Raw genomic sequence first — 288,358 nt, 5'->3', positions numbered from 1 at the left:
AGTACACACAAATCACCTGGTACGCACACACAAAACTGCAGTTACACACAAATCCGGTTACGAGTGCACAACTATTTTTGAGACTCATTTCACGCCTCGGTGGAAGCTCCAAGATTTGTGTGTAGATGGTGCGTTTACATGCTAGTAAAATCTGGGACATCTGAGTTTTCTTCGGAACTGTTTCTTTTTTCCATAGTTCAATACGTATTTCTCTCTTTACTTGTCTCGTGGCTTAGACATATTTTTGTGAGAGAAAAATACATGTCATTACACCCACGACTACTTTTTAATACTATAAGACTGTTTATATATGAATCCGCATTTGGGACCTATACAACTGTAATTACTTGGGTAAAAAATTCGACCACTAGGTGGTGGAAGTTTATTCCGCTCTGACTGGGAAAAGCCTTCATTCAAACTGAGAGAAGAAACAAGAGAATGGCGGGTCAGCCGAGTGATCGTGTTCGTGGTCTACCGTCCGAAGTAAGTGGATCAAAAAGAAACAGAGCGGTGCAGTTCTGATCTCATCCACCAGATGGAGCTCTATTTCCACATGAGTACAGTTTCATCTGAGACCATAACAGATTAACATTTTCACAAATGTTTGACAGAAATCAAATGGAAAGAAGTGAAGAAATGTTTTATTTTCTGTTAAATGTTGAACAAGAATTCAACTAAATTAAAACATTTTACTTTTAGCAACTCAGAGGAAATAGCATTTTACCTTTAAATAGGTTAGAAAATAGAATTTTTTCTTTGATTGTTTACCTTGAAATATTCATAACTGGTATACTTGAGTGGTGAATAGATTTTTTAGGTGAGCTGGGAGAGTTTTTAGCTTCTTATTTCTTTAAAAACCAAGACGTAGATGTTGTGATGATGTCCTCAGAAGCTTCCTACACGCCGCCCGCCCACACGCTGACCGCTGTGGCGTTAACCTGACACACCTCAGGACGGGCTGACGATGCGTTCAGGGACCTCTGCTGTTTGGGATCAGCTCATTAGGCTGCAGGGTTCCTGATTAGTCTTACGGTGTTGTGCTGTTGAAAGGCCTCGTTTTTAACCCTGAAGAATGAGCTGGCCTGTAATTAACCTTCTGCTAAATGTCACTGTGGGCGTTTTAAAGCTTTAGGAGGGAAAGTGGCAGCTTTCAGGTAGTCCAGTGAAGAAATGGAGTCTTTCGCTGAGTCCACTTAAATTTATTAAAGGAGACCTGTGACTCAAAATGTACATTTTGCTCGTTTTGTTCTTCCATTTGTGTTTCTGTTGCTTCTAAAAACAAACAAGGCACTTAAAAAACCTACCCAGCAGTTTTTGCCAACAAGTTCATGTCTTTTGGTGCCTTGAAAATGAGCCAATTTAAAACCTCACAATTTTTAAGACACACTCAATTGGCACTGCCGTTGCCTAGCAACCCCAGCAAAGCCCAGCCACTTTAACTCGGCTTGGGTTGCTAGCTAAAGAATGTTTTGTCAGCTGCAAAATGGCTGCTGGAAATGACAAGTGTTTTACTGTTTACTTATCATCCAGAAACCACTTCTTGTTGGTTGTGCAGGAGGATCCCCGTCTGCTTTTCAAAGATGTACTATTTAATTACGCATCTGTTTTCAGCCATTTTCACTCGAGTGTAAATGTTGCGTTTACACTTACACCAACTCATTGACTATGCGTTCTGTCTGCTTTCAATAAGTCCTTAAAATTAAATAATTTTGAACATATTTCCACATTAATCAGACCTTCCATGATTTCAGGATTGATTTTGTAATGTTTTTCACAATCCATGTCACAAATTTAGAAATATTTGCAAACAATTTAGCAATATTTGTACTTTTGCATAATGGCAAATGTAATTTTTGTAACTCTCCATGTCAATTACAGACGATAACTTGACTTCAAGTACAGCAGTGTAGTAGAAGTAGGAAATACTGCCACTTGCAGGTGGGAAGCAGTGGAGTTAGCATGACTTAAACTTTACGTTTTGACCATTTTTGTGGAATATTTGCAGGAAAAAATTCGCCGATCTCCTGATTTAACATAAATTTCCTGAATTCATTAACAACTGGAGGGACTTATTGATGTAACTTGACAGTAAACAAGTAAAATCTGATTTTATTTGATTGATAAAATAATATTAGAGCACACAACTGGGCCACATTAAAAGCTGCGGCGGACCGGATTTGGCCCCTGGGCCTTGAGTTTGACACATATTTAAAGACTGTTGCTATATGACAGCCTCATGACCATCATCGCATGCTAACAGTTCAATATTCGGGTAGCAGATGCAATATTTCACAGTAACATAACCAAAACCTACTCACATTGCACTAAAAACCAATTCCATTTATTCACAAAACCAAAAACCACAATTGAACAAAAACCTAGCAGATTCTCACACTAATCCAAAAATCTCATCTTTCTAGTCAAAATACAATCTTAGAGAGACTCTATAGGCACCCTTCTGTCAAATTTTAATCGGAGTTTGATGGATGATTGATTGATGACTAATAGATTTTGATTTCCGGTCACAGGATGCCCCTCCCCCACCTTTCCCACCCCTCCCCCACCTTTCCCACCCCTCCCCCCAGACAGATCCGTTTTTCCCACGCCTTCAGACCTGTATGAGTTGTAAGAATAATACAAGTAAAGTATGGAAATTATGAGTTTTAAGAATAATACAATGAAAGTATGAAAAACAATGAAAGTGTTAGATAATTGAGAATAATATACAATATAGTATATTTAAATAGGATGTTGTAGTTACCTCCGGTTTTAAACGAAATATTTTTCCTGAGACACTGTGGAAACGGGCTCTGTGAGGCAGGTTAAAAAAAAATCCTAGTTGGGTGATTCTCATGACCTTTGGGGTCAAAACACATGCTGCACAAGGAAACTCTATGTCACTGACATCCTCTGGCAAAGAATCGATAACAATGATGCTCGGTCTATATCTCCGGTTTTAAAACGGAATATCTTCCTGAGAATATTGGGTGAAACGGGAAAGGACTCTGCGAGGCAGGTTAAAAAAATCCTAGTTGGGTGATTCTCATGACCTTTGGGGTCAAAACACATGTTGTGCAAGGAAACTCTATGTCACCGACATCCTCTGACAAACAATCGATAACAATGGTGATCAATCTCTGGTTTTAAAACGGAATATCTTCCTGATCGGGTCTGCTATCAGCTCTTGGAATCTGCATATGTCACCACCCAGACCCCCCTCCTACCATGGGTGCTTGTCTGTGTGTGTGTGTGTGTGTGTGGGTGTGTGTGTGTGTGTGTGTGTGTGTGTGTGTGTGTGTGTGTGTGTGTGTGTGTGTGTGTGTGTGTGTGTGTGTATAAAAACATATAGAAACAAAAGTCCCTAAAGAAAACCTACAGTTTAACTATTTTACTGCATTATTTATGGTAGCACAATTAGCCGGTCTTGACTATGAGTTTGTGATTTCCTTCATCACTTCAATTTTAAACTCTAATAGATTTTCTTTTTCTGTAACACTTGCTAGTGTGATACATTTCAGTAAATGTTCCTCATTTGTACACGTACTTCTTAAGAATATGTGACAGACAGTAAACAGGCCTACTCAAATTTAACTTTTATCTTTCCGCAGTTAAAGAATTTGTTCAGACTTTTCCAGAATTTGGCCCGGTATCATTGTGAATGATTTTGTTCAGGTTTTTTTCTTGCTGTTGAATCAACGCTGATCTTCCCACTGCTTCATGTTTTCTCCAAAAGAGTAAATCTTGGTTTAAATACATTTGAAACTCAGATTTTTTTTCTGTAACACTTGCTAGTGTGAAACATGTTAGTAAAAGTTCCTCATCTGTACACGTACTTCTGAACAATATCTGACAGGGACTAATCAGGCCTCGGTGAGGTTCCCTTGGATTTATATTGATTTATTCAATGTGTAAATATTTATCAAACTGAATGGCCATTCAGTTTTTATATAGTTTTTTTTTTTTTTTTGGTGTTTGTTGCATAAATTTAAATATATGCTGGCTATCAGCCAACAATTCAATCAGTGAATTTGTGTTTTTTCTTAAATACTCCCTCTCACCGAGACTTACTTACATCTTCTGACAGCTAGCTTATAATAACTTATAATAACATTGACTAAGTTTGCTATTGGTACACTTTACCTAAAAATAAAAATTAAACATACTCACTACACAACCATGCTCCAAGAGTTGCTCATAACATGGTGAATTGTTTTGTTACCTTTAAAATGATCTGCAGCTTTTGTTCCTTGATGCTGTCTGTTCACTAACAGACCGTACATCTCTTGTAATTGATAAGCTTATAAATGATCAATGCGAAGCATCAGTATGCGCTAAAGAAGATCATATCAGTCAGATTAAGTAAAATATCATTATACTCAAAATTATATTTCTCTGAAAGGTCTTTTTTTTCAGAGAGTTTAGACTGTATGAAAGGAATCATTGAAATATACTATGAAATATTTAATTTGCAGAATCCCCATAATAAAACTTCAATTGTGAATTGAATGATTACATTGCATCTAGACACAAAAGAATCAACCGTTAATTAGTAATCATACTGACTAACAAGATCTGATCAAACAAGAAACTTGACAACCTCAAGGGATTTCTCACATTGGAGAATAAACCGTCTGACTTTCTTTAGCCACTAAATTTAACCTTACCAAAGTTTTGCCTCGGAGCAAACAGGTACTGAGTTTGAAGCGGATCAGACGCCTTCAGCTATTTGCTAAAGCTAGACTCCGGCCTTCCTCACTGTAAAATAAAACATTAGACTTAAAAACAGTTCAAGCGAACATCACTTAATTATCATCGACTTGTTGTTTGTACTCATCTTAAACAAGTGGCAGGAACATTCGGATATAAAAAAAAGCTTTATAAGTTAATCTATTTAAGTTGAGTCCATGTAACAACTAAAATAAAATAAAAAGTGAACTATTTGAAAGAAGTGAGGATTTTGGGTGGTAAAAGTTGAACATTTTAACATGTCCAGACACTTTCTGCTCAAGCAAACCAAAAGGTTTTAAACAGAACAACCATGTCAAATGATGAGACCATGAATCTTTAATCTATGTAACAAATATATTGCTGCTGCTGCTGTAGGCAGAAAATAAAAGAAGTTTTACGGAGAATAATATTTTGGATGAGTTCAAGAATATTGTTTGCCAAAATCACACGGTGTAACTACACTTTCTTTTATATGTTGCAGTAATTGAATCTTTTTGAGGCAATTGGTTGCATAAATTAAAGTAAATACGGTCTATTTTCCTGCTCCCCATACTTAGCTAGCAATGTGCCAGTTAGCTTCCCAGTCTGAACTTCTGGGCAATGTCTTGATTCAGTCAAATTTTCTATCTTGTATCTCCTGAACTCTGATATTTTGCTTGCTGGTCTTCATCGTGCTCTGAATGCAGTATCTGGTTTCTCTTACTTTAACCCGCCCAACTTGCACCTGATTGGCATGTTAGCCTTTTGATTCCCTCCCAGTGAGGCGGTGCTTCACAAAGCAAACTGTTTGTCAAACTGTTGATCTGCCTGATGGCTGTTTTAGAAGATATGGTGACTGAGTTTTAGACAGTACTAGCCAGCTCATGCAGCTTGTTTTTACTAGATGGCAGTCCTAAAAGTACATATCTTTAAAATATGAATAAATACGTACAATTCCATAATTATTCGATCCAACGGTTATAGAAGTTTTGTAATAATGCAATTCAGGTATTTTACATTTTCTGGACTAAAGGAGGATTTCAGTTCAACACCTGTGGTTTCTTAATGTAAGTGTTTCTGCTACTGGACAAGAAACAGGGTTAAAAGAGGATTTAGAAAGAAAAATACAAAGATGATAGTTGTTTTTACCGAGAGCAAGGCTGTGACTAGTTATCAGGATGGAATGAGACCTGTAAAACTGTTGGGCATCTGCTCCAATAATTTATTAATCTTTAGGAAATATTTTTGGACACAGCCATCCGCAGGAGCAAGATGAAGCAAGAACATTGCAACATCAGATGTATTTTTTCATCCTTATATCCGTGATTTAAAACTATTTTTAATTTTGTGTCATCTTAAAGATGGAAAGAGTCAATTATTTTTTCACCCATGGAAAAGTGTAATGTGTTTATTATGAGTAGGATTAACCAAGCTGAAGGAAAACAAAGAAAAAGGATAAATAAATATTCATTGATACAGATCAGCAAATATGAACTTATGAAACTATTGAAACCTTCAAGAATTTTATGTTGTGTAAGATATTTAAGAAACTAATACTGAATCTGCGCTCATGAATTTCTTTATTTGGTTGTTATCTCTAAAATACGTTTACCTTTTGTTTTGTTGAACACCAGACATCTCATCTCTTTCCCACAGTTTTTTTCCCACTTAGTTCCACTACTGCTGTGGATTTTATAGTCAATGTTTAAAGCCAACAGAGTCTGAAGCGATGGAGGAAATTTACGTCAATATGGAACCTGTTGGAAAAACTGCATCTAATCACACAGGTAAGAACAAAGTTACAGAGAAATTTAGTATGTAATGAATTCAATTTTGCTAAGGTTGAGGTTTTTATTAAGGTTGGAGCAGCTCCAAAGAGAGGCTCTGCCTCCGTGCAGCTGTCTGTTTGGGAATCCTGAATGTTTTACTTTTGGCTGAACTCATTGCCCTCAGCGTTCACAGTGAGTCTTGTTCTAGTCATCTTAAAGATGTAAAAAGACTAGATTTTATGTTTCTGTTATATTAAAAAGGCATTGTTCCCCTTTTGAAACCAAACTGACCAAATAGCAAGGGTTTAAAAAGAATAAAGCTTAGTGACTCAAAGTTTTGCAGAGAGGTGAAACATTACACTAAGACAAAACATTACACATGAGTTTGATTCATTTTCAGCAATGGTTGCATTTGCAGCCATTTAGGTTAGCGTGTCTTTAATATCTTCTCTTTTTTCAAACTATTTACCCAACGATTCATTGTTCAGTGTTACCTCAGTTTAAATTCTACAGGCATAACCAAAATCATGAAACAATTTTATAAGTCTTAAGTGAAAATACAATGTCACTTCTTTTTGCAAACATGGTTTTTAATTTTTTTTTTACAGCTCATCACATGACAGCAGCTTTTTCTGACATCAGCAACATTCTGACCGAGCAGAACAGCAGCAGCGAGTTTCCCTCCATGAACGCTAACTTCACTGAAACGGCTCCACGAGCTGAAGACACTTTAAGGTTGGTCAAAACTTTAAAAAATTTGGATCTCGTTAAAAATTGAATTCTACTCTGAATTCTAGAGTATAACTAATAACTTTCCTTTTTGGTCTAAATGAATATAATGTAAATGAACAACTTTTATTTTAATTTATTAAGTGCTCTATCATTTGCGTGTGCTAAAAAACAACAATGTAAAACAAACTAAACTTTGACTTTTTTCTCCTTAAAGGGAAATTGTGTCCTACAGAACGAACAAGCATCAGTTGTTCCTGTTCATCCAGGGGCTGCAGAACAAGAGAAGAGCAGATCCACTAGTGATGGATGATCAGGATCTGTGTTCACTGTGATATTATTCACCAACAATAATGTAGCTTATTAGTACGGTGTTACATAAAACCCTAAAGATAAAATGTTCACTTCCAACTGTTGTGACCTGCATCTAATAACACAACAATTTTATCGCCTATACTCTGTGTTTTTCTTTCTTGTTAAAACTCTTGTTAGTCCTAGTAAACTATAATAAGCTGGATTTTCTGTTTGCCTCAAAAATGAACTTTTGATGTTACAAAAATACCAATCTTTGCTTTCATCCACCAACATTGCTCATCATTTCTCTTCAGTCCAATCCGATGGTCAAATTTCTTAATTCAATTCAGTTGATTTATAAAACGCTAATTTACAAGACCATTTACAAAAAAAAAGTAATTTCCATTCTACTTATCAAAGATACCATCTTGATCTGCAGCATGTTTGCACTCAAAAACACCAGAAGTTGACTCAGGAAGTATCTTTGAGTAAAAAGTTAAATCATCCCAAAGCTTTAAAATCTACTTTACCGGCAGCAAGAGAGAGGAAGATCCAGACGGCCATGATAGCCAGAAACATTGCTCCCGGTGGTGAAACCCGTCGACATGTCTGCTATAAACCAACCAGATCTGAATGAAGCCGTTTATTATATACGAAATGCAGCCGCCTCCACCGACCTACATTATTAAAAGTAGTGAGCAGAAAGGAGCTAACAGGAACTGGTGTGTGCAGAAATATCTGAAGGGAAAAGTTTGAGATAACGACCTAGAATATGACCTGAAAGACATGAAAACCACATTCTCATCTACCAGACTCTGACGCAGCCTGAACCGGTTCTTCTACTAGTTTCCCATCAGCTGGTGAAATTTTTTGGTTACATTGTTCATTGACAGATTTAATGAACACACAGACGGCTGAAAGCTAAAAGTCTCTTCTAGCATGGGAATGAAACTGGAGATGTTGCAGATAATATGAACTGAGTGGCCACAATTTACATAAACGCAAACTCCTGAAATAGATTGTCAGAGTCAACAGTCATAACTTTACAAGATCGGCGATCAGTTTGACGTCTGATCAGACGCTTCGCCGTCTGCTGCACGACCAGCTGAGCTGCAAGGCTTCAGGGAATCCTGTGATGCATTCAGGGAATCCTGTGGTGCATTCAGGGAATCCTGTGATGCATTCAGGGAATCCTGTGGTGCATTCAGGGAATCCTGTGGTGCATTCAGGGAATCCTGTGATGCATTCAGAGAATCCTGTGATGCATTCAGGGACTCCAGTGATGCATTCAGGGACTTCTTTGGTGATGCTAAGGAACATAATAGTGTGTTCTTTTTGCAGTAAAGCATTTATTTTTTCTAAAGGAAAGGAAACAAATAATTGTTCTGCAGTGACGTACATGAAATGAATCAGTAATCTGTAAAATGGTAACATAATTTAAAAAAACAAACAAAACAACAAAAAAAGCCAATTAATGTGTTGATGAATGACTCTTCCACCAGAGGGAGCTCACTAACCTGTTTTTATATTTCCTGTTCTTACAGGGCTGTCATGCTTTTTGTTAAAAACGCTCCATGAACTTGACAGGAAACTATTAACAAAACTAGAAATTCAGATCAAAACTACCAAGTTATTGGTTGATTGGTTATTAAAAAAATTAATATCCAAATATTCTCAGTTCCTCAGTTCTTGCTTATTGTTCATACATAATAAGATTTAGGCATTAAAATAACAATAGATGAAGGAATGGATCCAACACTGGAGTTTTTTAACAGCAAAATACACAAATATGGATAAACAAAGACAACTTCTCACCAATACAAAAGTTAATTTGTTCAAAACTAGCAACACTCAGCTAAATTACTAAATAAAAGATCAGAGAATATTTTTTTCTGGGCTTTGTGAATAAAAAACCCACCAAAACCAAAAGAAAAAAGTAAGTTACCAACAGATACAACGAGGAGCCAAGATGGCAGAAACATTTTTGCCCCTGATGGTTGAAGTTGTCCATGTTTTTGCTCTGCAGTGAAACAATAACCTGCTGCTGAACGTTGGCGCTTCAAACAAACAAACAGAGCAGGAATCGATCTCTTGACCAAAGATGCTGATTTAAGGAATCAACAAACCACATTCTCATGCAGCCTGACCCAGTTCTTAACATTAGTTTGCTTTTGTTTTCTAACAGAGGACCCCTAAATATGTTACATTATTCTGAGACAAAGTTCCAGGACAGGCAGGAAATTATCAGATAAAAAAATCTAAAGAAGTTTTTGTCATGAGAATGAAACTTGAGATGCTGCTGATAAGGCGAAACGAACGACCGCAGTGAACCTGTGCACAGACGCATGAAATGGTTGCACTGCAGTGGGAGGCTTTTCAAACTTCAACCAGAGCAAGTCGACGCTCTGAGGAGTCGACTCCTTCGTTAGAGATCTGTTAAATGTTTGCTAACAACACAGTCACTCCCTAACACACCAAGGCCAGCGATCACACTGGTTTATAACTACACATTTAACACAGATCCAGTCCAGACTCATGCTTGGTGTCAAACTGTGTTACAAGGTTTTATTAATATTATTGATGTGAAGTTTATCAAAATTTGTTTATTTATTCTTTGAATTTATTTTGTTTAGTCAACAAGTTGTTCCTTCAGACATTTTTTGGTGTTACGCTGCTCTTGGCAGTTGGTGGTTACCATAGTAACTGGTAACTGACAGCTCCGCCCCCCTTTTCTGTTGCGGTTGGTAACTGTGGTAGTAGTAGGACCAGCTCTTTGTTTTCTTTACTATTATACTAATATATAATAGTAAATGTAATAATATTATAAAATTTTAGACAAATTTAATAATATACTGTGTTTCATGAGTAATTTTGCTATGTTTTGTATATGTTTATAACTGTTCTCATTATTAATATTGTCCATTTTACCTGTTTAATTTGACAAATGTTAACTGCCACTAACTGCTGTTAGCTAGCAGCTAACTGGTGCCAACTGCTCATTGGGAGCCATTTCTTTCTAGTTTGTTTAAGGTCATTTATTATATTTTATTTAATGAATAGGAGCAGAAGCTGCAGGACTGAATGTCCTAGTGATAACGAGTCAAAGGGAAACTAAACAGCTTTGGTTTGAAGGAGCTCAGTGTTTCAACTGTTTGTTCAGTGAACGTTCAGACCGTAAACATCATGTGGGACGGCTCTTTACACAGACAAAAACAAAAACTGCAAAGTGGCTAAAAGTCGAATTGATTGAACCCTGTGAAGATTCAAAACCAGCTGCATTTACAGACACGGTTCTGATAAATGAGACCGGAATCATTTTAGCACCGATAATAAAATACTGTGGTCTTGAATAATTAGTTCTGAATATGTCTTTACACTGTAAAACATTTGAGCCGCATTTAATTGTGTCTACTATCTTCTTCTCTTTAAGTCAAATAAATTTCACGGGTTTTAGATTTTGAACCTCAATGTTTGAGTTTGTGAAAGATAAACTTACTAAATTAAAAAACTAATTTTGCCAAGCCTCCAAGAGTTGAATAAACAAGAGTTTTTAGACTAGCACTTAAAAAAACTGAAATAAGAAAAAGACAGGAGTGAGAAATTGAACAATATATAATAGTAAAAGGTGGAAAACCCTCTGCAAGGTAAATAAACTTCCTCTCCGTATAAAATCACCACACTCTGGGTAAATTATGACTCAAAACTGCAGTTAGTTATCAGTGGGTGTCTACATGGTGGTTTGTCTTTGTGTCTTTGTGATGATGACGATGATGACCTGTTCTGGTTTACCCTTCCTCTTACCCATTGACAGCTGGAAATCCCCATTCCAGCTGTCAGCGCTGGGGCACACTGTAAAAAAAAACCCGTCTAACTTACGGTAACATACCAACGGCTGCCAGAATCTTAACGAGTAAATACAGTAAATACAGTAAAACTCTGGGAATCGCAGCTTGTGATCAATCAAATAATTTAGTCTTTTGATTCAGGTGTCGAGAACTGAAGTTTAAATGATCCCCTTTGGATTGTCGTCGTTTCTCTTTTCTGAGTCTTTTCGGTTATTTCAGGGACAAAAACAACCAAAATGGAGGAAGGTGAAAAAAAAAACCAGATAATAAACAAAACCAATTAAAAAGAATCCAGTTAATTGTATTTATATATAAACAGTTAAAAAAAACAAGAGTCAGATTATTCATACAAATTTATTTTTGCTTCAAAGTTTTGCTCAGAGGTTAAATGTTTTTGCTTATTTCAGACTTTATTTGTGTGAACTTTTAATAAAGTGATTAAATGAAACAAACATTGATTATAAAGTGAAGAAAATATTGCAGGTTCTTTAACAAAGGCTACAGGCTGGAAAGTGACTTTTCACTTTTAATACATTATTTATTATTATATACTTTCCAGTATTTGATGTTAAAATCACAATTCAAAGCAGATCTAAGGAAAGCAGAGAGTTTCTGTCATTGATTAGCAAACTATTAAAAAACGCTTCTTACAGTTATTTTGTTTTGTTGCAGATGAAAAAGTGGCGACGTTTATTTTATTTATTTATTTTTTTTACTTTTTTGTTGTTGCAGCAACGTCTCAGTCTTGTGATCATTTTCCTCAGTACCTGTAGGCCGGAGGACACTCCAAGTGTTCCTGTAAAAAAAAAAAAGTTTACAGGATATTTTCGGAGAACCAGAAGTGAAAAATATTTTCTCTGATGTAAGTATTTGTATTTGTGGTGATATGTGGACAGAAAACCGTTTCTGACCATTTACACCATGAACGGTAAGAGAAGAGTTTGAAGGTTTGAAGGAAATATTTACAGAATATTTTCTTTGGACGTGATTTATTTTTTTATTTTTTTATGAAGAGTCATAAATATTCCTGATTGTGTCGCTTTCTATTTCCTATAACAACAGAACAGTGGATTACACCAACATGTAAAATACTTGCAACTTGGTACATTTTTGATTTCATCCATTACTTGTTTAGATTTATTAACCGAATTAAAGCAGTAAAAGAATGTAGCTCCTCATGTTTGTTTGTGCCTTGATGCCATTTGTGATATTTGCTTTGTGAATTAGATACAGAAACTGAGAAACTTAAATCTCAGAGGAGGAGGACTTCCAAATCTAACAGATATCACCCAAATCTTCAGCAGTTAAGGAAGTAACACATACTACACAAACATAAAGGTGCAGATTCTTCACACAGCGACGATTGGCTGAATTAACCGGATCTGTTGATGCTCACCTTCTGGATTTTGTATTGGAGCCATTTGGAGTCCGGTTTGACGCAGAGCGGTGGTTTTCCTTCAGCTGCGACTCTACAACGAGACAAACGTCACAGCTGAACAATTTCATTTCTGTGCCTCTGGTAAGGCGCACACCCAAAGCTCTCAGTAAGCGCATTAGCTATTTTTGGAAAAAACAAAACCAATCGAAGCAAAAAAAATTTTGGAAATTGAGGAAGTTGTTTAGAACTTTGCCAAAATGGCTGCAGCTACGTTTATCTACTGTTTATTGTTGATTTTACTCAATTTTCTCAGTTTTGTTCAAAGTAATATTTAATTCCCATTCATCCAAAATTGTCCTAAATCAGAGGCAGTTGATTTGTGACATAATTTGTTGACATGACTGCAAAGTCTTAAAAAGGTCCTACCTTGTAAACATTTGATTTAAATAAAAGCAAATGAAACACAAACGTTGTAATAATGAAATGCATCAGTAATCTTCTGAATTTGTTCACAATGAATCAGAAAAAGAAAAAAAGAATCATTCCAAATGTAGATTTAAAACTGTAACAGTGGGGAAACTCAAACCTCCTGCAGGGTTTTATAAAACAGAATCGGAACGTTGTTGTAATATCTTTTGAGAGGGAGTTGGATGTTGGTGGAAGGACGAACGTATTTAATATTTTCTGTGCTTACAGATAGAAATGTTTCCTGCAGGGCGATGTCCTTTTCTGTTCGAAACACCCGATGATCTTCCCCTCAACCTCCTCCATCCCACTAAAACAGCACGGCAGGCTTATTTGACCCTGGGCCGAGGCAGAGGAACACCCTAGAAAAACAGAGTAAAGGTTTATTTTCAGACATTTTCATCTCTTAAATCTACACTCTCATGTCCATATGGTCAAATAAATTAAAGAAAAAACTGAATTTCAGTGAAAATTTCCTGCTAAAGGTAGTTTTAGCTCAATTTATCTGCAGTTTTTCTGTTCTAAGATCCTTAAGAGGAGGAAATTGATTTTGTCTTTTGTTTTCTTTGTCTATTTCTAATGACTTTTACTTTAATCAGTGCTACATAATTAATGCACCATGTTGGTTTTCCTCTTGGTTGAGATGCTGATTGGTAAAATGAATATTTGAGAACCGAATTAAAACTTCTTAAAGAACCTTATGCCGCGAATAATGTTTACACAGAAAGTTCATAAACACTTCTTAATTTGTTTTAAACTGAATTTTTTAGTAAAAATGTCAAACTGGCAGCATTTATTATTTAAAAACAACCAATCTTTGCTTGTTTGAACTGAAAAAGATCAAAATTTGACTCATTAAATCTCAAAAATCTGGACTCCGCAGATAAAAGATGAGATAAGATAAGATTGAGGTAAGATTGAGATAAGATAGTACTTAATTTATTCCATAGGGAATCCAAAGAAATCCCAAGTTCTTTGAAAAGTACATTACCGACAGATATGGTGAGGAGAATCGAAGCAGCCAAGATGGACAGAAACATTTTGCTCCTGATGCTTGAAGTCGTCCAGATGTTTGGTTTCTGCTCTGCAGTGAAACGATTCGCCAGCTGCTGCTAAATGCAGCTCAGTCAACTTTTAAAGCTCTTAAATAGGTGAAAGAGACAACAGGAAATGCTGTTTTATGCAACGATTCTTCAGAGGAACATTTCTGAGGTAACCGCTATGTACAAGCTGAAAGGGTCGCAACCAATCAACAGGAAAACCACATTTTCTCACACCAGCCTGAACCCATTCTTTATCCTTAATCTGTCTGTAAAATCAAAAGAGATCATCAGTTAACAAATGAATGTCTTGTTCCAGTGTGACAACGAAACTTAGGGGGGCACAATGAATATGTTCATAGGTACATGAAATGGGTCACGTTTGCACTGACATACTTTACAAACTGTAACCAAACCAACCGCCATAAATGTACAAAGAATCCAGTTAAAGTCTTTATTTAAACAAATGTCAGACCAACATATTGATGAAAATGTGAGCTTTGACTTGACAGATCAAGTTAAAGCTCAAGTCAACCCAACTACTGAACCACCTTGGACAGCAGGTCTACAGTCGTTGAGTGATGGGTGAGTTTTCTTTGGTACCTTCTTCATCCCTCACCACTCGTCTCTAATATTGTTCCCCAGATGTTTCTTCTCCAGTTTCTTCCTACAGTCCTTGCTGCTTTTGCATACTCCTCAATAACTCTCTGTTGTCCACACATAAGTTTATATTGTCAGTCACATGCTCAGTCATGGTCCTTTCCATGTGGCTGGCAAAGAGCGACCCAGTCAGTGACCTCAAAACCTTCCGGCAGGTTTTCTTCAGCTTCCTGTGACCAGCTTCCCACACTTTTCTATAAAGGTTGTCTCTGAATATTATACACTTATGACCCGCTGACACTGCGCCATTCTTCAGTTTTACTGTAATTTTTGTTACAGTCCAGCTGCTCATTTACAAGACACCAGAGACCGGAGTTTCACACACCAGCACTTTTTAAAACCAGGTTTCAAAGAAACAAATTACATGTACAGTTCTGGAAAAAATTAAGAGATCTCTGAAAAATGATCAGTTTCTCTGATTTAACTTTTGAGTAAAATGAACATTGAACTACTGACAACATGTCCCCAAAATTACAAACCAAAATTGTATTTATTTCCAAAAAATGAGAAATGGTCAAAATAACCAAATAGATGCAGACCTTGAATAATGCAAAGAAAACAAATTCATACTCACTTAGAAACAACAATACTAATGTTTTAACTTGGGGAGAATTCAGAAATCAATATTTGGTGGAATAACCACAAAGTTTTCAGTGCAGTGGACTCTTCATTTATATATATATATATATATACATGTATATAGTGTATATTCACATACAGTATATATATTTATTGTTGTTGCGCAGCACCGCCCCTTCTGTCTCTACTTCCTCTTCTTTTTTTTTTTTACCCCTCTAGGGACTCTTTTTGTGGGCTCTAGTGTCCCTTATATGAAAGTAGGCTGACAGGAAAGGGGCAAGACAAGCGGCAAATGTCGTCGGGTCCGGGAATCGAACCCGTGACGGCCGCGTCGAGGACTCAAGGCCTCCAAAACGTGGGTTGCACTAACCCCTATGCCACCACAGCACGCTCTCTACTTCCTGTTCTGAGAGGGGAGATGTGCTACCAGCTCTCTGGTAGCACTCCGTAGCTACCAGAGCTGGTAGCTACGGAGTGCTACCAGCTCTCCGTAGCTGGTAGATGTGCTACCAGCTACGGAGAGCTGGTAGCACATCTGGTAGCACATCTAACAGGTGAATTGAGTTTCCTAAATCTGCTGGGATTTCCTGTCCAGAACTGAAGTAAACTCTGTTTAAAGCTGATGTCTAGAAAAGATTCGCCTGGTTCCTGACGGCCTCCATCCAGGTGTCCCAACCTTCTTCCCCCTGTGAATCAGCCAGACTGATCAGCCTGCAGCCAACTGGTTTCACAGAGCTCACCTGTTAACACCTGTTAACGGTCGCTCGTTCTCTTTACTATAACTTGCTCTTGTTACTGAACCAGGTTGGTTTTAGTGACTCGAGTCCCCAGGATGTTGTTTTACATTTAGTTTTGGGCTAAAAGCAACTTATAAAACATTTCCCACCTTTTCCTCTCCAGAATCAAACATCACAGCTATTTTACAACCATCAAAGAACTTTAAGGTGACTCATTAACTGAATGTCCACAACATCTTTTAGATTTTCTTTATGCTAAATATTTTATTAGTAAGGCATTTTTGCAAGGGTCAGTACAGCTTAATTAAGCATTGATTATCTCTGTTCTCCTGTTAGTTCCCATTTCCCCCCTAACCTTTCACCTTTCACCTACCATCTACCTCCAACATGTCAGTGATGTTTAATTGCAGTTACACCTTTTACACCATTTCAAGTTCAATGTCAAAATCACATTTATAATTTCTTTAGATAATTTTATATATATGTATATATATATATATATATATATATATATATATATATATATATATATATATATATATATATATATATATTTTTTTTTTTTTGAATGGTTAATGCCAAGAACACTGTAAGGAGAAAACTGGTGAAACAACCTTAGAAGAAAGAAGCAGTGGTGCTGCTCACTGAAAATGGAAAACATAACTTACAGCAAGTGAAAACTTCAATACCTCAAAAGAAAATCAAACTGCAAAATCTTAAAGTTATTACAAAGTTCCTCTTCAGACATTAAAAAATCCAGGGTGGCACCCAGTATCTTAACGTTCCTGATTGGTACATGTGGACGAAGGTACGTCCAACTCGTTGCAGGAATGTTGGCGTCTCTTCTGGGATTTTGTTTTCTATATGGGGGACCTCCTTGGATTCTTCTGCCACCCTGGATTGTATATTTTCCGTCTTTAGTTTTAATGCCTCAATTTCTTTCTTAAGCTCTCTGTTTTCTGTTTGACGCCACTTTAGCTGTTTAGACTTTTCATTTAATAAATTCTCAAAATCCTTGTTTAATTCAATCTCTGTCTGTTTCAGTTGTGCATTTCGCTTTACAATTGCGTCATGTTTCCATCTGAGCTTGTAGATTTTCTCTCTTTCTTTGTCCAGGTCCAAGTTCAATGATCTAATCTTGTCCTTATAGAATTCATTGATGTTATTAAGAACATTCTGCTCAGCTTGGTAATTGTCTGCATTGTTGGAATTTAGCTGTTCTAGTTTTCTCCTGAGTTTTTCAACTTTCCTTTGAAGCTGCGCCTGTTCTTCCTGCAGCTTGATGAATTTCTTCTCCAAACTTTTGGTCGACAATAAATTCTTTCCTTCCATTGTAACTTTTCTTTCAAATCTTAAACTGCAAATGAATTTCTCTGTGGAATCTGAGAATACAAAGACAGTCGCCTGTGATGTCACAGACAGGATGAGTGACATCACTGCTTGACATCAAAGCCACAAGAAGTCTGTTGGGTGAGGGGGGGGGGATGTTTTTTTTTAACTTTATTCGCAGACACACTGTATAACGACAGAGTTATGCCTCATTTGTTCTGCCTCAAGAAAAAGCAAATACAGATAAATATATTCAAGAAAAAGAAAAAACTAAGGGTTCATTTAAAACAATAGAGATTTCAATTGTTTTAATAGCTATTTTTTGTCTTTGATATTCTGGATATAAAACTTAACTTCATTGTAAAATGCAGCAAGTTGAGCTTTTAGTGAGGCCAAGTAAGACATCTTCCCATAACAGCATAAATTGTGCTTCTACATTGTTGTGGATAAAGTCACATGTAACTAAACAAATGTTATTACTTCAGTGTAAAAACATTAAATTAAATTATTTCTATGGCAATGCTGCCTAATGACAATGGCTATTTATAGAACTTGCTCCGCAGACGACTGACAAGGTCCCTTGGGCCACCGGGGGCCCACGGGCCCCGTGTTGGTGACCCCTGCTTTATAGTATGCAGACATATTTTTAATTTTTTAATAAGTAGTGACAAAATTAACTGAAACTGAGTTTGAATTTTCACTGTAAGATGACCAGAAATAAATGTTTTCTTTTTGATCTGTCGCATAAATAACAATAAAAAAAATTGTAATTTGGAATTTAATTGAAAACAAAATAAATACAGAGATGTTAAAAACTGGTCTGAAATGAGAGCTTCTGATTTTGTTTCACACCAATTTCTATGTTTGAAATGTCTGGATCAATGTTGAGGTTTCAGATCTGCCTGAAGTGATAAACTTCTCCTGGATACTGGAAAGAAAACTTGCTAATTTGGACAAGTAGACTAAATATTTCTGCTCACGCTCTCTTTCAGCTGGCCATGACTCATCCCAGTCACCACCTCAACTTTGGCATGAATCCCGATCACGCCCGCAACTCGCTGTCCAACTGTGGCATCCGCCAACCGAAATACGGCGACAGGAAGGTCCACCACATGTACATGAGGAAAAAAGGTGGGCTTTACCTAATTTATGGTTGAAACCAAATCTACAAAATCTGAAAAGATAACATTTTCTCTTTTGTCTGACAATAAATAATTAACTAGATAATTCTTATGTGTTTTAGGTCAATGATGGGCAATAAAATTATCTGTATTATGAGAGAAAACCTTCTTTTAAAGTTCAGATGATTATATATATATATATATATATATATATATATATATATATATATATATATATATATATATATATATATATATATATATATATATATATATATATATATATATGATTACTCAGATAGATCAGATAGATCAGATAGATCTATCTGATCTCAGACAACATGGAACGGAGGTTGAGGTGCCAGAGATACCATCATGGCAGGACAAGCCCCTACATGGGATGTACCACCAGCAAATAACCCAAGTGGCTGATATCAGTAAATCCTACCAATGGCTGGAAAAAGCTGGACTCAAGGACAGCACAGAGGCCCTCATCCTGGCCGCCCAGGAACAGGCCCTAAACACCAGAGCAATAGAGGCCCAGATCTACCACACCAGACAAGACCCAAGGTGTAGGTTGTGCAAGAAGGCCCCTGAGACAGTCCAGCACATAACAGCAGGGTGCAAGATACTGGCAGGGAAAGCGTACATGGAACGACATAACCAAGTTGCAGGCATAGTGTACAGAAACATCTGTGCAGAATATGGACTGGAAACCCCGAGATCAAAGTGGGAAACACCCCCAAAGGTGGCGGAGAACGCCAGAGCTAAGATCCTGTGGGACTTCCAGATCCAGACAGACAAAATGATAATGGCGAACCAACCAGACATTGTTGTAGTGGATAAACAACAGAGGAAAGCCGTTGTGGTAGATGTAGCAATACCAAGCGACTGCAACATCAGGAAAAAGGAGCACGAGAAACTAGAGAAATACCAGGGCCTCAGGGAGGAACTGGAGAGGGCCTGGAAGGTGAAGACCACAGTGGTGCCTGTGGTCATCGGGGCCCTCGGGGCAGTCACCCCCAAACTGGACCAATGGCTACAACAGATCCCAGGAACAACATCAGACATCTCAGTCCAGAAATGTGCAGTCCTTGGCACAGCCAAGATACTGGGCAGAACCCTCAAGCTCCCAGGCCTCTGGTAGAGGACCCGAGCTCAGAGGATAAGAACCACCCGCGGTGGGTGAGAAGGGAATTTTTCTTCTAAGGAAATGACATAATTGTATTTGTGTGAACTTAGTTTTATTAAAACGAATAAATGATAAAACTTTCATCATGGAGAGAAAAAAAAGAAAAGTTCTCCATGTTTCTGAATGGGGCTACAGTTTCAAATCTAACAAAATATGTTGAGAAAACTATTTAAAAGCCAATAAAATATGACCTTTCACCTTTAATGTATTTAATTTTCAGAAAAAAAAGATTTTTTAGTATTTGATAAAAAGGTCACCAATCTAAGAAAAACAGAGGGCTTCTATCACTAACTGATTAGTCAATCACAAACTTTTATAAACCACTTTCTTCTTCTGACGTTTTATATTATTGCAGGTAGAAAAGCTTTTTTCTTTGCAGCAGCTTCTCATTCCTGGAATCCTCAATGCCCCTAGGGCATTGAGCATGGGGCATGGGGCATTGAGGACACTTTAGGTTTCCCTGTGATGAGAAAATGAAAAGAGAAAAGAGACGTAGAAAAATGTTTAGTGAATGTTTTTAAGTACTGATTTTTGCCCCTGGTGCATTCCCTCTCTTCCCCCCGGTGGGTTTGTTCGCCCAGGGTACCAAACAGGCTAGGACCACCTCTGAGTATCGTACAAATAATAAAAGTAGAATTAATTAAAGCAACATGTAATAATTTTATTATCAGGTACAGTTTTTTGGACTAATTGTGTTCAAGCAATAAATGTATTTATATTTTACCCACATGAGAAAAAACCAAACGCAGACGTATTAAACCTTACAGGCTCTTTATATTCAGATATATATTTATATTTATATTCATCCTCAGTATTAACTGGACCTAATCTCACTTCAGCTCTAATATTTCTCACCTTCCTCATCTTCCATTGGAGCCATTTTGAATGTGGGTTGATGCAAAACATTCCTTTCTCAAGAACGACCCTATAAAAACAGAAACATCACAGATTATCACTGCCGTTTACCTTTCAGGTAAGGTGGATGTTATTTTGAATTGTCACCATTTAGACTATTTGTGGTACAGTAAAATGGCTGAATTTAAGATATTTGGAGAACTTCTTGAATCACTAACCCCACCCAGACTCATAATCTTTCCCTTTAACGCCTCTGAATTCTCCTAGGATTTTATGATCTCACGGCGCCAAAGTCAATATCTGTGATTTAAACAGGGCAGACCTCATTTTGTAACGCTAAATAATGACGTTTTAATCGTGTCCACCTGTTGTATGTCTATATAAGTTTGCAAATGCCAGCTAAATATTTGTTTTTAAAGAAAGGAAGCACTAGAACAGCAGACATAAAATTCTACCACTAGGGGGAGCCCACCAACTTCCAGCATTAAGTCAATTAGAAACAGAAACAAACAGATCATAGCTGAAAATGAAAGAGGGATGTAAGAGGAAGGATTGTTCTATATTTGCTCTACTTACAGATAGAAGTGTTTCAGACAGTCTCCTCTTGGTTTTTGTTTGAAACATTCAATGATGTCTCCATTGACCCCATCTGATCCGTCAAGACAGCAGGGCAGGTTTATCAGACCTGCAGAAGACGAACTGCCTAGAAACGAACAAAAGAGAAAAGTTTCAGCAAAGTTATCTCCTGGTTTCCTCTTCTTTCAATTAGGTGTTAATTAAAAATGAAAACAGTTACAACACAAAATGTTTCAAAAAGGGATTAATAAACTTAACATTAATATATTCAGCTATTAAATAATGATTGAGACTGAAGTTCATTATATAGCTGTATAAAAAGAAAGAGAAGCAACACTGAAGATTGTACCGTATCAAGCATATCATTTCAGGTTTGGATCCAAACTCTAATCTGCAATCTCGTTTTTTCAGTTGCTGCACAGAGCTTGTGAGCATAGATGAAGGTTGGAACGTAGAAACACAGAAACACAGAAAAACACCTGAAATGATTACATCTGCAAGAAGAATCTTTCTGGTAATTTCAGACTGAAATGATGCCAGAGTTACCAGGCTATAAAAGTTATATCTGTGGATATGAGGCCAGTAAAACGGGTCTGAAAGTAAAAGTAAATTTTAAACATTTTGATTTCTTAAATTCACTCTGACATTTGTCTGTTCAGTGAGATTAACCCTCCGCGGTCTGAGCACGGCAAATGTCATGGTCGGACAGCGAGGAAGCGAGGGCGTTGTCCCGTCAGACTGTCAGTTCCCGAAACAACACAACAACAAAAATAAAAATGTAAAAGAGCGAGCCCGTCGGGTAAAAATCTAGTCCAGTTAACCGCGTCTCTTAAGAATGAAGGAGAGTTAAAGAAAATGGGGAATTTAAGTTAAAATTTTCCATCTACGGTAGTTTTAGCTTAAAAGGTACCTGCAGTATTTCTGTTACAAAATCCTAAAGATGAATCAGATGTTTGCTTTTGTTATTTTCTCTCTAATTTTTTAAAGATGGCCTTTGCTGTGATAAGCACATTAAACTGAATTTATTTTAATACATCAGACACTGCCTTGGTTTTCCTCTTGATTGACATGCTGGTCTGTAAAAATAATATTTGAGAAACGAATCAAAGCCACTGAAGAACCTGATGCTGCGGAGAATATTTAAACAGTAAAATAGATCTTCTGGTTAATGCGGTTTAAACTTCCCTTTTAGTTTAGTCGGGTTTTTACTGGATGTAGTGTAATAAAAGAATAAAAGTAATATACAAAAAATAAATTTGAAACAAAAGAAGAATATTTACACATTCAGATATCTATTTAGTTGTTATACTTCTTACACAGTAAAGATCAATCATTGCTTTTTGAACTGTTCTGTTTGAATTGTAAAACGTCAAAATTTGAAAAGAATCAAACATTTAGAAGAGACAAGACAGGTTAAGACTGTACTTAATTCATCCTGTAGGGCATTTCAAGCAAACCCTAAATTATCAGAATATTAAATTACCAGCAGAAATGGTGGTGAAATGGTCCTCATGTCTGGTCTCTGCTCTGCAGCGAAGCCGACTGGGTCTGCTGTGAAACGGTTTGCTACCTGCAGCTCCGTCAGCCGTTAAAGCTCTTAAATAGGGGAGCATGGTGGAAATAACAGGAAATGGTGTTTAAACCAATATTTCAGAGTTGGCTGCAGATGTGCATAAATGGCCAAAAGAAAGATGGGAAAACCACGATCTTCTACACCGCAGTCTGAGGCAGTTTGAACCGGTTCCTGTTATTAAACTAACTTGGTTTTAAAATCAAAACTCTCTGATGGTTAGATGATTATTAGATAATGTTGCGCAGTGCAAAAGAGATCAGCAGATAGTAATGTAGAGGTACTTTTTAACGTGAAAATGAAACTTCAGCCAGCCACAATGAGCATGTTCACATGAAACCAGTTACATTCGCAAAGACCAACTTTTAAAGCTTTAAACCAACCAACTGTTATAACTTTACAAAGTTAAAGTTACATCTACATAATGTTTCTATAGAGACAAGTCAATCACATCCTAACTGACCAGTTAAAGTTCCTGTTATTTAAACAGAACACAGATCAAGTCTACAGCTTTATATTAAAATGGACATTTTGGAGTGGCCTAGTCAAAGTCTGAACTTAAATTCTACTCCGAATGCAGAGGAGTAACCTTAAGCAGTCCAAGTATGCTCAGAAACGCGCTGGTGTGGCTGAAATAAACCGACTCTGTAAAGAAAAGTTCCTCCACAGCGACGGAAAAACTCATCGTTGATCCAAAAGCTTGAGTGAAATAAAACCGTTTTTAAAGCTGTAACCACTGACAACAGAACCGACTGGATCAAAATGTAAAACCTATACTAACACCAAATACTTCAACTAGTAAAACAGTCATATTTAATAACTTTGAGTATTGAAAACTAATTTCTTTCAGTAACTCAATTTACTCACATTAGTTTTTTTGCACACGTTTTAAAATCTTTATTTCTGTTAATTGTGATCATATTCAGTTTATAGCTAATCAAAATTCAACACTACAAAAAGGTAAAATATTTTAAAACATATGTTTTAATCTGACAATAGATCCTCATTGAATGTCATAAACTGATTTACTGAATGTCTGACCATCAAATATTTAAATTAATTTTCCTGACTTGTTTCTGATGGCTGACAGTAACATTAATGTTCTGCAGCGGCTCAGATTTTGTGGAGGAGGTTAAAGATTAGGGTGATGGCATGGAGACTCGAAGCTTATCGGCAAAAATAACTAATCAAAACATGGGAAACATTCAAAACCTGCTCAGATATTAAAGATTGACGTGTATATTTTCCATTTATTGTAGAATAGAGTGAACATAATTTTTATATTTTTTGCAGGAAGCATAAATAAAGAGGCTATACTATATGTGCATTCCCTTTACATTGTTTTATTACCATTTGAGGGATTCTGTCTCATTTACTCTCAGGAACAAACTTCTTGTTTGATTGAAAATCATTTTAAATCTAAACCTGCCAGAGGTCTGAATAATTTTAGTCTTAGATCGACAGACGCAGTTGATATTTTTTATCTTAACATGTAAGTTTTTGTAAATTCCTCTACAAACTAAAAACTTCCACAGTAAATGTGTCAGTAAAGCTCACACAGTGGATCTAAACTGAAGAAAATTTGTCTGTTTGCAGATTTTTCCGTACAGCAGAACTACAACAATCAGGAGATAAAAGACCTCGGCACGATGCCACTCTATTGGCTGGTGTTTTTACAAACCAGCCAATCCAGGAGCTTCACTCATTTTCCTTGAAGCTGATTGGCTGTAACCAAGGAACACTGATGGTAAGACAGCTCCCCCTGTGTGTATTAATATATTTGCTGTTTGAACTGTTAAAGTTGGCAGTTATAACCGTTTTTAGAGGGAGTCGCAGATATTTGAGGATTTTATCCATTTGTGGGCAGTTTAGTTCCTAACTCCCATCAACTCTCAGCCTTCATGGGAGGTGAGAAGTTGCTGAGTAGAGCAACTTGTTGCTCTGTTTTTAGATCATTGGGACTTCCCCAGCTGAGGTCAGGGTACTTTCTGATCATTCCTTGTTACTCATTTTAAGACAGAAGAAAAACACTGCAGTCCACGAACTCTCTGGTGTCTAGGTTTTTGTCTCTTCTCTGCAGACCAAGACCCACAAAAGTGTCCAGTTGTCTGTAATCTGGTTCAGGACCAGAGGCTCAGAGACTGGGACCACAGGAAGATTATTTATGGTAATAAAATAACTAAAAAGCCCAAATCAGCTGCTCCTCTGACCCCCTGACAGGCCTGTTTGACCTTTAGACCTTAAATACCTCAGATTCATTGGTGGACGGGCTGCTTACTGCTTACAGTAAGAAAGTCCAGCCTGATGTCTTTCTACGTGAAGTTTTCATGTTATGGGGCTGAATGTTCTCCCTGTGGACTGATGGGTTCTCTTTGGGTACTCCGTCTTCCTCACATGTCCAATAACATGACTGCTCAGTTAGTTGCTCTCTGAATTAGTTGCTCTCTGAATTGCCCTTTGTGTGTGTAAGCATGCAAATCTGTGACACATTGGTCTGCAAGAAGGAAACATTTATGTTTAGCATCTTTAATCTCTTTTGCCATCATCTTTAAAAAGCTCAACAAGCTGATGAAGGCCGGTCCTGTTCTGGGGTCGACTGTTGAAACTCTGGAGATGATTGTATAAACTAGAGTCAGGGGCTTCTTCAGAAACACTGAGATACTGACCTCTACTGGGGATTCTTCCTTTCAAACTTCTACAATATGAGTTAGAACAGCATCTAATTTATCTCTGGGATTAAAACATTATTTTAGAATTTAATTTGTATTGAACATATCTCAGTTTTAAAAGGACCAACAAATGAAACATTTTTTTACCTTCATAAAGGAAAATGTGCTGCAGGTGTTTTGAGAACGGCATTATTTTTTAATCCAACATAATTCATGCTTTGAATTATTCAGAGATTTGAAAATGTTTTGTTCCAGTTTTGATATTCTGATTAACCACCAAATAAACTCATTTCTCAACATTTAGTGTCAGGTTCAAACAACCTAAAACATTTAAACACCACACAAAAAGGAGAAAGACAAGAGAGTTTAGATTTTCTTGCAAGGAGAAACGGACAGAAATGTTACAATTTCTCTCCGCTCTGAAGCACGTTCTGCCATACCCTTTCTTTTTATTTCCTTAGGGGCTGTTCCTAGTTACATAGCTTATTTTGTTATGTAAAGTCAGTTGCATAGCATTGCTGTTTCTTCAGTTCTTTCTTCTGTTATCTTGAGAGCAGGCACACCGCACCAATGAGCTGATTGTTGAGTTCAGTTCCTGTTTGCTCCTTTCTGCAGCGGCAAGGCAGGAACTGAAAAACTCAGAACAATGGGAGAACAGCACAACAACTTCACACATCAAGTACAGCAAACATAAGATAACATATACTAAATATTTCTAACATCTGGTTCTGCAGAAAACTAGCCAGAACTAACAAAGAGTCTGATTGCTCATTTTTATAAAGCATACTTTTATTTACTTGTTTACTGTTTGCTTTAGAAGTAAGAAAAGCATCAAAGTAATTGTCGTTTCTTTTGTTGGTGCAACATCTCATTTCTCAACTTTTAATGCGCAGCCACCTTTTAAGGCTTTTAACTTTTAAGGCACAGCACGATCTCGTTGAGGTCTTGCTGTGCCGTGTCTGGTGGAGGTTCTGGCGTGTCTGGTGGAGGTTCTGGCGTGTCTGGTGGAGGTTCTGGCGTGTCTGGTGGAGGTTCTGGCGTGTCTGGTGGAGGTTCTGGCGTGTCTGGTGGAGGTTCTGGCGTGTCTGGTGGAGGTTCTGGCGTGTCTGGTGGAGGTTCTGGCGTGTCTGGTGGAGGTTGTGCTGTGTCTGGTGGAGGTTCTGGCATGTCTGGTGGAGGTTCTGGCGTGTCTGGTGGAGGTTCTGGCGTGTCTGGTGGAGGTTCTGGCGTGTCTGGTGGAGGTTCTGGCGTGTCTGGTGGAGGTTGTGCTGTGTCTGGTGGAGGTTCTGGCATGTCTGGTGGAGGTTCTGGCGTGTCTGGTGGAGGTTCTGGCGTGTCTGGTGGAGGTTGTGCTGTGTCTGGTGGAGGTTCTGGCGTGTCTGATGGAGGTTCTGGCGTGTCTGGTGGAGGTTCTGGCGTGTCTGGTGGAGGTTCTGGCGTGTCTGATGGAGGTTCTGGCGTGTCTGGTGGAGGTTCTGGCGTGTCTGGTGGAGGTTCTGGCGTGTCTGATGGAGGTTCTGGCGTGTCTGGTGGAGGTTGTGCCGTGTCTGGTGGAGGTTCTGGCGTGTCTGGTGGAGGTTCTGGCGTGTCTGGTGGAGGTTGTGCTGTGTCTGATGGAGGTTCTGGCGTGTCTGGTGAAGGTTCTGGCGTGTCTGGTGGAGGTTCTGGCGTGTCTGGTGGAGGTTGTGCTGTGTCTGGTGGAGGTTCTGGCGTGTCTGGTGGAGGTTCTGGCGTGTCTGGTGAAGGTTCTGGCGTGTCTGGTGGAGGTTCTGGCGTGTCTGGTGGAGGTTCTGGCGTGTCTGGTGGAGGTTCTGGCGTGTCTGGTGAAGGTTCTGGCGTGTCTGGTGAAGGTTCTGGCGTGTCTGGTGGAGGTTCTGCCGTGCTGAGCGTCATCAAGGTCACGCTGTTCTGTTGTGTCACCCTGGACACAGGAACTACATGTCTCTGTAGTTCCTGCTGTGAAAAAAATAGAGAAAAAAAAGTTAACAAGATATTTACTCTAGACAGGAAATTGATACAAACTTTCGCCGTCATAAATATTTAAAGGTGCTTTTTTTTCTTTACTTTTTCCAATACCTGCCAAATGGAAATCTGCTCTAAAGAAATATAAATGAATTTGTATAGTTGCAAAAATCTGCAAGCAAAAACTTTACAATCAAGTACAATTTTAATTCCTTCATTGCTGTTTGTTTAGTTAAAGCAGGAAATAATTTCACTATATGTTGCAGTCGGTAGCTGTTTATTAAAAGATCAAATCATGTTGCGTTCAGATGCCGTTGGGAACGTGATTACTCTGATTACTCTGATTACTCTGTGTTCTTGCTGTTTTAAAGACTTCATCTTTAAAACATGGAGCTGCAGGGAGGAAACATTTTCCTGCCTCTCTCCCATCTTTATCTTTATAAAGTAACATTTAGATTTTCAAAGAAGATCTTCTTCATCCTAGTTTAAAATCAATGCACACTGATGAGATTTGGTAAACCTGATTGGATGTTTGCACGATAAACGTATTGAGCTCTGTGATGTGTTTATAGTTGATTCTTACCCTCAGCCAATAGGAATTCGGATTGATGCAAAATCCTTGACCATCTTCGACCGTAACGCTGCAAAGCGAAAAACACGACAGTTCAGCAATTTCATTACCACTGTTTGATGCCATTTTAATAGATATATGAAACATATAAAGTAACCTAAATATAAATACAGTGACCATCTGATTCAGTGTTATGCTTTCATCAAAATACTAATTTATCAGAAAAACATTTATCTTCACTAAAATGTTCAGCATAAAACTAAGCAGGAAAAACATGTGCTGCAGTACAGTTTATGAAAAACCTCAGTAATTTTTACATAATGAAAAAGTTCAGAGCACAGATATTCTCCAGGTACCGCTGTTATAAACGTCTACCACTAGAGGGAGCTCTTTTACCTGAATGATAAATTTAAACAGTAGCTCATAGCTGAAGGAAGAAATGAAGAAAGTGGAAGGAAGAACTTGTTTTATATTTGTTGAGCTTACATATAGAAGTGCTTGGTACAGGCAGGTCCAGGTATTTGTTCATAAATCTGCAAGATTCTCCCGTCGACCTTATTTGTCCCTTCATCACAGCAGTCTGGGAGTATACGACCTTGACCTGCAACAGAAAAACACAACAGACAGAAAAAAAGACAGAATATTTTTCACAAATTTTAAAAAAAATGTATCATGTTCTTGCAAGTCAAGCATTGCTTAAATACACTTAACTGTGCATAAACTTTCAGAAGAAGGTTTAACCTGAAGACCAGAGACGGTTATTTAAAGGATTGGCTTTGCAAAGAGCTGGAACATTTTTAACAGGCACCAGGAAACACGAGTCAAGTGATCTTTATCAGACAGCTCTATTATAATAATCTTTAAAATTTGCTTTTTAGGCATCGAGTTGTTTGTTAATTTTATTGAAGGGAATCTTACTGAGATAGAAACAATATACCATGTGGCCTGATACCCAACAGGCAAACTGCAAAATACTCAAGATAAAAGTAAACACCTAAACATTTGAATCTTTTGAATTTAAACTTTGAAGCCTGTTTAGTAAGATCAAAGTAAATTTGTGTAAAATTTTCCCATTAAATGTTATTTTTGACATAAAAGTATTTGCAGTGCTACGTACCTAGAGAATTGCACAACAGATCTGAACTAGAGCTGTTCGGATTTTACCCTAAAAAAGTCTTTTGTCCTGCAACTTAATGAGAAATAAACTCAATCTGCTGCTTCTTAGACCAGATTTCAGCATTAAAATGACATTAGTAGATTTACGCTAAACAAACTGTTTAACATAACCAAATTATCTAAATTTCCCCTACCTTCAGATAGAGGAAGGAAGATCCAAACAGCCAAGATGAGCTGCAACATTTTCCCCTGAAGGTGAAAGTTGTTCACGTTTTAAATCTGCTGTTTCCAGCTGCTAAATGGGATTCAGTTCCACCTTTAAGGCTCTTAAACTACTAAAGAACAAAGCAGGAAATACTGTTTTAAGCAATGGTATCTCAAAGGAAGATTTCTGAGGTAAAACTGTCGATAGATGGAATCAGAACAACTTTGCACACATTAAAACCACAATCTTAAACACCACAGTCTGATGCAACTACACTGCCTGGCCACAAAAAAAGTCGCCACCTGGATTTAACTAAGCAAATAGGTTCAAGCCTCCTATTGGATAAGTACTGCATAGGTGATTATCTTTCAGCTGGCAACAAGTTATTTAACCCCAGCTGATGCAATGAGTAACTCCTCATTTTTTAAACAACCATGGCAAAAGACACATCCTGTGGTCGTGGAAAAGACGTTAGTCTGTTTAAGAAGGGTCAAACCACTGGCATGCATCAAGCAGAGAAAACATCTAAGGAGATTGCAGAAACTACTAGAATTGGGTTAAGAACTGTCCAACGCATCATTAAAAACTGGAAGGATGGTGGGGAACCATCGTCTTCCAGGAAGAAATGTGGTCGGAAAAAAATCCTGAATGATCGTGATCAGCGATTACTTAAACGTTTGGTCAAATCAAATCGAAGAAAAACAGCAGCAGAACTCAGGAGTATGTTTAATTGTGAACGCAAAAGCATTTCCACATGCACAATGCGAAGGGAACTCAAGGGGTTGGAATTGAACAGCTGTGTAGCCGTAAGAAAACCTCTAATCAGTAAGGCTAACCAGAAAAAAAGGCTTCAGTTTGCTAGGGAGCATAAAGATTGGACTCTGGAGGAATGGAAGAGGGTCATGTGGTCTGATGAGTCCAGATTTACCCTGTTCCAGAGTGATGGGTGCATCAGGGTAAGAAGAGAGGCAGGTGAAGTGATGCACCCATCATGCCTAGTGCCTACTGTACAAGCCTGTGGGGGCAGTGCTATGATCTGGGGTTGCTGCAGTTGGTCAGGTCTAGGTTCAGCAACATTGTGTGCCCAAAGAATGAGGTCAGCTGACTACCTGAATATAAGTAAGTAAGTAAACTTTATTTCTATAGCGCTTCTCACAGACCAGGGTCACAAAGTGCTGCACAAAGTGTAAATAAAATAAATTAAGAGCAACATACAAAACAATAAAACACAGTATTAAGCTAAAAAGCAAGTTTAAAAAAGTGGGTCTTAAGTTGTTTCCTAAAAGTGTCTATACAATCCAGAGATCGAATGGTACAAGGTAGCTCATTCCAGAGGCGAGGCGCCACAGCTTTAAAAGATCTGTCTCCTCGAGTCTTAAAAAGGGTCCGAGGAACCATCAGCAAGTTCAGACTGGACGACCTGAGGCTCCTAGTCGAAACATAAGGCTGGATGAGGTTCTTAATATAGTCTGGCGCCTGTCCATGAAGAGCTCTAAAAGTCAGTACCAGGATTTTGTAGTGCATCCTGTAAGATACAGGCAGCCAGTGCAAACTTTTGAGGATGGGTGTAATATGTTCCCTCCTGTGAGTGCGAGTAAGCAGGCGTGCAGCAGAGTTTTGTACAACCTGCAGACGCGCAAACTCCCTCTTGTTAAGACATGTGAACAGACTGTTACAATAATCCAATCTCGATGAGACAAAAGCATGAACAATCATCTCAAGCTCACCATAAGTCACCATCTTACAAAGTTTAGAAATGTTCCGAATTTGGAAAAAGCAGTTCCTAACAAGCTGATTTATGTGCCGCTCCATAGACATCGCTCCATCCATGAAAACACCCAGGTTGCGCAGGTTGCTTTTAACTGTGCAGCTCAAGTTTCCGAGGTGCTGCTTAATTCCAGGCACAGCACCGTCAGGAGCAACAATCAAGGTCTCGGTCTTGTTGGAGTTCAATAACAGGCTGTTTTCAGTGAGCCATTTTGTCACTTCGGCCAAACAACTAGTGAGAGTGCAAAGTTTATGTGGCTCACTTGGCTTGAAAGAGCAGTACAGTTGCAGATCATCGGCGTACAGATGATAGGACACATCACTGAACTTCTGGATGACCCTGCTCAGAGGAAGTAGGTACAGCAGGAACAGAACAGGTCCCAAGACCGATCCCTGCGGCACACCCCACAAAAGCTCTGCAGAATCAGACACTGCATTTCCCACTGACACACTAAAAGTTCTGCCAACCAGGTAAGAGGTGAACCATTTCAAAACGCAACCCGACATTCCAACCAAATGTTGGAGCCTGTTTATCAGGATGCCATGGTCCACTGTATCAAACGCCGATGACAGATCCAACAAAACCAGCACAGAACATTTACCGGTGTCAGCTGCCATCGTAATATCACTAAACACCTTCAACAGGGCTGTTTCAGTGGAGTGAAACTCACGATACCCAGATTGAAAAGTGTCATAAATGTCATTTACCTGCAAAAATGATCTAAGTTGGGTGCAGACTACCTTTTCCAGGACTTTGGCCAAGAAAGGGGTCTTGGATATTGGCCGGAAATTCTTGAGTTCGGAAGAGTCCAGTCCCGTTTTCTTTAACTGTGGCTCCACAATGGCATGTTTGAAAAGACAAGGAAACACACCACTAAGCAAAGACATGTTAAACATTTTAGCAATATAGGGCCCAATGGAGTCAAAAACCCTCACAAACAGTTTAAAAGGAAGAACATCTAAAGTACCAGAGGACGGTTTCATTTTTTTCATGATGGTTGAGATGTCTTCCACAGTGACAGGCTCAAATGAGGCCCAGCTCTGAGTGGGAGGTTCCAAATGCTGGGAACCATGGCAAGGAGGCAAGCTGTCCTTCATTACTTTGACCTTATCAATAAAGAAATCCAGGAACTCATCACAACTAATTGTAGAGTTACGAGGATTTACAGCAACAGATGACACAAGAGAGCTGATAGTGTCAAAGAGCACTTTAGGATTTCTTTTATTTGAGGCAATCAGACAATTAAAATAACTTGCCCTGGCCTCCTCAATCCTCTTATTTATGAACAATATTAAGTCCTTTAAATGCAGCCTATGGACCTCCAATTTAGTAGACTTCCATAAACGTTCAGTCTGGCGGCATGTTCTCCTCAGAGACATAATTTCATCATTTATCCAAGGACAGAAACTTTCCTGTGGTGCCTTCCTAGCCTTAACTGGTGCTACTTGATCCAAGATATCAGCACATTGGCTATTAAAACAATTCACAAAACAGTCAGTTTCAGTGAGATTATTAAGACGAGAAGGATCAAACTTATCGCAGAAAAGCATGGCTGTCGCCTCTGTGATGATTCTCCTCTTTGCCTTAGTAAATACAGGCCGAGGTTCAGATGGCACCATCAAGTCAAAGAAAACACAGTAATGGTCACTGAGAAGCACATCCTCCACACACACATTGGTAATTTGCAAGCCCAGTGCAAAAACCAGGTCTAACGTGTGACCCTTGTTGTGTGTGGGACCTGACACATACTGTGTAAAGTTGAGCGCCTCTGTCAGTGATATAAGATCTCTTGCTGGGATAGAAGTAACATCATCAATCTGCAAATTAAAATCACCCACAATCAAGACCTTTCCCAATCTAATTATAGAAGATAAAAAGTCAGCGAAATCCTGAAGAAAAGTCCCAGCAGGGCCAGGAGGACGATATATCAAAATAGTATAAAATGTATCTGAGGAACCAACTTCCATCATGAGGGTCATATACTGAATGACCAGGTTATTCCATCAATGGATTTTGTCTTCCCAAATGGAACGGGCATATTCCAAGATGACAATGCCAGGATTCATGGGGCTCACATTGTGAAAGAGTGGTTCAGGGAGCATGAGACATCTTTTTCACACATGGATTGGCCACCACAGAGTCCAGACCTTAACCCCATTGAGAATCTTTGGGATGTGCTGGAGAAGGCTTTGCGCAGTGGTCAGACTCTCCCATCATCAATACAAGATCTTGGTGAAAGATTAATGCAACACTGGATGGAAATAAATCTTGTGACACTGCAGAAGCTTATTGAAACAATGCCACAGCGAATGCGCGCTGTAATCAAAGCTAAAGGCGGTCCAACAAAATATTAGAGAGTGTGACCATTTTTTGGTGGCCAGGCAGTGTAGTTCTCACTAGTTGCATAAGATAAATGTTTGCTATATTTATAAATGTTCCACTGGTTAGATTGTTCTGAGATTGTGTTGCAGAGAAAAAAAAGCTAAATGTTATCAGATATTTTAACCTGGTTTGTCATCCAAATATCTTAGTACACTTGAAATAAGGCAAAACTAACATGCAGGTAACTTTCAGAAAGATATATGATCCTGTCCTGTTTTCAGTAAATAATTTCTCAACATTGATGGAAAAGTTTTTGTTCCAGTGGCAGATTATTTCACTTGTAACATGGAAAAATGTCTTTTTATAATTGAAATAATCTGCCAGCGGAACTAGTACTTTTCCATCAAAAGATGAGGCGATGTGATGCTGCGCAGCAGGGGCGATTCTAGGATCTGACCTTTAGGGGTGCCTAGCCCCCAGCAGGCCCCCAGCAGGTCTAAGACCCTTGAAAAGATATTCGTTGGTGCAGTTTTCTTATTATTCCTTTTACCTGGAACAGAGACTTTGTATGTTGTCTTTTTATAGTCACACAAACATCTGTCGTTGGATACTTTTGTCAGCATGGAGGTAGCAGATTGGAATGGTCTCACTGGTGCAAACAAACTGGAGTGAGACATACCTGAGCTGGACCAAAGTGTTTATGCTTCCTGTATCAATCAGGGCCTTCAGGGCCTGACCGCTGAGCTCCACTGAAGTCTCCATTAATTGATGCTTTGCTCCGGCATTTTGAGTCCCTTTTCTGGGCACAAAACACATCTGGGGCAACTTAAGAGCATTTTGAGGGCACATTGGTTTGATAAGACAGTGTGTGTTCTTGAAAGAGCTCTTTAAGTTAGTACTTAAAATATTTTTAAAAATTATACAGATAGTCTGTTGACATGACAGTAAAATCTGAAAAACTGAATCTTTAGCTTGTGCTCAATAAATATAAATGTTGAGAAACAAAGGCTACTTGTAGTTTGTATGACTAGAACTTTAAGTATTTTAGATTCATCAAGTCGTTTTGTATCCTTGAAGATAAAAAAACGACCAAAACAGGATCAGAAGAAAAACAAGAACAGGCCGGAAGCCTGACCAGACGAGACTGAAAAACAGAAAATCTGTTCTTCTTGCTTTCACAAAGATCAGATCCAATAGATTAATGTAGCCCAACATGTCAAAAAATAAAACAAAATTAACAAAAAGATAATCAAGACAAGACTTGTTTTTCTTCAAGACAAGACTTGACAAAAAAACAGAAACAGGACCAGGCTGGAAGCAAAACCAGACAAAACTGTAAATAAGATCAAACCTCCTATCTTTATGTAGCCTACTGTGTTTTTCATGCGTGGAATAAATCCAAAATTTGTCCTTGATGCTGTAAGTAAAATCAAACCTCCTTCCTTTACGTATCCTTCCATTCATTTCATGCATGGAGTGATTCCATGATCTGTTCTTGTTGCTGTGAAAAAATATCAGGCCACCTATCTTCACGTAGTCTACTGTGTTTTTCTAAAACTGCACAAATTATGCAAATTGGTTAAAAGTAACCTTAAGCAATGCTATTGAGGATTCTTGTGACAGTGGACATGAGAACTTGCCTTTAACAGGAAGACTTTCCAAATAGTTTAGCCTGGAGGGGGAACATAAAGCCCTGTGGCCCGAAAGCTTTTAAGACACTGGGGAAACCTGGACATCTGTCTACATTTCTTAGTCGTCTTCGGGCTGCTCTTGGTCCGATCCCTCACCTAGGAGACGTTTGACACAGCAGATCCGACCCAGAGGCATGAAGCCCCTGACAGGATCTCTGGGTCACTCAAACCCCTCCACCACGATAAGGTGGCAGCCCATGTAGGGGAAAAATAAAACCGGAAGCAAAATAAAAGGACCAAACCAAAGGACAAACAAGACCAAAAGTAAAGCACGACCAAAACCAAGACTTGAATTGACCCAAGACTAGACAATACAAAACAAGACCGGAAGCAAAAAAGGACCAAAAAAGAAGCAGTATGAGACCGGAGGCAAAACGAGATAAGACGCAAAAAGGAACCAGAGTAGAAGCAAGACAAAACTATAATCTAAACTGTTGTGAACAAATTGAAAATCTGTTTGGAAACGCAGTAAAGCCCAAGATCTGTCATTATATCCAAATCTACATTCATTCCCATCTCCCAGTCCTTGTGTGTGACCCCTACAGAAATCCTGTCCACTTCACCTCCCAGTAACAACGTCCAGTCAGACTCTCTCTGCTCAGAACCTGAGAATAATTAGTGAATCTGTCTGGGTGAGTAGAATAAAGCTGAGGTTGATTCATCCTCATCACCTTCCTGTTCCCCTCTGACAGGCCCAGCTGTGTGTGAGCTGTGTTTGGATCCATGGTGATTTCACATGAATACTTTAAGAATCCAGCTCTGCTCTTTGGTTCTGGTCCTGGCAGTAGAACATCCACCTCAGTGATTTTCAGTGAGATGTTTGTCCATGAGTCTCTCAGGACGTCCTGTAGTTTCTCTCTGAGCTCTGACACAGCTGCTGCCACGTCCTCAAAGTGTCTCAGAGGACGGATGTTGATGCTGGATGAGTGTGTAGACTCACTGAGTGCTGGCAGTGAGGGGTAGTTGAGGAGAAACTGGCTGTGATCCTCTGTGTGTGAGAGCTGCTCCAGCTCAGCGTCTTTCCTCTTCAGCTCAGTGATCTCCTGCTCCAGCTTCTCCTGAACATCTTTGACTCGACTCACTTCAGTTTCCTGCTGGGATCTGATCTGCTGCTTCACATCAGAGCTTCTTTTCTGGAGGAGACGGATCAGCTGGGTGAAGATCTTCTCACTGTCCTCCACTGTTTTATCAACAGAGTGATTGATGGCCTCCACCTCCTGTTGAAGCAGCTTCACATCTTTCTCTCTGTCCTGGATTCTCTGCTGGATGTTTCCTCGTCTCTCCTCCAGCTTTCTCTGCCTCTCAGTCCTTTCTGCTGCAGCTGAGACTGTCTCATGGCCTTTATGTTCATCCATAGTGCAGAGGTAACAGATGCACTTCTGATCAGTGCGGCAGAACATCTTCATCACCTCATCATGCTTAGAGCAGATGTTCTCCTGGAGGTTCTTGGACGGCTCCACCAGCTTGTGTTTCTTTAAAGGAGCCACATCATAATGAGTCTGAAGGTGTTTCTCACAGTAAGAGGCCAGACAGACTAAACAGGACTTGATGGCTTTCAGTTTTCTTCCAGTGCAGAAATCACAGGCCACATCTTCAGGTCCAGCATAGCGGTGATCCGCAGGAGCAGCTTGGAGTCCAGTCTTCTTCATCTGTGGCACTAAAGCTGCTAAGAAGGTGTTTTTCTTCAAAACAGGCCTTGGTATGAACATCTCCCTGCACTGAGGGCAGCTGTGGATTCTCCTCTGATCCTCTTCATCCCAGTGGGTTTTGATACAGCTCATGCAGTAGCTGTGTCCACAGGGAATCGTCACCGGATCCTTCAGTAGATCCAGACAGATCGGACTGGAGACGGTTTCTCTGTCCAGATGATTCTGCTCCATTTCTGCTCTCAGTCAAAGTGACTATGTGAGTTTCACTTCCTGAACACAGAAACCAGTTTGAGCTCTGATCTACAAATCGGTGCAGCCAATCATCTTTCACCTTCAGCTTCACTGCGTGTTTGTGCAGGAAAATACAGAATACCAAGTTTAGGTTCCAGCTAGAAAACGGCTTTTCAGGTAATAATGTTTAACCGTCATCACAACAGTTTTCAGTGCAAATAATTTAGTTCACTTGAAATAAGACGAAACTAACGATTAAACTTTCTGTAAGATAAGTTTACAAGATATTTTTCAGCTGTAAACGTGAAATAATTTGCCAGTGGAGCTTGAGCTTTTCAACAATATTAAAGAATTATCGGCTTAAGATAAGCTCCTATATCTTGCAGAAGAGCCACTTCTAAGTTAGTTTTCATCTTATTTTGTAATAAAATATTTTCACTAGAAACCAAGTCAAAAATACTTGGTAAGATTTTGTGTTTTTGCAGTGTTTGTGGCTGCAGCTCAGATCTGGCAGATCCAGCAGAAAACAGAGAAATCTGACTGAAGGAGAAATGAGTCTGACTCAGGTGAGCTGATTGTAAAGCAATAAGCAGGCAAACTTCTCTGTATAAACGTTTTTATTGGTATTTGTTGATTAAATGTAACATATCAAGCATAAGCAAAAGGTTGAAGCATCTTTGATTGAAGCAGACAGAAACGTTGGCCGCTGCAGACCAACAGGTGTCGTTTCAGCTGTGATGCATTTAATGAACCAGAAGAAAATCACAACTCTGGTTTGATTCAGCCTCAGGTTTTACATAACCGTTACTTGTATTCTCTTTTTTACTTTGCCGCCAACTGGAGGACAGCTGAAGTTTTCCTGTGACAATGAAAGTAAACAAACAGAAGAGAAGCTATCATCAAACATTATTTATCCGACATATAAAACGCATTTAATACGGGTTCAGATTCGACCTGAAACGTATTTTAATAAGCAGAATGTTTTGTTTACTGATTCTCACCATATCTCTCTTTCTTTTCAGCCATTTGGAATCCGGATTGATGCAAAAATATTTACCATCTTCGACCTTAACGCTGCAAAGTGAGAAACACAACAGCTCAGTAATTTTATTATCACTGTTTGATTCCATTTTAAGAAGAAAATCGATATATGAAACATTAAAATGACCTAAATATTATTTAGAAAATCCTGAAACCTATAAATACAATCACCAGGTGCTTCAGTGTTATGGCCTCTTTACAGATAATTATTTATTTTCACAAACACGTGTATATGAAAAACCTCAGTGAAGATTAAAGATATTCTCCAGGTATCGCTGATACAAAAGTCGACCACTAGATGGAGCTCTTCGTTTTACATCGAGGAGAAAGTAGGACCTGCACTCAAAGCTGAAAGGACGAAGTTGTAAGGATGATCTTGTTTATCTCTGCTGTGCTTACATATAGAAGTGCTTGGCACAGACAGGTCCAGGTTTTTGTTCAAAAATCTGCAAGATTTCCCCGTCGACCTTCTCTGACCCTTTATCACAGCAATCTGGGCATGAATTACATATACCTGCAACAAAAAAACACAACAGACAGAAAAAACTCATGGAGAATATTTTTCACAAATTGTTAAAAATGTATCATGTTCTTGCTTAAATACATTTAACTGTGCATAAACTTTCAGACATTCATTGGCACCAGAAGATGAAACAACTGCACACAAAACGAATCGAGTGACGATTAACAAGAAGTTTCTGAAAAATAAGACGGTCTGTTTTCTCAGGAAGATGTTTCTAAATTTCATAATTTCTCAGTTTTGCAATTGTTGTAGAAAAAATGCAAAATTTAAGTAGATGTTTAACAAAATAATTGGAAATGTAGTCTTTATTTTTTATACAATATTCTTTTAAATTACAAATTCACTCATAAAATTAAATAAATTAAAGCCAAATTAGGACTGGACCTGCAAAATAACAATAAAGCAAAACGTACCAGTTAATTCACCAAAGCCAGGGGCCTAGTCAAAGCACAGGCCTTGATCTCATGCAGATTTAGTGATTTCACCGTAAACGTTTTCTTGAAGTCGTTTGTTTTCAATATACTTTTAGGGGAGAAACTAAGTTATAATAATCTTTTAACGTTTTGTTCTTGATCAGGAATTTTATGAGTTAAGAAAAATTAAAACATCTACAGCAGGGATGTCCAAAGTGTGGCCTGGGGGCCATTTGTGGCCCTTGGACTGAATTTGTGCGGCCCCCAAACTGCATCACAGGTGTTTGATCCAGATGGAGACTTTTTATTTTTAATCAGGTGAAATTATGACTGACATAATTTTCTTATAATAGAAAATGTGAAACATGAATACAAAGTTTTCATGTTTTTTAATGAAGCTTTAATAAAAATTAGAACCAAATTTATCCAAAGACTTGTATTGAAAAAATAATAATAATAATAATAATCTGGCCAAATACAGGAATTAATTTGAACCAAAATGTCTCAAATCATTTCTTTTTACTAGAAATAAATTAATTCAGTCGAGCCCAGAATAATACAACATGTAAAATCATTTTTTACACGGTTCTATAAATAACATCTGTTTTGTAAAAAACAACAAATCAGACCTAAATGTTTAATATTATATAAAAAAAATTATCTTAAATTTGACCATCAGACTTTATTTTTACTCAGTTTCTGCAGTAGTAAAAATGAATTTTCTCAGATTTCCTGAATCTATCAGTTCAGCAGAAACACGTAGAACTGAATGTAATTAATTTCCATTATTCTGACAAAATGAAAACAGATATAAATTTATTTATTTATTGCACAAATAGACAGAAAGCAGAAACACATCAACCCTAAGAACCAGAGAAGAAACAATTATCTCTCACAAACACTAATAATGTGCCTTAAACTCTCTTTATGTGAAAAGTTAGATCCCAAATTCTTTAAATGTTTTTTACCTTCAGTCAGAGGGATGAAGATCAGAACCGCCACGAAGAGCAGAAACATTTTTCCCCTGAAGTTTTTTGTGATCTGCAGGAAAAGCTGCTGAATGTTTCTGTTCCACCTTTTATCCTCAGAATATGTGAGCAGGAAAGAAAAGATTGTCGTCTTTGACAACCATATCTAAGAGGAAACTGAGAAAGATAAAGGCTGCGGACACGGAAATAAGAAACAAACATTCTCATGCGCCGCAGTTTGGTGCAGCTGAACCGGTTCGATTAGAGAAACGTCTGCTGGCGAGTTAAAAATGGCGGCTGTTGAGACGACGTTCAAAACGAAGGAGGTTTTCAGATTACAAACTGGAAACGTTTTTCCACCATGGGAACCAAACACAGGTGGCATCTGCTGCAGCAACAATTTTGGAGTGGTCTAGTCAAAGCCTCTCTGTTGAGATGTTGCATAAGCAGAGCTAATATGTAATTATTTTTGACTTAATAAAGACAAAACATTGCCAACACAAACATTTTTTAAAAATCAGTTTGTTTTTATTTTTCACTGCTTCACCAGGAACAAAGATGGAAAATATCTAAAACAAATAATTAATTCCTGATAACTGATCAATTCAGGAAATTATCAGAAATGTTTGGCAGCAGAAAGCAGGTAACCAAGTCTCCCAGTACCAGAGTTTGGTAGTAACTAGTTAGTTACTTGAGGAACTTTTTTGAAAAAATGTACTTTCAGGAGTATTTTTACTGCGCTGTACTTTGAGTTATTTCATTATGAAGTATTTCTACTATTAGTTGATTAAAATCTCCTCATTTTCTTCCCACTGAATGGAAAAACACGTTTAGCCAAAAATCCACCAGACAGACACACACCTGCAGTTTCTGTTAAAGTTTCATAAGTTTTTTATTGAAGGAAAATGATTTGGAAACATTTTCTTTTGCCTGATTTTGTTATTTTTTGTTATATATATAAATTATTGTCATTTTGGTCCTTAAACTAAATTTCCACTTAACCTTAAAGTTTGGCTCATCATATTATGTAATATTTGATCAGTTACTCAGTACTTCAGTAATCTTTTTACCAAATACTTTTTACTTTCACTTGAGTAAAAAATGCTGAAGTTTCTCTTAGTGCAACTTTTCTGCTCTCTGTCTGCCTCTGCTCAGCCCTCAGCACCAAGCGAAGGCTTGAAGATCAATTCAGATTTTTCCAATTAAATTTGACAACAATCAGACCTGAGAATAAACGTTTTATGAGCCCAAAGTGAAGAATGTTGCGGCTGCACAGCAGAACTGTGTTTATGGAAGTAATGATGCAATGGAGATGAAATTAACCAGATAAAACAGATGAGCTGGAACAAAAGCAAGAAAAAACCCACAGAAAAGCATTTAAACTGATTTGTTTTACGTTTTTCTCAAAGCTGAAATCCTTTTGTTGCTGCAGATGTAGTCGTTAAGCATCCAAGAATAAGTTATTTTACAAATATGCAAAGCTTTTTACTTAAAAATGCAAAACTTTTTCACTGAGATTGCAGCCGTTCTGACGGCAGGAAAGAAGCTTTTTCAGTAGTTTTGTTTTTTCAGAAACTTCTCACTCTTGTGATTTTTGTGCTGCATGGCGTCAGTAGGAAGACACGTCAAGTTTTCCTGAGAGTAGAAACAAAAAAAAGAGAGAAAAGGACAGAATAAGACAAAAAACTTCAGCGTCAAACATAATTTTGGCCAACAGGAAGCCGCTTGTGTTACAGAAAGTCATGCAAACTTAATACAATGAAACAAAAGCACAGATTTAAAGTAATGATGGCAAATAGAAAACTGAAATAAACAAATATAATTGTTTAATTTTCTGTTTTTTGTTTTAGAAAAGGATCATAGATCCAGAATGTAAGAAGGATTTTTACGTTTGCTGTATTAAAAGAAAAGCATCTAGTTTTCAGATTCGTTTTGGATCAATTTCACACATTAATACTCAGTTATAAGATCATAATTTGGGTCAGTTTCTTTGAAAATGTTTCCTATATTTATCCGAATTCAGTCAGTTAAATTAAAGCTGATTTGGACAGTTTTCAGTAAGAATCCCTGAATAAACTTGGTTCTATTTATTATAACAACTTGGCAATAAACAAATTAAAACATTGTGCTCTGTGTAACATTTTAAATTACTTTGGTGGTAATTTTACCCTGATTTAAAAATAAAAAGTCAACCACCTGCAGGCTGCATTGGTGAACTGCAGTTGGGACCGCACAAGCTGAGTCAAAGGGCCACAAATGGCCCCTGAGCCACACTTTGGACTCAAGATTATTTAATCTGTTTCCAGGATTATCTGATCTGCTTTGTGTGAATCACTCAGGAGTTTTTTATTCTCACGTTTTTTATCTTCTGCTGGAGCCATTGGGAGTCTGGCTTGATGCACAGCGGCAAACGCTTGGCAGAGATGATCCTACGGAGACACAAACAGGACATTTTCACTAATCCTACGGAGACACAAACAGGACATTTTCACTAATCCTATGGAGACACAAACAGGACATTTTCACTAATCCTACGGAGACACAAACAGGACATTTTCACTAATCCTACGGAGACACAAACAGGACATTTTCACTAATTCTGCAACATATTTACTGAGATGAAATATTATTTTATCTCTGCCAGCTGAACAGGGAACGTACCAAATAGACTCAAACAGCCAATTCAAACGTTTTCAAGGTAAGATTTCAAACTTTTCCAACAGTTTGGAGATAAAAACAACAAATGGACTAAAAAAGACAGTTTCTATTCACTATTATATAGGATTTATTAATAATATGTTGTGTTAATATTCTATATTTTACAACAGGGACAAGGTAAACTTACATATAACAAGAGTTTATGTTCTGAAATTTAACAAAAAATGCCCCAATATCAATAACTGTACAAACTATAAGATGATCAATAACTCATAAATAGGATATTTGTTAATTCTACTTACCAGATTAATAAATATTCATTAAGTCTAAACAATACCACCCAATCGTGTTAAGGTGCTTAAATTAAATGCTAAAAAAAAACTTACAAAAAAATCTAAAAAATGTTTTCACTAATTTTCTGGCATTTAGCAAATAGAAATAATTTTGGTAATTCTTTAAAATATTAAAGTTTAATCTGATTTAACTTCAGACGATGAGAAATCTTGTATTAATTTAATACTTAAACATTGTTGTTAAAAACTTCTTCTGTATTTTCTGTATGTAAGTTAATGAATGTAATAATGTAGAACAATGGATGGTGGTCCTGCTGGGAGAGGAGAAAGTTAGGTGGAAGGATGAACTTGTTTTGTATTTGCTGTGCTTACAAAAAGAAGTGTTTGTGGCAGGCTTTTCCTGGTTTTTGTTCGAAACACGTGACGTTTTCCACGTCTGTCTTCTCTGATCCCTCAATGCAGCAGGGAGGACAAACCAAACATTTCACTTCAGACGACCCTGAAAAAACACAGAACAAAAATAAATTTAAATTATTTCTGATCGGAACGGGTGTAAAAGATAACTGCTTATTGTAGTTTAACAGAAAAAATAAAGTAATAAACTCACATTTCCAGATTAATCTCATACATTTTCTAGGAAAAATAAGGAAATTTCTGAGTTTTAAAAGTTAAAGATTTTCTAGACAAACTCAGAAATGCTAAGGATTAATCTCAGAAATTTTCTAGAAAAATCTTGGAAAAGTTTGAATTTGAAAAGTTGAAAATTTGCTTCAGGGGAAAAAAAGGAAATTTCTGATTAATCTCAGAAATTTGATAGAAAAATCAGGGACATTTCTGAGTTGGAAAGTTTAAAAGTTAAAAAATATTAACTCAGCGTTTGAAATGAGGCTTTTATGGAAAAACCCACTGATGGATGTTTACGTAAATAAAGTGTGTAAAGAAGAAATGAGTTTGTTAGAGGAGGGTCTGCGGTTTGCTGCTGCAGAGCGAAGGTAACAGGATGTAACCAAACGCTGCTGTTTATTCTGATTTACTGATAAAATATTTAGTGTTGCTAAACTTTGATGTACAAACCTTTAGCCCAACTTTTTAAATTTGCTTTGTAACTAAACATTGTAGAATAATAATATTATTTGTGACGTCTGCAGCAAATATTTTATAATTTGGTCCATTTTTAACATCAATGATTTTAATCTCTTGTTTTTCCTTTCCTCTTAAAACATAAAAAAATTATTCAATAAAGTTTAATTAATTCGTCTTTTGGTTACGTTTATGGTAAACTAAAATATTTCTCTCTTTCTACTGGATGATTCCTGCATTGTGTTTGCAGCTGAAGTGCAAACTTCTGCAATTTTAATGCACAAACAGGTGCAAACGTGATGCTCTTGTTTTATTTAGTGCAAACCTGCTGCTTTTTAAATCCAGTCCAGAAATGAGGAAAAGAAATAGAGATTACATCTGGGATTTTCTTAATTTTTTATCTTAAAGTAAAATAAACTCTTGGGATTCAAACTAACATTTTAATTATGTTTGCAATATTTTAAAAATAATTAACATTTTTATTGTGCGTGTAGGCTAAGCAATGCTTTGTGCATCTCTTCCTTTATATTTTCCTCTCGATCATTTTGCTAATAATATTTTAAAGTGGATATTTAACCATATTTAATCCAACCAGGGATCCTGATACATGGTGATACAAAATGAGTAAATATGAGATTGGAGTGAATAAAAAGTGGTTTTAGCTGTAAGTGCGTCAGCAGAGGGAGAACTGTGTGAATTATTCTCCTTAAAGAACATTTAAAAAATAATAAAACTCTCCTGAGGTGTTTTAAAGCTCAAAATTAGTCAGAAGTGAAATGTTCTGATGGAAAACCACTGGTTACTTATGCAGAATATTCAAATATTCACCCATCAGATGTCATAGATATGAGCTGTGGCTAAAAACGGCGAACAAACCGACGTTTTTAAATGTACGTTACCTGCAGATACAGTGAGGACGATCCAAACCGCCAAGATGGGCAGAAACATTTTCGCCCTGATGGTGAAAGTCGTCTGTTTGTTTGGGATCTGAAGCCGACCAGATCTGTGCTGGGAACCAACTGTTGCTCCCTGCTGCCTTTAACTGGTGCGAATGGATGAAACGGCGGCGACTGGGGTCTTAATGAAGGTTTCTGAAGAAATGCCTGTGGCTGCATGTAAACCTCCAACATGAACCACGTTATCAAACCACAGTCTGACAGCCTTGATGCTACTCTCAGCATTAGTTCACCTGAAAGTTTCCACTGGTCAGATCATGTCAGAGATAATTCTGCAGAACGCAGATTCTGAGAAAAAACTGAAAATGGTTTTTTCTGCCTCAGACATGGAGCTTTCCTTCTGACAGACACGAAAACATTAAAGAGGTTGAAGAAACAAACTTTTCTTCAGTTTGTTGCTGTTAAATCAACAATTTAGAAGTTATAAAAGTTATTTGATTCATGCACTGGGAAAAATGCAGCAGGAAGTTTAACATTTTAGAGAAGAACCTGACTAGACACAGATGTTTCCAGAGGCTTTTTTGAAGAAAAAAAAAAATCATTAGCCACTGAAAGTGGTTTGGATTCAACATGTTTGAAACAAGACCAAGAATTTGAGGGAAACCAAGTCAAAGGTCAAGCTGATTTTTATAATGTCACTAAAATCACAACAAAGCAGCTTTTGTTGCTAAAGTTTGGAGAATATCTTCCTGTTTCTGAACCTGTCGCTACGTTTTCTACTACTGAGTTGTTGACTTGTGGAAGTTTCTCATGCCGTACATGATTGCAGTCTTTGGTTTCACACTAAACTAAAAAAAAACGAATTTGTTGCATCAGTTTGTGGTTTTCACTGATCTTGAGAATAAATAAATAAACCATAACCAGACCCAGACTTTACTGGATGGCTAGTTGCTGCTGCTGTTAAACCTCTGGACCTCGTTGGTCCTGCTGTGACCCGTCTTCAAAGCTGCAACTTTTATTTAAAAAATAAAAATAAGTAAGGTACGTATTTGTCACCATGTCATGGCAGTTTGATAATCTGTGAATAAAATCAGGTTTCTCTGCTTTCTCCTAGTGCTGCTAACCGTCTGAAACAACCAATCAGAGCCAGGAGGCGGGTCTTAGCGCTGTCAATCATTCTAGTGTTACTTTTAGAGTCCGTCTGTCGGAGAGAGCTGAACTACGGCAGCTACAACTGAGAGGAAGAGGTTAGAAACACGCTGCGATGCAACCTGGTTTATTTTCCAGTTTGATGATTTTTGGTTTCATACAACATAATTTTACCTCCCATATGCAAGAAGCAAATGAGTTAATAAAGTAATTTAAAAGAAATGTAAACATCCATTTTGTTCAGTGCTACACTCTTTTTAAGATTCTAATTTGGTAAAATTTATCTTGAAACTGAATAGATAAATATGTCTGAACATAAAATACCTCAGAAATTATCTCAAAACTTACAGCGATTATAGTTTATATTAGACTTTTAGGACTTTATTTGGACATAACAGTGACATCAAAAACAATTTTCATACATTTTTCTTAACCTTGAAAGACTTGGACATAGAAAAACATGAAAGAAAAGTTTGATCTTTGTTTTTTACAGCTACAACAATGTTTTAATATTAAATATAACATAAAAAAATGTTTAATTTAGCATTTTGTATGAGTGTTGCACAAAAGTTACACATGTACTCATGATTCTAAATCTTGTTTTGAAAAACCAGAAGAAAAGTCATAAAGTCATGAAATAAATGTGTAATATTTCAACACTGGATATCACCAGTAGAGGGCGCCAGCAGGCCTCCAGTGGTTCCTTCAGGACGAACTGAGTCCAAAGTTTCTGTTTCCTTTTTATTTGATCAAATACTAATTAAAGCTCGACTTATTTAACAGTAAATCGTTGCTGCTGCAGAGAGAAATGATCATTTTTACTTAGTTTGTTCCAGATTCAGGTGAGGAAAATGTAAATAATTCAGTATATTATTAATATTATTATTCATTAATGTTACTGGATGTTTTTATGTTTATCTTTAAATGTCCATCCTGGCTCCGTGGATTAAATCTGCTCTATAGAAAAATTTGACTTGACCTGATTCTGGCACCAAATTGAGCAGGTTTAAGTTTTAATGATGACCTTTAACCTCCAGTAAGTTCCTCTCGACTGGTCTGGCGCCTCGTTGGTGGCGCAAGGCACCAGCACCAGTTTAGCTCTGAAACCAGTTCGGTGGAAACCCAGAGAGGCGAAACATGATGAGACATCCCAGAACCATGTAGACAAAAAAACCCATGACCGTCACTGTCAACAACTTAAACTGAACTTTAACCACCAGTGGCCAATAAAGGACCGTCACAATAAAATATCTATTTACAGAAAACAAAAGCGTTAATAAATAAAAGCTTCCTGTACTTTGAGGCCGTTAGTTTGCAAAGGTTTTCACACCTTTTAAGCATTTCCTCTTTTGTCACATTAAAACCTCAAACCTCAATGTAATTAAGAAGCAAAAGCTTAGTTTCACAAAAACAAATAGATAAATATCTGAAAATGTTCTCCATTTGTACTGTATCAATGTTTTTAGAACCCTTCCTCTGCGGCTGCAACTTCCCAAACTGCATTTTAGAGAAAAATAATCTGTGAATAATCAAGAGTTTCACTACACCTACATCTGTGAAAATAACTGAATTAAACCCATTTGTTGTTTAAAGTTTATTTAGTTATTTAAAGGGGACCTGCTATGTAAAGTTCACATTTTGTGCATTTTATGTTTTCTATTGGGTTTTTACTGCTTCTAAAAGGAGCTCAAGCACTTAAAAAAACACCTGGCTGTGTTTTGGCAATAAGTTAATGTTTATGGTGTCTTTAAAATAGGCTACAGGCATTGTGCCGCTACCTAGCAACCTCAGCCAAGCCCCGCCTCGTTGCCTAACAACCCTGACCAAGCCTCACCTTGTTGCCTAGCAACCCCGGCTGAGTTCCGGCATGTTTGGTCAGCTGGTTTTTCCGTTGTATGGCTGCTGGAAAAGTCAAGTGATTTGTTGTTGATTTGCCGTCCAGAAACCACTTGCTGCTTTCTAGCTGATTGCGCAGAAGGCTCCACTTCTGCTTTTCAAAGATTGTATAATAGTGCATCAGTTTTCTATGGTGGCCGACAGGTGCAAATGCGCAGCAAAAGAGAAAACATGCAAACAAAAAAGAAGAAATGCAGCAAACAAAAAGAGAGACGCAAACACCCCCGAATGAAATGCAGCAAACAAAAAGTGTTGAAAACGGAAGTGCTCCAGACCACTAGGGGGAGTCAAAGAAAATAGTATTCATTTCTATGGGACCAGATGCAAGATTCAGAGAAAGAAAGTAAAGGTATCTCTCTGAATCTTGCATCTGGAAAGTGTGATTATTGTGAGAAGTCTGAAACAATAGAGCATGTTATTTTAGAGTGTTGTAAGTATGAAGAAGAGAGAAGATGCATGCTGAGAGAGTGTGTAGGTATTAAAGAAAGGTTTAATTTAATAGAATTTTTGAGGAGAGATTTCGGGAGTAGACATATTCAAATAATTATTCGGTATCTTAAAAAAACAAAGCTATTTCATAGGATATGAGTAGAGCAAGTTGGGTGTGAATGTGTAAAGAATATCAAAGAGGGGTATATAAAGTTATAAGCAAGTTGGATAATATAAGCAGGTGTGTATGTGTGGGGGTATGTTTAATCAGGAGTTAATGGAGGGAAAAGGTAGAAAGTGAAAGTTTATAGACCATCTCGAACCACACTCCATACTGGTAAGTGGCGGTAATGCTACTGTAAGTTTGTTGCCAACCGCCAATAAATACCAAGAAGAAGAAGAAGAAGAATCTTGCATCTGGTCCCATAGAAATGAATACTATTTTCTTTGACTCCCCCTAGTGGTCTGGAGCACTTCCGTTTTCAACACTTTTTGTTTGCTGCATTTCATTCGGGGGTGTTTGCGTCTCTCTTTTTGTTTGATGCATTTCATTCGGGGGTGTTTGCGTCTCTCTTTTTGTTTGCTGCATTTCATTCGGGGGTGTCTTCTTTTTTGTTTGCATGTTTTCTCTTTTGCTGCGCATTTGCACCTGTCGGCCACCGTAGTTTTCAGCCATTTTCACATACGAACGAATGTGAACGTTGAGTTGGGGTTGTGGCCAGCAGCAGCTTATTTGGATTTAAAGAAACAGGAGGCCCTAAAACATTTTATTCTGAAAGGAGCTGAAAATAAACTAGAATCTCATTATCTAAGAAATGTAACGAAAATGTTTTGTAGAAGCCATAGACCCATTCTAACCTGTTCAAAGAAGCTTTATAGGTCACCTAGGTCAAAGAAATGTAACACAATGACAGCTGAACTTTATTTCCAATAAGAAAATAAAAACGATGTTTCCCTTTAATACTAGAATCTGACTTGATCTGTTTGAACAGTTTCAGTTTGGATTTATGATCAACTCTTTAATTCTCAATGATTTGCCATCTGTGGATGAAAAGACACCAAAAAGTAAAACAAACTCAAACTTTAATCAATAACCAAGGAGTGCAGAGTGAGGAGGCCCTAAAAATAAAAGTTAAAATAAAATGTTACAGTGAAAGATGTTTCGCTCTCCAGTTAACCAAATTAATTTCTGCTGATAATCTGCTAAATGCAGCTTCTGCTGAAGTTTACGTTAAATTAGTGAGCATGAAGCAAAAAACAGGAACTGTAGTGTTGGGTGATGATGACTACAGAAGAAAAGTAATGAGTTTGTATGCAGAGAGATGGTAGAAGTTGGCTGATAAGGAAACCACACAGTCACACACCACAGCGTTGAAACAGCCGCAACAATCTTAGATCTGCTGCGTCACTAACAGGCATTTAAATAGTGTTGCAGATAACAAGTTATCAGATCAAAATCTTTTTTTTTCTTCCATGGAAATGAAACATGAGGTGGTACAGAACAGAAAACTCTAAATAAAGCAGCAATAACTAACACATGTCCCCACACAAACACAATATGATGAAGTTTTCCTTTAACTGAAGCAAAAACCACAACTGGACAAGTTAAACAGCCGAGTTAAACAAACAATGCTTCAATTTTTAAAGCTCCGTTTAAGCAAAATTATTAATTTAAAGACATTTTTTGTGATTTCGTTTTCAGACGGACCAAGAAAATAGGAAATAAGGGGGTCTGAGGGGATTTCCTATGTTAGGACACCTTATAACATGTTTGGTTAGAGGGTGCAGTTTAATTGTACATTTCCTTTTTTAATGAGACATCAAGCTGGAAAAAGGCCCTGCAAAAATAAAAGTTGTACATATTTTTGTCTCGTTTGTAAGGCAAATATCTTAGTACGCTTCAAACAAGCTGAAGATAACTTGAAAATAACTTTTTAGCAACATATTTCAGCTTTTAGATCAATAATTCTTGAATACAAATTTAGGAAAAGCATTTGGTCCATCGGCAGATTTTTTTTTTACTTTAGTGGAAAATCTGAACTAGTACTGTTTGATATATGTTCAAGAATTACTGACAAGCTCATTTATCTTTCTGAAAAGTTACATTTAGTTTATTTTTGTCTTAATTCAAGTGTAATAAAACATTCGTACTAGAAATTAGACACAAGTTTTGGTAAGATTTTGCATTTTTGCAGTGTAACACAAGCTAAATGGGAAAAGTAGGACGTCTCTCACCTAAAAATCCAAAATGGCTGCCACTTTCTCAAACTGTAGCAATAATCTGTTTATTCACTCCTGTTTGTGTCTAATTAAATGTTTAAAACCTCTGATAGTGAACATGTTTCAGTGCTACTAGCTTGTTATGCTAACAGTAGTTAGCTTCTTAATTAAATGTTTAAAACCTCTGATAGCGAACATGTTTCAATGCTACTAGCTTGTTATGCTAACAGTAGTTAGCTTCTTAATTAAATGTTTAAAACCTCTGATAGTGAACATGTTTCAGTGCTACTAGCTTGTTATGCTAACAGTAGTTAGCTTCTTAATTAAATGTTTAAAACCTCTGATAGCGAACATGTTTCAATGCTACTAGCTTGTTATGCTAACAGTAGTTAGCTTCTTAATTAAATGTTTAAAACCTCTGATAGTGAACATGTTTCAATGCTACTAGCTTGTTATGCTAACAGTAGTTAGCTTCTTAATTAAATGTTTAAAACCTCTGATAGTGAACATGTTTCAGTGCTACTAGCTTGTTATGCTAACAGTAGTTAGCTTCTTAATTAAATGTTTAAAACCTCTGATAGCGAACATGTTTCAATGCTACTAGCTTGTTATGCTAACAGTAGTTAGCTTCTTAATTAAATGTTTAAAACCTCTGATAGTGAACATGTTTCAATGCTACTAGCTTGTTATGCTAACAGTAGTTAGCTTCTTAATTAAATGTTTAAAACCTCTGATAGTGAACATGTTTCAATGCTACTAGCTTGTTATGCTAACAGTAGTTAGCTTCTCACTGAGCACAGTAACTAGCATATCCCTCCTCGTCTTTACAACTTGACTGGACTGGAACGGGGTGAGTTGGGTTTGATGTAGCAACCAGAACTTGTTCTTTGTTTTTCAGTTTGCGTTGGATTCATTTATGGTTTTCTATTTTCTGTAAATAGTTTTTGTTTTGTTTATTTTGTGTCTGCCTGAACTCAAACGGCAGTTTCTCTTTTCAAGCTCAGTTTGAAAGCCTCTTATTTTTGTAAACCCTGCACTGAAAAACTACATTTCATGTCCCAAATGATTTTATTATCATTGTATCTTTATCAGTGAAGGAAATACACCATTGGGTTAAAAATAATCCAGTTTTATTTAAGGTTAAAAAAAATAACGACCATAGACAATTCTTTTAGCTTATTACAAATTTAGACAAAAATATACTTTTTTTCTTTAAATAAACCCAAAATAAGTCACATTTAAATTAAAAATACACTCATGAAATGAAATTGACCAGAAGTATTTGAGTGGAAAAGCTCAGAAAATCTCCTTTGCTTTTCAAACGTCTTCAGATGCCAGGACTTATAAAGGACCGGAGATGTCGGGAGGACAGTGCAAGTTTCCCTGCAAGGAGAAAAACAACAACAAGAAGAAGAAATGGGTAAGAAGTCATTGCAGCACTAAAAAACCAAACACAATCTGCCATTTTAATGAGATTTTTTCTCTTCAGTGGCTTCTTAGCTCAAACTAAAACTCTTTTGAAGATATTTTATTTTGCGCCGATGCAGCCAACACCCAAAACCCGACACTTCCCTCCGTTAGTCAGACCCACGTTACTCAACTGTGGGCCGGTTTTCTGCAGCGTAGCTTGCTACGTGATCTAACACAAGAAACTGCGAGGAGAAAATGCCAAATCACCGGTTGCCATGGTGATTTCTGCGTCGCTAAGGGGAAGGAGGAAGAGGCATCACAGGTTCAAACAAACAAACCCCGGTTGAAAATAACTGAATATTTAGAGGCAGAAGCTTCTGGTGGAGATGTGTGTGAAGGTTTAAATGTTTCAAACGGGTTAAAGAGAAACTTTACTCCTGCGCCAAGAGAAAAACTGAGCTGAAATCTGATGGAGGGAACCAGAGGGAAAGTGTCCACCCTCGGCGCTCCGGCGTGATTTAACAGAAAAATGTAAGTGATACAAATATAAGGGACATTTCAGGTGAAAGTAGATAAAATTACCTACATTTTGATGTAAAAGTTGTAAAGGTGGAGATTTTGGTGTGAGCATTAAATGAGATTAAATGTAAAACGTTTCAGATCTCCGGATAAAATCAAGACACAAATCCCCAGTTTTAAGTTTTAAACGATCACGTAAAAAATGGTGAAACTTTTTAAAATATTATTTCAATCAGGTGAAGTCCAATATTTCCTGATCCATTCGAGATTTGATGATTCTACCGTAAAATATGGCCAAATAACTCTTTTTTTTTTAAAAATATTATGATATTTTTGTTCTTTTTTGCACATTTTGAAAACAATGCACATTGTCAGAACCAAACTCATGGTGCAATTCTGTAGAAAGTAGTATGTAGTGTTAGTATAAAAGCTTAATATTTTTGGCTGTGGGTCATTTAGTTAAAATCTAAACCTCCTACGTGTTGAAAAGAAAGAAAATTAAACTTTAATCTTACATATTACATCATCATTTGAGATTATTTGAGTAAATGTTAAATATTTAGTTCCTTTTCACTGAATAATGTTAACGTGACATCTTTACCTACAAACCTTTAAATAAACCATTATAATTTGTCATATCAGTCATAATTTTTATGCTTTGATATAAATTCTTAATGTTCTTCATCATGTAAATTAATCAGGACATGATGAAGCTTAAAACACCTGAACTTACATCTGAAATCATCTTTTTGATCCACCGTGTGTGTCCTTCAATGCAAAACTTTCTGCCATCCTCCTTTTCAACCCTAAAAACAGAAACAAGGCGGATAAAATCAGTCATATTACAACGGGTTTAAAACCAGAACCAGAACTAAAATCCCGTCCTGCTTACACGAAGTTGTTGAAGGGGCAGTCATGGCGCGGCTTCTGTTCAAAGCAGGTCTTTATGTTTTGTTTCCGAGGGAACATGCAGACCTCCCAGCAGGGCAGAGCCTGGAACGGCGGGCCGCCTGCAGCATCCAACACACACAGACAGGAATTAATCGTCACAAAATCACTTTTCTAAATTAAAACACTTGAAAAATGAAACATCTGCAGCTGGAGCAGTTTTCCTGAGTCAATGTCCGAACCGAAACTGCTCGTAAAATATTCGCTTGATTTTTCTTTTTTCTTAAATAACAAGAAATGATATGAAATAATTCAGTTTAGATTTACAATCCTGCATTTTCTTTTTTTTTTTTTTGTATAAAAAACACAAATTTTTAACCAGCAAGTTAAAAATTTGATTTAATTTAAAGGTAAATTAACCCTCTATGGCATGACTTTTTATTTTTGTGGGGAAGAAATATTTTCCTGCATTCTTTGGGAGCTTGGTGGTCCCTAATTACATGTCAATCATAAAATCGGACTCTGACACCTCCTGGAACCAGATTTGGGTTTGTTGCCTCAGGGTAACATTGGTCTAGAACACCAAGATTGTCTACACTGATTATGAGAAATGAAATACAAATCAAACAAAAACTATATTCATAAAAGAACTATTTTTCGGACAAAAATATGTCAAAAATCATGCCCCCCAAAAAATAAAATAAAGGAGCAATGTGAGGTACAGCTATGTGGTTTGTTGCCTGAGGGCAACGCCATGCCATAGAGGGTTAAATTGACAGAAATAGGAAAGAATTATGAAACAAAAATAAGAAATTATTTAAAAAACTTAAAAAGAAAAAAAATTAATTACCTGAGCAAAATTAAATTTATTTTAAGTCATACTAAGCAAAATACAAATGTTTTTTTATTCTAAACAAAATAATAAAAGAATTTTAAAAAATAAAACAATTTTTTTTAAATTACCTGAACAAAGTTTAAGTATTTTAATTCACACTAACCAAAATAACAGTATTAGAAATTATAATTCACCTAAATACTAATTTTCAATCAGTTTTCTCATTAAAGGTTAACGACCTTTTGATGTTTATCAATCATTTTTCATACAGATTTCATCCAGATCAAATTATTAACTCATAAATTAAAGAAAGTTTAACACAAAAGAGGAAACTTTATGAATATTTTGGGTATTTTTTACCTGCAGATGCTGAGAGGAGCATCAGAGCAGCCAGGCTGAACAGAAAGATCCAGCGGCTGCAAGAAAGAGTCGACATGATGCTGAAAACCTGGAGGAGAGGAAATCTGGAAGGCTGCAAGTCTGGAAGTCTGGAAGGCTGCAAGTCTGGAAGTCTGGAAGGCTGCAAGTCTGGAAGTCTGCAAGCTGCAAACTCTGGAGCTGCGATGGAGGAACCAGAGAAGGACGATCTTTTATAGCATAAAAATAGGAAGCTGTGTTGTCATTGGACACGTCTGCAGTGGAAACAACGAGTAAGAGCAGAGATGAGCACACACACACACACACACACACACACACACACACCCCTACACACACCGAAAAGACCCCACACCCTCCATGCTATGTCCATATATGATTATGGTTTGATGCAGCAGAGCTGATTGGCTCAAACCACAAGAATAAAATCATTTTGTGACATCATGACTGGTTCAGACTGCAGCTACATTAACGAAAGGAAACAGATATTTAAATTTGTTGTGGTACAGCAACTGGTTCTGAGCAATGATGCAAATGTCACGGCTGTTGGGGCGTGCCGTGGTGGCGTAGCGGTTAGCGTGACCCGTATTTGGAGGCCTTGAGTCCTCGACGCGGCCGTCGCGGGTTCGACTCCCAGACCTGATGACATTTGCCGCATGTCTTCCCCCCTCTCCTTCCCTGTTTCCTGTCAGCCTGCTGTCATATAAGGGACACTAGAGCCACAAAAGACCCCCTGGAGGGGTAAAAAAAACAAAATGTCACGGCTGTTAAGTTTTGCTTTTGTTTGAAAGTTTGATCTAAAAAGCATCTGATGGAGTTTAATTAACATAAACCTGGAACTGAACATAAACAGAGAGGATGATGGTTTTCAGCTTAATCTGCTTGTAAAATGTTTTCTGCCTTTATTCTGGGTTTTCTGTCCATTTATTTTAACATTTTAAGGTTCAGATTCACTAAATATATGGAGGGCAATTACTCAGTTTAAAAAAGTCATGATGGAAGATGTATTAAATATTATTTTTTATAGTTATGGGTATAAAATTTTACATTCCTGGTCCTCAGATTACTGGGATCAGTTAATTATCTTTCTGAGAAGATTTTCTTTCAATATTTTTAGCACTTTTTCCACTCAAAATCTGATATTTTTATAATGATATACTCCAAAAAACAAAATCTTACCACATCTATTTAGTCTAGTTTTTACTGCAAATGTCTGAAAATAAGACAAAACTATTTTACAACATAAGTAAATAATTAATGTTTATACTATTGACAGTATAAACAAGATGTTTTTCCCATGTTGTAAGTGAAATAATATAGAAACTACACTGTAAAAACAAACTATTACCAAGTATTTTGGTCTTCTAGTGTAAATATCTCAGTACTCTTAAAAAGAAAACTAACTTAAAAGTCACTTTTCACCAAGATGTAGGAGCTTTTTTAAGTAAATAATTCACCGATATGGATTTAGAAAAGTTCTAAGTACTAAAAGACTTTTTCCCCATTTTATAAGTTAAAGACTAGAAACTAGACCAACAAACACGGTGATATTGTACTGTAATATTTTGTGTTTTTGCTAAATAACACAATGCTGAAGTTTCAGTCACTCTAGTGTTTAATTCTTGATGGTTTAAGTTCCAAAAAAAACTTTTCCAAATGATTTTTAATATTTTCTGCTGAACCAGAACACATTTCATCAGCTTTCATATCAATATTGTGTTTTTCTTGTTTCTTAGCTTGACTGACGGAAGAATATTTGTACATCTGGGATTTAAAAGTGTCTTAAGCTCAACTGGTTTCATCACTCAGAAAAAATTCTGATTATTTCTGAGCCACATATTTGCATAAAGTATTTCCCCTCAGTCACACGTCTAAAACCGTCTCAGTGAGTTTATTAGCAGTGGAGGCTAAAAATATGTGGCGTGTTTTATTTCTGGAGCGTTTTTTTCTTCTGAGTGGAAGGAAATAACTCAGAAATGTTGGTGATTCCCTTCCTGTTTCCTAGATGACCACCACAAACACTGAGCTGCTGTTTTGTCATGTTATCTGAAATAGTTTGGCAGATGTGAATCAGCTCGTTACGGCGCCATGACCTCCTAATGATCAGCACAACTGAGGGAAAACATTCACAGCACGTCATCAAGTTCACTTCTGATGGCTCACTACCAACACAGGGATGGTTGGTCCAGTCAAAGTATGGATTTAAATGTGACTAAAATGCTTTGATATGACGGTAAAACAGATTCATCACTAAACACAAACACTGATCTCATCTGGGTTTTATCAGGAGAGTAGAGCCGCCTGCTCCGGCTCTCCTCAGGTGGGACAGAGCTTGGATCCCTGAAGTCCTGTCCCGATCCGGGCCCCTGCAGGCCCGGGCCGTCCCTGCCCCTGTAGCTCCGCCCCTGTCGCTGCGGTAGATTAGCTGCCACTCTGCCGGGGTTGGTGTTTATGTTAGCTTTCTTAGTTTTAAACTGAACTGAAAAACACCGAACCATAACATCACATCTACATGTTCTGGTTTCAGCTGAACCTCACAATTTAATTTTCTTAATTAAAACGTTTTCCTGACCTTATTATCCAGTTGTCGTTGTGTTAACAATTAGTAGCAAACCACTGCGTCCCTTTTCCTTTCATTTATCAGGTGTACATTTAAGATTTAACATGTTTTATTGACAACTTAACAGCTAAAACCAAAGCTAATTATTGTTAGCAAGCAGCTTTTTGTCCTCCCTCAGGGAGATGGAAATAAATCTAAACTAAAGAATAACTGGAGCTAAAGATGAAAAAGCAGATTAATTAGCTGAAAGGGGCTTTAGAGGGTAATAATGATTACAATTCATTTAGGAAAGGGGAAGGAAACCAGTTAGTAAGAGTAAAGATGTAAAAATATATCAAAAAAGCTGGAATGAAGATAAGAAAGGAAAGAGTTTATATAAAGTACAAAAGCATTAATTCAAAATATTAGTGAGGGAAACAGAATGATGAGATTAAGAGCAGGTCATATTTATTTAACTGACATTTTATGTCTATTGGAAGGGAAAATAATGATAAATGTGAAAGATGTGGGGAGGAAGAAAATATTGATCAATTATTGATGAATCGTAAAACAAACGAGCCTGAAAGGGATAAAAACAGAAGGACAGGATGGAGTTTCACTGGAAACTGAAGGAAACATGCTGGATGTTTATAGATTAATACCAAATTAAAAACTGAGTTCAGTGGATATAATGTTGTGTTGCTACACACTCATGAACAGTAGGTGGCGGTATGCACCTGAAAATTGCTTTTGATCCGCCATCACAGAAAAGAAGAAGAAGAACTACAGCTAAAACACTTAATTAATCTAGAGAATGAAAGAAAAACTGGACACAATAAATAAACATAATAAAGTAGAATCACTAATAAAGGACTGAAGCAAAGTAAAACAGAAACACGGCTGATCTAAACACAGAAGAAGAAACAGAAATAAACAAAACCGACTCAAACAACAAAGATCCCCACAGATGGAAACTTCAAAAGATTTGCACAAGTTTATAATTTAAAGATGATTATTGTCTCCTTGTTTCTGTCATCTGAATCTAAATGACTTAAAAATGTGAGAATTAACTTTCTGCAATTTGAATTCTCACTATTTAATTTTTATTTTTCTAAGTTGTTTTCCTCTGGGGAACAGAGTTGATTGATAAAATAAAAATCCATAATCAATCAATCAATCAATCAATCAATCAAATTGTATTTGTATAGCACATTTCAGCAGCAAGACATTTCAAAGTGCTTTACATCATTACAAACACAGAAACACAATGCAACATAGAATCAACAATCAAAACACAACATTAAGTCAAGTTCCATCATTAAATTTGTAATTGATTACATTTCAAATACAATTCTAAACAGGTGGGTTTTTAGTTGAGATTTAAAAGAAGTCAGTGTTTCAGCTGTTTTACAGTTTTCTGGAAGTTTGTTCCAAATTTGTGGTGCATAGATGCTGAAAGCTGCTTCTCCTCGTTTGGTTCTGGTTCTGGAGATGCAGAGCAGAACCAGAACCAGAACCTGAGAGGTCTGGAAGGTTGATACAACAACAGCAGATCTTTAATGTATTGTGGTGCTGAGCCGTTCAGTGATTTATAAACTAACAACAGTATTTTAAAGTCTATTCTCTGAGCTACAGGGAGCCAGTGGAGGGACTTTAAAACTGGTGTTATGTGCTCTATCTTCCTGGTTTTAGTCAGAACGCCAGCAGCAGCATTCTGGATCAGCTGCAGCTGTTTGATTGATTTGTTGGACAGACCTGTGAAGACGCTGTTGCAATAATCAATACGACTGAAGATGAACGCATGGATGAGTTTCTCTAGATCTGGCTGAGACATTAGTCCTTTAATCCTGGAAATGTTCTTCAGGTGATAGAAGGCCGACTTTGTAACTGTCTTTATGTGGCTCTGGAGGTTCAGGTCAGAGTCCATCACTACTCCCAGGTTTCGGCCTGATCGCTGGTTTTCAGTTGTAATAACTGAAGCTGTGCATTGACTCTAGATCTATAATTCTAGATCTATAACTGTAGATCCATAACTCTAGATCGTTCCTCTTTAGGTCCAAAAATAATAACTTCAGTTTTGTTTCTGTTCAGCTGGAGAAAGTTTTGGCTCATCCACACATTTATCTGTTCTAAGCATCTGTTCAGTGATTGGATGGGGTCAAAGGTCACCTGGTGACATCGTAATGTAGAGCTGTGTGTCATCTGCATAGTTATGGTAGCTAATATTATTTCCTGCTATAACCTGAGCTAGTGGGAGCATATAAATATTGAATAAAAGGGGTCCTAGGATTGAACCTTGGGGTACCCCACATGTGACCTTTGACCTCTTTGATGAAAAGTTTTCAATTGAAACAAAGAAATCCCTGTTCTTTATGTAAGATTCAAACCAGTTAAGCACTGGACCAGAGAGTCCGACCCAACTCTCCAGTCGATTCAGTAATATATCATGGTCAACACTGAGGTCCAACAGAACCAGTACTGTGGTTCTGCCACAGTCCGTATTTATATGGGTGTCATTGAACACTTTGACTAGGCCAGTCTCTGTGCTGTGGTAACCATGGAAACCAGACTGGAAGGAGTCAAAGAGGTTGGTTATAGTTAGGAAGCTAGTTAATTGTTTACACACAGCTTTTTCAATAACTTTGCTGATGAATGGGAGGTCAGAGGTCAGAGGTCGGCCTGTAATTCTGCATTAGTGATTTGTCCAGATTGTTCTTTTTTATAAGTGGTTTGATTACTGTTGTTTTCAGAGCCTGGGGGAAAACGCCTGATGAGAGCAATGAGTTTACTATTTGGATCAGATCAGCAGCAATAACAGGCAGGACTTTCTTAAAGAAATGTTCTAGAGTTATAGATCTAGGACATCCAGACAGCAGGAACTGGAGCTTATTGACTTATAATTTCCTGTAGGGTTTTATAATTAAGTAGTTGAAATAGGGTCATTTTTCCTGTATTTGTTTTGTTTGGGCTCAGCATTGGTACTGACTTTACAGTGGATGTTCAGATTAATCCTCTGATTTTTTGAATTTTCTCTGAAAAGAAGCTGGAAAACTGGTTGCAATACATTGGAATTCAGGCGGTAACGTCACAGGAGGGTTTGTGATTCTGCCAACTGTTGCAAATAAAGCTCGAGCATTATTAATGTTTTTGTTTATGACATCTGCAAAGAAAGCCTCTCTTGCATGTTTTAGTGTTAAATGATAGTTACGTAGTCTTTCTTTATAGATGTCACAATGAACGTGGAGTTGAGTTTTACGCCATTTTCGTTCTGCCCTACTGCAGAGTTGTCTTGCAGATCTAACTGTTTGTGCATTTCTCCATGGAGATTTCTTTTTACCAGACACAACCTTCATTTTAATTGGGGCAATTGAATCAATAATATCTGAGACTTTAGACTGAAAATCTTTTACCAACTTATCTACATCATTACAGCTTAAGGGTGAGGAAGAAGAGTAGATTTGATTAAAAGTTTCTGCTGTGTTTTCAGTGAGAGAACGTTTTGTGATGGTTGCTGTTTGTCCAGGTGGGTTAAAAGATAAAGAGCTTTCAAAGATAAGAATTAATGTTTGTTTATTAAAGCTAACCCTGGTTGGTCAGCCTCTTGTGATGTCATCAGCTAATACACTGAAACAGTGTTTTGTTTTTTTTGGCTGTGTGCTTTAAAAACTTACCCAGTTGTGTTTTTATAACATTCATTGGTGAAAAGAAAAAAAACACAACATAATACTTTTAACATTTATTTCTCACTTTGAGGTTTAAAAAAATAAGAGCTCTGCCATTACTGAAACTTACAGAAAAAATCACATTTTAAGAAAAAAATCCATATCAAATAAATAAATAGAATAAATTACATTTTAAAAACATTCACTGATGTTCAGAGAAGCTCCTCCACTGGTTTGTTTTGTAAATCTTTATTCTGGACTGGAAATGTCAGGAGGGCAGGTTAGCTGTCCCTGCAGAGCAGAAAAATGAAAAGAGTTTAGTTGGATACATTCAAGACATTTAGCTCAATATTGTAGTTTGATAAATTAGTTTTTTGTAAAGATGACATCTGATCAACCCTTCAGCTGTGAGTGATATGAACGTTTGGAGGAAATTAGTGGGTCTTTGTTTTAAAATGTTAATTTTTCTTCCTTAAAATCCAAATTTGTCAAACAAACAACTGAAATGTTGCAAACCAGATATAATTTTCCTTCTGTTTCACAGTTAAGCACAACTTTGTCTTGATCCTTCATATTAAATCTTTTAAAAATACCTTAAAGTCGAAACGTCCCAAAATGTGATAAATGTTTATGGATATGTTTGCAGGATGCTTGTAATTTTTCCCATGTTGTAGAGAAATAATCTTCAAGTATCTTCTAGTACTAATAATTTATGATTTATTTTATTTAAAGCAGAGACAATATGCCATCAGAGGAGAGATGGGAGTGATTCATGAAATGTACATTTCTTACCTTCAGATTGTTTCGTTTTCTAAATTAATTTTTCTATCAATCGTGAACTTTAAGTAAAAATGATCATTTTTCTTATTTTACACAGAATAATGTAATTTATTTGATTTTGTCGTTTTTCTTTGACGTCAGTTTTCAGATTCTCACCCTTGCCACTTTCTGTCGGAGTTCCTCAGAGTTTGGGTCGATGCACCTCCATGTTCCTCTCTGGCTCTTGATTCTAGACGGAGCAGAAGCAGTGAGGACACACAGCACCAGAAACACGGAGGTCGGTTTCGTCCACCTGTCCTACCTGAAGGCGTGCGTCTTGCAGTCCAGCCGTTTCTGTTCGTAGCACTCTCTGGTTCTGGGGAAGGTTCTGTTGGTCAGCTTCTCGCAGCAGTCCAGATTTACGATGAGGGAGAAGGACTCCACTGGACCAGCAAACAGCAAGAGGAAACCCAGCAGTCAGGCTTTAACTGTAAACATGTCTGTCGTCATGGTAACGGCTCCCATAACTCCCTGCTGCTGCTGCCTCTCTCCAATTACGGCGACATTAAATAATCTTTTGGGTTTTTCTCTTAATTCTTTTAACATTTTAAGGTTCAGATTCCCTAAATATGCGGTGTTTAATTACTGTTCAAATATTTTTATATAGTTTAGGCTCTTTATATACAAACTAATTTGACCTTCCTGCGTCTCCAGATTACCGAGATCAACTGATTTTCTTTCTGCAAAGCTATTCTTTTAATATTTTAAGCACTTTTACTGCTACACTGCAAAATTTTACCAAGTATTTTTGATCCTAGTTACTGCGAATATATTAATACATTGGAAATAAAACAAAACTGGCTGACAGGTAACTGTTCAGTAAGATATAGGGGCTTATTTAGAGTCAAAAATGTCTTAATATTGATTTAAAAAGTACCAGTTCCACTGGCAGATTATTTCACTTAAAAAATGGGAAAATGTTTTATTATAACTGAAATAATCTGCGTGTTGAATAAGTAGTTTTTTATGAATATTAAGGCATTATTTACTTGAAATAAGCTGCTATATCTTGCTGAAAGGTTACATAAAGTTAGTTTTGTTTTATTTCAAGTCAACTGATATATTTGCACTTGTCTGTTGAAGATCTTGTATAAATACTCTAAACTTTTACTTTTCCATCAAAATTGCAATTGGAAAAAAACTCAAATTAAATAAAGTAAGGAGAAATTAATTTTTAAAAAATCAGTAAAAAAAACGATTATAGTGAAATAACGCATAAAATGAAACGAAGATAATAAGTAACAAATTAAGTAAATATATCTGGTAAGAAGATTCTGATATTTCTTTCAGTTAAAACAGAAAACATCCAGTTTTTACCTTCAGACGCTGAGATGAGCATCAGAGCAGCCAGGCTGAGCAGGAAGATCCAGCGGCTGCAAGAAAGAGTCGACATGATGCTGCAAACCTGGAGGAGAGGAAATCTGCAAGGCTGCAAACTGCAATGAAGGAACCAGAGAAGGACGATCTTTTATAGCAGAAAAATAGGAAGCTGGATGGTCATGAGACACATGTTGGGTGGAAATTACTGCTAACTGCGGCTGTAAGCAGACACACGCCCCGGAACCGTCGGTCTGAATGTTCGGTTGGATGCAGAGCAACGTGGAAACGTGCAGAGACCTCTGAGCTTCACCAACACGTCAGACAAATACGACACGACAGGAAAACGTTTATTTTCCTGGGTTTTTTTAAGCCAAGTTAAAAGTTACACACTGCAAAACACAAAATCTTAAGTATTTCTGGTCCAATTTCCAGAACAAATATCTTAGTGTACTGGAAATAAACACAACTAACTAATAACATTTCAGCAAAAAATGGAGCTTGTTTTAAGTAAATAATTCATTAATATTGAAGAAAAAGTTCCACTGGTAGATTATTGTATTTATAACAAGACATTTTTCTCATGTTATGAGTGAAATAATCTGCCATTGGTACCAGCACTTTTATTTTATAAATATTAAAGAGCAAGCAGTTTTTTAATATTGATAAAAATAATAATAGAAGTTCAGTTATTACTTCACTTATTACAAGACATTTTTCCCATGTACAAGTAATTTTTCATTAATATTAAGGAATTATTGTCTTAAAACAAGCTCCTATTGTCTTGCTGAAAAGTTACTTATGAGTTAGTTTTGTCTTATTTCAAGTGAACTAAGATATTTGAAGTTGAAACTAGAACAAAAATACTTGGTAAGACTTTGTGTTTTTGCAGTGGATTGACTCCTCACAATTATTAAATTAGTAATTCAATAATCGATTATTCACAATTGACGCAGTTAATCCTCTCAGCTTTTTTGTTGATGATGTAGGAATCTCTCACACTGAGCATAAATGCAGTGACATCGGAAAGGAAAACTCCTTTTTTGGTCATTATGTCCGGTTAGCTCAGGCTAACCGCAGCGCTATCTAGCTTTAGCGCTATGTAGCTTTAGCGCTATCTAGCTTTAGCATACTCTGCAGTGAGCCAGTTGTCTCCCTCATGGAGTAAAATGTGTTTTAGGGGGAAGCTGAAAACAAATAGGTTTTATTTAATCAGGTCAGAGCTGAGGGGAAGTCGGTGCAGCTAAGAAAACTCCAGTGAGTCAAAGCTTTTGAAGACTGAATCATTTATTTTCCACTGCAAATGATGCACTACTGTCTGTTGGTCTTTAATAAAACCCTAATATAACACTGCAAAACAAGAAATATTAGGTATTTTGTGTTTTTATTGTGTTAAATTTTAACATACTTAGATGAGACAAAACTAACTTACAGGAATTTTTACAATAAGTCCTTAAAAAAGTGCAACTGTTCAAGGCCAAAGCCAGACTGTTTCACTTAGACATTTAACTTTTCAAAGGGCTACACTGCAAAAACACAAAATCTTAACAATTACTTTTAGTTTAGTATCTTTTCACTTGAAATAAGATGGCAAGAAATAGGAGCTTTTTAAAGTCCATAATTCCTTATTATTGATGAAAAAGTGCTAATTCCATTGGCAGATTATTTCACTTGTAACATGGGAAAAATGTCTTATTAGTGAAATAATCTGCAAGTAAAAAACACAAAACCAATTTTTTAAAATCAATATTATTGAATTATTGACTGCAAACAATCAATAATGTTTCTGAGAAGTTATTTATAAGTTAGTTTTGTCTTATCTCAAATGTATTAAAATATTTACTGTAGAAATGAGACCAAATGAAACTTGGTAAGATTTTGAGTTTTTGCAATGAACACAATGAAGTCTGCAGATTTAATGCAAAAAGTCTGAAAGAGCTTAAGGAATTTAAATACTCTGGCAAAGATACGAGTTTTACGAGGATTACTGACTGAAGGGAATCCCTAACGTACCTTTGTGTCATATAAACTCTAAACTGGGACATATTCCACGTAATTCCCCTCAGCGTCACACAACCGTCTTAGTTTATTAGCGAAATACTCGTCTGGTTTTATTCTTAGGGATGGGAAATATGATTGATTCACAGACGGCTGTTTAGAAAGAACCAACCGTTAGTTCATCACATCTGGAAAAGTTCGTCAGGAGTAAATCAGCTCATTGCAGCTTGATGGTAGAAAATGCTACACAGATCATAAAGAAGAGCATTACAGTTAAAGTCAGTCACAATATTTAAAAACACAACTTATTTTTTTATCACCATCCAACTTTGAATCAGACAAAACGTTTCTAGTTTTAGGTCAGTTAAGATTTTCTACATGATTTCTCTTAAGGACACAATAATAAGAAACTGAATATTTTAGATATTTTTATACTCTCTTAAAATTCTAAAGTTTAGTTTAGGATTATTTGATAGAATCACCTTTTTGGGTTTCCTTCACACAGCAAGAACAAAATATTACCAAAAGCTTCTGTCTGGTAGAAACATCTTAGTTCACTTGAAATAAAACAAAACTGACTTACAATGAAAGTTTCTGCAAGATATGGAAAACTGTTTTAAGTCAATAATTCCTAAATATGGAGTAAAAAAAATTATTTCTATTGGCAGATTATTTAACTTATTACAAGACATTTTTCCTGTGTTATAATGAAATAATCTGCCAGGAGAACTAGAACCTTTTCATCAATATTAAGGAATTATTTACTTAAAACAAACTCAGATATGTTGCTGAAAAATTATTGTAAGTTAGTTTTGTCTCATTTTAAGTGTATTAAGATATTTGCTCTAGAAACTGAACCAAAGTTACTTGGTAAAATGTTGTATTTTTGCAGTGTGCTACCTTTTTTACAGTATTTCTAAAGACTTCCTTTATTTTTAATATTTGCATGTAATTTTCCATGTTACAAAATAAAACTGAAATGTGACGTGAGACAGAAATTATTAGTCATGTTGCAGTTGTTGCTCCTCTTTGTAAAACAAAGGAAATGCAAAACTATTAAACACTTATTTCTTGCCCCATGATCACAAAAGAACAGATCCTCCATGAATGCATCATACAGATATAGAGTATAAGATTTTTAAAAAAAATCACCTCTTTGTAAATAAATTAGAAAAATAAATGAAAATAATAATCAGAAAATGTCCAGCTGCTGTTTGCTTTTTTAAATCAAAAGTTTGTTTTGCACCATAATAAATGAAACACTAACCAACATTGTGATGTGTAATGATGGCGCCTGGCAAAATGTAGCGTTTCATTTGTTGATGACTTTGTATTTTTGTGTTTTGTTGAAATGTGCTATACAAATTAACTTGATAAAAAAAAGCTCTATAACCACGAGAAAGTAGCACAGGCACTAAAAGGCATCGTAGTCTAAGATTTGGCAGAGAAGGAGATGCGGTGAGACAGTAGTGAGGTGTGCTGCAGGAGTCATAGAGGTTGGGATACTTCAGGAATCTTGTTTACAGTAATTCAGGCATAAACTTCTGATAATCCTGCCTGCTGGATGAAAACGTTTGCAGACGATGTTGTAACCTGTAACGAAAGAATGGAGCATGTGCAGAAAGAAAAACGTGGAATCACTCGAACTTCCTGTCACACGTGGAAAAAATAGACTGAGGTTAAAACTCAGAGAATGAGCAGTGAAGTATTTTAGTCTTTTTTGTTACTGTAATAGACTGAAGAACAGTCACTGCTGTTTGACACACTGAATGTTATTTAAAGGAGAATTTTTTACGTGTGTGGAATGTAAGTCAGCAACCAGCTGCATCAGGAAATAACCTGAAAACATTATTTTCATGGTTTTTCTCATAAATTACAGGTGGATGCTTCATGTTGTAATATTTTAACTGGCTTCAAAAGGCATTTTATTTCTCTAGATGTTGGATTTATTGAATAAGATTCACTTTATCCTGATAAAACTCAACACTAGTGAGAAACATTGCAGATAACAGAAAGTTTTGATGCAAATTATATCCCCAAAACACTTAATTAATGCATTATATCTGCACTGTTTGGAAACGAGCGGGCATTTATGTTTTTAATCGGAAGATAATGAGAAAGAGAAACATTCTCACATGCAGTAAATCTTATCCGCATGTTTCCATCATGAATATGGTAAATTTCTGCAACGTGTCTCACTGTGAGATGAGTCAATACTCTTAAACTTTCCACCATTCTTACCCTTTAGATCAACATTTAATCAGTGATCAACTGCAAAGTTCGCCAACTTTGATACCAAATTTTAAAAATACAAAATGATATCTGAATATTGGCTTAATTTAATATTCTTGAAAGCTTTCACTAGTTAGGAAATATTAAAGACCAAAGAGGAAGAGTCCTTTTACTTATGAAATATTTGACTGTGAGTATTCTTTGACCTTTGACGCCAAATTAGGAAGTAAAAGTTGATTAGATCACAAGCACCAGGGAGTCATTGAATGTTTCACAACCTTTGTCTATTGCTAAAGAGTTTGAGAAAACCTACGTGGGACTGTGACCTAAAGTATTGCACCAACAACAATGTACAGTGTGTGAAGAGAAACATACTCTAAACTCTAAAGTTTCAATTGTATAGTTAGCAAGTTTCTAATGACTAATGATGTGCAATATACTCTTCAGGAAGTTTAGAAATAGCCAATAAATTGGAACAATTAGCTGGAATCTTAACATGGGAAGCCAAATATTTTTTTACCAATCGCAGCTTAAAAATTCAATATGGCTGCCAAATGGATAAAAAAAACAATAACATTTATTTTCAGATCATACCGACTGCACAACATTGTATGTGCTCCCTTAAAATCAAGGAAATCATCAGCTCAGTCAGTAACCACATGTAATAAAACCAACTGCTAATGCAATTAGATCTAATGGTGTACAGTATGCCTCAAACTTGATTTAATATCAGGGAATGATACGAAGCACAACTTAATGGTGTTACGTTAACACTAAACTTACTGCGTGTGAAAAACAGTGGGGGATGCTAACTGTTGTGTTAACTACTGTTAATATTGCATTTCTCTATTTCAAGCAAGAATATCCATCTTTTCCTTGTATGTCACATTGTGTTTGCCATTTTTGTTTTAACTCTAAGTTAATTATACTATTACTCTAATCTTTGCCAATTTTTATCTGTTATTTCTTCTTTTTGCACCCTTTACAAACTTAGATTTCCATTTATAAATGTATTTCTATTCCTCTCTTTTCAATTCTAGAGATTGAGTTATTCCAATTAAAATATCTTGTTTAAAATCTGCATACCAAATACTTTTTTCTCTACATCACAAATGTAGAGGAAAATATAAGGAAAATAATATTTTTATATTATTTTATTTATCATGTTATTTTTTCTTTTCCGTATGTTCCTTTTTTAAAAAAAAATACATATTTTCCCTCCGATCAACTTGATCAACAGGAATATTTTTAAAATTACCGTTTTTTATTATTATTCTTAAACTGTACCGCCTCACGTGTATTCTCGCGAGATGTGGTCAACAGCGCCCCCTTGTTTGTGTGTGGAGAAGCAGCACAGCGGCTAATGATAGCAACGAACACCAACGGGGAAAATAATTTAATATTGTGTTCTCTGACACTCTTAGGGTCCTGTAAAAGTTACGAGAGGAGTTAATTTTTCCTGTCATGTGTTACATTTTCTCTGAGATTGGAGGAATCTTTTTAATCCCGTGAACGGGGACGCGGCCTGCTTATGTAGCCGGCTTCCCGGTGCAGCTCAGGCGGCTTGCGCTGTCAGGAAAGCCCGGTGCTTCCGCTCGCTTGTTTTTCTCTGCCGCGACAGAACCGGCGAAGCTTTTTAATTATTTTTACTGCTGTTGTTTTCATACCAGGAATCTATCGTTTCACCGCCCCATCTCGCTGAGCCGTGGGTGCCGGTACTTCTCACCTAAAAAGGACCATTTAAACCCCGGAGCGGCCTGTTTTGTTTTCGAGCCGCCATGAATCTCTGCGAACAATAACACAACCATAAATAACTAGCCTCCTGCCGCCGGGGCTGCACCGCAACTGGAGGGTTTAATTAATGCATCATGCGCTACAAGCTGTGGACAACACGAGAGGAAAATGCATGTGGATAATGGATTCATGTGTCCATCGCAAACCGGAGCACTTTATCATGTGAATTTCGGAGCTGCTGCGAGTTAACCGGGCGAAAGCAGCGTCAAAAGGCGGAGGAAACAGGCTCCAGTCCGGAGTTAACCGTCTTATTTTTCATGTCGTTTGGAAGCAACCGGAGCTGATGAGGATAAACCGACATTATGTGCATGATGGGCCTTTTAGGAGCTGCTCCTTCTCCCCCGGACCGGGACATCACGCCAAGGATGTGACTGGGAATGTGTAACCGGGATTTCTCTGCGCTCAGACTGTTATATATGTGGGATTTACCGACGGAGAACTGACCGAGGTTACTGCCTCCATCTATGCTCTCTCCAAAGCCGCCGGACTCCCTCGACAAATATTTTTACCTCACAGAAAGCGGGAGTTGATCGGGGGTTAATTTATCTCTGTGTGGCTTCCTTCCTCCCTTTCTTTTTTTTATGTGTTTTTAACGTACTGATCCACTTAAACGGACCGAGCCAGCCAGCTGAGATGAACCCGGTGAATGCCACCGCTCTCTACGTGTCGGCGAGCCGCTCGGTGCTGCAGTGCGACCCCGGAGATCCCCGGGAACTGGCGGAGCTCTGCAAGGTGTTGCCGTTTTTCCGCCAGTCCCTGTCCTGCCTGGTCTGTGGTGAGTCCCCTGCCTCGTTTTCAACAGATTTTATGTCTTATTTTTGGAATAAAATAGGTCCCCCCCCCCCCTCCTCTTCCTCTCGTCAGCTAATGTGACAGTGGGGGCGAGCTTTTAAATGTATGCTGCATTCAGGTACCGTCGGAAATATGAGAGTGTATCATGTTGTTTGGAGCTTTGCTGATTGTTTCAGCCAGAAATATAATTTTAGACAAATTCAATAGAGCTAACACGTTAAGCTCTGTGGAGCTGGTTGTGTAAAATAACATTCCGTCATATGTTCAATTTTTATTTTTTATGTAGCTAATCTTCTTTCAATTATACTTATTTTTATAGTTTAAATAAAACCTCAATCTGAATGTTTTCCAGGAATTGTTATCCCACGACTTTCACTGCAGTTGTAGTTTAAAAACAACGTACGCAAAACCCAAATAACCTGGTGTCTGAGTTGCAAAGCTCTGAATTCCTAAGTGCAGTGAATGCACCATGACACACCCCCGTCTGTGTGGCGTTTTGGCAGCTGCTGCGGATGTTTACATTCAATAGACCAGCTTTTCACCGCTTCTCAGGTCTTATCAAGTGATAAAACTAAAATATTTATTACATAAGTTAACAGAACACTGTTTTGTTTATTTAATTATTATAAATAGATGAATTAATAAAGACAATTATTGCCTAAATTATAAAAAAATATATGATTTTTCTTTTATACAAATATGCTTTCTGTGTAAATAAATTTTGTTTTTGATTTGTGTAATTGATATTAAACACAATTTGTGTTTATTTATAAATGTTCTAAGTCAAAACCGACCAAATACTTATAAAAACTACTAATTGTAGTAGTGACACTATTATTATAGTAGTAATCCTACTACTATGATAATATTAGCTATTATTATTATTGAATAATAATAGTATTATTAGTCTTATTACTATTATAGTCTTATTACTTTACTGATAGTAGTAATAGTAATGTATAATATTATTCTGATTATTATGGTATAATAACAATAACATTTAGTAATAATAATTATTATTATCAATGTTAAGCCTTACAGTCTTAAAATGCATTTTTGTGGTTTTGATTATTTTTTAGTAAAAACTTATATTTTTGTCATAAATCAGAGAAAACTGGTTGATTTTTCTGCTGATCTTTGCTGTGTCTACAGCCACTTTATTCTTTTTAAAGCAGGTTTTTTCATAACTTGTAAATCCTTTTAATCTGCTGGAGATCTTCTTTATTTGTCCTTTACTTCTGTATCTTTTTGAAAACCCAGACAGAACCTGATCAATCATCAAACCACTTCCAGTCATTAAAATAATCTTTGGAGGAGAACCTAAATAACAGAACTGCAGTACTTCCACCATGTTGACCGTTCTCCCAGTGCTTCCAGATAACCTGCGTCTGTAAATAATGCATCAGTGTGAAAGCCGACTGAGCTGTGTGTTAAATATAGACGTTGTGTTGTCGGGAGGCGGAGGCGGCGGCGGAGTGTGTGCTCGCTTGTTTCTTATGAATGGACCTTCTTCCTTTCTCCCGTCTGCAGCTGCGTGCTTTAAAAGCCGGCGTTGCTAAGGAAGCTCCTCTCAAAGAGCAGCTGTCGCTCCGCCCGGCAGCGCGCCAAGCTTCGCTCAGGAGGTTAAATAAGGATGTAGATTCTCCTGCTGCCGTTTCTCCAGCCTGTCAAAGTGTGGATCTCGTCAGGACGAGCTGCCCTCCTGACTTAGGCAAAAATATTCACACACGTTTACGTTTTTGATCCAGTTATTAGCTCCAGTTTGAATGGACTTTATCCAACAAGAATTCAGTCAATGTTTTCACATTTGGTGAAATCTGAAAAACAATTATTTGTTTTATTCTTGTAACAGATTCTGTATGGGAATTATGACTAGGCCATTTGAGCAAATAAATACAGATTCTCTTACCTCATCTGTGGGTCTGTGGAACTCCTTTAGAGCTGGAAAAGGTTGAGAAATTACCTTAAAGGGAGCTAGTATGCACAATTCACATGTTGTGTACTAATTTTATATATTTTTTTATACTAATAGAACAGCTTTAGCTGTTTAATAGAAACAGCTAAAACCACCCAGCTGGTTTTTGGCAATATGTTAATGTTTTTTGGTGCCGTTTCAAAAACTTCCTGATAGTAGAGTCACATTCGATGGGCAATGTGCCGTTACCTAGCGGCACATTGTCGCTAGGTAAGCATTACCTAGCAACCCCAGCGGAATTCTCCCATTACCTAGCAACCCAAACTGAGTTCCAGCACGTTTCATAAGCTGGTTTCACAGCTACATGCGCTGTACAATGGCTGCTGGAAAAGACAAGAGTTTAGTTGTTGACTCACCATCCAGAAACCACTTGCTTGATTCTTGTTGTTTGTGCAGGAGGCTCCAATTTTGCTTGTCAAAGATTTACGGTTGTATAGTTCTGAAAGCAGCTCAAAATGGGCAGAACATTTGAGATTAGAATCTTGTTATCTAAGAATAATTTTGTGCAAAAAATGTAATTAATATGTTTTGTATAGACCATAGACCGATACTAACCTGTTCAAGGAAGCATAATAGTTCACCTTTAATTACTTTTTCCAGTGTTGTTCTTTTTTCAGTTTGTATTAACGATTAATCGATTACTTAATCAGTTGACGATTATTTCAATAATAGATTAGTTACGATTAATGTGATCGATCAATTCAGCCATATCAATTTTTAGATTCTTATTATGTAAAACAAATTTACAAAACTATAGTTCTGCTCCCACTTCACAATTATGCAATAATATGTCGTTCTGTCACAAAAATCTGAATTATTTGTTTGCTGAACATTTAAAATTGTTGTACAATAAATAGTCATTTATTCTAAATATAGCATACACAATAAATGTAAATGATATTCAGGTGGGACTGGAATGTGTAGAATATGCATCAGCCGGCATTGGTGGTAAAGCTAACGTCGGTTAGCAGCTATCTGCTTTAACAAGTCCTTCCTGTCGTCCAGGTAACCTGCTGCAGGACCCCATCGCTCCCACCAACTCGTCCTGCCAGCACTACGTCTGTCGCGGCTGCAAAGGTCAGCGGATGCAGCTGAAGCCGTCCTGCAGCTGGTGCAAGGACTACGCCTGCTTCGAGGAGAACCGCCAGCTCTCGCTGCTCGTCCGCTGCTACAGGAAGCTCTGCCTCTACATCACGCAGTCGCCGCTGGCGCCGCACCTTTCCAGCGCCGCCGGTGACTCGCCGGACCTGCAGGCCATCCTGGAGGAGGGGCTGGCGCTGGCCGAGAGCGAGCCGGAGTCGAAGGTCGTCTCCGGGTCGCCGTCGTCACCGCCGCCTAGGACTGCGCCAGACGAGGCTCCGCCCCCGACAGTGGTCAAAGACGAGGAGCGGGGCGCCACGGTGAACGGGCTCCACGACTGCAACGGCCTGGTGGGCTCGGACTCGCTGCAGCCCGTCGCCGTGGAAACGGGCGTGGCCAAGCAGGAGGGTTTCTCGGAGGAGCTGCCGGTGTGTGTGAGCGTGGCGGCCGGCGGGGGGGCGGAGCTCTGCGACATCAGCCATTTTGGGGAGGAGCTGAAGCACGGCGGGGGGTCTCTGCTGCTCAGCGTGGAGGAAGTGCTCAGGACTCTGGAGACGGACCCTGCCGAGCCCGACTACCCCGCCCTGAATGGGCCGCACCGCCTCGACCCCGCCTGCCTCGTCCTGGACAGTGGTCCCCGCCTGCCCCACCCCCACCTGTTGCCCCAGCCCTCCGCCGTCGCCCCCCATGTCCCGCCGCGCTGCCACCGCAAGCGCTCCCGCTCAGAAAGCGACAGCGAGAAGGTGCTGCCCCTCAACATCACCAGCCTCCTGCGGGGGCCCGCACTCCCCGTCCCGCAGCACCACGCCGCCACCGCCAAACACGAGCCCAGGTTTCCCACGGCCGTGCCCCACCCCCACCTGGCACCGGTCCCCAACGGCGGCCCCCCAAGGGTCGGCAAGACGGTTCTGGTCCCCAACAAGGCCCTGAAGAAGACCATGGAGCACCACGGGCCCAACAAGAAGCCCTACACCAAGGCCCGGCAGGGGGCCCCCAAACCGCGCTCCCAGCCCCGCGACAGGGCACCACCCCACCCACACCCCCTCTCTCACCCGCCGAGCCCCTCCAAGCCGCTCTACAAAAAAGCCGTGGAGAAGAAAGGCTGCAAGTGCGGCAGAGCAACTCAGAATCCATCAGTGTTGACCTGCAGGGGGCAGCGCTGTCCCTGCTACTCCAACCGCAAGGTGAGACAAAACTGAGCTCTGATTAATTATATTATATTATATTATTATATGAATTATATTATTATTATATTTATATTTTATATTATATCATATCATATTAATTATATTATATATATATATTTATATTAGATTATATATATATATTATATTATATTATATTATATCATATTATATATATTATATTAGATATTATTATATTATATGATATTATATTAATCATATTATATTATATTATATCATTAATCATATTATATTATATATATCATATTATAAATTATATTATATGATATATATCATATTATATCATATTATATTATATCATATTATATCATATTATATTATATGATATTATATCATATTATATTATATTATATTATATTATATCATATTATATTATATTATATGATATTATATTATATTATATTATATCATATTATATTATATTATATCATATTATATCATATTATATTATATTATACCATATTATATCATATTATATATTATACCATATTATATTGGTTTTCTTATTACAGTCAGAATTACTCATTTCTTTGTTTTTGTCTGTTCTTAAATTAATTAATTTTACAATTATTGATTAATAATTAATCAGTATTATTTAAATATATTGTAAAAATGTATTAATTATATAAAGTGTATGTAATATTATGTATTTTTAATATAAACAATATTAATAAAGCTAATAACATTTAATCATTATTTTTAAATAGTTATTTAAACTATTTACACTTTTGTCAACAATTAACAATTTATTATAAAATTTATTATTTATCCTTTAATTTATTACTATTACATATATTATTTAGATTCATTATTAATTTTAATAATCAAATTCATTATTAATATTATTTAAATGAATTTATAATCAAGTTTACTAATCATAATAAAAATTTGAAAATTTCATCCAATTTATAAAATTTATTACTAGTGAATTATCAATTTATAAGAGACTTTAATTTTAATGAATTAAAAAATATTAAAAATAATGGTAATCATAATCAGCCAGTGTCTCTTTGGCATTAGTAATTTTTTAAAGTTATTTCTGGTTGCGTTGATGTTTGTTGTGTCAGGCGTGTCTGGACTGCATCTGCCGCGGCTGCCAGAACTCCTACATGGCCAACGGCGAGAAGAAGCTGGAGGCCTTCGCCGTTCCGGAGAAGGCTCTGGAGCAGACCCGCCTCACGCTGGGCATCAACCTCACCAGCATCACGGCGGCCGCCCTGCGGAGCCCCGCCGCCGGCTCCCCGGGCGGCGCCCTCCTCAACGTCACCACGGCGACCGGCGCGCCCGTCTCCGCCGCCTTCCTGTCGGGCGCCGGCCACGACAACCGGGCCTTCGAGGAGTCGCTGGAGATGCGGTTTGACTGTTGAGGGCGCGGCACTTCTTTCTACATTCCCGGGTCGACCTGCAGCGGAGCCAGAACCAGAACCAGAACCAGGCAGCTACACGGCGGGGCGGTGCATGTGGAGGAACACTGCAAAAAAATAAAATTTTACCAAGTATTTCTGGTCTCGTTTCTGCTGCAAATATGTTAGCGCACTTAAAGTAAGAAAACCAACTTTAAGGTAACTTTTCTGCAACATAAAGGAGATAAAGTTAATAAAATAATTCATTAATTTAAAACTTGTACTTTCTAATAAGCATTAAATTATTTTACTTAAAACAAGCTCACATATCATGCAGAAAAATTACTTATAAGTTGGTTTAGTTTTATTTGTCATAAACTACAATATTTGCACTTGAAACTAGACAAACATACTTGGTAAACTTTGTGTTTTTGCAGAGATGTAGCGTTACTGTATGCGCAGAGGTTTCATTTCACTTTTCTTTACTTCGTCTGCACTGCAAAAATTCAATCCTACCGGGGATTGTTGGTTTTTTTCTAGTGCAAATGTCTTAATACACTTAAAATAAAGCAAAGCTAACATTAAAGTAGCTTTTCAGCAAGACATAGAAGCTGGTTTTAAGTCAATGATTTCTTAAAAATGGGAGAAAAACTTCCTGTAGCTGAAATAATTCTACTTTTTTATCAATATTAAAGAATAATGAGTTAGTTTTGTTTTGTTTTATAGTAGAAAATAACCAAAAATACTCGGTAGGATTTAGTGTTTTTGCAGTGTATCGTGTTGAGCATGACGTCGGGATGTGTGTGTGTGTGTGTGTGTGTGTGTGTGTGTGTGTGTGTGTGTGTGTGTGTGTGTGTGTGTGTGTGTGTGTGTGTGTGTGTGTGTGTGTGTGCGTGTGTGCGAGGGCCCTGGTTTGGAGACAGATACTTTATCATCATCAGAGACTGGTGTAATTTATATAAAGACTTTTTTTCTACATCAGCGTTTTCTAACCAATCAGGAGCAGATCTGCTTTCAACCAGAAAGTTTTCACACCCTGCAGGCAGACAGAGGAGCCAAAACTTTCTGACCCGCTTAGCTGTAGAGCCAGGATGTGACTTTAACCACCAGCCAAGGTTTAATATGCCTGTTGAATGTTTATACTCTGTGAGCCACTTAAGCTACTAAATATTACTCTGAGATGTTGTAAACTTACACAAACATGTATTTAAGTAGTAAAATTGTGAATTTTAAGTCTGGAGGAAAAACGGAAAGAGAAAAAAAAATCCCTGGTTTTGCTGTTTTTTAAATGTCGTCATTTTGTGTGTTTGTGAACATGAAGCACTTTCTCACACTGGTCACACACAGCTTAAAAAACAAACACACACACACACACACACAGTGTGTATCTGCTCTGATGTGTTTAAAACCTCTGGTTGATTGCAGACGACGCTGTGCGCCGTTTCCCCACGAGCTTCTGGTCCCTACTGCTAAAAACCCAACAGGACGGAGAGAGGACTCTTCTTCTGTTGCATCGCAGTATTTATTCTTCCTCCGTCGCCCGTTCTGCCCCATGACCTTTGCCCTTTCTGTCTCGGTTCAGTTGCAGTCGCCTTCTTTTGTCTCTGAACTGTTTTTGTTTGTTTTCTCCCTTTGGGCATTTAAATAACTGTAATATAACTGTAACATATTTCCATAAAAAAGAAAGGAAAATCAGAAAAAGTGTTTTGTTTTCTTTACACATTAATCAGCTGATTTGCAGCGCAGAATATTAACACTAGGGGGCAGCAGAGGGCTGGAGCAGCCTTACAAGACAATTATGCTACTTTTTACATTTATTTTTATGCTTTTTACACTAAAACATCACGCAGAATTTATTGAATTACATGATTGGACATGGGAAATAATTCTTCCAGTTTGCAAAAGAATTTATATTCATTTCTGGTTGCAACAAAATATTATTTTTGTAATCAGATAAAAAGAAAATGGTAAATTTTTCATTTAACCTCAAACTTTATTTTAGAAAAATACACCAAAAGATAAAAATTAACATTTTTTTTAAAGTAAGAAAATTATTTTATTGCCTGAAATGCATTAATAAACAGTTTAACTGCAAAACGTAACTATACTTTGTACAGGTTTAGCTTTATTGCTGCTCTAAATATGTTGTTTTGTCAACTAATGGAATTCTGCATGCTTCAGTTAATAATTAATCCATTACTACATGTGTTGACAATTATTCGTATTGATTAATCCAATTAATTGTGACATTTATTTATGTGATTATGAGCTTATTTAACTCATAAATATACAAACAAAAAAATAGATAGAAACTTTAAATTAATTTCATGTCCCTGGATGGAAAGTCAGCAATAAAACATTTGTTTTTCCCAGCAGCCTTTGAATAGCGCCAAACATGCTAGAACTCTGCTCGGGTTGCTAGGTAACGGGGTTTGGCGGGGGTTGCTAAGTAACGGGGCTGTGCCGATAGCATGTGACTCAGCATTCAGGAGTTTGTTTTTTTTTAAAAGTCTCGTTTTCCAAACAACAATAATATTAAGTTATTGTCAAAAACGGCTCGGGTGTTTTTTTAAGTGCTTGTTGTTTTTTAGAGGCAGCAGAAACTCAAATGGTAGAATAAAAAATGGCAAACAATTGTTAACCTTTCCTGCTCCGTCTTCTGACCGTGGTCGGAGGACACAGGGGAGCTCTTCCTCCAGGGCCGAAGTGAACTCTACTTCGGGGTTAACTCCTTCATACGCCTTGTACATGAATCACACGGTGGCACGAAGGTGGCTGGAAGTTTACTTTTAATAGCACCAGCTTACAGTTGGAAGTTGACAGAGTTTTTCCTTTAGCTACTGCTCCGGTCGTCGGCTACACTCACCCCTTCCACATACTGTGTCTTCTTCGCTCCCCAGCCTCCCGGTTCTTCTTGTTTACAGCACGCAGCGCCCCCCTTCGGACCGGAGGACGGCTGCCACACATCTCGCTCAACTACACTCAACATACACACCTCTTACTGAGCTATCATCTCATACAGTGGAGGCACTTTCCGCAACACTACCCCCACTCTGGATGGCAATTAAGCAATAATTCCACTCCAGCTTTACAATGCATAAGACCGATACACAATCCCCATCGCAAACAAGAGATTACTGTGACAATCATTCATGCATATAGGTGAGGCGTAGCATCAAACCATAATTAGCCAGTGACATAATTAGCTCATTTAAGGTGTACCTCATGTGCAAAATTAAGCTTTACATGCAACAGGGGAGGAGAGGAATTACTCAGCAACATACATGACGACCGGGCAGGACACTAACTGAACTCCATCAGGTATGAGAAACATAAGGCAAAACATGTCCTACGAGATAAACCGTTTGCTCTGCTGTTAAATTTTCTTTGCAGTTCGAACAACTGAACAGTAATAAAGAGAACAGACACATGTGGCCTTGTTGGACAGGTTCAACTAACTTCTGGAACCTTAAACTGAGTCCATGGTCCTACTTGGAACTATCCATGTGCCGAACCGGTCTGGTGCTCTACGCCGGCGCCTGGATCGTCGAACCGGCGGGCCCAGAGGAGGTGAATATCCCACCACACCCCCACCATCCTCATGGTTGACATGGGAAGGGGATGATGGGACAAACACGCCCAGATTGGGATCCTTTGCAGTTGAGGTAGGCAGCAGAGAACAGCCAGCGCCTCCACTGGTTGCATCAGCAAACAAACCCTGTAAATCCAGGTCACCGTCTGCAGAGTCCTCCTCTAAGGTTGGTGGTGGAACCTCAGTAGGTTCCCAGTGTTGACTTTGCTCCAGGACCCACACGTTGTCCAGAGGCTCCCGGCTGCGGTAATGCTTTAGCTGGTCATGGTGGACGACTTTCACCTTGGACCTTGGGTTCTTTTGTATCCGGTAAACTAGATCATCCAGTTGGCCTAGGATGAAGAATGGGCCTTCATATGATGGGAGGAACTTTTTGACTTTATTCTTGACATGACGTGTTCCTTTAATGAGATACCACACAGGGTCTCCAATTTTATACTGTGTGTGGCAGCAGTTTTTGTCGTACTGTCTCTTTGCACGTGTGACCGAGTCCCTCAGGGCTTCTCTAGCAATTTGGTGGGCCAGCTCCAACCGTTCCCGCATCTGCTGCACATATTCTGGAGCAGTGAGCTGGTGTTCCGAATCAGGGGGCAAACCTGCGACGAGGTCCACTGGTTCACTTACTTCTCGGCCTAACATCATAAAGTTTGGAGAGAAACCTGTCGCACTATGTTTGGTTGACCGGTACGCCATAACAGCATAAGGAATCATCAGGTCCCAATCCCAATGACAGCGTGCTGCTGTAGTAGCCAGGATCTTTTGGAGGGTGGCGTTGAAACGCTCGACCTGACCGTCTGACTGTGGCCTGAATGGTGTTGTGTGAGTCTTGTCTATCCCAAACAAACTGCACATCCCTTGAAACACCTCAGACTCGAAATTGCGTCCCTGGTCACTGTGTAGCGCTTGAGGGATTCCATAGCGGCACACCCACTCACTAGCAACGATACCTGCAACTGTCACAGCCCGCTCGTTCGGAATAGGAAATGCTTCAGTCCACTTTGTGAAGTAATCTTGTATCACAAGCACATAGCGGTTTCCACGCTCAGTCTCATTCAGTGGACCCATAATGTCCAGTGCAATGCGTTCCATAGGGGCTCCTACCTGGACTGTTCCCATAGGAGCCTGCGGTGTCTTCTGGGGTCGAGCCCTTGATGCACAGCTGGTACAGGTTTTACACCAGAGGGCAACATCCTCCCTCATGTGGTACCAGTAATACCGGGTTCTTAATCTGGTCAGGGTCCGCTCTACACCAAAATGTCCACCCACTGGCCCCTCATGCATCTGTCTCATCACATCAAGTTGTAGTTTACGTGGCAGCACAATTTGTGGGTAGAATTGGGTGTCATCAAGGCAATAGAACCGACGGACCAGAACTCCATCTCTGAAGTAGAGTCGTTTCCATTGAGTCCAGTATGTCTTAGTGGCTGGGCTGCATGGCGAGACAACAGGCCACGGGGGGCGTTTATCACTAGCCTTCATCCAGCTGCGTATGGGTGCAATGTCCACATCAGCATCCTGGGCCTGGCTCAACTCCCCCATGGTCCAGCCATGAAACAAAGTCGTGTCAAGAGTCTTAGCCACATATATTTTCTCAGTCAATTTCAAAGAGCACCCATCAGTTTGAACATTGTGATGCATTCTATCTGTATCAGTGGAAATGTTTTGGTCTAAAGTCTTTGTATCTGTTGTAAGGGTGTTTTGACTTACCCCCACTGGACAAACCTCTGTGGTGGATGGTTGGTCCTCCTCCCCCACTGAACTCAGCAACAGGGAACTGATGTCAGAGTTCAACTCACACTGGACAGCCTGATGGTTGATGGGTTTGGATGATGTTGAGAGGTCCTGCACTTTACATGGGCAGGACTGGCGGCAGGGTCTCCTGGAGAGGCTGTCGGCATTAATGTGCTGTCGACCCGGACGGTGGATAATCTCAAAGTCATATTCAGCCAGTTTCTCAAGCCATCGAGCTAACTGTCCTTCTGGCTCTCTCATTTTGGTCAGCCAGCGCAGACTGCTGTGGTCCGTACGCACCTTAAACGGCCGGCCGAGGAGATACTGACGAAAATGGGATGTGAAATCCACTATAGCCAGAAGTTCACGTCTTGTTGTGCAGTAGTTTTGTTCAGGCTTTGCCAACTTGCGACTGCCATAAGCCAACACTCGTTCCACACCCTCCTGCCTTTGCGACAGTACAGCGCCGATGCCGGTGTCACTTGCATCAGTATCGAGTACCATTTCACCGCAGTCCAGGGGATAGCCGAGAATGGGGGCTGAGATGAGGAGACTCTTTAATTCGTCGAAAGCAGCCTGGTGCTCAGCATGCCACTGGAAACGAGCATTTTTCTTAGTTAGGTTGTGAAGGGGTTCAGCAATGGATGCAAAGTCTTTCACAAATCGCCGATAGTATGAGGCCAAGCCAATGAAACGTCGAACCTCCTGAATGGATGACGGCGTGGGCCACATTTGGACTTTTTGGACCTTGCTGGGGTCCGTAGCTACACCATGTTCAGACACTATGTGACCTAGGTAGGCCACCTCCCGGCGGAAAAGGCAGCATTTGGCAGGTTTTAGTTTCAGGTTAGCTTGTTGGAGTCTGTAAAACACCTGGCCAAGCCGCCGCAGCATCTCTGGCACATCCCTCGCCAGGACGATGATGTCATCCAGGTAGACTAAACAGGTCTCCCACTGCATGCCAACCAGGATGCGGTCCATCAGCCGCTGGAATGTCGCCGGGGCGTTACACAACCCAAACGGCATGACATTCCACTCGAAGAGGCCCGTCCTGGCACAGAATGCAGTTGCTTTGCGTGCTCTTGGCGTCAGCTCCACCTGCCAGTAACCCGAGGTAAGGTCCAACGTGCTGAACCATCTGGCAGTAGACAGTGTATCCAGCGTATCCTGGATGCGGGGCAGGGGATACGCATCCGGTATGGTTCGCTCATTGAGAGCCCTATAATCAATGCAGAGCCGATATGTCCCATCCTTCTTACGTACCATAATTATGGGCGAGGCCCAGCTGCTGTGGCTGCGTTGGGCGAGACCATTCTGCAGACTGTCGTGTATCTGCTGGTCGGCGTATTGCTGCTTCTCTTTCGCCATTTTACGTGGATGTTGTTTGATCGGGGCACCTGGACGAAGTACAATATCGTGCTGGACGAGGTTGGTCCGGCCCAGGTCAGCAGGCCCAGTAGAGAACACATGTCCATAAGTAGAAAGCAAACATTTAAGTTGGAGGCGTTCCCCATCATTGAGGTCTTTAGAGCTCTGAGTATAGAGCTCCTCTAGGTGCAGAGGAACCACCGGAGAGCTGACTGGCGAGTCTGCGGCTGGGGAGGCACAGGGAGGCTGCAGGGCCTCAGCTGGCTGGAGGAGACCAGCCAGGGATCCTTCTTTAATGGTCACCGCTTTATTGCCAGGATTAAAGAGGCGAAGGGGGACCGTTTTGGACGTCTGGGGATGAACTAAGACTCTAGCGAGGAGCACTTTGTGCTTCTCGATAAAACCTTTAGTAGGGCTAAGTATCATGTCGCTGCGGGCTGTCCCACTTAGATGCATGCTGCCCCTCACAACATACTCCTGTCCTGGTTCCACCACCACAGTTCTGGATATTTTCACTGCATGCGACTTCGGGTTAGATTCAGGTTGGTAGTAGGGCACTTCTTCACCAAACAGGGTGATGCGGTGTCTGCCGAAATCAAGACGGGCTTCAGCTTGTGCGAGGAAAGGATGGCCCAGCAGCACTTCTAACCCTGCTATCTCTGCTACAAGAAAATCCACATCCACCTGACGGTTGTTGATGTGGACAGGTATCTGGGCCTCACCCAGCACTGGCACATCTACAGGTCCCACCCCAAGTAAAGTCTCAACATTTGATGGATACAGTTGAGGTCTCACGTCAGGGTGGATGGAATTATAGTAGCGCAGCGGCAGCACATTTCTCCGCGCCCCACTGTCCAACACAGCACACACCTCCACTTCGTAGATTTGCATGTGGATACTCATTTCTTGGCTTTGGTCTTTCAGGTGGAGCACAGTAGGTTCTTGGGTGTCACAGGGGGAGCTGCTGGATGTCAAATCTTTGGTGGTCTTGTGGGGAGAAGGGCACTGCTTCTGGATATGACCCCAACCTTGACAGTTATGGCAGCGGACTTTCCCTTTTGTAGAATTTTTGCGGTTATTAAAGGCCGAGGGTGTGTGTGTGGCAAACCAATTCGGTGAAGAACTGATTACAGGTGTAGTTTTGATAACTCTTTCATGTTTGTCATTTGCTCTGACCACAGCAGTTCTCGGCCGTCGTTCAATCATGCTGCGGGCTCCTGGCTGCATGGCACTGGTGACATAAGCTGCAGCCCTTTTGGTGGTTTCATGAGCATGAGCTATTTCATATGCACGGGCGAGTGTGGCTGGTCGTTGCTCTAATAGTTTCTGGACTATTTCTGCATCACCCAGCCCATTTGTGAAAACTTCGACAGCGATAGAGTCCTGTTCAACTTCTGCCCTGTCGCCATAAGCCACCGTCACTTTCCCATAAATATCATCTCTGAATGCATGCAGGGCCTCTCCATGTTTTCGTACTCGCTGCCTTAGTTCTACTGCCACCGCAGCAGCATGATCAGAGGATGGACCATATGCAGTTTCCAGTTCGTCCACCAGGCGGCGGTAGCCCCACCTGGAAGAGCGAGGATTTCTGTGGACAATGGCCCCTGCTGCGCCAACCAGGCAGAATTTCAACTGCACTGTCATCGTTTTTTCGGACCAGTAGTTCGCTTCGGCGCAGCTCTCAAACCGGTGCAGAAATTCTTTCCATGGTGTGGTGCCGTCGTATTGTCCCGGACGCAAAGTGGGGACCCTCTCCCTAGGATCTCCATCCTCCTCACTGTCGGACAAAGGCTGCTGCAACATGAAACGGGTTTTATTGGCTTTTAATCGGGGTTGGGGCCGTGCAGGGGTTTGCCTGTAGCTTATAGTTCCATCCAGCTTAGGGGTACATTGCACGGCGGGAAATGCCACAGGGTTAAATGGGGCCGGCGTGCTGTGTACAAAGCTTCGTACATGAGCAGGAGCGAATGGGTTGGAGATACAATTATCTTTTGTTTGAAACGTGGGGGCTGGGTAGTAATGCGTCCCGTCGTCTGCATCCCCCCCATGGGCATAACCTTGACATTCAGCAGCAAGGAATGGGTTGGTAGAGCTAGCCTGTGGTTGAGCGGGGCCGTATTGCGGTGCGAGCATGTCCCCTCCTTTGGCGTACGAGCCGAAACAGCGTTCGTCACACAGAAAAGGGTTGTAATGTTCGCATTTCCCCACCGCCACATCTTCAGTAGCTTTTCTACACTCTGCACCCTCGCAGGACACATCCAATGTCATGAACGGGTTGGAATAATCTGTTTCAAGCCCATAGTTTTTACGGGAGTGACGAGCGGCGGCGTCCATCTTGCAGTTGTTCAGCAACGGGCTAATGCAGTCTCTCGGCTTTATTGCTAGCAGCTACTATCTCTCTTATTCAAAGCTCACCACTCGTCCAACAAGGCGAAGAGGTCCCTTCGTGGTCGCCAGTGTTAACCTTTCCTGCTCCGTCTTCTGACCGTGGTCGGAGGACACAGGGGAGCTCTTCCTCCAGGGCCGAAGTGAACTCTACTTCGGGGTTAACTCCTTCATACGCCTTGTACATGAATCACACGGTGGCACGAAGGTGGCTGGAAGTTTACTTTTAATAGCACCAGCTTACAGTTGGAAGTTGACAGAGTTTTTCCTTTAGCTACTGCTCCGGTCGTCGGCTACACTCACCCCTTCCACATACTGTGTCTTCTTCGCTCCCCAGCCTCCCGGTTCTTCTTGTTTACAGCACGCAGCGCCCCCCTTCGGACCGGAGGACGGCTGCCACACATCTCGCTCAACTACACTCAACATACACACCTCTTACTGAGCTATCATCTCATACAGTGGAGGCACTTTCCGCAACACAATGAATTTAAGTCCCATTTAAAACATGAATAAAACCCGTGGAGATCAACCCTCTAAATCAAATCAGGTCCGCATAAAAAAATCAACTTTTTATTCAGTTTTTTTGTCTCATTTAAATCTTTTCTTCTTTTACTGCTCATATTTTATTATGATTTTTATCTGTGGGCGGTGATGTTTATAGAAAAATGTTTCTGGATCATCCGGACCTTCATGCTGACAGATTCAAGTCCAGTGAGCCTTGAATCTCACTGGACTTGAGATTACAAGACAATTATGTCTTGTGTTATGTCCAATTATGTCCAACATCTGATCCGATGTTGGATCAGAGTTTGATCCAACATCCGCACCTTTATTCACTAAAACCATCAATTACAGACTGAGATTCTGCAAAAAGAAAAAAAAAAGTTACTCTGGGACATTTAAAGGAAAAAATCTCCATCCTGCTGCAGGTTTCCTCCCGGTTTTGCCCCAAAGCAACGAATAAAGATCAGAACCGTAGAAAGCAGATTTTTCTACAGTCTGGTGACGATGTGGATGTTTGAATATCATGGAAGTGATTTTAGAGAGGAATCCGCGATCAAAACGATAAAAAGTTTTAAATCCCACCCAGATTGGAGCCGTTTAGCGGAAATCTTTTGGTTCTCAAACAGCATCATTGATTCATTCCGGTTATTTTTTAAATTACTTTCTTACTGTTTATTAGAAATCTGACATGTTTCTGCTTTCCAGACGTAAAACAAAAAAGCAGCTTCTTGCTTTTAAAATTGTGTATTTATTTCACATATTTACACTCTGAAAAACACATTTATTTACATTCACATTCATGTGTTTTCTATCACATACAGTTTCATGTTTCACAAATACTGTAGGAGCTTCATTAGCGACCAGCTGCTGGAATAATGAAAACTATATTTTTGTGCGACCATGACAGCCTCGGTGTGTTTAGCTGGTTTTAATACGAACCGGAAAGTAAAAGTTTACGCTCTGTAATGACTGACGCGTTCACTTAACGTTGGAAAAAATAGTGTTTCTTTGTATCCCTGTCGGGTTTAGTTTATTAGAGTTGATTGCAGCTTCCTGCAGTTTGTTTTCCTCAAATGTAAACACAGAAAAAGAGGTAAAACATCTGATAATCATGTTCGTTTCCTCCAGGGAGCATCTGGTGTTGCTCACTGCAGCAGTTCATGACGCCATGATCGTTATTCCAGCCCTGCAGGACGTGCAGCATAGCACAAATACCAACCGTAAGAGAGCTTTTAAAGCGGCAGCATACGAGCCAACGTGATGCAACAATCAGAAATGGAGGCAGTAGAAAGATTTCAGCGAGTCTTTTTGTTTCAGTGGCTTTTAATTTTCCTTCCGCCTTCATTTTGGAAAAAATGGGAAAAGGTTCATAAAAATAAAATGCATAAAAGTATAGATCAGTATGTACATCCTTTAAGAAAAACAAATCCAGGAAATCAGCACACGTTTTTGAGTGGACTTCGAAATTCACAAGTTTTTGCAAAGCATCAATCTGTAGCGTAAACTGCAGTTGCTCGTGTTGTCCACTAGGTGGCAGATAATGAGATAGCAGCAGTGAAAAATGAAGAAGGCCCGTCTTGTCCTCATACGGGAACTTAAATGGACAGATTTTAAAAGTCAACGCACTGCAAAGACACAAAATCTTACCAAGCCTACCTTCTAGTGCAAATAATACACTTAAAATAAAACAAAACTAACTTACAAGTAACTTTTCAGCAAGATGTAGCAGCTGGTGTTAAGTCATTAATTTATTAATATTGATTAAAAAATACTATTTCCACTGGCAGATTATTTCACATACAACAAATTATTTTTCCCATGTTACAAGTGAAATAATCTGCCAGTGGAAGTAGTGAATTTTATACAAATACTAAGGAATTATTGACTTAAAACAAGCTCCTATATTCTGCTGAACAGATACTTGTAAGTAACATTTGTCTTATTTCAAGTGTATTAATATATTTACACTAGAAACAAAACTAAAATACAGGTAAAACTTTGTGTTTTTACAGTGCACATTTTTATTGTCCTCAAATGGTACAAAGAAATTTGTTTAAATGAAACAAAAATGAGAAAAAACAAAACAGATCTGAGAGTAAAGACATTATAAAATGACTTAGATATTTCGGTGTAGACAATCCAAACTTTTTTTTATTCTTATATTTTGTGCACAATGCGCTCTGCTTTTTATTTGCCATGTTTTTGAGTGAAAGTGTTACTAAGCTTTGAGGGTCATGAAAATATTTTTGGAAACAATGTCCGATAGGTTAGACAAATAAAAGTTAAGCAGTTCATGTTTCAGTTTAAATTAATTTTTATTTTGTCTGTTAAATTTAGATCTTCCTTCTGTAAAGGATGAACTTATATAAGTGATAACATTTTAAATATAATTCTTCTCTTTCTGTTTGTGGTCATGTGAAGTGTTTTAAACGACAGTAGCATCATTTCCTTCAGTCCCCAGAAATCAGGACTAAACAGCACCACCTGGTGGTTAAATGTGAATTTGCTCCCTATTTGTTTGCGATTATAATGGAAGCACTTTACCGCCACCTGGTGGTTGGAGTTATATCCAGTTATAACTAGTTACATTATTTTTCATATCAAAAATTCAAATTTATGTCAGTTGTAAGTGCTATTTTCAAATGAACCATCCCTATGTAATTCTTTTCATCTGCCAGATGGCACAAACACATTGTTTTGATATAATTTAAAATAAACCCAGGCTCAGATGTCTAAAGTGTTTAGGGGGTAAAAATATAAATATTTACTGTAATAAAATGTTGAAATAGCAGTTTTTTAAAAAGGTATTTGAAGCAGAAGTCATTCAGTTTCTGTGGAAACCGGTTCTGGACCTCATCAGACCAGAAAAGTTCTTCAGATTTTGTCTTTGCTGAGCAGAGACTGTTGAGTCCAGTCTCAGTTTACCCACAATCCAAACTATCGTGTTTGGTCTCTTCTGCCAACCAGTGTCATCAAAGTTTTGTTCAGTTTTTGATCCCGTAAGACAAAAGAGGAATTTCCTCAGGAGAGTCTGACGCTTGCAGCAGTTTGATCGATTTTAACAAAACCTCGATCGGCGTCGATCGGCGTCGATCGGCCCTCTAACTGATGAGAAACGCTCCGAAGAAGCTGCTCTTCTCGTCCATGTCCACAGCAGAGGCGTTGGTCACAGTCACGAACAGGCGGTCGCCGGTGGTGAGCGGGAACAGCCCCCCCTGGTGGGCGGAGTGCAGAGAGAAGTCGGAACCGCGGGACCAGCAGGAGGTCCGGCTGGTCTTCATCAGCAGGATGGGAACCGGGTAGGAGTTCACCTGGAGCAGAGGCGCAGAAAACCAGACAAAAATACTTTATGTTGTATGAAAGACTAAAATCCAGCAGATCAAAGATTTTATCAGCTATTCTGACAAAAAAAATGCTTATGGTGAAGAAAAATAAAGCAACGCAACTCCAACTACAAACAGGTTTTCAGAAACAAGACTTTGGCTCAAACCCGGACCAAACCAGGGGGGTTAGCTGATTAGCATGTGGCTAAGAAACAACAACTGCTTTGTTTCTATCATCGTTTATTAAATAAACTTGAACTGAACTAAAGTGCTTCGATCAATCAGGGATTAAAATTTGCTTTGAAAAAAGCAGTTTGCTAACACTGCTAACATGCTAAGTACCGTGCTAAATAGCTTAGCATGCTAACTATGCTAAGTACCATAAATATTATGAGCAAATCAAATATTTTGTGTAAAAGTTTAAAGTATGGAACCAGATAAAATAGAGGCAACATTTAAAGCCTTTTATTTGCATTTATTTATGTGTATTCTGTTTACTATATAAATGCTTTTATGTATATTATAGAATATACTTTATTGATCCCCTAGGGAAAACTGCTTGCTCTAATATTCTATATCAATAATAGAATTATAACAATAGGAGATCAAATTTATAATATTTGTGCCTAAAAGTGATGTAAGTAATTCAATATGGCTGAAAAATAAATAAATAAGCGGGCACATGCAAATATGTTAATCTATAAATAACTTCAGAAAACATTTATTTAAGTTACTCAGACTTGAGCATTGTAAAGCCTTAAAGTTTTATGCTTGTAAAAATAAATATATCTTAAGGTAAAAATGCCTGTAAATATGTTTTATCCAAATTCACTAAAGGAACGCTATTATTGCATTTTATGCAATAATATGTTAATTTTCTTATTTAAACAAGGAATTGAATTTGTTTATTTGATTTAATATATTTCTAATATTTTTAACTAAAGCTTAAGAATGAAAGTGAATGACAAATGTGTAGATGGTGCCAATTTAATCGATTAATCAATAGAATAATTGACTATTAAAATAACAGTATATAGCACATTGTTTAATAAACGGAGCGTCTTCCTGATCCTTCACCTGTCAGAAACGTGTCTGTAAAGTTTCTTTCACAAATTAAAACAATCTGTGTGAATATTTTCTCCTTCTTGAATCTTGCGGCCCAGAAAATCAATTTCTTTTGGGCCTCAACATCTGTGTCGGCGCCGGGAAAGAAGCAACACAAACCAGAACCGACACATGTGGGGAGTCCGGGATAAATGAGAGAAACTATCAGGAATGACGCTGAATGTCGTGAGACTTTTTTATTTATGTTGGGAAACAGTTCTCTCCAGAGCAGCTGATTAGAAAATAACTTTTTCAGGTTTAACTTTTTTTTGTTTTACAGGTAAATAATGAGAAACGTTTCTCCGTTGAGCTTATTTTTTGAGAGAATGTAATTTTTCTCAAGCTTTTAATGAACTCCAGGTCTCTGGACGTCACAAAGCAGCGCATGCTCACTGTCTGGCTCCACATTAGTCATCAGTTTTGACTGATCGAAGTCAGGGGACGCAGCGCTTTGGCTCGTTCTGATGTGAATCATCACAAACTAAAGACGTGAAATGTTCAGGACAAGCCGGCAGGAGGTTTGGACCAATTATTACCAACATCAGCGTTTTATTTAAGACTTAAATGTTTCTTCAGATCCATCTCAGCAGGAGGTGAGTCACCAAAAAACAGATTAATGGTCCACTATTATGCTAGGATAGGTTAAAGCTCAGTTCTGCTTGTTTTGAGCTCATTAAGGAATGAGCTGTACAATTAAATTATGCAAATGAGCTGCTGCAGCCACGCCCCCTAACTCTGTGTTTACATTATTAGCACCTTGACATGTGAAAATGGCTCCAAATAGAAACACAGAGGGACAAACAAAGAAGAAGTGGAGCCTCCTGACCAACCATCAAACCTTTAACCTCTGAAGGATTAAACAGATCTGACGCACATTTATATCGTCATTAATTAAACTCTGAGGATTCACTTCAGCGCAGTGCGCCATGATGTGAAGACAAGCAGCTGAAATCAGCACAATAATTCGGCAAAAAGAAAAAAAATTTTCTGCAAATGCAACCTTTTCTTAAAATATGTATTTGAGAGGTTAGAGAACAAACACTTCTCTCAATACGCAAAAATAAACTTCCATTTTGAGCAGGTATTGTGAGTAACGTTGCATCACAGGGTTTCCCTCTGAGTATTATAAGCCTGGCGGGCCACCAGGCTTTCCTTCAGCCCCCACCAGGCTAAGATTGTTTGTTTATATAATTTAGATTTTTTCAAATGTAAGAGTTTATAGTTAGTGTTTAGGAATTGTTAATAATGTCTTCCAATAACACAAAAAGCCTAGTGATATTTTCAAATTTTCCGTCAACTACAAGCATTTCTTAAAGCAATTTTCCTGGGAGAAAACTTGCATCAGACACAGCGTTAGCAGAGGCTAGCATTCAGCGTTAGCTTATGCTAACTGATAAATCATGTTGATGCTGAACAACAACAGAAAACACATCATCATGTACTTACATCACCATCATTTGCAGTTTAGAGACAAACAGTAGGAACAAACCCTTCCTTTAGTCCAAGTCTTTTGATAAGTCCTGCCATGTACAGCTAGTAGTTTTCAGAGGAATCCTTCCTAAACTGATCAGCGTAAACTACAAACTACTGCAATGTTTCTTTGGCAACATTGCAGAAACTTTGCAAGTAGAAATAAACTGAAGCCACGCAGCTCTGTTCTCCACGCCTGGAAGTAAATGCATCAACACATACTGTGTACTGCAGCTGATAAGAAAATAATTTCCTTTTCCAGGAGCCATTGTAGAGCGGGAGCTTATAATGAAGTGGGTGGAGCTCCAAAATGGAAGTACAGAACCATGAAAAAGTGAATATTGCATGATAGTGGGACCTTTAAGAAGCAGCTGATGCGTGAAATGCAGCGGTACTGCTGCCAAATTAAAAAAGAGGAGTTCACCTTTTTGTAGACGTACTGCAGCAGGGGTTTCCCCCGATCCTCCGCCTCCTCGCCATTCTCCTCCAGGGAGTGGGTGTGCCTGAAGTACGTCTGGGCGTAGACGTAGTAGAGGCCAGGCTGCGACACCACCAGCTCCCCATCCAGCAGCTGGACGTCCTGCAGGAAGGCCAGCCCCTTCTGACCCTCCCACCAAGAAATCTTCTGGCCCTGAACGCGTCGCCCTGCAGGAACTGCATCTGAAACCAGAAAAACGTTTTATTTTAAACATGGGGTTGAGAAAAAAATCTGGAATACATTGTCTCTGAACAAATGTGAAATTAAAGCATTAGCATAGCAGGTTTTGTGGTGGCTAAAACCTTTAGCAACTCAACGTTCATTTTACTAAAAGAAAGCAAATAAAAACATTTTATAACCATTGCAACAATGACATAAATGGAAAATTTTAAAAATTAAATCCACACCTATGCTTTCTGTTACATAGAAGCTAGCATTGCAGTACAGCTAGTTTCTACAGGAATTCAGAAAAACACCACTTTACAATTTGCTTTTTTTGAGATTTCTTAAGCTGTTAGGAAGAGTGTGCAATACAGGAAGACAAAATAAAAACAAGAGCTGAATTCAAATCTAAGCATACTGCTCCTGTTTACATAGAAGCTAGCATTAGCACTGGAGTACAGATAGCTTGTCCAAGAATTTAGAAACCACTTTACAATTTGAAATGTTGCTCAATTGGCAATTATTTAATCTATTAGCTCAAGTTTGCAATGATAGAGGACAGCATAGTAGAAATAACAATCTAAACATACCATTCCTGCTTAGCATTAGCACTGCAACACAGCTAGCATTTTTCAACATGGATTGTAACTTAATTTATAATTGTTTAATGTGTTAGCTAAATCCGATATTTATAGAAGTGGACATGTTATCATTCAAAAGCTAAAATCTAATTTAAGCATACTGTTCCCATTTACATAGAAGCTAGCATTAGCACTGCAGCACAGCAAACCAATACAGAAAGTTAGAAGAGTAGAATTTGAAAATGACCATAAACTATTGCTTTTTAAAAAAAAAATAATTCTTACCTAGGGAACACATTTCAAAAGGAGGGAAAATTTTAAAAAACAAGAAACAGACTTTTTTGTCAGGTTAATTTAGAAGCTAGCATGAGCGATGAAGCATTGCTCGCTGCTTTTGGAAGCTATACCTGCTTGTATTCACCTGGTCACATATCATTAATGTAGTTATTATTATCACATAATGTAGCCCCGATATAATCAATGTATTTCTTCATTTACAGTGATGTATTTATTATTGCAAGCTTTGTTAATGTTGGACGCTTTATCTTCAAGCATTTAGTTTTGTTTGTAAAACTGATTCAGGTCCAATGAAAATACATTTAAAACAGGATTCTTTCTATCAAATTTAGTCAGTAAAGGTTCTCTCACCTCCTCCGTCTCGCTCCAGTTTGGGCACAAAACTTCCCGTGACATGAGCGGCAACTTTGGGGCGAGGTGAAGCCCTGTCCTCCATCACTAGTGAGGGCAAAACACGGGACACTTCATCTGTTATGCAGAATAAAAGATATGGACAAAACACAGATAAGACATCTCTTTAAATGTTAAATTTCCAATATATTAAGAATCTTCAGGACCTCACTACGTTTTGAAATAAGATAAATAAAACAATGTTTTGGTTTTGTTCATCCCACTACCACACATTGATTCATTTCTTTGCTAGCACGTTAGCTCTAGCGGTTTTGTTGCTATTTTTGGGATGATTGTCCTGTTGATGATCCAATTTGGTCAAATATTTATCCAAAATCAAACTGAGCTGACTGCACATTTCCTCTGGCTTGTTCCTGGCCATCAGTTAGTTAAGGCATTATTTGTTCTTTCCAAACAGGCTTTCAGAGTCTCACATAATCTTGTTTTTATTCCTGAAATGATTGACAGTTATTGATTATAGTTGATTAGCAGAAACAATACTTTCTCTAAGGTCATTGCTGATGTCTGTCCACCCTGGCATCATGTTAGCAAACACTAAGGATGCAGCTTACGATTTTTTTATAATTAATTATTTGGACGATTAATCAATCATATTTTTAAAAATTACACATTCTGCAGGCTTTCATTTAACCACTTAAGCTCATTTTATGCAATATTAGAAATACATTTTTAAAAATGCAAATAAAGAAATAATTAAATTCAGTTTAATAAGAAAATAAACAGCCTAAAATAAAATAATTTAGCATTACTTCAGTAAATCTCAACGAGGTGAAGCTAAAAATAGATGTCAAATGCAAAATATATGGGGTTTTTTTGTACAGATATTTTTGGTTTCTATATTCTAATTAACAATTAATTAATTGCTAAATTATCTGACAATTATTTAAATAATTGATTAATCATGATTAATCCCAATTAATCGTTTCAGTCCTACTGTTATATATTTAATCTGCAGCAGTTGACACAATTTTCACTCACTTTGTAATTTAGCTTTGTGTGTAATTTAGATCTTTATTTATGTTATGCTTTTGGGATTATTTAATCTCTTTTAAAACCTCCTAGAGACCAGATTATTTTTCTGTTTTTTCTTGATTTTGTTGTTTTTTATTTTCCCCACCTCTCACGGCTGATGAAATCCGCCTCTGGTAGCGCTGAGACAGAGACTGCAGGAAGAACAGATGCAAACAATTATTTGGAGTCACACAGATGTGTGTTCGGTGCTTTCCTGGTTATTTCAGTACCTTCCCAAACTCAACACACTTTTCTCTGATACATCTCACTTTAACAAGCCCTGAGGCAACCCATCGTGTTACTCATTGCAGAACAACAACATGAGCTGCAACTTTACGCCTTATCTGCAGCAAAGAAAAAGTCGGCTCTGCCTGACAGGCGGCTGTTTGACCCTGGAAATGTGCTGACACCACGACCAGGAAGTTTCTTTCGCGGAATAACAAGGAGCTTTCGTGTTCAGACGGGCAAGGAGCTTTCGTGTTCCTGTAAACCGATCGCTCGCTGCTTCCTCGTGTTATACGTTCCTTTGCTCAGCTTATCAGCAGCTGCAACCAAACTGATGAAAAACGAAACTGAATTTAGAAAAAAACGCAAGATTAAATTTAATATTTGACCTTTTTTGGTCTTGTTCCAATCAATTAAAGTCTTTTATTACATTTTAACATTCTGATATGCATGACTTTATTTGGCGGTATCACTGTAATTTGGGGTTTAATACGAATAAATATAGCAATTAATTCTGTAAAAGCATGTTTGCAAGCATAAAATTGGACTCATTTGGAGAAAAATCTCTGGACAGATTACAAAGAATCAGTCTGAAAAATTAAAATAAAAATCCATCCCTCATAACATTTAGAAAAGAAACAGGTTCTTTGTCCCAGAAATGGACGTGTTTTATTGCAAAATGTGTGAATAAAACCCAAAACAAAAGTGAAAAACCTTTTGAAAATACGTGTTGAAGCGCCGCTCAGAGGAAGAAGCCATCACTCCAAAAGTGACATAAAAAACTGATCTGCACTTTGCAAAAGGCAAGTTTGAAAATGTGAAAAAGACCTCAAACATGTAACTAGTACCATCCAACAGTCTATCGAATTTTGAGCAAATTTTTTAAATATTGCAAAAAAAAAAGAAAAATCAGAGAATTATGATTTATGTTTTGGAGCGAATCAACCGGCAACACAGAGCTTAATTATGTCAGATATCGATGTTAAAATGTAGAGATTGTCAAGTAGAATGGACCACACATCTCAGAGAAATGGGGCGAGTTGGAAGTTTGGACTTTCCTGCCTCTGGTAAGGCACAGACCCACAATGGATGAGAACATTTTGTAAACATTATTTAAAAATTTCCTATATACTTTAAAAAACTTTTAAAAAGTATTTTATTTTTTTACATATTAGTTTAGATGGTCTCTATGTTGTGACAGTTTGGTATGAAACAGATAATCTGTGAAAAAATCGAGTTTTTCTGCTTTCTCTCAGTGCTAACTAGCAACAACCAATCGGTCTTAGCGCTGCAAATCACAATCTTGTGTGGCGCTGCTCTTTCCCCCCCACTCTTTGCTCTTTGCCACTGCTAGCTTTTCTTGTCATGAATGCTAGGCTAGTTAGCATAGCCACCAACAACAGCAGATAAACAGTTTTTCTGTAACGTTTGATTATTTTTCCGCCTTTAGTACATTTAACAAGAAATACATGAAAATGATTGACAACATTAAGACCCTCCTCTTGGCTCTGATTGGTTGTTTTCAGATTATCTGTCTCATCAATCAATCAATCAATCAAATTTTATTTGTATAGCACATTTCAGCAGCAAGACATTTCAAAGTGCTTTACATCATTACAAACACAGAATCACAATGCAATATAGAATCAATAATCAAAACAAAGCATTAAGTCAAGTTCCATCCATAAATTTGTAATTGATTACATTTCAAATACAATTCTAAACAGGTGGGTTTTTAGTTGAGATTTAAAAGAAGTCAGTGTTTCAGCTGTTTTACAGTTTTCTGGAAGTTTATATTTTAACATATTTAACAAGTATGTAAAAAAAACACTTTTTTATATAAAAGTACTGCAGCTTCAATGCAATACTTCAAGAAATTTAAACGTGGAAACACGGATCGTGTTGGATTTGTTTTAAGCCTTGGAACACCATCCTTGTATTAGAGTTTTAATTGTGAGTTTTTAGCATTTTTGCAGGATTTCTCGTGAGGAACTGTAATTTTAAGGAATTCTCGATACTTGTAGGTCAAAGTGTCTCAGTACTACGACTGTTTTCTATAATTTATTCAAACTACAACTGATAAAACAACCAACTTAAGTCATTAAATAAAGCAGCAAAGCCTGAGAAGGAGGAAAATGTACAAATATGAACAGTGAAATGAAGAAACTCAGTGTGTGTGTGTGTGTGTGTGTGTGTCGGAGCAGAGCAGGTGAATGCATTCCTGCGCTGATTAGACCGCAGAGGATCACATCACATCTATGAAGGAGCTCATTGTGCGACTGAGAGAGATTTGGATCATTTCGGCATTTTTTCTGCCGCCTCTGTTCACAGGAAGCCACTGATAATCATATTAATAAGGATAACTACCTGTCCTCCGCTCTGCTAACGGAGCTTTCATTGTTCTCAGCTTATCCAAAACCTAAAGAATGAACCAAATTATTGCAACAGTTGGAGTTTGTTTTTTTTTTCATATCAAAAGGTTGACATGAAAGAAGAAATAGCAATGTTGGATAAAAGTAGCTTCTTGGAATCGTAATTTTCAGGGCAGTTTTGAGTTTTGAGTGTGTGGGAAGTTTTGATGCAGAGCAGAGGAGGAAAAATTAACTTGTTGAAGCTCAGCAGTTTGCCAAAAAGTGTCAGCATATTCAAACTAATCAGCAGAGGAGGGTTGCAGCTACATTCACTGCAGCAACGTTTTGGAAAAAGTTGTTTTGGGAGTAGTTTTACTACACCGTATTTTTTTACGTTTACTTTAGTAATATTTTTAACTAGGCCTGTCACGATTGTTTAACAATAAAGTGTCCCAGAAGTTATTGCGATAAACAATAATATTGGTGTTTGGAGACCATTTTCAAGCAATATAATGGTAATAAAGGAATAATAATGTAAGAATACATCCTCAATAAACTTCTAATTCTGATAAACATTTACACACTGCAACTGGAAGGTATTTTAAATATCCAAAACAAAACAACAGAAACAAAAAAGAAAATGAATTTAAAAATCTCTGGAAACAAAATTGTCCTGCAAAAAAAAGACTAGTTGAGTCCAAATCTCCAAACTGAAGAGTTTCGTCATCCAGTTTTTTGTAAAAACTAGAAAAACAATAAATCATGCAAATGGAAATTATTGAGCTCACCTTAATTTATAATTTAATTTGTTTATTTATTTTGGATATTTAAAATGTCTTCCTGTTCTTGCATTATTATTAATATTATTATTATGCCATTATCATTAACTTACATTAAAATATTCTCTAAACAACAATATTATAATTTATCGCAGTAACTTCTGGGACAATTTATCAGTCAGAAAAATTCATGGTGACAAACATTCATACATGACATATTTTAACAAATACATCTATTAGTTTTATTCTGGAAAATTTGACTTGAAAAATGTTTCTTCTGCTCAGATTTGTTGCTCTGTTATTGTGTTTTTCGTTTATTTTTTCAATTTCATCTTTAAAGTGTCAATTTTTCGGTCTATCTAATATAAAATGTTATCAGTTACTCAGAAGTTTAAAGCAATTCTAAGGAGTACGTTTTTACTTTTACTTGAGTAAAAACATGTTGAAGTAATGCTACTCTCACTTGAGAACAATCTGTGGGTAATTTGCTGATCAACAAGCATTGCTGTGTTGCTGCGTTGCCAGATAAGAGCCAGGTGTGATACCTTTTCGATGAGCAGGTGAAGCTGCTGGGTCACCTGCCAGCATGGATCTCCTCGTACAGCAGTGATGCTCTGCAGGTCAGAGCCTGTCAGACAGGAAACGCTGCTCCTGGCGAACGTCTCTTTCATCTGTGCAGACAAAAATAAAAAAAGTTTCAAAGCAATTTTCCTGATAATCCACCTCATTCATTGTTTAAAAAGGAGGCAATCTCTGTTTTCCTAAAAGCCTGAGTCATCATTAAATTTTCCTGGCAGGTGTCCCGTTCTTTGCTTCTTATCTGTTTATGTTTCATTTCCCACTTATTGCTGCTCCATTTTATGAGAGTTAATGATTAATTGCTGTAAACACAGACCAGGAGTCTCTCTGGAATAAATCCAGTTTAGCAGGAGAAGCACGCAAGCTCTGCAGAAACCCATAAAAACGGCTGAAGTCTACCTCCAAACTTTCCTGTCACCTCTGCGCATGTGTTTGCAGATTTAACGTGAACATGCATGGTTTAAAACGTCAATCTTATAAAAATAGAAACGTTTGTAGGAAAAAAGTATAGTTTTTTTTAACAGATATCTTGCAAGAGTTTGTAAAAAACGCAGAATTTGTTGCACCAGCATCAGTATGACGCACAACGCGCGCTGTGCGCAAACAAAAACCATCAGCACGTTTCCTCACCGAGTTCAGAGCCGAGGTGAAGTGCAGCACCGTGATGGTAACGACCACCGTCTGCAGCAGAACCGCCACAAGCAGCAGGACGCCCAGCTTCGGACCGGAGCCCGTCATAACGACAGACCGCCGTCCGGTACCAGCAGCGCAGCAGCCGCGTCCCGACCCGTCTCCAGAGCTCCAGAACTAGAACAATGGCTCAGAGGTGGACTCTTTTTAACTTCTTGCCCTCCCCATTCCTGCACACAGGAGGAAGAGGAGGAGGAGGAGGAAGAGGCGGAGGCGGGACCGGAGAGTAAAAAGCTGCTCCCTGTTTGAGTTTCTCCTGCAAGGAGAGATTATTGTTTCATTTCTGCGCTGAGAAAACACAGATGACTTTCTATAGTTTATTGTGAGGTTCATATCTACACATCTACAAAAAACAACTCCGACACAATAAAACCCAGAAGAATGGCACCTGCATAACTTCTATTTTAACGCCAAATATTTAAGCCCACGGATCACAAGTATAGAACCAGGCGAGGAGAACTTTCTGGGTTCAGTTGGCTACATGAGGCGGGAAATGTCGACCGAAAAACAAAGAAGTTTAACTGTAACTTTACACAAATACTCACAAAAATATGTAGACTTTCTTTTTTACTTTAAAGTAAAAAAAATAAGTTTCGACAAATTCTTTTAATAATGTATTTGCGGTTGCCGTTTACGTAAAAGCTAGCATTAGCACAGCTAGCATTAGCTTTGCTATGCTAGTGTTAGCTGTGCTGCACAAAATCCAATATGGCAACCGCAACTACGCAGTTAAGGAGCTCAGTTGACCTTTTCATAGTTCTTGGTCACTTACTGAGTTTTTGACAACTTCTGTTAATGAACATATTCCTTCAGGATTCAAATGAAGTGTAGAAAACTGTCCAAGATTATTTAGGTAAAAAAAAAAAAATATTTAGCAAAAAAAATGACTGAACATTATTTTTGGAAGGTGACAATATCTAAAATATTCTAAAGAAAAATGTAACAGATTCAATGCTACCTGATTAGCAGCCAATCCTGGAGCTCTTTTTTTCACCCTTAGCTCTGATTGGCTGTAGCCTCAAGCGATAAGGAAGACAGGATGTTAGCTTCTGCAGTAGTGTGTGGCAATGTAAATTAAGTTTTATTTGCTGTTTGACATGTTAAAAACAATATTACATAATTACATTATTTGGTTGTGTTGCTAATGCTAGTTAGCCTGGCCACTGAGCAAAAATAATTACCAAATCTATGTCGGTGTGAGGTGTTTCCTGAATAAACTGTAGTTCTGGCTTGAAAAATTGTCATATTTGGTTGCAGCGTCTATAAAAAACTACCAATATCTCCACTAGTAAGCTGTTTATTATTTTTGATTGAAATAGAACGTATCAACTTGCCAAGACTGTTTTCAGCATGTGTTGCTAACAATAATTAGCAAAACAAGAAGCAAATCCCAGTACTTTTCAGAGTTAAAACTGGAAAACGGTTCCAAACAAAGCCCTGATTTCAAAGTCCAATACGTCTGCCATGCTTGTAAAACCTGTTTATTTGAACTTCTCATAGTTTGGGTTTCCTAAATTCATCACAGATTTAGTTCTTTACAACATTTTAATGAATGTGATAAATTTGTGTTTAAATGGCAAAAATAAATGAATCCCTCAAGTTTTCAGATTTGAAACTTTGCAGATAAAATCTGAACTAACAACTTCACAACAGTAAAACTTAGCTGTCCAACCTGGAGTGATTTCAGCTTTTCAACACTTTAAATACTGAAACTGCACTGATTTAAGGGAAGACACTGTTTTTCTCTCTGACCTCTTGAAGCAGGGAGTTCCCCAACCCGAGGGGCCCGGACCACATGGGTCACCTTTAAGGCCTGTCGAAGATTTAGAACCACATTAGTGGGGCTCTACCAGATGATCTAGAGCAGTCAGCACCGTGAGTCAGAATATTACAGATACAGGCTGGAGCCAAAACAAAATATACACCCTGTGCTAACACTGTTTGAAGGCCAACAGGGGCAGGAATGATGTGCCATCTTTTCAGAGTTTGTCCCATCAGAAGTCTGGGAGAAAATGGAACCATGGGTGACTCCACTGTATCAAACAGAGCAGACATACTTCCTCCGCCTCTTGAAGACAAACAGAAAACACAGAGTCAGGTTCTGGAATGAAAATAAAAGTTGGGGAAATCCATTAACTCAGTTTATTGAACTGAAACCACAAAAAAACAAACTCAAGTGTTGTTTTCAGGACAGACAGAAGTCAACAAAACACCACGTGTAAAACAAGCTCATCGACAAACAGCAGAGGATTATTAGCACCATCTGGAGTGTCTCCATAATCTAACTAAAGATTTTTTTTTCCAGAAATCTGCTTCCCTTTGATTCACGTTTATGGGTTTGTTATTTCTAAAAACTGTTCAAACCGAGCCATTTAATTGTTCCTTACACAGTTTATCACTTATCTAATAGTATCTTGACCTTTCTCTGTACTTTCCCATTTTCATTGTTATTGTTGTCTGCCATATTGGTAGTATTAATATCAGAGAGTTATATTAACCCAAACTTTCACATTGGTGCACCTACCATAATTACTACAATAAATTAAAAACCATTGTGATTGCTTAAAGGTTGTTGGGGCTCAATTTTTCATTACTGTTTAGTTTTATTTTGTTGTGATTTTTTGTTTGTCTAATTCAGTAAGTTTTAGTTTTTAGAGTGCTTTTCTAGTTTTTCTTAGTAATTATTCGTCAGATGTTGTTTAGTTAGTCAGTTTAGTGTTCATAATTTCAAAAGGTCAAAGTATTGTGATTATGCATACATCACTTTGGTGATTAATACTCAACAGAAGATGCTATTTTTTAAAAAATAGATTCAAATTATGGAACAACCAACTGATGCTGACGCAATCTTGTAGCCGCAATTTGCAGACAGCTAAAGTAAACTGCTAACCTATTTCACATCAGTTCAAAAGGCTAATAAATAAATTCATAAACACAAAAACAAAGGATATTATATCCAGAATTTTAGTATAGTTCCAGTTAATTATAGGCTTTCTTAATTAATCAGTGTTTTTATTTATTTAAGCTAACAAAAATGTTTTCTGAATTCCAGTTTTTGTTATTTTGTTAGTTTTAGTTAACTACAATAACCAGAATCCCAAGTCTCTGCTGTTATTTAATGGGTGAGAAAATATCAACTTTGGAACAAACTGTTTTAAACCACATTTGAGTGCAGTAAAAACCCAAAGGCTGCAAATATTTCAGAAATGAGCACAGGCTGTACTGTAAATCCATCCCTCACGTTACGTTTGGCATCCAGAGAAACTCTGGTCGTTGTTATCAATATATTGTTTTGCAGCAAAGCGGCCTGAGCCTATAAATGGATCGCGGTCCCGCTGGCTCGCTCCTGCGTCTGCAACATCTGGCCTCAATCTGGCTCGTACGCCCCGCCGTCCCGGGGGAAAGCAGCTCACCACTTAGGTTTCACTCCACTCCACCCGCAGGGCCTGCTGGGGGTAACGCAGAGAGAAACACAAAGAGCATCATCTCAGAGGCGCTTTGTGTCCCACTTTCAAATAGCCCATGCATCAGTAATGCAGTCTGGACAGTTTTTGTCCCCGCATTTATATTAATACAAGCTGAAAAGCAGAGTCAGAGTTGCTGAAAGGCGGCCAAGTTGTGTGGAGGGAGAGCTGACTCCCTCCTACCTCTGTCGCCTCACAAACTCTGCTTCATTCTTTCTTTGTCTGCCGTAACGTTTTTGAATTATCTCTCCGTCCCAGGCTGAATTTTTTTCCTGAAATCCTCAGTCTTACTGTCAATGAACACATTTCAAATCATTTATCACCGGCCCATGCAGTTTATTATGACTTCATTGCTTTTATTGTCCTCCAATTGTGATTTAATAGAGATAAAAATTTATGCCCAGTCTTATTCAAATGTTGTTGTCAGTTTGGGTCAGGTCATAGAAGGAGTTTCTGTGGTCAGGCACATCTGGACTAAAGACTCCACGTCTTGTTTTTATTTCCTCACAGTTTTAGCAATTATTCAGGAAACAGAAAACCTGATTGCATTTTGTTTGAAGCAATGCAACCAATCAAGTTTATTTTTTTTAAACAAATGTTTTACCCTCCTGTTAATCTAGATTAAAAGTATGTTTTATATTTATGGGAGAGGTGGTGAAGTAATCGCAAACAGAAGTCAAACTCTCCGTAGCAGATATAACCATAATCTTAGTTTAAAGAATTTCAGAGGCATGCTAATGCAGGCAGATTAGCTAACAGCTACAAATGCTAACAGCTAATTATGTTAAAATTCAACTGAGCTAAAAGCTACCAAAGTTAACATCTAATTGAGCTAATAACTACAGACACTAGTAACTTCTCACAGCTAATTGGCAGCTAACAGTAATAACTGCAGTGGTTATACAAGCGACATAAAGCTAACAGCTACATGAGCTATGAACTACTTTATATAAACAGCTAACTGACCTAAAAGCTACTTCAGTTAAAAGCTAATTAGGTAGCTTTAAACTCAGGCAGCTGTTAGCTTTAGTATCAGTTACTTTAATACATGGTTAGGATGACATGCTTAGCTTTAGCATAAGTTAGCTCAACTAGCTATAATATCAAGTAGTTCTTAACTCAAGTAGCTTTGAGCGCCAGTAGCTGTTAACTGGCAGTTAGCTAAATTTTCTGTTAAGTAGCTGTTAGCTTTTATAGCTCTTACCTTGCGATGATGTTCATCTCAAAAGCTGTTAATTTAAGTGGCTGTCTTAAAGCAGATGAAACTCAAAATGTCAGCTGTTTGAATAAATATTTTTGCTCACATAACTGACTCAAATAATACTGCTACGCTAATTGCTTGTTCAGTGACTCTAAAAGCCGCTAATGCTAATAGTTCCTCAATCCAATAGCAGAACTAGAGTTAAGAATGACTTTGATCGACTAAAACAACTCAAGTTATCTGACACAGTGCAGCATGTAGCTTTGTAACTCCAGCCACGTGTTTTATTAAAAATAATGAGCAAAACTTTTTATGCAGACTTACTTACACAGTCCACCCTGTATGTTTATCTCACATTAACTATTCTGAAGTGACAGCATAGTAAATACATAAATTTGTGAAATGCATAATATTTCTGCAAATTACTTATGAGTGCCTTTGGACTCATTTGCTTTTCACATTATAATATACTGGCCACCAAAAAAACATTACGTAAGAGAACATGCCAGAGTTTTGGCCGTTAAATATCACTAAACACAATCATTTGGCATAATAACGAGTTTCAACAATACCACAAAAATCTAGTTAAACTGTTAAAGCTATAATTTAACCCTTTTCAACCTTCAATCACAAACATAAGTCAGAGAAACACCCTATAACCGTTAAAACTAAATTTATGTGTGTGAACTTAATTCCAGTGTTTGTTGGTGTAGATTATTAATGTAAACAGGCACATCATTTGTAAAAACAATGACTAAGAGCAGTAAAATTTGCCAAGTTTCCCTCCTTCTCTGTGTCTGAGTGTCTGCCAAGGAAAACACACTCCCAACACGCACACACGTTTAGGAAAACACACTCTGTTCATTTTGTCCATGCCAGCAGAGCACAGCTCCGAGTGCGGAACAATATTACTGATTTGTGGCTCCAAACACTCCCTCACACGCCTCAGCATTCGAGAGGTGGGAGAACCGAAGCCGCCAATCCTCTTGATGGAAAACCCAAAGTTAGACCAATAAGGACACAGGAAAAAGTTAGGGGACTTTTTCCAAAGTTTCCAAAATTAGTCTGGCTCTGTCGTTGTTTTCTCAAGGATTTGTTCTGGTTTCTGTGTTGTAATTTAGGCCGTAGAATCTCCATTTCTTTCTGCTTGTGTTTTTAAAATTTATGTTGTGATGACGTATTACAGGGAGTCGTAACTCAAGGACGGCGAGATATTGAAAACAGTCAAATTTGACTATATTTTTTGGGGGGTTTTAGGTCAGGTCAAAAATCTGAAGGCAACCAACCTCATTTCCCTCCAAATAAAAAAATCTATTACAAACTTCAGCCCTATCTTAATAATAACAGCTCATAAACTTCTACATTCATGTTCATATTATTAGTTTTATTGCTGTTTATTCAGCACAAAGAACAACACAAAAAACACATAGAAGAAAGAAAACAAGCAATTTCTGGGGGCTATGCAGTGTCTATGAACAGTCAGTATCTTACCATAAACAGTAGACAATTTTAGTTGGAAAAATTAGGTAAACATGCTTGCAGTTAGATCAACTTAAGCTAATCAAGCTAAAAACAATTCAGAAAAGATAACTCATTTTTTAAATATTATTTGGAACTAAAAGTTGCTCATGTTACCTGCTAACTTAGCTAAAAACTTGGATATTAGACTATTTTCTTGCTCAGTCTAATATCTTGCAGCTAACTGCTTCACAAGCTAACAAACATTCAGGCTAATTGCTACTTAAGCTAGGTGAACTAGCTTAAGTAGCTAGTAGACAGTTCAATGGTGAACTGTCTACTAGTTCAGCATGTTAATTCAACGCTTATTGTTTTTTTATATATTTGTTGTAATTTCAGAGTGAAAAATACTAAGATGATGCAAATAATAATAATAATAATAATGTTTTTCTCATAATTATTGTATAAAAATAAAATGTTTGACACAATGGAGGGAACAAAACAAAAGTGCAAGTTCTTACTTAATTAAAACCTCAAAGGAGAAAAGCTTGACAGCAGTTACTTTACTGTTATTTTTTATTAAGTGTGATTAATTCTTCAGAACTGCTGATAAATTATGACATAACCTTTCGTTTGATTTGTGACCCGAATCATTTCTGAGAGGCACCAGAGGACATATTTTAACTCGGCATTGACAGCTTCAGTTCTCATTTGATTAAATGTATAAATAGAGTTTTAGTGACATGATTAATATATAACAAGATTTATTTTCTTCTCCTTTTATCGTTAAATAAACACGTCGACAGCAGCTGAGGGTGAATTTATGTTTGGCTTTGTTTCCTCACTTTTAAATTGGGAGAAAAAAGCGACTATCTCTGTAGCCAGCTCCTAAAATTCCCATGAAATATCTGGGAGAAAGTTATTTCTGCTTTGCATATTTACTTGTTTCCTAAAAAAACCTGAAGTAAAAGAGCAGCTCAGTTCAGTCCAATCAGAAAGCATCCGTCATTCAGCAGCTTCTCTGCCAAAACTCACAGCAAAAACTGAAGTGTTTAAAGTTTTCCAGTAATTTTCCTTAAAAAGCAAATGAATGATTTATAATAGTTTTGTCAGAAAGATAGTGTCAGAAAACTGCTAAAAGCGGGAAAAGCCTTAACACAAAGAGACGATATTGCTCAACATAAAGTGCTGAGAAAACTTATTGCTCAATACAGATTTCTTTTTATTTTGCATATTTTAGCACTTAAATGCTTCAGGGAGAACATTTTGTTCTTGTTTAAGTTGTTGAGTTTTTGTCTTAGAAGTTGAAAACACATTGTGATTAACGTCTTTGATTTTTTTTTTTTCCAAATAAACAGAAATATCTTTGTGGTCCTTTTCAGACAGTTAGATGTCAATCAAAAGTGTTGTTTGTTAAATATCTTTTATACTACTTCATTTTGTCTCCAGAGTTTTCTTTACGGCTGAAACGATTAATCGTGATTGATTATTAAAATAATTGTCAACTAGTTTAGTCATCATTTAATCATTAATTGGAGTTTGCAGACTCAGAAAAAGGAATATATGCTGAAAGATTAACACATTCAGAGTAATTAAGCTAAAGTTGTACAGTCTATATACATTTTGAATTTAAGATTTTTTGCCTGTAAATATGTTTTACTCCACAGTGCCACAGTATTCGCTTGGTTTTTATTCTGTTATTGCATTTTTGACAAGAAAATGTTTATATTATTATTTAAGAGAGGAATTGAGTATAAAATTTAATAATTGAATGTATAAAAATGCCTGAGGTTAAATACAAAATCTGTAGAATGGGCCATTTTTTAACCGACTGATCGATTAATCGTTAGAATAATCGATAAGTTTATGTAAGCCTGGTTTTCTTTAAGTTTCAGGTCTGGGTGTGGATAGTGAAGTGAAAATAATTGAAAATGATCACTTTTAAATATAAACAGATTGCACCGATTTGTCACAATAACAAATTTTAAACGATAAACGATAATATCGTTAGACGGTTTTCAAGTAACATAATGGCAATAATGGCATAATAATGCAAGAAAGATCAATAAACTTTAAGTTCTAATGAATATTTAACACTGGAACCAGAAGATATTTTAAATATCCAAAATGAAAACAACAGAAACCACAAATAAAATGAACTATGAAACACCAGACTAAGAACTTTTGTCATCAGGTTTTTGGTAGAAAGAGAGAAGAAAAACGATTAATCCTGCAAATCGAAATTACTGAGCTTGCTTTAATTTATAATGCAAAGAAGACTTTTTGAAAACTTTCATTTTAAGCCTAAATCTGATTTAATTTAAATGGGAGCAAAAAAAGAGTAAAAACCAACTAAAGGTGGTATTTTTGTGTCACCATGCTTCTTGCTTTGTAAACTGAACATGAGCGTTTCTCCTCCTCCCTCCAATCTCTCTCTGTCCTCCCTCTTTCCTTTCCTCCGCCTGTCAGGAAGAGGTGAACAATATGACCTTTAGTCACAGCGATAACATTCCCCCTGGTGAATTCTCCGCCGCCGCGGCTTTCCTTTCACATTCTCTTTGGTTTGTTTTCACTCGCAGCAGCTCTGTTTTCCTTAGAAATGATCTTCTGGGCACCTGTGATTAACGAGCAGTCGGGCCTCTGCAGGGTCCAACACACACATGCGTGAAAAATACACTTCCTGTTAAGTTTTCACCTCTCACGTGTCATGGTCTGATTTGTGATACTTTTTTAAATTAGTGTGAACAGAGGAAAGCTGCATGAAATTCATTAAAACCCCTTTTTGCAATGCCCACATGTGTTGAAACCGGAAATTAGGGTAAATTAGAGCCAAAATGAGGCCCCTGGGTAAATCACGTGTTGGAGGCTCCATCCCTCCAGACCCCCCACGTGTTCAGACGGTCGTTTTACAGAACAGAATACACAGCGGAGTGCGCAGAAAGCTTTGTATGGAGCTAAACTGGGGCCATAATGTTTATTCAGAAGAAGTAAAATTATGTAGAAACTGAAAAAAAGATTTGAAACAGAAAAATTATTTTGAAACTGAAAAAATAACACTCCTATGATGTAAGCTAACTATTGTTAATGATAACAGATATGTTAAAAACACAACCAAACACGCAAAAAGCTTCGTATGGAGCTAAATTGGGGCCATAAAGTTTGTTCAAAAGTTTAAAAAAAAACTGAAAATGAAATTTGAAAATGAAAAAACATAACACTGGTACGATGTAAGCTAAATTATGCTAACGATAGCATATGTGTTAAAGATATAGAGTAGCCTACAACGTACACAACCTAGTATACAAAAAGCTTTATATGGAACTAAGTTAGGGCCATAAAATTTGTTCAAAAGTAAAAAATTGAAACTGAAACATTATTTTGAAATTTAAATAAAAGAAACTTTTTTTCAGCAACCTTTTTTGGTACACTTAAATAACTGCATTTCAAAATCCAAACATTATTTTTTAGCTTGCTACTCTTGTAAATTTAAAATCAGTGGCATCAATAACACTGGTACGATGTAAGCTAATTATTGTTAATGATAGCAGGTATGTTAAAAACTAGAGCAGCTTCTGGTGTTGCCATGTTGGTATGGGGGGCCCCAAGTGAAAATCTGCTAGGGCCAGTGAATTATTTATAGAGATCTTACTTTGTTTTTTATTTTTTTAATTTGTGGTATTTCGTGACCTCATTGGTGGAACTTATACTCACATTTACAATCCAGTACCATTCAAATACTGAACAATGGGGTTTAGTCTCTAGGTTTGGGTAAAAAAAACAATAGAAGAAAAGTCAACATTTATATTTTTTTTAGTTGTTTGAAATCAAGATGTTGCAACATTACAGCGCTGGGTCTTACAACGTTAAATCCTCTGAGATGTTTCCTCAGAGAAACTGACATTTCCATCACACACACATACATAGCTCCGTTAAGCATCCAGAGTCTCTGCCTGGTGTGTCTGGAAAACCTCCAGAGAAGGAAAAGGAATCCTGATCAGCAGCATGTCGACTGAACCAAACATGGAGAAGCAGCATTCAGCTTCTATCCTCCACAAATCTGCAACAAACTTCCAGAAAACTGCAAAACAGCCAAAACACTGAGTTCCTTTAACTCAAAGCTAAAAACCCACATCAGTAGAGTTGCTTGTGAACAATAATATGGGGAACACAGACCAACACATTTGATGTGTATTCATGATTTTGATGATTATGTTGCTGGTTTTCTGATTTGCTTTTTATGACTTTGTATTTTTGTGTTTTTATGATGTAAAGCCCTTTGAACTGCATTGTTGCTGAAATGCGCAATAAAAATAAACTTGAACTATGTAAGAGTGAGTAGAGCCATTTTCCTACTGATTTGCTCTTTAAACATTTTAAAAACCAACAAAGAAGATGTAAAGTGTTGATTGACTTGGTAACTGTAACCAGAGCTTATATATTTGCATTATTTTACACCTTGGCAGTGGGTTTGTTATCTATCATGTTGTGTTTTATTGGTAATAAATGTTTGGTCCACAAAACGAAAGTGGTGTAATTTGAATTTCCTTGATTGCACTGTGTGGAAATTGTAAGTCAAACTGAGACTACTGCTGCTATATATATTAAAAAGAGCCGAGAAAAACAAAATTAAGTGATTGTCGCACTAATTTAAGTCAGTTAAGTCGGAAAGTATTGTTTGATTGGTTTTTACTAAATGCAGTTGAAGTTGCAAAATGTAGCTTTTATAAAATATATAGTTTTTTTGTTTAGTTGTTAAGACTGTCACCATGTTGTGAGAGATCATGACAGATAATCTGTGAAAATTTCAGTCTCCTCCATCTCCTCCTTGAGCTGCTGTTGCTGTCTGAAGAAACCACCTAAAACAACCAATCAGAGCCAGGAGGAGGGTCTTAAAGCTGTCAATCAAGCTCATAAACGTGCTGCTAGATGTGCTAATAGGAGGTAGACAACTCATCATTACATTAAAACCATTTATCTGCCTCTGTAACTAGCCTTAGCATTCGGGACATGTATTGCTTTAATGGGAGGGTGAGCAGCACACAAATGGCCATGATGGACAGCACTAAGACCCTCCTTCAAGCTCTGATTGGTTGTTATATTTAGCACTGGAAAACTCTAGAAGAGCTTGATTTGTTGCAGATTATCTGTCTTAAAGCAAACTGTCACCGCACTGTGAGCATGCCTGTCGCAATGAGGCGACAATTATCAGTTATTGTCGCCTCATTGCAACAATTCAGGTATCAATTATACGATTAATTGATCGTATAGATCAGGGGTCCCCAAACTTTCTCCTGTGAGGGCCACATAACTTGTCCCTTCTCTGATGGGGGGCCGGGGTCATTTTGTAACAGAAAAAGTGTGACGATTGTAAGAGTGCTAAACATAAAAATGTATTGTTTTTCAGAAAGCACAATCAAATAACCTTTTCTGGATTCTTCAGAGAACAAAAGTCAGGAAATAACACTATTTATGAAATAAGTAATAACCAAATAACACTGGGTTCTCCACATAAAAAAAAGGGTTAGGGTCAATTATATGCATGTATAAAATAGTTACTAACTAATAGTTAATAATAAATAAAGTTCATTACTAAGGAACATTTTATTGCAAAAGTCCAACTTATCAAATAAAAATGCACATATATGAAAATACTCTGGTATTGTTCAGGGGGCCGGACCAAATGTGGAGGCGGGCCACATCTGGCCCGCGGGCCGTAGTTTGGGGACCACTGGTATAGATCATAGCTCAATATATTTATCATTTTCCTTTTATTTCTTTCTACCAAAAAGTCTTCAGTCTGGTGTTTTGTTATCATTTAGCTCTTTTTCAGAGAAACTAAATAATTCATTTTACTTGTTGTTGCTGTTGTTTGTTTATTTTAGATATTTAACATTTCTTCCAGTTCCAGTGTTAAAAGTCCATTAGAAGTTAAAGTTTATTGATTCCTGATGTGTTTGCTGCATTATTATGCCGTGATAACTTGAAAATGGTTTCGAAACAACATTAATAACTTCTGGAACTATTTATCTTCCAGCAAAATGTATTATTGTGACAAACCTAATGGTGACAGCTTCATCAAATATGTGATGTTTTTTGTTTTTTTTAATAATAATTAAATAAATAAAAGTTACATAACTTTATGGTCGTATTGCGAAAACCACGGATATGTCTCTCACTTGGTGGGACATTCCTGCAGGTTTTCTGCAGGTTTTCTGCAGGTTCACTCACAAGTCAGCGGTCAGCCATTATAAGAACGGTTTGTTTTGACTAACATTTCTAAACTGATTAATCAGAAGGGTATTAATAAAACTTTACAAGACAATTTTACTTAAATGTGACATAAAAAAGACAAACTACTAGGCTGAACAAAAAATATTTAAAATATTAAAGTTTATCTCTGTAACATTTTCAACTTTTTTATTTATCCAGGATTTCATCTTAAATTTGGGATTTTAAAATCCTGTAAATGTTTCATTGTTGGACTGAATCGGGATTTTTTTCACTTCCAGACTTTAAAGAAATAAAACCTTTCATTCTGAAATGAAGGTTTAATATATGAAAATGAATAGAAAAAAGCTATCAGCGCAAATTAAAGACGGAAACAAAAATAATGTACATGTGTATAAACCATTTCCACATTTTTAATTTCTTAAAGAAAAATAATCCTGAATGTACAATATTCATCATTCCTCCTGTAATCATAGTGGATGCAGATTAAGGCATCCACCGGTTCGCCGGGGTTCTGTTCAGATCAGAACCAGGACAGTTCGGCTGGTTAGATCCTGTTTTTTAGATTATAAAACATTTGGTAGCTGAACCTCCACATTTGCTGGACTTCCTCATAAAGCTGCCGGTTCCATAAAGAGGCTTTAAGGCAGGGGTGTCAAACTCAATTTCACCAAGGGCCACTTCAGCATATTGGCCACCCTCAAAGGGCCACATTGACGGTATAAATCAGGAATGCCCAAGTTCAGTCCTCCAGACTGCAACTTTTAGATGCGTCCCTGCTAAAACATACCCCAGACAAAAAGTTGACTTCCCTCATTAGCAGCAACTCAGTTCTGCTGAGGCCTATGAATGAGTCAATGATCCAGGTGTGTTAGAGAAGGAACGCATCTAAAGTTGCAGAGTGATGGATCTGGAAAACTAGACTTGGGCAACCCTAGCATAAATGTATGAAAATACAATGTTAAAAATAAATTAAACACCTCATATTGTTAAATAACTGATTTTATGTATTCAAGTTTTAAATATTACATTTGACTTTGCATGGATGTAAAATTACTGCTCAGTTTAAAAATTACAATATTTTTAATCTGCTCAGCTAAACTTCGCTCTTTAGCTTGTTAGCTTGTCGATGTTTCAGTTTTATTCCCTGGGAAAATTAATCTTTGTCGGCTTTAAAGATAAGCAGACAAAAACTTTTTCATTATTTATTACACAACGAACATGTATTTCACATAAGAACAAAACAATGAGGTGACGTTGCCTGTCCTTGAACACAAAGCTGATCCTCTTCACCCCGTCACCAACTCACACATCCTCATTGTGTTGTGTTGTGTAAATAAACACAAAACACAAGCAAAATCAATAAACTATACGCATATTCCAGTATACTGAGTTTTGGTTTTACATTCATTCTATTTAAATTTAATTTGATCATGCTTACCAATGTTTTCTGGCCGGATGTCTGGCACAACCGGCCAGAACTGGTCAGTTCGTCGATGTCTGGTTTTAGTTCTATTCTGTGGAAATCCGCAAAATGGCGGGTAGGTTTTCGTCAGTAATGCGCGACCTGTATTTGGTCTTGTTTAAATTCATTATTGAAAACATCTGTTCGCTCAGATAGGTGCTTCCAAACATGGACAAAAAACACGAGCTGCATGGAGTCGAAGCTGTGGCATCAAATCAGGGGGCAGGAGACGGTAAAAGTCCTCGATTGAAACATCACGGAACTTCGCTCTTTAGCTTGTTAGCTTGTCGATGCTTCAGTTTTATTCGCTGGGAAAACTAATAATCAGCTTGAGGTGACTCTGCTGCACTCTAGTGGCGAGAAGCCGTAATGTTGGCTGGTAAGAATCTGAAGGCATTATGGGAAATGTAGTTTGTAGTCAATTCGTGCTCAAACCCTATTTTAAGTCAATCAATAGGGCTGTAAAACGGTGGTGGGGGGGAGAGGGCCACATAAAATGACGTAGCGGGGGCTTTGAGTTTGACACATGTGCTTTAAGGTGTTTACTGCGAATCGTCCACATGCGTAAAATGACGTCACAGCGTCACATGACTAATTACGTGCGATCATCAGACAAAAAAAAAAACGATCACCAGACGATTGTGCGGGAGGGTTTGATGCCTATGACGTATGAACGGACGTCATACGTCAGGTTGGGTATTTGCTCGTCCTTTTTCTCTGAACGTCACTTTGCACTTGTTTGTCGAAGAACCAGGATCACTCCTAGCGAAAAACTTGAAGATTCGATACATCTAGAGCTATTATGGCAAATAAGATTATTTATAAATCTGAAGAAACCCAGGCTGCCACCTTCAGTACCCTGAGGATGAAGATTAGGGGATTTTTCAACAGGTTCTCTAGGCATTCATCCAAGGTTACGCCAATGAAGACACCGGACAAGCAGGAAACGTCTTCCACGGAGAAGAGCTTTCCTGCTCTGAAGCCTTTCATTTCTCCAGACGTATCGGACATCATACATCTGGAAAACATTGAACTGGAAATCAGGCCAAGAGATTTTCAGATACAGGAATTGGAGTCAACAACATTTATACCAATGGTAACCTTCATTCCTGCAGAGATCCTGTCAACGGAGGCTCTGCAGGAAGAAGAATCAGAAGTGGAGGAAAGGTTTGATGAAACCACTGCAGTGGAGCCCTTCATTCCTCCAGATGAAGAATCTGATATCGAAGCTCTGGAAACCACTGTACCTGAGATCCAGTCCACCAGGGATTTACAGGTACAGGTGTTCAAAAGGAAGACAAAGTTTGGGGTGGGCTTTGTCCTTCCAGGGCAGGTATCAGATTTGGAGGTGGAGGAATTAGAGCTGGAGGAAGGGCTCTATATTGTGGCACATCCAGGGGCACAGGAGATTAAAGTGCATCCAGCATACAATAAGTCCTCAACTCCACTGACTTCTACAGAGCATTCTTCTGATTCTTCTGAGGGACAAACTCCGTCAGACGGAAGGATGTCATCTTCCTCGGAGGAGAAATTGAAATACGCTTCACATTTACAAGGCCAAAAAGATTTGCTGTCTTTGTTGATTCACTTTTTGATTGCCCAGGCCATTCAAACTTCATCCTTTCACTGCTCTCTTCGGGTCTTTCATACAACTCATAATCGCCTCCTGGAGAAAGTTTGGGCTGAAGTTCAGGGGGAAGAAATCGACGACGACCCAATTACGATCTCAGTTCACAGCCAGAAGATATTTGAAGCTATTTGTAAAACTTTCAGGGGATCCAGCCTGGTTGTATGTAGTTTAATGATGTCAGACAACGCAGCATTGGATAAAATAATTGTGATATCAGTTATAAAATATCTTAGAAGACCTCGAGAGAAATTATCCATAGTTGAGCGTTTTTTTAAAGTCCTGGGTGAAGCATTCTGCTATCCCTATATGTAAACTTAGTCCACCCCACCTGTGCGGAGTCCAGTCCGCCAAGACGACTTGAAGAGACGACTCCCACTGAGGCTGAATCAGAAGAACATGTTCCAGAGTCCGGCAGCAAACAGGAGGAAAACCAGGGAGCGACTGAAGAAGAAAAATGGCCGTGAGAATCCTTGTCAGGGATCTGATCAGGAGGACTAATGAAAGATCAGGACTGAGCTACCCTGCAGAAAGATGTCATCTGTGATTGTCAGTTTGAGAAATTGACTCTACATTGAAGGTAGAGTCCTCAGCATGAGCCCAGAGAAGATCACTGGCCAGGGCACGGCCATTTTCAAGGACGTGATGAAGAAGTGGAATAAGGCAGAGAATATTCTCATACTCTTGGATTTAGGGCAGCCAATATCTGAGGAAATTATCCAGTCAATTATAGGAAAGTGTCTTCAGATTCCATCGAAGACATCGAGTTTGGTTAAAGATGCTTTCAAGGAAAACCTCAGAGACAACCCACACTGGCTTTACATTTGGCTTTAAATGAATTACAGACTCTGCTGTCCTTTACAAATGCCACAAACTAAGTGAGCTGCAGTCTCATCGTCTGGACCTTTGTTTGGGTTTCAGTGTTCTGCTAAGTTACCTACTGGTGAGTGATGAGTGTGTTAGTTTTCTCTCTGGGTTTTTCACAAAAACAAACTACAGTAAAATGACTTCCCACTTGTTCTACGGGTTTTCTCTGGGCACTCCAGTTTCCCCACAAAAAAAAAAAGTGAATTGAACCCACCGTTCATTTTGGGTTTGGTCCCGTCATCTGGACCTTTGTTTGGGTTTCAGTGTTCCGCTAAAATGAATACAGTATCTTTATAAGGTACTAATACCTTACAACATTTATAATAATTGTGTGTAAGTTTCCTTTGTTTTGTACTTATTGACATTTGAATATTTACTTCATTTTAAACTTGTTTGTTTAACCAAATCACAGCCCTGCTTCTCTTGAATTTTTTTTATTACGACTTCTGTGTTTGTAGCTTCATTTGGCAGTAATCCGAGAGAAATGGGGAAAGAAGTAATTCCTGTCGGATTACAGCCAAATGAAGTCACAAACAACAAGCCACTTGGGCCCCAAGGCGTTCCCGGGTCAGCGGGTCCGGGGCCTTCTCGCGGTGGGACCTGCCCTTATCACCTCAACAGGGAGGCGTCCAGGTGGCATCCTGACCAGATGCCTGAGCCACATCAACTGGTTCCTCTCGATGTGAAGCAGCAGCGGCTCTACACTGAGTCCCTCCAGGATGACTTAAAAAAACATTTCAGATGTACACACCCTTGAACTACCAATCAGTACTTTATATGGCAGATAGCATGTTCAGCCTTGTAGGATAAGTACAGGAAGCTATAAACCATATAAGGCGCACCGGATTATAAGGCGCACTGTCGGCTTTTGAGAAAATTGAACGTTTTTAGTTGCGCCTTTTAGTGCGGAAAATACGGTAATGTGATGGGAATGGTACAATAATAATAATAATAATAATGCAACAACACATTCTCAAAGATCAATAAACTTTAAATTATAACGAACATTTAACACTGGAACAGGAGGACATTTTAAACAATCAAAATAAATAAACAAAACAGAAATTGCTAAATGAATAATAGAGTCTCTAAAGAAAATTGTCCATCAATAAAAGGGCTAGTTGAGACCAAATCACCAAACTGAGGACATTTGTCCTCACATGGGACAAATCATAGCACTTCCACTTTAGTTTTGCTTGCTGCTAAATTGGTCAAGTTTGTTCACAGGCAAGCAAGTGAGTTTTAAATGTTACAATTTAAACATGAGTTTCAGTTATAGATCTTCAAGCCATACTAATACTGATGTTTGACTACACGTGCTAATTAACTTAGTTAGCAACAAGCTTTGTTTTAAAGTTTCCGACTTGACAGAAGAAACTAAAAAGGTTTATTTACCAAATATTTTTGGTTTAATTTCTAGAGAAAATATCTTAGTACACTTGAAATAAAACTAATTTATAGATAACATTTCCGCAAAATATAGGAACTGTTTTTACGTAAATAATCCCTTAACATCAATGAAAAAGTACAAGTTCCTTTGGCAAATTATTTTATTCGTGACTTGGGAAAAATATCTTTTTTAACTCGACAGTTAAGTCACATTCCACGGCACTGCGCTGTTACCTAGCAACCCAAGCCCCGTTACCTAGCAACCTAAGCTGAGTCCCACTTGAAACAAAACAAAACTAACTCACAAGTAACTTTTCAGCAAAACACAGGAGCTTATTTTAAGTAAATAATTCCTGAATTTTGAGAGATAATTTCACATATCACATGGTAAAAATGTCATGTTGTCAGTGAATTTATCTGCTAATCGAACAAGAATTTTAAATTTCATTTTGTTATCATTTAGCTCTTTTTCAGAGAAACTAAATAATTCATTTTACTTGTTGTTGCTGTTGTTTGTTTATTTTAGATATTTAACATTTCTTCCAGTTCCAGTGTTAAAAGTCCATTAGAAGTTGAAGTTTATTGATTCCTGATGTGTTTGCTGCATTATTATGCAGTGATAACTTGAAAATGGTTTCGAAACAACATTAATAACTTCTGGAACTATTTATCTTCCAGCAAAATGTATTATTGTGACAAACCTAATGGTGACAGCTTCATCAAATATGTGATGTTTTTTGTTTTTTTTAATAATAATTAAATAAATAAAAGTTACATAACTTTATGGTCGTATTGCGAAAACCACGGATATGTCTCTCGCTTGGTGGGACATTCCTGCAGGTTTTCTGCAGGTTTTCTGCAGGTTCACTCACAAGTCAGCGGTCAGCCATTATAAGAACGGTTTGTTTTGACTAACATTTCTAAACTGATTAATCAGAAGGGTATTAATAAAACTTTACAAGACAATTTTACTTAAATGTGACATAAAAAAGACAAACTACTTGGTTGAACAAAAAATATTTAAAATATTAAAGTTTATCTCTGTAACATTTTCAACTTTTTTATTTATCCAGGATTTCATCTTAAATTCAGGATTTTAAAATCCTGTAAATGTTTCATTGTTGGACTGAATCGGGATTTTTTTCACTTCCAGACTTTAAAGAAATAAAACCTTTCATTCTGAAATGAAGGTTTAATATATGAAAATGAATAGAAAAAAAGCTATCAGCGCAAATTAAAGACGGAAACAAAAATAATGTACATGTGTATAAACCATTTCCACATTTTTAATTTCTTAAAGAAAAATAATCCTGAATGTACAATATTCATCATTCCTCCTGTAATCATAGTGGATGCAGATTAAGGCATCCACCGGTTCGCCGGGGTTCTGTTCAGATCAGAACCAGGACAGTTCGGCTGGTTAGATCCTGTTTTTTAGATTATAAAACATTTGGTAGCTGAACCTCCACATTTGCTGGACTTCCTCATAAAGCTGCCGGTTCCATAAAGAGGCTTTAAGGTGTTTACTGCCAATCGTCCACATGCGTAGAATGACGTCACAGCGTCACATGACTTATTACGTGAGATTATCAGACAAGAAAAACAAAAAAAAAAACGATCACCAGACGATTGTGCGGGAGGGTTTGATGCCTATGACGTATGAACGGACGTCATACGTCAGGTTGGGTATTTGCTCGTCCTTTTTCTCTGAACGTCACTTTGCACTTGTTTGTCGAAGAACCAGGATCACTCCTAGCGAAAAACCTGAAGATTCGATACATCTAGAGCTATTATGGCAAATAAGATTATTTATAAATCTGAAGAAACCCAGGCTGCCACCTTCAGTACCCTGAGGATGAAGATTAGGGGATTTTTCAACAGGTTCTCTAGGCATTCATCCAAGGTTACGCCAATGAAGACACCGGACAAGCAGGAAACGTCTTCCACGGAGAAGAGCTTTCCTGCTCTGAAGCCTTTCATTTCTCCAGACGTATCGGACATCATACATCTGGAAAACATTGAACTGGAAATCAGGCCAAGAGATTTTCAGATACAGGAATTGGAGTCAACAACATTTATACCAATGGTAACCTTCATTCCTGCAGAGATCCTGTCAACGGAGGCTCTGCAGGAAGAAGAATCAGAAGTGGAGGAAAGGTTTGATGAAACCACTGCAGTGGAGCCCTTCATTCCTCCAGATGAAGAATCTGATATCGAAGCTCTGGAAACCACTGTACCTGAGATCCAGTCCACCAGGGATTTACAGGTACAGGTGTTCAAAAGGAAGACAAAGTTTGGGGTGGGCTTTGTCCTTCCAGGGCAGGTATCAGATTTGGAGGTGGAGGAATTAGAGCTGGAGGAAGGGCTCTATATTGTGGCACATCCAGGGGCACAGGAGATTAAAGTGCATCCAGCATACAATAAATCCTCATCTCCACTGACTTCTACAGAGCATTCTTCTGATTCTTCTGAGGGACAAACTCCGTCAGACGGAAGGATGTCATCTTCCTCGGAGGAGAAATTGAAATACGCTTCACATTTACAAGGCCAAAAAGATTTGTTGTCTTTGTTGATTCACTTTTTGATTGCCCAGGCCATTCAAACTTCATCCTTTCACTGCTCTCTTCGGGTCTTTCATACAACTCATAATCGCCTCCTGGAGAAAGTTTGGGCTGAAGTTCAGGGGGAAGAAATCGACGACGACGACCCAATTACGATCTCAGTTCACAGCCAGAAGATATTTGAAGCTATTTGTAAAACTTTCAGGGGATCCAGCCTGGTTGTATGTAGTTTAATGATGTCAGACAACGCAGCATTGGACAAAATAGTTGTGACATCAGTTATAAAATATCTTAGAAGACCTCGAGAGAAATTATCCATAGTTGAGCGTTTTTTTAAAGTCCTGGGTGAAGCATTCTGCTATCCCTATTGTAACGCATGGGTTGTATTTAAGGGAGGAGAGGAGGCGGCAGCCTGGTCAAAAACTCACAACCACTCTGGTATAGGGGTTGAACCAATTAGTCGACTAGTCGACTAGTCGACTCTAGGACGTCTCGCGAGTTTTTACATTTCATGTCGACTAGTCGCAGTCATGTGATTGCCGGTGGTGACAGCCTGTGCTGATCTGACAGCACAGTATAGGTCACAAGACACAAGAAAAATAAGTTAATACATTAGTTTAAATGATATGTAGATGGATGCATATTTGTGGTTTTACAGTGTTTTTAAAAGGAGATGGAGTTGCAGCTGCAGTCCACTACAAAACACGAGCCGTCTAAAACTCGCCCCCTTCCCGCTAAGGATGTCACTTAGCCGGCTCGTGAGTGTCTTTGTCACGACGATCTAACTAATACATTATGATGTTATGTTGCTGATTAAATAAAGATCTGCGGTAATGACAGCTGTTGATTTAGGTTGAACAGTTTACGATAACTTTAGTCTATAATGTCCAAATGAAGTGAAAATTTATGAACTTAGCGTTATTTATTTTATTTATAGCTGTAGGAGAGGAAGGGGAGGAGGTGGAGGACGTGCCCGATCAGAGCGAGCCGGTGACCGGGAAAAAAGTCAGACGTGAAGAAGATTTTTTGCAACTTTTTGGGCCACATTACCAGAGTTACAGGGGATCAGCAGCACACAGCACCACTGCTGCCGAAGAAATCCTTGATTTTTTTTCGCTACCGCAGATCCCCACCATGGCGAACCCGCTGCAGTGGTGGGCCAGCAACCAGGGCAGATTTCCCAGTCTGGCAAACCTCAGCAGAAAATATTTAGCTGTTCCGGCAACCAGCACTCCCAGCGAGAGGATTTTCTCTCTCGCTGGGAATACCATTACGAGAAAGCGGGCAAGCCTTCATCCGGCTCATGTTGATGCCCTTGTTTTCCTACATGTCAACCAAGAAAAAACCCCAACAACTCTTAGCGAAGAGAATATTGACAGCGAGTGAACTTTATTTACCCCCCGGCCCCCGTGCCACCTCTTTTTATTGTTTTTACATGCCATCTAAAAGATGTGCGTTTCCTTTTTGAATGTTGGTTTCCCAGCAACTTATTATTTATCATAAACTATCCCGATGTTTTGTTGTTTCACTTGTTGCTGTTCTGTGTAAATGCCGTATTTTTCCGTGAAAACGGGTAATAAAGCCTCTACGTTACTCCAAAGCTTTGCGTCTTGCGTTGCTATGACGTCACAACGACTAGTCAACTCGACATTGACTCGACTTTTATCATGTTGACGTTGACTAGAAAATATCTTAAATCGTTCAATCTGTGAGTCAGCAGAGCTTCCTGCCGCGCATCGGGCGGAGGAGAAGCAGGTGGTTTCGTTGAATTCAGCTGTAACCAAACGGGATCCGTTCATAACAGGTTTGGCTTGTGATGTTCCAAAAGCTCCATGTAGTCAGTGTGATCATTTGACTCCTATAGTAACTATCCAGAGATCATCAGCATCAGCCGGTGTTTAGAAAAAAAAAGTCAGACCCGACTTTGTGCAACAAACTTTTCCCCGCTGCTCACGAAGAATCTCCATAATAGACTTAGTAAAAGCAGGAGAAGGGGAGAGTGTGTGTGTGTGTGTGGGGGGGGGGTTAATATTTGCCGTGAAAATAGCTAATAAAGCCTCCAAGTAGTTGTGAAGGGTTTTTGCGCTTACGTCACTATGACGTCACCGCGACTAGTCGACATCGACTCGACTATTATCATGATGTAGTCGACCTTAAAAAATATGTAGTCGTTCAACCCCTAGTGTGGTACTGGGAATTTCACAGTGTTGTCCTTTAATAAACTCTCTTCACCAACCTTACAAAGCCGGTTGAACGGCTGCTACATTATCAGACATGAAGATGAGCAGCGTCCAAACAACCGGTAACATTACTAAAGAAAGCTAACATGTCCGTCTAGCACGTTTCTCCCACTCTCTCTACAGAGAAGCCATGGCGCATACTTGTGACGTCATTAGCAATACTCAAGTATCTTAAAGAGACACTACACAATTACGGCCGTTACACTATATGTAAACTTAGTCCCCCCCACCTGTAGAGAGTCCAGTCCGCCAAGACGTCTTGAAGAGACGACTCCCACTGAGGCTGAATCAGAAGAACGTGTTCCAGAGTCCGGCAGCAAACAGGAGGAAAACCAGGGAGCGACTGAAGAAGAAAAATGGCCGTGAGAATCCTTGTCAGGGATCTGATCAGGAGGACTATTGAAAGATCAGGACTGAGTTACCCTGAGCTAAAAAAAACATTTCAGATGTACACACCCTTGAACTACCAATCAGTACTTTATATAGCAGATAGCATGTTCAGCCTTGTAGGAAGCTACAATCGGAAGCTAACTTCAGCGTCGTTCCAGATGCAACTCAAAAAAGGGCATTTGGAGCATCATGGGGTTAAGGGCTCAAGCCCTTCCACCTCCCTGTGCACATACCTGCTTCGGAGATCCGACTTCTGATGGGCACCAATCCAACTTCATGGGATCCAGGTAAACAAACTCTGAGATGCCCTCCTCCTTGGGCGGGTCTGGTTAAGCTTTTTGACTGCAGGTGTGCTTGCATTCAGACGAAGACCTGCCTTTTAGCAGCCGGGTTCTACAGGGCAGGTCGCCTCACCTCACTGCCAACTTTCCGTCACTTGATCTGAAATCCCGTTTCCATCCGCCTGACAGCTTTCTGTTTCTCTGCAAGCCTCAACTTGAAGAACAAGTTGCAGAAGAGCGTCTTAGAAACCAATGAAAGGACAAAAAGTCCCTTTTCAACAAACCCCTGATCTGCACAGTGGTTTTATTAGCCTCCAATATTTCTGGCAATATAACTTACAAATGAAAAACACAACTGTGTTCATGAATTTCCAAATAAAAGTGGAAATAAAAGAAACATGAGTGATAAGTTAAGTCTGCGCAACCAGAATTTTAACTGTTGCTCAATAACACCCAGAGAGCGATCTGGCGCCATCGTCTGTTAACTGAAACCAGGATCTACTTTATTCAGAATGTCATGATTCAAAAATATCAGCAAACTAGGAATAGAAATATTGCTGGTAGAAGAAAAAAAGGAGTAAATTTACAGAGAGAAAATCTTTAGAAATTTTCTGACTATGATTAATCTCAGAAGTCTTCCAGAAAAAAGTTTTTAAAAAATCCAAAAATGTTCCTTATTCCTTATTATTGATAGAACATTTTGGAGATCAATCTCAAAATAAAATGTTGGGCATATTTTGGACTTTTCAAATCAGAAATTTCCAGGTTTTTTTATATAGAAAATGTCTGAAATTAATCTCAAGATATCTGAGGTTTTTGGTAGAAATTCACTCCTATTTTTTCCTCCTTCAGTTCATTGTTCAAAATGGTTATCTTCCGATATGAAGGAATTATTTACATAAAAGCAGCTCCTATTTCTTACTGAGAAGTTGCTTGTGAGTTAGTTTAGTCTTATTTCAAGTGTACTACAAAATTTGCACTAGAAACCAGAAAAATACTTGGTTAGAAATTGCTTTTTTTTGTTTTTGCAATGATTAGTTTTTGATTATCATCAAATACAATAAAAGTTGCAATATGTATAAAATGTGCTGTTCAAATAAACTTGATTGTCTGGAATCACTTCTTCCCTCAGAAAAGAAACTCCCATCTTGCTTATTCCTCAAAAACTGGAGAAGTAACGACCACAATCAGGTCATCGGTTCTGCTTCTGGCCGACAGCCAGAGCCGTGTCTGTCAGGCGCTAGCCGACGTCATTTATTTTATTCGTTTTTAGGACAGCAGTGGAGGAGAAAGGAAACATGATAGCCCACCGGGGATCTGCTCTCTCATGGCGGTACAGAAGTCTACTAATAGATTTCACAGCCATCATCTTGGCCCTGCAGTGCAGCGATCTCCACGTTACGGAGTGAGAGGGACACACACAGTATTGCACAATGCTGAGTATACACAGCTGTGAACTCTGGCATACTTTTACTACAACACACAGACATAACTCACGCTGACTTCTAGTTACATGTGTCAGCAAACCTCTGCAGTCTCTTAGGGCATTGTTAAGGACTAGGTCGAAGTTCTTCAAACTGGAAGCAGCTTTATTCAAAATGTAAAGCTTTACTTTTACAAAGTGCATCATCTTCAATCTGCAGACCATTTTTAAACAGTGGAATAATAATTAAAAAGGAAAGCAATGTTCCTTTATTTCAGTATGAATTATTACATTTTGCTTTGGCAAAAAGTCAAATCATGATGTATTCTTTAAAAAAATGCTTTCTGGCTTATTGAACAAAATGAAAGGAATGTCATATTTTATTATGTAAACATTACTTTTTAGTCTTGGAGTTGTTGCCTCATTAAATTTAAAAATATGGTTTTAAGTGTAAGATCTACTGAAAATACAGTTTCCAAAGCAACACAGACGAGAAAACAGTGACAAACATAAACAAATGTTTCATATAAAATCAGTAAAGAGTAAAAAAATCAAAAATAAATATAGCCTTACCTTAATCTAGGAGTAGAGTTTGAGTTCTTTCAAATGATGAACTTTTAAATGTTGCTAGGCTTTTAGCATTAATAGCTGTTAGCTTGAGTCACAATCAGCTTAATCAGTCATTATCTTGAACAATTGTTTTCCAGCTGTTAATTTAAAAAATCTGACAGCTTGAGTAGATGCTAAGTTAGCCTAAGAAGTAGCTAGCCTAAACAGCATCAAGCTTAAGTAGCTCTGAGTAGACGTTAGCTTGAGCAGAATAGCTTAAGTAGATATTAGCTTGAATCACTGTAAGCTTAAGCAGCTAAAAATTTAACTAAGCGTTAGCATTAATACTTTCAAGAGTGAGTAGTTATTAGCTTGGGTAGCTATTATTTTATCAACTGTTAGTTTGAGTTGCTATTAGCCTAAATTGCTGTTAGCTAAAATGGAAAGATTGTCCAACAAAGTCCAACTTTGGGGGGCTTTCAAGTTTATTTTTCCAACTCGGAAGTTGAAATTTCCAACTTCCGATGGATCACAGCATTAGCTTCACTACATTTTAGTTTGTTTAGCTGTTAGCTTACCTATCTATAACCCTGACTAGCAATTCAATTAGTTAGGTATTAGTTTGTGTAGCTTTTAATTAAAATAATATTTAGTTTGAGTAGTCATTAGCCCAATACGTTACTCCCATGAGTTGTCATTAGCTTTAGTAGTTGTTGGATTATTTAGCTGCAAGCTAAAATAAATGTTAACCTTTAGTTAACATAGCTGATCACTTCAAGGACTTTTACACTGCAAGAAGCGTTTACCTACATTCCCACAAGTGAACAGTTAGTTAGTAGTAGCTAGGTCATGTAGTTATTAGAGTTAGCTGGGTTACAAGTTAGCTAAAATAGCTAATTGGTATTAGCTATTTGTTTGAGTAGCCTTTGCTTGAATAAGTGTTTACTTGGTTTTACCATAACCATTTTGTTTCTGAACTTTCACTACTTTACCGTCTGGTACAAGTTTAACAGTAACGATGCGTAAAATCCGAACGTTTAAAGTATAACGTTTTGTCTGAAGTGAACTCTGAACGGTACAAGGCAGCTTAGAAGATGCTTTGTACCAACTTCTAAGCTGGGAGGTGAGGTTATAACTCACCTCCCAATTGAGTTATAAATAAAAATAAATAACAAAAAAATCATGATAAACATGTTTTGTACTTCAATGTTTATGGATTTCAGGAGCCAAAAAGTGGCCATATTTACTGCATTAAATTATATAATTAATTTATGTGTTTGTCTCACATGTAACAAATTTAATTAATTGCAAAAAGTACTTTGAATAAGCTCAGGTGTTGCAAACAGCTGCTTTGTGGCCTGTACAGCATCTTGTTGTGTCCAACTAAAATGTCAATTAATCAAAAACACTAACCCTTTAAATAAAATACATAAATAAATCATAAACATAAATGACCTAATTAACAAATATATCAAATAAAATGTGCCAAAGTACAAATTTATAAATTGTGCAGACGCTAAAGTAAAACACTGATCCATTATGCGTTTTGTCCAGTGGCTGACTTTCTTTTTTATTAAGTATGTGTGAATTCATTTTCTTTTAATCCAGTGTAAAATTAGCTTACATAAAAAAAAGTGTTCTTTTTTTTTTCTTTAGAAATTTCAAGAAATAAATAAGCCATAAATATATTTCCCCCCTCAGAATGTTCCCCCATAATAATATTTGCTTTTCATAAATATCTTTTTTCTCTATTTTCAATAAAATATTCAGATCCAGTGAGTTTTTTTAAAGCATTTCTGAAGCAGTAAATCAGATCATCATGTCTGTTTACACTGCAAAAACACAAAATCTGACCAAGTATTTTTGGTCCCGTTTCTAGTTAAATACATTAGTTCACTTAATAAGACAAAACTAAGCTAAAGATAACCTTCCAGCAAGATATAAATATTGTTGAAAAGGTTCTAGTTCTAATATTTCACTTTATCTGCCAATGAAACAAGGACTTTTTCAAGGAATTATTGACTTAAACCAGCTCCTATTTCCTGCTGAAAAGTTACTCTCAAGTTAGTGTTATCTTATTTAGTGTGCAATAAGAAATTTTCACTAGAAACTAGACCAAAAATACTGGATAATTGGGTTTTTTTGCAGTGTAAAGATGTTTACTGCTTGTTTTGTTTTGTGTTTTCTTTACAACAATTTTTAAAAATTCAACTAAGAGCTCCCATATGTGTGGAGTCCTGCTCATAGGTTCTGGTCCAGCCAGCGAATGTAGTTCCTCATACTTCTCTGTCCAACACTCGACATCATTGGCAGGTTCGCAAACACCATGCAGCCATGGAAACCGTCCTCGTAGTGGTCACTCGTCACCTCAACGCCAGCGTCCCGCAGCCGCCTGCCGTACATCAGTCCATCGTCCCGCAAAACGTCAAACTCGCATGTCATCACATATGCTTTGGGCGTTTTACGCAGAACCTCCTGCTCCGCCAGCAGCGGCGCCGCCCTCACGTCTATCAGCCCCGGCACCGCGCCCACCACGCCTGGCGATCCCTTCTCCTTAACGACCGGCTTGAAGTTCTTCTTGCGCTCGGCCGGCAGCAGAGCGGTCCAGTTCAGGTTGGAGCGGGTGGCGGCGCTGATGGCCCGCTCATCCAGAGCGCTGTGGTTGTTCACCAGTAGGACGGGCTCCAGGGAGGAGTCGGCGCCCAGGTACTGCAGCCAGAAGCGGGCCATGTAAGGCCTGTAGAGGATGGGCACGGCCTGGTTCTGCTGGTACGACGGCGTGTGGAAGTCGAGAGCCTGCAGCACTGGGTAGATCAGCGCCTGGGCTTTGAATTTCACCTGCAGAGAGTTATCCAGGCTGAGCTGCAGGGACAAAATTAAATGTACAAGTTTAGAGGAAGATTCCTGACCCAAACTGAAACGGGCCGGTCGCGGTAACAAATGTCACCCAGAAGTTATTGCGATTGTTGTTTGGAGACAATTTCCAAGTAATGTGATGGGAATGGTACAATAATAATAATAATAATAATAATAATGCAACAACACATTCTCAAGGATCAATAAACTTTAAATTATAACGAACATTTAACACTGGAACAGGAGGACATTTTAAACAATCAAAATAAATAAACAAAACAGAAATTGCTAAATGAATAATAGAGTCTCTAAAGAAAATTGTCCATCAATAAAAGGGCTAGTTGAGACCAAATCACCAAACTGAGGACATTTGTCCTCACATGGGACAAATCATAGCACTTCCACTTTAGTTTTGCTTGCTGCTAAATTGGTCAAGTTTGTTCACAGGCAAGCAAGTGAGTTTTAAATGTTACAATTTAAACATGAGTTTCAGTTATAGATCTTCAAGCCATACCAATACTGATGTTTGACTACACGTGCTAATTAACTTAGTTAGCAACAAGCTTTGTTTTAAAGTTTTCGACTTGACAGAAGAAACTAAAAAGGTTTATTTACCAAATATTTTTGGTTTAATTTCTAGAGAAAATATCTTAGTACACTTGAAATAAAACTAATTTATAGATAACATTTCCGCAAAATATAGGAACTGTTTTTACGTAAATAATCCCTTAACATCAATGAAAAAGTACAAGTTCCTTTGGCAAATTATTTTATTCGTGACTTGGGAAAAATATCTTTTTTAACTCGACAGTTAAGTCACATTCCACAGGCACTGCGCTGTTACCTAGCAACCCAAGCCCCGTTACCTAGCAACCTAAGCTGAGTCCCACTTGAAATAACACAAAACTAACTCACAAGTAACTTTTCAGCAAAACACAGGAGCTTATTTTAAGTAAATAATTCCTGAATTTTGAGAGATAAATTCACATATCACATGGTAAAAATGTCATGTTATCAGTGAATTTATCTGCTAATGGAACAAGAATTTTTAAATCGATATTAAGGAATCATTGACTTAAAACAAGCTCCTATTTCTTGCTGAAACAAGTGTACTAAGAAATTTTCACTAGAAACTAGACAAAAATATTTGTCTAGAAATTGTTTATTTGCAGTGTTAGTGGAAAGAGGGGGTGTAGGACCTCCAGTTATTTCTATTATGAATTAATAAAGAGATAAATTAAAACGTGGATGTGCCTCTTTGTAATATTTGTGGGTTTTTTCACCTCCTGCGCCACAGCAGCAGCCAGGTTTCCTCCAGCGCTGTCTCCAGACACGCAGAGCCGCTCCGGATCGATGCCGTACTGCTGCAAGAGTTCAGCGGACAGGAAGACCCGCGACGCTGCCACGGCGTCGTGGTACTGATCCGGAAACACGGCCTCGGGAGCAAGGCGGTAACTATGACAGGATAAACACAACATGGCAGCATTTAAAGTCTAAATGATCGGACTTTTCTTGCTCATATTCCAGTTTCTGGGCAGAAATCATCTCACTGGTCTCATCAGTTCAACCGTGTCCATGACAACTGAACGAACCCTCTGTTTGTCGGACAGGACACAAACCTACCGTGAAGTTTACATAAAAAACTTCCTGTTTCATGAAAGCCACAGCAGCACTGCCGTTAGCAAGAAAAAGAAAATAAATTGGGTGGGTTTGCTGATTTAACTCCCGACACTCACTCCACAGACATTATGACGGCGTCCAGATCCTCCGCCATTTTCCGACAGAGAAGGTCATAGGAGCGCATCTCTGCAAAACAAAGACGGTAAAATTCATAAACAAGGAACATTGTGGTGTAAATGACAGATGTACTAAGTGCTTTCTATAATAATTTGACATTTCCTGGCATGTAAAGGAACAGCTGATGGATAAAAACAGAAAAATGAGGTAATTTATCAACACTGAGGGAATATTTCATGGAAAATAAGAGTATAAACATCTCTACTTTGTTCAAGGAAAAATCATGGAAAAACTACAGCATGTTGTTTCCTACAATGACTATGACTGATCCAATAGCAATAAATCAATTGATCACATAATAAATTAAAACAAGCTCAATAATTTCCATTTGCATAATTTATCATTTTTCTCTTTCTACCAAAACCTGGATGATAAAACTCTTCAGTCTGAAGTTTTGGTCTCAACTGGATCCTTTTTTTAAGGACTATTCACTTTATTTATCTGTTGTTTTGTTTATTTATTTTGGATATTTCAAATGTCTTCCATCCCTTGTAAAATATTCATTAAACTTTAAAGTTTATTGATCTATGAGAATGAGTTTTTGCATTATTATCACCATTATTACTTGAATATGATCTCAAAACAACAACACTATAATTTATCGCAATAACTTCTGGGACCATTTATCGTCCAACAGAATTTGTTGTCATGACAGACATAAAGATGAGCACTCTTTAATTTATTTTAAACAAAATAAAAAATAAAACTCTTTTTTGCCTCAGAATTAAGAAAATAATGTGAGGAAACATGAATTTACATATTGGTCAGCAAGATAACAGAAGGTTGGCATCTGGAAATGTCATGCATCCTTTATTCTTTTATAGAATCAGATATATTTTTAGACTAATCTAAGATGTTTAGGTCTAAACTTTTAATAAACCATGAAATCTTGAGATGTTTTGTTTTTAAGTCTTATATAAACTGCAGGTATTCCTAATTTAGAGTGAAAATATAACAAAAACATTAAATCTGGGATTAAACCTACTGCCACTAGCGAGCGCCCAGCCTCCTCCATGGAAATAGATGACTCCTCTTCTCAGCCTGCTTTCTCCGTTTGGCTGAAACACGCGGGTGGGGACGCCTCCCAGGGTGGAGTCGGTCACGTTGACGGTGGGACCTGGAGCGAGCCTCGATCACCTCCACCCAGGACACCACCCGGTTCAGCAGGTGAACACGGTGGCACACGCCCAGGGTGTGGGCCGCGTCGCTCTGAAATGCACAAACAACCCGTGTTCACAACAGATCAATGCTAGAGAGTCTGGATTCAATTATATATACTGAAAGTTGAGTGGAAGGAAAAACGGTGGCACAAATAACACCCATTTAAGAGTGGGGAGCTTCAAACTCCGGACTGCAGACAATAGACTAAACCCCATAAACAGCGTTTTTGTTGTTTTTTAAAGCGTATTCTTAAGTATGGCATTAGATAAAGTTGATGGGAAAATTTCTCAATTTCTTAAAAAAAAATTTCAGCTTTTCCAAAAAAGAGTTGATGCCCAAATTGGGGGAATTTGCTGAAGAAGTTCTGACGTAGCCAATTCCACTAGTTAGTCTGTGCCTTACCAGAGGTACAAAACTTGTAAAAATGTCTACATTTTTAATTGTTCTTTTATTTTTACAGCCAAAATCTGACAAAATTATGCTTTCGATAGCCTGGTGGATTCACTTCAAACCAGAAAATGGTAAAAAACAACAACAACAACAAAAAACGCCTAATTTGTTTGGGTTTGTTTTTTTTTTTTTTGCGACATTTTAAAAATTGGTTAGAAATATAGCTTCAGATAATCCAAAATAATCACCCTGTTAGAAACAAACCCACATGAGTTTCACTTTTTGCATTAAATCACTAAAATAAACAAATTTATAACTTAATTAAAACTAAATAAACTTTCAGCGACATTTTAATTTATAGAAACACAATGGATGTGAAACCTGCGTGAAAACGTTCAACCCTCTGTTGAGTTGTTTTTGTTGCTCTTATTTTGTATTTTCCGATGCGATTCTATTTTAATCTCTCCAAAACTTGATTTAGACAGCTCAACTTAGTAAAAATCGCATTAGTGATTTATTATTTAAACCCACAAGCAGGTGTTTACTTGACCTGCGCGGCTTTAACCTGTAAAACTTGATCCCGGCTGCGGCGGATCGCTACCTGTGCGCCGGTGTTCCGCCGCATTCAGCGCATCTCTCCGCCACTCACCGCCCGCATGAAGCTCCGGAACAGCGCGTCCAGCAGCATCAGCTTCCACGGCTCGCTCACGCCGCTCGGTAGCGGCAGGTACACGTAGTAGGCGGCCGCCGCCAGCAGCACGGCCCCGGCCAAACGGAGCCTCATCGCGCAGAAGACGAAGGAGGAGTGAACCTGCCCGGGAGAATCATACGGCACTGCCCGCTGTCAAGTCGCCAACGGCTGGGGAGGAGGGAGCGGAGCGGAGCGGGTGGGAGATTCGTCAGGGATCGACGAAACCCGGAGGAATGACCCCGGTTTTAAAATAAAAGCACAAAGTGGCACCGAGAGCGAGATTTTTCACGGAGAGAACGTCTCTAAGTTTTATTTTGAAATGCTCATGTCGGAAGTCATGTAAGCCTTGCGTAAGGATTTTTGCTCATGGGAGTTGTAGTTCTTCGTGGAAAACAGCCGTTAGTTTAGTCTGTGACTAAGCTAGCTACGAAAACGAACCACCAAGCTAAGCCACAATTCAATCCGATTGGAATGTTTTTAATCATTTAAACAGTCCTGCGTTTGTGACTGATTTAAGCAACCAGAAATTAAAATGCCTGTACCAACAAAAAGTCTCTCAGAATAATATACATGGCATCGTAAAGACAAAAATGTGAATTTCTGCTTGTATGTAATTTAAAACCAGTTGTAACAACCTGGGTTGTTCTCCTAATTCATTTGTTTATTATTGACTTTTGCTCAATTAAATTTCTTATGTATACATTGCAAATGGTATTTTTATTCTAGTTGATCATGTTTTTTTATGTCTCCTTATTTCTTTTGTTCCTCCTATAACTGATGGAGATATATAGATATTATTTCTAATTTATAAAAGTATTGTTTATGTCATTTAATTAGCTCTACATCCATAAAGAAATGAAAAAATATGGTGTTTTATAAGATAATTTATCTTATACGGTGCCAGAAATGTCGAAATTAATAGTAAATAATAAAGACTTTGTCGTATTCAATTACATTTAGTAATGTAATTAGATTAGTTGTGTTACCACCCCTCGCCACTAGAGGCAGTAGCAGGCCCGAAAAGACGCGACTAAGGAGCAGATTTAGAAGTACACCGAAAGCTACAGAATTTGTTAAAAACTGTGAGCTGCGCTGAAGTAAATAAAAGAGAGGAGTTCAAATACATGCTGAGAGTGAAACTCCTTCCTAAAGATGAAGATATATCACAGATTTCAAAAGAAAATAAAAACGGGAGGCCGCGGATAATATAGGAAATAGCACCCCCTTCACTTCCGGAGTGCAATGGTCCCATTTCCAAATAAGGTATGAGACTGACAGTGGTCCGTCACCGCCCCTTTCTGTTTGCTGCAGCGAGGCACTACTTGTAGTGTCCACCAGGGGTCAGTATTGAGGAGAAGGACCCAACAGTTTCGAACAACCTTTTCTTGTCCTCACACATTGTTGGCTGTTGATCAAATAAGCTTTGATTGAAACCAGAAATCAGTAATCCCGTGTATTACCAATTTCTGAAGCTATAGATGTGTATTAAATCTTAATATATATATATTTTAGCCATTAAAATCTGTGATTCTGTCCATTGACCCCACAGATGATGATCTTGATTTAAATCTGTGTAGTCTCTCATTTATATTTCACAATAAATGTATTATGTATGTTAAAGTGACTCTCTAGTGTTCTGGAGAAAAAAATAGACAAATTTCCTGAACCTTTTTTCCACCAAAAAAGTCCCTGTATGGTTTCCCCATGCAGGAAACACAAGGCTTGTAAGATAATTGGCCACACCAGCCTTCAACTACTGACACCTGTTTCCATTTACCAAAACAGAATTGGAGGGAGAGGTATAAAAATTAAGCAGCAGCAGTACACAAGTTACTGCTTCCTGTCAACTTAGGTTGACATTATGGCTTTTTTGTTCAGGTATGTCAAACTGTAGAGTAAGTTGAATGTTTTTGTTCCTCATTAAACAGTTTTTAATTATTATTATTTATTCCTAGGCTGTTGGTGGTCTCCTTATTGGCATTGGAGACATGTAAAGTAAAAGGTAAGGTTGACTTGTGTAACTTTCAGTATATATTGAAACAAAGATTTAACTTGAATCTGCTTTTTAACAGCATCATATGTTCCTTCAATGCCTGTGTCTGGCATTCTAACTTCGGGTCCAAACAAACCACACAAATTGCCAGATGTGCAACGCTATGCCCCATGGTTTCCAAGGAGTTTCCATGGTTTCTTTGCCCCTCAGCAGGAACCGGGCAGTAGTAAACCTCAGTTACCTACTGAGCCGAAGTTACCAATAGGAGGTCCAGTCCCTCTGTTTAACCCACCACAGTTTCCTAGAAAGCCTCTTTGTCCAGCAGGTTTTTGCAGGTCACCAATATTCCCTGTTGAGCCAAAGTACCCAATAAGCCATCCAGGCCTGCTGTTCAACCCATTATTGCTTCCTATAGCCCCAGAGTACCCAACAGGATTTCCAAACCCTCCCTTTAGCCCACCAATTCTTCCTGTTGAGTCCAAGTACCCAATTGGCAGTCCAGTCCCTCCATCCAACCCACCAGTACTTCCTGTTGAGCCCAAGTACCCATTAGGAGGTACAGTCCCTTCAGTCAAGCCACCACAGTTTCCTAGAAAGCCTCCTTGTTCAAGTGGAAGACAATCAGGTTCTTGCTGGCCACCAGCTTTCCCCATTGAACCCACGTACCCAATAGGAGGTCCAGTCCTTCCGTCCCACCCACCAGCGCTTCCTGTTGAACCCAACTACCCAATAGGAGGTCCAGTTCTTCCGAACCACCCACCAGCGCTTCCTGTTGAACCAAAGTACCCAATAAGAGGTCCAGTTCTTCCGAACCACCCACCAGCGCTTCCTGTTGAACCAAAGTATCCAATAAGAGGTCCAGTCCTTCCGTCCCACCCACCAGAGCTTCCTGTTGAACCAAAGTACCCAATAAGAGGTCCAGTCCTTCCGTCCCACCCACCAGAGCTTCCTGTTGAACCAAAGTACCCAATAAGAGGTCCAGTCCTTCCGTCCCACCCACCAGAGCTTCCTGTTGAACCAAAGTACCCAATAAGAGGTCCAGTCCTTCCGTCCCACCCACCAGAGCTTCCTGTTGAACCAAAGTACCCAATAAGAGGTCCAGTCCTTCCGTCCCACCCACCAGCGCTTCCTGTTGAACCAAAGTACCCAATAGGAGGTCCAGTCCCTCCATCCAACCCACTAATGCTTCCTATTGTGCCAGAGTACTCAATGGGCCATCCAGGCCTGCTATTCAATCCATTACTGCTTCCTATAGCCCCAGAGTACCCAATAGGATTTCCAATCCCTTCCTTCAACCCACCAGTGCTTCCTGTTGAGCCCAAGTACCCATTTGGAGGGCCAGTCCCTCTGTTTAACCCACCAGTACTTCCTGGTGAACCAATGTATCCAATAGGAGGTCCCGTACCTCAGGTCCAACCACCACAGCTTCCTAGTAAGCCTCCTTGTTCAGTGGCAAGTCCCTTTAGTGTTTGTAGGCCGCAAACATTCCCTGTTAAGCCCAAGCACCCTCTAGAGGTTCCAGTCAGCCATGGCCTAATGCCTCTTTTCCAAACTTTGGAGTCTGGCAAGGTTCCTACAGAGCGCTTGAATCATGGATATCCAGGATGCTATAGCAAATGGCCGTTTCTGCAATCAAAGCCCTGCTACTAGAGAGCTTCAGAAGGTTAGTAGTTTTATGAAGAGAAACTTTGACTTTCTACAGTCTTAACTTATCTATATTTTTCCTTCTAGGTCCAGAAGCAATGAGACTAAATCATTCACCTCTTGCAATAAAGAACTCATTACAAAATTTGTGTTTTTGTTTTTTCATAAAGTGGCTCTAATCTTTTCTCTTTTTTTTTTTTTTTTTTTTTTTAATTTAATAAAAGGAAACCTGCCTGCAAAACTCATTTTTCAACTGCTGAGCTGCACTGTGCTGAACTGGTTTTAACTTGACTGGAACTTTGCATGTTCCAGGTGTTTCTACAATGTTGAGGGTAAAATGGAGACTACACAACACCAACTTAAGACTATGGAGTTGGTTGTAAACTTGAGTTTGAAACTGGCTATACTTGCAAGTTCATGCAATGCAGTCCAAACACTTAGATTTTACCCAAGGAGTGAAATGTACCAAAGCAGAAGTATGTTGTCTGTGGCCCAAGAACCTGAGGTACCCAAACAGCCTCATATTCTAGCTACCCAACATGGCAGCCCAGTATATCAAAACAAGATCAAAGAATCCCCAGCAGACTGGCTACTGAGGCAAGAGGTGAGGGGAAAATAAATTGGCTCCAGAAACACTAGTTCCATCAATTGACCAAGTCCACAACTAAACAAGATTGTATTATTGATGCAAATGTAAACATTTGGAGAGTGTTTTAAGATGCCAAATTTTTTGTGAATTTTTTTTTTAATCCCAAGAACAGCGTTGTGAAATAAACTCTACTTCCTGTCCCAAGTTCATGGAAAAATGGCTTGTTGAAATCCAACTCGCTGGTGAAAGGATGAGTGCCCTACTTGAAACAGTTGGTTTCACATTACAGAAAGTCAATATTCTAATGAAGACAGAACATTTAAACATTTCCATTCCCCAAACTTAGGTTTTATGAGGCAAGTTGTAAATAGATTTGGCCATTTGAAAATTGTCTAGAATGTCAACTGGATCATCTAAACATTGGAATTATAACCAGATAGTCTACAGCTCTTCCAAATGTTTATTAATTGAACTGAATTAACTAATTAATTACAACAATGGAGTCAGTTTTTTTTATAAACCTCTGAACCTATAATTGAAACATTTTACTTTGCTGATTTGGTCTAACAAACACAGCTGTGGTGGTGAAACTAACCACCACCACACAAGGAATGTTTACAAAGTTGAGTTTTTAATTTGAAATTACTTTTATTCCTCATAGAACTTTCTTGTTACTCTTATTTGTGTCTTAATTGTTATTTTGTGAGTGACTTGAGAATCAGAAAGAATCAGCTTTTAGCCTTCTGTATCTCAGCATCCACATCAGCAAGGCAGCAATCAACCCCAGGGACCTGAAGGGCCTTGGCACCATCCTGGCTGCCTGCAGCAGGTCCCAACTGTCCTGAAGCATCGTGGTTACCCGACCAAGATGCCACAGTAATATGGCCTCCTTCCCCAGGATCCTAAGAAGACAACGGGGCAGTATCCCTACTATGGCTACTCTCTGCAGGGTCCAGGCGTGCCGAAGCCTCCCCAGGGTCACAATGTACCAAAACCCTCACAGAAGCTCTACTTGGTTAGGCAGCGTGGTGATTTGGTCAAATGGGCACAGAAACTTTATATCCCAATCAACCAACCAAAGCTGTCCCAGAAGCACCACTAAAGCAGAACCAGTCCTGCAGATGACTTGCACAATAAAACTAGTTAACTATGCATTGAGTTTTATTTATTTTAATATAAACAAAGAGGTTCACGTAAGGGTAGTTTTTCAAATGGCAGTGGTATTTGGATTAACCCTGTGCATATATTCAATCTACCTGCAATTCATGTTTCAAAATTAAGTAGAAACTGTTTTAAAACTATCACTTGCAGTACATGCTAGAAAATGGAGTACATCCAGTGATAAGTTTCATGACTTGTAGGTGTCATTTTTGGTTAAAAATTAGTAGGTTGAGTATCCAGAGATTTTACTGGAGTGTAATGCTTTTATTTTAGCAAAACGTTTTTCTAGATGCTCAAATGTAACTTTTTTTAATGAGCATTTTTGTTTACAAGTACAGAGAAACAGAACAAAATATATTATAAAATGTAACTACATTTCACTTTTGTCAAAGTGCTTCCTCCGCTCCGTTAGGGGGCGCACGCTGCTGTGATGTGTAAACATGATCTTAAAAAGGAGAACGGAGAAGCACGGTTCTACACCAATCATATTACAGAATCTCGGCTCTAAACCAATCGGAACAATGCACATGACTCCGGTGGGCGGGACCAGTGACTGCCGTTGGACGTCATTCATTCGCCAGTTTGTTAGCTAATAGACAGACCTCTGGGTTTTGTAAGTAATTTAACTGGTTTTAAACTGTTTAAGGTGCTGATCGTGTGTCCCGCAGCTCTAGTGAGACTAACTTGGAGGTAGACTAGTTCAGCGGATCGGTTTAGCTTGTATGCTAACCACAGGCCCTAACAGGGAAATTATCCGGCTGTCAAACGCAGCCGAACCGGGACGTTTCTGGGTCTGTTTCTAGGTAAATATGGCGCCGTTCATAAGGAAAGTGTTTGTTGCTGTTCTCCTCCGGTGTTTCAACGTCTCTCTGTCCGCCCTGCACCTCCGTAGCGGTCACCATGGGCGAGGTGGAGCTCTCCTGTCGGGCTTATGTGAAGATGTACCTGCACTCCTGCCTGTTTCCCCCGCTGCAGCATCAATGGACTGCTGCTGTCCTCAAGCTCGGCAGGTGGCGCTGTTTGCGTGACGGACTGCGTGCCGCTGCTTCACTCTCACCTGCCCCTGGCTCCCATCACGCAACTGGCCCTCACGCAGGTGTGGAGTTTGCTGTCGTGGCCCGGTTCTCAAAAAGGTCCAGGATGTGATGTAGATTTAAAAAAAATCCCAAAGTTTTTCAGTAAAAATGAGAATAAAGTTAAAAATTTAATTTCTTTCAGCAATATAAAAACTCCAAATTCAGATGGACATAAAATTGAATTTACGTTGCTACATTTCCTGATTTTTTCCCCTCCATCCCCACTTTCAAATTTTATAATTCTCTATTTATTTTTTAGTTTGGAGTATTAAAAAAATATCTGCTATATGTACATGACAGAGTATTTGAAGATGAAAATAATAGTAATGTGGTTAGGAAGGAGTAGATTCCACCAAAAACTTATGAATTAATTTTACTTGTTTATAAGAAAAAATTGGATGTTCTCTGAGGTTAAAAGTCATATTAGAAAAATAAATCAAATTCCCCATAAAGACATAGCTTGTGGTTAAATGAAAAATCTGCAGAATGTATTTTTATCTGATGAATCGATTTATCATCAAAATAATAAAGAACTAAAATAATAGTTGCATGCTTACAAAACCCACTGAAGTTTTCAATAAAGTTTTTATTTTTGTAAACAATCTGCTGATTTAAATAGTTAAATATGTCCTGCAACACGTTCATGAGGCGTTTTCAGCTTTAAAATCCTCCTGAAGCTGAACTTAAATCAGCTAATTTACTCAGAAGTTGTTCAGACATGTTGTCTAAAAGGACTCAACCAGCAGTTTTCTCTCTTCTCTCCTCCCAGGTGGATGTTTGGTGCGCTCAGACTCAGCAGAGGATAGTTGGATATTACCAGGCCAACGCCTGCGCATCAGACTGCAGGTGAGTTTCCTGAAGGGAGAAACTTCTCCGGGACCGAAGCCGATCCAGAAACGGTTTCAGTGGTCTGGTGTCTGTTTGCAGCCCGACGCCGTGCGCTCTGAAGATAGCCGACAAGATCGCCGAGCAGTTTGAGAGTGCCGTCTTATTAATGGTGAGGATGACCGAAAACAAAGGTTTAATGATGAGATTAAATGTTTTCTATGTTTATGGGACGGGAGAGTTTGTGGGTTTAATGCAGTCGGTTTGTTTCTGTTTCTTCCTGAAGCTCGACGGCAGCAAGATGTCTCCAGATGATCGGGTTCCTCCGATCGTCATGTACGAGCGCAGAGACTCCAAATGGATTCTGAAGGACAAACACACGTAAGAACCGAGGGGGATGGGAAGTTATAAAGGATAAAATGAGTCAGTTGGTTTAAATACCAACTTTTTAACTTAGGAAGTCCTGTGGGAAGAGTTTCAATCAACACAGCTTTGAGCCCAGACATCCGTCCAGCCAGTTCATCCTTTATCTATCAAGAAAAAGATGCAGATTCCTTTCAATCATATCTGGAGGATTTTGGAGAAACTGAAATGTAAAATAAAAATCATTTTAAGTGGCTTGAATCTCCAGGAAGCTGCAGGATGTTTTAAATTACATTAACTCATTGTTCCAATTTAGTTCACATGATTGGTTCACATGAAAACCAGTGAAGGGAGAGAAAATAATCCAGCTTGCAAAGAACTGAAACACCTAGAATGGCCAGCAGAGGGCGCAGGTGAGGTCAGGGATTCCATCCATCCATTTTCCTAGTGGGGTCAGCAGGGGTGCTGGGTGAGGGTTATCTCCAGCGAACGTTTTGGGCGAGAGGTCTGGACAGGTCACCAGTCTGTCTCAGGGCAACCATGCACACTCACACCTAGGGAGAATTTAACCTGACAGTCGTGTTTTTGGACGGTGGGAGGAACCCGGAGAACCCGGAGAGAACCCACCATTCGCAGGGAGAACATGCAAACTCCATGCAGAAAGACCCCGGGCCGGGAATCAAACTCAGGAGGACCTTCTTGCTGCAAGGCAGCTAGTGCTACCAACTGCACCACTGTGCAGCCTGTCAGGGATTCCTCAGGTAGAAAGGTCAGGTCAAGGTCAGCAGAGGCAGACATGGATGTTATTTATGGCAGATCTGAAACTTTAAAAGGGATTTTGTATGGCAAATAAGAATCTCATCTGAAACAATTTATCAAGTTTCCATTAATAAATGTATAAAATGACTGATTTAGTTTGGATTTAGACTCCATTATTTTGAGTAGCAGCAGCTTCCTGTTCGTCAGCCTAATGGACTCGTGTCACTTCCTGTCCAGGATCATGCTGCGGCAGTGGGAGGAGACACAGGCCATCGCCAGCCAGATGCTGGAGTCGGGCGACCACGCCCTCCTGGTGGACTTCGACGGCCACCTGGATGACATCACCAAGGACTGGACCAATCAGACGCTCAACTCCAAGATCGCTGAGCTTTCCTCGCCGGCCAACGGAAACATCTGATGGCGACCCGGTTCCCCCGACACAAACACACACCCAGCAGAGTCCTCGGAAAAGTTTTATCGACAGAACAAAGACAAACACGCTTAAATGACAGATTTACATCTCGTGCCAACCCCCAAAAAACGGATAATTTTTTAACAACTAATCATACTTAATGATTTAAATCATACTTTAAATCATTAAAGTATGATTTAACTCCAACAATCGACTTCCTGGTTTTATTTCTAAACGCTTTTTTTCTTTTTCTTGTGTCACAAAATGTTCATCCAAGTCGGGATGATGGTAGTTTGTTTAAAAAATATGTTTTATTTGGTTGATTTCCTCATAATTGCTGCATAGAAATGTTTAATTTGAAAGGATGTACTTTATTATTATTACACTGATTAATTACATTGGTAACAAGTTTTCAACTTCTACAAACCTTAAATGTTCCAGTTTCAAATATTGGATATAAACTGAGCTCAAAGCTCGTTGTGGTCCAAGAATAAATTTCCTCCTTTAGTTCTGCAGTGTTTTCTTTCCTTGAATTAAATAAAATCAACTTAAAATCGATACCAACTAAATGCTCTAAACTTCAGTACAGTATTCCCATATTTATATTTTACACCAACATCAGATGAGAAAATTTCACTTTCAAATTCAAGAAATTCTCAGATTTAAAAAAAAATTCTGAGAATTTTTTGAATATTATTTACATTTCAGTGTTTGCTATTTTCCGTTTCACAATTCCGGATTTTCCCCACATTCCAGTTATATAATTCCTTTGTTTTTCTGTCAGTTTAAGTCTTAAAAAATATAAATAAACATAAATAGTTGGTATAAATATGACAGAGTATCAGGGCTATTATAGATGAAAAAAATAAAAATAATGACGTCACAGAGGAGTTGATCGTCACCAAAATCCTCAGAAATTTATGAATTATTTTCACTCATTTACAAGAAAAAAACTTCTCTGATGTTGAAAAGCTGTAAAATGACAACTTTCCAAAATAAAAGGCATACATTTACAATATTAAAACTATTATTTGATGTATAAAGCCAGAAATTTGTAAGAAAAATCAAATTTGTCAGAAATTTTCTAAAAAGTTGTACATTTGTGACAAAATGAGACAGAAACGCTCCAGGGTTGAGGCGCTACGTCTACGAGATTCACACCTGGATGTTTCCCAGACTTTAAGGATGAGGTCTGAGCTTTTTTCTGGACCAGAACCGGGTCGTTCTGATCCGGGAAAACAACCCGGATCTTCCCTTTAACTCCAGAAAACATCCAGATGTTTGTCTCCTAAATTTACCGCCTCAATCTTAGATGACTTCTGTCATTTTCTGTTACAAATGTCCAATTTATTTTTAAAAATTGATACATTTGAGCATTTTCTTACAAATTCCTGACATTATAATAAATTTGTTTTAATACTGTAAATTTAAGCCTTTAATCATATTTAGAAACATTTCAACAGCGGAAAATATCCAAGCTTTCTTCTTGTAAAAATGTGAAATTACTCAAAATCTTTGAGTTTTTCCGCTGAAACTTTCTCCTCCATGGCCTCATTTTTATTTATTTTTTTAATCATTACAGCTATTTTTAAACTTTTATCATCTAAACTGAACAAAAACTAACTTGATACTGCAATCCTTTTTTGAGAAATTATTAAAATTAAAACTTTTAAAACTATTTTTTTCTTTAACAGATGCCCTGAATGTGGCATCATAACACAACCTCCAGCCAGAAATAATCAAATAAAATAAAATCTGAGTGGAGCTTCTTAAACCAGCCTTTAAATAATAATCTACTAAAGTTGGAACTTCCTTAAAATGAAATAAAAATCTGCATATTTAAGGCTGAAACAGTAGTTTTACCTAAGAAAACAAGAGGGAGAAAAATGGTTGTTATTTTGCTTTACTCCTTAGCGATGGATAATTTAATCCAGTGAATGAGGGAAGATTTAGGAATGGTGAAAAGGAAAATCTGTTGGATGTGATCTCTGCTGTAATAATAAAGTCCACAGTGAAAAGTCTTTTATTATTTAATAAAACGAGTGTTTTAAACTAAAACTCAGCTTTAAGACTGTTTCATAATCAGTCTGGAAGAAAACATGTAGCTAAAACTATTAATCTATGCTATGATTGGAGTACAGTACGACAAACATGTCTGCTTTTAACTTTATGGCCCCTTTAAAAGAGTGTCTGGGTTCTAAGCACCAACAGAACAATAAAAACTGATTTCTCTAAAACACACAACCTCTCTTTGTTGGTTTTTCCTGTAGTGTTTCCAACGCACCGATCCCCGCAGGAAATGAAGAAAATCCATTTCTTTAACCCCAAACGTCGCCGTTTTAGCTCCAGGGTTCAACAGATTTTTTTTTTAAGTGCTCCAAAGTCTTATATTTGGTGTGCAGAGAAAGTGGAGGCTCTTATTTTGAAAGCTGGGAATGTTTCAGAGTTTGCTCAGTTGGTCTGACAGGCGTCCAGCTCGGAGGACGGCGACGGCACCGTGACGAGGTTCAGCGTGATTTCTCCCAGCGGAGACTGGCTGGCCAAGGTCCGGAAGACCGACAGGGTGTTGAAGACGGAGAGAGCGTTCTCCACCTGCTGCTCCGCCCACGGGAGGGAAACCTGCAGACAGGAGGTACAGGCCACCTTACAAAGGAACAATCTCAACTTTTATGCTTCACAGCAGAAAAACTGGACATTAAAATGTATTTTTTTTAGATTGTAGTTGCTTTATTTTATGAAATCTGATGCTAAACCATCAGAACTGAACTTAATATTAGATTACTGGAGCAAACACAGCAGGAAGTATGAATCAGAAACACAAAATTTAGTTTTAAATACAGATTTTACAAAAGTGATTCTTTAGATTTCAAATTTATTCTTTTAAACTTCAAGGAATAACTTAAAATTTATTCCTTAAATACGATGCTGCATTTGGCCAATACAGGGGTCATTCCAGATGTTAGAAATGGTGTCAGAACAGTAAATTTCCTACAACATCACTAATACGTTGAGATTAATTTGACATGTTTAGGAAATAGATTTTCTCTGATCTAGAGAAACTGGAAATTTGTGAGAAAATAATTAAATTTACCTTCATCTTAGATGATTTCTGGCACTTTTTTCTCACTAATTTCCAACTTGATATTGTATATTTAATATTTGAAATCTATATTTTCTTCTGAAAATTATCAATTTTCCAAATTGTTTTCTTGAAAATATGTCGCATTAAAACCAAAATGTCCGATTATTTTATCTACGCTGACGGTTCGGAGGGTTTACCTGAGCGATGATCAGTTTTCGAGACGGATCTTCGGTGTTGCTGAACTCTTCTCCAAAACACAGAGTAAAGCTGCACTGAGGAGGCTCGCCGCCGTTGGTTCGGAAAAGGTCCAGTTCTGAGGAAACACCAGACCAGAACCGGGTTGAGTTTTCACTTTTACCTACTAATGAAGTTTTCCAGGTCAGTTTCAGGAACTGGGTAAAAACAGAGCCTGAAATATTCTTTAAACGAGGCTCCATCTCATGTTTGATATCACCAGAGCTTCTCCAGGTTTCACCAACTCAAATTTAAGACTTTTTAAGACTATAATGGATTAATTTCTTTTAGAATTAATTTAGAACAGAATTAATTTATTATCATATGGGTTGCAGCAAAAGCTATTCAATGGCAGAGACAAACGCTGTCCAACCAAATGGCGATAAATTTCCACTTAAACCATGATAGATGCAAAAAAGGGAGCTAGCTAGTTTATCTTTTAGCTAGCTAGTTTTCCTTTAGCTAGCTGGTTTTTCTTTTAGCTAGCTAGTTTTCCTTTTAGCTAGCTGGTTTTTCTTTTAGCTAGCTAGTTTTTCTTTTAGCTAGCTAGTTTTTCTTTTAGCTAGCTAGTTTTTCTTTTAGCTAGCTGGTTTTCCTTTTAGCTAGCTAGTTTTTCTTTTAGCTAGCTAGTTTTCCTTTTAGCTAGCTGGTTTTTCTTTTAGCTAGCTAGTTTTTCTTTTAGCTAGCTAGTTTTTCTTTTAGCTAGCTGGTTTTCCTTTTAGCTAGCTGGTTTTTCTTTTAGCTAGCTAGTTTTTCTTTTAGCTAGCTAGTTTTCCTTTTAGCTAGCTAGTTTTTCTTTTAGCTAGCTAGTTTTCCTTTTAGCTAGCTGGTTTTCCTTTTAGCTAGCTAGTTTATCTTTTAGCTAGCTAGTTTTTCTTTTAGGTAGCTAGTTTTTCTTTTAGCTAGCTAGTTTTTCTTTTAGCTAGCTAGTTTTCCTTTTAGCTAGCTGGTTTTCTTTTAGCTAGCTAGTTTTTCTTTTAGCTAGCTAGTTTTTCTTTTAGCTAGCTGGTTTTTCTTTTAGCTAGCTGGTTTTCCTTTTAGCTAGCTAGTTTTTCTTTTAGCTAGCTGGTTTTCCTTTTAGCTAGCTGTTTTTTCTTTTAGCTAGCTAGTTTATCTTTTAGCTAGCTAGTTTTTCTTTTAGCTAGCTAGTTTATCTTTTAGCTAGCTACTTTTTCTCCTCCCTCTGTTTCCACTGCAGGTACCAGAACCAATGATTCCTGCTAATATACCTGTTAATATACTTGTGCTAGCTAGCAAGGATATGTTAGCAGCTAGTTAGCAGTAGCTTCAACTGTATCAAGTCACAGAACATAATGAAGAAGCTTGACAGAAAAAAGACTACATAGAATTATTTTTTCTCCACCAAATGTAAAATGCAAAATTCATATTTTTTTAACATTTTTCTTTTTGTACTTCCATTTGTGTTTCTGCTGCTTCTAAAAACAGACCTAGCTCTTAAAAAGACTGCAGTCGTTTTTTGGCAATAAGTTCATGTTTTTTGGTGTCTGGAAAATGAGCCTCTGGAATGTAACGCCGCAAATCAGCAGGCACTGAGCCTGTTACCTAGCAATCCAAGTGGAGCTCCAGCACGCTTAGTCAGCTGGTTTTACCTCTGTATGTGCTGTACAATGGCTGCTGGAAAAGACAAGTGTTTTGTTGTTGACTTAACGTCCAGAAACCACTTGGCGCTCTCTAGCTGCCGTGCTTTTCAAACAGGTGTGGTTGTTGTATTTTCAGCCATTTTGACGTTTGAGTGTTTGACGTTTGGGGGCGTGGCCAGCAGCATGCTCATATGGATTTAAAGTGACAGAGGCCCTAAAACATTTCATTCTGAAAGGAGTTTGAATTGATCAGAATGAATTCTCATTATCTTGTGCAAAAAGTGTAATTTTTTTAAATAGCCAACAGACTTATCCCAAACTGTTCAAGTAAGCAAATTGGTTGCCTTTACAACATGACATTAATGAATTTAAAACCAATTTACAGTTGTTGTTTTTTAAATGAATTTAAGACTTTTTAAGGGTGCAGCTAGCTACAACTCGTCGTACCCGGCGGCTCAATGGACTGGAAATAAAAGCCAGATGTTTAGACTCACGTTGCTTGAAAATGTCTTTGCTGAACAGCAGCACCGACTCCATGTTCCTCTCCATCCGGTGGAGGCCCGGCGTGGTCGTGTGTGGTCCCGTCCAGAAGATCCGGCCCTGGCAGAACCTCCTGCCGTACACCCCCTGTGCCGTGGACGTCAGCGCGATGCCCTTCGCCATAAAGGGCAGCAGGGTGAACAGTGCCTGCAGCTCCTCGCTCGCCGGCAACGCGGATGGCGGCTCCGGTAGCAGGATGCGAGGGAAGCGGCTCAGGGCGGCAGGAGTCGGGGGGACGGACGAGGAGGGCAGGTACACGATGCGGACATCGGGGCCGCTGATCTGACGTTTGAGAACCTCCTGGCCAAGATAATGAACCGTCACGCTGAAGGAGTCTTGGTCTGTTGGAAACAGAGGGGGCGGAGTTAATCTAGGGGGCGGAGTTAACGGAGGGGGCGGAGTTAACCGAGGGGGCGGAGTTAAAGCTGCAGGGTTATGATGGAGACAGCAGCTTTTCTCCTGCTGTAAATGTTTACCTCCTGTGTTGGCGGGGACGCTCTCCTCGATCCGAACGTCCAGCCTGATCTCATCCAGAGCTGCAGAGAGGAAGATGAGAAACAAACCAGTTGCTAAGCAGAAAAAACTCATAATGAGGCTTAAAGGTTATTCTGAAATACTGCAGAGACAAAGCAACAGCTTGATAACAACCTTACAAAAAATGTTCCTTCTGGATAATATTACTTAAAAAATGCATCAAAACAACAAAAATATTTAGTAAATGAATCTCTGGCATCAGAGTTTAGAAGAAATTAGACCTTCCTCTATAAAGCCCTGTGCTAGTTATTGAGCATGGCGGTGGCAGCATCATGCTGTGGGTCTGATAATAAACCCTCTGGACTCACTGGTGCACTGGACGGGTTCGTCTGACTGGACCGGCTGGCTGTCCTGCTGCTGGTCCTCTTCATGCTGTGAATCAAAGACAGAAGGTTAGTTGTCCACCTGACATCAGCAGGACGGAACCTTGACCTTTGACCTGAGCGTCGGCCTCACCAGCTGAGAGGTGACCTCTTCAGTTTTGATCTTTATGACCTGGCAGTCCGAGCTGCTGCTCTTTCTCTTCAGCTTCTTGCTGCTCCTCTCTTTGACCTTCGGCTCAGGTAGCAGCACACCTGGAAACCCGGAGGAGGAAGATTAATCTGACGTCCAACAGCGCTAATCCAAGGGATTATATTCCGACTGCCAGCAGCCGAAACTTCTGAGAGATGTCATCTTTTATTAAGCGCAAACTACACAACATGCTGTCATGATCAGGTGGTTGAAGCAAACGACAGAAAAACCTTCAGGAAGGCTAAAGAACAAAAAGGAAGAACGATTCAAGACTTTTGCACAAGACGACACAACACACAGCTCCGTTTCACCTGTAGGTAGGTAGGTAGGTAGGTAGGTAGGTAGGTAGGTAGGTAGGTAGGTAGGTAGGTAGGTAGGTAGGAAGGAAGGAAGGAAGGAAGGAAGGAAGGAAGGAAGGAAGGAAGGGAGGAAAAGAAGGAGGCAGAAAGGATAAAGAGAAAAAATGATACAGATAATGAAGGAATGAAACACAAGAAGGAAAGGAAGGAAAAGTAAAGCAAAGACATCAGGAGGAAATTGAGAAAGAAGGACACTAAAGGAAGGTAAAGGTAACTAGGAAGGAGAGACGTAAAAAGGAACGTAAGGCAGAGGACACTAGGAAGGAAGGAAAAAGGAGACATAAGAAGGAAACAGGAAAAACGACACTGGGAAGAAACAAGAGGAGAAGGGAAGAAGGACACTAGGAAATAAGGAAGGGAAGAAGGACTCTAGGAAGGACAACGAGAAAAAAAGGAACTAGAAAAGGCACAAAGAAAAAATAACTCTGGAAATTAAGTTTTAGATGATAAGAAGTAAAATAAAGGAAATATTTTTCCACTTTTCATTTTATCCAGACCTGAAATTACTTGAATCAAAAGTCAGACTTTCCCAGAATGCATAGCAACCCTGGATATCGTCACTTTTTCTAATTTAAAATAAAAAAAAACATTTAAAAATCTGCATAGAATCAAAGAATACCTCAAAGTTAAGAACAAAAATGTAATCACACGATCCTTCAAAGTCTGACCTTCCTGGTCAGAAGTGAATCAGAAAGCAGCTGACATGTAAATATTCACGTTCTGGTTCCCATAATAAAACATAAACAAACTGGAAACTCATTAGCATGAATGATCCCAGACAGAGCAGTTTTATAGAGGAGAGGTAAACGTTTCTGTAAATATGGATTGATGATGTTTGATAAACATCATAACTTTATTACTGATGAAATATTAACGTTGGATGCGACTCCTGAGGTTAGATCTCGCTGCTGTCATCATCATGTTTAACTGCCTCATACTTCCTCTTTCTAAGGCGGCCTTTGACTAGTTCTCTGTGCAGAACAAAGCTTCTCGAAAGCTCAAATAACACCTGAACCATGACTTAATCTTTTCAGCTTAGAGTTGCAGGGGCTTCATGTAAAATTGATTTTAGACGCACTTCTACTGCTGCTGCTGCGAGGAGCGGCCATATTGGATGTTGATTTTTCTCGACTCAGAAACTGGAGTTTCCGAGTTGCAAAATGGAACGCAGCATTAAAGAGGAGCGGCAAAAGCAAATGAGGTGGATTAGCAGAGTTAGTTAATAACTGATGGTGTCATGACGGCGATAAAGCAACAGTCTTCAGTCAGAGGCTTCTACAGATTGGAATACCGACTGCTACTGGAGATCCTTCCTACACAAAGCATCACTATGATTCTGTTGTTGAATGTTTATGTTTGTAACTTTTTTATTGTGACTCCTGACTGATATTTGAATGAACAGTGGCTTCCTGTCGGGAAAATAGGAAGTAAGATTGAAATTAAAAGTTTCCAGATATTCAAATCAGGGTAACGTGGAGCATCAGCTCCGTTTCCTCTTGAATCTTCATGCCAGCCGTCGTCTGAACACCAGAAGCCACTTCGTCCGCCAACAAATCGCAGTGAAAACCTCAGAGCAATCACGCTGGGCTTCCTGGTTCCTGCTCTAAATAAAACCCGCGCTCTGTCTGCTGAATGTGTGTGAAGGTTCACCAGTGTCATCTGAAGAATCAGCAGCTGGAGTTTTATCTGGACCAGAACCAGAACCAGCTGCTGGACAAACACCAATCGTTCCTGTCAGAGATGAACCGCTGCAGAAACGCTTCCGCTCTAAAAATAGATTGGTTTGTGCAACGTGTTGCTCAATGTTTTCACCAAACCGAGACAGACAGAAAACCTGGACCGGGTCAGAACCGGCGTGCGGGTCTTACCCTGCTCGCTGATGGGGACGAGGCGGTACACCTTGTACGGCTCTGAGATGTCCAGCTGGGCGCGCTCCATCACCTCCTTGAACTCGGGGCTCTTGTTGAGAGCGCAGCGAAGACGCGTCTTCCACGCCGCAGGATTCTTCTCTCCGTTCGCCAGCTTCCCTTTGAACTCGGCCCAGGCCTGCAGAACCAGAGGAACCAACGTTACCATGGACAGAGGGATGGATGGACGAAAAATAGATACATTAAAAAATTGATACATGTTGGATGGATGGACGGACAGATAGATGAAAAAGCTGACAGACGATGGATGGATGAACAGACAAATGATGGATGGATGCTGGATGAATGAACAGGTGGATGAATGTGTGTATGGATGGATGAATGATTGGATGTTGGGTGGATGGATAGATAGATAACTGGATAAATGAACAGATAGATTGTCTATCCGAGTGGATGAACGGATAGACGGATGGATGAGTGGACGAATGTTGAATGATGATGGATGGATGGATGGATGGATGGATGGATGGATGGATGGATGGATGGATGGATGGATGGATGTCAGACTTTAAATTCAATCTGAACGAAATATTTTCCAGACTTGGTCCAGTCCGGTCACTGGGTTCTGATCCGGTCCTGCTCATCCTGTAAACTAAAACCCAAAGTCACAAAGCATCAGGCGACCTCTGACCTTGAAGAGCGCTGCGTCCTCATCCTCACGGAAGTCGTGTTTCCCTGCGTGTTTCCATGGGATCCTGAACATCGTTTTGGCCTCGTCATCCCACATCACGCCCGGATACTTCCCGCTGCTCACCTGTCACACGACAAACACCAACGTTTGGTTTCCAGCAACGTTCCAACACCAACGTTTGGTTTCCAGCAACAATTAAACACCAACAGGAAGTTCCTCCATTTGGCGAAACCAAACCGCTGCCCAGCGCTAACCCCTGCTAACGGTTCGACAGACGGCAGATCTCCAGCTCAGACCGGACCAAACAGAATCTGAGCGTCACAATAAACAGAGCTGGAGTTACTCCATCACATATGTTTTTTTAATATAATAACTAAATATTTCCAGGATTAGACTAAGATTTGGAGGGAAGTCTGTTAATGTTTGAACTGGAATGAGCTTCCAGTTAGCTAGTTTATCCGTTAGACCAGATTTGAAATGTGTTTCAGATCATAATCCTGTTGGAACTGCCCAACAGTTTCAGTTGCATCAACCAATTTAATTTCTCTGGGCTTTTTTAATGCAATTATTTTACAAATTTATCTTTATTTATTTTTATCTTGCAGTTTGACAAAACCAAAAAAAAAAAAAAAGTAGCAGGAAGTTTGTTAAACTGGAATAAATTTCTGTCAAAATTTTGGAAATTTTTAGATTCATTTCACGTTTACGGAAAAAAATCCAACAAGAAAAAATTATTAAGAGAATAAATTTACAATATCAGAACAAAGATTTTCTCTGACATTGAAAGTCACAAATTTGCATAAAACAAAATAAATTAAAAAATGCCAGAATACAACAGAGCATTATAGCTGCGCTAAGAACATTTAAAAAAATAAATAAAATTATGAGATTAATAAAATCACAAGAATAAAATTGCAGTATTACAAGATTGAAGTCACAATATGTAATATCTTCATTCTTGTAATATCAACTTTATCCTCTTATTATTTCAATTTTATTTTCTTATGACTTTATTGTCATCGTATTTCGACTTTTCTAATGTTATGATTTTATTCTCATAATTAAATTTTTTTAAAATATTTTTTAGTTTTACCAGAAAACCTCTAACATTGAGGTGGTGAATTAGGATCATCTGGATGTTTTTCTAAAGGATAGATTGTAAATATTATGGCAAATTATAATGTTTTTCTTGTAAATTTATGACTTTTTGACAGCAGCATAGAGTCTGAGCTTTTTCTCATAAATGTGTGGAAATAATCTGGAATCTATGAGTTTTTGGGTGGAAAGTTACAATGAAGTCGCACGAGTGTGACCAAGTTTTTTTTTTGTCTCCTGCAAGAGAAAAATCGTCTAGACTTGTTAAAACAATCCACAGGTATTCATAGATGTCTAATCTGTCTAATCTGGGTCACACAACTTGTTTACAATAACAAATAAACCGACTATACCTCAAACCTAGTTTCTGAAACAGATTTCTGGTTCTAAAAAACAGATTTAGGTCACATAAAAGAATCTCATTAAAGTTTCAGCAGGTGGTATTTTAGTTTAAATCAGTTTTAATAACTTAAGAAGAGAACTAACTTCTGAAAATTAGACTTCCGGTTGATATTTATATGACCTCAAAACCGGGACAGTTATTAGGACTCTATTTCACCCCCCCCCCCCTTCCCTTTCTGCCCTCTTTATCTCACACACACACACACACACACACACACACACACACACACACACACACACACACACACACACACACACACACACACACACACACACACACACCTGGTCCACTATCCAGGAGCGAAGTCTGCGGGTGGATCTCATCCTTCCTGCTGCCATGATTCCCTTTTAAAGCGACTGAAATACATAAACAACATAAAATAATAAGTGACACATTCATGACATGAGCTAATATCGCTCTACAGGCGAATTTTAATAAATAACTGACTGAAAAAATAAATAAAAGACGAATACATTTGATTTATGACACAGAAATTAGCCGTGTTAACAACTGATAGTTGTTTTTCTTTTTAAAAATCGGATAACTTTCAAACAGAGCCGAGTTTTGCTGATATAAAATATCAGAAGCGAGAACTCCGCTGCGGTTCTGAGGACTTTATAAAGTCAGAAATAGAAGCTAAAGTGTCCAAATGAAGGAAGTAGGTTTAAGTTTCGTTTACCTCGGTTGTGTTTCCTCGGCGGCGCCTTGCAGACTGAGTGACGGCGCAGCGGAGCAGCGCTGCTCTCAGCCCAGCTGCCCGTTTCCTCGAAATCACGTGACTTTGCAGAAACACGCCGCGTCTCCGCCGCCAGGGGGCGACAGAAAACACCGCTCAGTCTGCAGATTACGTAACAAAAACGGAGCCAAACCTTTGATTTTTTTAATCCTAAATGAAACTGCAGCTTGTTTTAATATATATTCGTGCTTTAGTTCAAGTTATGACTAAATAATTAGATCTAATTATCCACACTGCAACACTTTATTCTACATTTCTGAGACTTTTTGTTAGCTAATACCGTTATTTGAGTAGTATACTGTACATCTCCATGCTTGATCCTGCTGTTTTTATCCGACATGAATATTTACATGCTCAGTAAATTCAAATATGATCCCCAATCAGACTTCGTTGTCATAAAATCTAAACATTTCTGTGTTAAAAAGGTTTATTTTATTAGTCTGCTGTAATTCTCTAATCGTAAAAATGAAAAATAATCATAAGCAGCAATAGAAGCTTGAAAACATCAGTTTGTATGTAAATAATCTATTGAATAAACTGTTTAAAATGATTTCAGCTTCACTTGAGCTCATGTGACTCCACCTAAATGAAGTTATCTCATTCTCTTTCCAATAATCCACACTAATCTGAAATAATTTTATCAAATGTAACCCATAGTAGCTGTAAGATTTGTGTTCTGGGTCATTTTGGTCACTTCCTTTGATGGAGAACGCCCAAATGTTTGCAACATGCACAGCTCTTCACCAGAAGTGCTGCATCATCTGGCAGAAATGCAGGGGGCGGGGAGCCTGTTTACTCATGACTGTACTGTGGTCTGGCTGCACAGCGTTAAGCCTCAGTTACTTTACAGCTTTATTCAGTTAAATACGCCTTTACAGAGCCCAGCATAAAATGACATGTTCCATTTTTCTTCACATTTCTGCCCCCCAATAGCAAAGAAAGGAGCAGGAAATAAAAATGAGAATTTCTTCAACTTTTCCATTTTGAACCATTTATTTAAATCTGATGTCATCATGTGAACACCAAAGCAGAAGAAAAATTTAACATCTGCACCAAAATCTAATCAATATAACAATGTTTTCATTTGTTTCCCCACATTTAGCTTCGTTATTCGAGTGTAAGAAATAAAACTGTCAGATTCCTGCAAAACACAGTGAATTACTTCAACTTTTTAATAAAATCCAATTAAAAAGCACAAAGCAAGAGAAAATGTGCAGAATTTTTTAAAATAGATTGTGCTTCAACAAAAAAAAACAAATATGGTTCAGTGATTTCTATGGAATAATCAATCAGATTTCAACACTGCAAAAATACAAAATCCTACCAAGTATTTTTATTCTAGTTTCCAGAGCAAATATCTGAGTAATAAGACAAAACTGACTTATAGATAACTAATCAGCAAAATGCAGCAGCTTGTTTTAGGTTAATAATTCCTTAATACTGATAAAAACAAATTCTAGTTCTATATAAGTTATAAGAAAATATTTTGTTATAGGTGAATTGAACCTTTTCATCAATATTAATGAATTCCTGACTGAAAACAGGCTCCTACATGTTAATTTTCTCTGCCACAGAAACCAGATAAAGATTCTTGGTAAGAGTTTCTGCAGGGTAAGCATTTCTTCAGATTATTTGCTTCGAGGAACTTTTTCTCCAAGAGGAACCTCCATCAGTTTCTGCAAAGCGGAACCAGAACAGTTGGATTAGCAGCGTCTCCGGGTTTATTAGAGCAGATGAGTTTAATCCTGCCTGTCCTCACCTTCAGCAGGCGGGCGCTGAAAGCGTTGTCGTCCTCTCCGTCTCCCTTCTTGAGGTCCCCCAGGTATCTCTGGCAGGCCACAACCAGCTCCTGGGCCTCGTAGAGAACCGCCGGGTCCAGAGAGTGGTCGTTTATCAGGCTCACCAGGTACTCCCTGTAGTGTTTCCTGCAGAAAAAACAACCTGAGACTCAGAGGGTTTCTGTCAGAGCTGCTTCAGTGACACCTGGAGAAGATTTACGTGAAAATAAAAACATAATCAATGAGAATGGAAAAAAAAGATGACATTAATTTAAACCTTTAAAACACTGCAGGTCTCTGATTATGGGAGGGAGGGATGTTTTAAACAAACCGGGCCCCATCGGACCGTCAGTTCTTCTTTTTCTTGCTTAAAAATGCTTATTTTTCCTAATTTGTTTTAGTAAATAACTAAAAAACAAAATCAGTGTCAGGAGGAAGAGCAGCTTCACTTCGCTGCAGAACCTCTGGGCTCGACCCGACTAGCAGGAACCGTCCGGAGGTTCTGTCCGGTTCTGCTGACTCACATGCAGAGCCCCGCCTGGCCCGGCTGGGTCTGCAGGCCGCACGGCGAGTCGGCCGGCTGGCCGCCTTCATCCTTCTGCTCCATCACGCCGCAGGAATCTGCGGCACAGAGACCGGACCGTTAAGACGGGAAAGTCCAGAAGGTCCCAATTATTTCCACAGCAGAACCGGCCGGAACTCACCGGTTTGGGTTTCATTGGAAGGATCCGTGTTGAAGGCCACACCGCTCCTCTGGTGGGAAACAAGACAGGAAATTAATTTACGCCTTAAATTAAACTGAACTGCTTTAAAATCAACTCCTGATGTGAAAAATTTTTCTGTTTCGGCTAAAAAATAAAACAGCAGAGAAATAAAGAAAATAAGAAAAAGGAAGAAAAGTTAAATTAAAATGGAAATGAAAAGAAAACAAAGATGAAAAGGAGAACAGGAAAAGTAAAAAGATAAAATATGAAAGGAAAGACGACGACGGTATAAAAAGAGATGCTAAACTGGGATTAGCATCTCCCAGTTTAGCATCTCCATGAACTCAGAGAGGAACTCTGCTTCAAATGTTTAATCTCACATGAACAGTCTAGACGTGTTCTGGAGGGAAGGGTTCTGGTTCCCATTTCCTCCCAGTTCAGAGCTGGAGAACCAGTTACCTGCAGCAGAGCCTGCAGTCGGTCTGCGTCCCAGTCCCGAAGGTAGAACAGGCAGTCTCTGGGGTGGTGGGCGTGCAGGCCAGGGAATTTACACTGAGGAATCTTACACTCCATCTGCAGGAGGAACAAACACCAGCATAAGAAACATCTACTGGGAACACTGGGACCAGACGCAGCTCAGCAGGGAGCAGAAAGTTTTCTGGAAGGACGAAAACTAAACAAAGAAAACAACTGAAAATTATAAACAAGGAGGAAAGGTCCTACTCAAAACATCCTGGAAGGAAGGAAGAGAGGGAGGCAGGAAGGAAGAGAGATAGGAAGGAAGGAAGGAAGGAAGGGAGGGAGGGAAGGAGGGAGGGAGAGAGGAAAGAAAGACAGAAGGAAGGAAGAGAGATAGGAAGGAAAGGAGGGAGGGAGAGAGGGAGGAAAGAAGGAAGGAAGAGAGAGAGAAGGATGGAGGAAGGAAGGAAGGCAAGAAAAAAAAAAGGAAGGAAGGAAGAGAGATAGGAAGGTAGGAAGGAGAGGAGGGAGGGAGGAAAGAAGGAAGAGAGAGAGAGGAAGGAAGGAAAGAAAGAAGGAAGGAAGGAAGAAAGGGAGGGAGGGAGGAAGGAAGGGGTCAGACGAGCGCCACGCCGCGTTGCTAACTCCACCCAGGCTGCTGCGTCGTCATGGGAACCCACCTTGTAGTACGGGTTGTTGCAGCCGCTGCAGAACTGGTGGCGGCACTGGGAGCAGGTAAAGTGCATGCAGCCGCCTTTGGTCAGCGCGTACTGGAACTTACACTCTGGGCAGGCTGCAAGAAAAACACACACTGGTCAGATCAGAAGGAGAAATGCTTTAACTGGGAACACTGGAAAAACAAAATATCACCAACTAGTTCTGGTTTAGCTGCTAGTTTAAATATCTTCGTTAACTTTAAATAAGACAAAACTAACTTGTTTTTATGGAGCCCCTAGGAGACATGGCGAAATGTTATTCTTAGCTCCTTTGCTAAAGAAGCTGGTTATTCAGAGTAATGTAACCAAGTATACTCCCAGAAAGTTGAGTGGAAGAAAAAAGTATTGGAGGAAAATTTACACTTTTTAAATCCTGGCATATCTGTTTAAAATACTTTTTTATTGATCTTATGCAATACTCAAATTTTCCGAGGTACAAATAATTAGAAAGAAAGAAAATATTTCCCTCCAGGTGAAATAAATCTCTAAAATATGAGTTTTGTGATATTTAAGATTTTTGAGCTGCACCTTTAGATTGAGTTGGTGATTTTCTTGTGACAGCATCATGGGGAAGACACAAAAACTAATTGCTAAAGAAGCTAGCTATTCACAGAGTACAGTATCTATGTATATTCCCAGAAAATTGAGTGGAAGGAAAAAAAAATTACATTTCTGTAAATCTATGTTATATGTGAGTTTCGTGATATTTGAAGTTTTTAAGTTGTACCTGTAGACTGAATGAATGTTTTTCTCAGAGATAATTGCTACTTTCTTGCTTACTGATGCCGTTGTCCCTCAGGTAGCCGGCCAGGCCCTGCCTCTGGTACTCCGGGTCGTTCTCCCGCTTCCACAGCTGGAACTGCTCACAGGAAACGTCCTGGTGCTGAGGCTCCCACTGGAACGGAGGCACAGCAGCTGAGCGGGGGCGCTTCCTCAGATATTTATCTGGCAGAAGGAAGACGAGCGACTCCCACACACATTCCTGCAGAGGTCAGACTCACCGGTTTCTTGCACTGAGCGCAGAAACTCTTGCGGCAGGACGGGCAGGTGACCTTCAGCTGGTTCCCATCGTTGATGAAGCCGGAGGTGCACTGAGGGGGAGAAAAATGTTTGGCCTGTCTTCTAGTTTTTCTTTGATTTTATTGTAAGTTTGTTAAAACTGCATCCTGTTTGCTATTTCATTTAGTTTTAGTAACAGAAAACGTCCTTGAACAGGTTAGGAAAGGTCTATGGCCTATACAAAACATGCTCAACACAGTTTTTGCACAAAATGATGAGTTTTTAGTCTGTTCAGTTCTGCCTATTTTGTTTTTATGGCATCTTATCACTTTAAATCCAAATAAGCTGCTGCTGACCACATCTCCCAACTCATCGTTTACACTCGCACTTGAAAATGGACGCGCAACTACACAACCGTACATCTTTGAAAAGCAGAAGTGGAGCCTCATGTGCAACCAACAAGAATGCAGCAAGTGGTTCCTGGATGGTAAGTCAACAACAAAACTCTTGTCTTTTCCAGCAGCCATTGTACAGCACATACAGCAGTAAAATCAGCTGACCAAACGTGCTGAAGCTCCTCTTGGTTGCTAGGTAACGGGTGGAATTCCGCTGGGGTTGCTAGGTAACGGCAGTGGCTGCTGATTTGTGATGTTACGTTCCAGAGACTTTTTAATCGGCTCATTGTCCAGACACTAAAAACATTAACTTACTATCAAAATAACCGCTGGGTGGTTTGTTTTTTTTAAGCGCAGACTGTAACAAAGGAAGCGGATTACGGCGCAAAGGAATTCTGGGTAAATACAATCAAACGACGTGCTGCCCTAGCACTAACGGGAGAAATGTCTTGTGGTCTACTACTAAAGACTAAAGTGAAATCCTCCAACCACTAAAATCTGTTGCCTCTCCTTTTTTGTTTACATTTCATGAAACAGGAAGTTGCGCTCGGTGTCTTTTTCAGAGGTTTTTGTGTTGTTTCCTTTAGTGCAGCGCCCCCTTAGGTGAGGAGGGGAACAATTTGCTCAAAAGATTTGTTTGGTTTCACTCAGTGCAGTCAGAAAGGGAACTGCAGCAGCCGGAAATGTAATAAATGTTGCAGTTTTAGTCCCAAATACTGATAGTGGATCTAATTACCTCACTTCAAAAACAAAATCTTACTAAGTAATTTTGGTCTAGTTTTTAGTGCAAATATCTAAGTACACTTGAAATAAGACTAACTAGTAACTTTTCAGCATGATATAGAGGCCTGTTTTAAGTAAATAATTTCTTAATATTGATGAAAAAGTTCTAGTTTCATTGGCAGATAAATTATTACAGGGGAAAAATGTCTTATTAAAAGTTAAATAATCTGCCAATGGAACTAGAACTAGTAAGATTTTGTGTTTTTCCCCTTTCTCTTCATAGAAGGTCATATATTTGCTACTTTTGAGTATGTAAATGTAAACTGGAACTAATTAACCTTTGACCTGAACACTTCAGCCCCACACCTGGTATGGACTTTCTTCCCATACCGTTTTCTATACGTTTGTTCCCAGAGTTACATCAGGTCAGGGTAATTTAATTATGCTATGAAAGGCTGCGAGTTTTATTCATTTTAATTACTTCTGATAATGGTTTTGATCTCAGTAAGGTTAAAGGTCATTATTCAGCATGTTACAGAATATTTGGTGTCTGAACTATTAAAATGATCAGCTATGAGCATTTTGGATTTGTCATGGATATAAACTATTTGCAGGCGGCTCTGCATAAAGTTTCAACCTGATCTTCCCCCTGATTGATAAAGATATTGAAAATGTGATTGTGTAAAAACCATAAAATACATTAGCTGATTAAACTGGTATTTTAAAGTCTAACTTTTTATAAAATGGTTAATTTTGTACACATTGTGAAACGTCATGTCAACATACAGAAATTATGCAAAAAATGAAAGTATAAAAACAAATGTGAACAGTAGGAAGTTATTCAATGCATCTCAATCAGCAATCTTATTAAAAATGGACAAAATATGCAATTGAACATGAACTTGTTTCGTAACAGGAGGATCCAAGTAGATTTTTATAAAATATTTGTACTTTTTCACCTCCTCGGGGCAAGATGGACCTGCTCTAGCCACACAGTACCACAGCGCCCCCTGGTTTTCACTTTTAGCACCAAGACTGTGTGACAGTTAAGCTAAATTAAGCTAAACTATAATCTCACTGTTGTTTAGTAAACGGGAAGGAATGTGCAACTTTATTTACTCGTGTGAACAAATATGACATGAGTAAATAAAGAAAGCTACACAAACCAACGTAATAAATAAAATAATTTGTTTCTAGAGAAAATATCCTCGTTCACCTGAAATGAGACGAAACTAATGAAGAGATAGCAGCTTGTTTTAATCAGTAATTTCTTAATATTGATAAAAATGTATTGACAGATTATTAATGATAGACATTTTTCTCATGCTATATATGAGTTTGTTTCTCCTTATTTCAAGAGGGCTAAGATATTTGCACAGTGAACTAGACCAAAAATATGTGGTAAGATTTTTTGTTCTTGCCAGACATAATGATTTTTTTTGTATTTTGGAAAATAATTTAAAATAACTTTAAACAAACTGCAGCTGAACAATGTTCATGAACATCAATAATCTGCAGGTGGAGGAGCAGATCTCAGACCGATAAACACAGAGAGGAAAGATTTGAGCTCTGAATGTTTCTGAACGACTCACATGACAGCACCAGAGGAATTTTGGGTCCTTCATGAGCGCGTGCTCCGTCAGCTTCTTGTGGAACAGCTCGTACACTTCATGCTCCAGGCAGTCGCGCAGCTGCAGAACAAAACCAAAACAATTCAGTTCTCATGTTTCGGTTAAATAAGATTCAGTTACACTCAACCCTGGTTCATTAACCTCTGACCTGTTGACCTGGAGATCTCCAGGTTTTCCTTCCAGAACATTTTCAGAAACATTGTGTTTTCTTTAGACATAATTATGTCGGCATACAGGTGCAGAAAACAGCAAGATGTGATACAAACACGTGAATGATGCAAACTCCAAAACACACCAACACAAAAACTAGTGGTGGAGCCAGATTAAAGTTTTTCATCGAGTTAATTAAAGGGTCTGTAATTAATTAATCACAAACTGTATGTCAATAGCATTTTGTCTGCCGTCCTGCAGCATTTCATCTGATGTTCTGCAGCATTTCATCTGATGTTCTGCAGCATTTCATCTGATGTTCTGCAGCATTTCGCCTGCCGTTCTGCAGCATTTCATCTGATGTTCTGCAGCATTTCATCTGATGTTCTGCAGCATTTCATCTGATGTTCTGCAGCATTTCATCTGATGTTCTGCAGCATTTCATCTGATGTTCTGCAGCATTTCATCTGATGTTCTGCAGCATTTCGTCTGATGTTCTGCAGCATTTCGTCTGCCGTTCTGCAGCATTTCGTCTGATGTTCTGCAGCATTTTGACCCTGATTGAAGCATTTTTCTTTTGCAATGTTTTTCTGTTGGATTTGTTTTTTCTTTGTTGGCCATAATTAAGCTGCTGTAATGATCATATTGTCTGTAAATCTGTGTAAATTAACAGTTACTACTTACTTTGAATCTTTCTCAGGTAAAAACTACCTTAAAAGGTGAAACTAAACCACAGGTTTTTAGTGTGATTGTGTCTCGTTATGCTTCCTTTTCTTCAGATTTTATTTTAGTAATTTTATTGAAAAAGTGAAACCATTAAGACACAGATTGATTATAAACAAATTTTCCTCTCGTTCCCAGTTCACCTGGATGTCCAGGGTGGAGAAGTAGCTGTCCAGCTGCTCGGGGTCGTTGATGTCCGGCTCGCTGCAGGCGGGACACACCATGTCCCGGATGTGTTTGTCTCTGACGGCGATGGTGAAGTGCTGCCGGAAACACTCGTGGCAGACGGAGCACTGGCAGGACGTCAGAGACTGCATCTGCAGCAGCGACATGGAAACACAAAAAATAAACGAGCTTTAAATGCTGCTGTAGCACACTAATCCCACAGTGAAATTCAAGCACCTTTCACGGTAAGTTCTCAAACTTTTCCAGCGTCACACTTTAGAGATTAAAAAAAATACAAAGAAACTAAAAAAAGACAGTTTCAATTTATGATTGTATAATTTATTACTGTTATTAATAAAGCCTTGTGACTGTATTCTACATTTTACAGCAGAGACAAGTTAAACTAAAATATAACATTTTGTTTTGAAATGTCTCTCACACAGACACCCAGTTAGAGGTGGTAAAATACCCAATAGATAGATTTTATTACAGACTCAGAGTCCAAATTCATAAAAAAGAAAACAAAGACGATAAAAGAATAAAAAGTACAAAAAGTACAATTAAAAAAAATTACCCAAGAGTTGAACATATTTTCCCTCAAGTAAAGATCAATAGTCCAAGAAAGTAAAAAAAGTATTTAGTAAAAAGTCTACTGAAGAAATTTAGGACTTTTAAGGACCAAAATGAAAATATTTCTTTTAAATAACAAAATCAGGCAAAAGAAAAACATTAATGTTGTTCTAAAAATTTGTTCTGAGCCCCATTAGGGTGGCGTTATATCTGAGCGCATAGTGAGACTGATCTCAGCGCATATATCTCTGTGAAGGACCAGTTATTGCCGTTCCGACTCCCTGACCTTGCTGCGGGGGAAGATGCTCAGACAGACGGGACACTCGGTGTTCAGCAGACGCCGGATGAACTCCCGGTCCTGAGACTCCTTCACGGCCTGCACCACGTCCTCCAGGGAGTAGTTCACGTCCGGCTCCTGGAGCAGCGACAGCGCGAGCTCGCAGCGCCCCCAGCTGGGCAGGTCGTACAGCGCCAGCAGGCGCCTGCACATCCTCTGAAAAGCAGCAGCAGACATCCGGCGCGATGTGAGGGAGGAACGCAAACCTTCCAGAGCAACAAACGTCCCAGGAGACAGACAGTCGCCCGACCTGCTTGTCCGGGTGTTTGGGGTTGATCGGCGGCTCGGGCTGGTCCAGCCAGATGCGCTGGTGGAACGGCTCCATTAGGGGGCGCTGCAGCAGAGACAGAGCGCCCTTGATGTCCCCTCCGCTCTGCCGTAGAGCCTCTTCGCACTGCGACATGTCCTGGAAGCCCAGGGAGTGAAGTTCCCTCATCTGCACACGAAACAGGAAGAGATCTCAAACACAGCTAATCATTATTTCAGTAATCGATTAATCGATTTTTCTTACGATTAATCAGATAGAAATTGGCACATTCTGCAGTTGTTTCATTTAATCTCAAGCTTTTTTAAATATAAAATAATAGAATTACATTAAAAGATGCAAATAAACATTTTATTCTCTCAAAGCAATAATATAAAATTCCTTCAGTGAATGTGAACTGGATCAATCTACAACAGTTGTACATATTTACAGACAAATGTGTTTTTTTTTATCTTAATTGCAAAATCTGTATATATTTTCCAACGTTTTGGATTAATTACGGCTCTAAGTATGTTTTTTTTCAGCATGTTGCCTCTAGTTAGCGATTAATCGATGACTAAATTAGTTGACGATTATTTCCCTAATCGATTAATTGAATTTAATCCAATTAATCGTTTCAGCCCTAGAATTGACTATTCCTAAACTGAGCTAAACAAGATCTGCCCAGTGGTTCCTGCAGGTCATCTCCATAGCAACCGTTGTCAGGGTCCTACCTTGACCTGTCTGTCCCTCAGCAGCTGTCTCACAGCCTTGTCCTTGTTTCCGCCGGCTGCCAGCCAGGCCAGCTTGGCCTCGGCTCTGGACAGCTTCACGCCGCCGGGCGCTGCGTTCTGCTCCGGCCCGTCCCTCTCCATCAGAAGCGCCGAGCCGCCGTTGCCCGGCCTGCAGGTGAGCTGGACGGAGGCCGCCATGGCACAGATCTCGTCCAGCAGGTGCGGCAGCTCAGAGGTCAGCCAATCACAGGGGTTGATGCTGCTGCCGCCGCACATGCTCAGAGCGGCGTAGACCTCCTCGGGGCTGACGCCGCGCTTCTCCGCTTCCTGAAGACCAAACAAGATCAGAGTTCAGAAGGACGAAAAGAGGGAGTGAAGGAAGGAAGGAAGTAAGGAAGGAAGGAAGAAGTGTGTTTCTTACTCTGATCTGGTGGATGAGTACAAGTCCATCCTCCCTCATCGTTTTCTGCCTCTTCAGATCCAGGTTGACTCGGGGCCTCGGCTGCGGCTTCGAGCCCAAGTCGGGCTGCTCCTTGGTGAAGGAGGGCGGCTGCTGCAACGGTTGCTGCAGCGGTTGCTGCAGCGGCTGCTGCAACGGCTGCTGCAGCGGCTGCGGCGCAGAAACGCCAGACGCGTCTTTGGACGGCAGACTGCACATCTCACACACCGCCGAGGGCTTGGAGTTCACAAAGGTGCAGAACTGGCAGGTCCACTGAAAAAACACAAATATATAAAATATAAGAGGAACTAAACCACCAGGGGGCGCTCCAACAGGAAGTTAGACACAAAATGAGGGGGGGAAAAAAAGCAAAAATAAAAAAATTGAATCCCATAATTTTGTAAACTTCCATGCTATAAACATTACATTTCCCACAGGAACGTGACATTTAAACAGCACCAGGTCTCATAATTATCCATAAAACGTTTAAACACAGAAATATGACATCGTCAGCAGAGACCTTTGACCCAGACTCTGGAGCTGGAGGGACAGGCGGGCGAGTGGCCAGACGGGGGCGCTCACACACTTCACAGAGGATGCTGCTGCCTTGGTTCACCACCGTGCAGCTCTTGCACTGCCACTCTGAGGGAAAACAAACAAAAATAAATTAAAACCACAAACTCCATAATGAGAACAGATCTTCTCTTGGAGGAATGCTCAAATATATGCAATTCAACTGGAAACCAATTAAATCTGTTTAGTGGGACAGAAAACAGTCAGAAAAATAAAAAATAAAGAGTCTGGCTGATAAACTAAAAAAATGCTTACATAATTTTTTTTATATAATTTTCTTCCAACATTTTCTGTTTATGTTCAATCAAACTGGATAAACGTCTCAATATTTATGTAAGTAGTGTGTCTATACCAGAGGTGTTCAAAATATGGCACGAGGGCCATTTGTGGCCCTCTGGATGATTTTGTGCGGCCCACAGTTCTAGAATGACGAGAGTTTTAGCTGTGAACACAGGTGAACAATTTTTTCCCCATGACAAACTTTACAGACAAAATCTTAAAATTACAAGAAAAAAAAAAAAGTTTCTTATTCATTGTCCAGGTTTTTGAACTTGTAATTTTGTAGAACCACAAACACTTATTCGGACTTTGGGTCAGAAAAATTAGAAATAAAACAACCATTTTTATGTTTTGCATTTTATATTTTTTAAAATCTGACATGTCTTAGTTTATTAAGATTAAATAATGTCAGATTTTTTACATTTAATAGAAAGTAAAAAAAGAGGCCTGCACTGTAAAAACACAAAATCTTACCAAGTATTTTCGTCTAGTTTCTAGTGTAAATATCTTTGTAAAACTTGAAAGACAAAACTAATTCAAAAGTGGCTTTTCAGCCAGATAAATAAGTTTAAGTAAAAACGTCTTGAATATCAAATTATTTCACCTATAATATGAGAAAAATGTCTTATAATAATCTGCCAGTGGGACTAGAACTTTTTCAACAATACTAAGGAATTATTGACTTAAAACAAGGTCCTATTTCTTGCAGAAAAGTTACTTGTAAATTAGTTTTGTCTTGTTTTGAAGTGTGCTAAGACATTTGCTTGTTGGTAAGACTTTGTGTTTTTGCAGTGTACAGGTGCTTTTAACTTTTTTTGAGGACAAAACGTTTGGACACCACAGAAAGCCTCTGTCCAGTTCGTGACACCTATTGTTTTGGTGCGTTGGAGGTCCGTGTGTGCGAGGCCCACCGGTGTTCTGTGAGGTCGGACCGGAACCCTCCGGGCCAGCGATCGCAGGAGTGGCGAGTCGAGGGCGGTCGCAGGTCGTGCAGAGGACGGCTCGCATCTCGTTCACAGTGGTGCAGTGAGCGCACTCCCAGGTAGACAGAGACGGACTGGGGGAACGAGAGCAACACTTAGCACTGGTTTCCCTTCCAGCGATGGCGTCGAGGCGCGTTCTGCTCACCTTGAGGTGCTGGTGGCGGCGGCCAGGTTGGTCCTGCTGTGACCTCTGCGGTCCGGATGGGAGTGGAAGAGCCGGTCGCAGTTCAAACACAGCCTCTGGATGCAGGTGGAGCACTGGATGCTTACAGAAGAAATGCCGCAGATGCTGCAATTCTCTGCAAAACAAGACAAAATTCAGAAATCTAAAATCCAAAAGAAGCAATTCTGCATCAGTTCTGTGGAGTAGCGTGACGCACCCGGTTGGGTTTTCTGTATTTTGTCTCGCTTGTGATTGGCTCTGGAGGGGTGGCGGTGATACAGGTCGTCACATGCGTCGCAGAAAGGCTTGTCTTCACAGGACGGACAGACGAGTGTGGACGCTCCGCCGCAGAGATTACACTGACCGACTGCAGGGGGCGCTGAAGACAGCAGAGACAGAATAAGAATAGAGAAGGACAAAAACCTGGACAATGAATGAGAAACTTTTTATTGTACCAAACTTTTTTGTAAAGAGATTAAGGTTGTTTTACTCTTCTAAATTTAATTTGACCAAGACACCAAGATATAAGGCTTTTAAATTGCAATAGCTTTTTTTAAATCTCAATTTCTTGAGTTTATTTTGCTACTATAATGTTAATTGTCACTATTTTATGTTATTCTAAGCGTGTATCATTTGAAAATAATGTTAAAAATGCTCTAAATTTTAAGCTGAATCTGTGTTGTTAACAGCTGTCAGTATCTCCTGGTGTTGCAGTAACTGCAGGCAGATAAAAACACAAAACGACAGTTTTATCAGAAGATAATGAAAAATGAGAATTCCAGGGAATTAAAACCTGTAAACAAATGGTTTTTTACGCTTATTTTTGACTTTGCAGATGATAAAAGCTCATTTCAGGCTTTTGAAGCTGCAAAACTTCAACTGAGACGTGAATATTTTCTAATGTACTTGATACTCTCCAGAAGAAGCCTCCTTTCATTTTATTCATTGTGCAACACAGACTCACCTGCTGGTGGTTTTGGAACTTGAGTCTGCCTGGGTAAAGGAGTCGGTTTAACTAAAAGGGGCGGAGCTTGAGGTTTTTCTCCTTGTCCGTCGTCTCCAGGCAGATTTGAGTCGTCAGTCTGCTCCTTCTGCAGAGGAAATGCAGAACATTTAGGATGTTTCCTGAAGTCTAGCTGACTGGGTTGTGTTTTTCTCCTGACCTGCAGGGTGAGACCCGGGATGATGTCTTTGAAGCATTCTGGGTGAGGATGGACGCCCTGCAGGTTCAAACAACAAAACAAAGTTGTTGGGTTTCTCATCCAGAACAGAAAGAGAAACAAAGAGCGGGTTTCCCCAGGAGCCGGCACTGACTTTCAGAAGCATGTCCACTTCGGTGCGCAGCGTCATCACCTCCAGCGTCACCGCGGCAACAACGTCACAGTCCGGCTCGGTGACTTCGTCGGGGAAGCTGAGGCCGTCGATCTGCTGGTTGGTGTATCCGTACAGAAACAGGACTCTCCGGCCGCCCTGTTGAGCAAAACCAAATACGACACAGAGGAAACATTTCTCTGATGTTGGTAGAAACTAAAGTCCAGGCAACTAACAATTATTTTAATAATTAATCTGATAAAAAAACAAAAAAACACAGGTGCATTCTGCAGAATTTTCATGTGACAACTTAAGCTTATTTTATAAAATGTTAGAAATAGATTAAAATGCAAATAAATGATCCTATTCCTTCATAAAATGCAAAAACTGGTGCATCTGCACTTAGTCCTTTCTGCTTGACTTAGCATCAATACAGTGTCAGGTTCATCTGCTGATTAGTTATTGGACTCACCAATTAATAATTTGATATATTTTTGCAGAATTTGAACTGGGTGAAGCTAAACCAGCGACTTGAGGAGTTCTGGGTACAACATATTTAAAGAGTAATAAGGTTTTTTTCCCCATCTTGAATGCAAAATGTTTTTATTTTTGTAAAGTTTTTGCTTAATTACTGCTCTGAATATGTTCTTCTTTCAGCAAATTGCCTTTCATGACTCCAGTTAATTATTAATGGATTACTAAAGTAGTTTACGATTATTTCAATCATCGATTTATTACAATTAATCAATACAACCCTCCTCAGGTCTTTATTATTTTTCATAGATTATTTACACACACTTGTTGCAAGTAGTCTGGTGTTTTTGATGCACATGTAAATGTTTTTAATTATTCTACTCAGTTACATATTATTTTGGATTAAAGGACACCATTTTTAATAATTGTACAGTATTTTATGTTGTAATTTTGCCCTTACTGTACAGTTTGTTGCTCTTAATTCAGTTTTTATATGTATTATATTTTTATCTCAGACATCAAAATATATTTCTCTTCTACTTTATTGAGTTGCAGCACTGCCAGAACACGTAATGAGTGAATGTGACATATAAACGCACAAATATATATGCACACACACAAGTCTCACTGCAAACCTTTAAAAGTGAAACAATAATTCAGCCTTTATAGAGTTCAGAGTATCAACTATTAGATCAACCCGAACTCGCCATCGCCTGTTACTATAAAAAAACTATTTAGAATAAATAAACAAACGCCTGGCAGCGCAGCATGATTGTGTTAGTCTGGGGGAAACGTCTGTGGATGTTTCTCACCTTGATGGCGTCCACGGTGGTCCTGAAGACGGGGTTGTTGTGTTTGACGCTCCTCCAGTATCTGGGCCTGGTGGGACTCGTCAGGTTGCAGCCGTATTTCTCCAGGATGCTCAAAGCTTTGACGAGTCGACTCAACGACTCCGACGCCTGGTGAGGAGAAAAGAACCAAAGGAAAAAATATTAACATGACAATCTGTTTACATTCATTCTGTTGACGTTCAACTGCAAACCAGAGGTGGGTAGTAACTAGTTACATTTACTTGGGAAACTTTTTTTTTTTTAATTTACTTTTAAGAGTATTTTTACAATGTTGTATTTTGTACTTTTACTTGAGTAATTTTATTATGACGTATTTCTACTCTTACTTGAGTAAAATTACTGAATTTTCTACCCACTGAATGAAAAACAAACATGTTTTAACCAAAAATCCACCAGACTCAGAAACACAACTGTAGTTTCTGTTAAAGTTTCAGATGTTTTTTTCTCTTACTTGAGGTTTTACTTCAGTAAAACTATGCTGATGTAGTACTATTCTTACTTGAGTATAATTTCTGGGTTCTCCACCCACCTGTGCTGTAAACTGATAAGAACTACTTAAATGACACACATTTTTCCTAATATTGTGGATCACAAAGCTAAAAATTAATAAGACAAATGCACTGCTGCATAAGGAACAACAGAAATTATCAGCCGCGTTGCAGGAAGAAGTAGGAACAGAAGAGAAACCTCGAGGTTGTTGCGACCAGCCGTGTTTTCCTTCAGCATCTCCTCTGCTGTCAGATGGCGGTACTTTTCTGAAACAGGCAGAGAGATGCTGGCCAGCGTCAGGACTTCGGCCTTCACATCCTGGGCTAAACCTGACGACGACAGCAGGGACTGGGCTCTCTGCCGGACCTCCTCCATCTGGACCGACTCGGCGCTGCCGCTCATCGCTGCCGGGGAAAAAAGATACCAGTTTGATAAACTGTTACAGCTTTCTAAAGGCACAGGTAAGCTGTTTTTTGCTGAACATAATTGCACGATTTCACATTTCGAAAAAAAAAATGTCCTACTGGAAACATTTCAATTTAAAAAAACTTGTTTTTTGATTAAATGTTTCGCTGCTAGGATGATTTAGCCGTATCGAATTTGGTTTATTTCACAAAAATCAAAAGAAAACACTTTTCTCACATCTGACAAGTCACATGATCAACAACGGATGTTAGCCACTGGCAAAAACTACAAAGAAGACGATGAAGAAGTAGCTGGAGAATCATGGCGCTGCATGTTTTTTACTGACTTACTGCGTAAACAAACTTATTGATGTATGATTTTAATTTTTTCTTATTTAAAGGAAACACTAATAGCAATTTTTTAATTATATTTTTCGCAAAATATCAACAAAGTTTTGCACACATCTGTGATGGAAACGCAGCTAATGTCACTGCTTTCCTCTAACTCCATGTTTGCAGAAACTACAGCTGCAGTTTTATTTGCTAAAAAAATGAAAGTTTGTTCTTTGTCTTCATATTAATTCATACTGACATGAATTATGGTCCTTTTTACAAACTTATTATGGTCCTTTTTACAAACTTTCCGTCCTGAATTACTCGAGCATTATTACTGATTACAATTCTACTACAACCTTTAATTTAAATTCATTTTTGTTTAACTCTGTACATGACATAATGGGAAACTCCAACCCGGGCTAACATTAGTTACAGAAATAAACAGCTGAGAAAAGCGAAAGGATCAGTTTCAGTTATGCTTATTTAAACTAAATGAGACATTCTGTAACTGTGTTATAACGCTGTTAGACAGATTACAAGTTAAGAAAGCAATGTCAGTTCAGCTGAAAGTGAAACCTGAAATCAAAGTCAACAACAAGCTAGCTGTTTTGCTCGTTTACTCACCGCTGTCGCTCTTTCTACTGATTTTGACAAGTTTTTTTCCCGCTTCCGCTTAAATGTAGAGTTTTTAATTCTTTATTTTGTCCCAAAAATGTCTTTAACACACCCCATCTTACTCGGACACTTCTGTCCGTGTGTGACCAACCGTTCATGCGGAAATACAAATTTGAGGACTGCAGACTAAAATATACTTCCGGTTTGGGTTTTATTTTGTTTTTCAAAGTAAAAGCGGATTGTCCGTCTTGCCTTGTTTCCACCTCCCAAAAGCCAATTTAAGTCGGTTTTAAGGTAAAAACGGGAAAATGTTGTGTTTTTATTAACAATAACTACATTTAAAATGGCATAAATACGTTTCCCTTTAGTTTGCTACGTAGTGTTTGTTGATTTTCTTTCCTTTAAATCACCTTTAGGCACTGGGTTTAAGCACTTTGAATTGCCTGGAAATATTTCACATTTCCAACACGAAATAAACGCGTCTCATATGCTTGTAGTTTAGTTTCAGATCATTTTTGTTACGCTAATGGAGGCATATTTACTTCCTGTTTCTACTGCGCATGCTCAATAATAGCCTTCTCAGTGCAGGTCTTTTGGGGACTACTTTCAGCAGAGGAGGGACACAGTCGGTGGGAGGTGCGAGGTTTAATCGAAAGTAAACTGAATGAGGAAATAAAATACCTCACACACGGACGAGACAAGAAGTCCTGAGCTGCAGCCGCGTAGAAAATATATATTTAAAATCCATTCTGTGGGTTTATTTATTTTACATCTTATTGTTTTAAGAGCGGTAAAGTTTCATCATGTCAAAGGCAGCAACCCTGAAAATTAGCAGAGACTACGCAGTCAAGGTGAGTCGATCTGCTCCGATCGGGGCAGGACTTAAAGAGTTGGACTGAAACTTATTTTTTAAATGAAACTCGGTTTTTGTGCAGGTTTTGTAAATGTCGGCTGTAATTAAATGTACAAGGAAGTTGTTTTTGAGCGTAAAAGCAGCGGAAATTCCCGTTTCTCAGAGGAAAGCGAAAGTAAACCCAAAAAGCTTTCTGCAAACGTGACTCAGCAGGTCTATTTTCCTTTTTCTTTCTTAACACAGGTGGAAAACTTCCGCCAGTCCATCTATCATGAGGTTTGTGTCCCTCGATTGTCCAGAAAATTGAAATAATTCCCATTTTAATCCTCCTGGGTTTGTTTTGTGATTCTAGGCTGAAAATCTGTTTTCCAGTTTTATTCCTGTGAAGATAATTAAGCTGGATGCTCTCCTCAGGGTTCAGTATACAAACTATTTCTTATTTTTTTAATCCATCCGCCCCGTGGTGACTGTTTTAATAAAATTTCTCTTTTTGTTTTTCCCAGGATGATGCTCTCAGCATCACAGACATGTCCTCACTCCAGGCTCCTCTGGATATCCCCGTCCCAGATCCTCCTGTTCCAGAAGACGAGGTGATCCCTTCATTCCTTTGTTCTAGTCATAAACACTTTGAATTAATTTCTGTTATTTATGTATGCTTCCTTGTGGACAGCAGTCACACATTCATGTGCTTCAGCCTTCATATTTGTAGTTTTCTAGTAGTCTAGTTTGTTTCTTTACAGCAAAATTAAACTTCATCCAGCTCTAATCATGAATTACTGAGGTATAAATGGCAATTAAATCAATAATTGTCACATGTTCTTTGCTTCTTTAGTAAAAACTAAGTATATTTTGATTCTTGCAGTTATGGCATGAATTGGTATGCTGGTTGAAAACACAATTTCAAGCATTTTAGATAAAAGAAAAAAATGTTGATTCCAACCCAACAGCTTCTTTAAATTCATGTCCAAATTAAAATATAAGCTATTTTATGTCCAATGTGGACAGAACTTGTCTCTATGCTGTAACTGCGAAGTAATTTCCCTGTTGGGATGAATAAAGCACTTCTATTCTATTCTATTCTATTCTATTCTATTCTATTCTATTCTATTCTATAACTGTTATATTGTGCAAAAAGGGCGTAGAAAAATTGCTGACATAAAGAGTTAATAACGGCTTCCTCACTTCTCTATTATTGCATATTTTCCAACTGGTTTGTTTAGTTTCTATTTTTCCTTCCAAGCTTCGTTCATTGGCATCATTATAAAAACATTTAACCTGTAATTTGTATATTTATTCGGTAGGAACTAATAATCCAGTGGTGAGAAATACTTTATTCCAAAAGAACAGGTGCCTGAATTATTGGCACCCTCTATAATTACTGTGCAATAAATATGTACTAGATGTTCTGCTTTTCTTCATAAGCTGATCTGTGTTTTATTAGTGATACATTCCCAAGCAACAGCTGCGCAAAAGGACGACCCGGTTTCACATAAACCCAAAAGTCTGAAATTTCTGACGTTTATCTTCCAGGAAATGGAAACAGACAAGAACGAGGAGGAAGAGAAGAAGAAGAAGAAAGGTAAAGCGTCCTGGATGATTCTGTTTGTGAAGGTAATATTTCTGTAAGAAAAATCCCCTCAGCTGTTGTTTCTGTGTCCCTCAGCTCCAAAATGTGGCTTCATCAAAGGAAACGAGAAAATCATGTTGCTTCTGGACAGAGTGAAGCCGGAGATCATGGATCTCAGAGAAACCATCCTGGCGGTAAATAAACAGCCAAAAGATTATCAGTGGTTTGGATTTTACTGTAATTACTGTTAACGCTCAGATTTATTTATCTGTCTTACTTCTGCAAAGAATCGGTTTTATTGCTCAAAATTGTGGGCAAAACCAAGGAATTTCTTTTTAGATTTTTACTTTAGGCATAAACATATATGGTTTAGAATAAATAATCAAAATACCTAGTTCTAACAGCATATAAATTTATAATAATATCTAACTCTTATAACAATTATAATAGTACAGAATACATTAAGCCCTTTAGATGCCCTGTTTTATTTGCTTTCTGTTAAACTAATTTATGTTTTATTTTCTGTAACCTCTGTTTGTCCTTTTCTGTTTATTTATTTACTTTTTATCCATTTTATTGCAATAGTAGTTGCTTTGATTTATCTTTGTTTTGTTTTTTGTCATTTGCAGTTTTTTGGTTTATTTTTCTAATTACTGTTTCAAGTCTTTACTTGAATGTCTCTATATTGTGTTTCCTGTTAAAAATCAGAAATAAATCATACTTTAAAAAAAGAAAAATAAAGGAACAGTACGTACATCTATTGGCAGCAGTAACAAGTCTGAACAGTTCATGTCCAGCATATGTGTGGTCTGCATAGATGTTAGCTGCCCTTTTCCTGACCCTTGACCTGGATGATGAAAAAGTCGGCTTCGTCTCTGCAAACCTAAATTTTATCTCAGTAAAGTTTAAAAGTATTTCTATCATACTTGAATAAATTTGTATTTAATATCAATAGTTAAAATAAAAAACAACAAAGAAGATTATTAAAATGTTTCCTAAAATGTACAAAGAAAAAAAAAGTCCTCTGATAGATGAATGGATGAAAAACCATTGATGTTTCCATTTGATGTCTGCAGGTTTCCTGCTGGATCCAGCACCTCATTCCAAAAATAGAGGATGGAAATGACTTTGGCGTCGCCATCCAGGTACGTCAGTTCTTCTGCGTCGCGTTGATTTTACGAGGTTGGGCTGTTCCTGCAATCTTCCATCTTAACTTGAAATCTCTAATTGAACCACAGGAAAAGATCTTGGAGAGAATCGCTGCAGTTAAGACCAAAGTTGATGGTTTTCAGACCAACATCAACAAGTAAGACGAGGATGAGGTTTTTCTGTAAAGCATGCTGGTAGCTTATGTATTAGCGCTCAGCTGTGGTTGTTTCGGTTTGACCAGGTACTTTTCAGAGAGGGGGGACGCCGTCGCTAAAGCCTCCAAAGATACTCATGTGGTACGAAACTGTTTAATTTGGATAAACATATGGGAATTTATGTAAAATGTTTTCGTCAGTGTGCTAAAATATTAGCTTCTTTCTGCCGTCAGATGGACTACCGCTCACTTGTTTATGAGAAGGACGAAGCAATCTTCTCCGAGATCAGAGTGATCGTCCTGGACATCCGTGGATTTTACGTAAGTAAATAGAAAAAACTTATTAGAATATAAGGAAACTCATAAATAAGCTGTAATGTTGTAGTTTCTTTGCTTAGCTGTGAAACACACATGAGAACTAAACATCTAAATGTCCTAATGATTGTTTCAAGCATCCAGCATGCCGATGTGAGTGAATTCTTTTCAGCGCAAAGGCATGAAGTAGCTTGAGATTAAATGTTGTTGTTGCATCATTGCTTTGAAACGCAGTTGCGTCAAATATAAAGCAGCAGTACCCACATGATGCATTCCATTTACATGGGAAATCGTAACTGGGAAGTTGGAGGGACGTAATTTCCCACTTTTCCGCGTTCCAGTTATGTTTCCAACTCTTCCCTGCTACAGATGGCCAGCACTATTATGGCAATAAATAAAACGTGTGGGTGGATGTTCCAGTTGAGTTTATTTTTTTTTTTCAACTTGGAAGTCGGACTTTCTGAGTTTTGACTCTAAATAGAAAGTCGATATGGCAGAATTTTGCAACGTGTCCAGAAAATCTGTGGCAACCTGGCTAAGCTGGTGAGCAAATTATGTTAATTTTTAAAAATATATACAAAAAACACTTACAGCATGAAGCATAATGTCAAAAATTCTTATTTAATTGTGGATTTATTTGTGATTTATTGCATCAACAATAACAATGTTTAAAAATCCCCAAAAACTTAGAATATTGTTGCAACTGTTACTGTTATAGTGACACATCTAAAACTATTATTATAAATACGTTATTTTATGCTGTTTAGCAGTAAAGATTGTATTTCTTAAATGCAAATGATGTCCTGAAGTCGTCGGTTTCATAATGTATTTAAATTTTAACAGCAGTGTTTGGGTTTACTTGGCAAAATTATACAAAGGATTTGTTTATACTTTTTTCTTACCCTTATTTCTGTCATCATGGCAACAAATCCCACAAAACATGATGTTTAAAAAATGTATGGAAGCTCCATGCTACATTAATAACACAAAATATAGCAGACATGTTTAAGTTTAAAATGATACAGAAACCCTCCCAGCCTAACCTGTTCTCCCTGTTTATGCTGCCTGTCAGGAAACTCACAAAACCAATTCACAGCAGTTTTTCCTTCACTGCTGATCCTGGTTTAGAGAGAAACGGTTTGTTGGACCTCATATTAAATTACACCAAACTGAATTTCTGATTTTAATATTTTGAAAAAGGGGCTTTTATTTCCGTCAAACCTTTTGTGAGTTGCATACCGGAGTAAGGCCAAGGTACTAGGATTTTTGTTTAGTTATCAGAATGAAGATGCAATTTTACCAGAATATTACCAGAAATATATATATTTTAATTGAAAAACAGCTAATTTATCAAGATCTGATGTGAGTGTAGTAGAGTGTTTTTTCAAAATATACAATTGTTTCAAAGTCCTGATACAGATAATAAATTGATGTTGATGTTTTAAAAGATAAAGTATTTCTACTAAATATAATCTGTCAAATTTATACCAAAGTATAACTTAAGATGCTCAACATTCCTTAAACTATTAATACTTAATTTTTTTAATATTACAACTTTGTTTTATTAATATTGCCACTTTATTTTCCTAATTTTACTAACTCAATCTGGTAATATTAGGACTTTTTTCACCTAACATTATAACTTTGTGGTAATATTATACATTTATTCTGGTAATATTACAACTTTATTATTCTGGCTATATTATGACTTTACTTTCCTAATATTACAAATTAATTCTGTTAATGACTTTATTTTCCTAATTTTAAATTTTTCAAGTAATGACTTTTATTAACTTTTTTATTGTAATATTGTGACTTAACATTAATATTCTGTCGTGGAGTTGACCTGAATTCAAAGTCCAAATACAGAGAAGTTGTAAAACAAGATGGCCGCCCTGGGCATGCTGACATCACTGATTTATGGGGAAAACGATCCAGATTCTCCTAAATTTAAACCTCCAAAATCCAAACATTTTATTAAATTTTAATAAATTTATCATCCAGCTTAAATATTCCTCTAAGTAAGAGTAAAAAAGCAGCTTAAATCCATTGAAAAGCCTAAAAAGTGAATCATGATTTCTCTCATCTGTTTTCCTCAGGCTGAGCTCTATGACATCATCACCAAGAACCTGGAGAAGGTGACCAATCCGAAGGGAGAGGAGAAGTCGTCGATGTACTGATTGTCAACAAATCAATCCACGCTGTGCGACTGAATCCAGTCTGACCGGAGTTTCCTAATTTTCCCTCTACAGTCCTAAAATAATTACCTGGATGTTGGTTTCATTACTTCATTACTTTGCTGCAACACTTCATTTCTGATCCAACATTTGCACTAAATTGAACTTGTCAATAAAGAACTTTTTTTTATTCCAAGCTGTTGGAAATTCTCTTTTATTTGAAACGAAAACAATCTGACATGATGCATCTTTTATTTACCAAACACAAAAAAAAGACTCTTAGCAAAAAGCATTTTCCTTTTACAAAATCAGAGTATTAGAAAGTGAGGAGCGAACGCAGGCAGCTGGGCGGTCACACCTCGGGTCCTTCTCCTCCGGGGATGAGCTGCAGAGGGGGAAACAGAGTGAATCACTCAGAGAAATGGAACGCAGCCCGACGGAAGGCAAGCAGCGGCCATGTTTGTTACCATGGTGATGTTGTTCCCATTCAGGAGGATCTGATCCAGTTTGGTTATCCTCCTTCCCTCTGGAGTAATCTCACTGCAACGGACCAGAACCAAACCATGAGCAGAACATCCATATAAAGTGAAGAATGGATGAATAGGAATCTGGGCGGATGGATTGTGGATAAATGGATGGATGGATGAATACAGATTGGATGGATGAATGATGAATGTATGAATAAATACATTCATACGGATTTGGGTGGTTGGATGAATGGAAGCATGGAAAAATGGATGGATGAATTAATCCATCATCCATTCATATTCATCCTTATTTTTGGATGCATGATGGATAAATGGATGGATGGATGGATGGATGAGTGAATCCATTTATATGGAGCTGGGTGGTTGGATGAACGGATAAATGGATGGGTGGATGATTGAATGAATCCATCCATATATATGGATACATGAATGAATAAATGGATGGATGGTTGAATAGATGGATGATGAATATCAATGGATAAATGGTTGGATGTCAATAGAGGATGGATGATAATTAAATGGATGAACAAACAGATAAATAGGATGGATGGATGGATGTGTAAACATAACTTACAATTCTGTGACATCCTCCAGCACCATGTCTGAAAGTCAAGAGTTAAGGAGCAGAACTGAGGGTTCCCAGGTAAGGGGCGTAGCTACAGGTGTAGCTGCACAGTCCTGTCATCCAGCCCTCACCTACCAAACACCTGGTGGTTTCAGACGACCAGAACCCTTGTGTGAGTCTCAGAAAGGATACTGACGAAGTCGTCGAAGCCGAGCAGCGTGCCGACGATCTCTTTGTCTGTTTTCATCACTATGTGTATCCTGGAGCCGATACATTTATCCACAAGCTCTGTAAAACCGAGTAAAATACGTTGCATTTTTAAAAAACCAAATTTAAGGAGGAGCAGCAAAAGTGCAGGAAGTGGATTAGCAGTGCTAACTAACACCTGATAGTGTCATCCAGCACCATATTACTGTGAAATATTATCTCTACTGCCTGGATACTGAGCTGCTAGCATATCATGAAAGTCATTTAGCAACAGTCTTTAGTCAGAGGCCTCTTCTGATTCGTTGCAGGACTGACTGCTACTGGAGCAACCATTTTGACAGAAACACAGGTGTCTAATTAGTTAAAGCGACGTTCATCTTAGAAAATTTCTACTTCTATGAATGTATTTTTAGAAATGTAATGCAGCCCAAAACCTTGTATTGTCTAATTTCGTCTTATTTTCAAAACGTGTGTTTGATAAATGGCAGCTTTGCTCTGTTTCATCACATTTGTCCCTCCAACATGAAGCTGGTCGTGGCTGCGCCACATTAAATTTAAAATAAACACATCGCAGACTTTACTATTTCACTGTTTCTGACCTACATCCGGAGGTTCTGCTACCTGAATCAGAAAAACACAGAAATTAAGATGATTACGAACCGAGTGGGAGCAACTGTGAAGGATTCGTTGCTGGTGTAGCCGCCATCTTGAATCGAAAGCAGTCAAAAACAATCGACCGAAGATTTAAATTTGAATCAGGCAAAAGCAATCGGACATGCCACAATCAATTGTATAGTGGCTTATATATTTTTGTCTATCAAATATTGTGCGCTTAATTAAAAAAAGGGAAACAAAACTCGCATAGTTTTTTAATATATAAAAGCATTTTCATTGGGAGATGATACCAGACTCCACATGATGGCGCTGGTTGACACAGTTGATGTATGACGACATTTTCAAAGAGAATGTATCAGAAAGTCAAGATAGTTATCTACCGAGTCAGGAAAACAAAATGTAGCATTTTATCTTCGTAGCATTTGCGTTTATTTAGTTTCTAGCATTTATTTAGTTTGAGGAGAAAGGCCCATGTGGAAAAAATAGAATGTCTCAATTCAAATAGAGTCGAAGAGAATGAACTTCATTTGCATTTACACAAATATATTGGTGAACAAGTGGTTTGAATCCCTGCATTTTACTCTTTGCAAAAATAAAACATAAACAAAAGTAAAATAGATTAGACACCCTACACCTGCAATGTTACACTATTATAACCAACAGTAACAAAGGGTATATTTACTCTAGGGATGCACTGATTTCTGGCAGATAAATTTGTTCACCGACATCTACACACAAACAATATCACACTTTAACAAAGTTCAAAGAACATTTTTGAACTGAGAGAAATTCCTGTTGGATACTTTCAGTCCAGTTAAGAGATTTAAAACTTTGTCGCTTGAGATTTTCTCTAATTTCTCTAGAACGTTCATCAAGCAATAATAATAACAAATGAATTGACTTGAAATAAACCTATGTAGCTTGGTAGGCCCAATTAGCATATGGGAATCTTAAAACAATTTAGAAGTATTTATCATTATTATACATTTTTATTTAGCTACAAGACTTCAAATAAAACAATCTTAAAGTTTATCAAGATATAGTTACATTAATCGATATATTTTAAAAACAATTTCAAATAAATGTGTCTTTAAAGCTAAAGCTAACTTCGTGCTAACGCTCTTAAAAGGCTTTTAGCGGCAAAGCGAGGGCGGAAGTACGCTGCAGGGAACCCTCTCGTTGATTCCCGCTGTGAGTCGAGCCAGCTCAGGTTTGTGGCTGTTGTTGCGGCTTGTGTGTGACAGATTCGGGGCTAAAACTCGGCTCTGTCTGCTGTTTACACCGGACTCCCGAGGGAAACCGAACCTGGACTGCCAGAACTGAACACTAACGGTAGAAATGGAGTCTCAGGGCAGAGACGAAATGAAGGGGCCAGTGCTGCACATCGTGGTGGTTGGATTTCACCATAAGAAGGGCTGTCAGGTAGCTACTCAAACCTCCTGCTTCATGCTAACTCCGGCTAACGATCTGTCATTTAAAGCCGCTCTCCTACTAAAATTACCCCCGACGTGTGTAGGAATAATACTCTCACTATGGATACATCTAGATAATATATTGTAAATAATAAGCATGATTTTGGAGTCTTTCATTGGTATGGAGATGAATAATCAGCTGTTTGCTCTTGGATTCACTTACTTTCTATTTCCAACTGAAATATTTTTACAGTTCAGTGTCTCCACCTGATTCCCCCATCCGCTTTACTTTAATCATTTTAAGATTAATTGATTGGTTAGCAAGGTGATTGGCTGCCCAGTCTGTTTTTGTTGCAGTGGTTTAAGTTGCATGTTTATCAAAACTGTGACTGTGAAATACTTCCTGAAAAACAAGATTAGTTCCTTTTTGATTTTATGTCTACTGAAACACACATATCTGCACGTTTAATTTAAAAACATTGTAGCAATCACACAATCTTAATGAAATTCTCCTAATGGTTTGTTGCTTTGTTGTGTTCAGACTTGGACTTCCACAGCATAATAACTGAATAAAAACACCTCATTATCAATGTTTTGAACAAAGATAAATGCATAATTTGATGCAAGTTATTCACTGCATTTAAGAAATAGTAATAAATTGCAGATATTTTGTAACTGAAATATCAGTGTGCGCGTGCAATATTAATCGTTAAATTCCAGGAGTCACAAACTATTGCATTGCATGCAAATAATATATGTTGTAGAGTTCCAGGATTATAGGACAAATAAACATTTTATTATTTAATTTTGAGAAAACAATATAAACCGCAAAAAAGCCACATTTCTCACTTCTTTACTCTCATCATGGTCATTCTCCTTGAGCATTATCACCTTTGTGACTAAGATCTTTATCAGGTAAAAGTCACTGAAAGACACTGCGACTAATTCTTTATTATGGATTCAAGAAATTTGAATGTTTGGGACCAGAAATATAATATCCTTATAGCTACTGCGTTAATGTTGTTGTTACACAGTGTGTTCATAGCTCTTTCTAAAAACACCTAACTCCCTTTAGTAAGCACCCCATGTGAGATTAGGTGCAATTTGGAGGCGTATGCACAGTTTGCAAAGTTGAGATCAGAAACTAACCTAATTACCAAATTCACAGTTATAAAGCATGTGTATTATATAAATGTCCTCTTGCTTTTTAATTTTGTGGGTCAGAAGCTGAAAACTTTGGAAAGCGCTGCTCCAGAGCGCGTTCTGATGGTGGAAGTTACGGTATTTCCTACCTGACTTTCTTCCTTGTGCTGGTGAAGTCTCTGTAGGTCAACCACCATGTTGCATTAGTTGTTGCCAACTTTAGCAGCACAAGTTGCACAGAGTTTGCACATGGGTGGAAATTAGAACAAGGTCAATAATGTCTATTTACATAATTTATTGTTTTTCTCGTTCTACCAAAAACTGGATGACAAAGTCTTCAGTCTGGCTCATTGGTCTCAACTAGGACAGTTTTCATAATTCATTAAATTTTTTGTTTCTGTTGTTTTTGTTTGTTTGTTTTGGATATTTAAAATCTCTTCCAGTTCCAGAGTTAAATGTTCATTAAAATTTAGAGTTTGTGTTCTAAGGCCATTACCATTATATTACTTGAAAAATTGTGTCAAAACAACAATACTATCATTCATCACAATAACGTCTGGGAAAATTTATCAACCAGAAAATTTGTCATTGTGACAAGTCAAGGCGGGGTGCAATTTGGAGGTGTGTGCACCCATTTTAGATGGGTTTAAGTTGCTTTTATCTACCCGTTAAATTGTAGTTTTGTGCCAAATTCTGTGACGTAAGGCAACACTTTTCATGGTTCTAAACGGCAGGAATGGGATTGATTTGATCATGTTGGCTACTTTTATAGAGAATTAAGAGTATTTTCTTGAATGTTTCTCAACTGGGAGATTGGTTTGGGAATGAGCTAGAAAACCTCTGACTTCTCTGCTTAACATGTTTGTTAGTAATCAAAAAAGAGCAATCAAAAAGTCAAATATTTCTGAAACTAGACATGACAAAAACCACTTCCTGGATGGTTTTTAGCATAAAGTGCAACACAACCAGCCTTTTAAAAATAAATTCAATGAATGAAACAACTAACATCATGTTTTTGAGCCACATTTTCAGATTAAATTAATTTCTCAGCCCAGACGTTGTGTGTAGAGACATGTTGTGTCTCCTCCGTCTGCTAATCAGTGAAAGTGGACATGCTGAACATGAGGTATCCGTCCTCTAGTTCCCTATTTAAAATGCATGACATGGTGAACGTACGGCCATAAACCAAACAGTTTGCCTCTGTGTTGTCGCCGCTCTCCATCTGTCTGCATCATGTCGCTCTGCAGCCTCAGGAGCAGCTGCTCTTCACCTTGAAAGATTAAAAAAGAGAGAGAGTTTTTATTTCTCACGTAAAGTTGAGAGCGAGGACAAACTGCTCTGGGTTTATCTGATCAGGGTCAGGGCCTCCTGCTGGGCATCAGACATTTGGGTTTGTGGCCTTCTCTCTCACTGGGTTTGCAGCTAGTGATTATTTTAGTAATCGATTAGTCTGGTGATTAATCAATTAATTGGATAGAAAAAAACAGGCACGTTATGCATATTTTTAATTTAACCACATACGCATTTTTACAATATTTTTTTAAAACATAAAAAAATATAAATGAGCAAACAATATAGTTACTTTTCTTTTTTTGCCTAAAATGCAATAACATAGCATTAATTTAGTGAACACTTGATTATTTGTAGCAAAGGATTTATCTGCAATAAACATTTGTTGATTTTTTTTAAAATTAATAATTGGACAGCAAAAGGTGCTTAAAAGGAAATTTCTTTTACAGAATGTCAATCAGGTGAAGCTAACAATGCCACTTGATGAGTTCAGAATATAACAGATTTACAGATAAATAAGGTTTTTCCTTTTAAATGCAAAATTTGTGTATACTTTGTACAGTTTTGGCTTAATTGCTGCTCTGAATTTCTTGGTTCTTTCAGCAAATATTAATTTTTAGAGTCGGTATACTCAGTTAACGATTAATCAACTACTAAATTAGTTGATGATTAATCACAATTAATTTGATTAATCGATCAAATTAATTTATTTGCAATTTTCTTGATACATTGTCTCTGAAATTATTGCGATGAATGATAATTTTGTCATTTTGAGACCATTTTCAACCAACATTTGAATAATGGCATTAATGCAAGAATAGCCTCTTAAGGCTCAAAAAAGACATTTAACACTGTAACTGGAAAATATTTTAAAAAGCTAAAATAAATGAACAGAACAACAATAATTATAATGGATTATGAAATCTCTGGAAACAGAATTTAAAAAATGATTAATTATTCTTCTTTAGACAGGAAAAACATGCAAAAAGGGCAGGAAAGACTCAAGGAAAAAAAACATTAAATGCAGAAACTAACTACTTCTTACTGGGAGTCAAATGTTTGCAGCATTTTTCAAAATGCCGGCTTTTCAACAATATTATAGGAAAGCATTGTTGTCCAAATGAAAATTGCCCAGCTCTTTTTAATTTATTATCAAGTGATTAATTGATTTATTACATATCGGTCAGGCTCGTGACACCTCAGCCTGGAGGAGTCGCTCCCTGTTTTTCCTGCAGAACTGAGTCATTGTTTGTGGGTGTGTGCTGTGTTCAGGAGCAACAGGTTTTAATTCAGCACTGCAGCTGCAGAGTGAGAGTTTTCTTTGAGCACAATGGAAACCAAACAAGTTTTGTGAAACACAAGACGTTTTAAAGAAGAGGTTTAAGCAGCTAAATCATCTCTGTAGCAGGACTTTAGCATACTGGTAGGACTGAAACGATTAATCGATTATTTAAATAATCGTTAACTAACTTGGTAGTTGATTAATCGTTAACTGAAGTATGCAGACTCAAAAAGGGCATTTGCTGAAAAAAAAAACTGCTCACAGTTGTAATTAAGCCAAGACTATACAAAAATTATATACATTTTGCACTCATGCTTTATCCAAATATGTTTGAGCCAAACTTTGAAAGTTTTAGTTTACTAAAGGAATGTTGTATTATTGCATTTTAGGTAATAAAATGTTTGTTTTCTTATTTAAATAATGAATTTATTTGTATCTTTTAATATATTTGGTTAAATAGAAAATCTGTAGAATGTCAAATGGTGATTTAAAAAACCAATTAATCATCAAAATAATTGACTAATCGTCAAAATAATCGATTAATTGTCAGAATAGTCGTAAGTAATCAGCAGAGAGCGGAGCAATTGTTGCTGCCCATCAATCTGGGAAGGGTTAAAAGGTCAGAAAGATGATGTCTGTATTTGCTCTCGTACAAACCAATATCATCTGGCTGGATTCAACAAAATGATCTGAAAACTGAAGAAATTAAAACTTTCTTCTTGAATGACTGGAAGTAACCAAGCTTTTGCGTCCTGTGCGTCCCCAGGTTGAGTTCTCGTACCCCCCGCTGATGCCAAACGAGGGTCATGACAGCAGCTTGCTGCCGGAGGAGTGGAAGTACCTCCCTTTCCTGGCTCTGCCAGATGGAGCCCACAACTACCAGGAAGGTACGGCGCCGCCAGATCCACAGAGATCTCACACAGGCAGTGAAAAAGCATTCAAATATTGGCTTTCTGAATCATTCTCAGTATTTATGGTTGTTTTTAGTGGAGAATTTAGTTTACGCATACTTCATACTTAATTTTATTTGATGTTATTTGTGTTATTATTGCATCATTGTGCCATTATTGCCATTATATTACTTGAAAATGGTATCAAAACAACAATATTATCATTTATCGCAATAATTTCTGGGACAATTTATCATCCAGCAAAAGGCAGGGTGCGATTTGGAGGCGTGGGTGCTCATTTTTGATGAGTTTAAATTGCTTTTATTTACACTTTACAGTGGAGTTTTGTGCAAAAACTTCACACAGATCAACATAAACACTTAGCATTTTTAGGAATGTATTTTATCCTGTTGGCTGCTTTTTTTTAGAGATTCTCTGGAATGGTTCTTAACTGGGAGATTGGGTTGGGACTGAGCTAGAAAAGGTTTGGCTTCTCTGCTTAAGAAAAAGAGCAGTCAAAATTAATTTGATTACTTTACAACTACATGTGACAAAAACCAAGTTTATTGATTTTTGAGAATGTGTTCTTGTATTATTACGTCATTATATTACTTGAAAATGGCGTCAAGCAACAATATTATTGTTTATAGCAATAATGTCTGGGAAAATATTAATTTTTCTTGAAAGCCTTTTATTTTTAAAGCTTTGTCAAAGCTGCCAGAGTGGCTGTCACTTCCAGCTTTTCCTGCCTGTGAAGGCAAACAGCAGGATCTGAGCCAAAGTTAATATTCAGGCTGGAAAACGTCATGGCTTCATCTACCCGAAACCAAACTTCCTGTCTAATATTTAACTCTTATCTCGACATCTTTCTGGATTCTTATCAGCTGGTTTTTCACAGCATAATAAATCTTTTATGCTTGAGCCGCTCATAAACCAGCCGCGTCTCAGGGAGGCTGCTGGTTTTTGGTTACACAGGACAATGGCTGCTGTGAAGAGACAGAAAACTGACGCTGGTCAACCAGTGATCGCCATGGCAACATTGGAATCCTCCATCTTGTTTTCCAAAGGTTTTAAGGTCTGAAAGTTTAGTTCCTGCTTCAAGATCCCAGGTGATCCAGTTTATCCATCCATCCATCCGTCCGTCTGGACGGACTGGTCAAAATGTACATTTTATAAGAAATTCAGAGATTTTTTCTCTCCTTTAGCTGCAGATCTTCTTGTTGGTTAAATCTCGTGTTTCTGAGTTTTTCTTCTTCTTCTCCTGAGGATTATTCGTCATTTTGCAGAATCCTGTTTTCTGTAAGAGCAGCGATGTTGCCGCTGGCGCCTCTTCTCTGAAATCTTTAATCTGTGTTGATCAACCTTTAAGACGCTCTGCTGTCGCTCTGAGCCACAGAAAATCTCCTCAGAGTTCAGAAACGCTCAGATGGAAATGAGGCTGAACTTTGTGACATTTTGTTTACCAGAGAAGATCTAATGAAAATGTCTTCAGGCAGAACAGGACTCCAAAACCAGTTTAATCAATGTTTACTCCTTATTGATTTACAGTAAAAACCAGATTTGTTCTTAGTTTATAAGGAGAACATGTTATAAAAAACATAAACTGTGTCATTTTATTAGATTCAAGGTTGAATAAAGACGCTATGGCTGAAAAACATACCACAACATAAGAGTTTCATATCAGTCGATATTAGTAATTGTTGATTAGTTTTTTGTTTTAAATATCTGAAATAGTATCAAACTATATTGTTTTGTTATTATTATTTTTAATCAGTTATGAAGCACAGTGGCGAAACCTTAAACTGCTGCTGTGTCAGTTACTCGGCAGGTCGTTGCTAGGTAACCAAAGTTGGGCGGAACTTTCAAACTCCTTCCAGCAGTTTGTTGCTAGGTAACCAAAGAGTGAGTGAGTGAGTGAGTTAGTGTTGATTCCACCAACCTAGCCTACATCTCCCAGAATGCTGTGCAGTTGACTGAATAATCTGTGTATTGAATATTTTATTAAATGTTTTATTTATTGATTATGATCTTGTGTCTATCGTGATATATCCTTTATTGATTTATTGTCCAGTCCTATTATGGCTCCACACCAGGACAGTATGGTCTTGGGGCAGCACAGGCGTTTGAGGTCGGGGGAAATATACAGTTTTGTTTTCACCATGAATAATTTCTCTATTACTTGTTTGCATGTCCAATGAATGGGGAGTGAATGATTCTCCAGTGTTAATTTAAACGTCCCTTTACTCATCTTGTCTCGTCAAAAAAATAACGACCAAATATGAAAAATATCAAAATATTTAGTAAATTACTTTTTTTTTTTTTGGCAGACTGAGCTGTGTTCATCGTTTGAAGGAGTCCACCTTAGCTGCTGTTTGCTGCTTTTACTCTCAAACATGATTTTATATCTTCTTACTATTATTGGTTGTCAAATTTTTAACTTTTTTTTAAACTAGGTTAAGTGGTTTAAAAAAAGTGAATATTGCTGTTATGGTCAATAAGCAATATTTACTGATGCTATTCAAGACTGCGCTGTGTCGCTTTGACTGTCATGTGACCAAATAAATACCACATTACCAACCCACTTCCCTCCTAAAAATACAACAAGGTGAAAATAAACTGTGGTTATTAATATCGAACCAGTTTTGCTTATTGAGCTGATATAGTTAAAAAAAGACTAAAATCAGTCTTTACTTATGTTATTGGTTTCCCAAAAGCAGGAAGTGGACTAAAGAATTCTGGGTAAATACAAGCCAAACAAACGCGCTAGTTTAGCACTAGTGGGAGAAATGGCTAATCGTCAAAATAGAAATCCTACAACCTCTAAAATTTGACACTGCCTCATTTTTGTCTACACTTTGTGAAATAGAAAGTTCTGCTCAGTGGTTTCTTCAGAGGTTTTTGTGTCTTTTCCTTCAGTGGTTCTTGGTGCAGCGCCCCCACAGGCAAGGAGGGGAACAGGTTTTTCAAAGTTTTTGGTTTGTTTGACTTAGTGCGGGAGCTGAAAATGCAACTCTGTTTTAGTTTTGTCCCCAATCGAACCGTGTTTACCTGACCGTCAGGTGTGAAAACACAGCTTGATTTATTTTCTTCCTGTTTTGCAGACACTGTGTATTTTCACCTGCCGCCTCTCAGTGGAGACATGAAGTGCGTCTATGGAGTGTCCTGTTATCGCCAAATAGAAGCAAAGGTTAGTGAAACTCATTTAAATAAAATACTGTAGAGGATTCTTCAGGCTGAACTTTGACCTCATTTATCTAAATGGTGCATGTTGATGGAAACTGTTGGGTTACCTGCTTGTTTTCTTCTTCATGCCGTTCTTCGATGTGGATGTGATTTCAGGCCCTGAAGGTCCGACAGGCGGACGTTACCAGGGAGACGGTCCAGAAGAGCGTCTGTGTCCTCAGTCGAGTGGTGAGTCGCCGTCAGCTTCAGGTTCAGCTCAACAAACCGCGACTTCGCATCGAATCAGACTGAACTTAAATCAATCTGTTCAGCAAACCTGATCTGGGGGAATGGACAGAGGAAAACAGGGGTCAGAGGTCATACCAGGTTTGGAACAAAAACAGATAAATTAATAAGATTAACGGGATTTATTTTTCCGACTTGTCTAAATTAATAAATGAGTTAAAAACTGCATTTCTAAAACAACAAGTTGGACCAACTAGGAAGAGTTTTGCTTTAAAGATACATCCATCCATCCATTTAAACATCCAACCGTTCATTTAAACATCCATCCATCCATTTAAACATCCATCCATCCATTTAAACATCCAACCGTTCATTTAAACATCCAACCTTTCATTTAAACATCTATCCTCCTCATTCATTCATTCATTCATTCATTCATTCATTCATTCATTCATTCATTCATTCATTCATTCATTCATTCCTTAGTTATTTTTTGTGGACCTTTAATTAATTTTTTAAAATAAAACAAAAAAAGCAACAATCCTTTGTCAGACTTTTTAGTTTTATCCTGAACCTGTGGGAATTTTATTGCGTTTATTTTAACTCCTCTGCTGTTCAGGAATAAATCTGGTTTGAATAAAGTCATTTTTTTCTCTCTGGTTTTTCACAGTTTAGCGACGGTTTACTGGCAGCTGCTGCTGATCAGCTGATTACAATCAGTAGATCTCATTAGTCAGGAGGAACCTCAGTGATTTATGGATCTTTGTCCGGGTCGGGGGAAAATCCTCCTCCATGTTTGGGTCATGATGTTTCTGAATCACTGCTGCCTCTCTCTCTCCAGCCTCTCTACGGTTTGCTCCAAGCTAAGCTGCAGCTCATCACACACGCCTACTTTGAGGAGAAAGATTTCTCCCAGATCTCCATCCTGAAGGTGAATTTAAGATACTATATGAGATTCACTTCCTGTTTCCTGTTGTAACCACCCCTGGCTTCCTGTTTAGGATCTGTATGAGCACATGAACGGCTCCCTGAGGGGCTCCGCTCTGGAGGGGTCACAGGTTTATCTCGGTACGCAGACTCCGACCTCCAGAAACGCTTCAGATTATCCTGGAAAACTCCTCATTCATTTGTTTTTTTTCTCCTCAGGTTTATCACCAAGAGATCTCATCCTGCACTTTCAACACAAGGTTGTAACAAAAACATTCACAAGATGCTAAAATCTAAACTTTTTCTAACATTTTTCATCATTTTGCAGGTTCTCATCCTCTTCAAACTCGTTCTGTTGGAGAAGAAGGTGAGAAAAGTAAAATCTTATTCTGTTGTTTTGGTTCTCCACTTGTGATCAAACAGAACTGTCTGTCTGTCTGTCTGCAGGTCCTGTTCTATGTTTCTCCTGTAAACAGGCTGGTTGGAGCGCTGATGACGGTTCTGTCACTTTTTCCGGGTCAGTAACTCCCAGAGGACATCCAAGCCATTTTCACTCCTTCAGTCCAGATAAATAAAACTCGTTTAGAACCATTAATGTTAAAAAACACAAATTATTCATATTGGTGAATATCTACTGAAGGAAATTTGTTCTAATGTTTAAAGAGCCATCATTTTATTCCTATTTATAAGATGTAAAACAGAAGAAAACACGTTTTCTTTTATGGAACCTTAAAAAACAAAAATTATACATTTTCATAAAAATCTACTTTATTTTTATGAAAGAGCATCAGTCACAAAAGTCATGGCGTATGTCGCGAGACCTGTGTCAGATGTCTCAGAAGTTGTGGCACCTGCCAGAAAAGGTGCTGCGTCTTTAACAAAAGGTGCAGCATTTGTCGCAAAAGCCAGTTCCCACCGAAGCCGGAAGCTGCTGCTACTAAGCTGTAGCAGTTCCTGGCAGGTGTGGCAGCTGACCCCTGCCACGATGTGAGCTTACTGTCTCTCTGTCGATGTTTCTGCAGGTATGATCGAACACGGCCTGGTGGATTCGTCGCACTACAAACCAAAGAGCAGCGTGTCAGACGACCTGAGTCTGGTGGAGTGCGGCTTGGGAGCCGAGGAGTTCGTCTCCGTGTCCGTCACCGACATCGCCCACGCCAACATGGAGGCCACCCAGCCGGCTGCAGAGTCCCTGTCGTCGGGGAACAGCGCGGAGGGCGAAAGCAACCACCTCAAACCGCCGTCACGCACCTCTCCAGAGTCTTCAGAGAGCGACTGGGAGACGCTGGACCCCAGCGTGTTGGGGGAACCCAAAGAACCTGCAGCTGGCAGCAGCGGGTCGGATATGCTGGACGCCTTCGACTCCAAACCAGGAACTCCGATCACGGTGCAGCCGCTGGGGGTCAGCGGTCAGGGAGGGGTCATCCAGGGTTTAGTGTCGGGTCTGGAGGAGGATCAGTACGGCCTGCCGCTCCCCATCTTCACTAAGGTAAATAAAACCACCTGTCCTGGTTCTAGAGGGACATATTGTGGTTCCGTATGGCAGGAGTATCAAAAACCAGCAAATTTAAGCCAATGGCAGGCCACAAAATTTATTCAATTAAAAAATAACATATTTTTGGTTTGAGATTAACCTGCTAAACAAAAGAAAAGCATTTTTATTCAATGTCTTTATAGATCCAAAACATAAAAGTCAGTTCAGACTTCAGCCTCATTACAGAAAAACAGATAATTTCCAATTTTTTCTATTTTGTTGTCCAACTTTCTAGCATTCTTGACTCGTGATTTGACTCCCGCGGATCACAAATTGCCCTCGGGCCACATTTTGATGAGCCCTGGTCTACGGGCTACAAAACATGTCAATTACAACTTTTTGCATAAAATTATTCATAGATAATGAGATTTCAGTTGGGTCGGTTCATTTCAGAATGAGCTGTTTTTTGTCACTTTAAATCCAAATAAGCCCACCAAACTCAACGTTTACACTCACACATAAAAATGGCTGCAAACAGATGCGCAGTTATACAACCGTTTATCTCTGATAAGCAGAAGTGGAGCCTCCTGCACAACCAACAAGAATACAGCGTGTGGTTTCTGGAGGGTAATTCAACAACAAAACACTTTTTACGGCATTTAAACCAGCTGACCGAACGGGGTGGGGCTCTACTTGGGTTGCTAGGTAACCGAATGCGACTTTTCAGACATGAAAAAACATTAACTTGTTGCCAAAACACCCTTGGGTGGGGTATAGAAGCCGTTGAGAGCAAAATGGAAGTTCAAAAACAAACAAAATGGGAATTTTTAATAATGGGTTCCTTGCTTTGCGGTTTATTTTCTTTTTGCTTGTGTTGTGCCAGGGTTACCTGTGCCTGCCTTATATGGCTCTGCAGCAGCATCACCTCTTGTCGGACGTCACAGTTCGAGGCTTCGTTGCCGGGGCGACCAACATCCTTTTCCGCCAGCAGAGGCACCTCAGTGACGCCATTGTTGAAGTGAATCCTGCTCATTTACGCTTCCTCTGTTTAATCAGAAAAGCAGGCGCATTAATCTGAACGTCTTTGCTTCTGCAGGTGGAGGAAGCTCGGATCCAGATCCAGGACCCAGAACTACGAAAGATCCTGAGCCTGACGACAGCTGACCTGCGCTTCGCAGATTACCTGGTGAAACACGTGACGGAGAACAGAGACGACGTGTTCCTGGACGGGACGGGCTGGGAGGGAGGAGACGAGTGGATCAGAGCCCAGTTCACCCTCTACCTGCACTCCTTACTCTCCTCTGCGCTACAGCAAGGTGGGAAATCTGCAGAACATCCTGTGATGTCATGATTTCGTCCCAGCCTGACTCCTTCTCCTCTTTCTGTCAGATAATGAGAGGCTGCTGGCCGATTATGGGGTGCCGTTCATTGGAGCGTGGAAAAACACCCACAACTTCCGGGTTTGGTTCAGTAACAAACATCCCGGCATGACGGCGATCACTCCAGGGTAGGTGGACCGACCCGGCGACCTCATATTGCACCGCAGGAAGAGAAATAAAGATGTTTTAACTAATTGCAAATATGTTTTATAAATTATGGAGGTGCAAATGGAGGGAATTGCTAACTAAGATGTTATTTGTGCTAACCCTAAAGCATGTGCAATAAACACTAGTTCTGCTAATGCTAAAGTGCTAATAATATACATAGTTTCTGCTAATGCTATAGCACTATCGGTAAACATTTGTTTGGCTAACACTAAAGTTAGCAGAATGAATATTTAGCAGAAGCTAATACTAAAGGAAGTGTTGTGTAAACAATCATTTCAAAATAAGAGCATGAATATAAACATCTAACTACTTTATCAATATTGAAACTTCAGCACAGATGCTGAATTTTATTAAGCTAAAAGTTTAAAACTCAGCCTTTATTTATCCAAACGAAACAAAAAACCTCAATGGAAGCTAAGTGCGCTAACATCAGTGTTAGCAAAAGCACTAAATGAAAAGTTGGATATGCTATTAGACAATTAGCAGTAGCCTGTCCACTACTGGAGACATTCAAAGAAACTGAACTGGAATCCTGGAAAACAAGAGAAATCTTTTGGTGTTTTTATTTAAATTATTAGGGAAAAAAAACATTGACTTGCTGTTATTTTTAATACTAGTTTGATTAAAAATTTTAAAATGTAAATTTTTAGAATATTTAGAATATTGCTTCTTGCATTAAAATGATTTTTATTAGATTAGATTATTAATCCCTCAGGAACGTTTCTCTAGTAAATCCAGTTCACCTGCAGTAGCAGCAACAAAAAACAAGGAACAACTTTGTAGGAAATCTAGGATACGGAAACTTAAATAAAGTACGTATATCAGATAAATATATTATTTCTAAAGTTACTCTCAGTGTGTTGCGGTAAGGATGAGGCAGGGTGAAGTTAACTGGATGTCGTTCTGTTGCAGCCACCCGTTCCAGGGCCAGTACAGCGTAGGAGACGTGAAACTGCGGCTCTCACAGTGAGTTTAATTTTATTCTCCTGCTTTCAGCGTCTAATGTGGCAAATCTTTAAATTAGACTTTACAAACCCAGCTGTAGATCTGTCTCTAGTCTTCAAACATTAACTCAAAACTAGGAATCTGCTGCCCTCTAGTGGCCAAAAGAAGAAACAATTCACTGATCCCTCACATCAAGAGGAAGTTTTACATCACGGATCATTTTCAGAAGTTTCTCTGTAACTTTTGCTGCTTCTTTTAACATCAGTGACAACTTGAGGTGATATCTTTGGTGGATGAGGCTTTTTATTTCATCAGAGAGGGAAGCACTATCATTTTTATTGACAGAAAGCCTTTAGTTTCTGTTAATTCTTGGTCCATCCTGCATGAACTGTACATTTAACATTTCCCCAAAGAGGCTCAGTAATGACGAGATCAGAAGACGGATGATTGGATTTTATTTTCTGTATTTTCTGATAACTTGCTGCATTCACTTTGCGATCACTTTTGACCAACTTTCTTAGTAGCTAAGATATCTCCAAATTAGGTCTGAAAGGATCAATTAGATTAATTTAGTAATTGATTAATCATTAACTGGAGCACACAGACTCAAAGTGTTTAAAATATATATATAGAAATATTTCTGTAAAAATTTTCCACCCAGAACTCCTCATCTGGCAGTTTTAGCTTCATCTGGTTCAAATTCTGTAATAAAAAACATTTAGCACTTTTTCCTGTACAATTATTAATCGCTCAATCAAATATAATAATTTTTGATTGTTATCATCTCTATGCTGTATAGATAATCCTGCAAACAATTTATTATTTATTATTGCATTTTAGACAGCAACATTTCAATTGTTGTTTTCAGTATAGCATAATTAAGGCTTAAGTGGTTAAACAAAAAATCTGCAGAATGTAGCACATTTTTTATTTGACTAATCAATTAATCGACAGAATAATCCAGTACTAAAATAGTTGTTGGATACAATAATTATTAAACTTAAAATGTGTAATGTCAGTAGATATAAGCAAAACAAAACCAAAAGTCTCCAGTCTCTCCCACCTCCCAGTTTGATTTTCCTTCAACCATTTCTGCCCGTTTGGAAATGGAGATCCAACTCTGTGAAGCTCTTTTAGTTTTATGTGATCGTATAAGGAGTTAAAAACAGAATAAATCAGAAACAGTGAGCCTGACACTGTGAACGCCTGATGAATACTGCATGCAGCCTAATGTCTGTGCAGGTCGGGGGCCGGAGTCATTAAAAATGAGCCAGCTTCATTCTGAAAAAACGAGCCGGAGCCTCCGACTCCTTCGGCCCTCGGCTCTGCTTTCATTCCAGGAAGCGTGGCGCGCCACAGGTAGAGTTACCCTCCAAACGAGGAGGAGCAAATCGGACTCGACTCGCTGACTGCGGCTCTCGCCTTACCTGCAGGTGTTCGGTGTCACAGCGGCTGTGAAATCTCTCGTAAAGCTTCAGTAAACAAACAAGCTGCAGAGGGTCGGCTCGGCTCACAGCGTCCAGTTAAAGCATCAAGTAAAATAAAACCATGTTTAGGTGCATACAGTCAGAAATACATTGTAAACACACAAAATCTTACCAACTGTCTGGTTTCTAGTGCAAACATCTTAGTTCACTTGAAGTAATAAAAAGTCCTCAAATGTAGGAGCTTGTTTTAAGTCAATAATTCCTTAATACTGAAGAAAAATTACTGATTTCACTTGCAGAATATTTCGCCTATTAGTGGAACTTTAGTTTAATTAATGTTTTTTTTATATTAAGAAATTATCCTCAATCCCACCAACATGCCTTCTACTGAGGAAGCTGAGCCTGGGGACTCTGGGTTGGGCTCTCCAATCTCTGGGGGCGAGGTCGCCGAGGTGGTTGAGAAGCTCCTCGGTGGCAGGGCCCCGGGGGTGGATGAGATCCGCCCGGAGTTCCTTAAGGCTCTGGATGTTGTAGGGTTGTGTTGGCTGACGCGACTCTGCAATATCGCATGGACATCGGGGGCAGTTCCCCTGGATTGGCAGACTGGAGTGGTGGTCCCCCTGTTCAAAAAGGGGGACCGGAGGGTGTGCTCCAATTATAGAGGGGTCACACTCTTAAGCCTCCCTGGCAAGGTCTATTCAGGGGTCCTGGAGAGGAAGATCCGTCGGATAGTCGAACCTCGGATTCAGGAAGAGCAGTGTGGTTTTCGTCCTGGTCGTGGAACGCTGGACCAGCTCTACACCCTCAGCAGGGTCCTGGAGGGTGCATGGGAGTTCGCCCAACCAGTCTACATGTGTTTTGTGGACTTGGAGAAGGCGTTCGACCGTGTCCCTCGGGGAGCCCTGTGGGGGGTTCTCCGGGAGTATGGGGTACCGGGCCCTTTGATACGGGCTGTCAGGTCCCTGTATGACCGATGTCAGAGTCTGGTCCGCATTGCCGGCAGTAAGTCGGGCTCGTTTCCGGTGAGAGTTGGACTCCGCCAGGGCTGCCCTTTGTCACCGATTCTGTTCATCACTTTTATGGACAGAATTTCTAGGTGCAGCCAAGGTGTTGAGGGGATCCGATTTGGTGGCCTTAGGATCTCATCTCTGCTTTTTGCAGACGATGTGGTCCTTCTGGCTTCATCGGGTCGTGATCTGCAGCTCTCGCTGGAGCGGTTCGCAGCCGAGTGTGAAGCGGCCGGGATGGGGATCAGTGCCTCCAAATCCGAGGCCATGGTCTTGAGCCGGAAAAGGGTAGAGTGCCTTCTCCGGGTCAAGGGGGGTGTCCTGCCCCAAGTGGAGGAGTTTAAGTATCTCGGGATCTTGTTCACGAATGAGGGAAGAAGGGAGCGGGAGATCGACAGGCGGATTGGCGCAGCGTCTGCTGTCAAGCGGGCGCTGTACCGGTCCGTCGTGGTGAAGAGAGAGCTGACCCAAAAAGCGAAGCTCTCGATTTACCGGTCGATCTACGTTCCCACCCTCATCTATGGTCATGAGCTTTGGGTCATGACCGAAAGAACGAGATCGCGGATACAAGCGGCCGAAATGGGTTTTCTCCGTAGGGTGGCTGGGCTCTCCCTTAGAGATAGGGTGAGAAGCTCAGTCATCCGGGAGGGACTCAGAGTAGAGCCGCTGCTCCTTCACATCGAGAGGAGCCAGTTGAGGCTCGGGCATCTGGTCAGGATGCCTCCTGGATGCCTCCCTGGTGAGGTGTTCCGGGCACGTCCCACCGGGAGGAGGCCCTGGGGAAGACCCAGGACACGCTGGAGGGACTATGTCTCTCGGCTGGCCTGGGAACGCCTCGGGATTCCCCCAGAAGAGCTGGAAGAAGTGGCTGGGGAGAGGGAAGTCTGGGCCTCCCTTCTGAAGCTGCTACCCCCGCGACCCGACCTCGGATAAGCGGAAGAAGATGGATGGATGGATGGATGGAAATTATTTACTTAAAACAAGTTAAAATGATTTACTTAAAATAAAAAAGTAAATATTTACTTACATGTATACTTATAATATTACTAACATATTGCCAAAGTTACTTGGAAATTTATTTTGTCTTATTTCAAGTGTCCTAAGATATTTTCACTAGAAACTATATAAAAATACTTGGTGAGATTTTGTGTTTTTGCACTGTGGTGTGTTTCACTTGAGTTTAATGTGATAGACCAAAGTAGTGGGATCAGTAGATTTTATTATCTGAAAATAAATGGTGACACTTTTCAGATTTTCTATTTAAAAAAAACACATTTCCACTTCCTTCTGCTTTGTGTCGGTCGATCAAAATCCTGATAAAGTAGACCGAAGTTTGATGTTGTTGCATGATTTCATTTATGGGAAAAAACTAATTTAAAGTGTGAATACATTTGCAAGACGTTGCACTGAAACGAAAAAGGGCTGGAGAACACATCCCTGAGGGACGCCACAGCATGGTTTATATGCAATATGGTAATACTCCATGATGTAAAGTGATTCATTTGTTCTTTTTGTATCTAAATGAATATTTCATTCTCTGCTTCCATCAAACATTATTAATTTCCAGTTCCTGTTTTTGAATATTTTCCACACTCGTCCTTTTTCCCTGCCTCAGTAAACGCAGAGTTATTTTCCTGATACCTGGACCTGGATGACAGACGAAGGGGGGAATCGGGGTCGGGGTGATGAATCCCACTGTCAGGAAAGTAAAAAACGCCCGGCTCGTCGCTGGATCTAAAAAATAAAAAAGGAGGCAGACAGTGGGAAGCTACGGTTGATGATGGTGTGGAAGCCCTGGGGGCAAAAACAAAGCTTGTTCCTGGACAAAGAGCAGCTGGTGGCAGAGACGTTTTAGGAGGCGAGTCACGTGACGAGCCAAAGTGCTGCCGGCCAATCGCATCTTTCTTTATTGCAGCACATAGGATGTTTATCTGGGTCAGCCCAGGAGACAGAAAGTGGACACAGAAGCAACCTATTTTTCTCCAGAAACACACTTTAGGGCTAAAGGTCGGAATTATGACATCATCCTGCAGTAAAGGAGTTGAGGTGCCGCGTTTAGCCGAAGGTTTGGCTGAGGTCAGCTCGCATTTTCAAAAATCAATCTGTTTCATTGATTTAATTCAAAAAGTCAAACTGATGAGACATTATTTCAGTCAGAGTGAAAGGTTAAGCAGAAAATGTCAATGCTGCCTTTTCCGAGTTCAAGCATATTAATGGAAAGTTGAGTGGAAGGAAGAAGCGTGTTCCTGTTCATTTTAATTCGCGTACTGTTAACAAAAGCACAAAATTCAATTACTCATAACAATTGTAATAATCAAGATAAAAAAACTTTTTTTTTTAGAATAAGCATTTTAATGGAAGGTTTAGTGGAAGGAAAAAGTATGGCAGATGCATTGCACTTGTTAATTTTAATGATGCTTACGGTTAATGAAAAGTCAAAATTCTACTTCTCTGAAAATGAGAAAAGCAAAAAAAAATATTTTTTTGTAAAATAAGCATATTAATATAAAGTTGAGTGGAAGGAAAAAGTGTGCTGGTAGGTTATAGCTAATAAAAGTACACAATTCTGTTTTTCAGAAAATTAGAATATTTCACAACACCAATAAAAGCTTAGTGGAAGGAAAAAGTGTGTTGATGTGTTGCTTTGGTTCATTTTAATTATGGCTTACAGCTAATGACAGCAGAAGATTTTGTTATTCAGAAACTCTGAATATTCCACAAAACCATTATTTTTTTTATTTTTATTTACTAATGTAAAGTTAAGTGGAAGGAAAAAGTATGCACTGTTCCAAATCTTCAACAGAATAAAGCAGTATTCAGTAGCTGCATTTCTGTCTAGTTTGCTTGGGAAACATGTAAACATTTCGTCATCCTGAAGACGACAAAGTTTTTTGTTTTCTAATTTCTGATTCTGTGTTTTTCTTTCTGCAGTTCGGTGCAGAACAGCGAGCGAGGGAAAAAAATCGGAAATGCCATGATCACGACCAGCCGCAGCGTCGTCCAAACCGGGAAGGCAGTGGGTAGGAAAACCTCCAAACGTCCCACAAGAAGCTCCATTGAAAGAAAAGCGTTTCTGATGGAATTATTATTTTTTATCAGGTCAGTCGGTGGGCGGAGCCTTAACGAGCGCCAAGTCTGCGATGTCGTCCTGGTTCTCCACGCTGGCTCAGCCTTCACCTTTGACCCCATCCTCAGGTCCAGAACCGGCCTCCGAGGTGAAGCCATGACAGTTAGCATCCAAACGTCCCGCGGCGACTCTTTCCGTCTCCTAGCAACGACAGCGGACAAGGCCGCCATAGATAGAAAAAACGAGTAAATCTCCGCCAAATTTTTCAGAAATTTTGAGATTAATCTCAGAAATTCTGTAGAAAGAGAAGTGACTTTCAATGGTCAAAAATTTACTAGAAATAAATGTGAAATATTTAGATTGATATCAGAAATATCTAGTAAAAAGTTTGAAAAATTTAAACTTTTTTAGAAAACTTAAAATTTGAAATTAATTTCTGAAAAGTTCTAGAAAAAAACAAGAACATTTCTGAGCTCCAAAAGTAAAAGGAAATTGCTGGGGGGAAAAAATCACAAATTTCGAGATTAATCTCAGAATTTTTCTGGAAAGAACTTGAAAATGTCTTTGTTTAAAAAGTCAAAAATCTTTTAGAAAAAAATTCACAACTTTCAGAAATTTTCTAGAAAAATTTCTGGGTTTGAAAAGAAAAGCATTTCCTAGAAAAAACTCAAATTTTGAGATTAATTTCAGAAATGTCCTAGAAAAAACTTGGAAGTTTGAGTTTAAAAAGTAGAAAATTTCCAAGAAAAATATGACATTTTGATACTAATCCCAGAAATGTTCAAAAACAAGGAAATTGTTTTCCTTTCTATCTTTTCCTAAAAAAAAAACCCAGGACATTTCTTTGTTTATAAAGTCAAAAATCTTCTAAAAAAATTGACATTAGTTTCACAAATTTCCTAGAGAAACGTTTGAAATTTCTGGCTTTCAAAAGAAAAACATTTTCAAGAAAAAATTAAATTTTGAGATTAGTCTTGAAAATTTCTGAGCTTCAAAAGTAAAAAAGTTGCTAGGAAAGATCACATTTTTAGCTACCTCTGAGAAATTCTGTAGAAAAAGAATTACATTTCTGAATTTCAAAAGTTAAAAATGTTCTAGAAAAAATTTACATTTTGACGTTATTAGAAATTTTTTGGGAAAAACTTTGATATTTATGAGTTTGGAAAATCTGAAATTTCCAAGAGAAAATCACAATTTTTAGATTAATCACCAAAGTTTCTTGAAAATTTCAAAAGTAAAAAATGTTTAACTTTTGGAGCTCAGGAAATTAATTGTTTTTTCTAGAAATTTTCTGAGATTAATCAAAAGAATTTCAGTTTTTTTTTGGGTGAAAATTCACTCCTTTTTTCTGCCTGCAATGGCCCTGATGCACCGTCTGTGAAGACTTGGCATCAGTGGACGGATTACGGATGTGAGCATAAAAACAATCACTTTTCCTCAAATTCAAATGGGAATCTAAAGGATAAACCTGGATTCTGGGCTTCCTGCAGCCCAGGCGTCACTTGGATGCGCCTGCAGGCGGTAAATTTACTCTGCAGCCCAAAATCACTGAGGTGGAACCTGCTTTCATAAAAACCTGATCATCTAAGAGGCTTTTTGGAGTTTAACAGTCTCAGTGCTGCAGTCCGTGTTGCTGTGTTCACTCTTCGTACTTTACAGTTTGTCAACATTTTGCTGGAAAAGTTATTTAAAATGCCTTGGTCTTGGGATTTTACTCAGTAGCTTTAGCAACTCCTACAAAATTGGAAAAATTCAATTTGAAACTGATTTTTGTTTCATCAATGACTTTGTTGTGACACTGTGGTTGTTTTAATTATGTGAAATTTAATCAACTTTCAGTCATTGAAGTGCAACAGAAACTTGTGTGTTTACAATAAATTGATTATTTTTACTAAATTGGAAGAAAAAGGACAAAAATTCAGGTTTATCAATGGTATGTCAGTAAATTCAAAAAATAAAATGCTTATTTGAACACTAAGTTCAGGGTTTATTTTTTTTATTTGATCGTTTGTATATCATAATTAACGAAGGGATTAAACTATTTTTAGCTGATATGGTGTGTTTAGATTTACACATAAATGCACATATTTACAAAAGAATTACCTCAATTTACTCAGAAACCAGTTCTAATCAGAACTTAACCGATAAATTCAATGATGTCGATGTTCCTAAAATCATTAGGTCGTAGATTTTGCTAGCATTAGATGCTAGCTAAACTGCTAACTGCTTTAGTATTTTATTATATATATTTTTTATGTAATAGATTCTCATTATAAACTTCTTAAAAGGGTCTTATTTGCTCAAAATTTATTTCAGCTAACTTGCGGTAAATTTCTACCAAATTTCAGCTCTTTATTTTTTAAACTTTGAAATCAATTATGAAAAAAATTGCGCATCAAATACATTTATAAGTGTATTTGTTTCATTAATAAAATTATTAGCTACACATTTGTTTATAGGTAGTAAAAGCTGACAGCAAAGCTAACAGTTTTGGTAGGATAAGTAGCTTTATAGATTCTAACTGAACAAACATTTGATTCAAAACAAAAATTATCTCAAAGTATAAAAAATATGCAAAAATGTAAAAGTTGATACTTTTTAGCAATTTAAGCTAATTCAGTTAGGATTAGTCTGCCAGCTAAAATGCTAAATGTCTTAGCTACCTTAACAAAACATTTGAAACATGTGGTAAGTAACTTTCAAACTTTCCACATAATTAGAGCCTAAAAACTTTAATTACAGTCAGTCTAACTCAGAAACTGGTCCTGCAGCCAGAGGATCTTTTATTTTATTTAATTTTATTTTATTTTAAACACAAAGTTTGTGTTGATGACGATTTGTTTGGCTTTTGGTAGACTTTATACACACTACACTGTTACCAGCACTACTAATAAGGAAGTGGTTGAAAATAGCTACCATTTATGTTTTAGGGAAGCCTTATGATAAATTTGCTAATTATTATTTTGTAGATTTTTATATTTTCTGTTTTTTTTGTTGTTATTTTTTACCTACAATTCCTTTATATATGTATTTTTTGCCAGACTCTTGTATTTAAAGTTGCATTTATGTATTTTTGAAACTAAAATATTTAGCAGTTTACTAAGTTTAACCAGTCAGCAGGTCAATAATTTAAACCATATTAACACTCAATAAAACAAAAACATAGTTTAAAAACCATGCTAAAATTAAACCTCAGCATTTTTTGAGTGTTTCTTGGCATCACAAACGGATTAAAGGGATTATTTTTATAAATTATGCTGCGTTAATAAGTTAAATAGACTTATTTACAGTGAACATTGATGCTGAAACAACCGCAGTGCTGCTACAGAAATCATTGAGAAAAAAACATCCTCTGTTGGTAACATTTCCCAGACCTTTTTCTACTTTTAAATGAATATATATTTGGAGAACTATATTTACTAAGACCTAAAATAGCCTGAAGACTTATTTATTGATGTGTAGCGTGTTATATCAAAAAGAAATATATCCATTTTGGGTCATTAAAACACTGGAACAAGTGGACCACTGTGTCTATTTGCACAAAGCAGCCATTATTCTGTCTGTGGATCTTTACCTTGTAACTGTAGGTTCTGAGGTGCGTTCAGGATCGTTTCCCTCCATGCTGCAAACTGTCGTCCAGTGAGCATGATCGACCAGTACGTTGTTTTTCCACATAGTTGTTTGATTTTAAATGTTTTCGATTATTTGTGCTGTTTTTCTTTTTTTAATCTGATATCTTTTCATTTTGTATTTAAACTGAATGAATGTATTGTAAGCTGAAATATTTTTCTGGAAGAGAAGGAAGTGACGAACCATTTTGCTGTATTAAAAATAAATAAAAGTTGCATTTTTATTTTCCTGGCCTTTTGGTCTTGAAATAATAACCTGGTTCATAAAGTTAACTAAAACCAACAAAATAATTAAAACTTAAATTGAGAAAACATGATTAAAATCTGTAATTAATGGGAAAAAACTATAATTAAAGCTGCAAGCAGCCTCGGGCGGCCCTCGCAGCAAGCGCCGCTCCGGCCTATTGGCCACCGCGGGGGTTCCAGCCACCGCAGAAGGTCTCGCACGATTTCCAGAGCCGCAGCCAACTCCCGACCGCAGAAGCTCCGCCGCAGTTTTCAGCACCGCCGCCCGCTAGCCACCGCAGAAGCTGTCGCGCATTTTCCCCGCCCGTCCACCAGGCGACACGCGTGAATGCGTTCGGCAGCGCTCCCCGACGACTGTCAAAAAATGTGGCGCAGATCGGTCGATGCGTCGAGGAGATACAACCCATGTATTAACTTAGGGGGCGCAGTGGAGCCAAATTACATTTCAAACCCGTTGGGCTCTTTAGAGGTGAACAAAGGTCATACAGATCCAGTTTGGCGCCAATCGGATGATCTATGCCTGAATAAGAGCCAAACGTATGCATATGGCGAGGGACTGATATTCGCCATTTGGCCACGCCCACACGGTTCAGCCAGCAGCGAGCATTGACAGAGTTTATCATCCGAATCATCGTGATTAGGTCAAGAGAGCCATAAACGGAGCTTTCCAAGGAAAAAAATGGCACTTCCTGTTGTGAGGGGGCGGGGCTTAGATGACGTCATAATGTGATGACGTAGGATCGACGGGCATACCACCAGGATTACTCAGGCAAAGTTTGATGCAGCTCGGTCAAAATATGTGGAATGTAGAGGCAAACGTATACGAACGGCTTTGCCGCCATTGAAAACACTTGGGACTTTAAAGCAAGCGAGATCAACTTCCTATCTGTCATCCAACACAGAATCAACTTGATTAGGTCAAGAGAGCCATAAACAGAGCTTTCCAAGGAAAAAAACGGCACTTCCGGTTCCGAGGGGGCGGGGCTTAGATGACGTCATAATGTGATGACTTAGGATTGACGGGCAAGCCACCAGGATCACTCAGGCCAAGTTTGATGCAGCTCGGTCAAAATATGTGGAATGTAGAGGCAAACGTATACGAACGGCGTTGCCGCCATTGAAAACTCTTGGCACTTTAAAGCAAGCGAGACCAACTTCCTATCTGTCATCCAACACAGAATCAACTTGATTAGGTCAAGAGAGCCATAAACAGAGCTTTCCAAGGAAAAAAATGGCACTTCCTGTTGTGAGGGGGCGGGGCTTAGATGACGTCATAATGTGATGACTTAGGATTGACGGGCAAGCCTCCAGGATCACTCAGGCCAAGTTTGATGCAGCTCGGTCGAAACATGTGGAATCTAGAAGCAAACGTATGGCATCGGCGTTACAGGTCACTTCGCCACGCCGCCACGCCCAGCTGCTATCTCAAAGCCGGTCGGGGTTGGAATCCTCAACACACCAACATGTCTTCTGTGTCTGGACACAGTTTCATGTTGATTAGGTCAAAGGGCTAAGAGAGCGACCGTTCACAGTAAAACATGACACTTCCTGTTCTCAGGGGGCGTGGCCTAAGTGATGTCATCATTTGACCATATGGTATTGTAAGTCACCTGATGTCGATCAATCACTGAAAGTTTGGTCCCTCTATGTGCTTTTGTATAGGAAATATAAGAGTTTCGTGTTTCATGGCGAGTAGGTGAACTTTGACCCCTGCTAACCCCCCTTCAACATGCTTCAAAACTCACCAATTTGATAACTTTAAATCAAACATGCCTTATGATCAGACTGACCAAGTTTGAAGTCGATCAATCGAAATCCCTAGGAGGAGTTCGATCAAATACGAAGGCTGTAAACGTCAAAATCGAGGTAAAAAATGGACGTTCAATACAAAATGGCCGACTTCCTGTGATAGTTGGCTTATAACATTAAATGTAAGTTCTGAGTCTTTTGGTGAGCTCTACATGTGTACCAAATTTCATGTCTCTACGATGAAGTACGTTCATACCATTGTGTCAACAGAAAATTGCTAGTTGCTGCCGTTCAGCAATTTTTTTTGCGATTTTTGCGACAACCTTAAAATTCAAAATTTTTAACTGAACTGCAAGGTGAGTTTATAAAACTAAAACATACTGAAATTCTAGATTTAATATCCTTTGTTTTTGTGTTTATAAATCTATTTTTTAGCCTTTTGAACTGATCTTGCTTTATTTTGTTTTCACACACAAGCAGTTTGTCAGCAAATTACAGCACTATATAATCCTGCTGGCAGATATTTTTTAGAAAATTATTTTTATTAATTAAATTATTTATTTAATTTATTTTTAAAATTAATCTATTTGTAGATTCATTTTTTTAAATTAATCTATAATTAAATTCAATGTGAGCATTTTTATCACTATAATTTATGAAAATACCTTGTATGTAAGGTATATGAGTTTAAATATGTGGGTCTGAAATGGTTAAAATGTTAAAAATTGAAGTATGAACAAACCAAACACCAGAGGCCATTTGCAGAACGTTTTTGGTATATTTTTTAATAAATTAACGTTCATCCAAAATACAGTGCCAAAGGAAAAATGATGCAGCCAAACATGCTAGTAAGGTTTGTCATGAAGCACCTGTGCTCATGTTGTAAAGATGTTTTAGAAGGAAGACCCCCACCCACCATTTTACCCAGCTCTCTCCTCTCTCAGCCAATCAGCAGCAAGATTTCTCAGTACTCATCCAGAAAAAATGTAATCTGATAAGAAGATGAAGATCTACAGACAATCACACTACAGTAATGTCGGGTATTAAATAATAATAATAATAATAAAAAGAAAGACACTAATACAAAATAGACCTGGTTATGCCCACCCGTCCCTTTCACACTAAAACAGCCGTTTTAAACATATGAAAAATATAGTTTTTATACATTTATATAATTCAGCAGCTTAGAAATAAAAAAAATGCATGAGCCCAGAACCTGTTTGTTTTTTTTTTTTTTACTGCGAGTGGAGTTTTGTTTGTTGCAGAGAAAGAAACAGAGACTGAGGTGTGAACTGCTGGTTGTGTGGAAGACCTGTGTGCAGCAGACGTGACGCAATAAGGGGGCGGGGTCGGTTGGAGGGAGAGGGCGGAGCCTCAAGCGGCGGAGGCGGGGCTACGAGTGGCTGGACCTGCAGCCACCCCGTCTTTAATCAAACTTCTTCCACCTGCCGCTCGGTCCTCCGGAAACGACCCGCTCCGTCTGCGAGGCCTTTTAAGAAAATGCATGATCCCATTTATTTTTAAAGGAATACTCCGCTAAAAATCAAAGTTCAAACATTGAGGGAAGCTTCCAAAAAAGTGAGTTTTCTACATACATCTTCTTTACTAATTTTTGTTATTCTGCGCGGTTTCCGGCCAAATAAATAATAAAAAAAGGAGGATGATTTATGACTATCCATGAGTTTGTTAGTCTACTGTAGGAAATGTGGTTTTATGACTCCAGTAACCAATACTACCAAAGGCAATTAGCTTATTTTAGCAAATTCAGGCATGTTTACATACAGTATGTAGTCAATATGGTTTAATCAGGGTTTATTCATGACACCAAACCAAAATAAGTGAAAAATTAATCTATGAATAAATTAAATTTTGGGATCTGAGCATGTTTATGAATATAATTAACAAAAAACAAACCCTCATATATAAACTAATATGCAATGGTGTAAGGTATGAAATGGTTGAAAACAGAAGCATGGATGGACAAAATGGTGGCGGTTGTTCATTTTTCAGGGGTTTTGTTTCGACTTCGGTTCAGTTCGCCGCTATATGAAAGCTGACGGTTTAAAGTATTTCTTTTAAATCCTAGTTTGCTCTATTTTTGCTTTGACCTGTTGTCAAATGACCCAACAACGACGGTTTACTGGTTAGCTTAAGCTAATATTAGCCAAAGGGTTCAAACTGACGTCACCAAAATGAAACAAATTAAATACAGTCTGCAAAACATAAACTAAACTAAATTTTACATCAGATTTGAGTATTCTGGTGACTTTTCTTCACATTTCAAACAGCATTTTGTTGGGATATTTTAGATTTTACGTGTTTAGAGGTTAGAAAAACTGAAATTGCAGCCCGGTTGGTGAAAACTGCGTTGAAGATATCAACTTTTATTAGCAACAGCTACTTTTATAATACAAAATAATCATCAAATGTGGAAACAAACGGCAGTGAAAGTCTATCCAATATTGCATGAAAGCAGTTTTTTGCAATTCAGTATATTTTGGCTTCCTTCTGGGAATGAATAAAGTTTCCATCTTTATTTAATGTTTAAAACATGAATTGCAAAAAAGGGAATAACTGAAATGAAAAGGTAGACGTGTGAAATTGTTTCTTTATGAGCACGAAATGAAACCCGGAGGTTTGATGCATAAATGGGGAATATCTGTTAATTCCTTCCTTTAAAGATGGATCATAAACTATGTTTATAGAAAACCCTGCAGCACATTTTCCTCCTTTATGTGTTCCAGTTCTTAGGGGGGGAAAAATTAAACAAATGAGAAGGCAACACGAGGACACGATCCGGCCCAGAGCTGAAATACCACCCAGTTTATTCCCTTTGAGCCCAGATGCTTCACTTTTATCGCTTTCCGAACTTTATTTTATTACAGCTGCATAAATATTTATCAAAACTCAAGTCTTCCAACAAGAAGGCGCTGAAATATCTTCAGATTCAACGTCCAGTTGCAGTGATCTTTGATTTTCTGTGGAGTATTTCTTTAGCAGAAAGAAGAGATTTTGGTACAGTTTCCGTTAACCAGAAGGTTTACCAGTTAAGTGCATCATCATCATCATCATCATCACAAAATTAGTTTGAGATTATCACATTGTAGAAACAGTATGACCGACATAATATCTAACAGATGTCACCACTGACAAAATAAAACAGAACCAAAAGGAGAATGGGTTTATATTCGAGGGGAATCGAGTCCGGTGGACCCTTCGCACTTTTCACGCTAACGCTACAGAGCCCCCCTTCCTCAATGTTCCTCCACTATGTCATGGAGGGGGGGAGGTAGAAGCTATACGTGGGGGAGGGTCACCAGCTCTCCGTCCACCTCGAACTCCTCACCGCCATCGGGGGAGAAGAGGTACGTCGGCGGTTTCCATGGAGACTCCTCCAAACAGGAAGGGTAAAGTTTCCCTACGGCGCAGCGGAAGTCCTTCCCCAGATCCCAGAGGACGCGTTCAGACACAGGCTGCCGCAGGTACCAGCGGTCCAGCTCCGTGTCGTACTGGTAGATGGCGTACTTGGCGCGCTCGTTCATGTGGGTCTCCCTCATGAAGATGCAGAGCGAGTTGAGCAGCACCACGGCGCGCACGCACGGGTCCGAGTAGCGCTTGGCCGGGATGTTGGCGGCCAGGCGCCACTCGTTCTTGTTGACGTCGTAGATCTCCACGGTGACCGAGGAGCCGTCGATGGTGCTGGTCGGCATGCGGATGCCGGAGTTGCTGACCACGTGGAGGCCGCCGATGTAAAAGATGAGGTCGCCGAAGGCAGCGGCAGAGGCGAAGCAGCGGCTGGTTTTGCGCATGGCCATCTCCACCCAGGCGTCGGCGCGGGGGAAGTAGCAGTACATCAGGTCGTGCGTCATCACGTAGATGCAGTCGTGAGCCACCACCGAGGTGCTCCAGTTCCAGGCAAAGGGAAGTGGGCTCATCATAGTCCACTCGTCCTTCTCGCAGTCATAGCGCTCCACCGTGCGCTTGTTCAGCTCCCCGCCCACGTTGTCGCCGCCGATTGCATAAATGTAGCCGTCGCAGTAGACCAGCGACGGCTTGATGCGGGCGCACAGCATGGGGGTCTTCGGCACCCAGGCGTTCTGCTGCGCATCCAACCAGAAGAAGCTGTCGACCGAGCGGAACACGGCCTGTAGCTTCCCACTTCTGCCATGGTTGGCTATTGAGTTTTTGAGGGGGATCTGACCGCCGGCGATGTAGACGTCATTGTCGGGGGTAACAAGGGTCCCGACTTTCTGCAGGTCTCCCGGCGGGTTACACAGCTTGTACACCTTCTCCGCCTGCGGGCTGTAACACACTATCGTCGTAGGCGTGGACGTCGACGTGACGTAGCTCTCGCCTTGCGTCTCCGACATGGCCTCCATGAAGATCAGCATTTCCTCCTTGGTCATGCCCAGACGAGGCTTGAAGAACTTGGGCATGGACTTGTAGAGGCCCTGCACCACCACCGACTTATCGTTGGGCGGCAGACCCTGGAACCAGGCGCGCTGGGTCACCTCCGACAGCGCGTCGATGCGGATCTGGCTCAGCACGGAGGACAGGTGCTGCGAGCGTGCCTCCATGTTGAACTCTAACCACAACATGGCCGCCTCACGCACCGTCTCCTCTTTCTCCACGTTGAGGTTGTCACTGCTCAGGATGTCAATGAGCAGCTCATGGGAGAGCTGCAGGAAGGCCTCCTGTCGGTAAACTCTGGGGAACTTGTGCTCCACCATGCGCTTGGCGCTCTGCTTTAGCTCGCTGCAGCTGAAGAGGTCGCCGATGCTCAGCATGCGGACGCAGTTCTCAGCGTTGATCTTCTTCACCAGGTAGTCTCTGCACTGCAGCAAGACGTCTTCCACCTGAACGAGACAAACGCATCACAAATCTGTCCAATAAGGTTACATTACACACCCACCGCAAAAACACAAAATCTTACTGAGTATTGTTGGTTTAGTTTCTTGTGTAAATATTTTGAAATAAGATAAAACTAACATACAGATAACCTTTCAGCAGGAGCTTGTTTTATGTCAGTAATTCCTTAGTATTGATGAGAAAGAACTAGTACCATTGACAGATTATTTCACTTAAAACATGGGAAAATGTCTTGTTAAAGTAAAATCATTTGCCAATGGAACTAGTACTTCATTAATATTGGTAAGATACTGTTTTTTGCAGTGCAAGATATTTAATACAAAAAACAATAATTATCACTATATGAAACACTGAAACGTGGTAAGTTTTTTTTCAGCCATATCGTTCAGACTACAAACCAGGTAAAAGTAAAACGACACAAAACTTTTTATAGCTCAAAATCTGGACAGTTTCTTCTTAATTCGTCTTCCTCAAGCGCATAAGACTTAATGTAGAACATTGATGAACATTAACATCCAGAACTAAACTGGATTTAGCTCTGGATTTTCTCTTTATTGGTAACATTTATGAATAATTCCCTCTGGGGTTCCTCAAGGTTGAGTAATCAGTCCCTCGTTGATTATTTTGTTACATGACAGCCAAATTATGGAGTGTTCAAGTTTGTGTTTGTACCTCAACGAAATACTAAGATACTTCAGCGAGGGACTGCGAGACGTACCTGTAGGAAGCAGGCGGTCTCGTAGAGCGGCTCCACCGTGCTGTCGCTGATGGCCAGGTGGCCCGTGTAGGCGTAGGCGATGATGATCTTCAGCGTGGCGGGGTCCACGTTCCTCAGGTGGACGTGGGTCTGCTTGCTCTCGCTGAGGCCGCTCATGAACATCGCTCTGCAGTGGAAACACCAGCAGTGAGCAGTGGTGGGCAACATGGACTTATTATAATAGCATCACAAAATATTGTGATAAAATAACAATAAAAGTGACAGTAAGAACCATTTCTTTCTTCTTTTTTAGGTAACTGTGTAACTGAGTGCAGGGCACACAAATGCTGCTCTTGAAAAACATTCTCATTTGCAATACATTTCTTCAGGACACAAGTCACAGAAAAAGTGTGATTTGTTTTACTAAACTGCACAAAATCACTAAAAACCCAGGGAAAAAAATACAGCCTGTCCAAAAGAACAAAAAACATAAGACCTGGGTAGACAGGTGGTTGAGGATGCACCTCTTTCGATGAAACAATAAGTTGTGCTAATAGCACTTAGCATTCGTCGAGACTCATTGGTGGAACGGAGAGTGTAGCGCAACTCAAATAATTATCCGTCTGGTACCCAGTGCGCTAAATAGTGCAGCACAATTTAACAAAGCTTCAAGGCAGGTAATTCACCTCTAGGAATTTTAATAATAGAAGGACTAGAATCAGCCACATTTCTACATAACTGCATCAAATTTTACCTGAAGATTTTTCTGATCTTTACTGCCCTCTCTTGGTCATTTTTCTCATATATGTCAAATTAAGTCACAATAAAGTGCAAGAAAATGAGAGACTGGACCAAGTCAGAACAGATGTTTCTGTTTGGGTCTACAAACTGGGTCATTTGGCTGTTTCACAACCCAACGTTGTTCTTTTAAAAACACACAGAGCCTCTTAATGACGGTCTGGAAGCTCGCCAACGCTCCCAGCCGGAGCCTGGGTACCTGGAAGTGGCCGCTGCTGGAGTCCAAACACCGCCGCGCTGCCTGTGTTATTCTACACCAGCGTCCACACGGCGAGTTACGTAACCCTAACAACCAGGAAACTACTGAGCCTCGGCAGTTTAAAGAAAAACAGCACCTTTCCCAACTACTGGGATGTTTTTGAAGCGAAAGATTCAGCTCTATAACCACTGAAATAATGATTTAGAATTATAAAGGAATGTCAGGATTCACCATCTCCTTTAACATTTCTCACAGAAAACAGAAGCATTTTCTGATTTTAGGGGATTCCTGATGCAACTGGTGCACTAACCAAAGCATCTGTGATCAGGTCAAAGAAGAAAATCTATTCCTGATCAGCTATTTTTATCTCAGCTGTGATGTAATCTGGCAACTTTAGCATGTCTGAAACCTATAAATTAGCAAGTTAGCTTCTTCATTTTTATTTTTTGTTGATTTCACAAGTTGCTTTTACCAAAGGAATCCGTCAGAAGCCAGATTAAAACCCAGAATGAGGGATGGACTGGTTGCCATAGAGACAGCTGACGATGTGAGAGATTAAAGGACAAAATAATGGACAGACTGAGGGACAGATGGAAGGACAAACAGACTGGATGACAAATGGACGGATGGACAGATGGAGACAGATGGATTGATGGTTGAACTTCAACGGATGGATGGACGGACAGTTGGATAAAATGATGAATGAATGGATGAACAGCAGGATGAAGCATTTCCTCCATGTTGAAAGTGAATCCAGCTGTAAATCCGGAATCAAAAATCATTTTCCAGACTTCCTCACCAGAATGCCGCCATATTGAAACCCCAGCAGCCAATCAAAAGGCTCCCGCTGCTCCTCGTCCTCCTCAGGATGAAGAGCAGATAGACCTGCTGCTGGGTTAAAACCATCCGCTTTCTGGTGGGAAGCATGATGTCAACCAGCTGCTGAATGATTGTTCATTTCATTCAGAGAACAGACTCATCTGGAAAACATTTCTGCCTCCAAACTGAACATTTAAGGTTCACCTTTACCAACAGATTAAATAATAATCCAGAAAAACATCAACACACAACTCAAATTATCAGGGATTTCATCGCTTTTTGTTACCAAAATGTAAAAAGAAGAAGAAGAAGAAGAAATGTGCTTTTTGAACAATACAGTGGAGGTTTTTTTTTGGGTGTGTTGGCGTCAGCAGGGGCTAAACCTGCCAGGCTGTATTACGCAACCCTGCGGAATTACCCCTTTTACCCCCTCCATCTCTTAACAAGAGCTACGTGACCAGACTCTCCCTCCCTCCGCCTCCGCTCTGCGGTCCGGCTGCTCCCCCTGAAGCCAGGCGTGGAGGATGGAGAGGAAGCAGGAGGAGTTCGGCGGAAACGCAGCGACACCTCCGCACCCCGAGGGGGAAACACTCTGTTCGCACCAGACAGGCAACGCGTGGTGGAGGGGGCATGATGCAGCAGATTTCCAGACGAAACGTACAGACTGCTGCATCTCATTATGCAGCAGCATTGCATTATGCAACGCTAAGTGCATGAAAGAGGGAAACGTCTGGTAGCAATTACTTCATTTTTTCCCCTGAATCTACCAGGAACTGGTTGGAGAACAAGAGCTGGAACTCTGGTTCTGCAGCCAAAGCGCGGCCTGGGGGCTCATTGGTGGACCTTGACATGATTTTGTTCGGATCAGGAGCTCAAGTCGACAGTAGCTGTGTTTCCAATTTACCCAGAACTTTGTTGATATTCATATAAAGTTGAAAACCGCCCCACAATTTAGAAACTGCCGTCTTTCCATTAAAGTGGTAAGCAGTATTTTGTGTTTTCCAGGCACAAAGCGCCATTTTATTGCATAAAGTAACTGTGACCTTCAGTTGTTCAGCTGATTTAGAGCCTTGAAATTGGGCATCTGTCTCTTTAAAAACTCCTGCTCTTTCTAAAACTCACGCTTCAGCAAGTCATCACAACATGGATCCATTATTAACCTTTTAACAAAGCTTTTACAATGAGCTCAGCAGTTCTACCAGGTGTTTGCTAATTGCAGCTGGCTAGTCTGAAGGAGCTGAGTGGGGGAGGGCTGCTGTGTGAGGTGGAAATTTGTCAGCTTGGAAACTCCAGCTTAGAGGAGGAGCTGCGGCTGGAAGGCGGAGCTAGATCCACCCAGGCGTTTTGCACAGCTGCATGGATGCCATATTGTGACATTCCTGTATTAAAGTATCCAATCTGTATGATAATGCTCAATCACCTCTGTTGTTTTGAGAAACTGTTTTTTTGTTGTTATTTTGGTTTATTCAACTCTTTTGTTTGTTTTTCATTTCTCCAACTTTGAGTAGTTGTAGCCCCTAAACTGAGCTTATAGTTTTATGTTACGGTCATGTAAAAATTATAAATAAACTTTTTCAGATTGATTTTCAAAGTGGATAATCTCCATAAAAATATTGTGATTTCCCCCAGAAATCTGGCTAAGTGCTGTGGTAGGGCAGTGGGGAAGTTCATCATTTGCCCCACTGTGTTTTAGTGTTAAAAAATGTCAAGTTGACAGAAGATTTTGTAAATAAAACATCAACAACAAAGAAAATACAGAAGTGGACAAAATAAAACTACTGTTTCTGTAGGCCTGTCACAGAAACAAACTTTTCTGCATGATAAATTGTCCCAGAACTTATTGCGATAAATGATAAATATTTTTCTTTTCAAGTAATATGGTAATGGCATAATAACACAAAATCGCATTCTGAAAGATCAACAAACTTTAAATTACAAAGAATATGTAACACTGGATCTGGAAGACATTTTAAATATTAAAAATAAATAAAGAAAACAACAGGAAAAAAAAGACAGTTTCAAAAACGCTTAGCCTGGCAGGAGCAAGTAAAGCCTGGTGGCCCACCAGGTTGACAATACTCTGGAGGAAACCCTGGTAACAGCTAAACAAAGCAGCCTGCTCACCTGAAATAGGAGCTACACGTGGCCAGAACCATCTTGTGACACGGGAACTCCGCGTCCTCCACCAGCAACACCACATCCGTCAGAAGCTTCTGCTCGTAGAAGAACTTGAGCTGCTCCAGCAGCGAGATGGCGTAGTCCGTGTTGACCGGCCTGCGCTCACTCAGACCCGACATGGTTGCATCCCAGGAATCGCGCCCCAGCTTTGAAAACTCGCGTGGCCGGCAGAACCGGACTCAAACCAACCAGGAGAAATTTGAAAAGGGGAAATTTATTCTCTGGTCCTCCACACCTCCACTGGGAACAGGTGGAGGTGTCAGATGGTGGCGGCGGTGCGGGGTGGGGCGGTATCAGGAGTCCACAGGAAGTGGGGGATGCAGGGTGAGGATGGGGTTTCCCCTCCGAGGGTCAGCGGTCATCGGACGTCATGCGGAGAGGCACGGAGGGCGATCGGAGGTAGAGAGGGCAACTCTGCCGCGGCGCCGTCACATCAAGGGCAACTGGAAAACAACAGTGTTTTTTTATTTTGATCAGGAATTTTTATTATTAAAATTAATACACTGTAAAAACACAAAATCTTACCAAGTACGCTTGGTCTATTTTCTAGTGCAAATATCCCACTACATTTAAAATAAGACAAAGTAACTTATAAGTAACTTTTCAGCAAGATATAGAAGCTCATTGTAAGTCAATAATTTCTTAAAATTTATGAAAAACTGCTTGTTCCACTGGTTTCATTTACATTTCATTCATAACATGGGAAAAATGACTGATTATAAATTAAAATCATCTGCCAATGGAACAAGTACAATTTTAAGGACTTAAAACCAGCTCCTTTGTCTCGGACTACACTGGACTCTTTACTTCCTTTCCACATTTTGTTTTGTTTATGTTCACCTAATCCTAACACTTGCATTTGATTTATTTATATCACAATAAAAAAAAAGAATAAAAAGGAGGCATGCAAGCAAAAATATACAACTTTCGCTTGTACACTGAAATAAAAGGTAAGGTAATTTTATTTATATAGCACATTTTCAGTAAAGGCAATTCAAAGTTCTTAAAGAGGAAGTTGGCAGGTTTTTTTACACCAGGTGGGAAGATGGAGTCGTCCAATACCAAACATTTTGTCCTGGCGAAATTGCCTCTAAATAAAATCTCTGACATTATTTTATTCCTTTGATTTCTTGGTTTAAAAAAAATACAATAAATTTATACCAGATCCTATTTCTCCCCCACTTTCTTTTCTAGACAGAAATTACAAATGACAGAAAATAGTTTCAAAACGTGACTTATCTCAATCATCCCTTTTGTGAGTTATACAATGAAATATTAGAGCCAGGCTACAAAATTATTTGTTTAATTACAAGAATATAGTCACAATAATAGCAAAATAAAAACAATTTTACCAGAAAAAATGTCTTAAAATTATGAGGGAAAAGTCTTGGATAATCATTTTTTGTGTTGAGTTCTCATAAAATGACCTAATAAAGAAAATAAGTTAATAAATACCAGAAAACTGTGAAATTGGTATTGGCCACAAAAAGCATGATGGTGCAACTCCATGTGTTTTCCATAGTTTATATTCTTTCTTGCGGTTTTAAAAACTATTGTTGGGCTTCAGTTTGAAAATTGCAGTTCATAAATCAAACATAAAATGATGTCAAAAGCAGCATAAACATTTTATATTTAATACAAATCAATTTTGCCCAAATTTGAACAAATTTCTAACTATTCTGGTTTTCATCCTAATCTCTAATATGGAATCACATAAAGAATATTGTTCTCACAAATTACAAAGAGTGTTTTCAAGAATCTGGCTTTAATATGACACAACTTAGTGCAGGTTTTGCTCATCTAATTATTACAGGTTTTTAAGCAATCCTATCCAAGTTTATTTCAAACAAAACATCATGCTCTAATACCATTCCTAAGCAAAATCAAGGTTTCATATTATAATCTTCATTAAAATTGTTCGAAATGATGCAGCTGCCAAGGTCAGCGTCACTCCCAGCTAACTAGCCGGTTTATTTTGATCTAGAGGCTGACATTTTGCGAATCTGTCCCGTTAACATGTTCTGTTAGCCCAAAGCTAATTAGCTACATTAGCACGTTATCGCCATAGGAACAACCCGTTTGAGAGGCTTCATTCTGGCCTGAACAAAACAAAAAGACGTGATCAGATTGGCCCTCGCTTTATAGCGGAGTTTCTGGTTGTCTGAGAGGAAAATAAAACAATCAGAACTGAACCAGCGGCTCTAGCCTGATTCACAGCATGTTAGCATTAGCATGGTAGCTTTAGCTTTCCCCACTCTGCACAGTTCCGGCCCAGTTTAACGGGGCACCCGCTGGGGCACGCTGTTAGCGAGGAAGGAGTCAGATGCCACCATTCAGCTCTGCTGTTGTGACAGAAGATTCTGGTGTCAAAAAACACGAAAGGGAAATCAGACAGCATCAGCTAAGCTAATAACGGCCAGAGCTACACATCGCCTCTTCCGTAATACATCTCCGACAAGGAGAAGAATACTGCATGCCTTACTTTGATCGTCGGCGAGCGCCACTCACTGAACCGTCCTGATGTTTTTCCGTCGGTATGAAGAGTAAACTGGAACCCTGAGGCCGAAAGGAGACGATAAAGACTGTTATGAGTCGGCGCCGAGCAGCGGACAAACCTCTTAGTGCATCAAAGGCGCCTCTACAGAGCAGAGGCCAACTGAGGATACTGCACTCAAACCCAGTGACCTGCCCTGTTGGAAGGAGAAATAGCGCCCTCTGCTGGACAGACAATAACATAACAACGGTAGAATGGAGACATGGCGCCCTCTGCTGGATAGATTGTGATACCACAGTAGTGAAAGAGTCAAAAGCTCTTCATGATAAGAAATAGTTTTTTTAAGCTGGACTTCTTCTACAACAAACAATTTGAATTTTAAAAATAAATCTTAAGTGTACAAAAATACACATTGCGTCATAATTATACGCATAGAAAATAATTTAAGTAGATAAATATTGAAAATCTATTTGCCTGTGTTAAAATTGACTCAAAAAACGAAGCATTAACATCTATTAAAAATTCATCAAATTTAAGGTAGATCAAGTACACACAAAAAAAGTATTATTATTGACAATTAAAAAGTAACATAATGTTTTAAGGTGGTGGAAATTTTAAAGAAAAAATAGAAAAATAGAAGAAGATACATTAAAATATCTTGAATAGCCTTCCAAAGTTAAACAAACCAAGTATCTACATTAAATGAATTTAAATTTAGTGTTTTTATTATATATTTACGCAACAATTTTATATTTTAACTTACTTATTTTAACATAAGGCTCCCGGTTGACTCCGAAGGCAACGTTCCTGACGGGTCGCAAGCTGTTTGCTATATAACTAATTGGCTGCAGCAGTTCGGCTTTTACTCAGTAGAAATGACGTTTGGGCTTCATAGAGCGACACTTTTCTACTTCTGTTCAAACAGAAATCGTTAAAGTAACTTATTTATTTTTCTGAAACTTGGGGATGTTTATTAATTTTTCATTCCTGGGTGTTTTATTTCCGACAGTCAGCGAGATCGTGAACGAAAATGGAAGGTAAGTCGTTTTTATTTTCAACTTTAAAATTAAGTTCAACTAATGTGTGGTTTGAAGCTATTTGAATCCGTCCTGTAGATCCAAGCAAACAGCCTCCCCCCTTTGGCAGTGGAGCTCAGAGAAGTTCCCATCCCAGACCTTACTTCTTCGTCCAGCCACCTTCTCAGCAGTATTATCTCTACCCTCCCTGGCAGCTTACCAACCCATACAGCCACTTCGGACTGCCTGCAGGTATTCAGCCATTCACACATGTAGCTCATACATTTACATGGTAAATCTCAGAGCATTTTTCTCAAAATCTGTTTATAGGTTTTAACTATGGCCGCCCCAGCCTGCATCCGTACCCCTATATGCCTTACCCTGGCTTTGTTTTACCACATGCCCCATTATATCCTGTAGATTACAGGCGGATGTTTGAACCTAGATTCCAAGCACCGGCTTGGGGAGATATACCTCGTCAACAGTACCATCCACAACCTCCGGGGCGTCGTGAGACCGCTTGTTCTGGGGCTCAAACCGACCCTAGCGATGCCATAAACAAGATAATCGAGTGCTTGGATAAAATCCGAGCCACAGAGCTTCAGAGCACCAACCGAGAGCTGGACTCTGGCGTTGGTTCTCAATCCTCGGGTATCTTTTCTCCTGTAGAAGAAAAAGCTGAAAAGCAGGGTCACCCACTGCTGTCAGAGCCAAATCATGGCTCTTTGGAGTCTCCCGGTGTGACTTCAAGTGATTCCACTGTTTATGATGGCGAGTCCAGTCAAGTTATTTTGGACCATTTGAGCCCGGAGGGAGGCTGGACAGGAAGACTGGAGGAAGAGCTGCCTATTGACAGCTCTTCAGTTCATGAAGAATGTCTCCATCAGTTGGCACCAGACAAACATTTTGTCTCGCATGAGACGGAGGTCCCAGATATTCAATCAAATATCTCGGTGACTGACTCAAGTGTTCCAATTTGTGATGCTGAGAAGGACCACAAATCTTCACTTCCCTCCAGTTCGCTGGTCTTAACAGAGGCTAAAGTCTCAAAGGTAGAAGATTCAATGACTTCCTGCGATCAAACCAAACCCGATGAAGGCTACCAGATCATCAAGCTACCGTTTGATGGTGTTTTTGCTCCTGGAGCTGTGCAGCTCTCATCCCCAGCAGCGCCTTACTATTACAACTACCTCCCCATGCAGACTACACACGAGCGCATGAGTGTCCTCAGTCCATCTTTGGATGAACTGTCTTCCAGAGATGAAATGTTCTCTACAGATCTGGACGACACGGATCTCTTCCCAAAGCACATGTACACCGGGAGGAGACTTTCGGCAGTCATTGGAGGATCTCCTCCAGCGGCAGACGATGAAGAGGACTCATGGTCGCCAAAGTCGAAGAGGGTTGTGTGTGCTTGTTGTGGGAAAAACTTGGAAAAGGGAACAAGCAGGAGCAAAATCCATAGCTCCAAAGTGTATCATGATGAAGCTGGAGACTCTGAAGAGGAGGGTGCATACAGGAGAGGGTGCGAGCAGCCAATTAGAGTGGTTGTCAGGAAGCATTCTGCACCAAGGAAAACCCAAACTATCCAGAGACATTCAGCTAAACCTTGGTATAACAAAGGCCAGTACAAAGAGCTGCCAGATGCCATGAAACAGGTGGAGAGTCATGAGGCCTGTCAGCAGGAGGTTGCTGAAGCAGAAACCGAGGAGTTGGACAGCAGGGAGCTGCAGTGTAGAACATGTCTGGGTAAGTCCTGAATTGTGTGTTTTTTTTTTAACATTCAGGAGAAACTGCTGTGACCCATAAATCTGTTCACAGATGGACTCTGCAGAGCAGATGTGACCACGGCAGGCCAAGGCCGATGGCCGGCTGGAGAAGCAATTCCCCGTAGAAGACATGCCACCCCTCTGCAACGACAAGGTAACGTTTAGCTCATCCAAGTTGTCAGTTTCTTTAGTTTTTTTTCAACTAAACAATCTTTGCCTGACCAATGGTTTAATTTCCTTTTTCATGTTGACGTCCTTCATGCTGGTTTCATTAGAGAACTTGAGGTTTATGTTGAATCTGAAAGAACTATCATGTTTAAAAGTAAGATGCATGGGACTGAGCACACATTCCCGAGGGACTGATTTACTTAGTTTGATGGGATGTGCTGTTTTACTTTGTATTTTGTAGGTATTTTAGTCAGTTTTTTTTAGCGGTAATAAGGACCTTCTTAATTCTCTGTTGAATTTTCTCTTAACCCAACTATGTAGAAATGAGCCCTCAGTGGAAAGTGATGTATCACAGGCCTAGAGATGATGATCATGAAGGTGAAGAAGAGGTGCTTCCATTAAGTTGGCAAAGAGGTATTTTTATTTGAGCAGGGGTTTATCTTTTGGTCATTATGTGAATGTAAAATGTTAATTTGTTTTTCAGACTCCACAGTGAGAGGAGAACCAAGATGTTGACGTTTTCCTTGACTGAGTTTTGAACAAAACACATTGAACTGTAGGTGGCAATCATTCCAAATGAACAATAGTCTTAACATCTATTTACATGTTTACCACTTTTTGTTTTTACAGGTCCCCCCTAAAGGTGTAAAGGTTGAGGGATAATGGAGCACCAGGTGTAATGCACTGCACAACAAGCATAGTTGTAAAAAAGGACAAAAAAAAAATCTGCAGTGATGCTGCCTTTCACCAAAGATAACATGATCTCACAAATGGGCTAAAAGGTTGTTGAAGATGCCACTGTTTGGGGTCAGTCCAATAAAATATAAATATTTAAACTTGTTGTGGGGCTTTTGTTCTAAACCAGCCACCATGGCTTGCTCTTTTTAAATGTGAAATCCTAAAGGAGTAGAACTATTAATGGCCTGAAATAGATTTGTTTCTCCACATGGGTAGCTTGAATTTTGTAGTTATAATGTGAAAAAGTGTTATTGGTGTGAACTGATTACCTCATTTCCAAAAGTAATCAGTTGCCCAATGGATGCAGTAAGGAAAACTTCTAATAAACAGGCAATTTTTTAGTATAATTTGATCAAGTGGGATTTTTCTATTACTAGCTATCCTGACAGTGTCTATGCTAGCAGCTATGCTATGCTAGCAGCAACTCCAAAACTCATCTCTGCAAATATATAGATGAAAATATTTGTTCTTCAAACTAAGACAGTTTTGACTATTTGAAGTTCTGCTCCTGAAAACAGTAATTTTTATGCACCCTGTTCTTAGTTTGGGCATCAGCACAGCAGGGGGTTATCAACCTGTGGTTCTGTTGAGGGGTTGAGGAAGTCCAGGTTGCTTTGATAGCTGCCTTCAGGTCACCTTATTGGTTGTGGTGTCATCTTCCTCTTGACAATACTCCATTGATTCTCTGGTTCTGGTCAGACCAGCATGCTGGTGAATCACCCACAGTACCACGGTGGTAACTGGACCAGCTTTTGGTACCTTTGGCTCTGTGGGTTGGTACCAAGTTCTCCTGGCAAATGAATCGGCATTTCCATAAAGCTTGTGGGCAGAAGTAACACAGAAATACTCTAAATGTCCTGGTAGATGTTTGCATTGACTGGACTTCAGAAAACCCAGTGGACCAGAACCAGCAGATGACATGGAGAAACCAATCATTGGAGACTACACTCTGGACTTCAAGCAACATGGATTCTGTATTTCTCCACTCTTCCACTAAACTCTGAGACCTTTACTTCCAAATAAAACACTAACTTTACCTTTAGCTGAAAACTTTGGACCATAGAGTAATAGTCCAGTTCTGGTTCTCCTGTAGCACAGTGGCTCTTATGCCTCAGTCTACTCTTTGAAGTGATTCTCTGTTGTTGTTGCACCATTTTCTAGCATATGTTTTCCTTCCAATCAACTTTCTATGACTATGCCTGTGAACATCCAACTTCTTCAGGACGTCTACAATATGTTACGCTTCAGAGAAATCCTGAATTTGAGGTTTTCATTATCTGTAAGTCATAACCAAAAGTACAGGAAATCTATACAATATATGGGTTTCTCTTTCTGAAGTAATTAAAAGTTATTTAACTGGACACTCGCCAACATATTCTAAATATAAAACACAATTTATTTACATCTTCCAACATTTGAGATGCTGAGTATATTTGTGGTTAAATGTGTTATTTTAGATCTTCTAGTCAGAGAAAATATCTGAGTTTTGAAAGTTGTATTACTAAAACCAACAGTTTGAACATCCTCCCCTGTCTAAATCTGAATCTTTGAGCTAACAGAGGCAGAGGAAAAGGTTGTCATAGTGATACAGATCCAATTTTGATTGATTTGACAAGTTATTAGTCATACCACAGAAGAAGAATAGCATCATTAGGAGGATTTTCATCATCTAGAAGAGTAACCAAGAGTTTTCACAGAAAATTAAAGAATTGAATATGTTGATTCTTAAAGAACAATTCAAGTTCTTGGAAAAGGTAGAAACCTTTTTCCAAGAACTTGGAAAAAGGTTTTCCAAGTTCTTGGAACTCATCTGCAGTTGAGTTTTAGAACAAGTTGTTTTATTCTACAAAGTTTAGGATTAAACAGAAAGATTCCATATAACATTACAAACTGTTTTTTAAAAATAATTATATGCAGAGTTGGGTAGTAACTAGTTACCTTTTTTATTTACTTTTAGGAGTATTTTTATTATGTTGCATTACTTATCTTAAGTAAAATTTTGGGATTTTCTTCCCACTGAATGACAAATAATCACGTTTTAACTAAAAAACTCACCAGACACAGACACACCTGCAGTTTTTGTTAAAGTTTTATAAGTTTTTTTATTGAAAGAAACTGATTTGGAACAAAATTTGTCTTGCCTCATTTCATTTATTTCTGTTACTTATATATATTGTCATTTTGCTCCTCAAAATACCAACATTTCCACTTAACTTTATATTTTAGTCTGTCTGATGATGTAATTTTAAAATATTAAATAATTGATCATTTCATCACTTGAGTAATTTCTTGTATGGCTACTTTTAACTTTTACCTGAATAATGTTAAGTAGTGCTACTTTTATTTGTGTACATTTTTGGGTATTTTACTCACCTCTGATTGTCCAAAGAGAAACAGATTCTATCAGAGATGTTTAAAAATCAAAAGGATTTGTAAGGCTTTGTGTGTCATTAGACCCAATCGGATTCTTAATTTGGATCACAGCTGTTTTCCGGTTCCACACCCACCTGTTCGGAATAAGGCTCTGTGATTGGTTCACACAGCAGCTCATTAAGCTGTAATTGGACGAACATCACCTGGAGCGGAAGCTTCTCTGCAGCTTGTGTGTTTGGTTTCCACTTGAAAGCATAAAGGAAAGCTCACCCGGTTTCTCTGTGGATGTTTTCTTCTCCTTTGCATGTAGGTGCAACTTTATCCCCAGGAAATAATCTTAACTCCTAAGTGATACGTGTCTCTCTTTGTTCAGATATGGAAGCAGCCACGCCTAACTTGCAGCATTCCTTCGGGCTGCGCCCTAGAGGTCCAAACTTGAACCCGAAGCTGGGCCCAGAGCCGGCCGCTCCTGGTCCGCCTCGTCCGGAGGAGCAGCACCATAAGCCGTTCTTCTACATCCAGCCTTCGCAGCAGTACCTGCCGATGCAGAGTCTGCAGTGGCCGGTAGCCATGCCTATGCCCTACAACCCGTACTACGGCTACCCTGGCTTAGGTGAGTGAGATTCTCTGACTCGGGCTAATGGATTATTAATATTTTTGTCGCAAAAAGTGGGTTTGTACTTTCGGAGACACCTAGGGGCGCTCCGGTAAAGGGGGCGCCAAAGAGATGGCAGAAAAAAATCAATTCTAGTCGGCATTTTCTGTATTCAACATTCAGAGTTGGGTAGTAACTAGTTACGTTTTCTTGAGTAACTTTTTTGAGAAAGTACTTTTAGGTGTATCTTTACTACGATATACTTTTTATTTTTACTTGAGACTAATTTTATTATGAAATATTTCTTCACTTGAGTAAAATTTACAGATTTTTCTATCCACTGAATGGAAAACAAACGTGTTTTAACCAAAAACTCGGCAGAAACGGTGAGTTTCTGGAGTTAAACACCTGCAAGTGTTAACAAAAACAGCTTTTGTTAAAGTTAAAGTTTTTTTGTTAAAAAAAAAATGAAATTTTAAATAAACTGATTTGGAAAAAATGCTTTTCCCTGATTTTATTTTTGTTACAAATGTGAATTGTCATTTTTGTCCTTTAAAATACCAAAATTTCCACTTGACTTTATATTTTGGTTAGTCCGATGTAATTGTTAAATAATTGATCATTTGATCAGTTAGTCAGTACCCGAGTAGACTTTTAACATTTTTACTCGTACTTGAGTAACTTCTTGGATGGCTACATTTTACTTTCACTTGAGTAAAAATATGTTGAAGTAGTGCAATTTTTGAGCCCTCTGCCCACCTCTGTCAACACCTGTGCCCATAATTTGTCCGTATTCACCTCAGAAAGTAACTAGTCGCTACCCAGTTTTCATATGTCGACCTGCTTTCACTGATAGTTTGTTTGAGGTCCATTTACCTTAATAGAAAACAAGGATAGGTAGGTAAAAACAAATGTATCAAATTAAATAGTTTAATTTAAATAACAAACAATGCATAAATGAATTGACATTTTGAGAGACTTGGGATAAAACTAGCTCAAAATGTTAACTTTAGTCCAGTATTGCAAGATTTTCTCAACTTCTATGGAAGTTTTCCATGTTTGTCACCACGTCACTGCCCTCTGGTGGCCAAAATATATAGTGCAGGTCAGGAAAAACTGGTGTCTGGTTTGAGGTGCTGGGCAGGTACTGGCGTTACTTGGAAATTGTTAATCTCTTCAAAAGTTTTCTTTTCCATCTACAGAGATGTCAAATTAAAGACTTCATGGTTGAAAATGTGAATAAAAAATCTCAGATAAAGCTGTAAAACTTAGGTTTTGCACCATTGCGTCGTTTCAAATGTACAGTTGTACTACTGTTGGTACTAGCTTTCTAGTCTTCCCTCCCCAGCCTTGGTCTTGTGTTTAGATGCCCAGAGTACCACATGTATTATAATCTGTCATTATTCTCTACAAGTGTGACTAGCAGGATGATATATTTTCCTTTTTACCAAAGTTAAATATCTCTGTTTTGTTGTGGTCAAGGGCTTGGCCTGCCAATGATGCCCCACTATCAGCCGAACCCCTACATGGAGCCGCCTGGCTTTGTTGTTCCCCACACCCACCTCCATCTGATGGACTACAGACGCATGCTGAACCCCCAGTACTACCACACCATGGCCTATCACGCCCGCAGGTTTCGCTACCAACACAACTCTGCGTCGAAACAAATGACCAGCTCTGAGGTTCAAACTGAGCCGCTTCTCTCAGTTCATAGGACCAGCACCCCAAGGTCCAGCGGCGACTCCACTGACAACGCCACTACTGATCAGCTCCAGTCACCGTCTTTCACCGTACAAACAGAGGAATCCCCTTCAGAGCGCCAAGAGAAGGTGCCCTCTTCCACCACGGGGATACCATCAAACAGCACCTTTGTGATTCAGACTGAGGAGGTGACTATTGAATGTTGCGCCACACCAGTGGGACTCCAACTGCTCCACGCTCAAGAGGCTGCGGAAATGTCCCACAGCTTTCCCCAGGATCTGGTTCAGTGTAGCTCTCCTACCCAAAGTGCTATCCTGCAGGATGAGGGTCTCGACCTTCAAGCAGACCAGTCTGAGCAGGAGCTCAATGTTTGTCCAGACATCCTGTTAGTTGGAAAGCCAAACACTGGGGACAAGAGCCTTTCTCTAGAGGATCCCATGAACCGAATGGATCCTGTGTCTGTAAACGAATCTGAAGAGACTTCAACTGATGAAGACTTGAGTGTGACCTCAAAAAGCTTTCACCTCAAAGTTGTTCAGGTGCCATTTGATCCAACGTATTTGGATGAACTGAGGAAGATTGAGTCCACAGTCTGGTCAGCTGAGGAATCGTTCATGACTTCCCCTGTCCAAAACGCCTTCATGAAGGCTTCCAATAAAACACTGAATGCTTCAACTGAGGAGTTGGTAATGTCGACACAGGAGGTTCCTACTGAGGAAATCCCTGAAACAGAGATGCCTGTACTAGCAAAGGTTGAACTAGAGGAAACTGTCCCCACTGTAGAGATGTCTGAAGCAAATATCCACCCTGTTACAGATGCTTCTCCACTGCCTGAGCTAACAAACACAGCAGAGGAACCTCTTTCAACCAATATCCTTCTACCAGATAATTCCCCTCTGGAATCGGACAGAGAACATCACCAGCCTTGAAACTACGATTGACCAGGATCATCAGGACACCTCCTTTGAATCTTTGCCTGCGTACCTTCCCTCTACCAGCTGGATTTCAGACTTTAATCATAGCCATCACTGCAATAATATCCCACTAGCTCCTATGAAGCAGAACAAACCAAGGAATCTCCATAGTCTGGATGTGTCTAAAAGGAGAAGAAAGCTTAACATGGATTACAAAGAACAACCTAATGTTCGGAAACCAAAAGAGAGGTACAAACCCAAAGGCAAGGTGGATCGACAAAGTCTTTCTGACCATGAATGTTGCCTCAGCAGAAATTTCAACGAGAACATGTTGAGCTCTCGCTGGTCCAACAATGAGCGACTCTGTACCAGATGTACGGCAAAACGTAGGATCACAACATCTCCAAGTTCGGCGTGTGAAGGCCGAAGCTTGAAAAGGAAAGCCGTTCCTTTCCAGCAATGGAACGATGTCCTTTTACCGACATGTGAAGCCTGCAAATCTCACACAAAGAGGCAACTCATGAGAAAAGATTCCAGTCCGGATCTTTGTTCTCCCCATTATGGTCACGACACAGAGTGTGACTCTTCTGGGAACAGTTCATGTCGGACGGGACAGGACTTCAAGAGGCCGCTGGCACCGAGGCAGATGGCAACTGAAAGTCCTATGACAATCCACACAAGGCTGAGACAGAGCAACTGCTCGCATGACGATCTGCAGGATCAGTCGGTCGGCTGGGAAAGACTCCACCGATGTCCGCATGGGAACACGATCCAAGAGATTGACGAGAACTGTGACGCACCAGTTTCCCACAAGGAAAAATGGAGTAACCTGGACCAGATGTACCTGATGCACAGACGGCAAACTGGTAAGCCAACGACCAACAAATCATAGGGCTACATTTATTTCATGAGTGTCATTGGTCATGGAGACTCAAAGAGTCTTAAACTAGTATCAGTTGAAGATTTTGCTATCTCCTTTCATGGAGCCATTTGTTTCAGTTCAGTGTTTAAAGCAGTTTTAAGAAGAACAGCAGCGGCTAACGTCTGACCTCACTGTTTTCCAGAAGAGAGGTCGTGGAGAGATGCAACGCTCAACACTTACAATGGCCGCTTCTTGAAGGAAGCCACCTCACAACACTTTATTAGTCACAAGAAAACACAACCACAATCACAAGGTTTGCTTTTGATGTTTCACTTTACCGTTTAAAAAACAAACCATAGTCTCTATATCCCTTACAGTCAGGCGTATTAGACTTGGAAAGCTGTACTGAACTAAAACAAACACAGATGTTAATGGAAAAGGTGTAAAGGCTAAAATCAAGCAGTTGTCACAATTGGTTTTTCCACTGTCTAGTTTGATCAATATCTATATGAAGCTAATTGGTAAAAATCTGAACTGGCAACAAAAAGCTTCTTGATCAGGTCAAGATTTAAAAGCTGATTGTCAAAACTTGAAGCCATGTTCTTTTAGTTGTATATCTTTGTTTGTAAACTTGGCATAAAAGATAAAGAAGCTGTTGCATTACTTTTCATCTAAGAATAGGAGAAAAAAGTAGCTAAAAATGGATTTAACTTGGATTAGATGCATCTCCAGACTCATTTATAGATTATTCTTTTATATATGTATTTTATATCTAGTCATATTTAAATTATTTGCAATAACGTTCTTATGCATATATATAATACATGTTATATTTGTATTAATGTCTACACATTAATGGTTGTGGTAGCTTTTCAACTTCCATAAAGTATATTTTACTCTATTTAAAGCATTTACTTTGAAAAAGGACACTTGTTCAAGTAATGTAGTCCAGCTAATTTATTTCCTTATTTGTGAGAAGCATATGGTCTAAGTTTTATTGTCTCAATTTTAACACTTTTTCCCGTCTTTTCTTCAGGAATCTGCACCAAAGAAACGAGATGCTGATTTGCACCAGAGCACAACTTAAAGTACAGCCACTGTTTGTTTTAATGATCAGCACTTAAATTAAGTCTTTTACACTTTATTTGGATATGTAAATGATCACAATGTTCACTATTTATTCATATTGAAATAAACACAAATTTAATAGTTTTTGCAAACATCTTGAGTTTTTGTTCCTGAATTTGTCCACCAGAGGGAGCTGTTCCCATTCAGAAAACCATGAATCCCTTAATCGGATGAATAAACGTCTCTATTTCACTGATTTTTAGAATAACTAGGAAACTAAACTAGAAAGCATAATTTGTCAGCTGTGAATTTCTTTTTAGTTTAAACCTCTGCAGAAGTGGGCAGAGTTGACAGAAATTGCATTTGAGGAAGAGAAGTGCTTTAAACAAAGTTTGGTGTAGTGAAAGTACAAGCATATTACTTAAATAGTTAAGTCTAAGTAATTACTACCCACCTCTGACACATTTACTCCAGATGTTTAAACGAAAGGTCTTCTGTCGATGCCATTCTGTGAATTCCTGATGTCCTCTTGTGGTCAAACCTACAACATTTTGACAACTTCAGCATTCTGGATCAACTGCAATGGTTTTTTGTTTTGCCCTAAAGGCAGAAGCTGTGAAGACAGTTGCAGTGTTCAATGCAACTAAATATAAAGGCAATGGATGAGTTTCTCTAGATCTTACTAAAGCATTAGTCCTTTTAATCCTGCAGGCGATGCAAGGCCGACTTTATAACTATCTCTATGTGGCTGTGAAGGTTCAGGTTTGAGTCGATCACACCCAGATGTTGGTTGGGCCTGCTTGTTTTTCTTGTGGATTTTCATTTTTTAATTTAATTGTTCACATTCAGTGCCACATTAAAAGGAACATTTTTTGAAATTGTTTTAAGTTTATTGATGATTCCGAATGTTTTCATTATTATGCAACTTACTTGAAAATGGTCTCAATGCAAAATAACAGTTTATATTTATCGCAGTAACTTCTGGGACAATTTGTTCAGAAGAAATGCCGTTGTGACTGATCGAATCGTCCATCTTGATTTTGGAAATGTCTTACAAATTCTGTCCAAAGTAAAAGTTTAGAAACCAGTTTTGTTTTTCTGTTTTAGAGTAAATTTGGGTAAAAGTCTGTACTTCAGATACTCCCACTGGTTGTTGGTCCATCTTCATCACCACATTTTTTATTCAGCTTTCTAATTTGATTTTACAGTACTATAACCTTTTCAAACCTCTTACCTAAAATGAGACTAATATTAGACAGATGTGGTCCCACCTTTACTCAGACCTTAACGAATGACAAGTTGCTAAAATAAACATATTGTTGCCCTTTTAATGATTAGGTCAGCAAAAATGACGAGAACACAAGTTTTTAATGACGTTTGGGGCAAAGGCTTTTTGCCTCTGGGCTGAATTAGTTAAACAAAGAAATAATGTTACCAGCAATTTTTCTTATGAAGCTGCTAAAGTGGCTGTGGTGCATGTTATTGATAAAGCACAAACACTTCTCCCTGTGAGCTTAAATACACATTTATTAAATAAACAGTAAATCTCTCCGGAGCAGAACATTGGAGGCCGTGCAGCGCTGCACAACGCTGCAAGACGTTGTTCTGGATGAAGCATGTAATGTGTTATAATGGCTTCCTTCTGCAGGGGAGGTGAAACCAGAAGCCATGTTTCTGTCTGTTGGCTTGTGTTGGGAGTTGATGTGACTTTCAGGGCCTTGGACTAGGCCACCACTTACTCTGCTCACTCAATACATCCAGAGTGGATAGTAACTAGTTACGTTTACCTGAGTAACTTTTTTATTTTTGTTAGATTTTTACGAGTATTTGCTCTTTTTACTGTTCAGTGATTTTATTATGAAGTATTTCTACTTTTGAGTAACATTTCTGGATTCTCTACCCACTGAATGAAAAACAAACATGTTTTAACCAAAAATTCCTGAAAGAATCTGATTTGGAAACATTTTTCTTTTGCCTGATTTTATTTATTTTTTATATTATGATCATTTTCATCCTTAAAATATCAAATAAAATGTCCTTGCAATTATCTAATTTTTAAATATTGTTCAGTCACTCAGAACTTGAGACAAATACTCTTTTACTCAGGAGTAATTTCTTGGATATCTAATATTTGAGTAATTTTATCATAAAATTTTGACGGCAGAAAAAATTATTTCTAGTTGGCATTTTCTGTATTTAACCTCCAGCGTTCAGTAGTAACTAGTTACATTTACTTGAGTATCTTTTTTTGAGAAAATGTACGTTTAGGAGTATTTTTACTGCGCTGTACTTGTTACTTTTACTTGAGTAATTTTATCATGAAGTATTTCTACTCTTGAGTAGAAATTTGGGGATTTTCTGCCCACTGAAAGAAAAACAAACATGTTTTAACCAAAAATTCACCAGAGACACACACCTGCAGTTTCTGTTAAAATTTCAGAAGTTATTTTTATTGAAAATTTAAAAAAAAAACCTTTTCTTTTCATATTTTGTTATTTGAATTATTGTCATTTTTGTCCTTAAAATACTAAAATTTCCACTTAATTTGATATCTTATGATGTATTTCTTTAATATTAAATGGTTGGTTATTTAATCAGTCACTCTGAACTTGAGTAGACTTTTTACCAAACACTTCTTTATTCTTGAGTAATTTCTTAGATGTCTTTTTATTTCTACTTGAGTAAAAGTACCTTGAAGTAGTGCTACACTTACTTGAGTACAATCTTTGGCTACTTCGCCCATCTCTACTTTACTTTCTTCTCGGTGTGCTTTGTTTGAAGCGGAGACAGTGGAGAGGTTTTGGATTTTACAGAAAGCTGCTCTTTAGTGGTTTGCGGTTATCAGCGAGGAATGGTTCTTGGAAGCCAGACGGGATTAGAAAAGCTGGATCGGTGGAGCGCATCGCATGATTTCCCTCCAGATCTGCCCGTTTCAGGGATCGGATCTAAAGCCCAGAGTGGTTGGTCTCACAGCTCATATCTCAGACTTGTTTCATTCCGCTGCTCCATCTTTATGACGTCTGCATTATGGGTAAATGTGACGGACTGATTGGCTCTCAGGGATTTACAGTAGGATGTGATGGCGGCTGGTGAGGTTGTGTTATAAAGCTTAAAAAGGCCCAGGATTCACATTTTGCACTATAAAAATTCAGATTAAAAACGCAAATACTCCAAAATATTTGATTCATTCAAAAAATATGTAATTAATTTACAGTGGTGCAGTTGGTATTACTGTTGCCTTGCAGCAAGAAGGTTCTGGGTTCGATTCCCGGCCCGGGGTCTTTCTGCATGGAGTCTGCATGTTCGCCCTGTGCCTGGTGGGATCCATCCGGGTTCTCTGGTCCAAAAACATGACTGTTAGGTTAATTGGTCTCTCTAAATTCTCCCTAGGTGTGTGTGTGTGTGTGCATGGTTGTGTGTCTTGTCTGTCTCTGTGTTGCCCTGCGACCGACTGGCGACCTGTCCAGGTGACCCCGCCTCTCGCCCAGAACGTTAGCTGGAGAGGCAGCAGCTCCTCCTGACCCCACTGGGGACAAGGTGTTAGAAGATGGATGAATGGATAATTACAAAATGGCTAACAACCTAAGTTAGCAAAATAAATATCTCAAGCGCATCTAAAAAACTTTGCTTCTAATGTTTATTCTTTACACATCTCAATTTAAAATCCAGTTAAAATGCTTTCAAATATTTCTGCAGCATCATCAACCCGAACGTTGAAATTAATCAGACTGATTAGTTTAGCTCAATTCTGTGAGCCTGAAGAATCATTTCTCCCGTTAGCGCTAGACTTTTGTGTTTGTTTTGTTTGTATTTACCCAGAATGCCCTGTCCTGTAGTCCACTTCTTGTATTTGGAGTGTTATGCGGTCCACTTGGCATTCACATATTCATTCAAACAGCAGAGTTGATTTTAATCCAGTCAGAGGTTTGTAGGAGGCCCAGAGTTCACTTTTTTTGGTTCAGTTAGCGTTCACACCTCCTCAAACAAACCCAACTTTCTGGGTCAACAGACTCGTTTGATTAGAGCTGCAGTATGTAACTATTATAAAAATATATATTTTTTAACATATTTGTTCAAATTGTTTTTATTTTGTGACGACCAGCTAGAGCCAGGAAGCGGAGTTTAGCTTCTCCCTGTCAGCATAGCCTGTCTTGGATGCTAAAGCTACTTAGCATGGCCACCAATGATGATGGAAAAACGGATTTCTGTGTTTCTTCTCAATTAGCACATTTTGCAGCACATTCAGCACAAGACCCGCTGTCAATCAGCGGGTCTTGCGCTGATTGACAGCGCTAAGACCCGCCTCCTGGCTCTGATTGGTTATTTTTGGTGCATTTCTTCAGACGGCAACAGTAGCTCAGGGAGAAGGTGGAGGAAATCGATCTTTTTACAGGTTATCTGTCTCATAACAAACTGTCATGACATGGTGAGGGTTAACAAATATATAAAAACATGTTTTTATAGAAGTTACGTACTGCAGCTTTAAAGAGCACTAATCAAGGCTGATGTGAATGCAGCAGCAGCAAATGAGGTGGATTAGCAGAGCTGGAACTCGAGGTGTCTAATTATGTTCAGCTTACAACTGAACAAAATCACTTGAGGTGCTTAAATCAGTGAATATCCAACATCATTTAATGTTTTTAACATTAAAAAATACCTCAAAACTGATATCCTCTGCAGAGAATTGCATTTATTGAATCTGAAAATCCAAATCTTGTTCTACCACGTCAAGCTCTATAAGCTGAAAGTTAAACTGTACTGAGGAAACGCAGCTACTGCTTGGTGTAGGCATCTGGCGAACACGACGCCGGTGTTCAGCTCGGCGTAAGGTCGTGCCTCAGATGCCTGTCGGAGCTGCGGGAGGTTAAGAGCATCCATCGTTTCTCCTTAACTGTTTGCAGGATTCTGTCAAGCTGTCAAGTCGGTTCCACGGTTCAGGCGTTTTGAAATCCTCATCACTAATGCTGCACAGAACACGCGCTTACTCCGAGGACAGTTTCACTTCAAGGGCTCTGCCGTCTTTTACAGTTAAATAGAAAACGATGTAACCCTGAGGGATTATTATCACTTTGGTAAACGCAGCCTGACCACTGGCTGCTGAAAGCTTCATGTACATTTAATGTGAAAAAATAAATCATGAAATATTTGCTGAACGTTTAAATTTCCCTGATTCCTTCCTGGTCACTTATAGAATCAAGATATTTTATTTAAAGTTTAACATAACATCACAAAACCGGAAAAACTTCCCGTAGTGTAGAAAGACAGTAAAATTAAAACTTTTGGGCAACAATGATTGGCTCTGCACTGCAAAAATGGAAAACACCACCAGGTATTGTCTGATTTCTAGAGCCGATATCTTGAAATAAAACTAACTTGTGTGCGAGCCAAAGGTTAGGAATGCAGAGCATTATCGTCATTTCAGCAATGGGTAATTCCTTTAACCTGAAGTTAAACAAGCAGTTTGGCGTAAAACATGGAAGTAAACCTAAAGTGCTTGAACTTAACTATATGTAGACTGTATTATGTTCCAATAAACTGTGCAAATTCAGTTTGGTTTTTTTGACATACATTACAGTCGATTCCTGTTATTTGTGGTTCACTTTTAGCAGATTTTTTCTGAGGAAAGTATCTCAAAATTATTTGCAAAACATCTACCTATTTTCACATTTTTGTCACAGTGCATATCCAAAATATTTTAAAGAAAATTGAGCTTGTGAAACTGAGAATCTTACATTTGATGTTTGAACTGATTAAATAGACAGCTATAAGCGTTTCATTAGAGGGGGTTTCAAGTATCCGGATTTTAGCTATTTGCTAAATTCCCATGAATATCAGGCTTCCACTGTATTTTAAAAAAATTACAGAACCATTATTTACACTAGTGTTGAGTTATTATTGCATTTTTTAGGGAAATGTAGGCAATTTTATATATTTTTCATAGTGGTGCAACTTGAATCAATTTTTAATTGAAATGCAGGGTTTATAATTAAAATAATCAAACTATATAAGCAACTTTTTATATTCTACGCCCATTTTTGCTAATAAATCACGGAAAAAATAGACATATAAGCTCACCAACATAGATATTTAGTGTTTTTAATGTTATTCAGGTTCTTCAACCAACACAGAACTTTAGACACATGGACTGTGGATGCTGACATTAGCAGTTAGCATTGAGATGCAAATTTAGCTTAGCTTCGCTGATAGGCTAACTCCTTTTAGCACAAAACAATAATAGTATTTTCCAGCATCCAGATCGTTTTTTAAAGCAGAAATTAATTCCCAGTGGGCCGAGAGAAGCAGCTTTTGTCGACCATCGCTGTTGTTTGTGGATGTGCGTCAGATTTACTTGCGTACCGGAAACGCGCGAATACAAAGGTTCCGGTCGCAATTAATTGCGTTAAAACGTTTAAGGAGTTGAAATATATGTAAATAAGTAATCAAAATTAACAAGTTAAAGTGCAAATACTAATTAAATTTTTAAAAAACAATATAACAGAAACTTTATTTATACAAACTGTTGACAGTATGAATGTTTTTGTTCTCTCATTTGTTGTTGTTTTTATCATTATTGGATTATTGTGAGTCACATCACGTGACCTGTCTAATTGAAAACACTCGTGTACAATAAAGGGTGTGTCCTTCATGCAAAGAGGGTTCAACACGAAAGCCACAACCCGTGTGAATCTCATGTTGTCACGTTGAACGCTGTGCCGAAGAGTGACTCTGCTAACACAAACTAAATAAAAAGCTGATTTTTTCTTTTAAATGAAGAGAAACACTGGAGTCCATCCTGGCTGCCTCCTCCACTGAAGACAAAGCCTTCTGGTCCCTAACCGACATGATGGATCCCTCGTTGAAAGATCCCTTCTGTCATCCAGACTCCCAATTAGGGCGCCTTGCTACGGCTGGCCGGTCCACACCCAGAGGCAGGAGGCCGGCATCAGTCACTCGGCAGACCGCTGTGACTTTTCTGGTGGTTTGATCCATCAGTCATCTGATGCGGCTGGTGCAGGATGCCGACCTCTCAGGTGAGACGCGCCGAGACAGACTGAAACATTTCCTCTTCTCTGAGCTTTTTGGAGAGCTGGAAGTTAAACACTCCCACCCAACTGAACCCTGAGTGTGAGACCGCATATTATGGCCATTATAGTGAAAAAATTAATGACGCCAACACCGCAGATGTTACAAGGAATTTTCTCAGCATAAAAACAAGGACGTTTCTGAGCTCAAGGTCAAACATTTGCACACACAGAACAAACTCAGAAACTTTGAGAGTAATCTAAAAATTGTTTTAGAAAAAAACATGGAAATTTTCTTAAACTTTTTTTAAAAAAAACTCTGAGATTATTCTCAGAGTTTTTTGTGCAAATGTTTGACTTTTGGAGATCAGAGATATTGTTTTATTTTTAGATTGATCTAAAATATTCTGATTTTTTTTTTAGCAAATGTCCAAAGTTTGAAAAATGATTTGAATTTTCCAGAAAAAAATAAAAAAATTGTGTGATGATGATGATTCTAGAAAATCTCAGTTTTCTGGACATTTCTGAGTTTAAAAAGTAAAACATTTTTTACCTAACTAACCCTCTGAGATTTATCTCAAAGTTAATATATTTTTAAACAAATTTTCAACTCAGACATTTCCACGTTTTTCTAGAAATTTGGCAGACATTTCCTTTTCTACCTGCAGTGGCTTTTGTATGAGTGTGCTGTTTTTGTGTGTGTGCTGGGTATTTTTTACAGTGTAGCCGTGGCTCCATCATTGCCTCCTTGTTTGAGGGTTTGATTTCCGCCGGGGTTTCCGACATTCTGCTCGGTTGAGCAGGAACGCCGTGAAGGTCGTTGATGTTGGCAGCAGAGAGGAAATGTAGCAGTGAAACAAAACACCGACTGGCTTATTGCTTCCACACAACATTTACGGAAGGCAAACATGATTAAATGTGAGTTTGTTTTGTTGTGTGACAGTTTATTCAACCAATAAGAAGGAGTATATCTTAAAAGGAAAAATAATTCAGTGTAAGAATAAGAAATATTTGCATCTTTTAATGTATTTCTACTATTGTATAAAAAAATCTGCAGAATCTGCTGGTTTTTTAAAACTGATTAATCGATTAATCGCTAGTTGCAGACAACAAGAGCGATAAAGTGCTGCCTGGCTGCGTACTGAGTCAGCGCAGAGTGAAAATGGACATGCTGTAAGGTCATAAGGCCGGAGGGGAGCAGCAGATTTCAGCGGATTCCGCTTGTTTCCTGCACGGAGGAACAGGTTCATCACGCCGCCGCGGCGCCTCAGATTTCTGAGCTGACGGCAGATAGATCAGCCGCCATGTTAACACCTGGGGCTGGTGCACTTTAACGCCCCTCAGCTGAAAAATGACCTGTGCTTATGAAGCGCGCCTCGTCGGTCCGGGTTCAGGTTTTTTTTTTGGCAAACGAGAAGGTCAGACTGCAATGAGAAGCATCAATTTACTCCAAATATTTTAACCAATCAGCTAATTTGAGCTCTACGGAGCCCCCTAGAGGACATGAGGGGAAAATGTTCTTTTGCATTAAATCACAATAAATGGTCTTTTTTTGTAAGCATAGAGCAGATCAATTTAAATTTGCACATTTATAAACATTTAAAGAGTCTCAGTGAAAACGTGTTTCTACATTCTGGAAGAAAACTGACTGAAAATCGATCTATAACTGCGTGTTTATGTTTATTTATGTTAGGTTATGGGACTGCGCTTGAAAAGATCTTTATTAACCATTCACACTACTGAAAAAGACACAATCAGATGAGTTTATTACACCAGGAAAAGAACTCTAAAATAATCCAAATAGTGTTGTTTCTTTTCTTTTTACAAAAAGTGTTTGATTATTAGGAGGGATGGAAAGAGATGGGAAGCTGATTTTTGACCTGTTTTCCTTTTCACACAGGTTTGTGGTGCATTTGATCCTAAAGTCAAAAATAAGTAAAATTTCAGATATCACAAACGAGATATTAACTTCATACAACAAATCTCAAGTAAAAGTAAAAAGTACAGCTCAGTAAATATATGCCTGAAAGTAACTTTTTCCAAAAAGTTTTTCAAGTAAATAACTTGAATAACTTTTCAAATTATTCATTAGCTAATGAATAGATTCATAAAAACAAAAACAAAAACTATTACATCTTTAATTTCATTATGTTTCAGTTTTATAAGAGTTGTAGTTTTTCCCAATTAATTATGTATTTCACTTAACAAAAATGTTTTCTCTATTTTCAGTTTTAGCTAACTGCTAAAATGACATGAACATTGGACATTGGGCAGTAGCCCAGGGCTGTGAGTTTTGGGGCGGCCTAAAAAAATATTATTATTTTTTTTTGTGTGTGTCGATACTGTGCATGTTTTCCAAACATTACTCTTCTTCTTGAAGCCTTGGGCTCGTTTTGCGTGTAGTAGAAGCTGCAGTGCGAACTGTACCTGCCTCCAGACATGAATATTCAGCAGCAGTAATTGGATGAAGTGACAGTTCAGCTGCTGAAAAGGTGCTCAGCAGATTCAGCCTGGCTTTGCCGTGGGAATAATTATCCACATGATTACCATCATAATATTTACTCGTTCAACACATCAGCTCAGGTTCAAACGCTGCAAATAAGCGAGCTCAGTTCCTGGCGGTTGCTGCTGCCACACCCAGAGGTAATCAGCGCCGCGTTCTGGGCGAACGTTTTACCCAAACAAACTCAGCAGGGGGGAATGCCAATTCAGGAAGAGGGAGATTGCAAACATGTGTAGCAAGCAGTCTGCAGAGACCTCAGAGCAATGACTTGTTCCTCTTCCAGAACAATCTAATTGACAGAAACACGTAGCAGATGTGGCGACCAGAGAGTGTTTGCAAGAGATGATTGCAGGAAGTAAACAAAAACGGGCAGGATGGAGGAATGAGCTAATTCTCGTTATGTAACCCAATGGGGCCCAAAGAGGAACCGCCGCAGCTTTACTCTTAGTAGATACAGAATCCACCAGAGACGAAGCAGAAACTGCTGTCAGAAACTCAGCAGCACAATCAGCTAGCTGGGTTAGCAAGCTAACTAAATACTTAGTAATATTTAGCTTAGCAAACAAATATTAGAGCTAAATATTAACTTGTAAGCTAAATATTTAGCTTGTTAACTATAAGTAAGTATATATACTATAAGTAAATATTTGGGTAGTGCTAAATATTTAGCTTACAAGCTAACTATTTTTGTCCAATTAAATATTTAGTTAGCAAGCTAAATTGATCTCTAGCTAAATATTTAGCCTCATACTAAGTATTTAGCTTGATAACTAAATATTTATGTGGGGAGAAATATTTAGTTTGGTAACTAAATGTTTAGTTTGTAAACCAACTATTTACTTTAAAGATTAAATATTTAGTTAACCCCAAAATATTTGGTTGGAGATAAGTGTTTAACTTGCTAATTAAATATTTAGTTTGCAAGCTAGGTATTTTGCTTGCTAACTACACATTTAGTTTTCAAACTAAACATTCACCTTGTTTACTGAATATTTAGTTTGAAGGCTAAATATTTAGTTGCTAACTAAATAAGTATCTAGAGCTGAACATTTCATTTGTAAACCAAATATTTAGTGCTAAATATTTTGTTTGTAAGCTAAATATTTTTGTACCAAACTAAATATTGCTTGCAAGCTAAATATTTAGTTTAGAGCATGTTTTTATGAAATATCATCTCTGCTGCCTTGATATTGAGTTGTTAGCATGTCAAGACAAAGATGAGACAGCGACAGTCTTCAGTCAGAGGGATCTTCAGACTTGTTGCAGCACTGACTGCTACCAGACTTCCTTCCTGCCCACCAACAACTATCTATAACATCCTTATCAATATTCAGATGAACTGATAATCATTAATGAGTATCTTTGAACTGAATTGGAGCCCGTCAGACAGAAAATGAACAAAGACTCTGGAATCTGTTCCGACCCAAACAGCAGCTTAAATCACAGAGTTCTGACAGACACCCAAACGCCTCTTCTAGCTGCGTTGCATTTGTGCGTCTCCAGCGATAAGCCGTGTTGCTTTTTCCTCCAGAGACGGAGAAACTGAGGCACAGACGGGATGAAAGCGAGGACCACGCGGTTTGCTAACCGAGCTGAAGTTTCTTCTGTGAACTGACAGCTAAAAACTGGAAACAATCGGAGCAGAACAACATAGTCGCTTTTCTTGACCTAATTAAATCTGTGATACAGAAATCCTGAATGATTTACGAAGCACACAAACTAGTTTATCCCTTTAACTGTGATGAATAAACCTTGAGATTTGATCCCCCGCCTGCTTCTCTGGGCCTGTGAAGACAAGATACAGAGTTTTTATTTGAATGTTTAACTTTCTTGAGGCAGGCTGGGATAATCCCTCATGTAGAGGGAAATATCTGACCCAGCCAATGATTTCCGGAGACCCTGCTGTGCCTCCATCATGAATTAGAGGCGCTGAATTGAAATCAAAGGTGGGGAGAAAAGATGCAGCCGATGTGTGGAGGAACCGACCAGGTGTGAAGCCAAGCACGTCTCCTTTAATGGTTTGGTTCATCTCAAAATGCATGAAATGTCATCCCCAGGTATTACGTCCTAATGAGGTCATTAGATCCGCAGATGCAGCTGGAGCAGAAAAAGTGACCGCTTCTGTACACAAAATCTAAAATATAAATAATATATCCACCAATCTGCTCTTAGAATCAGACCTGAAGGTCAGCTTTCTGAAATAAGAAGCACTCGGCCTCAAAATTCAATTTCTGCTTCATTTCCAGGCTGCGTCACAGACATTAATACAGCCTCCAATTTATTCTGCACACCAGCAGCCGCTGATGTGGAACCAATAAAGACCGTAGCAACGTTTTTAAAGGCTTTTTCAGCGTCTTTGTGGACAAAGTCATTCTGACTCTCGTTGTTTTGCAAGTCTTAGTTTCATATGTGTTCATGAAACTAACATGAACAAAACGAAACTAACGCTTCGTTTTGTTCATTTTGAAGAATTATTCATATTTTTTGACTCATTCTCATTTCACTTTGCCAAGATTAGCAGCAAAATTTTGGCAAAGTGAAGTTATTGGAGCCATTTTCACATTTTTATGTGATTATACAACCCTACATCTTTGAAAAGCAGATGTGGAGCTTCCTGCACAATCAACAAGAACACAGGAAGTGGTTTCTGAATAGCAAGTTAACAACAAAGCAATTGTCTTTTCCAGCAGCCATTGTACAGCGTATATTGGTGATCAAAACGCCGACAATTACAAATCACAACTGAATATATCAAAACCCTGTTAAAATCCAGTGTAAATCACTGGTGTCAAATTCAAGGCTTGGAGGCAAAATGTGGCCCACTGTGGCTCTTTCTGTGGCCCTTTAAACTCCAGACTCCAAATTACATCAATCAGTCCCTCCAGTTTTTCACTATTGTGAAAATTCACATAAAATCTACAGATACCCGCATTTATTTGTTGTAATGAGTTTATTGGATATTTTCCAGTCAAAAACGTCGGGTTTAAGTGATGCTAACTGGTATTATTTTGTACTTTTACGACACTTCTGCCTCAGCTTTACTTGATTTCAAAGTACAGTCCATGATGGATGTGGCTATTAACAAAAAGTCATGTTTAACGTCACACATGAGCATAAGTATTGCTCTTATTCTGTGCAAAAAAAAAAAATCGCAAAAACAGTCATGACATTCTGGATGGAGTGATCAATATTGTTTATTGTTAGCAAGAACTTATTGTATGCAGAGACAGATGCTTATTAATATTTTATTAATAGTGTGTTAATGGGTTTTAGTGATACATTCTGGCACAACCGGCCCTTTAAGAACATGATTTTCATTTGACCTAAAATGGAAAAGGAAGAAAAATAACAGCTTTAGCTTCCTGAAAACTATTTTTTATTTGTGCTTTTGTTCTTAACATTTTTGTTGGTTTTTCTTATTTCATTAACTCTGAGCTGTTACAGTGTTGAGTCTTTCCTAACGACTTATGGAGTTGGTGCAGTAACCTCTAAAGTCCCCTGCAGGACTGGACGCAGTTTAGCTTCCTGCCTTCTGCGCATTCATCCATCTCCACTTAGGATTGGAAGTGAAGGTCAGCGCTCTGAAATACGAAGCGGTCGAGCTCAAAATTTAATTTCTGCCTCATTTCCAGGCCGCAACACAGATGTTAATAGAGTCTGTTCGTTTTACACACCGCGACCGCTGACATGTAACCGCCGCCCAGGGTCACACGCCGCGTCCAAGGGGAGCTGTACGATCCTCCAAGTAAATTAGTGAGAGATCATTGATCACCCACAGCCTGAGAAAGAGGAGAGAATTAATTGGACCGATCAGAGAGTGAGGAAAGAAAAATGCGAGAAATATTTTGGCTGAGGACTCGCAGCTTTTTAAAAGACGCCCACAGTCGGGCTCTTCGTCGCGTCGCTCCTGCTGCCAGAGGAGCCGACTGAGATCAGCCACTGGTGATCTGCTGTCTGGAGAGTTTAATCAGAACTTGTCTTTTATTTAAAGTTGTGTAACATGTAAAGGGCAGAATGTGGATTTTATGAAAGGTGACCTTGTGCTTCATTAGTTTATGTCTATATTCAATGCAAAACATGTTTGTTAATGTTTTTTACACAAAACCATTCTTAGATGATTTATCAAACTGGTGGTTCACAAGATACTGCATGTAAACAACTATTTATTTGCGGTAATATGAGGTCAAAGTTCATGCTTACCAAAAGAAAAACTGAATATGATCGGAGAAATTCGTGTCTGCAGGAATATTTTTCTCAGAGTGAATTGCGGAGCTTTGTTTCTATTATGACAGCAAGAGACTAATATTTTAATTTCAGGTTGTACATATTAAGATTTTGTGTTTTTACAGGAGTAATTTTATGTTAGATGTTTGTTAAATGGGTTAAATAGTCTCCAGCCTGAATAAGTTTGAGAACAAACTGCTTTAAATCCAAATAAGCTGCTGCTGCCCCAATCCCCCCAATTCAACGTTTACATTTTCACATGAAAATGGCTGCAAACAGATGCGCAATTATACAACTGTACATCTTTGAAAAGCAGAAGTGGAGCTTCCTGCACATTCAACAAGAATGCAGGAAGTGGTCTCTGAATAGCAAGTTAGCAACAAAGCACTTGTTTTTTCCAGCAGCCATTTTGCAGCGCATACAGCTGATCAAACATGCTGGAGTTCTGCTTGGGTTGCTAGGTAACACCGCACTGCCCTCTGTGATTTAACCATCAGGAAGTTATCGAAACCACTCATTTTGCAGACACCAGAAAAATCAAGTTATTGCCAAAAACCGGCAGGGTGTTTTGTTTTTGTTTATAAGATGATTTTAGAAGTAGTTGAGACTTAAAAGAAAGTACAAAAATATGCTCAATATGAATTTTGCATAAAACGTCCTACTCTACTGTGGTCTTTATCTGATGACTGAATGAAAGATAATCTCATTATTGTGAAATATTTTTCATTCTCTTTTAAAAAATAAAACCTAATTTTATTGTGAATTTTTCCCCACGCAATAATATCAAATATTATATCCATTTTTATATAATTCCAGCTGTTTTTATTTCCAAACTCTTGTAGCTATTCATTCAGTTATTTCACAATTATATATTTACCTGTGGTTTATTTGTGTACATACTTATTAAATTTGTATTAAGTTAATTTTGAGCATTTTGGCATTCCGTAGAATCTTCCAAAAATGTCTTACTGCCATTATTTTGGTGTTTCACGCTGAAACAGAGCAGCTTTACCTGTAAACAATTTGTTCACAGGGGCGAAGGTTAGATGAAGTGGACCTCTGCTGCCTGTTTACCCCTCAGTGGGTTAGCCACCGCAGCTGCAGGTTAAACTGATTGTTATTTTAGAGGCAAGAGGAGCAGCGGCCCCGTCTCTGCCTCTGTAAAGTGATTACCCTCATTCACAACCATCCGTCTCCGAGCAGAACGGATCTCTCCGATGCTTTTTCTCTTTTTTTCTAACCTGGGATAAACTCAATCTCGCATCCGAGTGTATCCAATTATACAGCCCCGGCAGGCTCATTCAGAACCAGGTCACCTTAACTCCTATCTCCTCCTCATCGAGGGGCGACTGAAAGGGGAATTTGATTGGAAGATTTCGTTTTAAGGTGGGTGGAGGAGGAAAAGGCCGGAGGAGAAACCCCAGTCACAAGGTGAAGTCAAAGGCAGCAGATATTCTGCCACTTTTCACTCACTTTGGGACAATATTTGCAAGCGTTTTTCATATTATGCAAAACATAAAGCTGGTTTATTTGTATCCCTGTGCACGCCCTCTTTCAAACTAAGATAATTTAGTCTTCATTAGGTTGTAAAATTGTTAACATTTTTCTTCAGGTGAAGAAAAATACATTATTTAAATTGAACCTGAAGCCAAAAAGTCCAACTGTACTTCCCAACACTTCACAAAATCTTACCAAGAATTTTTGGTTTAGTTTCTAGTACAAATACAAAAACTAAACTAGTTTACAAGAAACTTTTAGTAAGTAATATGAGTTTGTTTACAGTAAATAATTTCTTAATACTGATTTTATAAAAGGGACTAGTTCCACTGGTTGTTATTTTACACATAACAACACATTTCCCCATGTTTTAAGTTAAATAATCTTCCAGATTTCTTTTTAAAGAAAATTATTTTAAGGAATTATTGCCCTAAAACAAGTTCCTGTATCTTGCTGAAAAGTTATTTGTAAGTTAGTTTTGTCTTATTTTAAGTGTAATAAAATATTTGTTCTAGAAACAAAACAAAATATATGATATGTAAAAGTAACTTTCCAGCTTGTTTTAAGTGAATAATTCTTTAATATTGATGAAAAATTAAGATGGTCTCACAGAACCTAAAGAGGAACGAGCTGTGAGCTAACGAGAGATTATTTCAGCTGGAAACTAGAGATCAGGCTGAAATCTGGGTAATAACAGACTCAGACCTGAACCTTCAGAGACACATAAAGACAGTTACAAAGTCGGCCTTCTATCACCTGAATGAATTAATGAATTTTCTGGGACGCCCAGGCAGCCATCTTAAATATTTATCAGTAAATCATCTTTCTGTCTGTTGAAAGAGTTTAGATATTTTGTTTCTTTAAGGTTATTTTCTGATGTTTTTCCAGATTGGCATTGTGTTAAAATACATCTTAAATTTGCAGAAGGAAGCCGCTTTTTTATCTCTAATCTTCCATAAATCTGATGATAACAGCATCACTTTGAACAATAAGCTAGTTAGTGTGTTCAGTAGACTCAGCAACATAGTCCATTGTGTTAGCACTTTGCTCCAAGGCTGATGCAAACTGTAGGAAATGCATGTTGCAACAAAAAAACCCTGTTTGCCTCTCCTGGTTCCTGATAAGAGAACACAGCATGAATGTTCCCAGAAGGAACGGTGAAACAAAGAGGACAAGGTCGGCCTCCACACGCTGCCCTGCTAACCATAAATCACTGAAAGTGCCAGACAAATGTTTGCAATCAAGCGTCGTCATTATGGCGGCAGGTCTGCAGGGACGAAACGGATCCCGCGGATGAGACACTCACAGAGTTTTACTGGTTACACAAATATAACAGATGAGTTTTCTATTAGCTTAGCGGGAAAGCTGAGCTTCCAGAGTGAAATAAATCAGTCTTGAGTTTTTTGTTTTTAGGTTTTTACCGCTGAACTTCTCATCAGAGCCACAGTAAAAACGGCTTCTTTTTAAAAATGAAAAATAAAATAAAACATTTAGTTGAGTTAACTTTTTATCAGCTGCATTGAAACAACACATGCTCATAGTAGCAACATGTTGGAGCAGCTCTGTTACTTTAGTTTTGATTTGACATTTAATCATAATTTTTGGTAGTTTGTGCAGCTGGAAAGATTTTTGCTTTCACTTCATTCACTGCAAAAACACAAAAAATAACCAATGTTTCTCATGCAAATGTTATATTATACTTGAAATAGGACAAAATTAACTTTCAAGTAACTTTTTGGGAAAATATCAGAACTTTTTTTTGAAGTTATTAAATCCTCAAAATTGATGGAAAAAGTTTTAATTCCACTGGCAGATTATTTCACTTCTAACATGGGAAAAATGTTTTGTTATATGTGAAATAATCTGCCAGTAGAACAAATAGTTTCTCCATCAATTTTAAGAAATGATTGATTTAAAATAATCTCCTGTATCTTGAAAGTTAGTTTTGTCTTATTTGAAGTCTAGAAACTAGAAGCTAGATCAAAGGTAGTTGGTGAGAGTTTGTGTTTTTGCAGAGTTTACATCTGGACAGTTATTATAATTATAACGAGGCGTTGCGTTTACGACCAGGAGCAGCTAATTATCGCCTCAAAAGCTCAAGTAATACCTGAACTTTGACCCTCAAATCCCAGAGGAGTTGAGAAGAAGAGAGAAGCATCTGTTCTGTCCATCATAAAGGCTTGTATCCCCTACTCCAACATCTTTCTAACCTTACAGTCAGTCAGAGATTTAAAGAGGAGCGGCAAAAGCAAAGGACCTGGATTAGCAGCGCTAGCTAACAACTGATGGTGTCATCCAGGACATGTTGATGTGAAATATTCTTTCTGTTGGCTTGATTTTGAGATGCTAGCAAATCATGACAGTCTTCAGTCAGAGGGATTTTCAGATTGGTTGCAAGATTGACTGCTGCCAGAAATACTTGTTTTTGAATTAAATTTACCAAGCCAGACTCCGTTTGCTAAATAAGTGGATTTTATTTAAGAATATTATGATATTTATTCAAAAATATCAAAATTAATGTTAATTTTCACAATTTTTTACTAGATTGTGTTCAGATATAACATAAAATCCTAATGAAATGTGTTGAAGTTTGTGATTTTACCTGAACAAAATGTGAAAAAGGGTCAAAGAGTGTGAATACTTTTGCATGGCGCATTATGTGAGTTCATGCCATGTAATTTCCAAGTAGCAGCAGCAATGATCCCTTGTTTCTTTAAGACTCTGCGAGAAAACATGATAAGGTCACCAAACAAGAGGTCATCATGTGAAACCAGTGGGCCAGGAAATTATCCACATGGACTGTGAAGGAAAAGCTCGACCCGGTTTATAAACACGGCCTGATTCCTCTGTGCCATTTCATTTCTGCCGCAGTTCGGACCTGAATATAATGAGACTACTTAATAAAGCCGCGCACCATTTGGAAGACGAAGAGCGGCAGAGAACCAGAGGAGATCTAATGCCATCCTGTAAAATCTACAACAACCTATTAGGGATTTTGCAAATAAAAAAAAAACAAATAAAGTAAAAGTCTGCCAAAAAAATATCAATTTTGAGATTAATCTCAGAAATTTTCAAGTAAAAACAAGAAAACAAATTGTTTGAAAAGTCAACAATTTGCTAGAAAAAACTATTTTTAGATTAATCTCAAAATAAAAAAACAAGAAAATTTCTGAACTTGAAAAGTTAAAACATTTGCTAGAAAACAAACTCTGAAATTGATCTCAGAAGTTTATTAGAAAAATCTTGGGAATTTCCGAGTTTGAAAAGTTTATCTTCAGACTTGGAAATTTACAAGTTTTTTCTAGAAAATGTCTGAGATAAATCTCAAACTTTCTGAAATTTAGAAAAAAAAACTCTGATATTCTTTCTAGAAAAAACATGGGAATATAAAAAAAATGTCTGAGTTTGAAAATTTTATTTTTTCCCCAGCAAATTTTCAACTTTTCAAACTCAGAAATTGTCTTTTTTCTTTTTTCCAAGAAAAAAATCTGATATTTTTTGGTGGAAATATATGTATAATTTTTGCGGTCTAAAATGGCCGTTATACGCCGTCATAGAAATCATTTGGAAAACTTTATTTACAGTTGAAACCAGATATTTTCTTACACTTAATAAAAAGACAAACACATTTCTTTCTCACCATCTAAATTTAAATATTCTCATCTTTATTTACTCAACATGAATTTAAAAAAGATTACATTTTATGCATAACATTGAGCTTGTGCATAAAGTATGCAAGTACTTTTTGTGCACAAATCACTTTTGTACTTTATGCACAAGTACAGCTTGTGTATAAATTATACACAAGCCTAACTTGTGTATAATTTATGCTGTGTGTAACTTTAAACCTCTGGATTAGAGAAATACCACAAAAAATCCAACTTTAGTGATAAATGCTTGGATACAAGCGATTTATTAAACCATCCAGCCTGCAGAAATAACTTGCGTTGTAGCCTCAAACAGAAAATAATCACATTCAAAGATTAGTGAATCAAGAAACTGCAGCTCCTATTATCTATTTTACAGTCGGTCTGAATTATTGCTGAATCGTTTCTCTGAGAATAACACGGCGCCTCCCACCTGATTTTTCCTTCCCAGTTTCCAACTGAAAGAAACGAGAGGATGACTCACCGTCTCTGAAAAGGGGGGAAAAAAGCTTTAAACAAACTTCTCTGAATGGCAGAACAGCAACTTTTCTTGCTCCTGAAGTTGTCTTGGGAACGAGACGTGCACACACACTTCCCACTTGACGTACATGAGACTAACACTTGACACGCACTTTACATAACAAGAAGGAATAAGGAAGGTGGCGATGGGTGGGTCTGAGTGGGAGCAAAACCAACCAAAAGCTCACTATTCTGGAAATTGTCACAACAAATCACTCGGATCATCGAGCTGAAAGCACAATAGGCAGTTTGAAGTTTATGGAGGAAGAGGAGCAGCCTTTGAAGCTACTGAAGCCGACTTGTGAATGTAATTATCAGGCACGCTCCGACTCTGATAACTCAAAGTGTGTCGAGGAGAAACTCCCACTTCACCCTCATTCAGTCGCTTTGTTTCACCTGAAACGGTGGCAGGTGGCTGACTCTTCATGATGTAAAAATCTGGAAAGAGGAGAGCTGCAGAAGTGTGCCAGCTTTGATCTCAGCCCTCGTCCCATTTCCACTGAGGCTGACCTGATTTCTGGGATCTGTGCAAAGAAAAGGTGTTGTGATCACTCAGTTAAACGAGCAAAGAAAGAGAGGAAACTGACTAGATTTAAGGTGCATTAACACCAGCCATCTTTGATTCGCTTTAATTAAACTCTAGTTCTAAGTTTGGTTTGTTTGGAGAATGTGAATGAGCATCTAAGGCTGTTTTCCCTCCTGATAGTCCGATGGATTCTATTTGAATCAGGACAGAATTGAAACATTGGTTACATTTTACTTTTGAGAAATCTGTTCCTCTCCTGGCCTGTGGGGGCGCTGCACCAAGAACCACTGAAGGAAACAACACAAAAACTCTGAAGAAGACACTGAGCTCAACTTCCTTCTTCACAAATGTTAAAAAAGTGAAGTGGCATCAGATTTTAGTGGCTGTAGGATTTCTCTTTAGCAAAAAACCATGAGCCATTTCTCCCACTAGCGCTAGGCTTGTGTGTTTGTTTTGATTGTATTTACCCAGAATTCTTTCTGGGTCCACTTCCTGCTTTTGAAGCGTTCTTCTGTATGGTTGGCATTCACATATGCATTTGAATTGCACCAGAGTTTGCTTCAACTGAACTGAGACTGAGGCTTGTAGGCAGACCAGAGTTCACACCTCCCCAAACGAACTGGACTTTCTAAACAAACGGACCTGAGTTGGAGAGAACCGGGCTGGTCGGAATGAAGCCTACAAACCTCGGTCTCAGTTTGATTAAGGTGAACTCTGGTGCAGTTCAAATACATATGTGAACGCCAAGTGGACCAGAGACCTCTCAAAAGCAAGAATTGCACCACAAAACAGGGCATTCTGGGTAAATACACCCAAAACAAACGTGCTAAGCTAGCACTAGCGGGAGAAATAACTTGTGGTCTTTTACCAAAGACAAAAGAGTAACCACTACAACCACTAAAACTCTGGCGCCACTCCATTTTGTTCAGGAAATTGAGCTCAGTGTCTTCTTCAGAAGCTTTCATGTTGTTTCCTTCGGTGGTTCTTGGTGCAGCGCCCCCACAGGTGAGGAGGGGAACAGGTTTCTCAAATTTGTTTGGATCATTTGACAGAGTGCAGTGTGAAAGAGAACCGCAGCAGCTAAACATGTAACCAATGTTGCAATTTTGGTCCCCAAATCTCACCAACTCTTTGAAAGGGCTAAATATTACTGATTGCACAAAAATTACTGTTCTGGCTGGACAGAGTTACCCAGAATGCATTGCATCGTCAACAACATTGTAATGTCCTTGGCACAATATTTTATTTAAATTTAGAAAAACTAAACAGCCAACAGTATTTTTTTACTATGTGTCTAAGTCTATTGGTACAGTTAACTGTGGATTCATTTAAATTAAACAAGCTGTGACCGGTGTCGCCCTCTGATTGGTGGTGTTATAAAAAATGATCTAAAATCTACAATAACGCTAAAAAAACCTTGCACTCAAGAATGACCTCCTTTATCCCCTGACAACGTCTCCATTAGTTAAGCCATTTATTTCAGTTATTTAAGCTAAAACTTCCTGTCGCCACAACAACACAGATTAGAGACAAATAATCATCAGATGAACTTTAACAGAGTTATTGACTGAGACAGATGAAGTCAGAAGTTTGCATTCTGTCTGCTGATTCAGTGATCAGGGAGAAACAGTCTGTCCTCCAAACGCCAATTAAGTCGTTGATGGTCAGATCATTGACATGCTGTGCTGATGACTGACAGGCTCTGCATGTTTTCTCCTTAATTAATTGCCAGCGGCGCGGCCACACGTGGATACGGAGGAGGATTAGGGCCAACAAGAAAAAAAGATTACAATAAATTCCGACTTTAAACTCTGAATTCTAATTCTGTGTGAATCTATGTCAAAATTCTAATCAATAACCAAACATTCGGAGGTGTACGCCAATTATGTTGTTAGTATGAAAATAATCAAGTTTTTTTTCCTTCTTGTATGATTTGTAAACCTGCATTTAGCCTGTCCCAAATTTATTTAGTGAATTTAACGTCTTAAGGCTAGATCTGCTTGATGGGGAATACACAATGTAAACAATTCTGTTTCTAAAAAAAAAATCTAAATTCTGAGATTGAAATCTGAATTCTGAGATTAGAATCTGTATTCCGAAAAATGTCAGAACTCTGAGAAAAAAGTTAGAATTTAGAATCAGAATTTAAGAAAAAAGTCAGAATTCTGAAAAAAAAGAAAGTCAAAATTGAGTTTAATCGGAATTCTGCAAAAATGTCAGGAAAAAAAATTCAGAAAAAAGAAATCAAATTCTGAGATTAAACTCCTAATTCTGAAAGAAAAATTCAGATTTCAGGAGGAAAAAGATTCAGAACGCAGTGATGACGTCAAAAGTCAGAAACAAAATTCTGAGAAAAAAAATCTCAGAATTCCGAAACGGTCAAAAATCTGAAAGAAATCAAAAATTAAGGTTAACCAGAATTCTGAAAAAATGTCGGAATTCTTAGGAAAAAAACAGATTTCTGAAATAAAATGTCAGAATTTTGAGATTAATGTCAGAATTCTCAAGAAAAGCATCATAACACTGGAAAAATTAAAAAAAAGTTGAGAAAAGCATCATAATTCTGAAAAAAGCAATAATTTGTATAAAATGTCAGAATTTTGAGAAGAAATGTCAGATTTTTTTAAGTAGCACTAATCTGTTTTCGAACATGTAGGGTTTGATCACGCTCAGCTTAAACACAAACAAAATCGATGAAGGACAGAGAGAAATTTGAAAATGACCTCTAGATGCAACTTGTTGGCTCTTGTAAATCAATTTGTCTCTGAATGATTCAGAAAAATCGTGTCTGTAAGGTAGAGGCGATAAATCTTTCTAACAAACAGCGTGACGTTCTCTGAAGCAGGTTCCCAGGAGCTGCCGCCACATTTAGGCACCAAAAGTCAACATTAGCATTTCAGAGGCTTATCTATTTTCATTAACTCACTCTTGGAGAAGATTTCCCAAAGTGTCCTGCAGCCTGAAGCAATATCAGACATTTGTCGACTCCTGGGAAGGGTTGCCATATTTGAAGCTTGATGCATGAGAAATTTAAATCCATTATCCTCCTTAATTAAAGCTAATATTTCAAAGAGTGCTTTTGTTGCTACGATATAGTCGGTGAACTCAGGTAGCCTCTAAAACATTAAAGTGCATCGATTTGTACTCACTAGTTCCTGCATGTGTTGTTGCTATTAAGCAGAATTGCTTCTGTTTTTAATTACTTTTCAATCACAACATGTAATTTTATTGTTTAATGTGATGATGGTGAAATGGAGCAAATCCAAACCTCCTGCAGTAGCACTGAGAAGAACACAACGCCGACTGTTATAGTCTTAATCTCCTTGGAGGGATTTCACAATTATAATAATTTTCATACCAAGACTTATTCTTTTTGATATTAAAAGTTAATTTAAAGAGCAACGGAGTGAAAATACATTACAGAAACTTTTAATATTTCAAATTAAATTAGAATTGCCAACAAAACAAAAAGATAATTTAGCTTCTTATGCTGCAACATTACAGGAAATAAACCATTAAACAGAATTGACTTGTTTCTTAAGCTTTACTTATAATTTAATTTGTTGGATTTTTTAGGTTTTATTATGTGTTAGTGTCTCGGACACCTGGTTCTAGTTTTTGAATTACCACACCTTCTTTTTGTCAGTTTATTTTTAAGGTAAACACTACCTCAGTTTTCCTTAAAATATGTTATTTTCTTACACTAACAGGTTGTTAATAAAGTATTTACACCTTTGCACTGAAGAAATTGTAATCTGTCTGTATTTTTACGTTTTTTAACAAACTGCATTTGTTTATTTCAAAAATCTACATCAAATATGACTGTAATTTAACGCATTGAAATTGGGCCTCTGTCTCTTTAAGAAGCTCCTGCTCTTTCTGAACCCTGCCTTCAGGAAGTCGTCCCAACATGGCTCCTCCACTGAGCAGCAGCTCCTATAATCAGCTCAGCAGTTCCACCTGGTGTTTGCTAATTGCTGCTGGCTAGTCTGAAGGAGCTGAGCAGGGGAGGAGCTTCATCTTGAAGGCGGGGCTTGACCCACCCAGATGAATGGTTGCCGTGGAGATTAAAGGATTTCTCAAACATGCATGAAATAATCAAATCAACACTCCAGGAATGTTGTTTGTGAGGGAAGAACATTAGAAAATTATGTAAATTAAAAAAAAGAGTCAATTTTAAATAATAAAATTTCACTTTAATCTCACTTGTTTTTGTCTACAAATTAAAAAAAATTAAATATTTCAGTGTATAAAAGATATACATGAGCGTCCGGCTTTGGATTGAGCGATCTTTTTGATTATATTGTAATTTGTTTGAATGCACCTGAATCAGTGCTGAAACCAGGTCATTGTTCATGGCTGTTTTCAAACCTTACATTTGAGCAGCCGGTGGGCAGCGAGACCCGCTCTGAAACATGCGGTACCACAACGCCCCATCAGGATGGACATTTCTTCCTTTTTCATCCAGCCTGCCAGCCTCCGGAGCGCAGCGGTGCAGCAGGGGTCCAGGCTGCCCGCCGGATCCGCTCTCGGCTCCGCCCGCTTCCTGTCTCCGTCCGCAGACGCGTTTTAGCGCATTAAACCCGGCGGCACAAACAGGAGGAGTGGAAGCAGTGGGATGGCTCTCTGCTGTGTTGTTGTGATTTTTTTTCTCCCCTATCCTCTCCTTGTGGGTGGAAAACACTGGTGAGGAGCCACGCCGCCCACTAAACAAGCCCAGACGCGCACCAACTGTTTCCCAACCCGGAGCGGAGCCCCGACACACGGCCGGCTGGACGGACCAGAGGACGGTGAGTGCCCTTGCGTTCACATTTTATCCTGAATCTCAACAAACAAGTTGTCTCTGCGTTGTTTTGCACCCAACCTGACATTTAGTGGCTTCGCCTGCAGACTTTCGCATGTGCATCCTGTTTCTTTGCTGTCACGCAGCGCGATGGTTACACTCCAGATATTAAGATGCATTGAGACGCAGTTTTAATCTCTTTGTTTCGTTGCGCTGTCACCTCCGGGTTGCTGTTTTCAGGTTCCTCATTCTCCTTTGACCACATTTCCACCCTGATTGTGGCTCTGATAAGCTTCATCTCTCTTCCGCCACTTTGCAGCCGCATTCCCCTTCTAAAACAATCAGCTTTTTGTTGTAAAACTGATTTATTTCTAATAAGTTTAAGGTTCAGGGAATATCTGCGATGCTTATCTTAAGATATAAAAGGTTATTTAATGTAAAATCAGTTCATATCTTGGTTTCTGGATCTTCTTCCTGATGTCCCTTTGACCCCTTTAACAGCTGCCGGACTCCAGCCAATATTTAAGACACTTTATTTCTCAGTCAGAGTAATTGGCTGCAGGATCCGTGTGTTCGGATGAGAGTTGGAGCCCATTTCGGTCCTTGTTCTACAAGCTGTAAACCTTTACTGCTTGGTGAGCACTTTTCCTCTTCCCTGGCTTTTCTTTGTGTCCCTCTGTGGAGGCGACAGTCAGCAGGTTGCTCTCTGTCAGATGGAGTAGTTGCTCGGTTGTTTGGACAAGATGTGCTGTTTAAAGATTGAGGTCAGTGGCGCAAAAAGTGCGGATGCGCTATATGCGACGAATAAGGGCGCCATGCTAGAGGGGGCGCCAAAATATAGCAGAATAATTAGTTCTAGTTGGCATTTTCTGTATTTGTTCAATCCAGATAAATAATTAGGCTCCTACAAATATCTCTTTATCCCTTCAACAGCAGGAATATTATACTTACCTCTTTGGCTTTTATGCCTTTTTTCATAAGTTTGTCTCAAATTTCAAGCTTTGCACAACCACAGAATTGAAGCTTAAGCAAATGTTTCTGCAAAATAGTTTAAATTTAATCAGGTTAGTTGGAGAGCATCTTCCAACAAGATTCTTTAAGTTTTGCCACAGAATTTCATATTGAATTTTGGTTTAGACTTTGACTAGGACACATGAATATAATTGGATATGAACCATCTGTTTATCAGCTGTACCTCTGGCTGCATGTTTACTCTGTGTGTGTTGCTGGAAGGTGAATCTCCACCCCAATTTTAAGTCTTCTGCAGCCTGTTAGGGTTAATTCATACGAGGCTGGTTTAGTTTACTTTGCCCAAACTCCAGGCTGTTTTTCTGGAAAGTCCGGTTTGTTTGTGGAGGTGTGAACTCTGGTCCGCCTACAACCGTAGGTCTCGATTTGGTTGTTGTGAACTCTGAAGTGGTTTGAATGCATTTGTGAACGCCAGGCGGACCGGAGACTGTTTCAAAAGCAGGAAGTGGACTACAGTGCAGGGCATTCTGGGTAAATACAATCAAAACAAATGCTAGAGTCTAGCCCTAGGAGCAGAAATGGCTTGTGGTTTTTTACCAAACACAAAAGAAGAAATCCTCCAACCACTAAAATCTAGCTCTACTCCATTTTTGTTTACATTTTGTTAAGAAGGAAGATGCACTCAGTGTCTTCTTTAGAGGTTTTCATGTTGTTTCCTTCAGTGGTTCTTGGTGCAGCGCCCCCACAGGTGAGGAGGGGAACAGGTTTTTCAAAGGGTGTTTTTGATTTGACTCAGTGCAGTGAGAAAACAAACTGCAGCATCTGAAATGTAACAAATGTTGCAACTTTGGTCCCAAATCAAACTGAATCTACTTGGCTCCGAGGTGGAAAAAAAATATTCTTACAGGATATTTGATCTTATCTCAGTGTGGGTGTGGTGTATTCAAATTAAGTGGCTGTATTAGTTTTATATGCAGGCTGCAAATTTTCATTCTGGTCTCGTCTGAGCAGACAACGTTCTTTTATATGTTTGCTGTAGCAATTTGTCAATCAGAATTTCATCTGCATTGTGTCTAAGATTAATTTACAAACTTGATTAATTGTCAGAATAATCGATTAATTGTTAGTCATAAGGTGTTTTTGTAAAGAAATGCAACATTTAAGTTCCAACATCAGGCTAATAAAGAAGCTAATGTACTGAATTTTCTTTTAAAGTCTTTTGTTGTCTGGCTCTTTGCTGCGTTTCTCTCAGTTGGACCTAATTGATTCTGCTTCACATCAACACCATTTACCTGCTTCAGTACTCTGTTATCGACAATCAATAATCTATAGGAGAAATCTGCTGCTACACACAGAGTCTTTGTTTCCAAATGAACTTCCTAATTTTTCTTAACATCATGATTCTGCTAGAAAACACAAGCAACATGCAGTAGATGTATGTAGATTTTTGCAAACCTCATCCAGGCTCTTCCTTTATTTTTATGTCAGTCTTGGAAACGCTGCTGATTATGCAGATCTATAGGATTCTCAACCCTCCGGAGGAATATGTCACTTAATATCGCCCACACTTAAAGGTATTTGCTTTATCTCACTGCTGCCCGACTTGTGTGAGGAGCCAGAGGATATAAAGGCAAAAATTGCCTTTAAATTTTATTAAAGAGCCGAGTTGAAGATGCATTCGCTGCTTTAAATTTCTCCCACTGAGGTTAACCTGTCCTGGCATCTCACCCACCTGTGTTTCTGTTTTTGTTAGTTTTCTGTCTCTGTTGGATTATGAGGAAGATTCAGTTTTACTGTGGTAGAAAAAAAACAACAAGATTTTGACTTCAAAAATTGTATTACACTGAAAAATATATTACTTTTTAATCAGATTAATCGTCACTAATCGATTATTCAAATAATCGTCAACTAACGATTAATCGCTAACTGAGGTGTTCAGACTCAAAAAATGCTATTTGTTCAACAAACAACATATTCAGAGCAACAAAATGTACAAAAATACATACATTTAGTGATAAAAAATCATTCTTTGTATGTGAATCTGTTCACATTTAACAAGATAAATAAAAAATAAGCAGAATGTTGCAATTTTTTACTCTGATTCATCGATTACTCTGACGATTAATTGACTAAAAATTAGAATAATAAATTACTAAAATGATTGTGGGCTGCAGATCTTTTACAGTTTTTTTTCATTTTAAGCCCATTTACAATCCATTTGAAGTTGAAGTTTAATGTAATGTTATGAAAATGGTTAGCGTGTAAAGCTAATAACAGTGAATTATTGTTGAAACAGGGATGCATCAGTACAATCCACTCAGAAATGACAACAGGCATGTCAGCAATAGTTTTTATCTAACGTTTAGGCCGTCCGTTCACACGGATGTGGCGTCTTGGGAGACCAGAAGTTCTACGTATTAATTGCCATTGAAGATTGAAAAATAAAGGAGTAAATTTCCACCAAAAAAGTCTCAGAAATGTTGAAATTTATCTCAGAAAAGTTGTAGAAAAAACTGAACTATTTTGAGGTCGTAAAGTCAAAACATTTTCATCTTTTGGAAATTTTCTGAGTTTCAAAATTAGAATATTTTTTAACTTTTGGAGCTCAGTGATTTCCAAGTTGTTTCTGGAAATTTTCTGACATTAATCTAAAAATTAATGCTCCCTGTTTTTGTCAATTGGTGACTGTGTGGTGTGTTCTATGATTTTGTATTTTTATGATTAATGCACTTTGAACTGCCTTGTTGCTGAAATGTGCTACACAAATACACTTGATTGATTGATTGAATGGCTCTAATACACCATCGTATGAAACACAACCAGACTCATCAATTCTTTATTTTGCAACCATGTCATTGTAAATCTGGGATTTCAGTTTTACATTACCACTACATCGTCGTTGTCTGGCAGTGCTACAGCGCCACCAATTGGTGTGGCAGACCTTCTACACCTTTTGAGTGCATTTTTAGTTAAAACCGCGTTTGTTTCTGTGTGAACAAAAGCTGCAGGAAGGTTTTTTGATGTCTGATTTCCAGTTGAATTTGTCCAGATTTAGTTTCTGCCTTCTGCTGCTCGTTGCGTTAACCTTTCTGGGTCCTTCAGTCCGCTCCTCCTTACTCGCCATACATCATTTCCTGCTTTATTCTCTCCCTGTTTTACAGAAGTCCTCCTCCTCCTCCTCCTCCTCCTCCTCCTCTTCCTCCTCAGTCTCCTTCATTAATTTCTCCTCTCCCAGGATGCTGGCAGGTCCACTTCCACCTTCCTCTGGTGATTCATTTGCATCTCGGCTCCACACGGCTGCCCAAGTGTTTTCTGGGAGTCAGGTGGCTAATTGGTTCCCATCTGTTGGGAGAAAACGGCCTTTACGGTTTCTTGGGTGATTTCTGTCAAGAGTTTTTAGCATATTGATTGAGTTTGTTTCCTCTCTACCCAGATTTAATCCCAATTCTCCCTGGAGTGTTTATCTTTTTTCCTGTTTCAGTTAAAGGTCTGAACATCTTACACTCTTGTCCCTAGTGGGGTCGGGAAAGGTTTGGACATTTCTTGGCTATTTTACAGCATCTTAAGTCTTTGTTTCTCTTATCTAAGTTGTTGCTTGTGTGTTTTTATGGTTGTTTTGAGCTTACAAGAGCATAAAAGACACGTACCTTCCCTCCGCTGTGTTTAATAATTTCTCCATCCTTATCTGCGCTGTGAGTTTCGCTCTGCGTGAAGATAAGGTTGAGAGAAGGAAGTTGTTGAGTCTCGCTCAAACCCAGCAGACCAAAACAGGAAGTGACAGGAAACCCTGAGTCGGTGCATGTGCAGCAGACAGCCAGTCAGACTGACTAGAGACAAATTCTCACGACGGATGTTATATGAGAAAGTCAATATTTACAGTGTTGACTGTTAGCTTTGCAGAACAATTCATGCTTGTTGAAAATTTTTATATTTTGCCATGTCACAACATTAACTGTCGGTGTGTGCTATATGCTAGAGTGGTGGAGGATCGATTAATCGGATAAAAAAATTGGCCTTTTTAAAAACAATATTAGAAATGCATAAAAGTATGCTAATAAACAAATGATTTAATTCTGTATTCAAATAACTTTATTGCCTAAAATGCAATCATGTAGCACTCGGTTAGTAAATCTGAACAAGGTGAAGCTTTAACTGCTTTGCAAGGAGATTTGGGTGAAACATATTTACAGACAAAAGTGTTTTTATCTTAAATGTAAAATGTAAATGCTTTCAATTTCTCCCACTGAGGTTAACCTGTCCTGGCATCTCACCCACCTGTGTTTCTGTTTTTGTTAGTTTTCTGTCTCTATTGGATTATGAGGAAGATTCAGTCTTATTGTGGTAGAAGAAAACAAGATTTTGACTTCAGAAATTGCTTTACACTGAAAAACATATTACTGTTTAATCAGATTAATCGTGATTAATAGATTGTTGACGTAATCTTCAACTAATTTAGCTACTGATTAATCGTTAACTGGGATACACAGACTCAAAAAAGGCAATTTTCTAAAAGACCAACATATTGAAAGCAGTAATTAAGCCAAAACTGCATCAAAATTACAGACATTTTGCATTTAAAATAAAAATCATTTCTTTGTCTGTAAATCTGTTCTACCCAGAACTCATAAGGTGACAGTTTTAGCTTCACCTGGTTCAAATTCTGTAAATGCAAAATGTATATTTTTCTTTAGCGTTTTGGCTGCTGCTCTGACTATGTTGTTTTTTCACAGTCTGTTAACAATTAATCGATTACTAAATTAGTTGACGATTAATCGTTTCAGTCGTTTCTGCAGGCAGCTTTGCTCACTACTATTCAGCTGGCTTTTAATAACTTTGGTTAAAAAGTTCATTTTTGTTGTTGCAGTTTTCCAGTTTTTATGGAATAATTGTATTAACTTTACACATCAGAACAACACTAAAGGTACCAGTAATATATTTTTTAAAGGTTTTATTTTACATTATTTTCCACAAATGTCAACATCCGATAAGAAAAATTGTGTTTATTTTGTCTTTCAGATTAAAAAGCAAAATTTTAAATCAGGAAATTTAAAATAATAAACATAATAATAATAATAATGGAAGAACACATTCTAAAAGATCAATAAATGTTACATTTTAATGAATGTTTAGCCCTGGAACTGGACGATATTTTAAATATCCAGAATAAATAAACAAAGCAAACTAATAAAACTAATAAAATTAATTATAAAGTCTCTGCAAATGAAACTGTTTTGCCTAAACACCAGACTGAAGAGTTTTATTATCCAGTTTTTGATTGGGAAAAGAAAAACGATAAATCACACAAATAGAAATGATTGAGTTTGTTTTAATTTATCATTCAATTAATCAATTAATTGATTTATTGTGACAGGCTGAACTGAAACAGACAAAATCAAACTAACAAACCTTACAAATGGAAAGAGAGTGCAATTAGGAATTTTAAATATAATGTAAAACAAATAATAAAACATAGAGTTAGACTGTCAATATCAGGACCGATACAGATATTGATTTTGGATCAGTTCATCTCTAAATTCACGACATTTGTACTAGAAACTCAAATTACTTGTTGAGATTTTGTTCTTTTGCAGTGTAACGTCTTTGTTCAGCTTTACATTCCCAGCTTCTCTCCTCTAACGGATTGTGAAAGCAAGGTAAATGATTTGCCTCCGACAATACGCCACGCATTAGCCCTCACCATTCGTCACTGTTTACAATCCACCCAGCAAGCGGAAAATAACGGCATCCATCATCAGCAGAGACGCTTCCCTCTGAACAACAGGGCCACCGGGAGCGACGGTGATGGATTCAGATTGGATCCTTTTCAGGAATTCCTCGTCGCAGGTTCCCTGCGTTCATCAGAAACAGAGTCATTAAGGCCCGATAAATGGGGCTCTGCATATTCGCGCGGGACATTTAGGATTACAGAGGCTGGATGGAGAGACGGAGAGCAGTAACGAGAAAACAGCAGCAACAAATCCCCCGTATGAACACACTGGAAGTGGTAACTGCCTTTCAGAGGCTGTTAGGTGGAGTTTTACAGAAAGTGTCTCAGTTTTTGAGTTTTTTTCTGCCACTATAAACCTCGTCTTTACCTTATTGTTCCGCGTTTCTGTCTCTCTCTTGGGAAATTAAATTCATCCAAGTAGTAATGCAGCGCTGAGTTTCAGTCTCTCTGTGTGGACCACAGAAGGTCAGCTGGACAGCACAAATATTTCACCTTTTTTTTTTTGCAAATAAAAACCTGAAAAGTGTGGCATGCATTTGAGCAAATACTATGTGGAATCACCTTTCGCTGTAGTGGTAACTGCCAGATTTTCAGTGAATTTTAAAAAATCTTACTTTGTTTTTCTATGCAAAAACAGAAAATATTAAATATATACCAAGTGTTTTTAGTTTCTAGTGCAAATATCTTCATACTCTTGAAATAAGACAAAACTAACTTACAAGTAACTTCTCAGAAAGATGTAGGAGCTTGTTTTTAGTAAATTATTTCTTAATATTGATACATAAAATGCTAGTTCCATTGGCAGATTATTTAATGTATAACAATACATTTCCCCATGTTATAAGTGAAATAATCTGCCAGTTTAAATCATTTTAAAGGAATTATTTACTTAAGCAAAGAAGGCGATTCTGTTTGCGGTTACCATGGAGTGATTTAATAAGGCATTCATAAACGTTTCCCAAAATGTCGGAGCGAAGGCGGCGCTTCCAGAGTTACAGTCTAATGATCCGGGGATGATTGACGATTGGTTTGAAGGTGTGTGTCGCTAAGCAGCGGGATCAGGTGATGATCCATGGGATTTATATCCGAGCCAGGTCTGAACGCTGATTGATGTTTGGTATTTCAGACTGCGTTAGAAAACCTGTGAAGGTCTTTATCATACAACATGGCCCTGCAGTCGTTCACTTGACCTCTTAACCTTTAATGGACTGCAGTCAAACACTCACCACTTAGCTTTGCTTTATAGGTCTCAGCAAATTCTGACCATCTGTTTCATGGTTTAGAGAAAAGTTCATCTTCCTCCTCATGTCACAGTTTGATCGGGCATCAACTAGACACCTGACCCACTTATCTTTTATTCCAACATCTGGAGCTGTCTGCCTCGCCTCAGCAGTGCGCACAGGCCTTCATTATTTATCACGACTTCCCACAGTCGGTTACAGCTGCTCTTCATGAAATCATCAGAGAAAATGACTGCCGCCGCCGCAGCAGCACATCACGGCTTTTATGGAAGCGTTCAAACACTTTTTCATAATCGTTTGATCCGTATCGGATGATGGCATATTAGGGCCGCTGTAGACGGAAAACAAAACAATGGGGTATATTTCCATTAAAAAAAAATCTTACATTTGAGATTAATCCCAGAGATGTTCAGGAAAAACATGGAAATTTCAGAGTCTAAAAAATCGGAATTTCCCAAGAAGAAAAAAACCTCAAATTTTGAAATTATCAGTGATTTTCTAGAAAAAACAGGGAAATTCCTGAGAACAAAGTTGGAAATTTGCAAAACAAATCCTAAATTTAAGGATTCATCTCAGAAATTTTCTAGAAAAACGTTCTCAGAAAAGATTGGAATTGGGTTTCTGGGAAAAAGTGATTGGATTTGGGTTGCACTTCCCTGTTGTAGCCCAAGTTACATAATCTGACCCATAACTAACAGATCGGATTATTTTGGTGAAAACGGCTCTGGAGTTTCATTCTTGATGCTAGCTAGCTGGCGGCGCTGGAGCTCTCCATTATCCACTCACTATATTAAAAACTTTACTCCTAACAGAGTGTTGCCTGAAAAAACTCTCTTTATGGTTAAAGTTTAGAAAACTGGCTAAAAATACACTCTTTCATATATAGTTTTATTTGATAGATATTACTGATTCTTCCATACCGTTTGGCTGTTAGCCTGTGAATCCATTACAAAATTGATCCATTTATTTTCAGCAAAAACATGCAGCTACAAATCCCTGTAATGACCTCAGCATTGCAGCCTGATAACAATGGTGAACTAGAACAATCCCAACTCTATTAACAACACCGACTTATTTTTTTACTGAACCAATGCCTCTTCTACTCAAAACTGAACATTATGTCCCAGTAAGGAGATTTACATTAAATTGTGGTTATGTCACAGTGGAAAGAGTGGTGGAAATCATTGGTATATATTTCAGGATGAGCTCAGCTTTTCTGAGAGGACGTTTTGTAGAAAAGTATGAGTCACAACACACCTGCTGTCACAGCCGCTGCTTCATTTCCAGCGTTGGAGAGCAGGAACCCAGAGGGGTGTGGTGTGACGGAGGCGAGCAGCAGCAAGGTGGAAGTGAGGATGAGTAATCAGGAAAAGTTTAGACGAAGGGCAGATGAAAGGCAGACAAGCTCTTTGACTTTTATTTAAATTTATTTGAAGCACAGCATAAAATCTGAATATCTGGATGCCTTAAATTTAAAAACATGTCAAGTTTTCTGATGGTTTTGAGATGGCCATCTTTGGTATTTGGAAATGTTATTCTTTGTACAGAATTCTCTATTTTTACTTTTTACTTTTGTATTTTGGTTCAATCTGGTCAATAATGTATATATTTTCTGTTTGAATATCAGTTATTTTTGTTTTGTGTATGTTTTTTATTTGCTAAAGATATTTGGAATAACGAATGCCTTGTTTCTATCTAAATAGCTAGTTTGTTACTAGGTAGCTAGCTAGCTAGCTTTGTTGCTAGCTAGATAACTAGTTTTGTTGCTCCGTAGATAGCTAGCTAGTCTTGTTGCTAATTTTGTTGCTAGCTGGATTACTAGATAGCATTGTTGCTAGCTAGCTAGTTTGCTTTGTTTCTGTCTAGATAGCTAGTTTTGCTCCTAGGTAGACAGCTGGGCATGTTGCTAGTTTGTTACTAACTAGATTACTAGTTTTGTTGCTAGCTAACCGGCTAAAAGTAATAGTTCAGATTATTTGACGTATTACAAAATATTTTTCCCATGTTATGAGTGAAATGATCGGCCAGTGGAACGAGTATTTTTTCATCGATATTATGGAATTATTGACTTGAAACAAACTGAAAGGCTACTTTTAAGTTAGTTTTTCTTATTTTGTAGTGCACTAATATATTTTCACTAGAAACTAGAACAAAAATAGTTTTTTGAAATCTATGTTTTTGTTTTTAACTTTTCTTGTTTGGTATTTTTGTGTTTCTGGTACGTCTGTAAATCTGACGCATAAATAAGATCAATGGACGACAAAACCACTTTGGCCCTTTGGGGGTTAATTTTTGCTTCAAAAAAGATTGGATTGGATTGGATGCTGGAAAAGACTATTGTTGTGTTCAATTTGTGCTAAAAGGAGTTAGCTTATCAGGAAAGCTAGTCAAGCCTAAAATAGCATCTCAATGCTACCATGCAGCATCAGCACATACAATATGTCTATTTATTCAGTAATTTAGTAGGAGAAAGTCTTTTATTTTGTCAACATTGTCACAAAATGTGTGATTACTTATAGACACTATACTTATATTAATGTATATCAGTGCTATTGTTCTCTTCCCTTTTACCACTTATCTTTTATTTCACCACTTCATATTTCCATCCGGATCTTGTGAGCTTCGTCCATTTGCACCATAATAAAGACGTAGTGTCTCTGGATTTACCGCCGCTCAGCGCTGCCAGTGATTCTGTCAGATTTACACACTTGGCATTCGTTCCACAGATCATTGCTGGACATAAAACAAGCGATGGGTACCGAGGATGTAAGAGGAGAAGGTGTTAAGATGAATAATTTTTCTTTTACATTTTCATCCTGTACTTGATTGCTGCATGTATAGCAGATTTAAAAGCAGTTTTTCCTTCAGTTGTGTGTCTTTTTCAGCACTGATGAGGGTTTTCTGACTTTACCTTTGTTGTTTTTGCTCTACTTGGTATTTGGTCTGAATCAGCACACCACCAGGATGACAAACTGGGCCGTGCTGCGTCCCCTTCTGCTACATTAAGCGCTGTCTCGCCAAGCACCTTGCTGGCGGGGAGGTTGAGGGCAGCATGTGGCACCAGTTGACCTCTTTGAGACGCTTTAATTAACCCACACACAAAGAGAAACACACAGATTCAGCTACATGTGGACTGCAGAAAACAAGGACGCAGTGACATGAAAAACTGGGCCGATATCCGATATTCTTTTATTGAGTATTGTAGGGCTGAGCAACAAATCGATTTCATAGTTCAGAGTGATGCCAGCGCAACCAGGGAATTCTGATTTTTTTTTTTTTCAGAAATTTTATTCTCAGAATTTTGATTTTTCAGAATTCTGTCTCTTTTCTCAGAATTTTGTGAAAAAAGTCAAAATTCTTTATTTTTTGACCCGAACCCATTCCCATGCATAAAGCTACAATAGTAGAGTAACATGAGAATAAAGGTGTAATATCAGGAGAATGAAGTAGTAATGTTCTGAAAATTTGAACATAAAAAAATTAAAGACTGTTTTAGTTAAAATTACTTTTTTTTCTTGTAATTTTAAGATGTTCTTTTTATGTGTTTCTCTTGATTGAAGTGAACCAACAACTAATCGGATAAAACGTACAGCTAATGTTGACATTCATCAACATTTCCATCTGTTTCTCCACATTAAGACGTCACTGTTTGGTGTTTATCTTCGGTATTTGATGTTCCGCCCCTCCTCGTTCCTGTTTGCAGCTTTTCTCAAACCCCCCCGTTTGCTTGAAGGACTTTTCAGCTATTTGCTGAGCTCTAATGAATCCATGCAGAGCATAATCCTCAGATCTGGATCTGAGGCACATTTCACATCCACATCAAACCCAGTTGTCTAAGTTCTAAACTTTTCATTGATGTCTCGTACTTTGCTGTAAACGCCGTCTTGTCCGTCTCTTTGGGAGTTCCTCCACTTCCTCGTTCGTCTTTGTCTTAATGGGACAGCTGATTGTTTTCCTCCTTGTGAGCATGTTTCCACACAATTTGAATTAATTGGATTGTAAATTGATCCCACTTTGGAGCTCAGACCCTGGAAGCCGGAGCATCGGCTGCATACAGCAGTTTAATCTGAATGCTAAATGTTATTAAAAGCCTCCACTGCTTCCTCTGTGTAGGACAGTGTGCACCTGGTAATGAGAAAAGAGCCCCACGGGCCTGTTGCACTCATTGTGCGCCAGCATGGTATAATTCAGTAATTAATTGCTTTAGTGCCTGGATGGCGCTGTAATAGTTGGGAGATAAATAACACGACCTGCTGGTTCTGGGTCCATACGAAGATTTCCAAACCTAAAAGGAAAGAAGCGGGACGAGGAGACAGGCTGTAATGTTTTCATAATGAGAAGAAAAGCTGCAGGTCAGTGATGCACAAATTCAGATTGAAATAAATCACTGTCTGAATTTAAGTTCAAAGATTATTTGCGTTATTGATCAGTTTTTTCTTTTGCCTGAAATCCTTTCGTGCCAACTGGAGAGAAAATCCGGAAAAGAAGAATTGGTAAACACACATATGACGACTCAGCGAAAAATTGGCAATATCTCTATTACAACTGAAACGATAAATCTGATTAATTATGATTAATCGATTATTTAAATAGTTGTAAACTACTTTAGTAATCAATTAATTATCAGAATAGTCAAATAAAGACTAAACCAACTTAAAAGTAACATTTTAGCAAGATATATGAGTTTTTTTAGGTTAATAATTTCTTAATATTGATAAAAAGTTCTAGTTCCACTGGCTGATTATTTCATTGATTAAATGGGGAAAATGTCTTATAAGTAGAAATAATCTGCCAGTGTTTTTCATCAATATTAAGACATTATTGACTTAAAACAAGCTCATATTTTTTGCTAAAAAGTTGCTTGTAAGTTAGTTGTCTTATTCCAAGTGTACTAAGATATTTGCACTAAACCGAACCAAAGTATTTGGTCAGATTTTGTGTTTTTGCAGTGAAGTGGTAGTGAGTTTCCACCTTCGCTCTCCCTATAAGTTGCCTGAGAAAAACAAACAAAGCCAGGAAAGTGAGTCATGACGCCCCTACAGACCGGCCAAACGCCAAGTAACTGTTTCTATCGGACAAAACAACGACCCGTCTTCGGTCATAACAGGATGCAATGATGGCCGACTCCATTCAGGTCCCAAACCTGGACAGTCTGTGCCAAGAACTCCTGGAAACCTGTTGCTATTGTTCTGCTTCCCAGGCTGATGGATGTCAGTAACTTTTCTCATTTGTTCTACAGAAATGATGAGTTGGGGCTTTTTTAGATCTTTTAGCCTGCTTCGTGTTTTCAGACAGGTTCTGTTTGAGGACTTTCTTGATTTTCCAGATCTGGCACTGGGCTATGGGTGCTGAAATTGAATCAACAACAGTGTTGAGTACTATTTTTCTACTCACTCGGGTTATCTTTCACTAATGTTAGGATTTTTTTTCTTTTTAAAGGGGACCTATTATTCAAAATGTATATTTTGCACATTTTTGTATTTCCCTTGGAGTTTCTATTGTTTCTAAAAATAGCTCAAATACTTAAAAAACGTTTTTTTTTGACAAAACGTTTATGCTTTTTGCTGCCATTATCTAGTTACTTCTGCACCGTTACCTAGCAACACCAGCCACGGACTGCCCGGTTACCTAGCAACCAGAGTTCCAGCACGTTTGGTCAGCTGGTTTTATGTGCTGTGCAATGGCCACTGGAAGAGAAAAGTGTTTCGCTGAAGACTTGGCACCCAGAAACCACTTGCTGCATTTTTGTTGGTTGTGCAGCAGGTTCCACTTCTGCTTTTCAAAGATGTAGGGTTGTATAATTGCACATCTATTTGCAGCTGTTTTCATGCATGAGTGTAAACATTAAGTTCATTCTGAAATCAACTGACTGAAATCTTATCTAAGGATGACTTTATGCAAATAATGTAACAGACATGTTTTGTATAGACCAATCCTAAACTGGTCAAGGAAGCACAATAGGTCACAGTTAAATCTAAGACAGTTATCAGCTGGAGTGCGCAGGTGATGTTTTGAATTATTTGCAGGTGTTTCGTTTTTTCTTCTTTCTTTTTTGTTGCTACTTTGCCGTTTCTCTTTGAGACTCCTGATAACCCTTTAATTTTGTCGCACTGGTACATTTTCAGGTCCGCGCCGTATCTGAATTTGCTCTGACAGAATTTTAAATGTCACCCGTCTGAATCCTGCTCTCCCATTGTGCATCTCTATTCTGCTCCGCCCGCCTGCCGTGCTTCCACAGAGGCGGCTCTGCGGAGCGGCGGACGCTCCTCACAATGGAGATGACAGGATAAAAAGAGAAAGAGAGGGGCGAAGAATGAGTGAAGAGGCAGAGGAGAATGGGAGTAGATGTGAAAAGGCCATGGAAGGAGGATAAGCCGCCGTGTCTCTGTTGTCTTGACATTTCTCTCTGTCTCCCCTGAGAATGAAAACCCAGATATAAATGTTCCAGACTGATGATGGAGTAGGGGAGGAGGAAGAGGCAGAAAGGTGGGACTGCATCAGTTTTAGTTGAAGTTGTTGCTGCACGATCCGTTTTAATACGTAGTTCTCATGTGACATCACACTTCCAGGAACTTTGTAGCTGACAGCCATCTTGGTAGGTATCTGTAACTGTCATGACAGTTGCTAAGGGGTTGCTATGACAACAATAAACAATCCACATCCTGGTCTGATAGTTTTGTTGATATAACTTTCTCTTGCACTTCGGTCAAGAGTTTCAATATCAGTTTAATTTTTTTGGTCCCAAAGTCAAGGTTCATCTGCGCTTGCCTACCAAGATGGCGGTTCAGCAGTGTGGATCACTTCCTATTAAGACAAAGTATTGAAATACTTCCAGGGAGGGCTATTTTTTTTTTATTTTGTGGGTCGTTATTGCAAAAATAGTGTATGATTTAAAAAGAATAACAAGAAAAAAGATAAAAACAGTTTTAACGCATTTTGCTAGACTGCTAAATATTTAGATTGTAAACAAAGTATTTAATTTTGAGCTTAATATTTGGTCTCAAACTAGACATTTATATCTAGATGTTCAGATTTCTAACAACATATTTTTATTTGAAGTTAAATATTTAACTCTAAATTAGATATTTATTTTGCTAACAAAATATTTAGTTCCTAACATCAAAATTTCAAACTAAATATTTAGTTTGAAAGAATTCAATACAAAAACTAAATATGTAGCTTTCTAACTAAATATTTCATTTGGAAGTAAAATATTTAGTTTACAAACTAAATCTTTAGCTCTAATTTAGACATTTCATTTCCTAGCTTTAGTTCCGAACTAAATGTTTATTTTTGCAAATTAAAATTTTCAAACTAAATATTTAGCAATCAAACTAAATATATAGCTTTCTAACTAAATATTTAATTTGAAAGCGAAATATTTCAAATATTTTGCTCCAAATTAAATATTTATTTTGAAACTGTGGCATGTATAAATATATGAATAACATTTTAAAAATATGACTTTAAAAAATAAACACCCACTGTTTTTATGACGGACTGTTTAAAGCAAGTTATTGCTACAAATTGTTTTTTTTCTGTTTACCTTTATGGACATTATACTTCTGGAGAAGGTCAAGCAGTGACTCAAAGACATGAATATTGAATTATTGAATATTATATTCATGTCTAGCAGTGAAAGATGTAATTAAAGGGTTACGGTGTCAGCGGTTTGCACCGGACTAATTTGTTTAGGAAGCGCTGTCTCCGCCGCTGACGTCGTGACTCTGTTGTGGCGGCAGCTGTTGCCGGTCGCCATGGCAACAGGAGGGTCCCACAGGTGTCCGCGTTAATATCCGAGCGCTCCTGGAGTGAACCGCATTTATATTCAGCAGTTTGCAGCAGGTGCTGTTTATCCACACAGCGGAGCGGGACGCTCACCTGCTGGATGGCGCAGGAAGTCGGGCGGCCGTCCGCAGCAGGTGACTTCCTGCTTCGTTTTAAATTACCGCTCTGCTGATGAAGGATGGGGCTGACCTTTACCGCCCGCGGTCCGCCGGGACAGAAGTTACTCTGCCTTTTTGTTTTATTTAAAGCTGTGGCCGCGTTTTGAAGAGTTCCTGCGTTCCGGAAAAGTCTGGAAGGAAATTGAAGTTCTGCTCAGGTCGGGATGGGAAGAGGAAAGCAAGAGAGAAAGAAAATGTTTCGATTTTAACATCCATCCGTCCGTCCGTCCGTCCGTCCGTCCATCCATCCATCCATCCATCCGTCCATCCATCCATCCACCCATCCATCCATCCATCCATCCATCCATCCATCTTTAAATCCCTCCATCCGTCCATCCATCCATCCATCCATCTATCCGTCTGTCCATCTTTAAATCCCTCCATCCGTTTATCCATCCATCCATTCGTCCTCCGTCCGTCCATCCATCCATCCATCCATCCATCCATCCATCCATCCATCCATCCATCCATCCATCCATCCTGATGTTTTATCATTTCTTTGCTGAAGACATTCATTCTCCTCTTCTTTCCATTCAGCTGATTATTGTGAGTTTTCCTTGTTGATGAACAGTTTCGGTGGGTTGAATTAATGTTCCTCTGATTTCAGTCTGAACTGTCGTCCTAACAGCTGAAGCCTTTTGACCTACTTTAGGTTGGAACAGTTTTTTCCTCTTCTTGCCTTTTCAAGCAGCAGATTTATCTTCTTTGCCTTCTTTCTGTCCTAATGTGTGGATTTAAAGTAGACCTAAATGCAGCAGGCAGACGTGTTTTTGTGGATTTTAATAAAAGAATGAAAAAAAATTCATGGAGATCACAGGGAGCCAGAGCAGAGCAAAAAAATCACAGGAAGCAGGGCATTGGGAGCGTATACAGCGTAGGGTACTAACTAATTACATTTATGTAACTTTTTTGAAAAAATTTACTTTTAGATTTATAAACATTTTATTTTACCTGGTTTTATTTTTTTTCCTACTTGTATGAATTATTGTAATTTTTGTCCTTAAAATTCCAAAATTTCTACTTAACTGTATATTTTGGTCCATCTGATGATATAATTTTTTAAATCTTAAGTATTTGATCAGTTGCTCAGTAACTGAGTAGACTTTTCACCAAATATATTTTTACTCTTATGGCTAATTTTTGCTTTTACTTGAGTAAAACCTTTAGGTTCTCTGCCCACCTCTGGAATCCAACACTAGAGAATAACTATGGATCATAATTAAACTAGAGGAACAAAGAATAACTAGACACGAGAAATGAACATAATAAACTAGAATCACTGCAAAGTAAGAAAATAAACAAAGCAGCACTAAATGAACAAACCTCCAACCAACTCCAGAACCGAACACTTTAAGATTTTACTGACGGTTATCAAACCTCTTTCCAGATCAGTCTAGAAGAAATCTGTCCAGTTTACTATAAGTGGAAAAACTTCCATTCCTCCCTCTTATTATTTAGCCTCTTTGCAGCGTTTAGCGCAGCAGCTGCGCTGTGTCAGACTGCTGCTTTTGGGATTGGTTTTCTCTGCGTGGCACTCAATAAGCAGTACAGCTTTATCTGCATCCAGAGGCCAAACCTCAGCGTGTTTTGGGATCGGTCCTGCAGCTCTGCCTCCACCCGGACGGCCGCTGATAATCTCCACTCCTCAGGTGGCCCGGCTGAAGCTGCCGGATCAAAACAAGCCCCCCTCCTCGCTTCCATTCTCACTTTGCTCGCCGAATAAACGATGTTCCGCTTTGATGCTTTAAAAAAGAAACTCCAGATGGTGAGCAGTCGATAACCAGGGAAGGTGGCCATGGATTTTACAATCAATCTATAAATTGTTTTGATCATTTTCCTCAGATTTTTTTTCAGGGTTTCCAGCCCTGTCGCAATAAATCAGTTAATCACTTGATAAATTAAAACAAGCTCAATAATTATTTAAAGGTGACCTGTTATGCTATACAAAACACGTTCAGCACATTTTTTGCACAAAATCATTCATAGATAATGAGATTTTAGTCTATTTTTATCTCCTGTCAGAATTAGCTGTTTTAGAGTCTTAAAAGTGAAAACAAATAAATAAAGTGGATTTAAAGTGACAGTAGTCACTGGCCACACCCACTAACTCAATGTTTACACTCGCATGTGAAAATGACTGCAAACAGATACGCAATTATACAACCATACATCTTTGAAAAGCAGAACTGGAGCCTCCAAAATGCAGCAAATGGTTTCTTAACTCTTATCTTTTCCAGCAGCCATCGTACAGCGGTAAAACTAGCTGACCAGACATTCTGAAACTCTGCTGGGGTTGCTAGGTAACAGGCAGAACTCTGCTGGGGTTGCTAGGTAATGGGTGGAACTCTGCTGGGGTTGCTAGGTAATGGGCGGAACTCTGCTAAGGTTGCTAGGTGATGGGCGGAACTCTGCTGGGGTTGCTAGGTGATGGGCGGAACTCTGCTGGGGTTGCTAGGTAACGGGCGGAACTCTGCTGGGCTTGCTAGGTAATGGGCAGAACTCTGCTGGGGTTGCTAGGTAATGGGCGGAACTCTGCTGGGGTTGCTAGGTAATGGGCAGAACTCTCCTGGGGTTGCTAGGTAATGGGCGGAACTCTCCTGGGGTTGCTAGGTAACGGGCGGAACTCTGCTGGGCTTGCTAGGTAATGGGCGGAACTCTGCTGGGGTTGCTAGGTAATGGGCGGAACTCTCCTGGGGTTGCTAGGTAATGGGCGGAACTCTGCTGGGGTTGCTAGGTAATGGGCGGAACTCTGCTGGGGTTGCCAGGTAACGGGCGGAACTCTCCTGGGGTTGCCAGGTAACGGGCGGAACTCTGCTGGGCTTGCTAGGTAATGGGCGGAACTCTGCTGGGGTTGCTAGGCAACGGGCGGAACTCTCCTGGGGTTGCTTGATAACAGGGAAGTGCCTGCTGATTTGTGACGTAACATTCTGGAGGTTTTAGAAACATCTCGTTTTCCAGACACCAAAAAAACATTTTCTTATTGCCAAATGGGTGTTTTTGATTGTTGTTTTATTCAGGGTTTTTTTTAAGTTCGTGGACTATTTTTAGAAGCAGTAGAGATCAAAATGGAAGTATAAAATGTGCAAAATGTAAATTTTGTATAATGTGTCCCATTTGACTGCTATTATTTTGTTGAAATAAGTTTTAACTTTGAAATAAAAGTGCTCAAAAAAATTTATTTTTAAATTCCCAATTTCCTCAATCATGATTGATTCCTAAAAGTAATAAAAAGGCTAAATCATCCGATATTGGTGAATACTTTTTACAGGAACACTTTTTAACAAACAGGAGTCTGCTGGTTAACAGTCTCTGGTTTTTATTTTAGCTCTACAGAGCGTAAAGTAGATGTGGTTGTGTGTGTCTCCGTGTGTTTGCTCCACCTAAAAGCTTGATCCGCGTTTTGATGCTGTCGGCTTTATCGCCGCGCTGGTGACTGAAAGCATCTGCTGTCCTGACACTCGATGCCAAGCAGCTGATTTATGACCTCTGTAGCACCGACTCCCCCATCTGTTTGTATTCGAGGAGTTTTTTTTTTACTTGCTCGGATGATTTGCAGGTTTTCGGATCAACCCCAGTAAAACAGCTGATTTCCTGAAGGCGGTTCGCCGCTTGCTTCCCTCCGTGTGCCAGGCGCTCTTCTTCCTTTATCTCTTCCTGGCATTGATTAACTCTGCGGGCGTCTTCGGAGCTTGTTAGTCTGTCAATTTTCTCACCAACTGCTGGAGTCATTAGCATTTAGGGTTACTGTGCAAAAATGCCTCAGCAGGTGTTACTGCTGCTCATTCCTCTCTGCACACCTGTGCTGCTGTCAGATATGGAAGTGTGACGGAAAGATGCAAGAAAACAAAACAAACCTGGAGCCGGTGCAGCTGCTGGTAGCAAACTCCTAACTTTAAAGTTATGGTGGGTAAATAGTTTCCACATCGAGGATGGATGATATGGACTTAAAGTTTTATCACAATATTTTGTGTGAATACTTAACTTGTTTATATACTTGTTTGTATTTCCTTTTAATTCCTGAAAAGGACTTTGCTTTACAGGACTTAAAAGACTCAGCAGCAAGGTAACGCTTTGCCCTGTTGCTGAAAATGTGCTATATAAATAAAATTACCTTTACCTTTACTATTATGCCGTTTTTAGGTAACTGTATGGTTCTGACTGCAGTAAACAGAAATAATAGTCATACAAATATAGATACTGCGCTGGAAAAAACATTCCTGTTGTTGGTATTTGTTTATTTATGGATACTTTCATTGAAAAAACTGTGGAGAAAATGGTAAAAACTAACAATCCAGACAACATGGACAGATTAGGGGGGTTAATTAAATCGTCATTTTAAAAATTTATTGTGACAAAGATAAACACAAAATCTTATCAAGTATTTTTGTCTACTTTCTAGTGCAAATATCTTCATGCACTTGAAATAAGAGAAAACTAAATTACTAGCAAGTTTTCCCCAATACATAGGAGTTTGTTTTCAGTAAATAATTTCTAAGCTGTTTCCCCCGCGACCCGACCCCGGATAAGCGGAAAAAAACGGATGGATGGATGGAATTTCTAAGTAATTGGTTATATTTGTGTTGGTAATATATGTAAACAGTGACTAAATGATGAGTTTGGTTTCCGAGAACCACAAAGTGAATAAAACTCGGTAAAATCTTCCCGTTGTGTGTTCATGTTGTCTGGTGTCTGCGGGCTGCAGGGCGAAGCGTCGTGTTTCCGCTGCAGCTCTGACGCCTCTCAGGGAAGCTTCCTGCAGCGACGCAGCGGCTGGCAGGCTATTGTGAGGCGGTTCCATTAGAGATACTTTGAAAGCATGCGAGCAAATGTAGTGTTTGGCCTCCAGAGACGTTTCTGAAGGTCAGACATGTCACCTGCGTTTGCTCAGTGTTTGTGTGTTTAATGTTTGACATTTCTTTGTTTGTCCGGCTCTCTTGGCGGCGCAGCTCTTGTCTCGTGTGCAAAGAGCTTCAAAGAGAGATGATGCTGCAGGCGGATAATCACAGGTTCGTCTGGGACGCCGTCCCTCTGGTGTTTGCTCAGGTGGAAGTGGAGGAAGAGAGAGAAACCGGGCATACAGCACAAAGATTAGCCAATTACAAGTCTGGTTTTATGCAACTGATCTTCTTTCACACTACAAATACAAAGTATTTTTGTTAGTTTCTATTGCAAATATCTTAATGCACTTGAAATAAGACAAAACTAACGTAGAAGTAACTTTTCAGAAGGAAATATGAGCTTGTTATAAGTCAGTTATTCCTTAATATTAATGAAAAAGTTTTAGTTCCACTGACAGATTATTTCACCGTATAAAAAAACATTTTTCCTATTATAAGTTAAATAATCTGCCAGGGGAGCTGGTACTTTTTCTTCAACATTTACAATTACTAAATTAGTCGACAATGATTTTAGTCAACATTCAATCACAATTAATCTGATCGTTTCAGCCCTAAAATATATTCACCAGAAAATAAGCAAAGCATCAAGCAGGAAGTGACTGATTTTCACCTTCTGAATCACGATTGATTTCTCTCTTTGAAACTGATGATTAATGCGTTGGGTTCAGCTGCGCTCTGAAGCCATCAGTTACATTTAGCTCTAATTAAACGGGTCGTTAGGGAAACTGACAGCGTGAGTAGCTGAGCTTTATTCAGTTTGAAACGTCTCAGGACGTTTCTGTTGTCTTACAGCTCAGGATGTGGAGATGTTGGTGGAAATCAATTGGAAATAACTGATAATTTGGAGGTTTAAGCTCTAAAAGCTGGTCGTTTAATCCTGCCAATTATTCTGAGGATTAGGGCCACAAAAAAACCTAAATAATAATTCTGACATTAATCTCAGAATTTTCACTTTAACTGCACAATTCTGATGTCAAAATCAAGATTCTGACTTTATTCGCAAAATTTGTACTTTTTTTTCAGAATTCTTACTTTAATTGCACAATTCTGATCCAAACTCAGAATTTTGTCTTGAATTGCAGAATTCAGACTTTTTTTCTGGAATTCTAACTTTTTTGTCCTCAGAATTCGCTCTAATCTCACAACTTTGACTCTTTTTTTTCAGGAATCAGACATTTTTAGAATTCTGACTTTTTAGAATTCTGACTTTAATCTCAGAATTCTAACTTTTTTTTTTTTTAGAATTTTGACTTTTTTCACGGAAAATTAAAGCCAGAATTCGGAGAATAAAGTCAAAAATATATCTTTTAATTTAGGGTCCCTAACCCCCTTCCATGGTTTCCTGTCATAATTCCTAAGTGAAAAGATGCAGACTGCATCCTGTCCTTCTTGGCTTAAGGTAGGATTAAGCGCAGCAGATGTCCTGGACACGCTGACAGAACCAAACGGCCGCCACCCGCAGTAATGAGCGACACCTGATGGCGCGGCATCAGCTCGCCGTCCGGCTTTAATCCTGACAAATCGCCGCCACGGCTCCTCCGCTCAATCCCTCCTTATCTGCCTCACCTGCAGATTCTACAATCCATATCCTCCGCGGCAGGGCTCATTATCTGAAGCGAGCGTTGATGGGGTGTGCTTGATTTCCCCTCTGCGTGAGCTGGCGGGAGGTGGGTGGGGCGGTTTCTGTGTGACCCTGGGTCCCGCAGGTGTCTGCTTCAGTTGTTCATGCACGTAAGGAAGAGCAGCATGAACACCTGGATGACTGTCAACACAGACAGACCATCAGCAGGAGAGAAAGTATGCAGAAATATGAAAGATGGTCACCATGGCAACGTGTGAGGAACAACAGGCGTTGGTCTAAAAAATGAGACTTTCAGGTTAAAATTATCTTCAGTTTATTCTAAACTCTAGAAAAGATTTATAAGGTTTTAATAAATCCACCCATTTCTGCGTCTTTTCTTCTTTCCCTCCTTCTCTCCTTCCTTCTTTTCCTTCCTTTCCTAGCCAAAATACAACACTAAGACTACCGTTAGAAATAATAAAAACTAAACATTTAATTAGTAATAAATAATAATAAAAACTGGCAAACACTGTAAAATCTAATTAAAACTGAATTAGAAAAACAAAAAGTCACAATGAAATAAAACTTAACTATAATGAAAACACCAAACTAGTATAAACTCTGATATTTATTTGTGTTTTTGTTGGTTTTATCCATGAACGACTGATGTTATTTTAGTTTCCGGTCTGCGGTGAGTCCTGATGGATTCGTCGTGAGTCGGAGCTTCATGCCGATCAGTTTATCGACCCCAATCCGCCTCATCTGTCCCGGTGAAATATTCCTCTGTTTGGGCGATGCTCCAATCTTTGGAGCTGTCGCTCACGCTAACAGAGATAAACGGGGGAAGAGTGATGGCGTGAAAACAGCTGACAGAGAACATGGCAGCCATTTTGTCTGAGTCCGATCTGCACAGGAAGTCCTGAACTCACATAGTTTCCTTCACTTTACTCTGACAAGTTTTCCAGAAGCTTGATGTTTGTTTTAAAACATATTTTATGGATCCTTTGACCAGAGTTGGTTCCTTCAGCTGTTTCTGGGTAAATTCTGCTGCTGCTCCGTTCACAAGAAAATGATTTAATATCTTTAAACTCAAAGCATTTAGGATTGTAAACAAGAGTTGGTCTGAAAAACGAGACTTATTACTGAGAAATTACCTCAGTAATAAATCAATTTATTCTGAACTGTAGGAAAGTTAGAAAAGATTTGTTATAAAGCATTAAATACATCCATCATTTAGCCATCCATCTGTCTATTCATCCAACCATCCATCATCCAACTGTTGAGTCAGCATCCATCCAACACTAATCCTTTTTATTAGTCCATCATTCTTTTTTCCATCATTCAACCAACCAACCAACCAACCAACCAACCAACCAACCAACCAACCAACCAACCAACCAACCAACCAACCAACCAACCAACCAACCAACCAACCAACCAACCAACCAACCAACCAACCAACCAACCAACCAACCAACCAACCAACCAACCAACCAATGTTCCTCATAACCAACCAATGTTCCTCCTAACCAACCAACCATCATTTATTCTGCCTACTAAATCTAATTTAATGCCAAAATATGATTTGTCTATATTTATCCCTTTACTTTGCTGAAAGCCAAGTGAAGAGATATATGTGGATTTGATCAAATAAGAACATTTACTTTACTGATTGGAGGTGTGTGTACTTTACGTGGATGTTTCGTTGAGAATTGAAGATGTAGTAGTTACAGTAATCTACAAGCAATTCATATTTTTTGTAACTGTTGGTGCAAACTATTGAATTTTCAGGCCGAAGTCTAATACAGTTTATAACAGTTTAATAATCCGTGAGTTTCCAGGTGTCAGACGAATGTTGCTTTGCTCCCATAGATTTCTTTTAATCAATTTCCTTCGCACATGACTCTTGGAAACAATGCAGCTTCTGTTTGAAACTACAATTGATTTAGAAGGGAAGACAGAGATGATGGCGGCAGTCACAAAGGGGACGCAAAGACAGGGAGGGAAATTATGAAAAACACGAAAGACGTCGTTGTTAAAGATTGAAGGACGCTTCAGAGACGGAGGAGCGTTACTGTGATCCTGAATAATCACAAAATCAATCAACTGGGCGTAATCTAGAACAACATGACCATGAAATGATTCAGTGACCCCAGAGGGAAAATAGGACAATCAGAGAGACGAAGAGAAAACACAACTTGGCTTGAAATGGATCAAAAACAAAGAAAAAGTTATAAAAAGATTTTTTTTAAAAGCGACAAAGGATGAGATGCAAAATCTACATCCATCTATCTAGCCTCTTATCCATCCAACCAACCATTGACCCTTTTATCCATCATTCTTTCTTTTTTACATCATCAATTCATCCTTCCATCAACCATTTTATCTGTCTGTCCATCCAACATCCAATCCTCAACCAATCTGTCAAACTGTTTAGTCAGCATCCATCCATCCAACCATCCTTCCAACAACCACCATTCACTCATCCATCCATCCTTTTTGTCAGTCCATCATCCTTTTATCCATCCAATCATCCATCCATTGACTGTCTGTCCATCCATCCATTTATCTTTATTCCATCCCTCCATCCGACCATTCTTCTTATCAGTTCATTGTTCTTGTATCCTTCAATACACCCATCCAGTCCTCATCCATCCATTTTTCCTTTTTTTCTATCCATCCAACCATCCATCCATCCATCCATCTATATATACTGTGTGTATATATATATATATATATATATATATATATATATTTTTTTTTTTTTTTTGAGTTAGACCTTTGGAAGAAAGTAGAAAATATAAAACTGAGATTAAATTGTTATCCCTCTGGTTCCTGTGTAAAGCATTTCTTCTTCTTGACCGAATTTGTGTTTTGTTACTGGTCTCTCTGGTTGTTTTTCTGTTACTGGTTTATCTGGTTGGTTTTTTTCTGTTACTGGTTTATCTGGTTGGTTTTTTACTGTTACTGGTTTATCTGGTTGGTTTTTTACTGTTACAGGTTTGTCTGGTTGGTTTTTTACTGTTACAGGTTTGTCTGGTTGTTTTGCTGTTACTGGTCTCTCTGGCTGTTTTGCTGTTACTGGTTTATCTGGTTGTTTTTCTGTTACTGGTTTTTCTCCAGGTTTCACCAACAGGAAGTGAGCTGTTTTGTCAGTATTGGTGATCCTGCAGCGATGCTGACTGTCACTGCGTCTGCTGGTCAATATCTAAACTGTTCCTTCATTGGACTCAGTGTTACCAGGCAACAGCTCACATCCTTGTTGTGGTTCTTGACTCTCCTTGAATCCATTCATGTCATTTTGGAGTAATGTAATTCTGCTTAATTGGCATTTTAGGTGTTGCATTAAATAGAAAATAGCTGTTCTCCATTAGATTTAGTGGGACTTCAGCAGGATCACGGCTAACGGCAGTGAAACCTATCTCACATTAACTTACAGCAGAGAGGAAATTAATGCATGAAGGTTAAAGTGGTTGTTGAATTATACAGAAGCTGTCAAGGGCTTCTTATGCAGTGTAGGGTTGGGACTACATTATAAGATGCGTAGTCTGAACTTATGTAAAGATTGTTTTCCTGCCAGTTTTTTTATATTGCTTTTTTTGCAGACGGACAAGTGTAAAGTGTAAGCATATTGTCAGAAAATGCTTTTTTGTGCCTGTATCTTATTTTATTAGTGTGACTTGCTGAATCATCCATCTATTTGGTTGTTTATGAGGTTCATTTAATCAGTATTTGGACTGAATTTAATTGTTTTTCTGCTCAAATACAGTTTTCTTGTCTTAAATCATCCTTGATGGAAAAAATCTTTACATAAAATTTTTTTGGGACAAATTTCAATGAAGTTCTGCTTATTTGTCCATCACAGATTGATAACATGATAACTGTTATGGATTAAGGCACTTTCCAAAACATACAGGCCAAATCTGTATTTAATTGTACAGAATCCAACTGGATCCAGATTAAATTAATTCAATCCAATCAGATTCAGATCGAGGTAATCAGTCACCAAACAATAATACTGTTAAATTTGATACAACACCATGCAAACGCTCTGTCTGCGCTGATGAAACTTCATTCACTTGGATTGTTGGATGCTTGGAATTGACAACATGACCTACTTTATGATTGGGTGGGTGAATAATTATATGACCTTTTGGTAGAGCTGGGCAACTAACAGATTTTACAAGTAACTTTTCATCAAGATATCAGAACTTGTTAAATAATTTTTAATATTGTTGAAAATGTACTATCCTACCTGTCTGTCTATCTATACAAAAGATTTCTTCCAAAAAAACTCAGAAAGTTTGAGATAAATTCAGAGATTTTGCAGATTTATTTTTTGTAAATTTCTGAGTTTGAGAAGTTGACAATTTGCTAGAAAAAAATCACATTTTTAAGTTAATTTGAAGACATTTCTAGAAAAAACTGAAATTACTGAGTTTAAAAGTCAAATATTGTCAACTTTTGGAAATGTTATGAGTTTCAAGTCAAACGTTTTTAACTTTCAGAGCTCAGATATTTCCTTGTTTTTTCTAGAAAATTTTGACTTTTCAAACTCAGAAATTTCTGAGATTTATTCAAGAAAAAATCTGAGTTTTGTCTCACAAACTTACTTCTTATTTAATTTAGATTAATCTCAAAATTTAGATTTTTTTTTTCTAGCAAATTTTTAAACTTTTGAAACTCATAAATTTACAAGTTTTTCAGCAGAATTTACTCTTTTTTTTCTATCTGCAACACGCTGAAACAGTTTGAAGACAGTTCCATAAATGTTCCTTCACCTCAGGGATTTTTCCAACCACTTTGGGTCAAATCTTTGACAAACCAGCGGCGATGCGCCAGCCTCCGTCCCCCGGCAGCGTGCCTGATGTTCTGTATGCGTGCTTCAAGGTGGAGGTTAAGCAGAAGCCGATACATGTGATGAATATCCAATAAGGTGCGTTAGTTATTTATTTATCTCAACCTGGAACGCTTCCCTGCTGAGTTTCATTTTAAGCTTCTGCAGAGGGAGCGAACACTCACAGCTTGTCCTGCTGTGCATCTCGATGATGTGGAAAATATTCCCATAGTCACAGGAAGTGAGGTCGTGATGCATTCACTGCCTTCGCAAAAAAAAAAAAGCAGCATTGGGTTTGATTGAAGAGTTTAGTTTCTGACGTGCTGAAGTGTTGACGCTGCCTGGGATTTTATATAGTTGTCATTTCTGTGGTTGGGTTATGACAGAGTATTAGGGCGATTCCAGATAGATCAGAAAAGGAGTAAATTTCCAACAGAAAACTCAGACATTTTCTAGAAAAAACCTCTGAAATTTCTGAGTTTGAAAAATCAATAATTTACTCAAAAAAACATGGAAATTTTGATGTTAATCTCAGAAGTTAAAAAAAAACAAGTAGGAAATTTCAGAGTTTCAAAGGTCAACAAATTTTTACTTTTTTAAGTTTTTTTCTAGAAAATTTCACATTTTTTTACTTTTGAAACTCCAAGTTCTCTCTAAAGAAATTCCTAAAATTAATTTCAAAATTTCTGACTTTTTTTTCTAGCAAACGTTTGACTCGACTAAAATATAGAAATTTCCTTTTTTTCCAGGAAATTCTGAGACTAATCTCAAAATGTTAGTTTTTGTTTTATTATTTATTTATTTATTTTTAAACTTTTTTAACTGAGAAACTTTTTCTTCTTCAACATTTTTTTGTTCTGGTAATCTTTTGACTTTTTGAATTCTGAAATGTTGTTTTTCTTGGATATTTTGAGATTAATCTAGAAGTTTCTGACTTTTTTCCTGCAAATTTTCGACTTTTTCAAACTCCCAAAAAATTCCTTGTGTTTCTAAAAAACAAACAAAAAAAAACCCCTGCTGGGATTAATCTCAAAATGTTTGCGTTTTTGGCATACGTTTTTTCCTATCTGAATTGACCATCATAATTACTTTACACAGCGTGTTTCAGAAGTGTTCAGATATTGCCATCCCTGCTGGTTAGTCATGTGGACTCCATTAAATCTTCAGCTCTTTATTAAGGGATTTTCACGTGTTGATGTGTAATCTCATCTTCTGCTGTAAGTTTTGTCATTTTGAAATGTTGTAAGAAACAAACCCAAGATGGCCGTCCAGTGTGTTTCTAAGGCGATGAGGCTGAATGCATTTCTGCATTAAGAGGTAGATTTTTGCTCATCGCCGCCACAGCGACGCATCCTGTGTTGGTGTGTCAGAACCGCAGATGGAGCCGCAGAACGAGGCCTGTGCAGCCGACCACTGCAGGACACATTATGGCAATTTCCAGCTTGACAAGCCAACGAGTGTCAGCCCTGACACGATGCGCCTCTCCCCGGTTTCCAGCTCCCATGGTGCAACAGGAAACTACATCAACTCCTGGAATACGCGTCTCTTGGCGTGCTTTTCTTACTTCCTACTTGATAAATCAAATATTTGGCAACAAAAAATGTTTTGGGCTTCCAAAGCAAACCATCTCCAACTGGTTTGATTCCAGTTCATAATATAAATACCTTTTCATTGATGAAAATTGATATTTACTATAACTGCAACAAAACAATTATTTTTATAATTGTAATCTAGTAAAACATTGTGCCAATAAATAAAGATGATTTTGAGGGCAATTGTGAGTTAATGGAGCCAAATTGCAGCATTAATTTAAGACAATTTCTGCACAAACGTCCCTCTGTTTATGCCTTTTATACATTTAGTTCTTTTCATCTTTTATTTTTCTCTTCAAACATCAATCTAGGAGCTTACTGTTTTGCTATGTTTTATAAATGGGTCTAATGTGAGAAAATCACTTTTATTTGTTAATTCAGTCAGTAAAATGTTATATTTTTTTCTAAGCACAGGTTTTTAATAAGAAATGAAATGTTAGATCAGTCAACTTTAAATTAACTCATTAATTGATATAAACAATGAAATGCAACATTTCTGAAGAACAGTTTGATCTTTTTCCGTGAAACATCCAGTTGATCCGGTTTTATTTTAGGTTCTGCATGGCTGCTTCAGCTGTTAGACACTTTAAAGGAGTTTTATCTCCAGTCCAGATGGAGATATCTGGGTGAGGAGGTCACCACGCCATCCTTGTGTCTCCGTGGAGGAAGCTGTGTTTTGGTTTCCTGACCTATTTATCTTCATGCAAAAATCCCACCAGCTCAACCAAGTCAGGCGGAGACGGGAGAATAAAAGGAAATAAAAGCAAACGGAGATGAATCGCTCACTAAAACCAACTCTTACAGCAGTCAGAATCCATTTATCTGTCATGTGAGCGTGAGCTGCTGTAAATCACTTTCAGCTGCTGAGGTTTACGATTCCATTTTGTGAAATATTATTGTGTTTCCTCCGCCGCGGATCAGGTGAGAATAAAGGACGACGGAGGTGAAAAGGAGAAGTGAGCGCTTCTGTCTGTGAATGCAAATCTGGACTCAGTGTAGATAAATCAGCTGGTCAGATAATGTAGAACTGGATGAAATCGGCTTATCGCGGCTGGCATTTATCAATATTTATGCTGGCAGGAGGGTCGCGGCAAGGACAACGTACTGTTTTCTTAGAGAGAAGAGAAAATATACTTTATTCTCTCAGCTTCTGACCTCCAGAAAACTCTCTGGGGATTGTTTGTGCAGGAGTAAAACATTAAATTTCAGTCATAAAATGTGTTTTTTATTGGCAACCCAGTACAAAATCAATCAAAAATAATCTTCCTCTAAAATCTTTGAAAAATCAATTTTATCCAGAGAGACAAAAAATCTCCCTTGCCAACCGATGTGGCGCAAAAAAAATTCAGATTTGTTTTTTCATACAAGATAAGATTTTTCTCACTTTCTTTAAACGACAAATACAGGAAATATTTTCCAAAAAGTGGCTTTTATTTCAATCATTCCTTCTATGAGTTGCACTACAGATTTTTATCGAATAGAGTCATAGTGTAAGCAGAAAAACATCTAAAACGATGAGACGAAAGCTTGGTTATCGGGATCTGACATGAGACATAGACTTGTTTCAAAGTCCTGCTACTGATAATAATTTGATGCTGACGTATTAAGATCAAGTTCATCAAAAAATTCCTTACTTTTCTAGCAAATTTTCAACTTTTAAAACTCAGAAATTTTCTTGTTTCTAAGAAAAAGTTCAAAGATTAATTTCAAAATTTCAGTTTTTTTTCTAGAAAATTTTGGACTTCTCAAACTAAAAGTTTTTTGCTGAAAATGCGTGAGATAAATTTTTAAGTTTCTAAGGGCTTCTTGCAAACTTTTGGTTTTTGAAACGCAATTGAAAAGTAGAAAATATGCTAGCAATAACAAAAACAATGTTTTTTAGATTATGCAAAGAAATATTCCTGAAAAAACTTTTCTAGTTTCGAAAGTCAGAATTTTTCCACTTTTGGAAGTCTTTTTCAAGAAATTTTGGAGATTAATCTCAACATTTCAAATATTTTTAGAAGATTTTTGATGTTACTCTCAAAATGTGTTTTTTTCTAACAATTATTTTTCTTTTCAAACTCAGAAATGTCCTTGTTTTTGTTTTATGGCAGAAATTTACTCCTCCTTATTTTTCCTACCTATAATGGCCATGACACGCCGTCGTAAGACACACATCCATAACGAAGTTGCACGTTTGAAGCTGCATCCCTCTGTGCGTCACCGCCGCTCTGACATTTCACCGGTTCAAACCACCCGAGGGTTCCTGCATGAAAACAATCTTCTGCTTTGTGCTGCTTCCAGCTATGTTATTATGTCAGCCGTGTGGAGTTGGATGTGCGGTTATTTTTACCTCCTGTCCGTGTCCTCAGGTGTGCGGCGCTTCCTGGTGGATCAGACGCGTTACGGCTGCTGCTCGGTCACTCTTCGTCCTCTAGCTACAAAAGCAGAAGCTTTCACACAAACTGCTTGAAAGACTGGAAAACTTTCCCTCAGACGTTAGTTTCTCTGGATATTTCTGTGTTTGTGTCTACAGTTGGTGGGTGTGAGAGAAAGTGGGTCAGCCAGCTCGCCCTGGTTACTGCTCAGTTGAACCGATAAATCATATCATTATGCTGCAGATGGAGTTGGTCATCTCTGTTGTTTTACGACCTCAGAAATGATTCTAAAAAAACTAGAAAAAGGAAAAAGGTTTTTCTCCATTTATCTGAACGGCGACGTGTAAAAACTGTTGCTAAAATGACCAAATACAGCTAAAACCAACAGAAGCTGCTCAGCCTTGTAGCTTGAGCAGCTTTGTAACCTTGTATTGATTTTTTTTTTTACAGAAACTCAGTTCATGAAAAACGTTTTTTAACTAAATTATTTGCAATAGTGGAATTGAACTATTTTCTATTTAATAGTTTAAATGGACAGTTTAATAGTTAGGGGAACTATTGTGCTAAATTCACATTCTTCATCCATCCATCCATCTTCTAACATCCTTGTCCCTAATGGGGTCAGGAGGAGCTGCTGCCTCTCCAGCTAACGTTCTGGGTGAGAGGCGGGGTCACCTGGACAGGTCGCCAGTCTGTCGCAGGGCAACACAGAGACAGACGGGACACAACCACACACACACACACACCTAGGGAGAATTTAGAAAGACCAATTAACCTAACAGTCATGTTTTTGGACTGTGGAAGGAATCCGGAGAATCCGGAGAGAACCCACCATGGACAGGAAGAACATGCAAACTCCATGCAGAAAGACCAGGAATCGAACCCAGGACCTTCTTGCTGCAAGGCAACAGTGCTACCAACTGCACCACTATGCAGCCCATTCACCTTCTTCATGTATTATTATTCCATTTGGGTCTCGGCAACAACACCCAAACGTTTTTAGTAATAACTTAATGTTTTTTGCTGTCTGGAAAATGAGCTGTTTTAAAAACCTCTGGCTTGTTAAGGCACATTCAAAGGGCACAGCCGTTACCTAGCAACCTAAACAGAGTTCTGCCCGTTACCTAGCAACTCAAGGAGCTCCTGCATCTTTGGTCAGCTGGTTTTACCGCTGTATGTGCCATACAATGGCTGCTGGAGAGGACAAGTGTAGAAACCACTTGCTGCATTCTTGTTGGTTATGCAGGTGGCTCCACTAATGCTTTTCAAAGATATATGGTTGCATAATTACACATTTATTTAAGCTATTATCTACTAAATTTACCTTTGGGATCAATAATCATTAGAGTTTGCTTATTTTTGAATTCATATTTACTCTGTTTTCAGCCATTTTTACCTGGTTGAGTTGGGGGCGTGGCTTATTTGGATTTAAAGTGACAAGACGCCCTTTAAAAGCGTATTCTGAAAGGAACAGACTAAATTCTCATTATCTAAGAATGATTTTGTGCAAAACTTTGTAATGAACATGTTTTGCATAGACCATAAACCTATCCTGACCTGTTCAAAGAAGCATAGTAGGTCATTTTTAACATAATTTACCTCATATTGTTGGTATTGGCGTTCATAAATCAGGTATTTTAGCTTCTGTTTTATCTTTAACGTGTAGAAAACGTGTGGCTGAGGCAGAAAAAGGAAGTAAGTCACTTGAAAAATTATAAGTGTGAAGATTTTGTGTAGAGGAAGAAAGGATTCTTAGTCAAAACGGAGCAGCAGAGTGTATGGGAATACTGGGCCACAAAGCTTTTTAGTCAGATCAAAGCTAATCCATATCTGTGGGGAGAGGACTTGGTAAAACCCTCATCTGTCAGTGGGAATCCTCTGCCTTCCTCTCCATCTGTCCCATCTGCCTCAGCGCTCCGTGAAACCGGACTTTTCAGCACCTTTTCTCTACTTTGAGCCGGTGTGGAGAAACTAGGTCAGCCATGAAGGAAGAAGTGAGCAGTCTGGCCTCCAGACTCGGTTAAGGAGGGAGTGTTTTGCCTCCAGGGAGGCAGAGGATGGAGAGGCTTGAGCAGCTGGAGTCGATGACACTCACGAGGTATTGACCTGGCAAACCTATCGAGGATCCGCTCAACACTTGGTGCTGAAGTAAAGTCTTTACTGGCTGCAGGCATCATGGCTCCTATTTAACACAGAGGTCCATTCCCACCAGCCGTCTTTAGTCCACTTTAATCCGACTCTAGAAGGTCCGGTTTGTTTGTTGAGGTGTGAATGTGCAATCATACCAAAAGATTGAACTCTGGTCTGCCTACGAACTTCATCTTAGTCTGTTTAATGTGAACTCTGGTGCGGTTCGAATGCATATGTGAACGCCTAGCGGACCGGATACCGCTCCAAAAACAGGAAGTGGATTACAGCGCAGGGCATTCTGGGTAAATACGACCAAAACAAACGAGTCTAGCTCTAGCTGGAGAAAAAGACGTACAAGAAATCCTACAAAATCTGAAATCTGCTGTATTTTTGTTTGTATTTTGTGAAGAAGGAAGTTGCGCTCATGTTGGCTTTGGAGGTTTTTGTGTTGTTTCCTTTGGTGGTTCTTGGTACAGCGCCCCCACAGACGAGGAGGGGAACAGGTTTTTCAAAGGGTTTGGTTTACTGAGAGCAGTGGGAAAGAAAACCACAGCAGATGAAAATGTAACAAATAATGCAATTTGTTTTCACCAATGGAACAGAATCTAGGTTTGAAAACACCCTAAAACTGAATCATAAAGTCAAAACTCTCTTTATTTGTCAGCTATATGTCTCAATTTTGAGGCAATATTTAAAAAATATATTTTCAGAAAACCCAAAAAGGTACATTAAAAGCTACTATGTTATAACATTTAAACACATTGTGAACTACTTCTCAGTTCTTTGCTCCTAAAACAGTTGTAAATGGCATAAGGAGGAGCATTGTTGTGATTACTTCCTAGACGTTTCACACAGAACAGGAGCTTCTGAAAGAGACAAAAACTAATCATGTTTAATTTTTACAGTATTTTTATAATGACTGAAGGTGAAATAGTTACTAGATTGTGATATAAAGTGACCCTCTGTGTCTGGAAAATACATAATGTCGCCCCTTTAAGAGAGAGAGAGACTTAACTAATCTGAAGCAATGTTGGAAAGAAAAGCGGGCTAAAATTCATTATGTGTTCTTCTTGTATCCATGCACAGCTTTTCCATTTTGCTCTTATGTTTGTCTAATAAATTATTATGAAATGTGAGATGGTATACTTTCTTTCCATACTGAAATTCTTTATATCCAGAGAGGATTTGAGTAGATATTTGATGTTTTTTTCTGGTCCTGTTATGTTTTTCCATCCAAGGTCGAGTTTGATCTGCACTTTAATGAACCTCGCCAGCAGGACTGAATGATCTGCTCTGAACATGTTTGATGTGAAACCTCTTCTTATCTCTCTCCTGCTGCATCGGTGTCCCTACGGGGCGCCACGAGAGCTGTAATTACCTGAGATCTTGTTTCTGATAAGGGACACCGACGCTCAGTATTGCGAGACAATCAGTGGTCACCTTTTTCTATTTCTATCATCGTTTCTCTCCATCTCACTTCGTCCTCTCCCGCTTTTTACGCCTGAAGGGACAGCGTCTCTGTCGTGATGGCAGCGTAGAAAAAAAAGAGAAAGAGAGGAAAATCTACTCGTTTTTCTTCCTCTTTTTCCTCCTCAGCAGTTTTCATACTTGAAAATTTGGGCAAAGAAACAAAACGTATAGGCGGCTTGGCCCTGTTTGGTATTCAATGTTTCCACGGTGGTATTTTGACAGGGCTTAATCATCTGTAAAAACAAACTATGGCCGCTTCCGTATGAATTAACGCTGAGGACGTGATTATGCAAGAAGAGTCGGATGTAGACGGAGGGGTTCCTGGAGTGTGAGGCCTGAAGGAGAAAAAGGAAACAGCCACAGTCGAGACAAATACCGAAGGATCGTATGAATACACTGCTGCTGCAGTCACCTGCTGGATGATACATACATTGTCTGCATCATTCACAAGAATGCCAGTTGTTTCTCATATCTAAATATAGGGCTGCAACTAACAGTTATTTTAGAAAACAGCTATTCTATCAATTATTCTAGCGATTAATCAATTATTCTAGCGATTAATCGGATACAAATCTGCCATGTTTTTGTGTCTTGGATTAACCAATTAATTGGGTATCAGGAAAGTTCTTAATATGAAATTTCTTTTTATATAATTTGAACCGGGTGAAGCCAAGACTGAAACTTGAGGAGTTTTGTGTAGAACATTTGTACAGGCTTTTTTCTTTCTCTTTTTTTATTTTTATTTAAATGCAAATTGTATTTATTGTTCAGTTTTGAATTCATTGCTGCTCTAATTGTGTGGTTCTTTCTGCAAATGACATCTTTTAATCTGCAACTAACAATTATTTTAGTAGTTGATTTTTCTGCCAATTATTTTGGCAATTAATCTATTAATCGGTTATTCTGACAATTAATTGATTAATCGGATACCAATTTGGCACTTTCTGCATATTTTTTGCCTGTTTTATACAATATTAGAAATACATGAGGAGATGCAAAAAAACCCAAGTAATTGAATTTCTTTTTTAAATGAGAAAATAAACATTTTATTCCATAAATTGCAATAACATTGCATTCCTTTAGCAAACTCTGGATTATTTGTCACAGAAAAATTCATCTGCAGCTAAAAAAATGGTCAAGCATCAGAACAAAAAGCTCAGCCCTTTTTGCTTGACTTCACTGCAGTACAGCGTAGGACTGATCTGTTAATTGTTTTAGATTAACTGATGTATAATTAAATTGCAGTAAGTGCTTAATAGGAGTTTTTTTTTTTTGGGGGGGGGGGGGTGTTAAACATAATTTGAAGTTAATTTTAAGGTAAAATTGCCACTTGAAGAGTTTTGAATAGAGCACATTTACAAAGATTTTTTTAAATCTTAAATTCAAAATGCAAAAACAATAAATCATTCAAATGAAAATTATTGAACTAATTTTAATTCATCATGCGATTAATTGATTTCTTTCTTATTACAACAGGTCTTGTCGTGTGATTGAGAAAGGCTTTCATTTTACATGCAGTTTCTAAAGACTGGTCTTTCTTCTTCTTCTGTTGCAGATGGAACATTTCGCCAACTGAAGGGTTTTGATGACAGTGAAGTTGAGGACAGTGTTGGATTGCAAAACATCACAACCTGCTCTGCATTGAGACTAACCAAGCTACTGGCTGCTGGATGCACCTTTCCAACATGGAGACTCTTTCCCAGGACTCCATTCTGGAATGCCAGATCTGCTTTAACTACTACAGCCCCCGGCGGCGGCCCAAACTCCTGGACTGCAGGCACACCTGCTGCTCCGTGTGCCTGACCCAGATGCGCAGCACCCAGAAGGAGATCCGCTGCCCTTGGTGCCGCGGCGTCACCAAGCTTCCCCCCGGCCTGTCCGTCTCCCAGCTGCCAGACGACCCGGACATCATCACTGTCATCGCTATACCTCACGCCTCGGAGCATACGCCCGTCTTCATCCGCCTCCCTAGCAATGGTTGCTACATGTTGCCGTTGCCGGTCACCAAGGAGCGGGCGCTCGGCCTGCCGGGAGACCTGGGTTGCCGATTTCTTCCTGGCGGCCAGCAGAAGGGCGTGACGGTGGTGACCGTGGCCGAACAGCAGCCTCTGGGCCTGGCGATGGGCCTGGAGAGCGTCGGGCTGGACGGCAGCGAAGGTGAGAGGAGAGTTCCCGGCCCTGTTGGAGGAGGAAAGGGTTCCACATGGTCCGGCGTTTGCACGGTTATTTTGGTGGCGTGTGTGCTGCTGTTCCTGTTGGGAATCGTGCTGCACAACATGTCCTGCATCTCCAAACGCTTCACTGTTATCTCCTGCGGCTGAGGGAGGTCAATTTGACCTCCTGCGGACCTCCGCCCCTTCCTCAGTGGCCCAAACTCTTCTGAGGAGTGGAGACATTGCTTAACATCACAGGAAAACCCGGCAACGACAGAGCAAAGGGGAGTAGTACTGATGAGGGAACAATGAAAAGGAGATTTATAAACTGTCTGTCAGAATTGTTTTTTGTTTTCAATTATGAAAACTGAAAACGGATATTTTCCACCAGCTGTGTGTTGGTTCTAAAAACTGCTACATCTTTGTGTTTTCTTCAAGAACGTTCTGAAAGTCACCGTGGATCTGTTTTTTAGACAGCTGATTGTGTTTTCCTAGAGTGACGTAGACATCCATTACACTCGAAGTGACTGGAACGCCTGTTTGCTGTGTGGTTTGTAAAAGTTCATCAGTTATCTGTGTTTTTATTAGCCATATTGAGGCTTTGAGCGCTGTGTCTTAAAGGTGACGTATAATGCTTGCTTGAACAGGTTAGGATAGGTCTATGGTTTGTACAAAATATGTTTGTTACTTTTGTTTGCACAAAGTCATTCTTAGATGATGAGATTTTAGTCTATTTTGAGCTCCTTTCATAATGAGCTGTCTTAGGGTGTCTTGTCACTTTAAATCCAAATAAGCTCCTGCTGGCCACGCCCCCCAACTCAACATTTACACTCACACAAGAAAATGGCTGCAAAAAGATGCGCAATTATACAACCGTACATATTTGAAAAGCAAAAGTGGAGCCTCCTGCACAACCAATAATAATGCAGCAAGTGGTTTCTGGTTGGCAAGTCAACAACTAAACATTGTCTTTTCCAGCACCCATTGTACTGATACAGTGATAAAACCAGCTGCCCAAACATCCTGGAACCCAGCTTGGTTTATGACGTTAAACATTTCAAAATGGTTAATTTTCCAAACACCAAAAAACATCAACTTGGGATTTTTTAAGCACTTGTGCTGTTTTAGAAGCAACTGAGACCCACATAAAAGAGAAAAGCATGCAAAATGGAAATTTTGCGTAATGGGTCCCCTTTAAAATCCAGAACCTGGACTGTTCTCTGATTCGGTGGGAATCAACATCCACACCTTCCCATTTGATTTTCTTTTTTTTTCCTGTTAAAGACCCTGTATAGGCTGAATTGTTTAGCAGTATATTGTACAGCTGAACTATACACAGCTAGCTCTGACATGCTTTAGGATTGTAAAAGTGTGAAATTTTGTTTAAATCAGCCAATAGAAGTTTTTTATTGCTTTACTTATATTTTAATTAAAAACATTTGTTTGTTCAAGCCTCATAAATCTCAATGTTTTTTGTGTGTATTGAGTTTTGGCTTTTAGGTTGCGCCAAACAAGCAGTTTAATCCTTGAGAGCTGCTATCCTTCAACCTTTGGATTCTTCTTATCTGTAAAACCTGGCATTCTCTGGCATTGGTCAATTATTTCCAGTTTTTATCTAACAGAAATCCTATTTTTCACAGCTGACTGAACTTAATAACTCACTCCTTTTCTTTGTTTATCTTCAAGAATCTCTTTTTCCTTCAAATCTTTATGGATTTATTGTCACGGAGGTAATTAACATTCCTCAGGGCCACTTGCAGCCAGCTTTTCTGCAGCATGC

The 288,358-nt window shown here is 38.7% G+C and overlaps 15 protein-coding genes and 2 long non-coding RNA genes across 23 annotated transcripts; 10 read left to right on the top strand and 7 right to left on the bottom strand.

Moving 5' to 3' along the window:
• The first annotated feature begins 13,477 nt into the window (after positions 1–13,477).
• On the top strand, positions 13,478–18,791 carry LOC111606175. 2 transcript variants are annotated; one of them, XR_002751939.1, is made up of 3 exons: positions 13,478–13,562; positions 14,740–14,812; positions 18,525–18,790. It is a non-coding gene; the product is annotated as an uncharacterized LOC111606175 (long non-coding RNA). The 2 variants fall into 2 exon arrangements; XR_002751938.1 differs by having other exon boundaries at positions 13,479–13,568; positions 18,525–18,791.
• Positions 18,792–36,136: 17,345 nt separating this feature from the next.
• Positions 36,137–37,030, bottom strand: LOC111606293 (E3 ubiquitin/ISG15 ligase TRIM25-like; the record flags this gene model as incomplete). The annotated part of the gene is made up of 1 exon (XM_023326806.1): positions 36,137–37,030. A coding segment is annotated over exon 1 (894 nt), but the record flags the coding sequence as incomplete, so codon positions are not given.
• A 14,901-nt stretch (positions 37,031–51,931) lies between these two features.
• On the top strand, positions 51,932–61,828 carry LOC111606176. The gene is made up of 3 exons (XR_002751940.1): positions 51,932–52,016; positions 54,615–54,898; positions 61,746–61,828. It is a non-coding gene; the product is annotated as an uncharacterized LOC111606176 (long non-coding RNA).
• A 6,696-nt stretch (positions 61,829–68,524) lies between these two features.
• Positions 68,525–75,919, top strand: LOC111606139 (E3 ubiquitin-protein ligase MSL2-like). Its single transcript, XM_023325847.1, has 3 exons — positions 68,525–69,759; positions 72,757–74,015; positions 75,104–75,919. The coding sequence occupies exons 1-3, from the start codon at positions 69,618–69,620 to the stop codon at positions 75,401–75,403; spliced, it is 1,701 nt and encodes a 566-aa protein (XP_023181615.1). The 5' UTR covers positions 68,525–69,617; the 3' UTR covers positions 75,404–75,919.
• Positions 75,920–87,885: 11,966 nt separating this feature from the next.
• LOC102230681 (tumor necrosis factor ligand superfamily member 10-like) lies at positions 87,886–122,012 on the bottom strand. 5 transcript variants are annotated; one of them, XM_023326096.1, is made up of 8 exons: positions 121,544–122,012; positions 121,151–121,263; positions 98,361–101,869; positions 97,697–97,822; positions 93,903–93,948; positions 92,726–92,842; positions 91,281–91,516; positions 87,886–88,270 (listed from the first exon to the last, which is right to left on the bottom strand). In XM_023326096.1, exons 3-8 carry the CDS (start codon positions 98,466–98,468, stop codon positions 88,061–88,063), a joined length of 843 nt encoding a protein of 280 aa, XP_023181864.1. In that variant the 5' UTR covers positions 98,469–101,869; positions 121,151–121,263; positions 121,544–122,012; the 3' UTR covers positions 87,886–88,060. The 5 variants fall into 5 exon arrangements, with proteins under 5 accessions (XP_023181864.1, XP_023181866.1, XP_023181868.1 ...); XM_023326098.1 differs by having other exon boundaries at positions 98,361–101,866; XM_023326100.1 differs by lacking the exon at positions 121,544–122,012 and adding an exon at positions 121,377–121,526.
• Positions 122,013–123,158: 1,146 nt separating this feature from the next.
• LOC111606200 (neutral cholesterol ester hydrolase 1-like) lies at positions 123,159–130,921 on the bottom strand. Its single transcript, XM_023326095.1, is given in 6 exon segments — positions 123,159–126,425; positions 127,703–127,874; positions 128,156–128,225; positions 129,202–129,334; positions 129,336–129,425; positions 130,417–130,921. Coding segments are annotated over 6 exon segments (1,221 nt in total). The 5' UTR covers positions 130,552–130,921; the 3' UTR covers positions 123,159–125,804.
• Positions 130,922–132,189: 1,268 nt separating this feature from the next.
• Positions 132,190–134,240, top strand: LOC111606197 (adhesive plaque matrix protein-like). Its single transcript, XM_023326069.1, has 4 exons — positions 132,190–132,336; positions 132,414–132,460; positions 132,531–134,114; positions 134,183–134,240. Exons 1-3 carry the CDS (start codon positions 132,320–132,322, stop codon positions 134,099–134,101), a joined length of 1,635 nt encoding a protein of 544 aa, XP_023181837.1. The 5' UTR covers positions 132,190–132,319; the 3' UTR covers positions 134,102–134,114; positions 134,183–134,240.
• A 2,500-nt stretch (positions 134,241–136,740) lies between these two features.
• emc9 (ER membrane protein complex subunit 9) lies at positions 136,741–139,793 on the top strand. Its single transcript, XM_023326091.1, is given in 6 exon segments — positions 136,741–136,805; positions 136,807–136,941; positions 137,691–137,767; positions 137,849–137,918; positions 138,033–138,127; positions 139,106–139,793. Coding segments are annotated over 6 exon segments (618 nt in total). The 5' UTR covers positions 136,741–136,745; the 3' UTR covers positions 139,287–139,793.
• Positions 139,794–141,299: 1,506 nt separating this feature from the next.
• On the bottom strand, positions 141,300–150,980 carry irf9 (interferon regulatory factor 9). The gene is made up of 10 exons (XM_005810779.3): positions 150,880–150,980; positions 150,482–150,556; positions 148,703–148,825; positions 148,012–148,189; positions 145,728–145,846; positions 145,580–145,643; positions 145,214–145,273; positions 144,692–145,078; positions 142,560–142,675; positions 141,300–141,899 (listed from the first exon to the last, which is right to left on the bottom strand). The coding sequence occupies exons 2-10, from the start codon at positions 150,536–150,538 to the stop codon at positions 141,732–141,734; spliced, it is 1,272 nt and encodes a 423-aa protein (XP_005810836.1). The 5' UTR covers positions 150,539–150,556; positions 150,880–150,980; the 3' UTR covers positions 141,300–141,731.
• A 929-nt stretch (positions 150,981–151,909) lies between these two features.
• On the bottom strand, positions 151,910–168,378 carry rnf31 (ring finger protein 31). The gene is made up of 24 exons (XM_023326090.1): positions 168,191–168,378; positions 167,025–167,230; positions 166,299–166,445; positions 165,016–165,171; positions 164,865–164,921; positions 164,666–164,792; positions 163,919–164,080; positions 163,684–163,837; positions 163,467–163,612; positions 162,224–162,345; positions 161,686–161,976; positions 161,265–161,591; positions 160,537–160,722; positions 160,236–160,442; positions 159,358–159,531; positions 158,303–158,401; positions 155,595–155,684; positions 155,374–155,488; positions 154,558–154,670; positions 153,878–153,991; positions 153,419–153,467; positions 153,239–153,335; positions 152,696–152,861; positions 151,910–152,612 (listed from the first exon to the last, which is right to left on the bottom strand). Exons 2-24 carry the CDS (start codon positions 167,226–167,228, stop codon positions 152,565–152,567), a joined length of 3,351 nt encoding a protein of 1,116 aa, XP_023181858.1. The 5' UTR covers positions 167,229–167,230; positions 168,191–168,378; the 3' UTR covers positions 151,910–152,564.
• Positions 168,379–168,772: 394 nt separating this feature from the next.
• On the top strand, positions 168,773–174,592 carry psme2 (proteasome activator subunit 2). The gene is made up of 11 exons (XM_005810771.3): positions 168,773–169,032; positions 169,278–169,310; positions 169,387–169,449; positions 169,538–169,624; positions 170,565–170,613; positions 170,698–170,795; positions 171,678–171,746; positions 171,840–171,907; positions 171,992–172,046; positions 172,139–172,225; positions 174,319–174,592. The coding sequence occupies exons 1-11, from the start codon at positions 168,985–168,987 to the stop codon at positions 174,397–174,399; spliced, it is 738 nt and encodes a 245-aa protein (XP_005810828.2). The 5' UTR covers positions 168,773–168,984; the 3' UTR covers positions 174,400–174,592.
• On the bottom strand, positions 174,586–176,410 carry lsm5 (LSM5 homolog, U6 small nuclear RNA and mRNA degradation associated). The gene is made up of 5 exons (XM_005810772.3): positions 176,317–176,410; positions 175,642–175,737; positions 175,459–175,486; positions 174,864–174,936; positions 174,586–174,781 (listed from the first exon to the last, which is right to left on the bottom strand). Exons 1-5 carry the CDS (start codon positions 176,360–176,362, stop codon positions 174,749–174,751), a joined length of 276 nt encoding a protein of 91 aa, XP_005810829.1. The 5' UTR covers positions 176,363–176,410; the 3' UTR covers positions 174,586–174,748.
• A 1,053-nt stretch (positions 176,411–177,463) lies between these two features.
• On the top strand, positions 177,464–196,500 carry avl9 (AVL9 cell migration associated). Its single transcript, XM_005810770.3, has 16 exons — positions 177,464–177,693; positions 182,165–182,285; positions 185,390–185,475; positions 185,628–185,699; positions 186,538–186,627; positions 186,698–186,764; positions 186,843–186,883; positions 186,952–186,990; positions 187,071–187,140; positions 187,646–188,112; positions 188,981–189,115; positions 189,194–189,413; positions 189,487–189,604; positions 190,557–190,610; positions 195,955–196,043; positions 196,123–196,500. The coding sequence occupies exons 1-16, from the start codon at positions 177,610–177,612 to the stop codon at positions 196,248–196,250; spliced, it is 1,881 nt and encodes a 626-aa protein (XP_005810827.1). The 5' UTR covers positions 177,464–177,609; the 3' UTR covers positions 196,251–196,500.
• Positions 196,501–204,665: 8,165 nt separating this feature from the next.
• Positions 204,666–213,952, bottom strand: kbtbd2 (kelch repeat and BTB domain containing 2). Its single transcript, XM_005810769.2, has 4 exons — positions 213,757–213,952; positions 211,221–211,717; positions 207,302–207,467; positions 204,666–206,570 (listed from the first exon to the last, which is right to left on the bottom strand). The coding sequence occupies exons 2-4, from the start codon at positions 211,391–211,393 to the stop codon at positions 205,011–205,013; spliced, it is 1,899 nt and encodes a 632-aa protein (XP_005810826.1). The 5' UTR covers positions 211,394–211,717; positions 213,757–213,952; the 3' UTR covers positions 204,666–205,010.
• A 701-nt stretch (positions 213,953–214,653) lies between these two features.
• On the top strand, positions 214,654–217,557 carry LOC102231718. The gene is made up of 7 exons (XM_023326606.1): positions 214,654–214,805; positions 214,884–215,036; positions 215,115–216,533; positions 216,606–216,707; positions 217,043–217,135; positions 217,206–217,277; positions 217,352–217,557. Exons 1-6 carry the CDS (start codon positions 214,799–214,801, stop codon positions 217,235–217,237), a joined length of 1,806 nt encoding a protein of 601 aa, XP_023182374.1. The 5' UTR covers positions 214,654–214,798; the 3' UTR covers positions 217,238–217,277; positions 217,352–217,557.
• A 2,524-nt stretch (positions 217,558–220,081) lies between these two features.
• Positions 220,082–225,124, top strand: LOC111606248. The gene is made up of 5 exons (XM_023326602.1): positions 220,082–220,138; positions 220,206–220,445; positions 221,910–223,908; positions 224,107–224,217; positions 224,941–225,124. Exons 2-3 carry the CDS (start codon positions 220,208–220,210, stop codon positions 223,055–223,057), a joined length of 1,386 nt encoding a protein of 461 aa, XP_023182370.1. The 5' UTR covers positions 220,082–220,138; positions 220,206–220,207; the 3' UTR covers positions 223,058–223,908; positions 224,107–224,217; positions 224,941–225,124.
• Positions 225,125–249,262: 24,138 nt separating this feature from the next.
• rnf152 (ring finger protein 152) lies at positions 249,263–287,371 on the top strand. Of its 2 annotated transcripts, XM_023325980.1 has the most exons (3): positions 249,263–249,700; positions 280,820–280,945; positions 285,981–287,371. In XM_023325980.1, the coding sequence occupies exon 3, from the start codon at positions 286,096–286,098 to the stop codon at positions 286,744–286,746; it is 651 nt and encodes a 216-aa protein (XP_023181748.1). In that variant the 5' UTR covers positions 249,263–249,700; positions 280,820–280,945; positions 285,981–286,095; the 3' UTR covers positions 286,747–287,371. The 2 variants fall into 2 exon arrangements, with proteins under 2 accessions (XP_023181748.1, XP_005810825.1); XM_005810768.2 differs by lacking the exon at positions 280,820–280,945.
• Positions 287,372–288,358: the final 987 nt, after the last annotated feature.

This window comes from Xiphophorus maculatus, chromosome 21 (genome assembly GCF_002775205.1).
Source record: "Xiphophorus maculatus strain JP 163 A chromosome 21, X_maculatus-5.0-male, whole genome shotgun sequence".
Classification (NCBI taxonomy): domain Eukaryota; kingdom Metazoa; phylum Chordata; class Actinopteri; order Cyprinodontiformes; family Poeciliidae; genus Xiphophorus; species Xiphophorus maculatus.
This window is presented reverse-complemented; position numbering and strand designations above follow the sequence as displayed.

Bases quoted from the DNA above. Each gene is read 5' to 3' on its own strand.
- LOC111606139 (XM_023325847.1), top strand. From the start codon at position 69,618: ATGAACCCGGTGAATGCCACCGCTCTCTACGTGTCGGCGAGCCGCTCG. The intron at 69,760-72,756 runs GTGAGTCCCCTG...CCTGTCGTCCAG, and splicing joins CCTGTCCTGCCTGGTCTGTG to GTAACCTGCTGCAGGACCCC. The intron at 74,016-75,103 runs GTGAGACAAAAC...TTGTTGTGTCAG, and splicing joins CCTGCTACTCCAACCGCAAG to GCGTGTCTGGACTGCATCTG.
- LOC102230681 (XM_023326096.1), bottom strand. From the start codon at position 98,468: ATGACGGGCTCCGGTCCGAAGCTGGGCGTCCTGCTGCTTGTGGCGGTT. The intron at 93,949-97,696 runs GTATCACACCTG...TTCTTCCTGCAG, and splicing joins TTCACCTGCTCATCGAAAAG to TCTCTGTCTCAGCGCTACCA. The intron at 91,517-92,725 runs GTGAGAGAACCT...TTCTGGTTTCAG, and splicing joins ACTGGAGCGAGACGGAGGAG to ATGCAGTTCCTGCAGGGCGA.
- LOC111606197 (XM_023326069.1), top strand. The intron at 132,461-132,530 runs GTAAGGTTGACT...GCTTTTTAACAG, and splicing joins GGAGACATGTAAAGTAAAAG to CATCATATGTTCCTTCAATG.
- irf9 (XM_005810779.3), bottom strand. From the start codon at position 150,538: ATGGCAGCAGGAAGGATGAGATCCACCCGCAGACTTCGCTCCTGGATA. The intron at 145,274-145,579 runs GTGAGTCCAGAG...TCCTCTCTGCAG, and splicing joins CGAACCCGTCCAGTGCACCA to CTCTGGATGAGATCAGGCTG. The intron at 141,900-142,559 runs GTAAACCCTCCG...TCCTGTCTGCAG, and splicing joins GAAAACTGATCATCGCTCAG to GTTTCCCTCCCGTGGGCGGA.
- rnf31 (XM_023326090.1), bottom strand. From the start codon at position 167,228: ATGAGCGGCAGCGCCGAGTCGGTCCAGATGGAGGAGGTCCGGCAGAGA. The intron at 166,446-167,024 runs GTTTCTCTTCTG...TCTCCTCACCAG, and splicing joins CTGGTCGCAACAACCTCGAG to GCGTCGGAGTCGTTGAGTCG. The intron at 160,723-161,264 runs GTAGGACCCTGA...TTTCGTGTGCAG, and splicing joins TGAGGGACAGACAGGTCAAG to ATGAGGGAACTTCACTCCCT.
- psme2 (XM_005810771.3), top strand. From the start codon at position 168,985: ATGTCAAAGGCAGCAACCCTGAAAATTAGCAGAGACTACGCAGTCAAG. The intron at 169,450-169,537 runs GTTCAGTATACA...TGTTTTTCCCAG, and splicing joins AGCTGGATGCTCTCCTCAGG to GATGATGCTCTCAGCATCAC. The intron at 171,747-171,839 runs GTACGTCAGTTC...ATTGAACCACAG, and splicing joins ACTTTGGCGTCGCCATCCAG to GAAAAGATCTTGGAGAGAAT.
- lsm5 (XM_005810772.3), bottom strand. From the start codon at position 176,362: ATGGCGGCTACACCAGCAACGAATCCTTCACAGTTGCTCCCACTCG. The intron at 174,937-175,458 runs GTAAGTTATGTT...GGTCCGTTGCAG, and splicing joins CTGGAGGATGTCACAGAATT to TGAGATTACTCCAGAGGGAA. The intron at 174,782-174,863 runs GTAACAAACATG...CCCCCTCTGCAG, and splicing joins ATGGGAACAACATCACCATG to CTCATCCCCGGAGGAGAAGG.
- avl9 (XM_005810770.3), top strand. From the start codon at position 177,610: ATGGAGTCTCAGGGCAGAGACGAAATGAAGGGGCCAGTGCTGCACATC. The intron at 185,476-185,627 runs GTTAGTGAAACT...ATGTGATTTCAG, and splicing joins ATCGCCAAATAGAAGCAAAG to GCCCTGAAGGTCCGACAGGC. The intron at 196,044-196,122 runs GTAGGAAAACCT...ATTTTTTATCAG, and splicing joins CCAAACCGGGAAGGCAGTGG to GTCAGTCGGTGGGCGGAGCC.
- kbtbd2 (XM_005810769.2), bottom strand. From the start codon at position 211,393: ATGTCGGGTCTGAGTGAGCGCAGGCCGGTCAACACGGACTACGCCATC. The intron at 207,468-211,220 runs GTGAGCAGGCTG...TTTCCACTGCAG, and splicing joins ACGTGTAGCTCCTATTTCAG to AGCGATGTTCATGAGCGGCC. The intron at 206,571-207,301 runs GTACGTCTCGCA...TGTCTCGTTCAG, and splicing joins AGACCGCCTGCTTCCTACAG to GTGGAAGACGTCTTGCTGCA.
- LOC102231718 (XM_023326606.1), top strand. The intron at 215,037-215,114 runs GTATTCAGCCAT...ATCTGTTTATAG, and splicing joins CCACTTCGGACTGCCTGCAG to GTTTTAACTATGGCCGCCCC. The intron at 216,708-217,042 runs GTAACGTTTAGC...CCAACTATGTAG, and splicing joins CACCCCTCTGCAACGACAAG to AAATGAGCCCTCAGTGGAAA.
- LOC111606248 (XM_023326602.1), top strand. From the start codon at position 220,208: ATGGAAGCAGCCACGCCTAACTTGCAGCATTCCTTCGGGCTGCGCCCT. The intron at 220,446-221,909 runs GTGAGTGAGATT...GTTGTGGTCAAG, and splicing joins CTACGGCTACCCTGGCTTAG to GGCTTGGCCTGCCAATGATG.
- rnf152 (XM_005810768.2), top strand. From the start codon at position 286,096: ATGCACCTTTCCAACATGGAGACTCTTTCCCAGGACTCCATTCTGGAA.